Raw genomic sequence first — 288,358 nt, 5'->3', positions numbered from 1 at the left:
TCCTTTGCCTCCCGATATTCCTTAAGTGCTAAGTGACACGCTGCAATGTTAAGATGGAGTGGTAAATATGCCAGATGAAGTTTCTCTCGGTCTTCTTTAGTCAAGTTCTCATTTAGTTCTACTTCTGAATTGGATGAATCCTCATCATCATCAGTCAGGTCCAGATAGCTATAATAATAATAATAAAATTAATAATAAATAAAATAATGATTATACCAGTCAAAATTAAATTGAATTGAATACGAACCAATCCTGCAATCAGTCTTAAGCTCTGTCTACACTATCAAACTAGTTTGACAAAATAATGCGATGTGCCCAAATAATGGTAGTGATATGACATCATTACATCCATATATGGCACATCACAGTTTGATAATGTTGTCAGAGATTTATATCTTAAGGCCACACTATCCCAGATCTGATAAGCTCTATGTACTGCACTTCTACTCATTTTAACCGATTTAAATTAATTGGAGTAACCCAGTGTTTCATTAGAAAATGTTTTTATAACATACTTCAGTGCTTTCCTGTATTTTGATTCAGCCATTTTGTAGTTCTTTGCCTTAAACTGGTCGTTACCAATTGCCTTAATATTATTCACAACAACAAGAATCTTTTCAGCCTAAAAAAAATAATATAATTTCTTTAAAATACGAAAGTTGAAATACTAATTGTTTTCAAAATATTAGAATTGTATTTTACATTTTCAGAGTCAATGCCAGCATCATCAGGCCAGTCAGGGTAAACGTCCCCAGTACCATCGTCTTCAACTGATGTTATGTCTACATCCTCTGCAATCTCACCACAATCTTCAATTTTACACTCCTAAAAATATATGTAAAAATTAATCATCATCATTTGTTGCCTTGTATATACCTGTATGTAAATATTCTGTAATTTTACATGCTAAAAAACTGTGTAAAATTATTTGTAAAAAAAACGCATTCATTCATTAACATTATAATTGAATGCAAACAACCTTTGGCTACTTTTCAATTTAATCATCTCAAATAATGAGAAATTGAATGAATGGCAACATTGATCTAAAGATAAACATTAACTTATGGCACTTTTAGCAGACAATATTTACCAGTTTTGGGTGTTCTTCTTGTTTCTCAATATTTTCAAGTTTTCTAACAACACCCATTCCTCTGATGACCCTGCCAAAAACAACATGTTTGCCATCAAGATGTGAAGTCACTGCAGTGGTGATGAAGAATTGTGAGCCGTTTGTGCCTGGTCCTGCGTTAGCCATGCTAAGAAGTCCGGGCGTATCATGCTAGTAAGAAAAGGAATACCAATATGTTTTGATTATTTTTATATTTTTTCTCCTTGCATCATATGTTTTTGAATTTGTATAAATAATAATAATAACTAATATATTGAATTGAATTTTATTTTATTTTTGTCTTTTATAAAATACAATATGAGGCAAAAAATCATATAAACAATGGATGATTGAATTTACATCTGTCTTCCAATCTATATTGTATGAATAATTATATTTGTACCTTCATTATAAAGTTTTCGTCATTAAATTTCTCTCCGTAGATACTCTCACCTCCAGTGCCATTTTGATTAGTAAAATCACCTCCCTGGCACATAAAATCTTTTATAACTGCAAGAAAATCAATGTGTATCATTATCATTTGAATAAATCAATGTGTATCATTATCATTTGAATAAATCAATGTGTATCATTATCATTTGAATAAATCAATGTGTATCATTATCATTTGAATAAATCAATGTGTATCATTATCATTTGAATAAATCAATGTGTATCATTATCATTTGAATAAATCAATGTGTATCATTATCATTTGAATAAATCAATGTGTATCATTATCATTTGAATAAATCAATGTTTATCATTATCATTTGAATAAATCAATGTGTATCATTATCATTTGAATAAATCAATGTGTATCATTATCATTTGAATAAATCAATGTGTATCATTATCATTTGAATAAATCAATGTGTATCATTATCATTTCAATAAATCAATGTGTATCATTATCATTTCAATAAATCAATGTGTATCATTATCATTTCAATAAATCAATGTGTATCATTATCATTTCAATAAATCAATGTGTATCATTATCATTTCAATAAATCAATGTGTATCATTATCATTTCAATAAATCAATGTGTATCATTATCATTTCAATAAATTATTAGAAAAAAAAGCATACATCAATGTAATATTAAATAATATTACATAGCCTATGTAAATACGTGAACGTGATTGGTTGAAACTGCGTCACATGACTACCGCTGCGAGGATCGTAAATCGTATATATCCTCGAGAACGATGATATTGACTATGAGTAATTTTCGTGTAATTATCGTGTCCCCTGTCATTAATCATATAAATTCTCGAGTTCGATGATATTGACTGTGTAATTTTCGTGTGCAACACTCGCGTTTGCCGATAAATAAACAAAAGTCATCTACTGGATCTTGAACTCGGGATGGAATTGTCACTCCATCACAAGACAACGCTTCAACCGCTGCGCAACGGAACTTGCTTGAAAAAATTAATCTTTTAAACTATTTAAGCTATGCATACATAGCGCCCTCATTTGTTATTAGTCCTCCCTAAATGTGATGAAACACCATTTGTGAATGGTCAAAACTCACGGTAGTAACCTAGTAACTAGTACGCGCTGAACATCCGGCGATTCGGCTCCTCGAAGAAGACAAATTGTTTATTCGGCCTACCTGATTATAATATTATTATTATTAATAGGCTTAAAATTGATGGAAATTCTTCTGTTAATTTAAACGACCTAGGCCTAAGTGAATATTTTATTGCCAAGGAATCATTAATTAGTAATTATCTGTATATTATTATTCGCAAGGTAAGGTGTCTAGGCAGGCTTGTTTACATACAATACAAATACTATAGGAGGCCTAGCCTAGCTTCACCCAACCCAGCAGACTTGTTCTTGGCTATATAATATAACAGATATCGCCTTTTATATCGGTTAAATATAAGATTTGACATCCCCAAGGGAATGATATTAAGTTCTCGGGGAATATATATTTCCCTCAGCTGCCGCTTCGGGAAATATATATTCCCTCGAACTTAATATCATTCCCTCGGGGATGTCAAATCTTATATTTAACCTCTAAGCAGTCAATATCTGTATAATATACAATGCATGCTTTTCATATGCAGGAAAACTATCATTAACTTAGACTCACTTCTGTGGAATATACTTCCTTTGTAGTGCAGTGGTTTTCCACATTTTCCAATTCCTTTCTCGCCAGTGCAAAGTGCCCTGAAATTTTCTGCTGTTTTTGGAACTACATCAGCAAAGAGTTCAAAATATATTTTTCCAGCTGTAAATTAATAGAAAAATAAAACAAGGTTGACAAATGAAATTGATTTCTAAAATAACATTTACTAAATCAAAAACATTCATGGCTCATTTTGAGTAGTTTTAAGGGGTGGGTACGAAACTGCATTAGCGCCAACATTTATTATGAAGAGTTTATTGTATTGCCTTTAATAATTATAAATTCACGTGATTTAATAGGGGTGTCACGAAAGCTCAGACCACGAAAGCTCAGACCCCCTAAGACCTAAGATCACGAAAGCTAAGACCCAACACCTAAGATTACAAATACTAAGATATACTACAGATTAAAAACAATACTTGTTTATCCATACATAATTTTAAACACAGTAGGTTTCATTTATTACCATAAATATAATTTAATACTACCGCAAAACATAGATAAACTCACATTATTTTCGCCTGTTGAGTAAATGTATATTTTTTCTTTACAACAAACAAACTTGACGGGTTGTTTGTTGGTATATATTTACTCCATTGTGTTGGTTCAGAGGATGTTTTTCTTACGCACCTGCCTTTCTTGTATTTTGACTCCAAATTTGTTGACTAACTTTATCCTGAACACCAAACTTTAAAATTAGGACTTATAAGTACTTTCAGAAGGAGAAACACATAATAACAAATAAATAAATCCTTTAAATTGATGATTTTACATATGTGTTTCTTTGTATACTGTAATGTAACTCCTCGAGCTCCCACCATGCTCAATGTTTTTGTTTCCATGGAGCGCCAAAAGAGCAACAATAATAGTACAAGCATAAAAACAGAAAGAAAACGAAACAAAAAAACTTATCATGATTTTTAAATTAAAATTTATTTGCCAGTATTTATTTCTTCGTACTTGCATGATTATACTATTATCATTACAATTTTAATTTTACATTGTTCCATCCACTCCACACTGTAGATGGACTCCACAGAGTTTTCAGCCCTCTATATAATTTTTGCTCTTTTGACGTTCCATAGAAACAAAAACATTGAACATGGGGTAGGCCTACTGTAGTACTGTAGGCTAGTCATTTTGTGTGCGAGAAAAACGTCTGTAAAATCATCAATTTAAAAATGTATTTGTTACTTTTTATGTGATTCTTTTTCATGAAAGTGCCAATTCTAAGGTGTGGTATTCAGAATAAATGTTGGGAGTTAAAATACAAGGCAGGTGCGAAAGATAAATATTTGTAATCTTAGGTGTTGGGTCTTAGCTTTCGTGATCTTAGGTCTTAGGGGGTCTGAGCTTTCGTGGTCTGAGCTTTCGTGACACCCGATTTAATAGTGTGCAAATAAAGAATGTGCTAGGCCTAGGCCAGTCATCTAAACGGTTTGCAGTGCGGCGCACATACAGCAGGTCGATGGTGGAGGGGATTCCACGTTGTTGCTTGTTGGGCGTTGTTGTTCCGTCGGCCTAGATTACGAGGCTCTTAATTTGTCTTTCCGTGTATTAAACTTACCAGATTTGCCACCAATAGTTATATCAAAAAACACTCTAGGGTTGTTCGCCTTTTTTTCTTCCTTTGGAGCAGTGCTTGTTTGTTCATTTTCTGGAACTTTCGTCGCTTCCACAGTTTCCGCCATGGTTCTTGAGCTAGGTATATCTTCTACGGAGCGCCATTTATGCCTTTATTTACTTCCGAAATAGAAATAGTACTACGGTAACTGGTTCAGTGGTGACCAAATTTAGCACCATTGGAGCACAGTGATATAAAATAGAAAAAAGTCACTAATTTTAAAATCTTTTCGTATGTTAATACACTGTGCTCAAGTGGACACAATTTGGAGCCAGTGGAGCACAGTGATATAAATAGAAACAAGTCATTGAATGTTAATATCTTTTCGTATGCTAATACATTGCTCAAGTGGACACAATTTGGAGCCAGTGGAGCAAAGTGATATAAAATAGAAATAAGTCACTAATTTTAATATCGTTTCGTATGTTATTACATTGTGCTCATGTGGATCCAATTTGGAGCCAGGGGAGCATAGTGATATAAAATAGAAATAAGTCACTGAATTTTAATATCCTTTCGTATGAAGCATATTTGAATACCTACCGGTATAGTACCATACACGTTCGGCAATAATACAATGTCACATATCTATATTAAAAAAAAACAATTAAAAAAAAAAAAATATCCGTCGAGGTTCGAACCCCAGCCGATAGCACTCAAAACTGAGCATTACCCGTTACGCCACCAAGTACATGACTGAAAAGCTGATAATACCCACAGCATTGTCATTTTTTCAGTAATTTGCCTTTGGATTAATATATATGTACTTAAATACAAAAATATAGCCTACAATACTATACAAAACGTTGAGTTTTTTTCTTTTGGGATTAAATATTTTTTTAGAGCAGACTTAAAATTAGTTATTGTTACTGCATTTCTTAGTTTGGTGGATAGCAAATTCAGGTATGTTGGTGCTCTAGATGAAGCTGTTCTTAAAAGTTTCAATTTTAGGGAAAGGACGACAAATTTCCTCTCACTGACACTTCGGGTACGATGATTAGGAATTCTGGCAAGACGCAGGGCAAGGTATTCCGGAGTAAGACCATTTGCAGACCTGTAGGCAGGGCAGCCCAGTTGTAGATGCATGCGATCTTGGACTGTATGAAGATTTAAGGTGTTGTAAATGTTAGTTCGTGGTGTGAGAGGATGAGCTTCAAGGATAATGCGAAATGCTCTATTTTGAATGGTCTGTATTCGGTCAATATTCGATCTGATTCCTCAAACACTACATCATCAATAGTCAATGTGTGGGAGGATTATAATGTTATAGAGGAGTATGAATGTGTGTTTATTTATTAAATGACCGAGCACGCGATAAGATGGAGATGGACAAGCCCAGTTTGGAAAGGAGTTTATTTACATGAAAAGAAAATAAAAAGATAAATTCGAATCAATGTAAATGCCAAGATGTTTCTGTTTGTCAGTTTGTGATATGGGTATATACGAAACGATATTAAAAGTAGTGACTTTTATTTCTATTTTATATCACTGTGCTACCCTGGTGCTAAATTGGGTCCACTTGAGCAGTTACCGCAGTACTATTTCTATTATTGAAGTTAATAAAGGCATAAATGGCGCTCCGTAGAGAAGTAGAGAATGCTCCAGTCGTCAGATTTGATTCTTCTAGAAATCCTGTAGAGGATGATTTGTTGTGAACACGTGAGAGTTTACAGAAACATTATTCATAAAATGTTTTTTAATAATTATTTTGTTAGAAATCTAAAATATATTGTAATTACAATTAATTAATAAAATAATAAATATAATAATACACTATTTAAATATTCCACAATAATTATCATTAATTATTATTTTATTAGTAAAATTGTATGCTCATGCTTATAACATTTAGATTACGAATCTAAAAATAGAAAATGCTATGTCACGAGTGTGGGGTTTTCCTCTATCTGACGTCAGAGGTTTGCCTAAAACACAACAACCACGACACACATCATACATACACAAACACAGTACCACCGCTGCTCTATCTGAAAACTTAGAAAATAGGCGGCCTAGACCCTACTAATTACAAGTAAATATGGAATTCCCTGAATTAGGAAAACACTGCTCTGACCAGAGCTGTAAACAGCTAGGTAAGATCACCATTTAATTAATATCATTATTGAGGAGTTTTAGTACGAGTTTCAGCTAGCTAGACTAGGCTAGGCTAGGCCAAACTATAGATAGGCCTCGCCGACGGCTCTGTCATGTTAATTCCTTTACTTGTTGAGGTGAGTGAGGCGCGAACCATGGCTTTCGAACGCAGAGTATCAGCTAGGCTGATAGATAGATACCTTTACTAGCATACATGTGTACTTTCTTATTATTTTACATACAGATTTCTTGCCGATGAAGTGTGATGCATGTAATGAAGTATTTTGGTAAGTTTACTTTATTTACATTTTTTTTATTTGTAATATTTTGTTTGCATAATTATTAAATTATTAATGTGTAAGTCAATCAACTATATATGTTTATTAGTTATTCTATATGATGGTCTGATATTTACACAAAATGAAAACATGAACAATTAAAAATGACAATTGAATACACGAACTGCTATATCACACAAAACAATAAGTAAATGACACTAGGCCTAAAATAAAGTTTAAATTATTTTGAACATGAAAATTACATTTTTGTTTTAACAGCAAAGATCATATTAACTACTCAAACCATAGCTGTCCATCAGCATATAAAAAGGTAAAGTGACATGTTTTTGTCCAATCTGTTTTAAAAGTATATTAATTTAACTGTATGAGTTTTTTTACCTTTAAAGGTGTGGAAAGATGAACTGTTGAAGGTAGATGCCATAACCTTATCCCCTTGTAGATGTCAGTGTCTCTATGACCCATTCTATTTATTATGAACAAAACGACACGAGTTGTCTTTTAAATTGAAACTGGAAGTGGAAAAGGGACAACAGTCAGAACAATTTTAGATGACTGAACAAGGTCAATACAATAATAGTAAATAGAATGTCCTTAGATATTTCAAAATACAATGGGTTCCATATTTAATGAAATGTTAATTATTATGTAATTATAGTGTTATTATTATTATGTAGTATTATTATTATATAGTATTATTGTTTGATTCACAGGATGTCCAAGTTCCAGTTTGTCCTTTGTGCAATAAACCAGTTCCTGGTCAACGAGGAGAAGCTCCCGACATTGCCGTGTCTGGTCACATCGATAGAGATTGCCAATCAGATCCTGCAATTAAAAAACGTAAAGTTTATGCTAATAGGTGCAATGTAAAGGGTTGTAAGAAAAAAGAGGTAAGTATTACAATTTTAATTTTAAAAAATTGATTTGAGTTTCTACAGATTAAAATATAACTCCTTTCAATTACTTGGGTAAAATAATTTACGACCCAAACAAAATAGATCACATGATTTTAGAAGCCAAATTCATCCAAAATTAACCTCTAAATAATCAACATACCCCTAAATAATCGTAATATAACAAACTGAGCCACAATAATTTGCCCACAAAAACAAGCTTTCAAACAAAATACATGTAACTTATTAGACTTTCCCCAAGTCTGTATTGTTTTTTATTTTTATTTATTTGTTTTTATTTCGATTTTTGTCTGAAAATACGGACTTGTGAAACACGTATAGAAATCGATTTGCAGACCGCAAACATCCGATAAGAATGACGTAGGTTATCATACCGTATTTGGCTATATGGGGCGGGCGGTATGTAAATATGGATTTCGAATCAACCAATGATCATTTTGTTTCAAAATGAAAAAGATCGAGTACGTACAGTGCTGAATGTACGATCGAGACTGTTGAAATATGAAATCATGTTGCCAAGTTGTTTTGTTTATTAATTGTTTAGTCCTTAGCCTAGGCCTCCTTCGTAGGTCCTACTCAACTCGCACGTATGACCTGCCAAATAAAACGCCAATAAGGTAGGCCTACATACCACCACCGGCACACAACAGGATTCACACACAACAGACAGGGCTACACCACTACACAGAACAGGACAGGGTCTGGGTGGGAATTAAATCAAATTATCTCCGCGTAATATTAAATGATCCATTCAATGTTTGATTTGCGGAGAAGCAAGACAAGTTTTCTTGGGAAAAATCCAATCAAATGTTTACCAGACTACTACTAGGCATTTAAAATCATTTCTAGCCTTCAGAAACTTTCATTAATGTACCCAAGTACACATTGTCTAAACGTAACATAGCGCATGCGTACCTTCTTAGTTGTTGAGTCTTTGAAATTCTGACACATGAATATTAAAACGGTGTACGAGTGAGTAGCCAATCGCATGCAGCTGAAACTAGTCAACCGAATAATCTATGCACCAAGAATTCTTGGTGTCAAACCACGTGACTTTTGCGTGTTTCCCCAGACGGAGTATCCAAACTCAAGTAATACACGTATGAAACGCCATATGTGCAAAAATATTTATATTTTTACTAATATTAAGAAAAAACTCTGTCTGGAGCCCAGACTAGCAAGTTATGTATATTTTGATATTTTGTGTTTTAAAGCTTGTACCAGTTATATGCGAATCATGCCGATTGAATTATTGTTTACGACATCGCCATCAAACTGATCATGAATGTAAAGGTTTTCGAGGAAGTGGCTATTCCATGTCAAATCAAGGGTAAATATATGATGATATTTAAGAAATACTGTATATGTAGTATAAGATGAGAATGATACAAGAGTTATGATGATATGATAATGATAATCAAGGCGTGGCAATGATGTCAATGCTTTCACAACTTCAATGGTTGCATGTTAAAGAGCATATCAAGTACAAGATTGCAACCTTTTTTATAAGCGTCTTTATGGCACCGCGTTATCTTAAACTTATTAAACCATTTGTCCCACTACTTAGAGGTCTTTGTTCTGAAATGAATCCTCTTATGTTAACACCACCTAAAATCAACCTTAACTCCATGCCTAAGGTTCTAACTTCCTCGTTCCATCCCCTTTTCAATTAAAATCTCCCAAAAACTCCCCTTATAGTAGTAGTAATAGTTATTCTTTTCATGTTGCGCTGAGACTTCGGTGAAGAGCGCTTTATAAATGTTTCATATCATCATTATTATATTTTTGGCACACAGAGCAGCAGCAATGAATAGAGCACAGAAGTCTGGACCAGTCAAGTCTAGTGAGCCAAGATCAAGACCACAAAAGACAACCTTAAGTTCTATTGGTCAAAATCTTGATAGGTGCATATACCATTGGTGCATATACCATTGGTACATATACCATTGGTGCATATACCATTGGTGCATATACCATTGGTGCATATACCATTGGTGCATATACCATTGGTGCATATACCATTTTACTTTACAGTTATTGAAATATTATTGTTTGTTTTGCGAGATTTTAGAGACCTTTTGTTCATGTTTTGTATTTTTTTTTTGACAGAGAGCGACAACAGCGAGCACGACAGAGTCATCCACCTCGTACTCAAACCTCACCCCAGTCCATACAAGGGGGAATGGTAAGGATGTTTAGCTTAAGCACTGTCTACATGATCAAAATTTATGTGATACACAATGAAATATCACTAGCATATTTAGGCACATCACACCTTTTTTGTCAAACTAGTTTGATAGCCTAATTTTTCTATTATAGTATATTTAGACGTTTCTAATATATATTGTCTTAGCAAATATGTAAATATTATGGATGATGTAACTAAAGGGAGGGCAGATAAAAAATAATGTTTATTTTTTATTATACCCTACAGTCAGAAGATGAAGCGATGGCAAGAGCTATCCAGTTGTCTATGGTTTCAAATCAGGCTAGGCCTACGTCAATGCCAGCAACAGTCAGAACAGAAGAAGCTAGGCGGCAAGAAGAGGAGGATCAGGCATTGGCTAGAGCGATTGCAGAAAGTGAAGAAGAACAACGAAGACAACATAGAAATAGAACGCAGGTACATCAAATTGTAATTTCACTCTTTCCTGGTGATTAACTTTACTTAAGTTCTGGTCTCCCCAATTCAGCTTTTTTTAATGTAAATATTGAAAAAGACCCAAAAAAATTAAATGAAAGGTGAAAAATGTTGACTCAAGCAGAAGATGCAAATGTTTTTGCAAACATTATTGACTTTTATCTATGTTTTATTGTTTGAAATGCACCAGTTACCATAGGTCCTCTATTTTATTTTTTTGTCATATTTGAAATGTGTCTACAAATATTACAGTATATAATAGGTAAACACGCCTACATAACTGTTTATATTGAAATAACATTGGAAATATCTTTATCTTCCACATCAACAGAATCAACAATCGGAATCAAAATGTGTCACATCGTGAACAACCATACCCAACAATTGGAAAGAATATACTGTAAACGTAATCAAAGAGAAATCTGAATACCACATGATTGCTATTTTAAAATTTAAAATGTCAAAACCATTTTTAGATATTTATTATTGATGTAGTTAAAAATAAAATGTTACTTATACATTTTGATGGATTCAGGTATTATAAAATATTTATACTATTCTAATTTATATAATAATTTGTAAAAATTTATGCTGGAATGTAATTTTAATTTACATTGCTGCTTTAAATTTAAATTGCATTTCACTATTTTAATTGATGTACATATAATTGAATGACATACAATTTAATGTTATATTTTATTAATCCACTTAATGTTATTAATGTTAATCCACTTAATGTTATTAATGTTAATCCACTTAATGTTATTAATGTTAATCCACTTAATGTTATTAATGTTAATCCAAACATCATTTACTTATTTATTTAAACTAACTTTACCATCGTTAATTATTGCCAACTTGAGTAGGCAAAAGCTGATTTATTTTGTTCTTGTTTGTCTTATTTGTTATATGTGAAGTTATATATTATGTTATTAGCTAGAGTGACAAATAAAGTATTTACAAATGTTATCCTATTAAATTCATTTTTAGGATTTTCTAATTGACTGATATTTGTATTATTATATTGTTGAATAGTAACTTAAACTGCGAGGAAATATAAATTTCTTTATTTGTAAGGTAGAGTTGCATTGTCTCTTTACATCGATATTCAATAAAATATACATTATATAATTGTATGTGATTGTATCTTTGTTTCTACCATTTGTCCTCCGATTCATTTATATGTATAATTTGTACATCTTCAGATTGAGGTCATGTCAATATGAACATACGTATCATCTGAAATAAAATTGAAAAAAAAATCATCATATCATAGGTTATGTCACCCACTGCTGGAAAAAAAACAACAAAAAACACTGACACGTAACAAGACTAAATGTGTTATTGAAGTATGTAAAAGACAGAATATAAATAAATATCTGATGATAATGGATCATCAAATCATGGCAACTAAGAACTGGAAGATGAGGAAAAGGAAAAATGTATGTAAACTAACATTGCATTTAATATCTATTTATGGTAATTTTATTTACAATATATTCAAAGAAAGTATTGATATATACCGTACGTGCAGTTAAAATATCAAACACTGAGCCCGAGCCTGATAAATCACGAGATTGAATTGTAATGACGACGATGTTCTGTTTCGGTAAACGAACTTTATAGTTAAGTATGATACGTGGCGGAAATAAACACAAACATTTTACATAAACCCCGAAAACATCAGAAATGGTAGTTTTTGTGGTAATTTACCTGGGAATTAATTAAGGGATTTTCGATCAGATTAATCACCGGTTTCTGAAGCAGTTTGCCATTCCAAGACTTATAAAGGATCTTTATATAGCAACAATGGCTGCTGAGGAAACGAATGACGATATTTCCGAGAAAAAAAGTATTTTTGCCGACAATATGCCTGCGTCGGCGAATGCATCGACGAAGGTGAAGTTCGGAATTTTGATCGGTTTGATGGAAGTAAAGGAGGTTTCTGATCGGGATATTTTTGATACTGTTTTTAACCTGGTAAGTTATTATTTATTTTGCGATGTTTTAATATCTGTTTTTTGTATGCGCTGATAAATGTTTGCTCTAAAAAACTCAGGCCTCTGTTAATGTTATGAACAACCACCTTACTCGCATACACACACCGGCTGGATGCTGCTTGATGAGGGTTGGCGAACTACAGTAGGCCTAGACTAGAGCCTAGAGGCTACATACAGTAGGTTCAAACCTTTGTAATTGATAGAAGATCCACATAGGCCTACGAAAATAACCATCTAGCTAGAAAACAAAAGAAATCCATCCATAATGGACCTACTTACCACACTACCACCAGCAGTTTACCATATTTTATTATTTAATAATTTGGTTATCCGCAACGAAGTTGCAGGATAACCTCTTGTGATTGTACGAAATCATCATCATCATCATCAACTTTTTATTCTTCTTCTTTCTTTCTGTATGATTTTTGTGTAACGCTTTTCTCTAAAACTCGCAAACATAACATTTTGTTAACTATGTTAACATTTTGACATTTATGTAACGTCGTCAAGCGAAGCTTTTCATGATGTTTACAATTGCGCAACGTGACGTACGCGCGATTTAACGATTTTATCGTATTTAACATATGTCGAAAACCAAATAACATTTTAAAGTGAAACTTTGCAAAAGTTTAATTTATATCATGCGCTAAATTTCTGTTGAAAAAAAATTGCGTGTTTTACACAAAGTTACGCGCGCACGCACATTTAAAATTTCAAAATGCGCAAAATTAATTTATAATCAACTTTCTACGCGTTTCATGTCGTTTTAAGCATGTCAAAAATTCCCACGCGTGCGCACATTTCTACGTGTGCGGTGCGCACGTAGCATTGAAAACGTATTTTTTTCGCGTGATTTATGTTTTTCCAGCCTTTTCTAGTAATTTTACCAAATTTTAAACAATTTCGACTTAAAGATACGTCATACGAGCACGTCGAATTGGACAATTTGCGCGCGTTTTTTATGAAAAGGTTAAAAAATTCGTTTAAAATATGCCTTTTTTTAAACAGTCGTAATTTCTAAACTAGACGGTCAAATTTTTGTGGATGACATATTCTGGAAGTAGATGAGTTGTAGATATCGGATCAGGTATTAATATGGTTAACCGGACATTGTGACGTCATCGTATGGCCACGCGAATATAAAATTTAGGATTTTTGTATCTTTCGTCATAGCTCATCACATTGAATAGAGCGCATCTCCACTTATCCGTTTTCCATTTTCACCCCGATTTTGATATTGTCTAGGTCAATCAACTATCTTTCGCATGAGTTAAAAATATTTTAATTTTTTTGACGTCATCATGCCTAAATATTTAAATCACGTGTGGCATCAATTTCATATTTACAGTAAATTTTAATCTGTTATAGCTCGTAAGAATAAAATGTGATAATCACGATTAAAACTTTTTCTGGAAGCTATTGGATTGTAGATATGAAATTATGTAAAAATGTTGCCAATCGGATGTTGTGACGTCATCATATGGCCAGTTAAATAAAAAAGGTCGTATTTTCATCTTTTTCGTCATAATTCATTACATTTAAAAGAGCGCGCATCAATATTTAACGTATTCAAATTTCTTCTACACGCTAATACGTTGTTGCTGAGATAATTTCCTTTCGGAATTGCTAACTTCGCGTTTCATTTTAAAACCATCAACATGTTAAAAATTGCAATAAATAGCGGGTCCCGTAATTTCACCTATTCTACACTGTATGTGATATGGATACAGATTATACTGTGTATACTATATATGAATTTAAATAATAAAATTCAGCAATAACAACAGATCATATTCTTCAGTTCAGGTCATAATGCCAACGTGAACACTTCCTTTTGTCCTCAACCTATCCCCTTAATGTTAATGTTGCACCACTTGCGCGGCGGATAACCAAACTCGTCAAAGTGACGAGTTACATGTCTAGTTAATTATTAATATTTTAATAATTATAATGTGTTTGTAATTCTGTTCTTCTGGGCCAGGGTGTGTAAGCAAGATGTTCATGTTGCGTGGGTGTGATACCATTTGTTTTAGGGCCTAAATTCTTACGTCATGCATGGTCTAATTCTTTTTAAATTACACATAAATTTTCCTTTAAATTTAAATGTTATTTTTATGTATTTATTTTGAGTCTGAAATGTGTTTACTTGCATGCATTTTAAAGGTTGGCATCAGTTGCATTTATACAATTTTCAAGATACCACCTACTATCTAACTACTGTAACATGTTTGATTATTCCATAGAGATATTATAGTGAACTATAATATCTCTATGATTATTCACATCATCATAATTTTTTAACTAACAATTTTTTTTTTCGTAAAGTAAACTACTGTACAGTAAATTCTATATTTTGTTTTGAAAATATTTACAGTTTTTATACAAAATACTAGTCGTGTGTAAAGTTAAATCTACTGTATACTGTACTGTATATTATGCATCGGTGGATTCAAGATTATGAAATAGGAAGGCAGCCCTAAAGATTGTAAACAGAAGTATGACCTATTGTATGTCCTACATGAATCCGAAAGTTACTTACTTTTAGCATAGTCTTCTACAGTAATTCCATACATTGCAAATATTGTACAAATAATGAATGTTTATGAGTGCAATGGTACAAATAATGGCACGAGGTGAATGATGAAAGGTTATATCAACGAGGCAAAGCCGAGTTGATATAACCTTTCATCATTCACCAAGTGCCATTATTTGTACCATTACACGAATACAAAACATTCATTATTTGTTTTATATAACATCTAGACGTTTTTTTTCGTACACAAAAATGTTTCAAAAAGTACTATTTAACGATCGTTGAATAGTGCGTACTATTGCACGCCATGTGACCCACATTCGTCCAATCAAATGACAGGAATTTATATAGGTGTTATATAATACTGCCTATTAAATATTTACATGTAGTAATAATGATTTTTCAGTGGATTTACAGTTTTTTGTATTAACAAAAAAATATTAAATACAGGTAGTAGACACAATTTAAAAATGTTAAAAAAAAAAAAAAATTGGCAATCTGTTTTGTCATATTCAATTTACATTAATTTATCAAAGTCTATATCCTGTAGTTTGGGCCCTGCATGTACTGTATTCCATTCTTAACTGTACAATAAATAATAGTAAATCGCTGGGAGGTACTGTACTAAATAATGCCTGGAGATTTTATAATGCTGAGGCAGCCGGTCCAATGGACCAGCAGTGATAAAAACATTTTTTTCAGTAACTGAAGTTCATGGATTATTTGAATTCTAAATTGTGACTTTATAACATGAAAGCTGCTATTCTCCATAAAACCATTAGTAATGCAAAGGATTTAGCAACGTATTGGATTTCTACTTTCTACACTTGAGGTTTGCTTGGCTTGTCATCCTTGATGTATTGCCAGTGATTATATGATATCCAATATGGCTGTCCTGCTTACTTAACAAAACACAATTATGCAATTACATTCAGATTGGATTCTTGTCTTAAGTTTTAATTATAAACATTGTCAATATTAGCAAATGATGTCTGTATGATATTGCTTAACTACAATATTTGAAGAGTTCTTTTGTTTTTTATTCTTCTGTCTATACAGTAGCCAAACTACTGAGTGATACTTGTCTTTTATTCTTCTTTAAAAGCTGCCATGGTCTTGATCCATTTCAATGTTCTTATACATTTTACACATTGTTACCAAAAAAAAGAACATACAACATTTTTAACGAAAACCCCTTAAAAAAGACAGATTACATGGTACTACAACTGTTTCAAAGTTGGCAGGATTTTTATAGGCCGATTTATTTTCCTCAAAATTACGGTATCATGTAAGCTAGCATCACTCCCCGTCTACAAAAATAGGTTCCTTCAAACCCTTGAGCCTACTTGAAGTTATTAGGGCTTTGTTGATTGAGACATGGAGGTTTACATTTTTATACCTCTATGATTGAGATGTACAAAAAAATACTTAATTCAAAAGGACATTCTAAAATGTAATATACCCCTGAAGGGTGAATTTTAAACCGATGAGACATACAGTATTCTTAGAAATTATACTAAAACAAAAGTCGGCAATATCAACACAGCTGTATCTCACAAAAGCCATTGGGGTTTAATAACAAACCATTATAGATATTGATAGAATTATGTAATCCTCCCGGAAAATGCATCACGTCCATTAAATTTCCATCTCTAAATTGATTTTCAATCTGATCGAGGGCGCTTCAAGACCAATGAGCTGTTCATTCTCCAAGAGTTATCGTAACATCCGAACGATGTGTTGATAATTTAAACACTGTGAAGTATTTCAGATGAAAACACTTAACTTTACACACATTCATGAGCTAAAGTTCAGCTGGCCATCATAAGAATTGCAGCTGACTGACATTGTACTGTACAGTTAGCAGACGTGTTAAGAAGGTAATCGTCTGAATGTACTTTGGTATTGGACGTGTCAAGAACGTAGCCGCGTATTAAACCATATTGCAGATTGTGTGAAGAATTAATCCTATTATATTTTATTGATTTAAGAGATTACAATCATGATTACAAAGTCAATCAAAAAAACGGAGACAATCTTAAGTAAGATAACAGTTACAATTTACATTGACTGCACGAGTGGTTTTCTTTTTTTCTGCAATCAATTTATTATTGAAAAATACATTAAAGCCCTCAAATAATTTTAATTTGGTAAAGTTTTTAAACTTTTAAAAGGAAATACTGTGTGAATTGCATTCCTCTCCTGTTTGCTATACCATTGTACAGTGTTTAGTTTCAAAAAGTAGGTCATAATTTCATTTTAGTTGTAAAAAGTACAGTACTACTAGTAGTACTACCAGGGCTGCAAATTAACTTTTTTACTTGGTAGCACTATCAAATTTGTATGATGGCTAATAATAATTTTTGGTAGCACCACCAATTTTTTTAGTAGCACCTTTTCATCGACAACTAACCCCCTTCCCTCAAACCCCATCCGCGCAGATCCGTTTTTAGTTTAGTGGGGGGGGGGGGTGTATAAAAATGAAATACAGTACAACATTAGGCTGGGGGTCAGGGGGGGCCGCCAATGGCCCCGCTTTGGGGGGGGGGGATTTTTGAGTAATTATAGGTTGTTTCAATCGATTTCTGAGCACATACAAATTCAGCACTGAAGAATTCAATTAATTTGGGTTATGCACATTTAGGCACTGGTCCTGATGCGCCACTTATATTCACGGTACAGAAAGAAATTACTGCTTTGTATATACGCGTAACCTTTCGTAGCCTACGCGTAAATAGATCGTAGGTCATTGTTCGCTAAACATATCCTGTAATTTCCAAAGTATTGTTCGTTGCCATGCCTACGATTTTATGATAATATCTACGCGTCGATCGTAGGGTGGTTCGTAGGGTTGGTAATTTGTAAACACCAATGTCATCGCCTTTAGATGAGCATAAACAATGGAAACAAACATGTATTGTTGGCTAATTAAAATCCTAGACGTTAATTTTTGTAGCCGCCCTACACATCGGTTGTCCTAATTTGGCAGGACATCCGCCGACGAGACGAAATCGGGCCCGAGGCCCTCAGCTCACGCAGAGAGAGTTTCGGCGGCCTACATGATTCAATCCTACCTTGGTTTAGCCATGGAGGTATTTATACCTCCATGGTTTAGCGAATTATAAAAACAACAACACCTTGGCTAGGACACCAACAAAATATATGCAAAATAAATATATATTCCATGTTAAGATTTAACATAGGCCTAGGCCTTTGTAAATTATTATTACGACAAAAGACCCGACCAGAATTTGGAGGGGAAAAACGTGCGAACAGTTTAGAGCTGTATTACGTTTCATGTGACGCAAAATTCAGGTACACTGTTTTGTAGCCATCCCCCTCGTACCGAGTAAAAAAAGCATGCGAGAGGTTTGCGGTGGTAAAACAGAGTATCGCGTTTCATGACATGTGACCAAAAAACTAGGTCTGTATTAATTACGGTCTTCTGTCGGCAGTCTTTTTGAGCGACCGATTGAACGTTCTGATACTATTATTATTTAGAATGAATTGTTTACGATCTTTTTGTTTGCATGTTTCTGGATCGACTGGACGTTCGCTATATTATTTTTATTAGTTGGCATAGTTCATTATTGTGTTGGATCGTGTCTCTACGTTTACATTGTGGGAAATTTATATTCGCCGTTGAGAGTAAAAAAACACACACGAATGAAACATTTACGAATAAAAACTATTATATTATATATTTCTTAGTAATTTACAAATTGGTCCTCCTCCGCCAGTCAAAAATAACACATTAAATAATAATTTTCACACCTTGTTACTTACTATCGTGAGGTTGTTTATTGAGGTTACTAACGAAGCCAAACAATGTGACCTACAAAGCCAACAACGTGGTCTGTTTTATCTACGAAGCTACTTCGCGTTGTTGCGGTATTTTCTCTGATATATAATTTTCGATAATCAGAATCTGGAATAAAGTATTAAATCTACTGATAAACAATACTGCTGTTTAATCTATATAATGAATAGATATTATTATATCATTAATTACATTATTTATTAATCATGATATAACCATTTATACTGCCTAAAAAATGCTGATGACTGCGCGGCGACAATCCTTTGTATCTACCGCGCCCGCCCTGGCTAAATTCTGTGTACGGCGGTACAATTGTTTGTGATTTTCCACGAGGTTTGTGTCGTCCGCGCGTCACACTGTGCTGTGTGTTTGGTGTCCTTTTGTGTGATTGGGTAAGGCAGCATGCAATAAATGGACGAACTTCCAATCACAACGAGTGTAAAATGTTTAGGGGCTTTGTACGCTTGAATGAACCTGACTCCTTTGCGGCGGCGGCGGTGACTAGTGGAAACTCCTGAGAGAGATTAAATTACACAGTGTTTGAAATAGGGAAAACACACCCGACTTCAATTTGAAACAACTCGCACAAGTAGACGATCTTGTCGCGCTATGCGCGACCTATTCTGATTCTTTAGTCGCAAACAGAAAAATTAGGTCGCAAATGCGACCAAATACCCCTTAATTTGCAGCCCTGACTACCCCCTTGGCTCTTGATAGGCTATTAAGACTTCACACTGGGTGTGTATACTTTTAGGCCATTGTGTGCCACGCCCATTGACAACTTTGTCTTGGGTCATGCTGTACAGTACTGCAGTAAAATAATAATATATTTACAGTATTTCCTCCAAAATACATGCTGTTATAGTGTAATTGTATAACATTAACAACAATGTCTTTAATTTTGTAACTGAAGCATAATGGTCTACAACTGTTTATTATTATGTTAATTAGTTTAATTTATGTCCATTGTTTATACTACTATAAACTACTGTAATACACATTACAGTATTATGAGAACTAACTGTATTTTATTATCTTTTGTCAATCATGCTCAAAAGCTATTATCTTTGTCAGTGTACATTTTAAGTTATTAAAAACATATTTAATATTGAAATAAATGTTTATACTGTTCTTACTACAGTACTTTCCTGGTAAGTCTACATTAAGTTGAATAAATATGATTTAGTATTTAATGATTAAAATTGTAAGAGTTCATTGACCTTTGAATAACCCCAAGTTTACATTTTTGTAGTGGTTGTTGACCATCTCAATGAATATTGTGAAAATCAAATCAAATAGTTTCTGCCAATTTAATGCGATACTATACGCTTTGCCTGTGAATTGCTGAACCTTCGTTGACGGCATCGATATTACGATTGAGATCCTTAGCCTCCATTTGTTGACACAATTAATCAAGCAAACATAGCCCAAAATGCTACCGAGTTAATGGCATTTAACGAATAAGATTTGCTCATCTATTTAATTAAAATTATTGTTGAAAGTTCCTGTTTTAAATTCAAAACATTTTTTTCAATCTAAAAAATGTACTGTACACTTTTTGTTATGTCTTTAAAAACCATAAATTAATTTAACCCATTGAAAATTGTAAAAATTGTACTGTACACTTTTTGTTATGTCTTTAAAAACCATAAATTAATTGTAAAAAATGTACTGTACACTTTTTGTTATGTCTTTAAAAACCATAAATTAATTTAACCCATTGAAAATTGTAATACTGAGATAAAAATATTATTGACAAACATAAAATAGCAAGAAATTTTGTTTACAGTAGAAAATCCCAAGTATTTTTTTTTTTGTATCGGTAAATTAACAATGATTCTCTCAACCAATATCAACAATCGAGAAGAACAATTTTCATTTCAGTTTATAATGGATTTTCTTAGACATATTGGATATAAAAGAACATTTATTTTTCCCTTAAGGTTTAGAATCGTGAAACTGCATGGCTGTTTATGGGTTCAATTAAATACATACAGACTTCTAATATTTCCTTTATGTTACCGCTTTGATGTAAATTCTTTTGTCATCAGTACAATACTTTGTTACTCGTTTAAATAAATAGATCTGATGTGATGAATGTGCTCTCTCTTTTCCTTTATTGCTGTGTCCATACTGTAAACAGTTCTTGCAATTGTTTTTTTGTGTGGTTTTTTACAATGTTAAAGCTCTGTCTTGTCTACACTATAGTATCAAACTTTTATGTGACATATATTATATCGAAATGATGATGTCATATCACTACCATATTTAAGCATTTCACTACCATATTTGGGCACATCACACTTTTTGTCAAACTAGTTTTAATAGTGTAGACAGAGCTTAAAAAACCAATTTGGTCTGAGACTATTGCACTACTGGAAGGAAGGAATAGTGAAGATACTTTTAACAGGTTTTTTGAAAGGATCAAGATAAAGGAAACTCAGTCACCTGTAGAAAAAATAGGAGAGATTTTGTACGAAAGTACTGTACTACAGTCTACAGAACCCTAAAAAAAATATCAGACCAAAACCATAACAGCTGTGTAAAAGTCTCTGTGTCTCTGCCAATAAACAAAACCCTGAGTACATGTAATACAGAAGTACAGTAAGGTTTCAATTTTGGGGACTGAATGTTTTCATTACTGTATCCAGGTCTTTTGTTGTATAGGAATATGTTGTTTCACTATTTTTAGTAGCTTAAAAATAAAAAAAACAATCATTCACAGGTACTTTATTAAACAACATACATACTATCAACTTGATGCGTTTTTGTTTTTAATAGCTTTCTTCAATGACTAATAACTTTTTTCCTATCTGTGAAGTAAATTAAAATTCTAAACCAGTGGATACCCTGAAGATATATCATCATCAAAACAACAGTATCTGATGCCTATTCTGTGACACTCGTAATTAGCGTATTATGAAGATGGATATTAGATTGAAGTACAGTAGACCCGAGAGATTTTGAGAGGATAGATAAATATTTGTTGTCATTGACCATTGAGGAAATCAATAATCGTCAGTTTACATTTTGTTCACGGTTTAAATACAATTAATAAACTGTTTATTGATGTTTTACCCTATTGACATTTTTTTTATTCAATTTTTTTTTAAGGATTATAGAATTAGTGAAAACCTTAGTAAAAAGTGTGAAATATTGGCACCTAATAGTCAATGACTCAGTCTCAGACCAACTATCTATGGATTGACTAGAATTTGAAACAAAAAATTACTATAACATATTGTGATTCATGCAAAACAATTGTTACTACAGTATACTATATGTGCATTGAGAGACGACATTATATTATGCATGCATTTCAGTTTATTGCGTACACACAGGATTGAGTATGGATCTGATGGATACGGATATTTTTAGCATTAGTATCCGAGAAAGTGGTATAAAGATAATAGGACTTAAAGCAAAAAAAGTAAATAGGGAAGTATTGTACAATGCCTGCTGAAAACATAACATGGACCAATGTACAATCATTTCTAATTGTTCACATTTTTTGACTTCCTGTCGTAGTTACACAGTGCTTGGAAACATTACAATATTAGTTTGATTGTAGATTAGTTGTGAGATTTGTTGATGGCTGATTTATAGCCCTCCATACAACGATATATACAGTAAGAATACAACATTATACAGTAATATTAATCAAATGTTCAACTAATTAATTTAAATAAATTTCAATTCCAAAAAGAATCCATTTCAATGTGCATAAAATGTTTATGAAAAATCTTCTTAATAAAACAAAGCAAAGGAAAATATTTGCAAGGTTTTTATTTGTTTCTATCATAATAGTTGTCTCCTGTGATGAGTACTTTAATATGTTAGCTTTCTAGCATCGACTGAATACAGCCCACTAATTGTATTAATGCTCAAAATAACTTAACCTACATTGCTACACATTGATAAATGTTAAAATAACTTAATAAATTTAGACATTAATCCAATTCATACTACATTATAATACTAAAGCATTTCATACATTAAGTAATGTACCAGGACTATTAGAGTTAACAACTTAATTTAGACTGCATAAATTCATGAAGAAGATTTACTGAATCTATTAAATGCAATCATGGTAATTCAGTTGAAATAAAATGAAATGGTCATTGTAAATTATTCTTAAATTTAGATATCAAACTTTTATAGTTTAAAACTGTCTACTATATGACTCTCAGTGGATTTACCTACAGACTTACTATCCCAATATTGTAACCCTTGCTCTGTTGCAACTAATACTGGCCAGTTTTGTCATAGTTTAGGTTGATCTGGAAAGCAGGAGGGGATGGATGCAGAAGATATTTGTATACTTTGTATTACATTTTTTTAGGCCCTACTGTAGATTAGAGTCAAGTTAGGAGTGTCCGTATTCATATACATAGTGGATTCGATAAGAAGAAGGCCCTAGATTATGACACTGACAGCCTTTAATAAAGAATCATGAACTATATTATTAATTGTATAATATATGACTGGAAATTTATATGCAGTCAGGAAAGTAAATTGTTCTTGTTTTTAGCATGTTCATCTTCATTCAATCTAGTTAATTAATTTCGGTGTGTGTCACAATAAAAAGGATCAGCCTCAATTATCACCATAGCAACACATACTGATGCTTTGAAATTAGTTGTCAACTCGTTATTATGAACAGTATCTATATTCAATTCTGTACAATTTATGGTCTAGTTAAACTGTAGTATTATGAAATACTGTAGATCTATTATAACTGTTGTATTCTATTGCATCTTTATTAAATAAAATGCTACTACATTTACTACCACTGTTTACCAAACCATTTATTATTTTACATTTTTAAGTGTCATATATTATGATAAAAAAAAGGTATTAATTTTACTGTCTATTACGTGACTAACTTACCTGGATAAACCGACATACAGGTTTTCCCGTTCAATATCGAAAGTAAAAATATTCTTACAGTAGTATTCCCCTACAAGTTAGTGGTATCGTCCGTGACCACGCCATCAGGTGAGCAGCAACACCCATACATACCTCACCTTTTCTTTTATTTGTTCTGTTTATTGTAAAGCTACTGTATCATTGAAAGTGCTTGCACTGTGGGCAATCCACAAGGTTTATGAAGGAGTTTTATTTTATCATCTCCCTACATCAGTATTACTATACTGCAGTATACCAATATAAACGAATAATTTAAAAACTTAAAAACATACTCTTTTGTTAAATAGGCGAAGATAATACAGCAAAGATTGAAATATGAATACAAATTCAAATTCTATAAATAAATACTGTAAATAAATAAATAAAAGATAGAGCAAAAATGTGGTTTAATGCTTCACATAGAGTAGATAACCAATAAATAAAACATTGTTTATTTTTTACGTTACCTTGAGTTTACTATACTTTGAAGTAGTGATATTGATTTTTTTATTTATTTTTTTTTTGCCCTTAGCTTGTTGGTCGTGAATTTGATTTAGAATGTGCTTTCATCATAGACGACCCGGAAAATGTCAACCATCTCCTGGAACTTATGAGTCATTGTCAGGTCACACAACAGGTACGTAGGTTTACATAGGTTCAGTACGTACTAACTAAAAAGGTGCATACTGTTGATCACAGTCAAACATACAGTGTGCAATACTTTACATAAAATTAAAGGTTCAAAATTTAAAGTGCATAGGTCACTACAGATAGTTACTGTAGTCCAGTTAAGTTGCTTTTACATTAGATTTAAATACAGGTGGCCATGCTACCTGTATACAGTTATAACGTGAAATTTATGTATTAACTGTTTCAGTTCTGAAACCATGTTTATTCCTCTTCATCTCGCATGTTTCACAAATGATTTCTTATTCCTATAGGCTGAAATATGGAGTATGTTTTGCGGCATTGTTCGGCGAAGTGTGTTAAATTTACAAGCCTGTACAAGTGTTGGTTTGATTGAGAAACTGCTAGACCGCTTACCACAATCGGAGGAAATCATTGCAGGTATAATTTTTTGGTAAAACTGTAAAAGAGCTCCTTCGGATGAGACGTTAAGCCAGCCCTTGTACATGTACACTCTTAACGCAGTACACTCTCTCAATTCACCACCAGAGTATTCCATCTGAAACAAGTCTAAGGACTTTGGTTATCCTTGGTGTGCAACACTAAAACACTCTATCTATCTACATCATTGACTTATTTGATGAGAGAGGGTATAGTATCAGTACACTATACATCAATCAAAAACACAATGAGATACACAAGCAAGATACACAAGCCACATAACATTATCCTGTATTATGGATTGTGCTGGTATGATGGGATATTGTGTGTGTTGGTTTATCAGTAATGATATTGATTATCAATCTGAAAAATGCCGTTATTCTCATATTATTATGGAGCTTTCAACACATATCGTATATTATATCAAGGAGTCCCCACTACAAGCTTATAATGAACTACTGTAATGGCATTAAAATCAAACATAAGCTCAATTGAAAAAGAGTATAAATAAGACTATCAATCCAAAATTAGGCATCCTTGGGCAAGCTTGGTTGCTAACTCATAATTGACACAGATTTCAAAGCTTAGTGCACAATTATATAAAATGTAAATTATTTCCCGATTGTCAATTACCACCAGTACGCTGCCCTAAAAGCCTTCTCATAATGAAGTGCACTTTAATAATAGCAAGATGATTAACAAATTTACATTTTATTGTCTTGTTTACAGAGTTGCTTGTAGAGATCATAGGTGTGCTTGCAAACTATAGCATATCAGTGAAAGAATTGAAGATTCTGTTTAAGAGCCTCAAGGGATGCGATGGAAAATGGGTAATGTAGCATTTTATTATTAAATTTTAAAATAACAATGAGAGTTTTGTTGTTCACTATGAAATGAGCACATGGGTATTAAGAGTCTGCTGAGAGGACACCAAATTACCATAGCGACAAAAGTCTCAGAAAACAAGACAAACAAGTATTGCTTCAAAAGAAGGTTAACAACCCCAGAGTGTTTTTTGATGTAACTATTGGTTAACTTAAGAGCCTTTAATCTCGGCTAACATCAAATTACCATATGATACCAAAGGAACATAAAGCAGGCATATGTGTGAGAAAGAACCAAATTGCCATGGTGCAGACGGTTCAAAGCAAACATCCGTGTGAGAAAGAACCAAATTGCCATGGTGCAGACGGTTCAAAAGCAAACATCCGTGTGAGAAAGAACCAAATTGCCATGGTGCAGACGGTTCAAAGCAAACATCCGTGTGAGAAAGAACCAAATTGCCATGGTGCAGAAGGTTCAAAGCAAACATCCGTGTTAGAAAGAACCAAATTGCCATGATGCAGACGGTTCAAAGCAAACATCCGTGTGAGAAAGAACCAAATTGCCATGGTGCAGACGGTTCAAAGCAAACATCCGTGTGAGAAAGAACCAAATTGCCATGGTGCAGACGGTTCAAAGCAAACATCCGTGTGAGAAAGAACCAAATTGCCATGGTGCAGACGGTTCAAAAGCAAACATCCGTGTGAGAAAGAACCAAATTGCCATGGTGCAGACGGCTCAAAGCAAACATCCATGTGAGAAAGAACCAAATTGCCATGGTGCAGACGGTTCAAAGCAAACATCCGTGTGAGAAAGAACCAAATTGCCATGGTGCAGACGGTTCAAAGCAAACATCCGTGTGAGAAAGAACCAAATTACCATGGTGCAGACGGTTCAAAGCAAACATCCATGTGAAAAAGAACCAAATTGCCATGGTGCAGACGGTTCAAAGCAAACATCCGTGTGAGAAAGAACCAAATTGCCATGGTGCAGACGGTTCAAAGCAAACATCCGTGTGAGAAAGAACCAAATTGCCATGGTGCAGACGGTTCAAAGCAAACATCCGTGTGAGAAAGAACCAAATTGCCATGGTACAGATGGTTCAAAGCAAACATCCGTGTGAGAAAGAACCAAATTGCCATGGTGCAGACGGTTCAAAGCAAACATCCGTGTGAGAAAGAACCAAATTGCCATGGTGCAGACGGTTCAAAGCAAACATCCGTGTGAGAAAGAACCAAATTGCCATGGTGCAGAGGTTCAAAGCAAACATCCGTGTGATTTTAATTCAAATAATTCAAATTAATTTTCGGAACTAACAATTTCAATCTGAGAGAAACTATAAAACATTAATAATATTTTTCATTTTTCACATTACCTTATTAAACATGAATTTATTTGACATAACATTCGCAATTTTGTCTATCTATGTTCCTTTTAAATGTGAGTCATAATGTCAAAGGTGAAGGCTAATGGGGCTACTTAATCATGAACATTGGTACTACATACGATATGCTACAACTAATAATCTAAGTAATACTTAAATTTCTCTGTGCTTGTGGATACAAACTCAATGATTATGCCATTGGTTGGATTAAAACTTGGATAAATTGATGAGCAAAATGATCAAAATATGAGCATTTTAAGATAGATTCTTAGCAGTAGCACTTAAGATTGGTAGGATAAGGAATAGACCAATCACAGGCGTAAACATTTAGGATGATTTCATTTACATAATGTTGCAGGATTAATCCATAATGTGATGAGCATGTTAGCGAGATGATCCATAACAATCCCACGATGCATTTGATATTTAGATTGTGCAAGGTGTCTTGTTACAAACATGATGTCACGTATATGCCTACTCTGTATCTCTAATGAGTAATTTGTTATAATGAGCACACATATCTTGCCACTGTTTATATGTTTCTATGTACATTTTGATTGGATATGTGTCTGTTAGGAATTAAAACTTCACTCTTAAGATAATCTCAATGATGTCTTTAGGCAAACAGTCTATTCACATATTTATTCAGTGTCAAAATTACTGTAATAAAACATTGTATGAATGAACAAGCACTTTTTACTTTCTTGATCTATGATTTTACAAAGTCTAAAGCTCTGTCTACACTATCAAACTAGTTTGGCAAAAAAAGTGTGATATGCCAAATATGGTAGTGATATCATATGACATCATCATGTCCATATATAGCCACATCACATTTTTTTTGGTACATGAAATTTGATAGTATAGACAAGGCATTAATTTGGTTCCATCAGGGACAACTCCCTGGTTCCATGTTTTACTCTTAAAATATACTTTTGAAGAATTTTGTAATGTCAATTTATCAGCAGCATATTTTCCTCTAATCTGATGAATTAAAATTTGTATATTTGATAAAAGGTTTTCCATTTAATTGGCATTCAGTTGAAAATAATTTTTTATTTTCACTAATGTCTTATTATAAAAAAGCTGTGTTGATTTGTAAAAAGACTAAAATATTGCTTAATGTGCACTATTTTCTATTTTATGTTTTTTTAGCCCAAATATTCAATCAAGTTATTGCAAGTTCTGCGTCAAATGCCTTGCAGACATGGACCTGACGTTTTCTTCAATTTCCCTGGTACTGTTGGATCAGTAAGTGAATTTAATCATAAATTGAAAACGAAAGAAATTCTGTTTCTGCTTTTCATTTCAAAATTACTTTTTACTATTTTAGTACTGTAGTTTATGCAGTAAGATACAAGCTTTTCAAATATTAGCAACAGTACATTCAACGCGTTGTGAGAAAGTGATTTTATTGATCTGACTTAATGTCTTCCTTAATAATATGCTGTGATGTAGTGCCGGATTCTATACATGAAAGTAATATAATGTCATTAAATACAATAGATTAGGTTATAATATCATTTTATAAAAATTAATTTATGATAATGGTATTTCAGTTTAATATAATGAGTATCTAAATACTAATCTATCACAAACCACCTACTGAGCAAATTAATTTTATACCTGTACAGTAATAAATAATATTATCAGTTATATTATACCTGTAGCATATACCTACCTTGCATCACTATACAATTAAGTAGTATTGGTTATTATCTATTGTTATATATTCTACCAATTAATCATTAATGTTTAATTAAACATTATAATTATAAGTGCACTATGATGATTAATAACTCTGCATGCTGAAGGTAAATTGCATTTTACTCCGTTTAAAAATGTATTGTATTCTCAGTGATATAATATTTATACTGTAATGTAGTGTTATTATTCTGATAACAAACAAAAGCAAATAAGTTGCTGGAATAATTCAAAATGTCAACTTTGCTTCTAGAAATTGACCTCGCATGGTTCAATGTCTAGCCCTCATTACGTGAAATAAGGAATAGGCTGTAACGTCCAATCAATAGCAATGTACAATAACCCCTAAGCACTTTATTGCTCAAAATATCTATAAAATTTATTTTAATTTTAGAAATGCCTGTACATGTATATAAAAACGCATCAATTCTTTTAAATATTCCTAGAGAAATTTACTATTTAGTAAAACATTATGTTAACAAAAATAATTGCAATGTACTAACAATAAGATAAGACTTATCTGTAGAATGAATCTACTACTACAAGATTAGAGTATAATTCTACAGTATAATGAGGATTATTAGACAAATTTGTACTGATACGTTTATCATTAGTGGCCATTTGCAATTATATGGATTAGCATGTCATTATGATGTACTTGATGTAGAGTGCATCAATAGTCCACTACTTGGTTTGAGGAAATTGTTCATTCGTTATTCTAAACTGAATTAATGTGCACATAATGTTGTTAATAATATTATGTTGTTCAAATACTAAGGTTCAAATTGATGAATATTCCGAAAAGCTTGGGGGATTCCCTAAGATTTCTTCAGCTATCTAAGTCTGATGCTTACGATTAGATTTATGCATGTATATCTGTATTTGTGATCTTTAGCTTAAGTTGATGGCATTATTATTGTTACGTCTCTATTTATGTCATCCCAGGTAGGATGCTCATCTCCATCATTCAACATTTTTATTTCTTAATCAAATTTGTGTTTTTCGAATTCTGATAAAAAAAAAACCTTTGTGTCTAGCATACTGTCAAATAGAAATTAAAAACTGAATTTGAGCTGTTCAACTACTATATTAAACATAGTGCATTTAAGGATGATCAAAAAGTTTAATATCAAAATATTCCAGTGTTACTGCCTTCATTCAGATAGCATTTTCCTGTAATAATAAACAGCTAGTGTATTTGTATACCAACTGTAGTAATTGAAAGTCAACAATAAACTAAATTCAAATATTATAATGAGCGAAAAATTCAAAATCAATGATCATGTAAATTGATTTTGAAATTAAGATTATTGATTTTATATGAAAAGGACGAAGAAATTACATTTTTTTTAGAATACTTAGTTTGTTTATTCATTTTAATTTCTTGGTAAATAAAGAAAGTTAATTTAAGGACAAATTTTGTTTTTTTAATTATTTCAGCAATAATAATTATATTTGTTAAATTTATTTTCAGGCAATTGCTTTACCACCCATGTCAAAATGGCCGCACCAGAATGGATTTACTTTCACTACGTGGTTCCGATTGGATCCTGTGACCAACATTAACGTGGACCGTGACAAACCATACCTCTTCTGGTATGATATGCCATCTTAAATTAAAACTAAGCAATACCTCTTCTGGTATGATATGCCATCTTAAATTAGGTCTAAGCAACACCTCTTCTGGTATAATATGCCATGTAAAATTAAGTCTAAGCAATACCTCTTCTGGTATAATATACCATCTTAAATTAGGTCTAAGTCTAAGCAAAGCCTCTTCTGGTATAATATGCCATGTTAAATTAAGTCTAAGCAATACCTCTTCTGGTATAATATGCCATCTTAAATTAAGTCTAAGCAATACCTCTTCTGGTATAATATGCCATGTTAAATTAAAACTAAGCAATACCTCTTCTGGTATAATATGCCATGTTAAATTAAGTCTAAGCAATACCTCTTCTGGTATAATATGCCATCTTAAATTAAGTCTAAGCAATACCTCTTCTGGTATAATATGCCATCTTAAATTAAAACTAAGCAATACCTCTTCTGGTATGATATGCCATGTAAAATTAAGTCTAAGCAATACCTCTTCTGGTATAATATGCCATCTTAAATTAAAACTAAGCAACACCTCTTCTGGTATGATATGCCATGTTAAATTAAGTCTAAGCAATACCTCTTCTGGTATAATATGCCATCTTAAATTAAAACTAAGCAACACCTCTTCTGGTATGATATGCCATGTTAAATTAAGTCTAAGCAATACCTCTTCTGGTATAATATGCCATTTTAAATTAAGTCTAAGTAATACCTCTTCTGGTATAATATGCCATCTTAAATTAAAACTAAGCAACACCTCATCTGGTATGATATGCCATGTTAAATTAAGTCTAAGCAATACCTCTTCTGGTATAATATGCCATTTTAAATTAATTCTAAGTAATACCTCTTCTGGTATAATATGCCATGTAAAATTAAGTCTAAGCAATACCTCTTCTGGTATAATATGCCATGTAAAATTAAGTCTAAGTAATACCTCTTCTGGTATGATATGCCATGTTAAATTAAGTCTAAGTAACACCTCTTCTGGTATAATATGCCATGTTAAATTAAGTCTAAGTAATACCTCTTCTGGTATAATATACCATCTTAAATTAAATTTAAGCAATATGTGAATTTTTATACGCCATCATAAAACTCACAACTACTAATAAATAAATCTTCAACAGCTTAATTTTCCATTTACAAAGTCTCAAATGAGTAATTATTTGACTCTTAACCGATAAATGTAGTTGTAAATGTTATGAATACAACTAATAAACAGTCTATAAAAATGTATGTAAAATACTTGAAAATTGAAGAGAGTTTAGATATAGAAATTAAGGCTTAAATATATTTTTTTAAATTGGATGAAATTAAGTTTCGGTTTTACCAATTTTTTTGTTTCAGTTTCCGTACAGGTAAAGGTGTTGGCTATTCAGGTCATTTCATGGGGTCATGTTTGGTCATTACTTCGGTCAAAGTGAAAGGAAAGGGATTCCAGCATTGCATTAAGTTTGACTTTCAACCAAGAAAGGTATATGTTCAAACTCATAATATGTCCAAAGCAATAATAATAACTGATTTTCTGATACTATCCTTTGGTCCATCTATAATGTAAGAGAGAGTTTGTACATTTGTCCACTATATACAATTTGTTTTTGCTATTAAAAACATCCATAAACATGATTTCAAATTGACTGGAATTGTACTGGGAAGGCTTTAAACTACTTTAAAACCTCACCTATTGGTGGGTACTTTGGGCTTGTAAAGTAATTTTTTTTAAATATAATATATATAATAAAATATAATACCTTCACAGCCTAAAGTAAATACAATTACTTAATAATAACTTATTAATTAACAAGACTTTTTTTCATTTAAGTGGTATATGGTTTCTGTTGTACACATTTACCATCGGTGGAAGAATAATGAAATCAAATGTTTTGTCAACGGAAAATTGGTATCATCTGGTGAGATGCCATGGCATGTCAATGTCAATGAGGTGATTATCTTTTAAGTTAAACTTAAAAGTCAAATCTTATATAAGTTTTTTTAGGTAGACAATAACAATACTGTATTGAATATCTGTATCTGGCCTTTCTGACAATGGTAACCTCCAAAATCATGAAAGCTATTTGTTACTGTAAAATATTTATATAATTGTATTTCTCTATATTTCACTAGTTCGGCGAACAAAGTGAAAACGACTCAGGCCTTTTACTTAACCTAACTTCCTATAAGTTAGTACATCCTAACTTTCTAGTTAGTCAGTACATCCTTACCAATTGGATTCATTTACAAGTATGGGACAGGAATAAAAAAAATATGTAGTTAACAAAGAGATTCATAGAATATTAATTTGTTATTTTATTCTTGTTCTCCCACAGCCATTTGACAAATGCTTTCTAGGAGCAGCACCATCTGCAGACAAAGAGAGGACATTCTGTGGCCAGTTAGCTTGTGTTTATCTGTTTAGTGAAGCTCTAACTCCACAACAGATAGAAGCTATTTATCTAATGAATCCCAATTATAAAGTAAGCAGTTTCTTATTCCTTAAGTTTCATCTACAGAGCATTTAATAAAAAGAAAAATGAGCTATCGTGTTGATTGGTGTCTACAATTACAACCTTTCTCCTTGAAGAGCAAAATATACCTCGAAAAGTAGAAATGTTAATTGAACACCCCTTTCCACAAATGGTATAGTCTAGGAACTATGCCCTCAGGTGGGAGCCTCCCCACAAACCACCATCATCATTTCACAAGACCTCTTGTATGAGGGGAGGGAGCACAATTATCCAGGTAAACTACCAACACCACTATTGGTTTGTGTAATTACAACCTTTAGATTCAGAAGGCACATAGATATTTTGGTCATGTGTGTATAATATAAACATAATAAAGAACTTGATACACTATATAAAAAGATTGTCTCCCAGTGTGCTGATCATGTTCCTGGGCTGGTCTCACGCGAGAACATTCTGGTACTGAAGAGGTCAGCCAGTATAACCATTACAAGTACCATCACCACTACTACCTACCATCACCAATACCATAAAATTTGTACCGGACAACCTTTCTTGGTTACACTAAAAACACAAACATTTTCTTGCAGAATCACTTCAAGTTTCCATCAGAGAGTGATGTTAGTCTGTCAGAAACTCATAAGAAAGTGCTGTACGATGGTAAACTTAGCAATGCCATTGTGTTTATGTACAACCCGGCAGCCACTGAGAGCCAGTTATGCCTTGATTCCTCTCCTAAAGGAAACCCATCATTTTTTGTTCATTCTCCCCATGCACTGATGGTTCAGGTAAACCTCATAATTTTAAATTTTTTTTTTTAGAAATACATTAAATTCTAAATAACCCACTATTTGGAGTTTAAAAAAAGTTAAACTTAATATCGTATTTTACTTTATATAGTTTGGTTTCCATGGTGATAATTAATTGTCTTATTCGTCATCTACCAAGAGGGCAGCATTCAAAACATTTTGATGAAGATATTTGATAATTGAAAAAAAAAAAAAAATGTATAGAAACTAGTGGAAATTGATTATTACTGTATTGTTGTGTCATTGATGAACCAAAAAAGTTAATATATTTTTATTTATTTCCTGCATTGTTAGGATGTGCGTGCTATTGTAACTCACTCCATTCACAGTACTCTACACTCAATTGGTGGTATCCAGGTGTTGTTTTCACTATTTACACAATTAGACTTTGAAACTATGGACGGCACCATTGATGAAAGCGCTTGGTATGTTTCTTTAGTTTCATTATAATTTTCTACAGTTTTACATTTTTCTTTTTTTTTTATATATATTTTTTTTTATTATTAATATTAAGTTGATGTTTTAGGTTTGATAATTTGTGTATGTAATTTATTAAATAAAAATTGTAATTTTACAGTATGACATTGTTGAATCTACTAAGTGACTTATTGAAAGGTTCTCTATGCACCCAGCAACAGATGTTACAGGGCAGAGGTTTTGTTGTTTTGGGTCACTTGTTGCAAAAGGTATTCTTTTTTATATATTATCAACAGCTGATTATCAATGAGCCCATTGTTTGTAGCATATTTGATGAAAATCCAAAAATATTTAAGCAATTTTAACAGAAGAGAAAAATGTCTAAACCACCCAGCGATATGGTGAAATATATGTTAAAGCTGTCTGTTTCTGATTTTGCTAAAATTCAGAATTGTGACTTTTAAACTTTGGGCACCCCTGTAAATAACCTCTAAAGTTTTTCTTTATTCAATGTAAAACTTATTTATTTTCTTTATTACAGGCCTCGAATGCACATTTCACAAATGATGTTTTGGAATTATTTATTGACCTTGCAAAGTATTTCAACACCTTACCCACGGGCAATGCACTGCTCCGAAACATAGTGGACCACATACTGTTTAACCCAAACCTGTGGATTTTTACCCCCGCTAAGGTAAGCTTGTTGTCCAGTAAGTTTAATCATTGTCTAAGTTACCCATACCAATTCATACTTATATTTTATATTTACGTCTTGTTAATTCTTTTTTCTTTAGGTTCAGATATCACTGTACACATTCCTAGCAACTGAGTTTGTGAACCAGACAGTGATATACACCAGTATCCGTCGTGTTTCTACTGTTCTTCAGCTAATGCACACACTTAAGTACTATTACTGGGTTATCAACCCAGAGGCACGTAGTGGTATTACTCCTAAAGCAGTTGGTAAATATATATTTGTTTTCCTGGTACTTTCCTGGACTATGTAAATTTAGTAATAAATCATTTATGACAGAAACAGCATTGTATTTAGTATTCAACAATAACAATTAAATGAGATATACTATAACAATGAAGCCAACACATATTTGTGGTATTCATTCATTCATATAGATAATATGGCTACTCAGTCATACACACTTGTTTATTGATTGATTGACTTTATTTTCAAAATTCTCATTAAAACAATACAAAAATACGGAAACAAATACAACTTCGACAACAGAGAAAATCAGGATAACCCTTTACACCAAAGCAAATTTATTCACTCAACCACAGCCATTTCCATGATGATAAAATTAATTTGCTTATTTAGATGGTACACGACCAAATTTGGAAGACATGAAGACAATCCGTGGACTATTGGTACAGATTGCAAAGCAGCTGATTCTGAGGGAGAAGTCGGCCAATGATGATGAGCTGCAGAGTGTTTTGAACTTTCTCAGTACAGTACATGAAGTGAGTTTAATTTTCTTTTTTCTAGAGACACCATCACTTCAAATGGGGTGACTGCAGTATATATATTTAACACTGAGTTTGTGACTAAAGGTCTGTCTACACTATAAAACTAGTTTGACAAAAAAAGTGTGTGTGCCCAAAAATATCGTAGTAGCGATATTCCCAAATATGGTAGTGATATAATATCATCACATTTTTTTGTCACATAAATTTTGATATTGTAGACAGAGCTTTAGTCACAAAGTTAGATAAATAACAAAGTCTGAATGAATGTAGAATAGGTGGTGTGACAGCATTTAATGGTCTAGTTTACCACACTTGATCTTACCATTGTTTACTTAAATTGCAATTTTTCTAGGATGAGAATATCCGAGACATCCTGCAGCTCTTGTTGTCACTCATGGTGGAGAATAACACAAGTATGGCATCAGCATTTGACAAGAAAAATGGAATCAAGTGAGGACACACTCAGTTATTAACTTTGAATATATTATTACATTTATTGCAATACACGTTTAAAAATGAAAATACAGATATGGTGAGAGGGAAAAAATGAACAATTGTTGAAATGCTTCTATGAATGTATTTTTCTTTGTTTAACAGAGTTGTGTTCAAGTTGATGGCTTCTGAGGATGAGCAGATTAGAGCAATGTCTCTTAAAGTACTAGCACTATTCCTCAGTAGAACTCTTCTTAAGTAAGTATTTAAGCCATAGACCATCATCACAAATGGTCTTTTTCTACATACATCAATCTGCATACCTTATAGATAGAGGGCCCCTGAATACCTTATAGATAGAGGGCCCCTGAATACCTTATAGATAGAGGGCCCCTGAATACCTTATAGATAGAGGGCCCCTGAATACCTTATAGATAGAGGGCCCCTGAATACCTTATAGATAGAGGGCCCCTGCATACCTTATAGATAGAGGGCCCCTGAATACCTTATAGATAGAGGGCCCCTGAATACCTTATAGATAGAGGGCCCCTGAATACCTTATAGATAGAGGGCCCCTGCATACCTTATAGATAGAGGGCCCCTGAATACCTTATAGATAGAGGGCCCCTGAATACCTTATAGATAGAGGGCCCCTGAATACCTTATAGATAGAGGGCCCCTGCATACCTTATAGATAGAGGGCCCCTGAATATCAACTGTCAATAATTTGTCCATCTGGAAGGTTTACGCTCTATAAATAAAGTTGAAATAAAAAAATTAAATAAATGTTTTACCATTGTAGAAATTTTATTTAATACATTTCTGCAGAAAAGTAGATACTTAATTGTCATTGCTTTTGTTCTCATCAGACATAAATTGGATCTTCTTCATGGCCATAACCTGTACTCTCTCATTGGTGAAAGGTTAATGCTGAGTACTTCAGATTTAACACTTACAATGTATAATGGTCTGTTTGAGGTGAGTAACAGTATATAATAAAGTGGGTACTTAAACCCTAAGTGTGGGTAACAGGGTTAAATGTTAAAATGGCTACTGATTTAAACTTAGCAAAGATTAACTGATTGTCTCATAATTCATTTCTGGAAAATGTTTTTGTTTTAGCTTTTGACTGAGAGAGTGTCCATACAAGTACAAACATCCAGGCATACAGAACCAGATAAAACTTACAGGATAATGAACCCAGGTGAGGACTAGACATATACAGTAGGCATTCTATACAAACTTCAGTGTACTAAGGGATAATAGTTCACAATGTTAACCAATATATTTTTCGTGTCGTAATATTTATTCAACCAAGAAAAAAAGTATAGTAGTACATTTTAACATAACATATTTTTTTTTCCTTTTTAGTTAGAATCTGGTTTAGAAGTTAAACAACTTTCTCAATCAATCCTCTCACAAAATAAAATATTAGAAATAATTGAATAAAAAAACACAGTTAATACCCATTACTTTACTGAAACCAGATAACTTGTTTCCACATTTTAAAGTTTTTCACTCACTTGTTGGCTAGTATTTACATGAATATTTTATATATTTTCAGGTATGTTCCAAATCATTGCTAGATTGCTGCGTCAATCAACTCCAAGTGCATCTGTACAACATGTCAAGAGACTGTTCCTGTCTGACATGATCTTGCTATTTAACCATAGTAGAGAAAACAGAAGGTATTATATATATATTCTTTTAATTAAAGTGCTTTTATCTCAACCTTAACCTTATCTACCAGCCCATTCAGTCTTATTTACCCAGGTAAATTGATTTATGGGCACTAATTTTGATGGGTAGGAACCAGCTTAAATGGTTAAATAAGAATGAATGTGATAAACTTAATTCTAGGACACAAAACTTAAGTCCATTCATGTTATTATAAATTCTGGATGTCTGACTAAAATTATTTAATTTTCTTTTTCGGCAGAACACTCTTGCAATGCTCTGTTTGGCAAGATTGGATGATAAGTCTCTCATACATCTACCCAAAGACGGATGAAGAGAAGAAAATAAGTGAGATGGTCTACTCACTCCTACGTATGCTGCTACACCACGCCCTCAAGTATGAATGGGGCGGTTGGCGTGTCTGGGTCGATACTCTTTCAATTATTCATTCAAAGGTGGGTTTTTTCGAATTTAATTTTTAGAAATTCTCAAAAATGCACTCCTGCTACAATCGACAATACCGGAATCTCTGAAAACCAGAAAGTCTCCCAATATCAGACTTTTCTTGCGGTCCAAAAGGTCCCAAATTCATTGTTACCATTAGAAACACATTTTGAATACCAGACTTTCCGAAAAACCAGACATTTTAGGTCAGCCCAAAGGTGTCCAGTATTGGGAGAGTTGACTGTAATAATAATATGCATGTTCTAATCAATTTACTTGTGTTTCAGGTATCGTATGAGAACCATAAAATTGAGTTGATAAAGGCGTTTGAACGATACCAGAGGCAAGGAGAAAACAGCCCAGGTGGTGCTATGTCAGTTTCTGCTGTCATGGATGACACTTCTAACCTTCGTCCACCTGAACCCTACAGTCTCCTATCAGCCATGACAGGTGGAGATGGCACTGACATCAACGTCTCAGAAGAGTATGCTGGTAGTGATGCTGGAGCTGATGTTACAGGAAATGAGGTGAATTCTGGGGGAGATGCAATTCAGGATGGAGAAGATGGTAAAGCAGCTGAAGGAAAGGATGAAGCAGAAACTGAAAATACAGAACAAACTACAGTAAAAGTAATACAGTTAATTTCAATTGTACTTTGCTATATTGTACTATTTATACAAATCATAACAAAACGGAAATGGTATTTACACTAATGATTTAATGAATGGATTTATATTTAGATTATTACTACTGTTATCCTTACAAAAACTTGTATATATTTTCCTTAAGGCTTACCTATATATATTTTCCTTAAGGCTTACCTATATATATTTTCCTTAAGGCTTACCTATATATATTTTCCTTAAGGCTTACCTATATATATTTTCCTTAAGGCTTACCTATATATATTTTTACCTATATATATTTTTTTCTTAAATCTTGATAGCAAGAGACATCTGAGCAAGTAAATCACGTTGGTGAGGTCACACAACAAGGTCAAGTTAACTCAGCCCAACCAGGCCAGTACTTTAGTCCAGGGCCACATAGAGCACCTTATAGAATACCAGAGTTTAAATGGTCCATGATGCATCAAAGAATGATGTCTGACCTTTTGTTTGCTATTGAAACTGATATACAAGTTTGGAGAAGGTAAGGTCGCATATCATATATTAAGTGCTAAGCATAAAGGCATAATGGCTGTGTAACAAAGTATACCTTTGTCTGTGTCCATACAATGTTACTTCTGGCAAAAGATATGCACAAAGGTTCTTTTTTTTATTCCATTCATAATGGTTGTGTAAAACGTATCTACCTGAGATGCATAAAAGTTCTAGCTTTTTTATGCTAACTGATAGGAGAGCATTGACATAATATTGATAGTCTTGTCAACAACAACCAGTAGTTCATTTTAGGTGTCAAAATTGGGTCCAAGATGACCCCCTGGATCTCTCCTTGGCCATGCAACAATGTATCAACTATGAGAATACATTGGTAGAATATTTTATGCTGATTTCTTGTTGAGATTTATGTAGTTTAGTTCAGAGTGCTTGAATGTATGATTCATGGTTTTTGTTAACACCTTTTTAATCTCATTACAGCCACAATAGTAAGACAGTCATAGATTTAGTCAACTCTGCTGAGAATATAATCTTTGTCCAGAATGTTACTCAACTCATCTCACAGATCTCTGACAATCTGATATATGCCTGCGGTGGAATCCTACCCCTTCTTTCAACAGCCACATCCAGATCTGTAAGTTTAGTTTGTTTACATTTTCTCCTTTTAATACACTGCAAACTACAGCTATAATATGTGTAGTTCATTGATTGTAAAACAGCTATACTATTGGCATATGTTCAAGGCTCTCTTTGGTCATGTTCTGGTAGTAAATACGTTTTCTAGGATGACTTTAAAATAGAGGTCTGGTATACAAATGTGTCTTGTGTGCACTAAAGGAATCTTTTCGAAAGAGTAGATTAATTTCACCCCTTGTCGTTTATTGCTATCAACACTACCAGTCTAAAAACTTTGTTATGGAAAGTTTGATCTAAATTTGACTTTTATAGAATGAGACTGATGTGATTGAGCCAACACAAGACCTTCCTTTAGATGTTGGTATCACGTTCCTGAACAGGATCATCAACCTTGTTGATGTACTGGTGTTTGCCAGCAGCCAAAACTTTGGGGAGCTAGAAACTGAGAAAAACATGAATAAAGGTGGTATCTTAAGGCAATGCTTAAGGCTGTGTAAGTTTGTTTGTTGGTTGTTTTTCTAATGTTTAATACTGAATCTGGTCAATTTGAATTTACTAGTTGGCCGTCATTGACAGATACATTTCCTCTGGTTTCGATAGTATATTGATATGTAGTTCTTTGATAGTAAACCAGTAATGTAAACTTACGTTGCAAGACAGTTTCGTCTAGCTGTACTTCTTCAGTTGCTATGCGTTATGACGCCGATTGGTCTCCTTTCCAGCCACTGGATGTTTTTGGTGTGTAGCCTAGGGGGACCAGTCGTCGTCAGGAGCTAATCATAAATATGTGATAGTTGGTGCGCGCCAACTATCACATATTTATGATCAGCTCCTGACGAAACTGGCTTGCAAACGTAAGTGTACATTACTGGTTTTGCTATCAAAGATCTACATATCCAGTTAGTATCAGTTGACTTCACTGCTAATGTACTACGTTTATACCATGCTATACACCATGACACTAAAGCTGTATGTATAATGATTTATTTTGTATGTATCTACAGCCTGCTATTGTGCAATCAGGAATGTTTTAGAGTGTAGGTTTAGACAAAGCCCAGCATCAGCTGGTGCAAGTATACGCAGTGGACAACTAGAGGAAAGCCCAGGACAACGATTGCAAAGTGTTATAAATGCTACACATCCATCACCTAAGGTAAGTTATACTTGTTGCATACAGCTTGCACATTGATAGCTTGTTGATAGAGAGATGGCATGTGGATGGAGAAATGAGATGGAGAGGGAATGGAGGATCTTTTCAAGACTTTTTTCGTGGTTAGTTGTTGACTTTTATAATGAAATAGAGCCTTGTGTGTAGAGATATGTAGGTGTCCAATCGGTAGATTATGAATGTTTGAGTAGTGGCATATAATGAATGGATAATAATAGAGTGGACCTGTCCAAATTGAGATAAAGGGATTGCAAGAGTACATGTAGATGGAGAGTTGTTTTTTGCTTGATGCAGTCATTGTATGTACTTTGCTGTGGCTTGTTATTCATTTGCAGTTTATAACATTTCTTGAATTAATTAATTGTTGTTGTATGTGTTATTTGTGTTTTGAGGCTAATTCTCAAGTGATTGGCGGATGTTTTCTAAGGCGGACTGTGTGTTAGTGATTGTGATTGGCTGATGTTTCCTGAGGGCTGTGTGTTAGTGATTGTGATTGGCTGATGTTTCCTAAGGGCTGTGTGTTAGTAATTGTGATTGGCTGATGTTTCATAAGGACTGTGTGTTAGTGATTTTGATTGGCTGATGTTTCATAAGGACTGTGTGTTAGTGATTGTGATTGGTTGCTGAAAAAGTGTGAATGATTATGTTTGCATGTTCAGGTAGTCTTTTGTTAACTGAATGAACTAACATTTTAAAACTAACATTAAGCTTCTTGCCATGTACTTTAAATTTCTGTTTTAAATCAGGTTTCTGCTGTTTTATCTCATTGTTTGCCATCTTACAAGTTTCATATTGCCATTGATGTAAATCAATGTTTAGATCATTGTGTTCATGTAAAATATTTTTGATTAGGAAAATCTTTAATTTGCATGTTATAAATGTGATGTTCTGTCGTTTTAAATTTATTTATTTTAGTTTAAATTAATGATGTTGCATTTATGTTAAGAATTAGTGCTATTAATCATCGCAAATGTAGCATTAATTTATATTTAGGATTAGTTCTTACTATTCCATCGCTTATGTGTGTAATGTTTTTATTTCATCCTTTTCATAAAAGATGCTTTTGCTAGAGAGTGTTCTTCCTGCTAATTGTAAACATTATAATGCATCAAATTGTACAATTACTTGGTTGACCATAATCTAATAGAATAGGTATTTAAACATTGCATACTTACATAATTAGAAAGAAACTAATTAATTAAGTAAATAAATCAGAGAGCTAAATTTAATGCAACAAAAATAACATAAGACTATACTGATATTTATATTTACCTATTAACAATTATAATGAAATGTCATTTATTTTGTACAACAAGAACAAGGAAAATTTGGAAGACGTTTTGATCCACTACAAACATCTACCATCGGTAAACTAACAGTATAAACACACACTAAGATCACACTAATTACACTGCTGTTCACGCTGTCTGATTATTATACAAAAGAAACCTATTATATTTTTTATGGTGAAATATTATAAGACTCCTAACATTTTTAGTGGAACAACATTAAAGGAATATACAGTATGTACTCCTAAAAAATTGTTTTATTCCATACCAAACAAAGCATCAGTTTTGCTTATTTGAAAATTGACATATATATATGCAGGGTATATAATAATAATGAGACAATGTGAACACAACCATTTTATACAATAGAGACATAGTCACATGACCACATGCTAGGGAATGCGCATGTAAGCAACTGGGTGATTGCACATTTAGACATGCCTGCTCTACTAATGTTTGTAGGCATGAGGATTCGTTTTTTGTTTTTTTATTTATTTTTGATAAATTAATTATTTCTCAAAACAACTTTGAATGGAGAAGCATATAGCTATAGTAAAGAATGCTGTGGTTTCCACTGTTTGCTTTTATCTAAATGTTATAACTTATTTTTATATAGAGTTTTATTAACTCTTTCATCATTGAATTAATACAAGTGAATCTATTAAAATGCTTATATTTTCTGAAAATTTATTTTAAATTGATAAAAAAAAAAGAATTTAAATATTTGTGTCTTTGTCCTGCTATTGTATTTATGCTTATTGAGATGTGGAACAAATTAAGTTCTTTCAAATGGGTTTGAAGAGTTGCTTAACTATGTCAGTTTGATCAATTGAATGTAAAAAATAGATTATCCAACATTTATTAGATGTTCCTTAATACTGTACTGTGTATTCTATTAATATGAAACATTTAATTCACAAAAGTCAGGAAAAGAAAATCTGAAATGTCTTTCAATTAAAAAAAATATTTCAAGTTAAGTGAACAGCTTAATAATTGAATGTTAAGGTACTCTTTAACCCAAGCTATGAACAATCACATATGTATTTTCTAATTCTGGTGATGTTTTGGCTTTTGTTTATTTGTTTCTGGATTTTTTTTTCTTTGTTTTCGCTTCTCTCATCCGTTGTTTTCCTGTGTAGTTATTCGGCATGAAGAAAACTTCAACTGTAAAGGTATATCATATTTTTTTCACTTTTTCTTGCACTTCTGATCATAAAAACTGTTGTTAATATGTGTAATCACGTTAAGCTAATCATTTCTCTTTCCCTATAGCATCACAGAACTACACGTTTCCATCATTTGAATATCAAAGCGTCTTCAATTGACGCGAGAGCTAGCCCTGTAAGTGATATTTCTACAATGCATGTTGTACTTCCGGACATGTGTTTCCAAATATTTGGATTAGTAGCACCGCACAATTAAAGGCTGTCACATGGTACCCAAGTTCACCAATCACGTTTCGTGAATACATGACATCATTTCTAAATCTGTGCTAAAGCATTTTCTTGGAAAAATTTAATTTAACCTTCATTCATTTCAAACAATTCCTACTTCCTTTATCTAACTTGAAAACTAACATCACAGTTTATTTGGAAATGTTTTTACAACAAAATGTTGGCCTACCAATTTATAAACTATTTTTGAGATAATAATTTTTTTTAGATGAAATTATGTTAAAATAACATGACTAACATGACTACACCGCACATTAGCTACTCTCTCTTTGTTTTGTTTTCTTCAACCATATTTCTATTGATTTAAGGTTTGGTTATCCTTGATTATTTGTCTACTACTTTCCAAAACCAATTAGAATAATGTTGAGTTATATTTATTAATGAGTTACTTTTCTATTTGTTATGTTTTATTCCTTTAGTGTATACTGTACATAAATTCATTCCTGTTTCTAACTATCCTTTCATATAAAAGTCACCGTTTGTTTAACTTTCTCGAAGTTTGTTATCACTTCTCTTCAACAGAGTTTTATACCAGTTACAGTTGATATTGTTACACAATGGTTACTATAAATGATATATTGATTGAAAGGCACTATATGATTTGTGGGTTTTATTCATTTGATGCAACAATCCATGGTTTATATATTGTAGTATTATTTTATAGTCGGTAAAGAATCAGAAATTTAAATTCTATGCAAATATACAATATTCATTATTTGTAGCATGTAAATTTACCAGGACTGGTATACTCCCACCTTGCAGTAAGCCCAAATTATACAAATAAACATCCCTGCATGTGTTTCACCTACTATCTCGGTATAAGTCCATGCTAAGTTTTTAGTTCAAATAGGTGAACACATGAAGTGGTAGGTAAATCTAACTGTTGAGAAGTTTTTATACATTACCAACTAGTTTTTTCATCCAAGAACATTTTCATAAAGTTTAAACTAATTTGACAAAAAAAGTGTGATGTTCCCAAATATGGTTGTGATATGCCTTAATATCGTAGTGCTATGACATCATGTCCATATATGGGCACATCACATTTTTTTTGTCACATAAAGTTTGATAGTGTAGACAGAGATTTAGTAATGAATGTATAATGTAATGTATTGTTAAGATATTAGGTTCATGTACTAACACTGTATCACAATTTTGTTCTTTCCAGTATGTTTTCTTTCATGAATAACCTTTAGTTTAATTCATTTTCTGTTTCATTAAGTAAATTTATATTTCAGTTACTATGATTTACTCAGACCTCTCCTGCTGGAGACTCTAGAAAACCAAAATATTTGACTGCTTTTTTTATCAATTAAACCAAAAATATTTTGTTATTTGCAAGAACCTGTAGTATTGATCTCTGACTGTAAATTGAAATACTTTGACATCATCCATTCATTGTTAAATACATGGTTTTGTTGATTTGTTTACAATTTTATAATTGTTCAATTTTGCACAGAACATAGTGGATAATCTTACTGGCCCAATGTCACCTGTACGTGAAATTGAACGATTGTTACAAGATATGGATATTCATAGGTTAAGGGCAGTTGTCTACAGAGATGTTGTAAGTACAGACAGTTTGAATATAAAAATCAAATTTGTTCAATATATAAAAATGTGTACATGGAAAAATTGTTTTCCTCGACAGAAATGGTAAAACAAACAAAACATTCACAACCATCATACATGATGATAAGTCTTTATAAAGATACAATGCATTAATTAAAAGTATTTAATTTTCGTAAACTTTTTTACTTCAGGAGGAAAGCAAGCAAGCCCAATTCTTGTCTCTTTCCATCGTATACTTTATCTCAGTACTAATGGTGGCACGTTACCGTGACATCATTGAGAAGGAATCTGGAGGTAGACGCCATAGAAGCACATCTGGGTCTGTTGTTAGTCAGGATTCATTACCCAAGAATGAACCAAAGTCACCTGTAGTGAAGCAGGAATCAGTGGCAGAAGGAAAGAAGGAATCAATGGCAGAAGTAAAGAAGGAACCAGTGGCAGAAGTAAAGAAGGAACCAGTGGCAGAAGTAAAGAAGGAACCAGTGGCAGAAGTAAAGCAGGAACCAGTGGCAGAAGTGCAGAAGGAACCAGTGGCAGAAATTCATAATCCAGTAGCAGAAGTTAAGGAATCAGTGACAGAAGTTCAGAATCCAGTAGCAGAAGTTAAGGAATCAGTGACAGAAGTTCAGTATCCAGTAGCAGAAGTTAATGAATCAGTGGCAGAAGTTAAGGAATATGAAGGAGATGTAAAGGAACCAATAGCAGAAGAGAAAAAGCCAGTAACAGATGGAAAAGAAACAGAAAAAGGATCAAATGAAGCAGTACTAAAAGAAACCGAACCAGTAACTTCTGTAGTAGATTCTGTGAATAAAGAAGCTGAAACAGTTGAGGAAAATGCTGATGCAAGTGATGTGAAGATTGAAGTAGAAGACGAAAAGAAAACTACAGATGGTAATTTATAATTTTTATTTCAATTCTTTATTTCAACATACACCATCCATAATACATTTACATGGAGGATGCATATTTTAAGATCTGTGCTACACAGATCTTAAGCTAATAATGCACTCTTGAGGCAAATAATAAATATATATTTAATAATAAAAAGGAAATACAACTTAATACAAAATTTTTTTAATAGATGAGGGAAATCTATGAGAATGAGAAATATACATATATATCTATTATTTTGCCTTTTTTGTAGCAATTATAAATGAAAATGCAACAAATGAAGATGCATCAGCCGTTGATCAAAAAGAAACCAGTGCTATTGAAGAATCTAGTAAACAGACAGATGGCAATGAAGTGGAGGCAGTGTCTGAAGAAACTGATGTAGATTTGGAGAAACAAACAGAAGCTGTGAAAGAAGAAAATGATGTTTCTAAAGTAGAGAGTGAGGTTTCAGATGTCAACAAAGAATCTGGTAGTGTTGAAGCTGATAAACAGCCGACTGAAAATGGAAATGAAACAAAACCAATAGAGGATGTCAAAGAGGAAGAAACTAACAGCCAGACACCTGCAGATGAGACGGTTGGTACACCAGAAAGCCAAGTAGTAGAACTAGTTGAAAATTCTGTTGTGGACTCAAAAGAGAATGCAGTGGGTGAGGCTCCATCCAATGGAGATTCTAAACAAGAGGATGGAAGTCCTCAAACTAATGGTGTGGCAGAAGATGTCCCTGACAAGTCTGCTCCTAGTGCCTCTATCTCATCTATAGTTGTTCAATCAGATGGTAAGATATAGAGTTTATTCCATAAGTAAATCAGTTTATTCTGTGCACTAGCCATTGGGTGGAATGTATATTGAGTTGGGATTGAAATTCAATGTGACAATACTATTTGTGTCACTTCCAACCTTGATCACCTTTTAACCTAAAGATTTTGAGTATAAAGTGTCAATTTACAAAATTATTTAAATATTTACTAGATAAGTCAGCCAGTCAGACTTGGCCGTGGACAGGTAGTTCAAAGGAAGGTGATGGAAAAGATGTAGCGACAAATGACCAGATGCATCCGGAAGGTGCCGCCATCCAACCAGTACCGTTCCCTGTACCGTCACCACATGCCCTGATAAACTCCAACCAAGATTCTACCTCTGTGATCAATGGTGCTTCTAACCATGAAGGTAACAACATGTACAGTGGCATGGGAGTTGAAGAGAAGCTCACCAGATCACTGGAGACATCGGCACCTCTTTTACGAGAGATCTTTGTGGACTTTGCTCCCTTTCTTTCCAAAACCTTGCTTGGAAGCCATGGACAGGAACTGCTTATTGAAGGTATGGTTCATATAATTTTTTTTTTTTACTTTTTCAAAACTTAACTCAGATAAGATAAATAACACTTAAACAGAAACAATTTGATTTGATTTGATTTTTGTACAGTCAGTAAATATTATCTTTTAAATCATCAGGGAGGAATAGAAAGTAATATTTTAAATCTTGTTTTACTTTTGATTCTAGGCTTGATCAGTATGAAGTCTTCAAAGTCGGTCATAGAACTAGTCATGATGTTGTGCTCCCAAGAATGGCAGAACTCCATCCAGAAGCATGCTGGCCTAGCGTTTATTGAACTGATCAACGAGGGCAGAATGTACTCGCATTCAACTCGGGATCATCTATTACGAGTCGCCAACGAAGCAGAGTTTATTTTAAGTCGCCATCGTGCAGAAGATGTCCAAAAACATGCTGAGTTTGAAGTTAGTATTTTTTTTTTGTATACTATCATTTTATTTGATCAAACTACACACTCCCAGTCTATATTACTGTAATACTAATATTGAATATATCTTTTACAGTCAATGTGTGCCCAGAATAGCCTTGATCGTAAAGATGAAGAAAACATGTGTGATCACCTGATTACTGCTGCTAGGAGACGCGACTACATCTACGCAAATCAGGCATTGCAAAAGGCACTTGATATGCTGAGGACCAAACACGGAGCATGGGGAAATCCAGGAGAAGAAAGGTAATATTTACAAATGCAATCTCTAAAAATTGATCACAAATAGATTGTGCAAACTTTGTATTTTTTATATCAAAATGTCCACAATTTTATTTTTTATTAGACCGATAGAATTTTATAAATTGGATATGTGGGAAGATAACTCTCGACGTCATCGCCGTCTGATACGCAATCCCCATGGATCGCATCACGAGGAAGCAGCGTTGAGGGCAGCAATCGAACACTGTAAGTCTTGAAGCTCTGTCTACGCTATCAAAGTAATTTTACAAAAAAAGTGTGATGTGCCTAAATATTGTAGTTACATACTCAAATATGGTACTAATATAACATCATCATGTCCATATTTATGACCACATCACATTTTTTGTCAAATAAAGATTAATAGTGTATACAGAGCTTTAGTTATATTATATCAAAGGTAAAGTGGTTTTGATTGTATATCCCAGATTTGAAAGCTTCAATACAAACGTTTCTTGTTTTTTAGCTCAACCTGATGATATTGTAGAGAAGGCTAAGCAAGCACTGCATGCTCAACTTGCAGCTAAGCGACCAAACTTACAACAGAAAGATGGAGAGGAAGAGGCTCTAAACCCAGAGGATAAAGATTTGGATGTTGAGAGTGAACTTGAAGGTAAGCAAGGGCAGGTGGATCCAGCATTGTGTATAAAAGGGGAGGTGGCCTATTTCGACACTAGGCTGGGTGCCTGGTTTGTGTATTTTATATTATCAAGTGAAATACAAGGACCTGGTACTCCCCACTCTAAATCTGCCTCTTGAATGGGCAATTGACAATATATTAGTTTTATAGTTGTAGAATGCATGTAATAATTGTGATGCTTGTTATTCATTTATTTTTGATAGTCCATCCATATATAAATATACACAAACATTTTCACCAAGAAAGGAACAATGTTTATGTATTACAGTTTTCTGTTGATGTAATTTAGTTTGTGTTGAAGGTAATTGTTTTGTTAAGTTTAATGGTTTTTTTGTTTTTTTTTTAAAAGGAGCAATTGTGTACAGTACAAAATGTTCTCTTGTTGCTCCATGTGTGGTTGTCAGGGGAACACTATCTATCACGTCGTCAGAAGTATACTTTGAAGTTGACGAAGAGGAGGATCAGTTCAAGGAGATTGATTCTAAAGTAAGTTTATCAAATTATTTCTAATTTGTACTCAAATGTTCATCAATTTACAAATACAGTACAATCCTCCTTTGGGACAACCTTAATTAGGCACCCCTTGTTAGGCACCCCTTGTTAGGCACCCCTTGTTAGGCACCCCTTGTTAGGTGCAGAAGAAGGTGTCCTCTTAATAGGAATTCTACTGTTTGTGTTAAAGTAATGAAAGCTGTTAACTAATGAGAGAATCATATGAGAAGCATTTGACGTGAAAACTGGAGAAACAGAGACTAGGAAACTAGAGGGCAGCAGATTTTGATATGGGTAGCGTTTACTGATATTGAAACAGTAAACAAAATACAAGACAATCCTACAATGTTAAAACTATGAAGGACAATTTAAATTGCACAAAAAAAAATTTATAAGCTGTTTCCTAAAAAGGTCTAAATTATAATATAATGTGTTTTTATTGAATACAACATTAGTATTAAATCAAAAATGTTTACTCTTAAGGAACAAATCTGATGCACTTGTCACAAAAATTTACTGCAACAAAAATATCATTTAAATTGTATGGTTTGAGATAATTGGAACAATGTGTTGAACTTAAACAAACAGACATAAGATTTAATCGGTGTTCATAAGACCGCATAGTTCGCAGTATTTGTCTGTATCAAGGATGTTGTTCTGGGCAATATTTAAGTGACTAATACTCGACACAGAGCATTGACATTTTATATCTGTTGTTTTTCTGTACAATTTTAAGTTGTATTTTAGATTATGTTACAATAACCAGAAGGTTAATTAACACTACATACAAATTAACAAAGAAAAACATATATTAATTTAAACGACCATTTTGACTTTTTCTGAGGAAAAAAACAGTTTTAATCTAAATTGATTAGGAGAATTATAACAGGAATAACAAAAAACATAATCAATTTTGGGTTTGTGTACCTAAAACCTTGAACTGTGGTTAATTATATTGGGTGGTTACGATAACGTGAACGACTTGTTGCAATTGGCGTAGATAATAGCAGCTGTTGTTGTTGACAAAATTATGACTGAGGACTAGGAGAATTTTCTCGGTTCCACTAGGTCTCCCGCAACATTGCTAAAGAATTTTTAATTTATGATAGCTCGCAACGAGGAAAAGGAGAAATAAAAATATTGCTAGCTAAAGAATCAGTTCTTTCAGTTATGATTTAGTCTGATGTTTAAATGTCCCAAATCATGAGTGAGTTATTATTGCGGTAAAAAGTTCAATGATGACTAAATTATCCTCGTTCATTGCTCTTAGTGTGCGGATATATAAATGTAAAAATAACTATTGAGTTGATAATATAATGAAACACTGACACTCAACAATGACGTAAAAGTTACTGACCACTCTCTTTAAATAGTAACTTTATTCATTTTGGAAATAAAGTCCATAAAATACAAACAAAGCATGTATATCTAACACATATCTCTGAGAGGTGCAGAGTAATTTAATATACTTATACCCATATTACACTATCTAACAGATACAAGCATCCTCAATATTTTATAAATAATAAATATTTTTAGTTTTGGATAGAGAATTTATTATTTTGATCATAAAGGTCTTTTAATTTATCAAAATTTATGGTTATATGAATTTGATTAAACTATTTTGGTTACTCTTGTTGGTGAGTATTCTAATATGCTGCTTTACTACGTATGTTTCCTTGGACTGCTCATGCCCTGCAATTAAAACATATCCTTGGATTGTGTAATAAACTGTGAACTCTGTCACCACTCATGACTGAGTTTTGTGATTAAAATTGAATAGAACGTGTCAATGAATAAACTTAACGTTCCCACGCATAATTTAATAACAGATCTCCCTTTTCAAGTTTCAATTCAGGATCTATTTAGGACTAAATAAGAACGTTACTCTCCTGACCAAGAAGCATATATAACTGTTTACTATGTACAGTTATCAGCCCAGAATATAATAAGGTTAATAGTAACACTATTCTCCTTATGGCGAAATATGCATTAATATTAAATAAGCCAATTTCTCATTTATAGTTTCAACCTAGAATTTAATAACAACGCTACTTTTCAATCTAAATAAGTTTCTGATTTATCACCCAGCAGCTTGCGTTGATTTTTTTTTCAAAGCTCGTCGTTTCATATTCGCATTCGTCGAAGGGTTGGCGAAAGATTTACATGTTGTTTCACATAGTTCTCTCATTGGTACGCATTGTCTTGTAATTTGTGGTTGGTGAAATTTCAAGAATAATATGTTTGATCCCTAACGATTTATTACGTTAACGAAAAAACATTTTTGTAATAGTCAAATGCAGATGTCACAAATTATTGATATATGTGTTATGCATCAAAGTGTTACTATATAATAATGTTTGTGCCATGTGTTATGTTTGTAATGCGTGTTAGCAACATTTTGCATGTAGTTGAAACCGTATATTTCTAAAATATAACATTAATGTGTTTCTGATTGCGCTTTTGATTTAATTATTTATACAATGTGTCCTTTAAACTAAACAGGGTATCCTTGGATAATGTAATCATAAATTAATTATACTATTATTTACCATAAATTTATTTCATATAAACATTTTTAGAATGAATAGTTATTATTAAAATTTAGTTATTACAGTAAGCTTAGATTTGTTGTAGGACTGTAAAGGGCAGGTAAATAGTGTATTTGATATACATTATTTTACTGTTTGGTAGGACTGTAGCTTGTAGTGGTTTTAAGACCTTTTCTTTCCATTATTAAGTATGTACCTTAGTATAGATTCTAATTAAACACAATGATCCTAAAAGCACAGGTAAATAGTGTATCTGATATACATTATTTTACTGTTTGGTAGGACTGTAGCTTGTAGTGGTTTTAAGACCTTTTCTTTCCATTATTAAGTATATACCTTAGTATAGATTCTAATTAAACACAATGATCCTAAAAGCACAGGTAAATAGTGTATTTGATATACATTATTTTACTGTTTGGTAGGGCTGTAGCTTGTAGTGGTTTTAAGACCTTTTCTTTCCATTATTAAGTATATACCTTAGTATAGATTCTAATTAAACACAATGATCCTAAAAGCACAGGTAAATAGTGTATTTGATATACATTATTTTACTGTTTGGTAGGACTGTAGCTTGTAGTGGTTTTAAGACCTTTTCTTTCCATTATTAAGTATATACCTTAGTATAGATTCTAATTAAACACAATGATCCTAAAAGCACCTAGTAAATAGTGTATTTGATATACATTATTTTACTGTTTGGTAGGACTGTAGCTTGTAGTGGTTTTAGACTTTGACTTTCTTAAAGTTATTAAGTTCAATTCTGGATCTTTAGTTGTTTTACTAGGAATTTATTATCTAAAAGCCACATCACTCCTCCTCAAACTTCATAACAAGACTCAGTTTAGAAGGAATATTTACAAAAAAAACTTTGTTTGGTGGCTAAAAAAATAAAATAAAAAAAAGATCAATTTATCAAAAATAGAAAGAAATGCTGTGGAACCAAATAACTCAGCAGCCTTGTTTGTACAAGCTTGTGATTTACTCTTGATGTTCTTTTGAATCTTTACTTTGTTTCTCATTTTAGTGATATAGATGTCTTTTTTAACCCTCATTTGTATCCTATTGTTTACATATCTTGTTCAACTGCTGTACAAATGACTTCCATGATGGCATGTATACTTAAAGGGACTTGCTTGGTAATTACAATGGTCCTAAGTACAATTTGGTCATTATGATAGGACAGTAGTAAGTCTATACTTATCTATCAGTTGCTTTCCTTATAGAATCATAACTTAGATTTATAGGAAAAATACCCACAACTGAATTTATATAATACATTTTGTGTCAAAACTTTTTTTATTTTTCTAATCTGTTGTGTCTAAAACAAATTTACTACTGTATAAACCAATTTAGTTAGTTAATAAACTTAAGTTAGAAACTAAAAATGATGTCTGTTCGATGTAAAGTCTTATTTAGTTTAAGCACTGTCCCATTAATACATTGAATAGAGACATTATGTGGTGTTATTAATGTCTCAAGTTCATGACTTGAGGTATAATATTCTACATACTTATTGATCATTACATGTTTAATTACATTAATAACATACATGATTTGTAAGCTGTGAAGTATGATAGAATAGCCATTATCTTCATGCTAGCACTATACAAGATACTTTATTGGTCTCGCTTTAGGCATGCGAGACATATTTTAGTTGATACTTGTCTAACTTTAGTCTAACAAAAATACTTGTGGTTGTCAGAGACAATCTTGTTTGTTAGTGAGTTATATTTTGATGATTGTCAAATCAAACAAAGAAATCCTGTTTCTTTTTATTAATGATGAATATTGAATAGGCTGGCACTATTTTAACTTACAGGTGGACCAATTTTAATGTGGTAAATTATTATTTTTTTTTTTTAAACTAGTTTTACTTTTTATACATAATGTATTTATATATTTTTATCAAATTTTGTAAAATACTACTTTTCAGCCTTTTGGCTGCCGTTGTATTTTGATGTCTTTTTATGAATAAATATACCTAAATGAAAAAAAAAATTAAAACTCTCTTAAAAATGGTATATGTCTAATATTTTACATTTTATACTACGGTATATCTAATGTTAAATTTAAAAGAACTTTTTTTAACTATAGACAAGTAATTTAATATTAAGTGATATATATATAGTTATTATTATACTTACCAAACATTAAGTTAGTGGTAGTAATTCCTTGAATAAACCTAATTAAATTGCCAAACAGTCTAACAACATAGAGAAAACATATGAATTAATCTTCTTCTTTGAATTATATGAACCGCAAGTGGCCCATAGAAATCATTCAGCATTGACCATTTCATCTTTACTTCATTAATCTAATTACATTGCGGTAATTCTGAATTCTTACGAGACAGCAATAGAGGTAAAGCAGTGCGTAGGTTTCACCCGCTATAAAATGCTGTGGTAAATATGTAGGCAGAAAGCCCCCCCTGATAGACTGAAACTCTTGGTGCCCACCATCAGCGGGGGAATTTGCATCCTCCCTTGCCCATTTAACAACCCTGTCAAACCATTTAACTAAAATCATTGCCTAGATTATGAGAAAGTTCAAGCTTAGAAGAAAAGTGCAAGCAATATTTTTATGTTATGTTAGTGGCGTCTTACAGGCACCAATAACAAATTTATTTATTGCCACTTTTATAGAATTCATTAAAGTAAAACCTTGGATTTTAGATTTTATTGTAACTCTTGAGTCTAGGGAATATGTTTAAATTGTATTTGTAACATGATGCATGTTCAATTGTATCAATGTTTTTAATACAGTTTATTTTTAATTTAATTCTGCATTTTGAAATCTGAATTAATATAGTATAGAATAATTTATAGAACTGATATAGTTATACATTATTGATTATTAATATAGCATTATTTGAAGTAGTGTTGTCATTTTTTTTTGCAAGAAAAGTTGCTTACAAAGGCTTAATAGTATTAGGTAGGTCTGCAACCATAATAGCATTTTAGGTAGTTCTACTAAACATATTAGTATTTGGTCTAATTAAGTGAAATAAACAATAATAATTACAAGGAAATTAACATTAATTTAGATATAATATATTTTTGGTAGTTAAATTGACATTTATTCAAAACAAATAACATTAAAAGATGTTAAATAAAAATTCATTACAACATCCAAGGATACCCATACCACCACCTATGTAGTTGGTACCCATACAACCACTTATGTAATTAGTACCCATGATACCACCACCCTTTCCCCTTTTTCCCCAGCCACAGGTAAGTTTACATGTACAGGTGTTTTTCTCTGTAAAAAGAGAAAACGAAGTAAGAAGAACAGAAAGAAGGAAAGTGGGTAATAGTAAAAGAAAAAAAATCTCGCTTTATTTTTTTCGGAAAACAACTGCGGAAAACTCGCGTGCGTGATTTATAGAGTTACGAAATTCAATGTTGATTTTAATATCGTCGTTTAAACGTTTAGTATTCGAAGTCACTGAAAAATACAACATTTTTTTAAAATTGATTGAATATTTTACCAGATTAATTAATAGAATTGTTGTAAGATCAAGTTTATGCATGTGTGTTGATATTATTCGTAAAGGGATTTTATCGAAACATGGGCAAATTGTCTAGGTATGTATCACTAAAACGAAATAGCGCCATCTATTTTTAAACCTTATCAATTATTGGTAGACTTACTGGGGTTGTTTATGCATACTTTTAAATGTATATTAATTATTTGTGTATTATTACATATGTCAATGTTAAATAACAAAAAAATATAGAAAAGATTTTAGATTTATGAATTTATACTTTTCAATAGCCGATCCCAAGTTTGAATTTGAAATGCGCATACTGTATTACTATACAGTATACGGTACACTACAGTACTACGATATTAGATATCGTATGTTATGTATCTAGATACAATGTTACTATCTGTACCATACAGATTTAGTGAAACCTCGTCATGTTGCTGTTGCCAGTGACAATTCATTCATTGTCAAACTGTTGATATTGAAATACATTATTTCATGTTAGGTATTCATTATAGTACGGTAACTATCCTTATAAAAATTAAAGTATTATCCTATAAGGCTTTATAATGTATGTTCCCTATAACATTTCAATGTTAATTGGTTACTTTTTATTATTTTAACCCCAAACGTGATAGTTAATAGATTTGTACATTTTGGCGCGTGAGTTCACCGTCTGCAACTGTTTGCCAGACGCGTTCAGTTTGTTTCTTATACTATATAGTCTATATCTGACAAAAAATTACATTATTCACGTTTCAACTACGGATGATATATGGATTTAATTTCTAAATTATGAGCTAATAACGTGTGTATGTAACACGATACTTTTGTGTATTTTCACACCAGTGGCTTTCGTCGGAGATATCTTCATTACAAAGATTAAAGTATATACAAACCAGGTAATTACACGCCCTTACGTACATATAAGGTATTCATTTCGTACGAAGGATGAGTCGCTTTACGTCGTTTTACCAAAAATCAGGCCATGCTTCATTTACTCATATTAATAGAAAATGATCGATGTACAAATGTCCAAAGCAGACTATGAATACATTTATACTGTTGTAGCTGTAGGGGATGTTGGTGATTAGCCGTGCTCTCTACGTATTACCATTAACGCCCGCCAGTACGCTCACTCTAACCATTACACGAATCCAGTATTATTGGACAATGATCGATGATCTAACGATTCCTGTAGTCGATATTGTAGCTTTAATTTGCCCCTGGTGCTGCAAGGCTTGCTAAAAAATAACGCAGTTTTCGCAGTTAATTTGCTTTTTAATATCTAGCCAGCCTTGGAACACCTACTCGTTTTTTAAATACAAATCGTTTATTTAAAAATAAATTTAGATAGGTCTTATTTTTCCAAAAAGTAAGAAATGTGTATTGTTCCCTTAGTGTTGTCGTGAAAACTAGTTCATAGAGATTATACATCTTTTTATACCGTTAATGAGACCACTTTGTACAGTTGGTAGCATAAGTTAGCAGATTAAAAATCAAAAGTCGTTCCAGTATGAAATCAATAGGATGGCAAATAGTGTATTTCTGTTTTGGATGATCTGTAGCTTGGTGGCATGATTTATGCTCACTTGCGTTCCAATCTCATGGTTCGGGGTTCAATCAATTCAGGTCCAACATAAGCATCATTAATGTGACTAAGTTTATGGCGGAAAGCTTTTAAGCATGGTATAGTTTACCTTCCGTGTTATTTTCTGTAACTAAGTAAAACATGATGGTTACTTTTTGATAAACTGACCAGCAGATATTCCATTATTAATTTAATCTCAAAGCTAACTACATGATTGTTTTTTCTATTGAAGTATAAGGTATCCTCTGTTTACTTAAACAATCAGTATTTTCAAGTAGGCTTACATCACGTTTTCAAGTATCTCACACAAGTAGCGAAATTCAAGGTAAAAGTCGGGTGGCCTAGCCTTGATGTACGAGAATTGGGCTAAAGAAACTATACGGGACGAAACGTGCTAGATGCCGCCGAGGGCCAAACCACCGAACAACGCCACTAAGTCGGCTTTAATTGGTTACATGTTGCATTATACAGTTATCATGTTCATTGGTGACCAACTTTAGTGCCCCTGCCGGAAAAAAATCACTTTGTTAATTTTCTGCCGTTCTTGTAAATCGTGGAGTTTTGTTAATTTTATAGTAAATTGATATGATACTGTTAGTCAAAATAGGTCAATTAATTTGTATTAAAGGTGCGATGAAACGTCATATTTAGGTTTTCCCTCATGCATGTAAATGGGCAAGGAGAGTACTTATTTATGCCCTTGTTTTGTGGGTATAATATGCGCAATGTTAGGCGAGCACATATTCTTCAATAGGTCATTTACTTCTCAGTAAACAGTCATACTATGTTGGTACCACGTTGTCCAGTGCTATATACGTGAACAGCTGTGTGTTTTATACTGTGACTACATTCAATCATCATACACCACAGTTGATTTTGTTCATATCCAACAGTCCCTGTACCACTCACTTGCACTTTCTTATTCTCATTGATCCGTATACTTTTAAATTAAAACCAGAAGGGGAAAAACCGTTCATTGCCTGGAAACCGTACGCGCTGAATGCATTGATAGACGGTCGATGACGTGTGCACGTAAGCCAAACGTCGTTGTGGAACCTATGGTGGTGGATCTTGAACATAATGTCCCAATCGAAAGCCAAAATTGTGAATCTTTGCAAAACAAAAACAAGCACGTACTTTAGGCCTAACATTGTCGAAAAATAAGAGTAAAATAAGAATTGTGACTTCAATGTTCTGAATAAAACTTTAACATTAGAATATAAAAACAACATTACCATACAATTGAAACTTGATTTTATTGATTTCGAAAAATCAACAAAATAAATGTTTTTGGAACGATTAAACAAATTAGCGTAGAATAAATTTTGACCGTTTTCAGGGCAAGAAAAAAGTCGGTTGACAAGTTAGCTTAGCCAGATAATGCTATGGATGATGAGATAAAGTGCCTTCCCTTCGCGCTACTTAACCAAACCATTTAGCCGTAGATTCTATTCGACTCTAAAAACAACTATAATCTTGAGAGTAATTCTACAGTTACAGCCGATACCCAGGAGGCAAAGACAGGTCTAATTCGAATGACCCTCTGTAAAACATGCTTTTACATCACAACTTTTATTAGCTACTCTCACAATGTTTTTATATTTACAATAAGCAAATGGAGAGTATTTTGTTGTGAAATTCGTAACAAAAGATCTAGTTTGGCCAATAGACAGTCTGTCGCGATTTTAGATGCTCAAATTCGTGATTAGTCCTTTGTAATGACACCCTGTAATAATATTAATAGAAATAAACACTGGTATTAATTGAAGTGTAGATAATAATGTCCATATATTCAGTGTTTTTAAAATATTGATAATATAAGTGTTGTTTTAAATTCATATTCAACTGACAATAACTCACTACACCAACACAGCGACCACTGATGACAGTTGCTACTAACTGGATTATTGTTATTATATTATTATTAGGTCTAAGTTATATTTTTATATATTTTATGCAAATTTAGAAATCGAACAATATTCCAATTAGGTCAATTAATCTGATTTGATTTTTGATGTACAGGAGTGCCCGTGTTGTATTATAAAACTGTTGGAGAGATTTCAAAGGTGGAAAAAGATTCGGGAAATCTGACAGCCTGCTCAACCCAGGGCATGTTAAGAAAGATAATTTCAGAAAGAAAAAGCCTACAAAACTTTCATGGTGACTTTTGTCAAGAGGTGGACATTGTTAGACAAGTATACCCAGATAATACATCCTTCAGCGAATACAAATGGTGGATGTACACAATATTTCACAATATTTCCATCGATTTCCTTCTGTTTCTTTTTTCTTTTTATTTTCTATCATTTTTATTAGTGGACTCGTTTTGGTTTTGTATATTAAGGAGTCTAAATATAATAACAGTATTATTTGTTGGGCGTGACACTTTTAGATAAGTGGAAGAATATCACTTTAGTATTTAACCGTTCTTATAACACCACCATAGAATTCAGTTGATTTGAACTTTTGTACCAAATGCTTAATCAGATTTGGAATGATTAAACATGTTAAACTTTTTTCCGTTCTTAGTGAACATCATCGATACATAATTTAGTTTATCTTAGAAATTAATGTGTTTGTTAATTTTGTTGTCAACGAACTGTTACTATTTGTACCAAATACTTAATCAGATTTTCAGCGAATTAAATCTATTAACTCTTGGAGTGTTCTTAGTGAACATCATTAATACGTAATTCATTAGTGGGCGTCCTCCGCTGTGGGAAAACTTAAGAGTTACTTCAGCATCAATTGATGCAATTAATTTGAGACTTTCCATCGCTAATAAGCTCGAGTATAAACATCGGATTCTTCTCCCAACACTTTACGACTACATTATAATCCAATTTAGCAATAGGCTAGCGTTGTTCGTAGCAGTCGCTTTGGCATATGATACAAGTGTTGACTTTATTCATCCCCTTGTTAAATTACTTGTGAGTCAATGGCATAATGTCAACCCAAACGTGATTAATTCTGGCCACTTCACGAATTAAGATTTCGAACTTAGAATAAAGTTCACGTAACATAATTTTAGTCATATTCTGTAACTTCCAAATGGACATTAAATAGGCCTATGTTGTAATACTCATTCATTAATCCATGCCTTGCACATTTTAATAATATTGCAGAGAAAGGGATCTTACATCAAATTTCATTTATATCAAAACATTGAACATTAAGTTATGGAATAAAAATGTTACCGAGAATTCGTGAAAAGTATGAATCTAAATTCGTCCGTTTTAGCAATATGCCTTACATGTGTAGCCTATTACAAATTTGAACATTAAACATTATATGGAATCATTATGTTACCGAGAATATGTGAAGAGTAACATGAATATGATGTCGTCGGTTTTAAGCAATAGGTCTACATTATGCATAGATATATACTTCTTAAATATAGACTGATGTTAAAACGTTATTTCCATTGTTGTTGAAAATCACTTATCATTGTAAAACTTCGGTTTATATTAATGCACGGTACATTTCTTTGCTGATAATCACTTTTGATTTAGTTTAGAGTCATTTTAAATGTAATTATTCCGACACAAAGGTAAATGAGGCATTCTATTGAATACCGTCAGCTTTTGTTATCGATGGATTATGCATAAGATTCCTCAAATAGCGACATAAATGCTGATAATGATAAATGAACGCATTAAACGTTTAAATCATTTTATTAACTATTAATTGTAACTTGCAATTAATTACAATTATAGATTTTATTTCGTTATGTTGCCCGAGTTTGCTCAACTCGCCATCACGGCGCGCGTTTAACAATATTCAATAGCCGCATGATGTTGTTTCACTTAAAATCGATTTGTTTAAATGAACAAACATAAATGTTTATAAACATAATGTATTACATTTCGTCGGTTTAAAATATAAACACAAAGACCAGAAATCAGTTATTAACAAAACATTTTAAATAAACTACTCAATGCACTTGACCTTTACTAGACACCTTTTAGACTTATGTAAATATATGTAAATATATGTAAATGAGTCATTACAAATGACTAATAAATTGAGATTTGAAATACCACGTGACAAGCATAACATTTCTTGATTGTTGCGACAATTAAAAGGGTTTGTTTGTCATTAGACATTTGGCGCCTGAATAAAAGCTGGAGTCTTTTTGGGCGAAGGATCCGGCAACGGGACATCCATGACCGAGGGGCTAGAGAGAGAGAGTGCAACCTAGTGATTGAATCCGTCACCTTGCTACATAGGCCTACAATGATGATAATACCAATAAGGAAGAACGCATTAGCATTTTCCATTTGAATGCATCTCGGAGTCGAGATGTCTAAAGTCGCAACATCGATGACATGCCTACTGTTACGCTTGAATTCATATTTGACTCGGCTGATTTGCGAGTAGTCGTGGTGCTAGGAAGTTTTCATTAGTTTCCATGTATGCTGAGACACAGCCCGTTCTCGACGCGCCAGACCTGGCGTTCTCAAGGAAAACATTAATTTAGTCCCGGGACTGGGTTGTGTCATCTCTCTTTACTAAACTAGCCAAGTTTATATAAAGAATACATTCATACAGCAAAATCCCTGTATTATTTAAACATTGATTTACTGTTGTGCCTAATTGATATATACTCCGTGTATTTTCAAAGGGTTGACGGAGAATAGCCAGTAGTTGTCGTAAATTGGTGGTTAAGTATCCACTTATACGTTAAGAACATCGTTAGTGGTTCATTAATTCGATTTGTTCCAACACTTTAGCAACGGATAGATAACACGCTTTATTAACTTTTACCTCAATGTTTGTCTGCAAGTTAATTCATAGAATAACACCAATTTATTTCTGTGGTAAAATTGTCAGTGATACCAAAAAAGACAAGGCGCGTTGGAATAATGATAAAAATGATGCGCGCGCGTCAAAAGGATGATCCACGAAAGCAACGGTCATACATTGCACCATATGTTCCTAAATACCGTTCAGTATAAATAACACATGTATGAATTGGAACTAATTTCAAAACTGAAATAGTCTGCAAACGACCGCGTAAATACGTTGTTACCATGGTTTTTATGTAAACCATTTTAACGTTTAACAGCAATGTAAGACCTTCTATAACTGTTTATAATTTTCTACTATAATATCAACATATTATAAGTCTATAATAAAATATTACTTTCAAAATCGTGTGATAAAACATTTCTTCTGGCATCCATACAAATTACTTTGTCAGAAGTATTCTAGATAATTAGTGTAGGCTTATTTAATCTCGTTCACGCTTCAAACTATGTTAATACCCGAATAGTAGCGCATAAGGTCACTGGACTGTGAACCCAGCAGACATGCATGATACACACTAGGCAGGCTATCTACTTTGATTTCCGTTTATGTCACCCTGAAGTAGTAAGAACATCTATACAACATTTCCATATCTATCAATTAACGGGATCCCATGGTAGTCCGAAATACACACTGCCCTCAACGGTGTACGATGTTGACCTAACTCTCTAATCCAAAGATATCAAGGAATAAAACTAAGAACACTCGAAAAAAAGTCTACATGTTATTGTTTATTCTCCAAAAGTATGTCTAGAACCAGGGAAGAGTGGATGATTCTATCTTTCCTGCTCTAGAACACTTATACTTGGTTCCCCACAGACGCAACGCAAGCGCAAGATAAGTTATATGACCAATCAGGGAAGATTCGCTCTTCCCTGGACCAATCAAGCGATGAATATTCGAACTGTCGCTTGCCATTGGTCAACTCGCTTGCGTTGCGTCTACGTCTTTGCGTTGCGTCTCTATTGGTAACCAGTCTTTACCAATCTGTATAATGTCTTTTCCCTAGAAACTTGAATAACCTCTACCGTATATCTATATGGCTCTGTATAGCCAATACGATCGATTCGAATGTACGTTTATTCATTACATTTAACGTCCACCGTTCTAGAACCTACATCTTCAACAAACCCGTTTTTTTATTCTAGTACAGCATTTTAGGCCAGGTAACAAAACAATATGCAATTTACGGCCATACTTGTATGCATATTCACTGCTGTTCGTGGATTTCTTTATGTACGAAACATTCTGCTAACCCTGTTTGTTGTGTACTTGTACACTGTATTCATAATTTATATTTCTCATACTAATTCAAGTGAATTATTGTCAAAACATTTGGGTTGTAAATGAATATCTGGTGTAGGGCTAGAGTACATCAATATCCCCCTGAGGTATAAGGGGGAAGCTGTCATCGTTAGCTACCGACATAGGCTGGTCATCGGCCTACATGTGTCAAATCTATTTAATTTGATTCAAGAGGAAAAAACCTTCAACCTAACTTCTTCATTTACTGATTACTTGTCGAAATTGATTTGGTGTTGTGTGGTTTTGTGTTTTATATAAAAAAGAAACCAGCTAGGCCAAGTGGGGACCATATCTTTTGATATGATACAGTCGCAGAGTCTGATCCCAGCCGTCCAATTGGTCCCAAGGTACTACCTGTGCCGGTAGTGAAAACGGACAGGTTGAATAATTATTTTGATAAATTGGCGAATGCCTGCAAAGTTTGTTCAGGGAGTTAATGAGTGGTCGTAACTCACTCGGAAATGGGAGCAAGTGAGTAGTATGACGGGTACATTGCATCCGTTGGGAAAACTTGATAAACTAAACGCCAGAACTGACGTGATGAATCGTGTAATAATATTTTATGTTTTAAGTAACAAATTGAGGTGGTTGTGAAATATTACGGGATGTTCCGTATTTTTACTTTTCGTCATAAACCCTATCTAAAAATAACTTTATTAAAGTGAAATTCAGATTTAATTGTGTTCTATGTTCATGTTAGTTTATTCCTTAGAGATCATCAACAAGTTGTATCTGTGCATATATGATTTTCTATGCGATACCCTTTCGTGGGTACTTATCATCTAAGATGGTGTATAGGCCTATTATCCTCCATTCGATACCCTTTCGTGGGTACTTATCATCTAAGATGGTGTATAGGCTTATTATCCTCCATTCGATACCCTTTCGTGGGTACTTATCATCTAAGATGGTGTATAGGCCTATTATCCGCCATTCGATACCCTTTCGTGGGTACTTATCTAAGATGGTGTATAGGCCTATTATCCTCCATTCGATACCCTTTCGTGGGTACTTATCATCTAAGATGGTGTATAGGCTTATTATCCTCCATTCGATACCCTTTCGTGGGTACTTATCATCTAAGATGGTGTATAGGCTTATTATCCTCCATTCGATACCCTTTCGTGGGTACTTATCATCTAAGATGGTGTATAGGCCTATTATCCGCCATTCGATACCCTTTCGTGGGTACTTATCTAAGATGGTGTATAGGCCTATTATCCGCCATTCGATACCCTTTCGTGGGTACTTATCTAAGATGGTGTATAGGCCTATTATCCTCCATTCGATACCCTTTCGTGGGTACTTATCTAAGATGGTGTATAGGCCTATTATCCGCCATTCGATACCCTTTCGTGGGTACTTATCATCCAAGATGGTGTATAGGCCTACTATCCTCCATTCGATACCCTTTCGTGGGTACTTATCATCCAAGATGGTGTATAGGCCTATTATCCTCCATTCGATACCCTTTCGTGGGTACTTATCTAAGATGGTGTATAGGCCTACTATCCTCCATTCGATACCCTTTCGTGGGTACTTATCTAAGATGGTGTATAGGCCTATTATCCTCCATTCGATACCCTTTCGTGGGTACTTATCATCTAAGATGGTGTATAGGCCTATTATCCGCCATTCGATACCCTTTCGTGGGTACTTATCATCTAAGATGGTGTATAGGCCTACTATCCTCCATTCGATACCCTTTCGTGGGTACTTATCTAAGATGGTGTATAGGCCTATTATCCTCCATTCGATACCCTTTCGTGGGTACTTATCATCTAAGATGGTGTATAGGCCTACTATCCTCCATTCGATACCCTTTCGTGGGTACTTATCTAAGATGGTGTATAGGCCTATTATCCTCCATTCGATACCCTTTCGTGGGTACTTATCTAAGATGGTGTATAGGCCTATTATCCTCCATTCGATACCCTTTCGTGGGTACTTATCATCTAAGATGGTGTATAGGCCTACTATCCTCCATTCGATACCCTTTCGTGGGTACTTATCATCCAAGATGGTGTATAGGCCTATTATCCTCCATTCGATACCCTTTCGTGGGTACTTATCTAAGATGGTGTATAGGCCTATTATCCTCCATTCGATACCCTTTCGTGGGTACTTATCATCTAAGATGGTGTATAGGCCTACTATCCTCCATTCGATACCCTTTCGTGGGTACTTATCTAAGATGGTGTATAGGCCTATTATCCTCCATTCGATACCCTTTCGTGGGTACTTATCATCTAAGATGGTGTATAGGCCTACTATCCTCCATTCGATACCCTTTCGTGGGTACTTATCTAAGATGGTGTATAGGCCTATTATCCTCCATTCGATACCCTTTCGTGGGTACTTATCATCTAAGATGGTGTATAGGCCTACTATCCTCCATTCGATACCCTTTCGTGGGTACTTATCATCCAAGATGGTGTATAGGCCTATTATCCTCCATTCGATACCCTTTCGTGGGTACTTATCTAAGATGGTGTATAGGCCTATTATCCTCCATTCGATACCCTTTCGTGGGTACTTATCTAAGATGGGGTATAGGCCTATTATCCTCCATTCGATACCCTTTCGTGGGTACTTATCATCTAAGATGGTGTATAGGCCTATTATCCTCCATTCGATACCCTTTCGTGGGTACTTATCATCTAAGATGGTGTATAGGCCTACTATCCTCCATTCGATACCCTTTCGTGGGTACTTATCTAAGATGGTGTATAGGCCTATTATCCTCCATTCGATACCCTTTCGTGGGTACTTATCATCTAAGATGGTGTATAGGCCTACTATCCTCCATTCGATACCCTTTCGTGGGTACTTATCTAAGATGGTGTATAGGCCTACTATCCTCCATTCGATACCCTTTCGTGGGTACTTATCATCTAAGATGGTGTATAGGCCTATTATCCTCCATTCGATACCCTTTCGTGGGTACTTATCATCTAAGATGGTGTATAGGCCTATTATCCTCCATTCGATACCCTTTCGTGGGTACTTATTATCTAAGATGGTGTATAGGCCTATTATCCTCCATTCGATACCCTTTCGTGGGTACTTATCTAAGATGGTGTATAGGCCTATTATCCTCCATTCGATACCCTTTCGTGGGTACTTATCTAAGATGGTGTATAGGCCTATTATCCTCCATTCGATACCCTTTCGTGGGTACTTATCTAAGATGGTGTATAGGCCTATTATCCTCCATTCGATACCCTTTCGTGGGTACTTATCTAAGATGGTGTATAGGCCTATTATCCTCCATTCGATACCCTTTCGTGGGTACTTATCATCTAAGATGGTGTATAGGCCTATTATCCTCCATTCGTTGTACAGTTTTATTGGTTTGAGTAATGGTGGGCAATAGGTCCATTGTGGTTCTTTAAGACTAATGTTCTAACCTCTATAATATATTTATCATTTATATAACAAAATCACGATATTCATATATTTTTTTCGTAAAAGGCACTTGAACGATCGTCTTGCTTTCTTGGTGCGTTTAAATGACGGGTAGTGGTAGTGGTTGTTTGATATCTTGTCGTGATCCGTGACACTGGGCAGATACTACAAGAATGTTGATGGTTTTGGCAATTAACGTCACACAGAATCAATTGCTTGGTTCTTGTGTGACTTCGTCCTACTTTTACAAGCCGTTGGTGATCGGTGGCGACACTGCTTTGGGATTTGGCAAAAGTACACACTAGGGTTGTCGGTTCCAGCCGAATGCAATTAGGTCAAGCACTATGTATCACTGTTGTATTGTAGTCGTTTTTGTGGTTTGGTAGTTTTTTCTAATGATTTATTTGATGTTTTTCTGTTTATTATTTAAAATAGATATGAGTCATCGAAGTTAATATTGGTCCTAAATAAAACAGTACATAAATAATGCACTGCACTGCTTATAGGCCTACATATAGTTTTTAACTTCAGTACCATTTCGAGTTCGATTGCTCCCTATCCATTGAAACTACTGTATATATACACTTACAGTATTATTTAACACAATCAAGTTGAAAATTAATATAATATAATTAATAATTGCGTCTGCAGTAGTGTTACTAGATTTTTGGTCAGTTAATGCCTATTTGATTGCTTGTAATTGGCGGATATGCAATTGGGTTACGAGAGTGTAACATCAAATCGAATTACACCAATTTATTTCCCTTCCTGTTTGGACAGCAACGTGTTCACACTCCAACGAATATAAAACATTTAGTTCTGAACAATTTACATGAAGTTTTACGCCAAACCCGTCATTTTATTGATTTAGTGATTTACACAAACAAAAATATGATACAGATGGACATGCGACGAAATAAGTTCAATTTCATTCGGTAGACTCATTGACCAAACAAGCTGGATAAGTGGTCAATTGCGTAACCAGACGCCTGCTGACAAGTGCATATGGGAGGTACTGACAGATAGCGGAAGTGGACAGAGAGTAGTGACAAACGACTGCCGTGTCTAAAGTTAGGACTCGCTTGACTTGGCCTAGTTTTACTCTTGTCCACACGTCGCGTGTTGTAAAATAATCATAACAAATTTAGTAAATATAAAATTTAGACTTTTCATAAATATTTTCATTAAAGAAACTCTTTAGTAAAAACATTCATTTGAACTCGTGTAAATAAATACGGTAGGCCTACCTCTTATTCTTAAAAAGTTGGAACATGTTTCCGATTTGGTCCAATCGTACTCAGTATTAGGTAATGACAATAGAAAATGTACAAAGGATAATATCGGTTAATATTATCAAGTATATTACACCACTTTGATAATTATTTCGATTCAGTTACAAACCTAATTGTTTACTTGAGGTTTTGCAACTTTATTCTTTAACATTATGCTTCGATAATTACCAAGTGAGCTATGATTTTGACCCCAAAATTAAACAATTAACAATTAAACATCAAAGCTATACCGCTAACATGTATTGTATACGGTAGGTAAATAGTGGTAACTTAGCTCCTAGTTCGCTTATAGTAATTCTCGCCTTAGGTGTTACAACGTCGAATGAGATTGCTTTCTCTCGCTAAATATGCAACTTAGTATTGTGGTATTCAAATGTTGTATTTAAGTTTGTACTCATTATTATTAGGCTGTAGGCTACGATTTAAAGACTACAACTGGCTAGCGAAGGCACGAGTCGAATGATCTTTTCATCTGGGTTTAAAATATATATTGATGTCTCATAATAACTAATAATCAGATTTATTTAACGAATTTAGCGCTGCGAGGTGATTTAAGTTGCTATTTTGTATTTAATGCATACTGGTGAAAAGCTTAATTATCCTGGATTTGTTCTCAATAACTCATGCTTGATGGAGTAGTAGATTTCCTTTGAAAGATGCCGAAGTACGTGTAGGAAATATGCGAATGCTTATACGCAGAAATGTATCCAATTGATATGTGAGAATTTATATCCGAATTCATTTACAGATCATACGCTCCAGACAATTTGGATCAATTTGGAAAAGTATTTTGCGTTTCATCTTTCTATTGTATAATCAATATCCCACAAAAGTTTCTCGTTATGTGATTGGCTAGAATAATCTACGCGTGTCATTGTTTGCGCGGCGAGCTTTAAAGATATGCTGATTGAAAGAACCAATATCTCCAGTTGTTATATCATTAGTTTTCCTGTACAATTATTATACTTACCAGTACCATATTCTTATTTAATTCTGTAAACTGTCCTTGGTCACTGAAACGTCACTTTAGGCCTATTGAACTTATGTGATTACAATTCTCTAACAATAATGTGAAATCAAGTTTAACATAATAGTCTTATTAATATCATTGACATATGTGACTTGTACAAATTTCATTTATTCTTTTCATAAATAGTATCTGGTTAAAATTACTTCAAAACTTGAAATTAAACAGCTGCTTACTTTTCTATAGCTTTCATTGAGTATTGAAAGAAGAACAAAAATCAATGTTGATATGAAGATATTACACCTGTCAGTGAATATCATATGGAAATAGTCACAACGAAAGATCTCAGTTTATTGAACCGATTTGCCGGAACCTTATGTACCTTTTTGAACTATGAATCCCGCCTCAAACTTTTGGGTTTTTTTTTATCGGTAAATAATATTAGGCTAATTGCTTAAAAAAGCCTACATCGATAGTCTGTCATGTAATCTTTAAATAAAAGCTTGGTTTCCACTTGGACGAAACGCAGCAACCCAAAAGTGAGTTTACAAGCGACAGTTCGGATGATCTATCGCGTTGTAATTGGCTAAATTGCGTTGCGTCCAAGTGGGAACCAAGCTTTTCTTGGGTATGGCGGACCAAGCTTTCATTTAGTCGGAAATAAAGATATCATTACTAAGTTAACAGAATATTAATTCAATAAAAGTGGTTGCATAATATAATACATTGACGTTATCAGAAGTATTAACATAATACACATTTAGCAAGAACTAACCATTTCGTTTACCATTGGTTTTTTCCATCCCTGCTGTGGGGCTACGATGCCCTTGTATATTTTGTAATTATTAACGTGATTTGTAACTATGTCTAAATATATTACTCGCTGTTCCTCATGTGGTAGACAGTTTTGTTGGCAAATATGCTAAGAACTAGTGTTAAGTGAATAATGGAAGAGTCTCCAACATGTCCGCCGAGAAGGTATTCCGGATAGAATGACTTAGAGAAAGTTCAATGTACTTTCCAAAAGCACCGCGAATGGCGCTCTTTGAATTCTGCTGCCTTGAGGTGAAAGAGTTAACGAAGAACTTGGAACCTCGGCGTCCATATCGGTTTAGATCTTGGCTACCCACTGGGAAACAAAATGTACTGAGCTTACAGAACGTCAAGCCCGGTTAACAAACTAATTGGAAAGCTAGAAAATTATCAAGGGGAGTTGTAAGCAACAAATTCATCCTGACATAAAAAGAATGTCGGACTAGCCTCGACATAAACTTGATTAGAGACCCGCTGTTGTGCAGTGGCCAAGGCGCAACATGATATGTGGATATAGTGCAAAATGCCGAAAGCTTTGCTTGTTTTGATTTCAAAGATTTCGTTTGTATTTCTCGGATCTTTTAATTACTTTGCAATATTAAATGCATTTGAGAGGAGTTCTATTGATTTTTACTGAAAATGTCAATTAAATAATATATAGATTTAAAAATACAATTTCTGTAAATATTAGAATATGAACGGAAAACAAGTGAAAATGTCACACGCATCTAAGCAGAGGTACTCAGCTAAATATTCAGTAGTAAATTTGCCTACTGAAACCCACCGATTGTATTGAACACCTTTACATAGTAACAACATAGATTGTTCATAAACCCATAATTGTCATTGCCAATAACTCGTTAGGGTTAATAATAAGATAATATAGACGTTATGTAAGATTACTTTTTGGCCGATATGTGTTTACAAAACTATTTTACGGAAATCTTCAAATTCAAATTTTTCTATTTTTCTAATTCCTAATTCGTTTCATTTCAATAACTATTTTTGTGCCGATGTTTATACCCTGCTTTAATGTTAATATCGCTTTCAATTAATATTAATTCATCGTCATATTCTTATGAAAGCTGATAATTACATGGATCAGTTGTTACAATTAACTCAACGAAATTCTACGAACGAATTTAAACAACCACTTGAAAGCGTTAGTTAACCGATCACTATAAAGCAATACCTACACGTGTAGTGAGCCGAACGTGAAAATTAAGTGCTGTTGTACATTATATATCGCCGTGGAATTAGTTAGGCCTTATCCATCTGTTGTAGTATCATCTGCACAATTAAGACCTGAATTGACCTTATCTAACACACCTGTTTGTTAAATGGAAACACTTAATGGTGATCTCACAGTGTAGTCTAATCATAACGTTATATTATTACTTACAACTTCATAACTCATGATGATGAAGACATATCATCAAATTCGTCCTGATTTACATTAATGTGATAGAAGGCGTGATAAAAACATCAATTTACACTTTCTCTACAAGATTTATTTTGGTACGTTAATTTAACATAATATAAGTAAAAGATGAACACAGATTTGAAAGAATAAATGAACACAAACCGTAATCAATAATTTGATAATACTGTAGTTTTACATAAAAAAAGGTTTTAAAAGATAGATGGCGTGCTATTTCACCTATGTTCCGACATGTTTTAAACCATGTCATAGGTCGTTTCCTTATTCATGTTCTAAAGCTCTTTGATGTATCCAAATAAGGTAGTGGTATGACATCATCATGTCTATATATGGCTACCTCACATGTTTTGTCACATAAAGTATGATAGTGTACACATAGATTTTAGCATGTTATTTATCTTATTCGTCTATTGTATGCCTAAATATATAATAACCTTTAGTTATTTTGTAGAGAACCTTTTTATATTGATTTTCGTATCACGTGACAGGTGTTATTATTGATTTTACCGTGGCATTGTTGTGAACCTAATTACTGTTTTTAAACTCGAGCGGTAAATTGGGTTTTCAGGTCTTGACCGTAATTCGCCATCCCCTTATTTTTTACGTAAACGTTGAATAATGTTCAGGAAGACGCATCAATCATTTGTTAGTTATAAAATAGAATATTGCCTGTTGTTAACAAAGTGTATTGTTATTAGAAGGCGTGTTATAAGGTGTCATGACATCCGGGACTTTTTGAAAGTCTTCCGTTAACGATTTTGAAAGTAACTTTTGCCTGAAGCTTGGCATTCTCGTAATTTAAGTAACTAGAATTAACACATGTACTAACAATTGTTTTTGAACTCAACCTTTACTAAACCTGCTGTATAGAATAATGGACTTTATGCATTATGATATCCTATTGAAATTTGTTTTTAATAGTTCATATCCATATAGGCCTCCTACACTGTACTATTGCTGAAAACAAAGCCCAAGATAAAATAAAATTAGTGTTTTGTTATCTGGTGACATCATAATATCAGCATTGAATTACACTTTTGTTCTATTGATATTTTGGCATTAAATTAACAAAATAGAACAAAATGTAGGGTAACCTTAAAAAATTAAATTTGCATTTCTCTTTAAAAAAATATTTTTCTTTGAAAACCAGAGGAGAATAAATTTGTCCGAAATTGTGATGCCGGTCATTCACATTTAAATGTTTTTATTTTGTAATCTACTTAACAAGGACTCTCGTAAATTACAAACAAAAAGTTTAAATCCAGCAATTGTAATATTACGGCAGGTAATACACAAGCATAGCATTCAGAACGTCTCGTTCGGTAATATTTAGTTTTATAGGTTAGGCCACTAGGGAACGAGTATAAATGGATTATAAACTTTGCTGTTCGGTTATGTTTAAAATTTCGTAAATAACCATAATCACCCACAAATTATCAAACTGTATTTCAGTTTTTCCCAGACCTTTCCAACGCTTTATGACCCTGACTGAACTGTGTACTTTGGTAGCTATTAGCAGTAATGGCCCCTCGTAGGAGGCCTATCCCACCACCAAAGACTTTCCCGTCTCTAGTTAACTCATTCTCACTTTTTCACCTAGACCTACTATATTTATCGTAACAATTCTATACCGAAGTTAATAAAAAATGTAACTAATTAACGTAACGTATTACAATTATAAGTGAATTAATAGTAGCTAAACATATTCATATTCAAACAATATAATCGATACTTTGTTCATTCCTATGTCATTAGGCCCTATTTTAAAGAGAGAAATCGAAAACTCCGCCTAACGCTTTTTCAAAAACTTCGAATGTCTTGCACTGTAACTAATGTAATGACACTTTAGGGTGAAATAACTTTGTATAAAAATGTTACGACTGCAAACTTGCACTTTTACTGCACTATATTTGTGCTTTTAGCTAAGCCTAGATTTATGAAATTTTGCCCAAGGGATAGCACATTGAAGCCTACTCGGCGGTAGATATGTACATAAATGGTCTTATTTCTACCCCAGCCTAACTTAACCCCGACCACTGCACATAAACATAAGGCCCCGAGAGATTGTTACTGGTGATTCCGTTTATTCTATTAAGGCGAACATAAATCAGATATGTTAGTGTAATACCAACGTATTTTCTCGGTCATCTGGCAGTATAAATGGTGATAAATGTCGCTTAAAACGCATTTTAATGAAACTCATTACAATATTACATAGTTCGAAACATAAAGATTTAATGAAAATGACTCTAAAGCACTACACTATCAAACTAGTTTGACAAAAAAGGTGTTATGTGCCCAAATATGGTAGTGATATACCCAAATATGGTAGTGATATAACATCCTCGTGTACATATGGGCACATCACTTTTTGTTGTCACATAAAACATGAAGTTTCCTAGCATCGTTTTAATTTTTTTTTTTAATGGAAACAAAAAATATCGTTTACCGCGAATCAGAATGAATAGTTAAAATCAACACAAAATTATATTTTGTATGGGAAGATATAATTAACGGATGAATAATTCGAGAACTGAAGTCGATAATTTTTTTTTTTTCGAAGAAACGATTATTTTATCATTTATTCAGAAGCTAAAACTTAATATGTATGCTGCATCGATCAGATATTTACATAAGTTAATTTAGAACAAGAATATGTGTATTGAATGGATCACTTTTAGTTAGTATCATCCTCGCCAAATGGTGCCTTGGGCAATTCAGGAGAAAAAGCAAGAATATCAAACGCTTTTTACGGTTTTTAAAATGTCATCATTATAATACAGCAACTTACATCGTTTGGTCGCTGTTTTTAGATAGGAGCATAAATAAATACAAAAGCAAGTCTATAGGCCTACACTATAAAAATGTTTATCTAAATTTGATTCTTCGTATTTTAATAAATCACATTTTTAATTTATAATTATTATATTTATATTAATCAGGACACATAACAATTATATTATTATTGTTATTATTATTTAGTGCCTCTTCGCTGAGTAATCTTCTGATTTCTTCGCCTGGGCTGCCTTGCTTACTCTTTGTACCAGGTTTCTCCATTCCTTTCGTTTGTTGGCCAACTTTCTAAAATAGTCAACATCTTTCATTGTCTCCAGCCTCGTCATACTAGGGGGGGTTCACCTTTTTTATGTCATTGTTTAAAGTAACTGGAAGTGTGCATTTAGGCCTACCCTGTGTTTTGTGTTTGTGAAGTAGAACTTTATGGCCAGATTTGCTGGTGTATTCCATCTTTTCTCAATATATGTCCGAAAAGCTTCCATCGTGCTTCGACGATTTCTAAAGATAAGGGTCGTGCGTTGCATCTGTTATATAAATGTATGTTAGAAATCCTTTGTTGATACCGAACTCTTATTATATTCCTTAATTGGCGTCTATGATATGTATCTAATTTAGTTTCCTCCTCTTTGGTTAAACCCCATGTTCCACAGTTGTAGGTCAGTATGGGTTTGACAAACGAATAGTAAAGCTTCATGCGTGTTTCTTCTTTCACTTTATCTTTTCGTATCCAGACATTGTTTACTAAGCGCGACTGTTGCGAGTTGTTTCCTTCTCTTTATGTCCTCGGCATCGCCTAATAATGAACCCAGCTTCTTTGTTTCCTTCCACTGTGATTCATCGCGTTTTACAACTGTATATTCTGTTTAACAATTATATAACTTGTGTATATAAACCCTACAAAAATGACTGCATGTAAAAAATGATTAACAATTAATAGATGATCACATAATAATGGCAATACATAATTCGTATACAAAAGCATTTTTTGAATCACGCCGGATTTGAACCATACCATCGAGCAAGGTTACACCATTTTTTTAATAGACTAGTTACTCGTTTCTTTTCAACAATGTAAACGATTTATCACCTGTACTTGCTACCACTTTAGGACGGCGTCAGCAAGGGTGAATCGAATGCCTTGGGGACAGGTATACGTTCTCGTATAACTGCACCAAGATGCCGAAATCGGTCATCTATCCAATAAAAAACGCGGGAAATGTCTTGCTCTAATTATTGTCTGTTGAAACTCATATTCATGTTAGTGTTGTTGTCATAGCAGCTAAAACATCAGATGAACAGATCAACGTTTGCCAAAAACAGAAGTAAGACATCGTAATACGTTGAGATCAATACTATGGCGCCTGCGAGTCGTTACATTTGGCAAAAACTGAAATTATTCAATTAAAATATTAATAATTAGTCATGATTAAAATGCAACATGTAATGAGTTATTAATTTCATTCAAAAGTCTTCGTTACATGGGCTATAATGTCTAATTAATTTTGTTCATATTCAATAAATATAGGCCTATTTTGTTGATACGCAATTCTAGAAAGCTTTGACTTAAGCATTGATGGAAAAAATGCGCACACATGACAGTTGACAGAAAAAGCTAACACGTTGTCGATACAGAATTTGTACACTGTAGTAGAATAATAGAAATTAATGGGAAACGAAAACAAATATAACACACATCACTGCTGAAAATATTTAGGTTAATCAATAATATTTATTAAAGTATTATTCAACTAAAAGGTAAACAAGGAAAGAATTAAGAATTCGTATAAATCATTACTATTAAATATGACAAAAGAAATACAAAACATTTAAATCAAACGCTATAAAATTATTAGTAATTGTATGTGTGTGTATATTTTCATTGTAAGGGAGTCATCACATCATGTTAGCTTTCTTAGCCCTGACATAACTATGCTAGGGTTACGAGAGTTCAACTGCGATCACGTCCCAAAATGCTCGCAATTAAACATTCATAACAATATTTATATGCCAACTAGTGACGGACCCGTTGACCATGTTCCACTTTCAACGATATCCAAAATCTGTGTCGTTTTTGTTGGGGCGGCTCGCTGGAATAAACTCAATCTACTCTGAGACATCCAAATCACTTTAAAGTTTGGTCCGATCCACTTTTCGACGCAGTGCAATGACGTACGCGCAACGCAAGTGAGTTGACCAATTACAAGCGACAGTTTGGATGATCCATCACGTTGTGAACAAATTCATTGCGTTGCGTCTTATGTGGGAACCCAGCTTAAGATGACATTAATATGAATACCCTTTAATGAGGTAATCAATTGTCTATGTCGTTGATTCTACTTAATAATTAAGAAGGAATGTTCATCCTTATTTCATAGTAGTGAATTTGATACAGCAATTAGGGAGGGATTAGTAAGGATATTAGGAAAAGGTTTACGGAACAGTAATCCGTTGTTTTAAATCTTCCAAAATAACAAATGTACTCTGGTTAATCGTGTGATGTATACACCTACCTGTATTGACCGTTACTCCTTTATACAAAGGATATTGTCCAATCTTGCTAAATTGACAAATCACTTTATTGTACGTAGAGGTATTGTTGACCGTTACTATAACATTGTCTAATCTTGGTATATTGACCAATCACTTTATTGTACGTAGAGGTATTGTTGACCGTTACTATAACATTGTCTAATCTTGCTAAATTGACCAATCACTTTATTGTACGTAGAGGTATTGTTGACCGTTACTATAACATTGTCTAATCTTGGTGTATTGACCAATTACTTCATTGTACATTAAGCCTACTACTCTTGATGTAATTCTATTGTTAACTTTTTAGGTATCATAGCTCCAATTGTTCGATTGTTATTGTCAATACATTCATTTAGCAGTTCTTATTGAAATAATTGAATTAATCTTCCGTCAGATAGTTCCTTAACGTTCCTTGTCCTTTTTAACGGAATCTCTATAGGTTGCAGGTCTGGCGTTCCATACCAGTTTATTTCAGTAAGCAATACACTATTGGTAAAACATATGATTAGGGTCACTTAGTATTTTGGCAACGACAAAATGAACATTGTTATGCTTTTTAAACTAATAAAGATTTTCAATGAGAATGCTGAAAGACGAATGAACCGTCTGTTTATAACAGCTATTTAACACTAAGACGAACGTGACAGAAATGATAAATAATATCCCACAAATTTGTTTAAATAATAGAAATGTTTGTATTACTATTTTTAACTTGGGTTTTTAAGCTTGGTTCCCACTAGGACGCAACAAGGACGTAAGCGCAACTGTTGCGTCCTATAGGAGCTCAGCTGTTTCAGCTTTTGAAATTAAATGAAAAACCAGTGTATAAAAGTGCGTGAGTGAAGTAACTTGCCTAAAGTTTGTAGGCCTACAAGTATTTTGAGTGTCTGAATGCAGGATTTATAAAGTGCAGACTGTGAGAAAAGTATGTTCTCTCACTAGAAACATACGTTCCCAATATAAAGCACGTCACGTGATGCATTTCTACAAACTAACGGATGTGATTTTGTGAAGGCCTGGAGGAGTTGAGTGTAGACACCATTCCTAGATGAGTACTGTCAGTATATTGTGAATGGCCTAGAAATTATTCAACTATGAAATTCTCATGTTAGAATCACCCATTGAGGGAATCTCTTAGGAAGCTTAAATTGAAGGGGAAGCCCATAGGGCTTAGGGTTGTTGATGCATACATAAAGTCATGATTACCACCGAAATACGCTGTAAAGTGCACCCTCTAAGTGCAATGTCCGCCGACATGATTCAATCACACACTATGTAAAACTGAAAGCATTATTTTATTCAAATATTTAATAATTATACTGTATTTGATTATGGCTGAATTTGAATAGTTGTTCGTTCTGTCATCCAACTTTGTTTTTCATCCATGGCCACCATTCTTCATTGCCTATTCCTTCATTGTTGATATCCGCTTCATTGTCTTTCTTTCTTTCATTTATTTGGCATCTCAATAAATAACATTAAAAATACATCAATAATATATAAAATCACCTTAAATATTAATATACATGTACATCAAAAAAGCAAATAAAAATGGCGGGATTAATGAAGTCTGACGATGCACGGGAAAACACATAAAGTTGTTTAAAGTAAAACAACTTAATTCCAATGTGGTCCCTAAAAAGATAGTAATTATAATTTTAACAAAACAAACATTATAAGACGGGGTTCATAAATATATAAGCATATAAGCAAAACATCTGATATAATGGCACAATAATAATTTATCTATGTTTAATTTTGTAATATTGTTTCAATTCAGTTTTAAATTTAGATGTGTTGGAAATTTGTTTAATATAGTCAGGAAGGTTATTCCATTCTCTGATTGCATTAAAATAGAACGTATTACATTCTATGCCTTGGACTTTAGGTACAACAAAATTGAGTTTACTACCACGAGTGAAGTGACCATGTAAGTTATTAACTCTACGAAAGTTTTCGTTTAGGTATGAAGCACTTCTGCCCATAAATATTTTATGAACTTGGCTAATTTGCAAGAACTTTACTCGATATTTTACATTTAACAATCCATAATCGTCTAATTGATCAGCACCTATATGTCTTCTGGGTTCAACTCCTTTTATGAGTCTAACCATTTTGTTTTGAGCAATTTAAATGTCGTCCTCTCATAAGCATCTCATCGAGCAAATGATCCTTTTAGCGCGGTGATCATTCTTTTTTTAATGGAAATGTTGTCCCCTTTCTTCCCTTGTGATTACAAAGTTTCAAGTGAATATGTTATATCATGGAGAATCTCAATATTCAGACCAGAATTGAGAAGTCCAATTCCCCTCTTGTTCAATACATCGAATGGTTACTAATAATGTACAGTACTACATAAAGTGCTCTCTCGTGGGATTCTATTTACCCGTTCTGTTTATCATCTACAATTTACTAGTTTCCTATTCATCTCAAAAACTGTAAATGATTGGGGGAGGCATTGTGATTAAGTGACGACACAAACATGTATTGCTTGACGATATCGGGTGACGTCTCCTGGGGATTGTGTTGTTATATTTACCCCTTCCTAGTACGTTGCCTAGTAACCATAATACAGCTAGCTCATATAACAGTTGGTCTATATCCCCAGGGTAGTTATTTATCGCTAGAGTTTAATGTACCCCTTCCCCTTGTCATCAGCTTCGTGTTTAAATTGAATTAAATAAATTAGTAATATGACTTATATTCACTTGAATTGTTACAATAACACGATAATATGTGATTTGATAATTCCGATAAACAAACGTTTATGCATTGCGCGTATACATGTTGTTGTTTACCGTTATTCTAAACAATTCCGGCGATTGTAAATATATTTTTGTAACTATAAAACAAATGCCGTTACAAAATTGTAATAATATCACGTTTAAATTGATTTCGATTTTATTCAATTTATTCATGTTCAACGATTAATAGTACAAAAATGCATTAAGCATTCGAATATAATGTGATTTATTAACGGTATGCGTGCCGGCTATTAAAGACAGCTAATGGTTTGTAAATAGGCGAGTGAGAACACTCTCCAGATAAATTACTTTACCACCTACTTTAAGGTTATCTCAACTCATAGATTAGTTATATTGTAAAAATGTACCTTCTCTGATGTGGCCAGGTAACATCGAAATTACAACTTACAGTATTACACGCGAACGCAAACAAGGATGTGTCTCGGCTCACCTCAGGTTCAAACAATTTTGTCTGCGGGCGTGGTCTTATTCCAGCTTCATGGGTCTTCGCAGATCCAATTCGATTGTAAAAAGCTGATTAATTAAAACAATCACACAACTTAAGTATATTAATCAGGTGAAACAATCTGCTTGCTCGATCAAATCCACTATACAGTGTTACCGGTATACAGTGTTATTTGTGTAATACCGTAGTTGACATTTCACTTCTCATTCATACACAATTCATGACGTGACGTGTGTGGTGATATTAATAAAGGCCGTAATATTGCAATAGTTTCTTCTCCACACATGTATTAATTTCTTAACAGTTTGAAAACTGTTAATTAGCGAGTAAAAGGCATTTAGCTTGATAGATTTACGACTTCAACAACTGGCCGATATTTGTAGTCTCAAATCGACTAATTTCGAAAACAGCGCAGATATGTGAAAGTGTCCTTATTTGAAACCCGACGAACAGCGGTAGTATCTCAGTGCAGGTTACGTTTCAGTACACGATAATTAGTGTAGACAGGACTCAAAACTTATCTATTTTTCATTTGTTCATCTGACCTTTTGCGTATGTTGTATTTTGAAGAAACTTTTTTTCAAGATGTGTTATAAAAATCATAGTTTTATGTTATACGTGCTTGCCTGAGGTAGACATATGTGAATAGAGATATCTCCCTGATCACGAATAGACTTCTTGAAGACTTAAGAACAAGCTGTTTAAGTTGGCAATTTAAGCAGACACAACTTACGGTACATGTATCTGTTTTTGATTCGTACGTGTGGCTGACCTCAAGCTGGTGTTGACTGATATTTGTTCTGATGAATTAGCTAAGATGATATGCGATGTTAACATACAGTACATCGGAACGAAGCAGATCCGATGAATTAACTAAGATGATGTGCGATATAAACACACAGTACATCGGAACGAAGCAGATCCGATGAATTAACTAAGATGATGTGCGATATAAACACACAGTACATCGGAACGAAGCAGATCCGATGAATTAACTAAGATGATGTGCGATATAAACATACAGTACATTGGAAAGAAGCAGATCCGATGAATTAACTAAGATGATGTGCGATATAAACACACAGTACATCGGAACGAAGCAGATCCGATGAATTAACTAAGATGATGTGCGATATAAAAATTCAGTACATCAGAAAGAAGCAGATCCGATGAATTAACTAAGATGATGTGCGATATAAACACACAGTACATCGGAACGAAGCAGATCCGATGAATTAACTAAGATGATGTGCGATATAAAAATTCAGTACATCAGAAAGAAGCAGATCCGATGAATTAACTAAGATGATGTGCGATATAAACACACAGTACATCGGAACGAAGCAGATCCGATGAATTAACTAAGATGATGTGCGATGTAAACACACAGTATATCGGAACGAAACAGATCCGATGAATTAACTAAGATGATGTGCGATGTTAACATACAGTACATCGGAACGAAGCAGATCCGATGAATTAACTAAGATGATGTGCGATGAAAACACACAGTACATCGGAAAGAAGCAGATCCGATTACAAAATATTCAGTATTTCGATAGAGAGATTGTAGTGTTAGAGGCAACTTAAATATATATTGTCCACCGCAACATGAAATATTTGTTATTTATTTATTTTATTTATTTATTCGGTATAAAAAAATCACAACAATCCAAGAGGGCAAACCTGTTATTTACAAATATAAAACAAAGAAGAACACAAAAAAAAAAAAGCAAGCAAACAATCTTAATTACATATGAACGGGAGCATATGAAAAAACGAAAAAAGGAGATTATAAAAAAAATACTAAATTATTATGATTATTTTTCATATAAAAGTTTCGCAATTATTTATTTCTATTATATAGAAATTCAAATAAGCTTATACTTTTACTTGTCTACAAGTACAGGGAAAACTACATAATTATTAATAAACAATAGACAAATATTACAATTATAACAAACATTTTAAAAGTTTATACAAACAAATACTATTTATTATCAAAATTAAAATTTAAAAATACAATATACAATTTATAGTATTAAGTTATAATTATTTTTTTGATATATATACAATTTCACAATATACAATATATAATGAAACTTTCAATTTCGGATTCACTTTTTTCCACCAAAATAAAAATTATGAGTTCAATTGATTTCCTTTTTGTTAATTACGACAGATAATTAATTTTCATCAAAGTGAATGACTATTATGTGAAATTAAAATTGCCTATTGTTGTCACATTATTTTTTCACGGAGTATCTTTAAATATTATTGATGTTATAAAAATGTGAAATGCAAATACAAACAATCTCTTTGTATTTTGTTGGTTGCCATAGGATAAATTTTAAAGTTGAATTAAAGAGTTAAAATAGGTACACAGTTCGTATCTTCGAGTGAAAGTTGCATTTCGTATTTAGGCAGTAAAATCAACTTATTCAAAAGTTTGCTTGAAATAAAAGAAATGAATTTATAATCTAAATAGATTGATGGGAAAAATATTGAAAATGTTTTTCTAGAGGGCGCATTGATGTTCTTTGCCAGTTTATCAAATGAAAATATTTACAATAAATAACAATTCTAAAATAGTTAACTTGAACATTTAACTAAGAAAAACAAAGTTGGTAAGATTTTGTTCAGATCTTTCATACAAAATAAAGTAACCGTTACAATGTTGTTGAAACTTGAAACAAACAAAATGACAAAAACACAACGTAATGATATTTCTTTGTGAAGTTCTTAATCGCTTTCGGTCGTTGATTTAATATTCACTTAGTAAAGGCTTTTCTCTTCAAGTAGATTAATAAACAAACTAGCCGTAATAGAATCGTCATTGCTCGCTTCAAAATAGGCCTACGGCAAATTATGTATAGATAGAATATTGAAAGGTCTTAGGAATAAATTACAATACAATTGTGCGGTATTTTATGCAAGAAGAATAGTTTATGGACGATAGAAATACAATCATAGATTATTATTGGCACAGATACTATTAAGGGCATGTATAAAGAATTGATACCTGGAGACATTAGCTAGCGTATCGAATGTTTTTCTGTAGGGCATATTAGTCTCAGAAATCTTTAAGTAGCGACTTAAGTAGTACGTGTGTATTTGGATAAAGTAATGTAAAAATGGATAGGTCAATAAACGATTTGGATGAAAATGAAAATATCTTGTAAATATTACAATATTGATTTAAAACAATAAACGAAAAATATATACAAAATATTAATGCTGTACTTAAAATCTAGAGTGTACTTAAAATCTATTTCAAAGTCAGATGTTGTAATACTTTCCAAACTTAAATTTAGCAACAATAGACATAGGCCATTAGTCATAATGTCTAAAATACAATATGTATGTGTTCGCTATCTAAAAAGACGATGTTCTGATTGAAATAAACCAGTTATAAACTTAGACAAAATGCTGGTTAGAATCCAAGAAAATCGGGAAATGATAAATAGAAAATGTACACCGACGATAAATAGTGTCTTCATTCATATGCAAGCATAAAGTTTTACAAACCGCCGTAATTATTATCGTACAAAAATATATGCAGTAAAGCCTAATTATATAATTTTTTGTAATAGGCCTACGTCGTTTTTCCGGACATTAGGCCTACACATCAATGTTTTTAAAAATCATTTAGACCTTAACGCACGCACAAAATTTTACATTTATTACATTTTTACAATTTTTTCTAATACGTCGTAATTTTTTCGAACAATTTAACATCCATTTTTTTAAAACATTTAGACCTTAACGCACGAGCGCGTAGTCTAAACGCACGAGCGCGTAGTCTAAATCTCGGACATAAGTATAGATTTCTTGTATGACCTCAATAATTATCTGTTGCCTTTCTTGGTTCTAGTTGTTGGAATTTCTGTGTTTTCAATTTCATTATATGAGGCTTAAGTTACAATAATAATCGACACAGCTCTAAATGCTTTTAATATTGTCTCTCGGATTCGGGACATTGAAACTGAATGGCTTGAAGGCAATGATGGCGATGAATATTTTTATGGCGCTGAAAATCATCGCAGTGACTAAATAGAAAATGCAGAAATGATTATATAGCAATTGTATTCCATTGAGTCAATTATCAATCATGTAACAATACGATATTTTAATTATTGTTGAGCTTTTGAAATATCTTACCATGGAACTATAAATAATTGTATAGCTCCATGTTCTATGTTGTAAATAATTTAATTGTATTGGTAAAGGCCTTTAAAATAGACGAGTTTCATGTTTGTTTACATTATAATTTTGGTAAACATGACGTTACCTCCTGCTAATTACGTCTGCACGAACCATAAACATCACCTACGTTATTTCCAATCGTCGTTGTTGTTGTTTTCGTCACTGTGGCATTGCCTTTAGAACAACGTTTGACAAACCATTGATACTCCATGGACAAACGAACGAATTGTTTGACTTTTCGTTTTGATTTACTTAAACGTAAACCAATAGAAAAATATTTTGTTATACTACCGTTTCTACAAATATTATTTTAGGCATAGGGCAATGATTGATGGACGTTTAGATGAACAAGTGGTGCTCATCTAGATAAATACTTGTCTTACCTACTTTATAAAACACCATTTGATGTTTTGTAGGCCTATTGTAGATAAACATCGTGAAAATGATCTGTAAAAATAATACAACTTTGCCTCGGAGCGATTATAGAGTGTTCACCCGACTTGTTTCATGTCTACGGTAACGCTAAGCGGGCCGTGTAAACCGAGTAGTACACGGGACCAGAGGCAGTTTCACCCTGTAGGAATGTTTGTTTTAGCCAATATGCACAAACTTACCCCGCTGAGTGCCGCTAAAGATATGCCATGAGCATTCCAACTGATTTACATACTAGAGAGTAGATGTTTATACCTGCAGTTTTGAAAATGTAGTAATAGGGTGATAGATTGGACTTGATTTTAAGTACTTTGGTTTTATGCTGATCAAGATTGTATCCATTTTATATACATAGCCTGCTCGTGTCGATAGTCACTTTCTAATACAATGTTTAGGCCTACTGAATGAACTGAAAATAGCATGTTTCGTTACAAAATGACGGCGAGAAAAACAGTTTGTGATCATGATCCTATAATCTACCTTACCAACTGAACCTCTTGGGAATGGCCCAGTCTAAACAAGCATTATGAAAAATAAATAATAATATTATACACATCCATTCTCGGAGACATAGGCCTTTCGGTAACATCCATTAGTAGGGTACCTATATTTCCATGAATTTAATGCTAGCAGTATTTCAATAACACTTTGTTTTGTGATGTTACGTTGTCGTTGATTTTTTTTTCATAATTTATTTCATCTTTCTGCATAAACTGCAAATAATGCAATGCTTATTAAATGCCAAATTTGATTACATCGCTGATGATGTAAATCTAAGTTTGATACCGGTAACGGTCGTAATTTTCTACAGTTTAATGCGATATGAATAACATGTATATTTCTGTGTAATAGAATCTCATTACAATGCAATTGATTTAGACGTAAGTGAATATACATGAGTATTGCTTGTTATTGAAGTATGGGCCTACATTAAGTGATTTTCTTTTTACTGTGCCGAGGTTTATCCATTTTTTGACAGAACATTAGCAATCGACCATGCCAAAACAAACTTTCATAGATTTTAGTATAGCATATATTTCTTCATTAACCATTTCTGTCCAATTAACGAATTAAAACCATTAGACAATATTGCATGTGTATTTCTGATGACCTCATGTGACGTCATGATGGACCAGTTCATTCGGCCAGTTAGTCTTTCCCACCACTGACAACCCTCATTTCCATCTTCTCTATCTTGCTGGGGTAGCTCTCACAAATATGTCATTACAGGTTAATGTTAAAACCCATTCCTATCAACAGTAACATCTATCTGGTCACTCTATTTGTCCAATCGTTCTTGACTCATCTCGGAAACTAGCCACTCAACACTGTCTGATAAACACTATCTTTATGTTTTGTTGTCGACCATGTCACCAACCTATACTGTATTAGCTTAATTTTAACGTTCAGACTGTGCAATAATTCACTCCAAAAAACCCATAGGTGGTCTATAGACCGAAACTAACAAAATAAATGATAGTGATAGAAAATAAAATTACAGTACTGTATATAGGCCTAGAACAAGTTTTTGTATGATAACAATAATTTCATATTTCTAGAGAAAATGCTTCTGTCGTCCTGTGCTAGCACCGTTATCATAAAGTGAGGATTAAAATAATTTTAAGTGATACTATTGAAGTAATAAGCCTTAGGATTTAGATGTTTATATTTGTCAATTGGCAGCAATAATTAATTTTTAGGGCCTATCCGTAATTTTTTTTTTTAAATAAATTATGTGTATGTATTTTTTTCCATTTTTATAATACAGCATTCATGAGCCATCTATTCTATACGGTGTCCATTACCTCTTGCAGATTCATTGCACATTTCATTCACAAAGAATATTTACGACTAAAATCTTAGAATATACTAAAATTGATTGAAATGTCATTTAAAACTGTTAAAAGAATAATTATTGATTGAAAATTATAGAACACATGTTAAACATGTGGCAACACACTTGACGTCCACGACGTGATGTGTGTTAATCACAAAATATGGTTCTATACTTCATTTCGTTTGCATTATTTTATAATGTTTGGTATGTGATATAATAATAATATCGTAAAATTAATGTATTCCTTTATAAACAAGTATTTAATTCACAGATTATTTCAAAACTATTTTTAAAAACATATGCCCTACTGTACAAGATACAAGATAACTTTATTGTCAAAATTGTTAACAATTTCGAGATATGTTTACTGTACTGAATTACTGTATTGTGAATTTATGAGAAGTAGAATAATTGTTATGAAATCAGTTATTGTATATCAGCACTAATGAATATTACGTTTTAACCTTGGTACCATACGGTAATGTACAATGTAGAGAAGAGGAATCTGTGTTGTGGAGTTCACGAACTATAACAATGGCTTTGTCGGCATAGCATTCCAGGATTTAAAATTCTTTTTACATTTGATACTGAATAAAAACGGTTATATTTAAATCAATTACTGTTTCAAAAATGTAGCTACCAAATAAATTATTATTTATTACTATTATTACTGTATTACTAGAGCTGTATAATTGAAATTAAAAAGTTTCCCAAGATAATAATAATTTGAATTTCATTTGAAGTAATTACAATGAACATACATTAATGTTATGCTTAAAACAATTTACATTGTAAAATAAACAATGTATAAATATTTTGTTGATAAAATATCAATATATTTACTCCTATGGAAACAGTTGGAATAAATAGTAACAGATTCAATTAGGAGTTAACACAGTTAAATATTTCCGACCGGACTACCCTGGATGTCGTCTTAAAAAATAAAGTGTTATTTACCAAATATATTTGATACTTTCATCTGTACTATTGGGGACTATGTCCGCCTGTTGAGAAAATGTGTGTCGTATCATTGACCCCTGGCGTTTTATTTAATTCGTACGAGTAGACACCACAAAACTTAAATGTAAACTAGACATGAAACTCGTCACTTTGACGAGTTAGTTATCCGCACGACAAACGCCACGTGCACGTCATACGTTGGAATATTGCACACATATAAAGATTATGGCATTGTGACCTGAACTGAAGAATATCATACGTTATTAGTGCTGAATTCAGTCTATTTTGTGTCATATAGTATATACAGTGCAAACGGTATACTCTGTATACATGTTACATACAGTGTAGAATAGGTGAAATTACGAGACCCCCCATTTATTCTTATTTTTAACATGGCGACGGTATCAAAATGAAACACTAAGTTAGCAATTTCGGAAGGACATTATCTCAGCAACCACATATTAACGTGTAGAAGAAATTTGAATACGTAAAATATAGATGCGCGCCCTTTTAAATGTGATGAACTATTACGCAAAATATGAAAATACGCCTTTTTTTATTCAACTGGCCATATGATGACGTCACGACATCCGATTGGCAAAATGTTTACATGAATTCGTATCTACAATTCAATAGCTTCCAGAAAACGTTTTAATCATGATTATGCCGTTTTATTCTGACGAGCTATAACAGATTGAAATTTACTGTAAGGACGAAAATAAGTGACCCACGTTATTTACATTTTTAGACATGATGACGTCATAAATATTAAAATATTTTTAACTCATACGAAAGATAGTTGATTGACCTAGATAATATAAAAATCGGGGTAAAAATGGAAAACAGATAATTGGAGATGCGCTCTATTAAATGTCATGCGCTATGATGAAAGATACAAAAATCCTATATTTTATATTCGCGTGGGCATACGGTGACGTCACAATGTCCAGTTAGCCATATTAATGCATGATTCAAAATCTACAACTCATCAACTTTCAGAATATGCAATAAAAATAACTTTCACCGTTTAGTTTAGGAACTATAACTGTTTAAAAAAGGGCATAATTTTGACAAATTTTGACGACTTTTTGAACTTTTTCATCAAAAATGCACGTAAATTATCCAATTCGACGTGCCCGTATGACGTAAATTTAAGTCGAAATTGTTCAAAAGTTGGTAAAATTACTAGAAAAGGCTGGAAAAACATAAATCACGCGAAAAAAATGGTTTTCAACGCTACGTGCGCACCGCACGCGTAAAAAAATGCGCGTACGTGGGAATTTTTTACATGCCCAAAATGACATGAAACGCGTAGAAAGTTGATTAGAAATTGATTTTTCGCATTTTGAAATTTTAAACGCGCGTGCGCGCGTAACTTCCTGTGAAACATGCCATTTTTTTTTCACATTCTGTTAGCGCAAGATATCAATTAAACTTTTGTTAAGTTTCAATTTAAATTGCTATATGGTTTTCAATCTATGTTAAAAATGCGAAATTCGTAAAAACGCGCGTAAGTCATGTTGCGCAACTCTGACGTCATTCAAAAATAGGAGGTGCACAACTTCACCTGAATGCCCTCATGCTGACAAAGTTATAACATGTTATGTTTACACGTTTTTGAGATACGCGAGACACAAAAATAGAGGAGAAAGAAAGAAAAAAAACTAGACATGTAACTCGTCACTTTGACGAGTTTGGTTATCCGCCGCGCAAGTGGTGCAACATTAACATTAAGGGGATAGGTTGAGGACAAAAGGAAGTGTTCACGTTGGCATTATGACCTGAACTGAAGAATATGATATGTTGTTATTGCTGAATTTTATTATTTAAATTCATATATAGTATACACAGTATAATCTGTATCCATATCACATACAGTGTAGAATAGGTGAAATTACGGGACCCGCTATTTATTGCAATTTTTAACATGTTGACGGTTTTAAAATGAAACGCGAAGGTAGCAATTCCGAAAGGAAATTATCTCAGCAACAACGTATTAGCGTGTAGGAGAAATTTGAATACGTGAAATATTGATGCGCGCTCTTTTAAATGTAATGAATTATGACGCAAAAGATGAAAATACGACCTTTTTTATTTAACTGGCCATATGATGACGTCACAACATCCGATTGGCAAAATTTTAACATAATTTCGTATCTACAATCCAATAGCTTCCAGAAAAAGTTTTAATCGTAATTATCACATTTTATTCTTACGAGCTATAACAGATTAAAATTTACAGTAAAGATGAAATTAATGCCACACGTGATTTAAATTTTTAGGCATGATGACGTAAAAAAAATTAAAATATTTTTAATTCATGCGAAAGATAGTTGATTGACCTAGACAATATCAAAATCGGGGTGAAAATGGAAAACGGATAAGTGGAAATGCGCTCTATTCAATGTGATAAGCTGTGACGAAAGATACAAAAATCCTAAATTTTATATTCGCGTGGCCATACGATGACGTCACAATGTCCGGTTAGCCATATTAATACCTGATCCGATATCTACAACTCATCTACTTCCAGAATATGTCATCCACAAAAAGTTGACCGTCTAGTTTAGAAATTACGACTGTTTAAATAAAGGCATATTTTAAACGAATTTTTTAAGCTTTTCATAAAAAACGCGCGCAAATTGTCCAATTCGACGTGCTCGTATGACGTATCTTTAATTCGAAATTGTTTAAAATTTGGTAAAATTACTAGAAAAGGCTGGAAAAATATAAATCACGCGAAAAAAATACGTTTTCAATGCTACGTGCGCACCGCACACGTAAAAATGTGCGCACGCGTGGGAATTTTTGACATGCTTAAAACGACATGAAACGCGTAGAAAGTTGATTATAAATTAATTTTGCGCATTTTGAAATTTTTAATGCGCGTGCGCGCGTAACTTTGTGTAAAACACGCAATTTTTTTTCAACAGAAAGTTAGCGCATGATATAAATTAAACTTTTGCAAAGTTTTAAGTTGAAATGTTATTTGGTTGTCGAGCTATGTTAAATACGACAAAATCGTTAAATCGCGCGTACGTCACGTTGCGCAATTGTAAACATCATGAAAAGCTTCGCTGCACATCTTCATGTGCATGACGATATGTTGAAAAAGTTACAAAATGTTATGTTTGCAAGTTTTAGAGAAAAGCGTTCCACAAAAATCATACAGAAAGAAAGAAGAGAAATAAAAAGTTGATGTTGATGATGATTTCGTACAATCACAAGAGGTTATCCTGCAACTTCGTTGCGGATAACCAAAAATCTGTTTCTAGACATGATTAACACCACTTTCACCCGAGAAAAGTGTCGAACAGACGTCTTAAACTCGTAATAAAATTCCAGTGCATGACCAGTTGCTGTGTTATAGTATATATTAACAAGCAAACATTCTCACAGATTTCACTAGAGTTATAAAATAGTACAGAACTATGTTAATGCACCTTACGTTTCAATCTGCATGGAGGTCTTATTTATTTCCTTCACAATTTCTGTAACAATTAAGTTCAATAAAATATTTAAAATTCAGTACGACATTTGTAATACTATTACTGCTCGTTAAGTGAATATAAACCTTATAAAATGCACTAAAATTTCCCACTTTTGTGCTTTTAAAAATATTATGCAAATTGTACCTTAATTTCGAATAGATTGTATATAGGCCTACTATTTTATTCATTCGCTGTGTCGTTCATCCTTTTAGATAATTTACATAATAACGTTATATCCAACACTGACATTAGACAGCCTAATATGGCCTCCGTGATAAAATAACCTAATTATTCCCAGCGAAATAAAGAAGATCAAAAATGGGTTTACATTAATTTATGTAAATGGTTTTTGACAGGCAATTATCTTTTAAAAAAACATTAAACGTTTGTAATTACATTATTCTAGTCTGAAAGTTGAATATATTCTGTAATGAGTAATCGGCTACGGTATATTAATGATTTTATATCTTCTGGATGTGAACGATAAAGTCAATTTAAACCAAATGGTTTACTTTAGACTCACCCGCAGAGTAAACTTAATTATGACATATTTTGGTATGTTTTTCACAGAATACTTGGTTCTATTGCTACAGTCAATCAGTCCGTATCGTTACTGCGTACTTGAATACTTGGTTCTATTGCTACAGTCAATCAGTCCGTATCGTTACTGCGTACTTGAATACTTGGTTCTATTGCTACAGTCAATCAGTCCGTATCGTTACTGCGTACTTGAATACTTGGTTCTATTGCTACAGTCAATCAGTCCGTATCGTTACTGCGTACTTGAATACTTGGTTCTATTGCTACAGTAAATCAGTCCGTATCGTTACTGCGTACTTGAATACTTGGTTCTATTGCTACAGTAAATCAGTCCGTATCGTTACTGCGTACTGTAAGCCTACTTTAACCCTTCGCTAAGTTTTAATTATTACATGTTTAAAAAACTTTAACGATATTTTGACCGCGTTTAAAATATTTTGTATACTGTAAATAAATATGGCTAATTATTTTCAATTCACAGTCAAAACACGATATAAATGCAAAAGAAGTTGTCGATATATTAATGAACCAATTTGACATTTCAACGGCATATGAATGATAATGTTATCCATTCATATCTACTTAATACTCATTATTTATTACCCTGGCTCTTAGAACACTGGGTGTTATTAATAAGCACGTAACTTAATGGATTCTACCAGTAGTAGGCCGTTTGTTTTTATTCAAAAAACAAATTAAAAATTCGTGTTTGAAAACGCAAATGGGCTAAAAGCTTCTTTTACACGTATTCGATACGCAATTATTAAACATTTGTGTTTTAAAACGTAAATTTGGATAAAAAACTATGGTTTTGTTGTACTTATGAGTTTATATGGCCGCATAGCAGTTATTCTTTTTTCGTGATATATTAATTACAAACGCGTGTAAATTCACAAGTTGGTAATGTTTCATTTGGAGCAAGAATTTGAATACAGTCATGCACTGTATGTTGTAATGTTTTTGTAACAATAGATATGAGTTTATGATCGTAAATCTAATTCTAATTGGATGACGACCATACATAACGTGTGACCATTGTCGGAAGCTTTTAGAATTAATATTTCAAACGATTAGGCCAAAAATGTGACTGATTTTTCGATAATTTCGTAGTTATTAAAACAATATTTCGTTTTCGTTATAAATTTCGAAGTTTTTTTAAATGGAGTTGTAAATTTAATTTTTTTTTAATATACAGTATTTATTTTCATACTCTTTGGCCAAAAAAATTGAATTATTAATGCAAATATATAAAACATTAATATAGGCCTAAAATTTCAAGGAGAAAAACATTAATATATAATATTTAACAATATTATTATATACAGGCTAAAACTTGTATAATGCAACCCCACAAACGATCTCAGGTATAAACAAACAATTATTCATAGCAGAAAATATTATGTTTGTCAGCATTTTAAGGAGGAGTTTGTATACTTTCGATTGACCATCGACGTCTAGTGTAGTAATTGCTATACTGTGTAATGAACAGCTACTTCTGGCTATTAAAGTAATGTTATGACTTTATTTTTGCCCTAGATGTTTTGATCGTCATGCGTCGGTTCATACACTAATTGTTTTGTTTCCTAAAACTTCTGGGGTTATCAACTTAAATTGAGTGATATAATAATAGTATATGTCACTGACTAACAGTATATGGTATATATTATATCAATATAAGTTCCGATAATAAATGATTTAGTAATACAAAATACTTTCTCAAATTGTATAATTGAATACATGTCGATAAACGGATACCAACTACCGGTAAACAATGTTGTATAACGCAAGTAAGTACTTAGAACCTATTGTATAACGCTATAACAGTGTGTGCCACGAGGTCTAAGTATTAAGTAAGTGCTTAGAACCTATTATAGTAGGCCTATTAAAAGTAAGAACCTATCTAAAATAATGATCATAAAATGATATCAGTCTATAACATTAACAGTATATATTTTTTATTTAGTACGCGTACTTAGAACATATAATGTTATACGTAACAATAGAGATATTATAGCTCACTATAATATCTCTATTGTTATACAGTACTATATACTTTACTAATATATTTATATTATTCTTTGAGGTGATAATAATTATACGCGAGTAATATATGTTTTGTGCAAGTACATTACTCGCGTACATTCAAAGAGTACATTACTCGCGTACATTCAAAGAGTACATTACTCGCGTCATTCAAAGAGTACATTACTCGCGTACATTCAAAGAGTACATTACTCGCGTACATTCAAAGAGTACATTACTCGCGTACATTCAAAGAGTACATTACTCGCGTACATTCAAAGAGTACATTACTCGCGTACATTCAAAGAGTACATTACTCGCGTACATTCAAAGATTTCGTACCGATAGTTTGCTATTGTTTATTATTAATTTTTAATAGAAATCTTTAAAATGATTAATTTGTATTGTATGTTTATTTAGTTCATGGTGTTTGCTTAATGTTATAAAACGTGTTATTGCTGTATCAACGTGTTATTATAACTGTATCTGTCTAGGCCGAAATCGAAAATGTATATAACGATAATTATCCAAACCCGCTACCAAATAATGGCCGCTTATACTTTTGTGTAAAATAGAAAATATTTGTTACAAGTGTTACTTATATTCACGTAGTACAATATCAAAACACAACCCGATCATACCTATTACAAACGAAAGTCAACAGTAAAGTTAGGCCTAATGACCTGTTAATGATATTGTTGACATAACGGTCACACAATGCAAGCAACCGATCATGGCTATTCTCTTCTTAGTCCAATTTAAGCTCCACTCAAGTTGTTTTAAGACGATTATTTTGTCGATACGGGTGTTTAAACATAATTATAACTCTCTGCTTTACCGTAGTTTCAATTGTGAGTGTTTAGGTTAGTTCTCTTCCATCTAACACATTACATATTCTTGATATTTATTCTATATACTGTGTAGGGGCCTCCCAACAAACAATATGGTAGTGCAAATAGTTTGTTTTCGATACTATATAGTGGATTGTAGGCTTAATTGTTAATAATAATAATTAAATCTGTATTTATCCTGTAGTTCCATTTATTTTTTAAGAAATCTATTATTTATATCGTCAATAATGATTTCAACTAAAATTATGCCCGTGAACAGCATCGAAATATATTATAGGCCTAATTATCTTTGTCAATTGAATAGTCCTAAGTACGGTAGGCCTAATTCATTAAACTTATTTATGTTTTATTCTAAATTGTTGGTTTCATTTATAATTCAAAATAACGAAAAATGTTTGGGCTCAATCCTGTATGAGAATGTATAGCCATCAACATAAACAGAAATGATGTTAACATTAAAATGTATCGGCCCCATTAGAATTTGCATAATAATTAAAAAATTAGTAGTCTCTCGATGCGTGTTGTAGGCCTACAGAACGAAAACTGTACTCTCTTCGGTAAAATTCACAATATAGGTTTACGTGCAACAAATAGATTAGTGCTCTAAATATTTTATGTTCCATTTTTAAAATAGACCTATAATAACATTATGTTGGTATGCATTGTCAAGGTCCTTTAAGCACTTTCTCATTACTTATTACACGATGATGACACCGGTAATCATACAAGGTATTCATATAGAATCACAAACTCCGCACACATTTAAATACATTAATTTGACACTGAACAAAATAATATTTCAAACTACATCTTTCATGGATTATAATATTTACTTTCAAATTTTCTTTGACATCTTTACAGAAATAGCTGCGAATTTATATTTTTCATTAGTGACATCCGGGTATATTTAGCAGCACACTAATGTTAAAACCATGTGCTTTATAATATATTTATTATTAACTTACATGCAATAATGGAATGAGTAATACGGTATAACAACGAGTTGTCTGTAAACACCATAGGCTAGGCCTAGGCTAAGAAAACAAAATTCAGCCTCAGAAAAGTTTGACTCCAAAAGGAGTCTCAGCCTCTGTACACCAAGCACTAATCAGCCTACAACGTCTCAAAATTCAGCCTCATCATCATCCTACGATGATTTGTGTATAATAATAATACTGATACTGCATGCTTGAATGTTACTTATAGTTTATATTAAAATAGTTTATTAAAAGTATAGTTCTGCCCTTGGAATCGGAAAGTTGTAATTCTCCCTTAAATTAATGAACAACTAGTAAAAAATGTCACAACTTACAACTCTACCAGGATAAGTTCATTCTGTCAATAAACACTTGGTCATAAATTTGATTTGCAATATAACAGTTATACAATACTTGACAATATACTTTTTTACACAACAATCTTCCACATTATAAAACAATACAAGAGAATCTAGTGATTCTACATCCATAAAATATCCAAGTAAACACTAAAAATGAAAGTATCCCAATAAGTTACTGACCACGAACACAAGGCGATTGATCACACAGTTCAACACTGAGCTTCAGTCTCCATGTGTTAAATCGGCAAAACGTTCAAAATGATTTTTTACTGGCGACAAATTTCATACTATTGAAAGAATAATCAGCTTGGTCTCTCTATAGATTGGTTGATTTCTAATGTCTGTTTTTACCCCCATCTTGTATTTTATCTGATACACTGACCAGACTTATAAAAATCCATCTATTCGTTAGCACCATTTTGACGCATTTAATTTTCACCCCCTTTTCGTCCCATTATTATATACCCATGTCATAGTTTTTCAAGGCATCTTGGATTTGTGAGTATTTCTCTAGCGATTCTCCACGTTTGTTTTGCTACTTGGTCCAGAGCTGCATGAGACCTGCCGGCAAAAAGGTCCAAACCGTGGAGGAAGTAATGAGGACATCTACGGTTTTGTAGGCACGATATCAGCTGTAAAAGAATACCATTTATCCTGTCGAACATTGACGATTCTGTCCAGCTAATTTCTCGTGGATGCTTCTCACATTCATACAAAAGCAAAGTTTTCATGTGGTAGTTTTTAACTGGTGATCCTGGTATGTCCAAATGTTTATCTCGTAATGTTTTCAAAATACTAAGACACTTTTTCCTACAGCCTCCCTGTAGCAATTTGTTTTCGGCATCAGTGAACGATAACCCCCATGCATCCCCTTCAGCTGAGGTTTGTTTCCCAGATAATACTGGTATTTCTTTAGATAGTAGGTTAAACCCTTCGGTTTTCACTTCAGCAACTAGGCTAGGAGAAGGCCATGGGATCTGTGGTAAGGGCCAATGGGCAGCGCTTCGGGGCCAGATTCCACTGCATTTGAAAGCTGGTGTTATTTGTACAATATATCGCTCTCGGACACGAAGTTTTACTTCTGAAGTATCGGCTATCATTTTAACAATGTCTCTATATTTGCACTTATCAACTGCTTGAGCTACTAGTGTTTGGAATCTTGATCGAATTTTTCTAGCCGACAAGTACCCAGATGCTGTGATAAATTCTACCCACAGAGACATAGATCGCTTTCGTCCGTCACTTAATTTTAGGACAGCACATCCAGGTACTGACCCATCGTCCACAAAATTAAATACTCCCATTTGATTTAAAAACAAGACAACTTCAAATTCGGTGGGTGCTACTACTTCCAGGCCTTCAAATCTACCTTCTGTTTCAACCAGGGAGCTGATAAACCTGGGTTCCTGCACCTCCACTTCTTTTAAAATCTCAGTCACAATTTTACATACTTCTCGAATAGTTTTAGTGATGTTTGATTTTCGTCCGTTAACTTTATCAGTTGTAAACCTGTTTAACTGATACATCAGTCGGTCCTGACCGGCTAACATGATGGTAGACATAGGGATTTAAGTTCAGCACGATGATTTTAGTTTATGCTAAAATCCGACCAGGTTGGTCCCTAGTTGAATATAAAATAGTTCAATATTGCTCCACCTTTATGACATGTGTGAATCGATCGGTATCTAGTTGACATCTATACTAGTACAGTATTTACAAACTCTCAAAATACTGGTAGAATTGTCTCATCGCTGCTCAAGTACGGCGTGAGCCATCATGTGTAAAAATACGCCTGTCACTTATTGTGGCCAGTGAGGTAATCTGCACAACGTGATGGCGCTAGCCAATCACAGCTCGCGTTTCATTCAACTTGTCACCCAATGTCAGCAGGCGGTTCGTTGTACCTGTGGTCCGCCCACTTACCCATCCACCAAAGTGTATATGTTACACCACTAAAGTTTGAAAAGGATTTTAGTTTGTTTTTATCTATTGTGAAATATTCTAGTCTTTATTCAATTTTTGGCAATTAAATTATTCCAGAATATTGAGATACTTTAAGCACTGACTAAATGTTAAAATACTTAAGTACAAATGTTTAAATATAATATTGGATTTTATTTTCTAAATTATTCTTCAATATTTGATTGTTGTTAATATTTGTCGATTAAAGAAAAGGAGTACATTCATAATATTTAGTGTATTTCTGGTTTAAAATCGAATATCGGTATAAAATGAACGAAAACAAATTATATAGGGTTTTTATAGCGTTAATGCCCACCCCATCAACCGATGTAAATTGTTCTAACTTAATCGTTTTACCGTCGGACTGCCCATGAAATTCAGGCGGCAACAACAATTTCAACGCGGGTTTCTTTACTCATCAAGAATCGTAATCACTTATCGGTCATTTTTCTCGGCTAATGATGACATATCTCCCAGAATGAACAAGTTTACTCGATAAAACGGGTACAAATTACAATAAATCACAATCCTTCTCCAAACGTGACATCCATATGGCTCTGGTTGGTTGTCTATTCCCGTTCGATTCCAGTTGACCTCGAGAGGTCATCATTCCTTCCTCATGTATCTAGCCTATTATACTGTAATGTTTGTTTAATAAAGCAGATTGTTTGATTAGTGAAATACTCCGTGAAACAATTTGCATTTCTGATTTTGTTGCAAACTAATGGTGCTCTAGGCGCATTAAGCGACGAAATATAAAGGACCCACCATAGAACATTATTTTTTAACTATATACAGTATTTTAATTAAAACAATTAACAATATTTTGTAGGCCTATTATTAATGTCAGAATGTTGGGGGTTTTTTGTACTGCATTTAAAGTTGACTTTTCAATTTAAAGATTCGAGACTTTGAAAAAAACAAAACACAAGCAAAAAAACAAAATCATAAAGGATTAGTTGAAACAACTTTTTTAATGTTTCCTTTTTTTTTGGTCGCCTACAACTCGTTTATATGGTTTGTTTTATTTAAATGTAATTGTATTGTTAGACATTATGAAAGTAGAGTAACTAAATACAAACTGTAAACAACAACCACACATAAAAACTGTAAAAGCTGGCAGCTTGAGTCATGGGGAAACCCCCTATCAAACTCAATAATATTCAACTTGGAACACACAAGAATTCGGACTTTAATCATTCTGATTTGACCAGTAGGCCCATACAAGGCCACTTCTTGCTTATATCACTGACCACTTGCATCAATAAAACTTGACAGATGACCTCAGGCCGGAACCAATTCACACGTGGTCAATAATTTTCGCCAAATCCTTATACAAACTTTTATTTGTTAGATGTTGCCGCTCTGTTGGCGTTTTCCCATCAGTATTGATGTACTGTATATATTTTGTTAAAGATAGAGGCATTTAATTATATATTTTGTTAAAGATACAGGCATTTAATTATATATTTGCCAACAAATAATCAAACAATAGTCAACATTTTAAATTGTAATTAAAATAACATTTAGGATTTATATTGCACCGATAGATAAGACAAATGTTGGTTTATTCGTTCGTCACTTATTTTAAGTTCGGTTTATTCGTTCAATACTAATTTTAATACAAATAATTCGTTTCCTACTTTCGTTTTTTTATAAGCTTTCAAACCTACATATATATATATATATATATATATATATATATATATATATATATATATATATATATATATATATATATATATATATATATATATATATATAAATCAATGATGTTGCGTAGCACTGTGTAAATTATATATAAATCATACTGTAAATTATAGAAACAGTGCTCATATTCGGAACATGATCTCATAATCGCGTCGAGCATAGCTCATTGGCGAAAGTTCCATATGGAACTTTCGCCAATGAGCTATGCTCGACGCGATTATGAGATCATGTTCCGAATATGAGCACTGTTTCTATAATTTACAGTATGATTTATATATATATATAAACACATTAGGCAATGAACATATATATATATCGTTTCAAAAATTAATTAAATAATTTTCAGTGTATCACCGGGCGGTTTGGAATTTATTTCTATGCCTGTTGTGTTTATATATATATATATATATATATATATATATATATATATATATATATATATATATATATATATATATATATATATATATATATATATGTTGTTTTTTTTTAAATTAATATTTTATTCATATATGTTTTGTTCTTATAGGCCTACTTTGGCCCTCCTGTTCGGTTGCAGAATCAATTTATTTTAAGCACGCATTATTTCGCCGCAAAAAAACCCGATTATATCAGTATTGTTTTCTATAATAATCGACATTATTAGCTAATTGGATGATGGCTTAAATACTCGTTCGCACAGCTTTGACCCTGTTCCAACATCGAGTGCCGCTAACCTACCCCAAAGTTCTCAGTCGAGTGGGTACGCCCTTGTAACGTAATTAACTCGTATTTTTACACGGGGTAATTGTGTTTATATTACGATGATATTTGACCCTATGAGGCACTTAATTAGTTTGCTTATGTTACGTGTCCATAGGAATCGATCGCCGAAGGGTTACCGTGTTAAACGGTATATCTGCAAAGCATCCACATTTGACGTACGTAGGCCTAACACCTGTCGACCCACTTTTACCAATGCAGTTTTCCTTTGGCGGTTTGCGGCGTTTTTACAGGTGTAAGGATTAGATTGTTCAAGTACATAGGCTTGCCTTTTTCCTGGGAATTTCAAAGAACACGGTTGTATCACGGAGTGTGCGCCTCTCCCATTGGAATGGAAATCAAAACGTTCACATGAACTCTGTATGCAATTTGATATATGACAACATTTGCGTATTTTATTTCTAAATGTGTTGCTTTTAACACAGTTTGAATTGGTTTGTTTTATAATTGATACTAGTAACACATGCTTGTACTGTACCATAACGTGATACTGTTATATACAGAATAAATAATCATAAACACACTGACAAACGTTCAACATAAACTCTGGAATGGTATACAATATGCACATAAACTCAATGATTAAAATAAATTATACAATTTGCACTGTGGATGATTTCTTGAACACACGCTATTTTAAAGACGTGAGTTTAGATTTATAACAAATCTAGAATCACGCCATTTAAGATCGGCATGTCTGTCTAATACAAAGTGACGTGACGGGTTTAACATTTTGGAAAAAGTTTTGTTACGTTGGTGGCGCAATTACGATTTTAGTTATTTTTACCTGATTAACATAGGAGATTACCGGTACTGGATTAGTACTATCGTGTCCCCACATAAAACGGTAATTTGTACGCAAACCATGGCGTTTTCATTTGTTGTATGTTACGGTAGTCTATTCAAATCGTTGATCGAATCTCAATCAAGAACGTCAATAAACGTCATAATCCCCTGAATCCCCAAATCCGATTCTGAATAATTCCGTTCCGATCTTCGGTATACCCATATATCGTCTGTTTTAACGAACGATTACGATTCAATGAGACTGAAAATAGTTGTCTCGCTTTGTTTTGTTTTAATAAAAAATAATACTTTACGTGGATATTTAGTGACTGAATCTAAACGTTGCGCATTGCAACAACAAAACAGTGTTTTCAGTGATTCAAACCCATAATCTAGCTAGGAGCATAACTAGCAATCGTTCCAGAAACGTACGTACGTCTTTGTTTAAAGTTACGATTCGTCTTTAGTTTTACAACAATTCAAATGAACCTTAATGAATATAAGCAACAAAATAATCATGATTTAAAGGGTTATTTTAGCAACTTTTAAGACCTGAATCGCACGGTCTCATAAATACAAACCATACAACAACAATTGAATAGCACGCTTACGCAACTTTCACCGCTAAAAAGACACAGTTTGACGATATAGCCACACGCAAGATTTATCAGTCAAAGGCGAAACTCACGTACAATCAACAATAAACTTTAGCATGGCATTAAAGGCAATTAGCAATGGAGAGTACACGCACTTGAGCAAGTGGTTACAAGTGAAATAAATTGAACCACGGAGGAATTACACTCCCAATCACACCGAACTACATTCTCATGATTCTTGTCCGACTATCACAAACGGAGAAACGTCTTTAAAATGTGTATTGTACATAAAAAATGTTTCAAGCAAAATTTACGTTTAATTTCCCCATTTATTTGTCACACTAATAACCTTCTTTGCCGTATTATCGTATCGTACGTTTACATTTTCGCTTCTAGAACGTCCCTTTTTATTACCGCTGTCGGAATCACGACCTTATTAAAATCATCGTTTTCAAATCATTTCGACATCATGGACATCGTATCGTTGTCACATTTCTTCCCATCTTCCTCTTGTGTTATATCAGATTGCTTTTAAATGTAATAATCATTCAATTAGATAGCTTTTACGATCGTCCGGAGCCATAATTATCTTTGCTATCATCGATTTTAGGTAATTGTCGGAAGCAACCTCTAAGATTGTGTTTACGAAAATTAAACACAAACTGTAGGAAACTTCCTCAAAACATCGTCTTTTCGTATTTTGTTACCATAAACAACATCGTAAGAAAACAAAACAATTAAACTTTCCAGCCGCGTGTTGTCTTTCTGCAATTAAACCTTTCAGGTTTTTGTGTGAAGATTTAATACCTAACTGGACAATGTCTGCTTGTGAAAATAATAACAGGGATATCCAGACAATAACCTTGTTATGCTGACATCGTGATGGCCTAACATTTGTTTAGTTACGGCTGGAAGTCGTCATCAGCAGCTGTCAGTCTCCTGTATTTACTTAACTAAACAAGTGGACCAGGCCCAGGTAGAGTAATCTATTTTTAATACCTTACGTCCATCGGAAGGAAATAAAGTTTCAAAATTTACTTCTTTGTAAATTATGAAGTAAAAAATTACAACACTAAAAATAAGAAAAATGATAGATAGGCCTAATAATTGGCTATTTCAAAGTATTTCAAAGTAGGCCTATTCACTCAATTTCATTAGAAAACACCGGTGTGATTTTCTTGTGTTTCTTTAGATAGTAAATTATAAAATGATTTGTTGAAAGTTGTGTTTATAACTTTGTACTTGTCACTCAGAATCGTGAGACACATCAAGAGTTACAACTGTCTTGATAGCCATTTAGAACAGATTCCCTGTCTGTCAATCTAAACTTGTTATTAAAGCTAACTTTATGTATACTGACTGTACTGCAGTGTATATTTAAAATTTTCCAAAAGAAAATACATGAAATTTTCATAGGTAGGGCCTACATACATTTTTCTGTAGGGCTACATATTTATTATTCTATTCAACTCATGTCAACCCTGATGAAGGAATAGTGTTTTTCAAAATCTTGCAACTTTCTTTTATTTGTATCTTCATTGAGATCCATCCACTGATACCCGGGCCTCACATCACTCTCATTTTTTTTTTACCAAATTGCCTTTGCATTTATACATACTATAGTGTTTATTTTCGATATTCCTGCGACTCCTAACAAAAAGCATAAAACTATCGTAAACTTGTACTCAACAGAATAAACATAGTGTAATCAAATTCTACTCTCTGTGTCAATTAGTACATGGCTTACGTTCTGTTAATTTATCAATTGTCTTTTCTACTCATCATTGTTGTATCAAAGTCATTAAGAATGTTTCTGCGACCAATTAAAGTGAAAATTGGTGATTGATTTCAATCTTGATTAAGACGTAAAAGTGTTGTCTTTAATCATGTTAAACATCAATTTGACAAATGACAAAGAGTGAAGTTTGGAATGATAAACTTTGTTTTTCAGTCAGAATTGTTTAAATTGTTCCTTATATCCATATTTTATATTTTTAAATTTATACTAACATATCTTTTTATTAATAATATAATCATAACAATAAATATTAAAAAAATATATATATAAATAATATTTATCGCATAATAATATACAGTCTAGGATAATTAATTGATATACAAAATCTTTACACCCAACTACTATCTTCATCTCCTTATATGGAACATCATTTGAATAATAGAACAAGTCACACATCTACACATAATCAAACATCGTATACTCTATCTCTAACAACATTTCTATCGACTAAAGCTGTGGTGGCCACCACCAGGTAGGCTTACTTCATCAAGGCTTCTATGAATGGATGACTGGTTGGGAGCAGGAACACTAGTAGACGTGACCAAACCCAATACCGTTTTGATTACGATCATGCGGGAAATTACCTCAAGAAGTTACAGTAGTTTAATTATATTGCAAAAATGGAAAGATGGAATTTATAATCTCATGTGACAATACCTAATTGTTGTTGTATTTCTACAAAGTACTAAAATAATTAACAATGTTTAAATGTTTAATTGAATAATGTAGATGTTCTCCAGCATTTGTTCTTGTTTGTAATTCAATCCTATATCTGAAGTGTCTGAATCTGCTTTTGAAACTAATTTATCAAAATTGCAAACTTGTAAATGACTTAAAGCGGTTGTTGTTGTGTAGTTTTGATTTTAGTAGTGAGTAAGATGAAACCGCTGAATAGAATACGACTAGCTATTAAGGCTTTTGAGAAAACTGCTTGGGTTCAGATTACATAGGTAAAAATCTATTTTATGTCTCGTAGGATTTCTTGACATAAACAACCCGACTAATTGTAACCTGGTTGAAATGTCTCGTAAAATATTGGATCATTCCCGGCTTAAACCGCATTTGTCTTGGACATGGACAAAGTTGTTGATTCATGTTAACTATGCTGAATTACCATTATCCCACTAATTCAGGATTTAATTCTTTGTTTTGTGTCACATCTTCTTTGGACATTTGTCATGCTTTTGCTATTTTCAAACAATTATTTTCTTTTTGAATTATTATTTTGTATCCAATGATAATCCAGGATGGATTTACACTGCTTCTTTAATTGGTTGATTAAATCCAAGTTATATTTCAGTTGTTCTCATATAAAAAAAAAAGCCTGTCAATTTTATATTTATCTAACCTATAAGCACCTTACACAACAACAAGTGTGTATATGTATGTTCTAGTTGTAGAAGATTTTATCTATAGAATAAAAGGTTGAGTTTAGGGATGGCCGAATAGTACAGGCTAATGTTGACATCAATACAAAACTTTATCCTATTTGCACTCTGCTTAAAGTTAGTACAGGCTTATATTGACATCAATACAAAACTTTAGCTTATTTGCACTCTGCTTAAAGTTAGTACAGACTTATTTTGACATCAATACAAAACTTTTACCTATTTGCACTATGCTTAAAGTTAGTACAGACTTATTTTGACATCAATACCATCTTTTCTTCCCATCTCATTAGACACTTAATTATCTCACTTAATTCCTTTTCACTGTTGAACATCAATAATACATATTGATTAAAGTTATCACGTTGGATTAAGTTGTCACCTTCCTCTAGGATTAGCCTACTGGGAATAGTTTCATTAATATCCAAAACTGTGTGACATTTCTTATCATTTGTGCGATTGCAATTTCCATATCTAATGTATGTACTTTTTGTGGTGAACTTTCTATTATTTTTCATATTCAATTCAAACAAGTTTATAACCTAATCTGGGAAATTCTGTTGGTTTTTGGAGACTGGGTCACTGAGATGGAATGACCCGACTCACAAAAGAATTCAATTCAATGCACATCAACATTCTATTATTGTTACTGTGTATTTAAACTGGTTTATTTCTGCAATTTAATTACTGAAATTAAAAGCTTGGTGAAAATTAAGAAATGATAAATAAATTCTATATCAATTTAATATCAATATTATCCAAAGAACAATATTTCAAATTGTTATGTAACAAGCTGTAGGCCTACTGAACACTACCACCCACCTCATTATGACACTTTTTCTGCCTGATGGCCTCTCAGTCTACCATACATAATCAGGTATAATAATAATCCACAAACTGTTTTAAAACAAGTATTCTACTTCAATTAGTTAGCAGATGTGTGATAATTAAGAGTCTCTTACTGATGGCTTTATCTTGCCAATCCCTAAGCCACAGTTTATAGGATCAAGTTCATGTTCATTATATTCTTTCAAATATCAATTAATTGGAAGTTCATTGATGCATTTACTAAAGCACTGTCTCAAACTTTATGTGGCAAAAAATGTGATGTGCCCATATATGGACATGATGATGTCATAGCACTACCATATTTAAGCATATCACTACCATATTTGGGTAATCACACTTTTTTTTCCATTTTATAGTGTAGACAGAGCTTAGGGTTGATGAGAAATGTTTGGACCACAATTTGACAGTTTTAGAGTTATACAATTATAATTTATGATTTATTTAATTTTTACAATGATGATTATTCCCCATTTTTTTAATTTTCATTGTTTATTCATAGTATTGTTATTAGTCCTTTTAATTATTGAAAACAAAAGAGCTGAAAGCAAGTTCTAGTTGTTACTGTGAAGTAGTATTGATTTCAAATTGCTCTCCTATTTCAAGGAATCCACTTAACAGGCTATTCATCAGGGTATCATTACTGATTACTGCTTTGCTCTTTTTAGTATGTTTAAACTTGCCTTTGTCTTCAAGTATCCAGCACAATCAAATTAAGAAATCAACGTCCTCTTATTAAAAATCATTTACTATTTCAACATATTTTACATAATAAATCACATTTTAATTACATTACTGATCTTGCTATTAAGTTTATATAATGGTGAAAACCACATTATGAGGACTTTTGTTAAATCTCAAAATAATTAAAGGCATAATACATTATTGTATTTATTATTCACAATTTTGAAGACCAGCCAAATTTCTTGCTTGTGAGTGTAACTATCAAATCAGTTTAAAAACATTACAAAATGCATTTATGTGACCTTAAAATGGGTATCATTTAAACATAGTCAATTTTGTTTCTGTTTTTCTTCCTTTAATAAACATTTTGTAAACATAGGCAGATCCCAGGTAAGGTGTTAGTAAGAGCTAGGCCCCCTAAATTTTGGGCATTGCAATACAAAGAATAGGATATTAGGGTATGTTGAGCCGTTGGTCACCCCTATTTTAAAACCATGGATCTGCCACTGATAATACATAGATACTAACTTACACAATAGAATTGTTTAAGATGATTTTTAACAAAGATGGTTTGTGCTGTTAATAAGCCAAAGTGTTGCAACATGAATGATTGATTGTGTTCTCATAATAAACATATGTACTACTAATAAATTACACTTCTTCCTTTTATGATTGAAGATCTAACAAATTATCGTTATTATTCTGATTTTTTTTTTAATACCCCTATGAATAATGTGAAAGGAATAAAGGAGGATAAAATAGAATATATATTTAAAAACGACCAAAAAAACAGTTAAATGTACTTTTTTTTTTTAAATTAAATTTTATGATTGAAAATCTAACAAATTATCGTTATTATTCAAACAATCTTTACCTCATATTCTGATGGACTTTATGTATTGAGAGAAAGGATTTAAAATTTAAATTCAAGAAGTATAGATTCAGCTAGTATAGTGAGATTAGAGCCATACCTCAGTTTATTAAAAAATATCCTATTAATGATGGGAATAGGATAAAGTATAATATTAATATATTAAAATAAAGACCCAAAAAAAAGTTAAAATGTACATTTTTGTTTATTTAGTAAAGTAAAATTAAGTAACCCTAGTGTTAAATTAATTATAGTTTTACTGTGAGTAATTAAAATCACAAATGAACAAAGCACAGGAAAAACAGTGACAAAATGTATATAATTGTCTATGTGAAATATGTAATTTGCTTAAAAAATGTAAATTACAAATTGTAGGTATAATAATATATAATCATATGTAGTTTAAAATGTTTTGATTCTGAAAAAAAGACAATAAAAACTCTTGCAATAATGATGGCCATAAGTGAATTCTGTGTAGTTGTCTACACTGTTAAGGTATTTAACTCACAAATGTTGCTGATGTGAAAGATATATGATCAATGAACATAAAATGCTAACTACCAGAATACATCTAAATTGCCACACCACCGACTCGCTATTAGCTAAATTGGATTAGAAATAATGGACGTGCCTATTCACAATGCACGCTTCATGACGTACGTTATTGGCGCTCTAATGAAACTAACTTACGATGATAAATCCTTTTATGCGTGTAATGGCCAACTAATGAGTGTCCTGTGTGATGTTTTCACGGGGATATAACTGGCGTGAACTGCGGCTTTATCTCGATACCGGCCAAGTCTCTGTCCGTAAGTCACCTGCTCCAGACATGATTGATATGTTACACCGTAGCTCGTATAAATGCAATCCCACCATAAGTAACAACAGTTTTTTTCCCACGTGATAAATGCTTTTATGGTCAACTGTTATTAAATTAAGTATATTTAGAACTAGATTTTGAAGATGAGCAATGGTAATAGTATTTGGAAATATACTGTATGCATTTAATTTCCATTGATATGGCTTTAGTAGGAAATGCATTTATCTTGAGAAGGTGGATTCGGTTCTCTGATTTTATATTACAGTTCAACGTCTTTCAAATATGGATGTAAAAATATAAATATTTAAAGGTATCTAGCTATACAAGTTTTATCCAACGTCTTTGAAATATGGATGTAAAAATATCAAATTATCTTTAAGTGTAAACAATATGAAGAAAATGGTCTATTAAAAGGAAAATGATAAAAACAAAACGCATCTGTCTTGAGAAGGTTTTATTTTTTGTTTTATATTACAGTTCAATACATGGATGTAAACAAAAAAAGTTTTGTTTTAAATTTTAATTCATTTGTAAAATAATTTGATATATATACTACTCTGCAATTGATAAAGATATTTTTTCAGCACTGCTACACTTTGTGTTTATGGCTAAGTTTGACAGTTAACCCAGGGATGTGCTTAATGAAGATATACTTAACCACATTAGTAGCACTGTGTTGTTTCTCACTTCTCTCCATTTTAATTACATGTAAATTGATTTATTCTTTCATTTGTGAACTGTAGCTGCTTTTGAACAATTATTTTAATAATGTACTTATCACGGTACTGATTTTGTTTTTTAAATGTTGCATTAAAAAAAAGAGGAAAAACATTAAATTGTATTTGTTTTTTAAAATTTAATTTTAAAAATTTAATTTTTCTGTTTGGAAGATTATGACTACACCTTGTAAGTAGACGTGTTCATGTGAACAAAAACTGAGAATATCAATTCATAGCATCCTATTTTTTTTTCTGTCACAGTCCTGGGTTCAAATCCTGTTGATTTTTTCTCACCTTTTTACTCCCAAAGACTGTTTATTTTGTAGCATTTTGTGTATCGTATGATGCTTGTACTATGAACAGGATTGCCAAGACAGTGAATTAATTATTTTTGATAATTTGCCTAAATAATATTTGGTTTATATAAATATAAAAACAAACAAAGAAAAAAAACACAAATCACTTATTATTCGTCGACATGAAAAAATAAAATCTAGTTTTATAATTATTAAGAATTACATGAACACACTATACTACAATAACAATTTCATGCCTGAATTATGTGATATTTTACATTAACTTATTTCTGTTCCAATTAAATATAGAATAGCATTATTAAAAATGATAAACCTTGAACAACTGATTGATTGCTCCCATGCCAGTAATTTCAACAAATGAATAAAAACATTTGTTGAAACTACAATTCATCTAATGAAAGTTGTAGTAAACAGCTGTTTAGAAATATAATATCTCTAAAAATAGAAATCACATTTTGCATTATTATGTATTACTTAAAAGTGCACCTTATCTTCAACCATAGAGGGCAGTTTGTTTAGCATCTGCCAATCATTTTTGCAAAAAATTATTAATAATTCGATATTTTCAGGTAATCATTTGATTACATTAAATTTAGTAGATAGTCAACACTACATATATATAATGATATTAAATGTAATAACTAAATAATAATATTTGAATGAAAGTTCATACCTGCTGGTTGATTAACATTTTTTAGTTTAAACATTGTCTGTCAATTTTCACCTAGTGCTGAACGCTTGTTTAAACTTTCATAATATATACACAATAATAATAATAATTTAGTAATAAAAAAATGTCAATGACCCAGTAATTGTAAAAGAAGTTAAGTTATCATTTTTGTATCAAGTGACATTCGTACAATAAAAAGTATTTATTGATGCCTATTAATATTTTAAGCTAATTATTATAATTATATTTCTTAATCCGTTATTGTCATTGACTTAAGTTAACGACCATTTTGAAAATTAGCCTTTTTACATAAGGATTGACAGATAGAGAACAAGATATCCACTTTGCACTTTTTTCATATAAAAATAAATTAATAAAATTACATTCATTCATGTGTAACTAACATGCTTCAGGATATAACCCTAATCATTCTATAACCGTACCATGTTTTAACGTGTTTGTCGCACCCTCAAGCGATTCTTCGTCCATTACACGATTCACAACATGCACCATTCACTCATAGGGTGCATTTTAATGTCCTGTTTTAAGTAGTAAGAAATCGGTTAAGTATACTCATTAAACCAGATTTCGATCAAAATACGCATTTATGTTATCAATATCAGATGCCTGCGATCCCGAAAGAGCCGTTGCACGGGTATTATAAAACATCCGAAGCAAAAGCTCCAGAAATGTCAAAGATGCTAATCGTCGATGTAAAATTTCATTTGCTACAGGCATGTATGTTTACAAGTTTGTACATACAAATATAAATATGTCAGACTGAACAATTGGAGAGCTTCAAATTCGGTAGTAAAATCAATTGCAGTAGAACAAAAAACAGCTCAACTTACACGTTTCTCAAATCAAGAAAGCCTGATTCAACTAGAATTGTTTATTGATGTTGTGGATGTTGCTTTTATACCAATAACATACCTAATGAAGCCAATGCCCAAAGATTATAATCGCCTAAATAAGATTGTTGAGTACTTTTTTTTTCATTGTCTTCAAAGTAATTAAAATAATTTAAAGCCATTTAATTACTATAGATGAAAATAAATTGTCTTTTTTAAAATAAAACTTGATATCTTGTTTAAATACAATATTTTATTATTCATCTACCACCATTATGTACATAGAGGTTGACACAGAGTAACAACCATGCTAAGCTGTGTATATCTGATATGTGTCTCAATTATAGTAATAGATACGGGTCCATCCCAGTTGGTAACCGGCGCCACAGACTGTGGTTCTAATCAAAATGTTAACTTAAGCTAACTGGTAATAGCTTTTAAAAGTAGCTACACATTTGTCCTTGCCTTGTTTTTGTTCTCCGTAGAACACATCATAATTGTTTTCTACAAAGTTTAGAAAAGATTTTTATTTACGATAGCAAAAAAAAAACGAAAGCAGTTCACGTCATGCGTATAATCTGATTTTAATCCAAACATCTTTGTAAAATACCGTGTGTCACGGTTCTATAACCCTCTTCATAAAATGTTAGCGATGTTTAATTGCGTTTTCTTGTCAGCGTGAATCTCACTGTGATTCCAGATTTATGCCGGTCTCTCGTCCGCACATAAACCTTTTCATTCTGCCATTTACAATTAGATTGTAGAGTCACATGTTATCGTTTTTCATCAGGTCATTTGCTTGTACACAATCTCTAGTCTTCTGAATCATTATCATTTCTTTTGTTTATTTATAATTGAGTAATTTTATATTTTTATTATGTATCTTCAACAATATTTCTTTTTCTATCTTACTATGGCCTCAACATAGTTTAAAGATATACATTTCATACATTTAATATATACATGAACAAATGTTGAATATTTAATGTTTATTAACCTTTTAATTTTATATTGATTTTCTTTTCATTTTCAATAGTTTTCTTGTTGCTATGGTTTTACTACAAATAAGTGTTGTAATTATTGTTGTAAATGTGTATATTATTTCAATAATGTATTTTTATAATAATGTTTTACTTTGATTTTCTTATTGTGACATATGTATTTGAATGTGTGTTCAATTCTAGTTTGGGATTCCTTCTTTTAAATTGAATTGGTTATAGATTGTTTGAATCATGTTCTTTATTGTTTTTTATCTTTATAGATTCTAGCCTACTCAGAAGGGTTGCATGGGCGATGGCATTTCAACGATATACGAGCTATATTCTCAAGGAGGTATCTTCTACAAAACACTGCGTTGGAAATTTTCCTATCAAACAGAAGTAAGAAAAAATATTGTTGAAATGTGTTTTGTTTTGTAAATTTCTAACGCTTTAATAATCATATTCATTAACAAGTAAAGGTAGCGATGAATAAAAGAGAAGAAATCCAAGCCTAGGTCTGTTGATCTGATGGATAGCTAGGTTTTTTTAACTCAACTTTTTATTCAGCCAACACAATATTACTTTTATAATTAAAATGTTCAGATTGTCTCTTATATTTAATTACAAAAATGTCTACTTTATTAGATTCTTGGTGATCCTAACACTCATCAATCTTAAGAACGTATGATTATCAACATTATTATCAATTTCTAAAGTAGAATAAATTAAAGGAGAGTTTTTTAAAATCTGTTCTCATGGACACTAATTACTATCTTTAAACTGTTCTTTTCATTCCAACTTGGGCCTTACATAAGCAATCTTATGCAGAATATTTTTGGCAACTTATTCCCTACAATCACATCTATCATTGTCAATGTTCTAGTCGTTGTAAAGAACCCTAAAACCATTGCTTTCAAAAACCAAAAGGCGTCGCATTCATCTTGGTTATGTTACAGGATATTTGGAAACACTGCATGTAAGACATGTCACATTGGTTTCTATTTGCTATCCATCAGTTCTACACAGCTAGGCTTGTATTTCCAGTCTTATTTATTCATCACTACCTTTATGATACTAAAATGGCTTCCAAGAAGAATTAACATTGCAAAATTTAAAGTTATTCACTCTCAACGAATAAAATTATGATTTTGCTTTTTAAAAAACACAAAATAAACAGTTACATTTAACCAGAATTACATTCTCTTACAGACAATACGTTGAGATGTAAATTTTTGTTAGATCCATTTTTTTGTCAAAATGAATTAAAGTGAGATTAAAATGGCCTTTTCAACAAGATAATTTGTAACATTTTACAAATTTAAGACAATAATATCTTTTCGTACATCATACATTTCATTATTGATTTTCCACTACTTAAAATAAACATTACCGTACATGTTTTATTTTTCTTAATTATGAGTATAATCTAAATGTAATCTGTTTTTAACAAACAAAACATGTCACAATAAACTTATCATTGTTTTTAGCTTCTGTGATGTTCAACTTAGCAAACAAAGCAACAGTAAAGAAAGTGGTAGCTGCTCTTCCAAGAGTTGGTGTTGGTCTCAAATATGCTATACCCCCCTCAAGGTAACTTAACTCACTTCTTGTAGCTTTCTTAAACTACATTAATAATTACATGGAATATATTTTCAATTGGAATTGAAATTTTCGCAAATAACCAAACAACACTAACAGAAATACTGTTTGAAGCTCTGTCTATACTATCAAAAAAAGTGTGATGTGCCCAAATATGGTAGTGATGATACCATGTCCATATATAGGCACATCATATTTTTTTGTCACATAAAGTTTGATAGTGTAGACAGAGATTTCAAAAAGATTGTGAATAAGAAAAAAAGAAAAAGAACTACACCAGTCATTGACAATGGAAATTAAAGGGAAAATGTCAAAGAGAATATACATATGCAAATAATAAAACAGTAAATATAATGTTAATATTGTTTGTAATTTTGCAGACGGGTATCTTTGGCAAGTCCAAAGCAACTGTTTAAGTCGTCAACCATGACACAAGCTTGGCAGAGAAGAGATATCACAAATTTTGAGTATTTAATGTACCTCAATACCATAGCAGGTAATTCTATAATTGACATGTATTGTCATGATACAGAAATGAAATTAGTTATGCATTTCATTTTTTACATATCTTTTTATTTTTTTAATTGGCAACTCCATTAGTAAAAACACAATTTTTAAACGATTTAAAGGCTATCATTAACATCTATGTGACGCACATAAAGCTTGTCTGCTGCATAATCTGTGTCCTTTCGTAAGAAGTTTAACGACAACTATTATCAATTAGAAACTATCACTTTGGCAGTTGATAGAGAAGGGCGTAACAAAATCGTCCCTAGAGGGGTCGTAATTATGCCATGCTTTGTTCCAATGATCTTTTAAAAAGGAATTTTAAAACCGAGTCGATTTTAGACAACAAGCTGAGACATCAATCATTCAAATAGAAGAATAAGAACGTGCTATTTTTTAAATTTATCCTAAAATAACTGTCTTTTCGTAAATTATTGTTGATCACTGATGGAGCTTAACAAATTATATTATGGTTAATCACTGAAGGAGTAAACTCTGGTAGTCACATTTTATATGTTTACTTATAATTTATAGAAATAATCTTCATTATCTTAATTATCATCTTCATCAATACTATAAACCATAATCAAAACATCATAGAAAAAATCATCACAACAACATTTCATATATTCTTCATCATTATCATCATCATATTCTTCATCATTATCATCATCATATTCTTCATCATTATCATCTTCATTATTATCATCATCATATTCTTCATCATTATCATCATCATATTCTTCATCATTATCATCATCATATTCTTCATCATTATCATCATCATATTATTCTTCATCATTATCATCATCATATTTTCTTCATCATTATCATCATCATATTCTTCATCATTATCATCATCATATTCTTCATCATTATCATCATCATATTCTTCATCATTATCATCATCATATTTTCTTCATCATTATCATCATATTCTTCATCATTATCATCATCATATTCTTCATCATTATCATTATCATATTCTTCATCATTATCATCATCATATTTTCTTCATCATTATCATCATCATATTTTCTTCATCATTATCATCATCACATTCTTCATCATTATCATCATCATATTTTCTTCATCATTATCATCATCATATTCTTCATCATTATCATCATCATATTCTTCATCATTATCATCATCATATTCTTCATCATTATCATCATCATATTCTTCATCATTATCATCATCATATTTTCTTCATCATTATCATCATCATATTTTTCATCATTATCATCATCATATTCTTCATCATTATCATCATCATATTCTTCATCATATCATCATCATATTCTTCATCATTATCATCATCATATTCTTCATCATTATCATCATCATATTTTCTTCATCATTATCATCATCATATTCTTCATCATATCATCATCATATTCTTCATCATTATCATCATCATATTCTTCATCATTATCATCATCATATTCTTCATCATTATCATCATCATATTCTTCATCATTATCATCATCATATTCGTCATCATTATCATCATCATATTCTTCATCATTATCATCATCATATTCTTTCAATATTTTCTATCACAACCTTACTATGATGATGCATCAACAATGATGTATTCTTACTATTATAATATTCCACTATCATCATGTCTCCTTCTATAACATTCAGTATTAATACTTTGTACATTATCACAGAACAAGTTAAATGATTATGTTGATATTCAAAGTATATAATTTCACCAGCTGACCTATTTCGTCATTTTATATTTACAGGACGAACATACAATGATATCAACCAATATCCAATCTTCCCTTGGGTGCTAACAAACTATGAATCGACAGAATTGGATCTGACACTTCCAAGTAATTTCAGAGATCTTTCTAAGGTAAGACGTTACTTATTGAATGTTAAGAAACGTACTTCGGATTTGGTTACAGTATTGGTATACAACAAGCATAGTGCACTACTTTAACGAGAATTGTTAGCATTTTACTTTCGTACATGAGGAAAGTGAGGGGAGAGGTTAGGGTTAGGGTTAGAATTGTTAGCATTTTACTTTCGTACATGAGGAAAGTGAGAGGTTCGGTTAAGGGGTAATTTAAGGCTGCTCTTATGTGACAAGGTAGACCTGCTACACACTGAATGTTTATTAATATAGGCTGGGTGAATTCAATTTTTAAATTGATTTCCACTTGTCAGACTGCTTGTTGAACATGAAATCAACTTTATGATTGTGTTTTATCATTTGATTATTCTTGTCTTCTCGTCAAAGAGTTGGGTAGTCGAGTGCTTAGGACACTTGACTGTCATACAGAGAGACCTGAGTTAAATTCCCACAACTCCAAGTCTACTCAGCTGTAAATGAGTACCTGGTTGAAAATACTAGGAAGGCTAAGGCGGCATGGAAAGGAACTGGCCACCCTACCACATAATGCTGAGACTTAGTACAATGAGCTCCTAACAGCTCATTACCCTAGGTTTAGAATAATATTCCTTTTTTATTCGATGTTTTAATGAACACGGGACCTTTACCTTTGTTCTTGTCTTCAATGCACAATATTGTCTTTTCTAGTTATTTTAGAATTCACTTATTTATCCTGCAATCATTTTTATTATATAAACCATAAATTTTTTTTTCTATCACAGCCTATCGGTGCATTGAACCCGAGCCGGAAGGCTTTCTTTCAAGAACGGTATGAAAGTTGGGAAGATGATAAAATACCTCCGTTTCATTATGGAACGCATTACTCTACATCAGCCTTTACCTTGGCATGGCTAATCAGAATTGTAAGTTAATTCACATTAATCTCCAAACAACACAACAATTATTCAATGACCTTTGAACTGAGCCAGGGGGGGATCCAGGATTTTTTTAAACCGGGGAGCGCTAACATTATAAGAATAATAGCTGTAAAGAATAGTAGTTCATAAATTCTTTTTAGCTGTCAAAGGTGAGAGCGCACATCCATTGTGCTACTCCTGGATTGCCTGTGAGCAGTTTGCATAAGAACATTTAAAAGCTTCCATCTTGAAATACAGAAGCTAAATGAAAAAAAAAATTATTATTAAAGAAATATTCAAATATAATTATATACAATACTGTATTGGAAGGTTTTAAGCAGCTAGGTAAAAATGCACATAATGTATAATAATGTTTGAATTATTTTTCTTTTAGGAACCTTTTTCTACTTTCTTTCTTAATTTACAAGGAGGTAAATTTGATCATGCAACAAGAACATTCTCTTCAATGGCAACTGCATGGAAGAACTCACAAAGAGATACGTCCGACGTCAAGGTAAAGTTATAATAGGTCTCATAGTTTTTATCACGATTTCTTATTAATACGTTATTTAAAAGCCTTAAGTTTCAACTCATTGCCTCCTTTAAGCTTGGTTTCCAACGACGTAACGCAACATTTTGACCAATCACAAGCGATGTATCATTCGAACAGTCGCTTGTCATTGGTCAACTGGCTTGCTTTGCGTCTACGTCCTTGCATTGCTGCTTAGTGGGAATCAAGCTTTAAAATCTACCGTGCAAAAGAGACTGATTTTAAGTTGCTAAATGTCTATTGTTGTTTATATAGTCACTAGTAAACTCACAGCTCCACCAATAATATATTGCAAACGTGTAGGTAATCATCATACAGTATTACAAAACAAACCATAATATATGAGTTTTCATATTCTATATCATCATGTCATCTTCCATTTATCTTCATTCTACAGGAACTGATTCCAGAGTTCTTCTACCTACCAGACATGTTTGTAAATGAGAACAAATTTAACTTTGGCAAATTGGAAGATGGAAGCTTAGTTGATGACGTGGTTCTACCACCATGGGCTAAGTCACCAGAGGATTTTATTAGGATCAATAAACTGGTAATTATATATTTCAGCAAGTACTCAAAAAACTACAGAATGAGAACTTTAGCACATGCTTCTTTTAGTCACTCAGTCATGCTAATCAGTATTGGGGCCAGAATGGTAGACATGGGCCTCACACTTAAGTACCAATTACTAATACTACATCAAGATCATTTTTACAGTCCAATCAAAGTATCATTTTATTTCTTAAGGCTTTGGAGTCTGAGTTTGTGTCATGTCAACTACATCAGTGGATTGACCTGATCTTTGGTTACAAGCAACGTGGACCTGAGGCAGTACGTGCCACCAACGTCTTCTATTACTTGACATATGAAGACAGTGTCAATCTAGACTCCATTGAAGATCCTGTCATGCGAGAGGTTAACATTTAACGTTTTATATTCTCTGTGTGCTCTTAATTATTGTTAACTAAATTAGACAAACTGTATCTGAATTGTCTTAATACTCTAATTTGTTTTGACTTACAGGCAATCGAGAATCAAATTAAATCTTTTGGACAGACACCAGTTCAACTCCTAACAGAACCTCATCCTCCTAGAAGTTCAGCTATGCATATGGTAAGTTTTTATCTTATTGAATTAAGGTACATTCACACCATTTCACTGAACAGAATGTTTGTTAAATTATTGAAAATCATATTGATTGGTACTGTCTTTCATTCTGCAAATGAAGGAAGGGAGGTAAACAAGGGTATTATTAACTTAAGCTCTGTCTACACTATCAAACTTTATGTGACATAAAAATATGTTGTGCCCATATATGAGAATATCACTACCATTTGGGCACATCACACTTTTTTTGTCAAACTAGACAGAGCTCAAGATCTAAAGTTGAATATTTGAAAAGTAGATAGTGTATTATTATAACTTTTATTTCTTCTTGTTGTTTCAGACACCAATGATGTATTCAGATCGACTCCAACAGGACGTTTTGATGATCATTAAGTTCCTTTCAAACTCGCCAGTCATCCACGTCTCGGCTAACACGTACCCAGTTGTTCCGACCCCTGCTATTGTCACTGTCGCTAGTAATCAGACATTTGCAATCAATAAGTGGAATAACCAAGTAGCAGGTATGATCCACATGATCTTTACACTATGTCCACATGATCTTTACACTATGTCCACATGATTTTTACACTATGTCCACATGATCTTTACACAATGTCCACATGATCTTTACACTATGTCCACATGATCTTTACACTATGAACACATGATCTTTACACTATGTCCACATGATCTTTACACTATGTCCACATGATCTTTACACAATGTCCACATGATCTTTACACTATGTCCACATGATCTTTACACCACTGAATACGGCGTCATGTTGCCGGCAACCAGATTCATATATGACGCATTTATTCTACAAATGGATTTTGGTTATTTAGGCCATTCATATCATTTTTTTTTGTAAACACTTTGTTTTTGTGTTTTATTTGTTTTCTATGTGTTATAATATGACAATACTGTAATGTCTTCATTCTATTCTTTATTTTAATCTTTTCTTTACAGAGGATACAGGAGTCCCAGGGTTTTCCATGGAAGCCTCAAAGAACTTGTTAATTGACATGGATCCACTGATATGTGAGTTCTAGTATATTCATCACATCATATTCTTCAGATCATCATATATATGGAAGGGCCTACCTTTGTATCCTGACTTTAAATGTACATTACCTTTATAATTTAAAAAAAAAATGTATTAAGTTTCTGGTTTATCTATTTCAGTAAAATCAATGAATCTCAAGCCATTACCCTAACATAGCTTTTTTCCTAAATTTCTAAGTGACATTATTTAATTTTTTCATTCCTGATGATGATCAATTAATGATCGAAATGTTAATCATGGCTTGCCTCTTGTTATTTGGAGTCGGTTTTATACTATGTTGTATGTTTCAGTATCCCAGACTGGCATGCATCGTAGGCAGATCACCGATAACATTGATCCTGATATCAAGAAGAAACCTCATTGCTATGTGGTGACTGCTGACAATCGTTTTATAATGGCCTGTGGATTCTGGGACAAGAGCTTCAGGATTTACATGGCAGACACCAGTAAGTACTGGTTGAGGGTGAAATGGTAGTTGTTGTTGATGGTGTTTGTAGCAGATGTTTCACTGGTTGTGTTCATAGTTGTGATTCTGTTGAAGGAGCTACATTTTCGAGGAGTGGAGTTGTAGCATAGAGGTTATGATGCTTAGTTATCAATCCAAGGGTCCTGGTTCAAGTCCTGTCATATGTCAGGATTTTTTCAAATGACAAATTATAACTCCACTCCCAAAGACTTGTAATAAGACTTTGTTTATGTACAGCATGTTGTGTAAATGTTGAACAAGATTGCCACCTTTAAGAAGGATAGTGAATGAATTCGCTTATGGTTATCCTTGGCAATTTGCCTAAATATAAAAAACAAAAGATACTGCAAGAGCTGAGTTGAATTAGCTGCCATCTAATATACAGCAGATTCAATCAAGCTCTCAATGCACTGATATACATGTTGAACTGTTCTATTTATAGGTAAAGTGAGTCAGGTGGTTTATGGACACTGGGATGTTGTAACTTGCTTGGTCCGGTCTGAATGTCCAGTTAGTGGTGATTGTTATATTGTATCTGGCTCCAGAGATGCTACTCTGCTTGTGTGGCATTGGAGTGCTAAGTTGCAGTGGGTATTAGGTGATACTCATATGCATGGTAAGTTCAATTTATGTTGTTTTTCTTACTGTCGCTTGTGATTGGTCAACTCACTTGTGTTGTGCCTACGTTGTTGAGTTGCGTCCAAATTCTTCAGATTCAGATTTATTTGGTCCTTGCTGAATTCATGACAGGCACAATGACATACAAAATATAAGATGAAATAAATATAAACAGAGATAAAGAGTTGCAATAAAGATACACTATACAAAATAAACTATATCCCAATGGTACTTTTCAGGTGAAGTTGCAACACCAAGATCAATTCTAACTGGGCATGACACTGAGATCACATGTGCTGCAGTGTGCACTGAACTAGGGTTAGTCGCTAGTGGGGCCAAAGGTGAGTGCTAAGATTATTTCTGCAAGCTTGTTAAAGTTTGACCTGATCATTACTAAAACTAAAGATTTCTTAACCTCTGTCAAACTTTTTGGGACAAAAAACAATGTGATGTGCCCATATATGGACACGATCAATCAATCAATCAATCAATCAAATAAACATTTATTTCTTTCATATTCATATTTGAGTAAAACATTATAATTTCTGATATTTTATATATAAATTTTTTTTTTTTAGAGATGATGTCATATCACCACCATTTTTGGCCACATCACATTTTTTGTTGTCAAACTAGTTTGATAGAGTAAACAGAAATATAGATTCAAACAACAGAATTAGTTCAATGCTTGCTATTGGTCTTTTTATTTGTTTTTTTTAATTCATAACACATGCAACGTTCAAAACAAATATTAAATATTAAATACAATCAAACTTAATGTTATTACAAATGCAAGCATAAATACAGAACTACAATTTATTTTTTCTTAGGAGGAACATGTTTACTACACACAGTAACTGGTGACCTGCTTCGAACCTTGACCCCTCCGACAGAGTGCACTTCACCTAGACTGGCATCAATGGCTGCAGAGACCGGCGTGATTCTCATAGCTTATGACAAAGGCCAAATCTGTTCTTTTACAATTAATGGAAAATTTCTTGAAATGGCAGTTGTGTCTAACACAATCAATGTATGTAATATCATTATGTTTTTTTAACAGGTGAAAAAATGTTTCACTACATGAAATGTCATCATTCTAGAATGATTTTGGAAAAGTTGTCATGATAAATAATATCAACCTGTTGCATTGAATTGCTAAGTTTGTCTATTAGACTTGCCCCAACTCTGTAGTTATTGACTTTATTAGTCCACCAGTCGACATTTCAATTTTTGTTTGACTCAAGTATTATATGTATGAAACGCTTTGTGTGCCTAAATATTCATCTTTTTACAAATACGCAATATTTAATAAAATGAAATTTAATATCAAATATTTTATTAACTCTTAGGCTTTAAGAATGAAGGCTGAAGGAGATTATTTTATCACTGGAGGTGATGGTAAAGTAGTGCAAGTGTGGAGGACTCATGATCTTCAACTCATGTACAGTTTCCCTCTGTGTGATGCATCCATCTTAGCTTTAGACATAGCTTATGGTCAAAAGTAAGTCTCAGAATTGTGTTATTTTATTTATACTGTGTAACCTTTTCAGTAAAAGACTGGTCTCCCAGAGAGCCCAGTTATAATCAGTGGTTGTGTGTGTACTAGTACACCGGGGTAACCCCTACTGTCTCGAAAGATATAGTAAGTTCTTTAAAGTGCACATGAGTTGGATGTAGAATAGTTTTAAACTATGGCCAAGCTCTATTCAGGTGACACCCTGATTCCTGAAGAGGTCCCTTGATCGGTGTTCAACTGTCTTCATGTTTTTATCTGTTTTATTTGTTTCCCTTCAGAACTATAATAGCAGGAATGGCAACAGGGAGCATTGTTGCATTCCGAATTAACTTTCACAAGTGGCACCATGAATTCCGTGAGGCATATTGAAGTTGTCGCCCTCTAGGATAAAGGATGAGAAGCTTACTCTACACAAGTAGAAAGAAAGTTTAATAGCGAGATTAGTAAGGAGAATGAACATGTGTAGTTATAATAAATAAACTTTTTAGTTATTTTTCTTTCAATATTACAAAACTGTTAATTACTTATTGGATATAATTATGAGTTTATTAGGGGTCCAGAATCCAGAATTTTGTTATCGTGGGAACGGTAACATTTAATGTTAATAGTCTGTCAAAAATATATATCAAATAGTAGTTCATAATTGAACTTTTATTGTCAAAAAGGAGGAGTGTATGACCCTAGCACAACCTGTGAATCCGCCCCTGTTTATTATTAATATTAAATATTTTAGTAGACTAAATAATGCATGATTGACTGAATTGTTTGAAATAAGAATAAGCTAGAGTAACCTCTAGATTCTATGAGATTAAAGTAGCCTTTAATTTTTATTAAAGACCGCAATGTTTTGTAAACTAACTACTATAAAGTACACAGAGAGTGAAGGCAACAACAAGGTTTAAGTTGTGAATGTTGCTTGTTATAAATGATTTCTATGTCTACTTTATTTGTTGCTAAATGAACACGTTCAGCATAGTTGGGCTGGTATGTTGGTTTTCATAATACATTTTGAATGGAATAAATGCGGGATATAACAGTGTGCAACCTTACACATTTTTTGGGAGAGCCACCAAGTTTTAAGGAATTTATTGTATTTGGTTGTTGTTGGTAAAATGTATTATTTCATCTATATGAATATTTTTAATATCATTTGTGTATAATTGCAATCTAATATTTTTACTCTTATTAATTAAAATTTGTTTTTAACGGATGCAATATCTAATTTAAACAAAAATATTGATGCATACATTAAAAATGGCGATTGGAGTGAAATTTGTTCAATTTTTTTTAAAGGTTAATTTCATTCTTTTATATTATTTATAGATTCCGTATTTACCTAGAGGGCACTAGTCAGATATCTATCTTGATTATAAAATATTAATACTGTTTCGTTTTTAATATAAATGGGACCAGCATTTATAATAAGGCTTCTTGTTAACACAGCTGTAAAAATATTTCTTGCTTTTTTAATTATTCTATCTGGTTGAAAACTAGTTTTATACCAATTCTAATATATCATCGTTTTGTACATGTTATACATGTAGGTAACAGCAGTCTATATAAATTAGAGGTCTATATAAATATGTATGTGTATATATTGGTCTGTTGGATATCTTTGTAAATTAAGCGTGAACAGACCACGTGACATCATGCAATACGAATGAGATAGCTTGTGTTAGAAATGTAGCGCCCTCGTTAACATGTGACGCACCTGCAGTATGTTGTTTTCTTTTGATATATTATTCTTCATAAACTTGATTGATTGAATCACCTTGATATAGATTTACATAATTGTATCTTAACTCTTGATATTTTAGTCATTCTTCACTTGTTTTCTGTATCAAATTAATTTCCTAGTTTCAAATCTTCGGACATACTCAAAAAGAGATTTTTTTAAACAAATATTGTAACTGTTATCAGCTTCTCCAAGACATGCTTCTAGATAAGTCACGGCTCGGAAATGAAAGCTTAGTTTCCGCTAGGACGCAACGCAAGGAGGAAATAAACGCAACACAAGCTAGTTGACCAATGACAAGCGAAAGTTAGGATCCATCGATTCTGATTGGTCAAATTACGTTGTTGCGTACGTCCTTGCGTGTTGGAAGCAAGCTTGTCTTGTTTGGTGCGCGTTTGCCTAGCTATCATTATTTCTTGAACCTTGGGAGGGGCATGAGAAACACATAGGCCTAGTTTTCAGACAAAAATAATAACAACAAAATGCTTCATTTAAATTTATTAGTTATCGATAACATTTCTATTAATATTTCCATCATTGTAGAATTTTGTACACGATGTTTTTTAATGTTTTGCCTTGGTATATTTATTTTCACTGTATGATGAATGTATTTTAGTAATTCTTCTATAGGCGATCTACGGTATATCATAGTATCGAAAAGTTAGTAAAAATGGAAAATAAATTGGGAAAATTATATCTATGTGGTTGTTTTATATTCGGTGTACCCGATGTCCGCGGGTGGGAATCTTTCTCCATCGTTGATGGTTGTTGTTATCCAGCTGTCTCCATCGACGCTTCCATTATCGCCGTCGTTGCCTTCTCCATCACCGCCATCGAGGTTTCCATTATCGCCGTCGTTGCCTTCTTCATCACCGCCATCGAGGTTATTATCGCCGTCGTTGCCTTCATCATCATCGCCTACGTTGTCTTCATCATCATCGCCTACGTTGCTTACATCATCGCCTACGTTGCTTACATCATTGCCGACGTTGCTTCCAACATCGCCGACGTTGCCTTCATCATCATCGCCTACGTTGTCTTCATCATCATCGCCTACGTTGCTTACATCATCGCCTACGTTGCTTACATCATTGCCGACGTTGCTTCCAACATCGCCGACGTTGCCTTCATCATCATCGCCTACGTTGTCTTCATCATCATCGCCTACGTTGCTTACATCATTGCCGACGTTGCTTCCAACATCGCCGACGTTGCCTTCATCATCATCGCCTACGTTGTCTTCATCATCATCGCCTACGTTGCTTACATCATCGCCTACGTTGCTTACATCATTGCCGACGTTGCTTCCAACATCGCCGACGTTGCTTCCATCATCGCCGACGACGCTTACTTTACGCGTACGTCTGCCGATTGACCTTCCTAGAACCTCATTTGAAATTAAACCGATGATAAGTAGTCCTATCACAAACCGTAATTTTAACAAGACCATACTGTAAAATAAAATACAACACATAATTATTGCATACGTTTTTAATTCAATAGTTCTGCAATTACTGAAGGCATTCACACCTAATATCGAGAGTTACGATATGGCGCGCCAAGCTGTCATTTATTCGAGAAGTAGACATATCTTAGATTTAAATAGAGATATCTTTATTAACAGAGATACTGTACCTCTTTTAAGATATCTCTATTAATATAGATATCACTATTTAAATAGAGATATCTTTAAATCTAAGACATCTCTATTAGATCTTAGTTTTAAACTACTATTAAGAGCTATGATTATCTGACGTTCTCTAGTTATCTGCAGACGTTTTTTTGTTGGTTTGTTTTTGTATTTTTGGTTCAGTTGTGAATAAATACATCAGTAACGATTCAGACAACTAGCGTATATTCAAATTCATTTGAATTTTCAGAACTCCAACTTACCCAATAGACCAATAAAATGCTGGCCTTTTAATTAAACGCAAAGCTATACAGGTGGATCTACACTTGGATGTAAATTTGGCGCGAAATAGACTCGGCGGTCAAATTCATGATTATCAATGAGAGACGAGGTGGTGAGTTACACGGATCCGATCAGCCATTTCTTATATTACAACAAAATTAACAAGATGTGTTTGGATTAAGGTAAGTCATTTAAATCATGAACCGAGTTACCACAAACACCCACAACAATATCGATAGTTTTAATAGTAATAACAAGAATACAATACATTTAAATGATCCGCATGTGATTGTCTCATGAGACAAGATGGACGGTGATAGGTCCTCCTTTTGTTAGTTCCAATGCTACTGCAGTCAGAGGAAGAATGGAAAAAGCTTCCTATTTTCTAGGAGTTTTATCAGAGAATCTATATTGTTTGTACATGACACTTGTAACATGACCACAGTGCTGATTTTGCCTTTTTATCTGACTGGGCAAATGTAAGCCCAGCATTGTTTATAATATTAGTAATGAGACGTTTATATAGCGCTATTTCGTAAAGATCAAAGCGCTTTGAGTTTTAGTTGATTATTAAAATTATATAGACTCTGATCAGGAAATAGGCTAGACAACCCGTTAATGACAATAAACAAATAAATAAAACAACGAAGATGATTGAAACACCACCACTGTTCCTCTCTGCAATTCAGGGCGCAAGACCCGCCTAGACAGTATCCTCAAGTGTTTCTGCAGAGTAAGAGAATAGAAAAAATAGCGTATAAAGAACGGTATTCCAGCAGAGACGGGTCCATATAAAAAAGAACCGATCATAAATTCGGTTTTAAAACCCCAAATTCATTCTGGGCTCGATCGTCAAATACCAGTGTTTAAAACTGTTTCCGTGGAGCAACGAGCAATTTTCAGATGCAAGCGATCTTTTTTATAAAACCGTTCTTTTGAAACTTTTCAGCAGCGACGGGTCTATGAATAGTGTAGGCCTATTATGGATCACCCACTAACACTTGCTTCCATTATGTTTGAGGAAAATGAACACCCGTAAGCGAGTGGACTAATGACAAGCGACAATTATAAAAGAAATACATCGCTTGTGATTGGTCAATCACATTGCGCGTACGTCCTTGCGTTGCAATTGCGTGTCTAGTGAGGATCAAACAATGTTAATGCTGTAATACGAAATATATACCTGATTTATGATTGGTGACAGATCTGTTGAACAACCTTGTAAATTTGAATTCGTACTCACAACTACACACTTGTGTGTTCCCTTAAATACTACAACTTCAACTGATAACTATTGTTAAACAACGAATTATGATTAAATTATGCATTATTAACAAATGTTCTTATGTAATTAGAAGAAAAAAAATAGAATTAAATAATAAATAAATAATAGTATATTTTTGTATATATTTCTTTGTTATTTTATATAATGTTTGTTTTAGGTTATATGACGGCCCCTTGATTGCCAACATATGGTTGTTTTGCTCTAAATAAAGTTAAATAAAAAAATGAAATAAACAAAAAACAAGAATAATTAGTTTCAAAATGTACGTATAAAATGTAAATATAAATTGAGAAATTATTATGTCTGTTTTGAAACATTGCTATTTGTAGTTGTTTGACAAACACCGTCGTGATGTTTTGTATAACTAATAACTAAATTATAGGGATAACCATGGAGGAAAAAATAAATATATGATAGAACCAGAAGTATCAATATCAATTTCTTTACTTCCTAAACGTGAAGTATGATAGGATGGATACATTTTACAATAATCACCACACCATCTCCTTAGCCTAACGCTACCATGTTCGAAGAGAAAAAATCAAACACGCGTTTCTTCCACCCTGAACCCCACTCCCCATAGTATGTATATAATGATACAGGATACAACATCTTGCATGACTTCGTAATATGATTTGCCTTTTGATTAAAAAAAAGAACCTTAACCAGGTTTCCTACTCGCAACATTCGTGTTCCCTTTAAACAGCGAATTTCAGTATGATTATTATGCATTATAATCGAACATATGTTCTTTTAGTTGCCGTCATTATTTATTTAATATATAATATATTTGTTTTAATCTTATGCGGGTTCATCTCACTTTTATCTCTATTTTTTCTCTTAAAAAATGTACATATACATTTAATTATTATTAATGTTTGTATTTAATATATTTGAAGCATTCTCTTTATTGAAATTTTAACATATGGCTAGCAAAATAAACATAAAATTGAGTAATAAAATTCATAATTCTTTATTCACCAATGGCAAAACGGTATAAACAAATAGCTTTCGCTAGTCAATGGTTTACACCTGATTAACAAATATAATACTGTTCAGTGCAAACGATTTTGATAATATAATTATACAATAATGTAAGAAAACACAATAATGACAAAAAGAAAGAGGTGGGCCAGCATTAATCAGTATCTCGATAATAGTAGTTCAGTTATATTTTTTACGAAATTAATTTTTGAAGTATTTTTTTTTATGTCGAGTGATAAATTATTACAAAATTTTGTGCCAGTAAACGAAATTCTAAATTGACCAGCCATAGTACTGGCTTTTGGGATAGATAGGTTATTACCTCGTTTAAACCTAGTAGATGGTGTGGTGATTATAGTAAAATTAATTTCGTAGTATCCTCATACGAATCCTCCCTAACCCCTCGTCTATTTTCAATCAATGTCAGATGTAAAAGTGAATTCGCATTCCAGGCGCGATGTTGTAATCATTCACCGGTTCCTTGTCGTGACATTCAGTGACACTTTTGGGTATCAGACCTCTACAGCTCACTATGTCGGTCGGTCGGTTGGTTGGTTGGTTGGTTGGTCAATCGGTCGGACGGTCGGTAGGTCAACACTGACTCAAATTTTAGCACGCGACTGCAGCCATATATATGTTGTTGTTGTTGTTGTTGTTGTTGTTGTATCACTCGCCGGTTTTGTCACGTTCGTGACAATCTGTCCGTTTTTTCAATCCCATGTTTCTGACCTAGCAGCTCTTAACCATGTTAAACATGTACATACAGCAGTCTATATATAGAGGTATATCATGGAGAGTACTCCATGGGTCCATGTTAAACATGTAGGAGGTACAGCAGTCTATATATAGAGATATATCATGGAGAGTACTCCATGGATCCATGTTAAACATGTAGGAGGTACAGCAGTCTATATATAGAGGTATATCATGGAGAGTACTCCATGGGTCCATGTTAAACATGTAGGTACATCAGTCTATATATAGAGGTATATCATGGAGAGTACTCCATGGGTCCATGTTAAACATGTAGGTACAGCAGTCTATATATAGAGGTATATCATGGAGAGTACTCCATGGGTCCATGTTAAACATGTAGGAGGTACAGCAGTCTATATATAGAGGTATATCATGGAGAGTACTCCATGGGTCCATGTTAAACATGTAGATACAGCAGTCTATATATAGAGGTATATCATGGAGAGTACTCCATGGGTCCATGTTAAACATGTAGGAGGTACAGCAGTCTATATATAGAGGTATATCATGGAGAGTACTCCATGGGTCCATGTTAAACATGTAGGTACAGCAGTCTATATATAGAGGTATATCATGGAGAGTACTCCATGGATCCATGTTAAACATGTAGATACAGCAGTCTATATATAGAGGTATATCATGGAGAGTACTCCATGGGTCCATGTTAAACATGTAGGTACAGCAGTTGTTCTGTTTGGGAGGTTGCTGGGTTTGTTTACTTGAATCTTTACTTGCAAATAAGTACCACACACGAATTGATTATAACAACATCATTCATTTATTAAACAATAACAAACTTTACTGTGACGATACAATCGCCATTTTCAACAACAACGAAAATCCAACAACAGAGGGCGCTATGACCCTTTTTGGAATATGGCACTGTCTTAACAGCCGCCCCCGAATTTCTTAGGAAATTCGCCTTATCAATCAAGGTATCAAGTCATGTACTTATTTTTCTGTATTATTAATCAACAGATTAAATTTCCTTTAACATTAAAATGATTTAAGTTGCATAAAATTACGCGCCTTTTAAGTCAAAACTAATAATCACGGGCTCGATTCTTCGACTTGATCGTCACATTTCATCAACTTCACGAGCTTTGCCACTGGTCGTCGATAAGCCTTTTTGTTGACACGAACATCCACCACTCTCACTCGGTTGTCACTGCTTGGATAGAGTGCCGAAACAACACCGACTGGCCACTGAGATCGGCTCAACTGGGGATCTACGATCATCACCACGTCTCCAACTTCTAGGTTTTCGACTTCCTTCTGCCACTTCTGGCGCCTTTGCAGAGTAGGTAAGTATGACCTGATGAACTGACGCCAAAACTGATCCGCTAGAACTTGACTATGTCGCCAATTACGCCGTCTTTTCAGTTCTGACTCGTCGTACACCACCATAGGTAGGGCAGGATCCCGCCGCCCCATCAACAACATATTTGGCGTAACTGGGTCGATATCAGCTATCTCGGAGGATGCGTAGCCAAGAGGTTTAGAGTTCATAATACCTTCCACTTCCGTCAGAACAGTACGTAGCACAACATCAGGTACTACTCGGTCTCGTAGAACCCCTTTCAGCGCACATTTGATAGAGCGCACTTCCCGCTCCCACAATCCACCGAAATGAGGAGCACTTGGAGGGTTGAAGCAAAATCTCACTTTAAATTTTGCCAGACGACTGGTCAACTCTGGTTCCATTGCCTTCAGTGCAGTCTCAATCTCTTTCTCCGCTCCCTTGAAGTTTGTCCCACAGTCACTACGGAGCTCATATGGTACTCCTCTGCGTGAGGCAAAACGCCTATACGCCATCAGAAAATGATCCACATCAAGAGACTCTAACAGTTCTAGATGAACGGCACGGGTCGTCATACACTTGAAGACAAGGCCCCAACGCTTCTCTTGTGACCGCCTAACTTTCACTGCAATTGGACCAAAGCAATCCATCCCGGTAGAATAGAAAGGAGGCTTATTCACCCTTAATCGGGATTCCGGCAAATCAGCCATTCTGGGTATCAGTGGTTTCTGCCGCCAACGTTTGCAGTCAGAGCATTTTCTGAGTATACCTTTAACAGAGGTTCGTCCTCTCAATATCCAGAAGCGACGACGCAGATAGGCGAAAACTTGCTCGGTTCCGGCCTGGTGGCTGAAATGATTGTCAGCATCCTGGATAAGCAGCTTGGTTACTGGATGTGATGATGGGAGGACAATTGGATGTGGTTCTACACTAGTTTTGTTATCCATTTTCCTTAAACGTCCACCAACTCTAATTAGATTTGTCGTTTCATCCAGCTCTGGAGAGAGCTCCAACAGACGACTACTCTTCGGTATTTCTTTCTGGGTTTTGAGCGTCGCAATCTCTTCTTTAAATGATTCTTGTTGGGCTCGTTGTAAGAGTTGATATTCGGCATCACATACTTGTTCTGCAGTTAATACAACTGAATCTTGTCCATCAACTGCGTTGAGTTTCTCTCCCAGTGCTTGTACAAGTTCTGGCCAGGTCGGGAATTCTTCCAAATCTATATTCTGTACTGGAGTCGCCAAGGTTACACCACAAAATAGGGACTTCTTTATCTCGTTGGTATCTACAGATGAATTTAATGATGAGACTCGAGTTCGTGCCAGCACTGAGGCACTATGACTCTGCCATGTATCTTCTGCCTCTAGCAGCCATGAAGGTCCATCAGTCCATCTGGATCCTTTTCCGAGCTCTGTCACTGACAGACCTCGAGTAATGTCATCTGCAGGGTTTTCATCTGTTCGCACATAACGCCACACACTGTCGGATGTCAACGTCTGGATTTCAGCTATCCGAGTCCCCACAAACACCTTGAAACGACAGGAATCTGATTGTATCCATGTAAGAACTGTTGTTGAATCACTCCACATATTAATATGTTCCACATCCAGGGTGAGTGCATTGGTGATAGTCTGAGCTAGTTGTGCACCAAGAAGAGCCCCAAGTAATTCCAGGCGTGGTATGGAAGTTAGGCGTTTTGGTGCTACTCTGCATTTGGCCAACACGAAACTCATGTGAACACTACCGTCACTATCCATTGAGCGTAAGTAGGCAACGGCACCATAAAGCTTCTCTGAGGCATCACAAAACACATGTAATGTCCTTTTTACAATTGTGCTGCTCATGTTAGATGGTGTATAGCACCGCTGTATTCTTATTGATGGAACTTTCTCCAATTCATCACACCATTCTTCCCACCTTTGTCGAATGTCAGGATCTTTTACTTCTTCATCCCAATCAAGCTTTGTTGACCAGAGTTCTTGAACAATCGTTTTGGCTCTGGATGTGAAAGGTGCTATATCTCCGAGTGGTTCAAACTGACTGGCAAGCACTCTGAGAGCATTGCGTTTGGTAAGTTTTCGGTTATCTGGAGATTTGGCTGGGTGGTATAACTCATCACTGTGACAATCCCAATAAAGCCCTAAAGCTGGCTCTGGTTCCCCATTAATTTGACTGAGGGAAAGTGACTGCAATTGATGACCGGACTGCACGTCAGTGGGTAAGTGTTCAACTACATCTAGATGGCTGCTGGCATATTTTACCATTTGGAACCCAGCTTCATTTAGACACTCACGTGTCTTATCTACAAGTTCTTTGGCTTCTGATATAGTGTTACGACTGGCTAGTTGATTATCCACATATGTCTCATTTTCGATGGTATCCTTGACAATTGGGTAGCGATCTTTTCTATCATTTGCCACCTTTTGTAAGGCAAATGTTGCACAACAAGGGCTACAAGCAGCTCCAAATGGGAGTACCAGCCACTCCATTACAAGCCAAGTATCCATCTCGTCATCCCACCAGAGGAATCGCAACATACGTCGGTCTTCTGGGGTCAGTTTCACTTGATGGAACATTGCGGTGATATCGCCGGATACTCCAACGCGTCCTTGTCGGAAACGTAGCAGCACGTCCAATAGTGCTGGACTTAGAGTCGGTCCAGCGAGTAACTCATCGTTCAGATTCTGACCATCATATTCAAACGAACAGTTGAAGACAAGTCTGTACTTCCCACTACTGTGTACCACATGACAGGGGATGTACCATCCTAATTGCTGCTCCGGAGACAATGTGTCGACAGGCCCTATAACTCGTATGGAGCCGTTCGTCTTCAGCTTGTTAATATATGATCGACAGAAGTCTACCAACTCTGGTTTGCGGGATATTTTTCTCTGGGTAGAAAGAGCTAGGCTCTGAACACATCTTGGTGTACTAGACGGGGTTCTGTACCCAGGTTTCCACAGGAGTGGTGTCTGGAGTCTTTGTACACCTTGGACCTCGACCTGCTTGGTACCATTTTCCAATGTCTGAATAGCAAACTTGTCATTCTTTGACCGCACTGATTCCTTTGGATTTACATGGTGCAATACATCTACCGCCATAAATCTTTCCATTAATTGGTGCAGCTTATGTTCTGGTTGAGTGCTAGTTAACATCATCTGAGGATGTCCTAGTAGCTTTCCTTGTTTCTGGAGACCCTGCTTTCCCTGTACAGTCCAACCAAATAGTGTCTTGACCGCAACTGGTGAACCCGTTTTGGGTCCTCTTCTAGTTTCCAACGACAGAGTACATTCAATGTTATCGGCACCAATCAATATCGTCGGCTGCACCTTTTCGGCAGTAAATAATGGTAGTCCTCTAAGGTGTGGCCATTTTGACTGCAACCTCTCCGCAGAAACTGTATAATCCCCAAGTTGGACTTTAGTGGCGGCAAAGGCACACTTGATATTGAATGTCTGGTCTGGTTCTTCTCTGGGCGAGAGGGTGAAGTCCACACATTTTCCTTTCCAGTCAGTGTCACCTGTTACCGTTTTAACTTTGATTGACTCTTCCTCACCATTAATGCCCAGTTCATTTATCAATCTTTCTGATACCATCGTGCGTTCTGCACACTCATCAAGAACACCGTATGTGTTTACTAAACCTTTGGCACCATAGATGGTTAGGGGTACAACTTTGATTAGTACATCGTGGTAGTCAAGTTTAGCAGTTAAACCCATTCCAGTACATAGTTGAGTTGGATTAGGTACTGGTTCAACTGGAGCTGGGGCTGGTGCTGGTGCAATCACTTTGTGGAGACTACTTCTGTGGTCCTTTTTACATTCCTTGCACCTTTTTGGAAATGGGCAAACACCATCATGCTTCTTAGCACACTTTTTGCACCGGTTGGTGGTCTCCAACCATTTAATTTTGTCTGCATAGCTAATCTTGGAGAAGTTACCACATGTTTCTAGGTAATGTCCGCTTTCATCAACATCACAATACAGGCATGTAACACGCTTCTTAGCCTTTGAACTACTTTGAGTAATATAAGCCTTCGTGGCAGGCGGTTGTTCACGTTTCTTCTGCTGTTTAGCGGTTGCATATGGTTTTTGGTCTCCTGTACCATGACTCATTTTTTCTAGCAGTATTAGACCAGCTGGTCCTGTTTTCTCCTCTAACCATGTTGAAAGGTTTTGAACAGTATAGATCATTCCCTTTTCCTGTTTCCACATCTTGAATAGGAACTCATCGTGGAGCCTGTCTGGTAGTTTCTTTGTCAGGTCTGCCGCATACCGATGGTGATTCAGCTCATTCCCATGGTTTAATTTGTTGGCAGTCTGGACCACAGTTACCAGTTCATCCGAAAAATCTCTGAGACCAGCCCAGTCCCCTTGATGTATTGTAGGGCGTACCTGGAGCTGGTCCAATAACCCTTGAACGATTCTACTGGGATCACCAAAGGCCTTCTCCAACTGTTTCATGGTTTCCTTGTAAGCGTCATCTCCTAGCATGAGGTTACGGTCAGCCATTGCTAATGGTCGTCCGCCAAGGTGACTACGTAAATATGCAAACTTAGTTGCTTCGGGTAGCTGTAATTTCGCCTGACTCATCACACTATCCCATACTGATTTAAATGTCACATACTGCTTAACATCGTGTTCATCACAGAATTTTGGTATATTCAGTTTTGGTAAACCATCCCAAACTCTACTAATACCAAACACTGGGTTAATACTCTGGGTCGTTGGTTGGTATGTCGGTTGGTATGCCGGTACTCCAGGAGATGGATTGAATGATGATGCAGTAGAATTTAGTACCGGTATGTCAGTACAAAGTCCAGTATTCCGTACGTTACTTGTCGTAACGGCATGCATCTGATGTTGTGTAATATTTTGCACATCATTCATAGGCACTGGCATATGCGGTATTGTACTTTGTGCATTACTAGTGAAACTGGACATCCAGGGTCTTGTACTCATTACATCAGTAACCATGGTAAACGTAGGTTTAGTGTTCGCCACCCCGTGTGGTGAGATGGTTTGTATGGGTGTGTACTGATTCATCATACTGTTTACCGCATAAGTTTGTTGAGTACACACTTTCGGTCTGGCTGCATTCTGTATTTCTGTCCGATTAATAATACTAGCACTGCTAGTAGTAGCAACAACGCTTTCACTGACCGGTACCGTAACAGTCCTTGTAACGGGTTCTGGACTGCTTTCTGTAAGGTTGATGTCAGTCATTGTTGTGTCTGCCAGGAATTTCTTCACATGATCTTCGGACGTTTCGTTGGGAGATGTGGTTAACAATTCATGTAGGTCTTCATTTAGAACGGCGGTGAGTGTGTCCGCTTGTGCTCGTAGGGCCTGTGCCTTGCTCCTCGCCTTTAGTATATGTAACTCGGCTTCTTTAGATGCAATTTCCACTGCAGCCATGGCTTCTGTCTCGGCAGCAGCGGCATCTGCTAACACCGAGGCTCTATGGTTCGATGACCTCGACGATAGCTTTGATGATCGGCGACTGGAGCACGTGGATCGGTTAGACATACTTGTTTAGGCTAGGCTAGGCTATATCAGTAAAATGTGACAACTTACTTCTCAAGTAATCCGGCTCGAGGGACCAAATGTTCTGTTTGGGAGGTTGCTGGGTTTGTTTACTTGAATCTTTACTTGCAAATAAGTACCACACACGAATTGATTATAACAACATCATTCATTTATTAAACAATAACAAACTTTACTGTGACGATACAATCGCCATTTTCAACAACAACGAAAATCCAACAACAGAGGGCGCTATGACCCTTTTTGGAATATGGCACTGTCTTAACAGCAGTCTATATATAGAGGTATATCATGGAGAGTACTCCATGGGTCCATGTTAAACATGTAGGTACAGCAGTCTATATATAGAGGTATATCATGGAGAGTACTCCATGGGTCCATGTTAAACATGTAGGAGGTACAGCAGTCTATATATAGAGGTATATCATGGAGAGTACTCCATGGGTCCATGTTAAACATGTAGGAGGTACAGCAGTCTATATATAGAGGTATATCATGGAGAGTACTCCATGGGTCCATGTTAAACATGTAGGAGGTACAGCAGTCTATATATAGAGGTATATCATGGAGAGTACTCCATGGGTCCATGGTAAACATGTAGGAGGTACAGCAGTCTATATATAGAGGTATATCATGGAGAGTACTCCATGGGTCCATGGTAAACATGTAGGAGGTACAGCAGTCTATATATAGAGGTATATCATGGAGAGTACTCCATGGGTCCATGTTAAACATGTAGGTACAGCAGTCTATATATAGAGGTATATCATGGAGAGTACTCCATGGGTCCATGTTAAACATGTAGGAGGTACAGCAGTCTATATATAGAGGTATATCATGGAGAGTACTCCATGGGTCCATGTTAAACATGTAGGAGGTACAGCAGTCTATATATAGAGGTATATCATGGAGAGTACTCCATGGGTCCATGTTAAACATGTAGGAGGTACAGCAGTCTATATATAGAGGTATATCATGGAGAGTACTCCATGGGTCCATGTTAAACATGTAGGTACAGCAGTCTATATATAGAGGTATATCATGGAGAGTACTCCATGGGTCCATGTTAAACATGTAGGTACAGCAGTCTATATATAGAGGTATATCATGGAGAGTACTCCATGGGTCCATGTTAAACATGTAGGAGGTACAGCAGTCTATATATAGAGGTATATCATGGAGAGTACTCCATGGGTCCATGTTAAACATGTAGATACAGCAGTCTATATATAGAGGTATATCATGGAGAGTACTCCATGGATCCATGTTAAACATGTAGATACAGCAGTCTATATATAGAGGTATATCATGGAGAGTACTCCATGGGTCCATGTTAAACATGTAGATACAGCAGTCTATATATAGAGGTATATCATGGAGAGTACTCCATGGGTCCATGTTAAACATGTAGGTACAGCAGTCTATATATAGAGGTATATCATGGAGAGTACTCCATGGGTCCATGTTAAACATTTAGGAGGTACAGCAGTCTATATATAGAGGTATATCATGGAGAGTACTCCATGGGTCCATGTTAAACATGTAGATACAGCAGTCTATATATAGAGGTATATCATGGAGAGTACTCCATGGGTCCATGTTAAACATGTAGATACAGCAGTCTATATATAGAGGTATATCATGGAGAGTACTCCATGGGTCCATGTTAAACATGTAGGAGGTACAGCAGTCTATATATAGAGGTATATCATGGTGAGTACTCCATGGGTCCATGTTAAACATGTAGGAGGTACAGCGGTCTATATATAGAGGTATATCATGGAGAGTACTCCAAGGGTCCATGTTAAACATGTAGGTACAGCAGTCTATATATAGAGGTATATCATGGAGAGTACTCCATGGGTCCATGTTAAACATGTAGGAGGTACAGCAGTCTATATATAGAGGTATATCATGGAGAGTACTCCATGGGTCCATGTTAAACATGTAGGTACAGCAGTCTATATATAGAGGTATATCATGGAGAGTACTCCATGGGTCCATGTTAAACATGTAGGAGGTACAGCAGTCTATACAGGCCCGTAGCCAGGGGGGGGGGGGGGGGGGTTTATGGTTCGGGCGAACCCTCCCTTTACAGCGAACCCCCTTAACCGACTGCGAACCCCCATCCCCGATATGCCCAATACCGCACCCTCATCTCCGAAAATCGTCCAAATACGTGCCCCACAGTACAAAAAGTTGTTCGTAAATTAAAAAATTTCGTAAACTCGTTCGGAATAACTCATACAGTACCTTCTTCCCTGTATGAGCGTACATCGAGCGATATAGTCTGTAAAGAGTTGCAAATGAATTGCCGATTTTAACCTGAAAAATAAATGTTTGGTCCCTGCATGTAACATGATATTGACGCGTCTCACACAGCGAGCTGGGGGACGAACGATTCGTACAAAGGACACCGCCAGACAACTGCGTACCAATTGTTTAGATCACTGGCAGTCAGGCAGCATGCATAAAGTATATAGCCTTCCGACATACATCAGTATTTATGTGTGGCTATGAAGTATAATGTATCATAGAGGATTATAGTGAATATTAATATTTTACACATAATATCTATGGTATCATGTACTGTAGTTCACATTATGGCATCCGATTATTTTTTTCTAGACCACCAGCCGATACGTACTCAAATGTATCAATATCACCTATTTACATTGGCATATTTAATTTCCTCAACAAATTGCTGTAAATAAATATTATAGATAGAGCTATAATAAGAATTGCATTTGCCTTCACCCAGTGTGCTTTTTTTGGGGCTTCTCTTAGACGTATGTTCGCATTGAACTTGAACGCAAAACAAAATATCGAGTAAATGATCAAACAATCGGCGGTTCCGCACAGAGCACGCGCATCTAACATACGGCAACAAATGTTATCGTTTAAATAGTCCACGAGTCCAAGTACGATCGTTTTGCTCATTGGTAGCATGCTGCATGAGAGTGTCTTTTCTGGCCATCTAGGGGTGTCATTTAACAAAATTTGCTTCGCCTCAGGCCCCACCCCAGGGGGGGGGGTAGGTATGGGGGTGGGGGTGACCCAAATACTTAGTGTGCGAACCCCCCTTGACAGATCCTGGCTACGGCCCTGCTATATATAGAGGTATATCATGGAGAGTACTCCATGGGTCCATGTTAAACATGACTGTAGGAGGTACAGCAGTCTATATATAGAGGTATATCATGGAGAGTACTCCATGGGTCCATGTTAAACATGTAGGAGGTACAGCAGTCTATATATAGAGGTATATCATGGAGAGTACTCCATGGGTCCATGTTAAACATGTAGGAGGTACAGCAGTCTATATATAGAGGTATATCATGGAGAGTACTCCATGGGTCCATGTTAAACATGTAGGTACAGCAGTCTATATATAGAGGTATATCATGGAGAGTACTCCATGGGTCCATGTTAAACATGTAGGTACAGCAGTCTATATATAGAGGTATATCATGGAGAGTACTCCATGGGTCCATGTTAAACATGTAGGAGGTACAGCAGTCTATATATAGAGGTATATCATGGAGAGTACTCCATGGGTTCATGGAGGTAAAAAATGTTACCTCAATGGTGGGTCTATATTCTTCGTTTTGTACAGGTAAAACAAGTTACAGCAGTCTATATAAATTACAGGTCTATTATAATATTAATACTGTATGTGTATATATTGGTCTGTTGGATATCTTTGTAAATTAAGCGTGAACAGACCACGTGATATCATGCAATGAGATCAATGTAGCGCTCTCGTTAACTTGTGACACCTCTTAAATTGATAAAAAAAAAGTGTACGATTAAATCTTTTTAAACAAATTACTTACTATTACAACTGATCCAGACGAAACAGGCTTCGATATTATATTATAGTCATGAGTTGAATAATGACTCCCAAAATTAAAGCTTGGTTCCCACTAGGACGTAACGCACGGAAGACGGTAAGAGCAACGAAACGAAAGTGGTCGTATTCAAAAATCACACTTACCTAAATGAGATTTCCCTTAAATAGTATTTTACTCAAGTCAATAAATTATTAACTCAATTTAAGTATTTCCCTTAAATTGTATAGATAGGAGATTTTTCGCGCCGCGGCTTTAGCCAGCTATATATCCCCAGAGGACTACTCATTCAGAAGCTATATCGAACGAAAGCTAATAGTTCTAGAGACTGTTTTGGGATTTTGTAAACTAGGACGGGTCATGCTTAAATAACAAACCCCAAAGCACGTCTGGGAGAAGAGAGTCTATGAAAACATTGCTGTTTTTGCTGTGAATTCTTGTTGTATTTACTTAAAATACAATAGTTTCATTTCTGTAAAAAGAAACCTTTAACGTTTTAACCAAAATCCATTTTCTGACAGACAATTTAAGTATTTTTTCAGGTAAATATTTTTTTATCCAGTTTTTTGTTAACGTGAATAACTATTATGTGACATTAAAATGACACATTCAAAAGCAAATTTGAAAAAAAGAAGAATATCGGGGGGACAAGATATCTTGTTACGTCAACAAGTGAGCGGCGTTTTTTGTAAGAAATATTTCTTGTTTAATTTTGATTGTAGGCGTTTCCCTTAGGCCTATTAGCCTACGTGTGAATAGTGAATACGGCCACTGGAGATTGCGCCCCTGCGAACCTTGGGTATACAACCATAATAAACGGGCCATTAGAAACTCGCTAAATCACATCAACAACAAAATTCTCCATATAAAATTTATTAGTTATCACTATAACATTTCTATTAATATCATCCATCCATATGGAAAATAAATGAGGAATAGCCTTCTTCGCCTTCGTCGAGACTATCTCTATCGCCTTCGACGGGACTATCTTTATCGCCTTCGTCGGGACCTCCTCCACCGCCTTCGTCGGGACTTCCTCTATCGCCTTCGTCGGGACTTCCTCTATCGCCTTCGTCAGGACTTTCTCTATCGCCTTCTTCGCGACTTTCTCTATCGCCTTCGTCGTGACTTTTTCTATCGCCTTCGTCGTGACTTTCTCTATCGCCTTCGTCGTGACTTTCTCTATCGCCTTCGTCGGGATTTCCTCTATCGCCTTGGTCGGGACTTTCTCTATCGCCTTCGTCGAGACTTCCTATTTCGCCGCCGGGGCGTCCTTGGCGGCCGGGGCGTCTTTGGTCGACGGCGATTGATTCGTTGCTGTTGAGTCCTTCACCTTCTTGGATTGCATTGCCGACGACTGGGCTTCCATTGCCTTCGTCGGGAATTTCTATATCGCCTTCGTCGGGACTTTTTCTATCACCTTCGTTGGGACTTTCTATATCGCCTTCGTCGGGACCTCCTCCACCGCCTTCGTCGGGACTTCCCCTATCGCCTTCGTCGAGACTTCCTCTATCACCTTCGTCAGGACTTTCTCTATCGCCTTCGTCGGGACTTTCTCTATCGGCTTCGTCGTGACTTTCTCTATCGCCTTCGTTGTGACTTCCTCTATCGCCTTCGTCGGGATTTCCTCTATCGCCTTGGTCGGGACTTTCTCTATCGCTTTCGTCGAAACTTCCTCTTTCGCCGCCTTGGCGGCCGGGGCGTCTTTGGTCGACGGCGATTGATTCGTTGCTGTTGAGTCCTTCACCTTCTTGGATTGCATTGCCGACGACTGGGCTTCCATTGCCTTCGTCGGGATTTCCTCTATCGCCTTGGTCTGGACTTTCTCTATCGCCTTCGTCGAGACTTCCTCTTTCGCCGCCGGGGCGTCCTTGGCCGCCGGGGCGTCTTTGGTCGACGGCGATTGATTCGTTGCTGTTGAGTCCTTCACCTTCTTGGATTGCATTGCCGACGACTGGGCTTCCATTGCCTTCGTCGGGAATTTCTCTATCGCCTTCGTCGGGACTTTGTCTATCAACTTCGTTGGGACTTTCTATATCGCCTTCGTCGGGACTTCCTCTATCGTCTTCGTCGGGACTTCCTCTATCGCCTTCGTCAGGACTTCCTCTATCACCTTCGTCGGGACTTTCTCTATCGCCTTCGTCGGGAATTTCTCTAGCATCTTCGTCGTGACTTTCTCTATCGCCTTCGTCAGGACTTCCTCTATCGCCTTCGTCAGGACTTTCTCTATCGCCTTTGTCGGGAATTTCTCTATCGCCTTCGTCAGGACTATCTCCATCGCCTTCGTCGGGACTTCCTCCTTCGCCGCCAGGGCGTCCTTGCTCGACGAAGATTGATTCGTTGCTTTTTAGTCCTTCACCTTCTTGGATTGCATCGCCGACTGGACTTCCTCTATCGCCTTCGTCGGGACTTCCTCTACCGCCTTCGTTGGGACTTTCTCTATCGCCATCGTCTGGACTTTCTCCTTCGCCGTCGGGGCGTTCGTGGCGTCTTTGGTCGGCGATGTCGAAGATGTATTCGCCGCTGTTGGGTCCTTGACCTTCTGGGATTGCATCGCCGAATGGGCTTCGATCGCCTTCATCGGGAGTTTCTTCATCGCCTTTGTCAGGACCGATTGACCATCCACGAGCCTCATTTGAAATGATACCGATGATAAGTAGAACAAACAGTAATTTTAACAAGACCATACTGTAAGATAAAATATTTCAATTCATTTTATTCAAACTACATAATATAAATTAAATCTCAAAGATAAAAATACATTCAGTTAGAAATACATAACAATAACAATATACTATTATTCAAATGTATTCAAATTTCAACATACTCGAGGACCAATAAAATGCTCTTTTAATTAAACGCAAAGGGTGGATACTTCGATCGTGTTCTGGTCATCAATTTCTGAGACAAGATGAGTTGCCCGGATATATTGCAAGTCAGCCATTTGTTACAACAACAATATGGTAAGTCATGTTATACAATTCTCGAGCACTAGACACTCGCATCAATGTTGAGTTTAAAGATGTAATGTCTCCCAAAAATATGAAAAATGAATATTAATTAAATCAGATTTTGAATAGTTAGGTTAAACACTTGCAGAAAAAAAAATGAGAAAAATAATGTTTTCACTTATAAAATAACATAATAAATGGTTAAATTCAACAAAAAATCTATTGGTTGGCAAGAAGAATCCATAAAGTGAATATTTGACGCGGTATATTTGACGCAGTATATTTGACGCAGTATATTGACGCAGTAGGCCTATATTTGACGCAGTATATTTACCTGATTTTGTGATGATTGCTGCCAACTTATTGAACACAACCTTGTGGATTTACTTCGACTAATGATTACACATTTATGTCTTCCCTTAAATACCCCAACTTAAAAACTATTGTTAAACATGTACAAATTATGCACAATGAATCGAACATGTGTTTTATAGTTGCCGTAATTATATATACCGTATTTAACAATTTCTAAAAATATTATTATAAAAATTCGATTGCAATAATTAATTTACATAACACAGAAGAAAAACAATGAATAAGTATAATTAGTGTGCATAATTAGTTTCTAATGTACCTGTAAAAAAATGTAAATTAAAATAAGCAATTTTTATTTCTGTTTTGATGCCAAACAGTCTGTTTTATGAATATTCATCTGAACTGGATATCGAACATGTTCTTTTAATTACATATTTAAGCATTTGAAACAAACAATTAAAAAAAATTGAATTCAATCAATCTATTATAAATTAAGGACACAACATTTAGATAGCGACAGCTGAGGACCATATTGAAGATATTATCAAAGATAGTGTCACTATCTTTGATATTATAGAGATTTTATTAAATGGACAAAATTCATCTTACTTTTCTATAATACTGCCCTCTATGCTCCCACCAAACATTGGCTCTGATTGAGGGCGTTGTTTTCAGCAGGGAGCGGTCAAAGAAATACAATACGGATAAAGATGACACTGGAACAGGCACAAGAAGAACCGAAAAAGGAGGTAAAAAAGGTCATTTATCATCCCAATATTTTATTATTTGACTACTACCTTATAATTTATAACCCATTAATTATATAAGTTACTTTTTGCTGTTTTAATGTTAATATATACTTAATAAACAAGCAAATAAATTGCCATCGGCTAGGCCTAAAAAATGACAGGAACACATCGTGTGTTGGTTGTGGGTTTGCGGTGTGTGGGCGCCTGCTATCTGATGCCCGACCTTGGTTGATTGTATTGGTAGAGGAGGGCTAGGTTTCCTTACGTTGCATTAATATTTTACTCTGATCGTAAAATTAGGAAGGCCAGCTGAATAAATGTGACCAGACCCTGACCCATGTATGTGCGACTCTAGACTAGGTAGCTAGGCCTAGTAGTAGTAGTAGGCCTACAAAATACAAAACATAATTGAGGTTATGTACAGACAGTATATAGGCCTAGATAGGATTGGGAGGGAGATGATGAAAAGTTGATTTTGATTATTTTTATTTCAAGAATTAATAATAATATATAGCCTATTTACTTATCGGCTAGCTAAGCTTAGTACTGTTGTGTTGTGCTTTTCCTAATTTTTAAAAGTTATTTTTATGCAGGCTGTTTATTTATGTAAATCATTTATTAAAGAAAGCTCAATAAAACAGCGAGTTTTATTTACATGTGACATTATTTTTTTACAATAAATTTGTTAAAATCAAATTGTTTTATAGGCACCACCTCCATTAGCCCCGAAGCCAAAAGATGACCGTAACCTACATCTGTCTGGCCATGTTGGTTTCGACAGCCTTCCAGATCAGTTAGTCAACAAATCAGTTGCCCAGGGCTTTTGTTTTAACATTCTATGTATTGGTATGTATCCATCAAACAACACATCAATAAACCAAATGCCATCAATCAATCATTCTATTTTGTATAGCGCCATTACAACGATAATTGTTCATTGCACTTCTTCCAAAAAGAACAAGTTTTGGCTTGAAACTGTCTCAATGATGATCGGTAGTCGCTCTCCACAGCTATGTTTTATTATCCTTATAATGAAGAAGACCGCGTTTAGTATAAGTGTTTAAATGGAGGTATTACTGTATCTTAAAATGAAGAAGACCGCGTTTAGTATAAGTGTTTAAATGGAGGTATTACTGTATCTTCAAATACTGTAACATACAATAATAATAATTCATGGATACTTAACTGAAAGTTGTTTTTCAGTAAGGCCGTGCTTAAAAGAAAACACCAACAAAACAAATGTAAAAAGACCTTAATTAAGTAGATAATAAAACAATTACAATGAAATAAAATGAAAAAAATGATACACTTACTAACTACAAAATTGAATACTTCATGTTTTTAATCTAGTAATTTACCAAAATAATGATTTAACAATATTGAACCATATCACTTACAGGAGAAACTGGCCTTGGTAAATCCACCATGATGGACACACTCTTCAACACACAGTTTGAAAGCTCACCAGCAAGACACGACTTACCTGGAGTGGAAATCTGCACCAAGACACATGGTTAGTGGCAGAAGTAGAAACTGCCCAGTGGCGGGAAGTAGAAACTGCTCAGTGGCGGGAAGTAGAAACTGCCCAGTGGCAGAAGTAGAAACTGCCCAGTGGCAGAAGTAGAAACTTCTCAGTGGCAGAAGTAGAAACTTCTCAGTGGCAGAAGTAGAAACTGCCCAGTGGTGGGAAGTAGAAACTGCTCAGTGGCAGAAGTAGAAACTTCTCAGTGGCAGAAGTAGAAACTGCCCAGTGGTGGGAAGTAGAAACTGCTCAGTGGCAGAAGTAGAAACTGCCCAGCGGCGTGAAATAGAAACTTCTCAGTGGCAGAAGTAGAAACTGCCCAGCGGCGTGAAGTAGAAACTTCTCAGTGGCGGAAGTAGAAACTGCCCAGCGGCGTGAAGTAGAAACTTCTCAGTGGCGGAAGTAGAAACTGCCCAGCGGCGTGAAGTAGAAACTTCTCAGTGGCAGAAGTAGAAACTTTCCAGCGGCGTGAAGTAGAAACTTCTCAGTGGCAGAAGTAGAAACTGCCCAGCGGCGTGAAGTAGAAACATCTCAGTGGCAGAAGTAGAAACTTTCCAGCTGCAGAAGGAGTACAATTTAATGGCACTACAGTAGTTCTAGCAATACATTATTATCTATTTAGAAAATACTGCAGACCAAGTTTGGACCTAACGTTATTGTTTTAAATTTCTTAATATTTAACTGATTCAACCTAAATTACTTCACCCTTATCAGCTATGAAATCAAGATATATTCTAACCAATCTCAGTCACACCTCAGTGAGTAAGGTATTTTTCATTACATGAGGAGTAAAAGAGTTTTGAAAGGCTGTTTGTTGAAAGGAAACAATTTTTATTTGTTTATGAAGAGATTGATATCATTATTGTTTAGATTATTTTACTTTAAAGTAACAAATCTTAGTCATGGCAAAATTCAGAAATTGAAAGAATTTGTTTAATTTACCAGTTTTAAATTACAACTTGATTACAGTAGTTTTTATTTCAGATTAAATGGCACTGTATTCAAATCCTTTGTTTGACTTATAGTAGACATTAAACATTTTCTTTTTTGAATATTAATTGCACTTGAATTTCACCAAAAGCTTTCCCTTTTGAATGCCAATTAAATGTAGTGCAATGTCGTATTGAAAAATTGAACTGAAGCACATTTTCATTCACATAATATTTTGTGATTACAAATACATTGAAACATTTAGAAAATTGACTTTATTCCACAATTAATATATTTAATTATAAGTCATCAAATTGAATTAGTTTGAATAGTATTATTTTTATACCTTTCATATGATTCATTAATACAATTGTGGGCATTGACACAAAAGGGAATTGTTATGCTTGAGTGACCTCCACCAACCACACTCTTCAGTATTATGCCTTAGGGATATTATACATGACCTGTGATGACTCATAAAGGTCATATGCAAATTGTAATCTTAAAGTTTATAATATTGAGGCATTATGTACATAAATGATTCTATTAATACTTCTTTATAAATATATTACAGTTTTATAATGTTGATCTCAAATTTGAGATAAAATTCCATAACATCTCCAAACGGTACATTATCCTATAATAGCTGTACTGCATCATCCAAAGTCCAAGAGCTACTTAAAACTGCAAAACACAGCATGTTAGTATAATTCCCCATAAATTAGTTCCTCTTTCTTATATGGAGTATCCAGATTTTAGTTGGTGTCCAGTCATATTTGACACAATAAATTGGTAGTATAATACAGGATATGAGGTAGACGGGTTACAAACCATGGAGGAAATCCTTAATGTATAAATGTTACCATGAACAGTAACCAGGAAGTTTAGTTTAGCCATTTAAGTTTAACCATTTAAGTTTAGCCATTTCTTATGTGGTTCTCATTTCCTTTGTACAGAGCTTCAAGAGAGTAATGTGCGACTCAAATTGACCATCGTTGATACCGTAGGCTTTGGAGATCAAATCAATAAAGAAGAAAGGTACTTTTAATATTGGTTTATAGTAATATTTAGTGTAATTTTAAGTACATTCTTAAATAATACAATATAATTAAATAATTAATCTCATAATTCGTACCATTGGTTTGATAAAAACAATTGTTTATACATAATCAATTGTTATCAAATTTAAGCACAAACAAATTGTATTCATGATATTTATATTTTTGTTTAATATTTGATTTTTTATTTTTATGGAATGTTGTGTTTCTAGTTACAGTAAACATTTTTAAAAATCTTTCTAGCTACAAACCAATTGTTGACTTCATTGATCAGCAATTTGAAGACTATCTACAAGAGGAATTAAAAATCCGTCGTTCAATACATTCGTACCATGACGCACGAATTCACGCCTGCCTTTACTTCATCGCCCCAACTGGACATGGGCTGAAATCACTCGACTTGGTCACTATGAAAAAACTGGACAGCAAGGTTAACATCATACCAGTTATTGCCAAGGCAGATACTATATCAAAGAGTGAACTTCACAAATTTAAAATTAAGGTAAGACTAGATGTCCACTCATCAGGTTTAAAGTCTCTCTGATTGCTCTTACGTTACAAATTTCTGTTGAACACTTCCAATAGCACCTTGAATGATAGGAACAAGATTCATCTGGATCTCTGTATAGTATTCAAATAATTTTTCTTTTCGATAATCAAAAAATAACAATTATTTGAATACATTGGATGATACATTACAGTTTTTAAAATCCATCATATTTTTTTCTTGTAACAATATTTGACGTCATTGTAATTTGTTTTAATTTAAATATTCAAAACATGATATCTGTCTTATAGATCATGAACGAACTTGTAACAAATGGCGTCCAAATCTACCAATTTCCTACCGACGATGAAGCTGTCTCTGGACTTAACACAACAATGAATGTAAGCACATGTTTGTGTAATTTTGTGATGAAAGCTAATGATACATTTCAAAGGTGGCACTTATACCATTCCCTGTCTGTTCATTTTTAGGGTCATCTTCCATTTGCTGTGGTTGGCAGCACAGAAGAAATCAAACTAGGTAACAAGATGGTACGAGGACGACAGTACCCGTGGGGAACTGTGCTAGGTGAGATTTTGTTTTGTGCATTTCTTCATGTATCCACTTATAAACTCGCCCACAACCCCCCTAAAAGATTTGGTTTTTGTATTAAACATATTAATGATGTAGGAAATCATTTGTCCACAACTCAATACATGTATAACTCAACTCACTCATTTTTATCCCTCTTGTAACCATGTGCGTTTTCTGGAGGACCAAACATAAAGCCTTGGCTTAATGCGTCCTCCTCACACAATTGTATTTATTAATTTATGTTTCTGTTCATATTGTGTTGTATTGTGTGAAACAATAAAAACTTGAACTTGAACCATGTGCGTTTTCTAATTTTATTCTTTATATATATATTTTTCTGTGTTGTGTGTGTAATTATAAGCATTAAGAAAAACAAATCTCATGTTCACCTTGTTGTGGTCATGACAATAAAGTTTTTATCTTATCTTAAAATAATATTTTCAGTTGAGAATGAAAATCATTGTGATTTTGTGAAACTACGGGAGATGTTGATACGGACCAATATGGAAGACCTGATAGAGGAGACGCACACAAGTCATTATGAATTATACAGACGTTGTAAGCTAGAGGAGATGGGATTCCAAGATAAAGGACCAGGCAACAAACCAATCAGGTAAGACTTAAGCTCTGTCTACACTATCAATCTTTGTGACAAAAAAATGTGTTGTGCCCATATATGGACATGATGTCATATCACTACCATATTTTGGCATACTGTATAACTACCATATTTGGGCACATCACATTTTTTTTTGTCAAACTAGTTTGATATGTAGACAGTGCTTTTGAGTCATAAAATGAACATTTACAATTTTTCAACTAAAACAACAGTGAAATTCTAGGAAAATAAGGGTAATCATGAGTACTCATGAAGTCAAGATTTTGTTATGCAATGAACAGTGTTTAAAGGCCTTCATGGCGAGTAAAATATGGTCTGCCATAGGCCTTCATGGCGAGTAAAATATGGTCTGCCATAGGCCTTCATGGCGAGTAAAATATGGTCTGCCATAGGCCTTCATGGCGAGTAAAATATGGTCTGCCATACATTTTTCGCGTTTCCAAAAGTGATGGTGATGTCAAAATTACGTCAATTGTTATGGTATGATCTTTTTCTTAAGTGGAAACAAATGATGTACTATTACTTACTAGTCAATAATCATGATTTATACGAAGCAAAAAGCAAAGCAAAACGTGACTAATTAACGCACTGTGACTTGTGCATTATTTGTATACTAGTAAATAATCATGAATTGTACCATTTTGCCACCAGTTTACAGGAGACCTATGAAGCAAAACGTGTGCAGCATATGCACGAGCTACAGACAAGAGAAGATGAAATGAGGCATGTGTTTGTGCAGAAGGTGAAAGAAAAGGAAGCTCAGCTTAAACAACAAGAAAAAGAGGTACACATAAATTAGTTACAAATTACATAAAAAAAATGTGTAATGTTACCAGGGAGACATCTCCCTGATGTTACAATGATTTTGATGTTTATTTATTTCACAAGGGAAGCACTAACAGCGACAGTACAGCTGATAGGCCCTCTACAGAAAACAATACATGCTGATAAAATACATTAAATTACATTGGTGATTTTATGTTTAAAAAAATAGAATACACATTTATTTTTTTTATTTGTTATAGCTACATGATCAATATGAGAAACTGAAAAAGCAACATGCTGAAGAGAAGAAGAAATTAGAGGATAGTAAAAGAGAGTTGGAGGAGGAAATAAACCAATTTAACAAACAAAAGCAAATCCATGCCGAAGAAATGGCTGCCCAAACCACCACATTGAAGGGAAAGAAGAAATAAACATTCTGTATAAAAGCATTATTTCTAAACCAGTTTGAACCATTTACTCTAACATGTTATAACCAGTTTAAACTGGTTTTAATACAATCATGGTATTTAACCGGTTTGAGCTTGTTCTCAACAACTGGTTGTAACCAGTCAGTGTGATCCATCCACATGGTTAAATTGTTTATACTTTGGACCATTTTATTTGTATTGGTTTTTTTATATTTATAGTCTTTATATAAGTTGTCGAATCTACTATTTATGCTTTATATTGGCTAGACCAATAAATGTGTTTAATCCAATTACAACTCTCTTCTTTCCACATAATAATCATTAGTTTTTATTATTTAAAAGTATATAAACAATAATAATAAGTTAATATTTAGTTTAAATGTTAGTAATACCTCAAGGGGATTATTTATTATCGTACTATCAAAATAAAAATACTCATAATTTTAGTTTATGAAAATATTTACATTTTACTAGCAAAATGCAAATGTGATAAAATTCATCAATTTTGAAAGTGATTAAACAAAAATAATGAATGAAATAATTGTCTTTTTAGTAATTATTAAGTTTATTATTAGTTAAGATGTTGAATATGCAACTTTCTTTGCCAAAACCCGCTAAATGTTTTATATTTAAGTAGGGTGTCCATCCTTTCTTCATTATGTGTAAATTATATATTGATTCTGTGTGTCTGTAGATTGATAGATTTTTAAGTATAAATAAAACATTTGCATCATTTCATCAAATTGTGTAGCGCTTAAAAAAACAACGCGAAATCTATGTAAGTAGAAATTGTTTTGTATGTAGAAATGCTTAAATTATTTGCTTAAAACAAGTTGCACTGTTTTCAATTGAATATGAGATCTTTAAACTGCTTGCGCTCTGCTCCAATGTTTTTATAGAAATAGCAAGGAGTCCGAGGGGCTAGATCTCCTCAAGACAGTACAGTTGGATGATAAACCTATTCTGTTTCTTGACCAAGAATTTAGCAGATGTAGTGGGCTTCCAGTCATATGGTCTTGAGCTTGTCTTCTTTCTAGAATATCAGTAAACAGATCTCATTAAAATTGTAATAGCCTTTTGTGTGACTTACAAAAACGTTATAGATCTGCCTTTGTCAAAAAAATGTTGCCATTTATATAATATAAGCTAACATGTTTTAATTGCGTAAAAACAGTAATTTTGAAATACATTTATACAAAAAAACCTCAACATTCAGTTAATATGTTCTCTGTGTTGTGTCTATTATTGAAATGTATGCCTATGCAACCTATAATTTAATTACATCCTGCCAAACACATGGTATACTCAACCTGGTAACTATTTGACACTGAGATTGGAATCTGTTAATGTATACACATCTACATTATGTATTTTGTTGACATGAGAAGTAATAGGTATTTACATACACCAGAAGGACATGCATCCCAGTTCATTCAAATGTATTTTCTTCAGCCAGTTCATATCTCTATAATTGTTAATAGTAATAATAATATGTAAACAGTTGTTTCTAATAAAATATAGGCCATATAATATTTTCATGATTTCATTCTTTGTTTATTAATTGTTCTCGTGAATCTAATTACATTTTCAATCATAATACAACTTTTAATATATTAGCATGTCAAAAGAACTCCATAAATCGGAATTTTTTTTAGTATTTATCATTTCGGTACTCTCTTTTTATATAATACCACCGCATGAGAGTGATATGGTCGCCGCGAACGATACACGTGTAAACAGGGACGATACACGTGTAAACAGGGACGTTCAAATGATCCGCCAAGTCTGAAAATGGTATCACGTGGTTGTATTCACCAATCATGTTCCGTGATCACAGATGAGAGAATTCCCAAAACAAAATGCCACACGGGCAAAAAAAACCACAACAACCAACACGGAGTTACTTGATAAGAAATAAAATAGTAAGTAATATATGATTTTGTCAACAAAAACAAAAGTTATAAAGGAAGAAGTTTAGCGATTGCGTTCGGATTAGAAACTGCTGATTTAATTAACTGCTATATGTAAACAAATAGTATAATCTAGGCCTACCAACCTACAGAAGAAGACGGTAGGCCAAGGTACCAACATGACAAGAGTGAAACTAAAAAGGAATACATAGTAGGGGCCTACATGTGATAATTCCATGTAAGTAGGAAACTTACTATCGTTTTATATTATTAAGGTAAATATTTAGCTTAGCTAGCACATGATTAATTCATTCTTATTTTGGTGGGCATGAGGGTCGTGATCTTATCCAGCAATTCAATTCATACATAGGCTAACACTGTTTACTTTACAATTCTGTTCTTGAGTGAACAAATATTTCTTTATTTCCAAATTTGGTGTTTTGCTGGACAAATGTACTTTATGTAAAAGTTCTGTCTAGTTTGACAAAAAACAGTGTGATGTGCCCAAATATGGTAGTTATAAATGCTTATATGGATTGGTAGTGCTATGACATCATAATGTCCATATATGGGCACATCACATTTTTTGGGCATGTCACATTTTTTTGTCAAATAAAGTTTATCACTTGAAGACTAAATTGTTTATGCTCAAATGTTGCCATCCATGATGCTTAAAATATGACAAATTTCACTTGTGGCCTTCAACAGCACAAGGTAAATTGACTGAAAATGAAACTGGTTTTTCAGTACTTCTTAGCATTAAATTAAATTTATGAGCTTCTGATATAGATGTGAGTAATATATTACCAATTCTAAAAGTACATTTTTTGTAATAAACTACCATCACAACATAATACATTTTCATATTTTGTTTATTTCTCAAACATACATCAGAACATAAGTAGTGCATCTTTTCTATATATAAATATATACAATTTACAAAGCATGGGGAAAACCCAACCCAGAAACTACTTTCAGGCTCTCCAATAGACACTAATGCATAACACCCCAGCCCCCTAAATTTATAAATGGAAATTTAAAATGCAAAATATAGAACAATTCAGCACTTTATTTTGAGGACCTACTTTCAGCTCCCATATTTCAAAATTACATAATACACAACACTTTGCAATAAACAAGTTTAAGCTAAAATCTTAATTCATTATCGTATATTCCACTTGATAGTAAATACATAGTTGTAGTTAGCGTTCTTTGCTGTCATTATCGTATATTCCACTTGATAGTAAATACATAGTTGTTGTAGTTAGCGTTCTTTGCTGTCATTATCGTATATTCAACTTGATAGTAAATACATAGTTGTTGTAGTTAGCGTTCTTTGCTGTCATTATCGTATATTCCACTTGATAGTAAATACATAGTTGTTGTAGTTAGCGTTCTTTGCTGTCATTATCGTATATTCCACTTGATAGTAAATACATAGTTGTTGTAGTTAGCGTTCTTTGCTGTCATGACAGGGAAACATTAAGAATATCGTGCCAATGGGACACACAGATTTATTTCTCTGTTTTGTTTCTGGGTTATACTTCATGGATCACTGTATTTCTATTTCTTTATACACTATTACAATTAATTAGATGTTTCAAAATGTTTGGTTTAATTTATTGCTTAATAGTTCAATTTCCTCCTGTATTGAAGAATTCCATCAGATTTTCAACCTCATAATGATCCAGGACTTCAAGTAGTTGAGGAACCTTTGATTTGACATTTGACCCTTTGAACTTAAACTTGTCAATAAACAAATCAGTGATCATACCTAAAAGACAAAAAGGTAGATTAATCAGGGAAAGAAATACCCCTTTCACAGGCTAGTAAAATATAGATAATGTTATCAGGTACTTTTGCTGCTATAACTTACCATATAACCTTTCTAGTCGACATGGTTGCTTTTTATATTCATCTTGTAGTTTGTCAGCATCATCCAAAATTTGTCGATACTCCGGTGACATAAATGTTAAGTCTTGCTCATGAATTTGAAGTTCCTAAAACATGAAATATGTTATAATTTTTATTACATAAACATGATATCAGTTATAAATTAAAACATTGTAAGTTGTCATTGAAGGCTTTCCTTTATATTTAGGCAAATTTCCAAGGATTAAACCATAAGCGAATTCATTCACTATCCTTCTCTTAAAGGTTAGTTTGGTGTTAAGGTAGACATCCTAAACCACACTTTGTCCAGTAATAAGTCTGAACCTTTACCTTAAGCGCTTCAATAAGTTGGAACTTCTTTGCTAATAACAGTTGGTACTCCAGCTTAGGATGGATCCTCCAGAGCGTTGCAGGAATTGTGTCATCCACGACCTCGTAAGAAATATTGAGGTTGATCTTCCTCTTTGTTGCTTCTTTTGTTAGAACGTCTTTCATGATTGAAATCGTTGAGATATTGTCTGATCGGAAAATACCCTCTCCTTTTCTGTAGAGATTAAAAACTATATCATTATAGGTAAAAAGAAATTGAAATGTGTTTGTGTAGACAGATGCAACCAATTCCAAAATGCTTCATCTAATCATAAAATATGAACATTCTTTAAGGGGATATCTAGAGATACTCTTTATGTTCCGTCTACACTATCAAACTAGTTTGATAAAAAAAAGTGTGATGTGCCCAAATATGGTAGTGATATGACATCATGTCTATATATGTGCATATCACATTTTATTGATAGTGTAGAGTAGTAGTAGTACCTGTAAGAGCAATCTAGTTGTGTTTCCAGGAATGTAGACATAAAATAGAAGCGGATGCTGTCCCCTGGTGGTGTCCTTTCTGGAATTTCAGGTAGACACTGGTTCACCCACGAGTGTATTTCTGCTAGGCTGAAATTGCCTGTCAGCTTCAAGGTGTTCATTACTCTGACAGAAAAAAAGAAGAACGAATCATATAGTTATCATATTACTAGTTGGCTATTCCTAGTAAATAAATCATCATAAATTGTCATTTTAACAGCCAAATAAGTGGATCTACTTACCTCGATTCATCCAATTTGTGTATACGTTGATGCAAAGAGAGTGGTTTTATGAGGTATTGGCGCACTTGGCAGACTTTGGGCTGAATACGTGGAGTGATGTATGCCTGCAAAACGCCATACTGACCCTCGATTGACCTGACCTTCAGTTCAAGTCTTGTTGTGTTTGCTTGACATCGGTACGTTGCCAATAAAAAGTTTCCATTCTTAAATTAAGATAAAAACCTATAACTGTAAATTTTAGTTCAATTTTCCATTTCCAGTCTTTGTGCTTTCCACGATTTGTTTACATTTTTGCATGTTTAGGGCAGCATTGTTTATTGTGTAAATATCTACATATTTTACATTTTAATATTTTTTTTTATTTGGTTCATCCCATTATCTTTTGGTCTTCATGGTGGTCATTTTATTTTTAGTTACCAATCTACAATGTTTGTAAATGGTGAGTATGGGGAAAGTTTTTTATTATTTGCATTAAGATTTTAAAAAATTAAGACAAAACTCACCTCAGAATCACATGCACTGTAGCTTATAACAGCAGAGTTTTTCTCGACATCTAAAAGGTCAATAGGTACATCACTCTGTAACAGCACATTGTCAATTGCAACTTGAACCTCGATGCTTAAATTATAACTGGCATCGTCCTTGTTTAAGGTGAAGTGGTCATTAATGTTGAATTGTGGGAGGGCGGATATGCCGTCCTTCTTTGATAAGGCTGCGTGCTGATAGATTTCACGTTCATGAATTACTTTTCGTTGCAACTCTTCCATTTCATGTCTGTACAATATAGTTTCAGTGATTAAATTATAACAAATAAATGGATATCACTATTTTACTTTTATTATGTACTTTGAAAAAGTAATTACTAATAATTATAACCATATTCAAAAATTATGATTGGAAAAATTTAAAATGAAAGAAATGTTTATTTGACTTGACTTACTTGAGCGCTGTTATCTTTGTTTGTGATTCTTCACTTATTTCGACCTTTTGACCCGGACCCACTGCCTTTTGTTGAGGTTCAGTTGTTAACCCTTGTATCCAGCCTGTAGAAACAGAATGCATATATTCTGATGCCTATTTGTATGTTCAGATTAATCTATTTAAGGACTTTTTTATTGATTACATCAGTGTATTTGACTGAATATGATTCAAAATCTAGTTTAACAAACTATTGAATAATAGAGTAAAAAAAACTAGTTTACCTGCATATGTGCAACAGACGACCTCATCGTGACCTCCCGATCCAACAACTCCACCTTGAATGGAGCTAACACTTTCACTTAAAGACTATAAAGAACAGTTATAATATTAGATTTCTCACACACTATTTGAAACAAATTGTTCATGAAAAAATGCAAACTTTTATCTATAATTGAAAGTAGTACATTAAAATAACTGTGTATGAAGGAATCTAGTCATACAAGTTTGGGTATGTTCTGGACTAAGTACTGTAATATGTATGTGAGGACTAAAAAGTCACTGTGACTTGTTACTAGAGTTCCATTCACTATATAAGATAAGCAATAACATTGCTTACTTGGCTAAATTTCATGGTTGGGTCTTCTGTCATATCATATGCATACACCTCCACCTGTCCATCATCTCTACCAACTAAAATATCAGGCACACCATCAGCCGTGATGTCATAGGTATCAATGCACTGAATACCACCTCTTCTTTTATCATTTGAAATCTCCCACTTATGAATTGGATGTTCTCTGTTAAAGATAAACATTATTAGAAAAGTATGGTTTAAGAGAATATATCCAGTGATTTGATATACTTGAATCAGATTTTTTTTGTATTTTAATATATGTGTGCATATGTTTAATATATGTATGGTAATTTTAATATATTTGTGCGTATTTCTATTTTTATGCATGGTATATTTTTAATATATGTGTGGGGAATATAATATATTGAATAAACGAATGTTTACCTTCCTATTTCTACAAATCCAATTTTACCATCTGATGTTCCATACAAAACTTCATCTCCATTTTCACCTTGAAGAAAAAATATATTATTGAATGTGAAGTGTTTATAAAGAGTCAAAGGATAAGACAGAAGTAAGTGGTTAGAACTCCCCTGTTGAAAAGGTTATAAAGGAATGTCTACTACAAACCTCCATCTCTTCCAAAAAGTGCCATCGTTTGTGGTGGCCCCGCAACTTCTACCTCGTACAATAAATCCGAGCCATCAATTGCACGCAGCACACGATCCTGACAAGCAAGAATTGGAGTCACGTTGGAGACTTTTTTCAACGGCAGGCATATAACATCATTGATGTGGTCACTTGAAAGAAAGTAGTTCTCATCTTTGCAGTCTAAATAATGGTTGAAGATATAGCTACCCCCAAGTAACAGATGGCTACCACACACCCACCTAAGAATGCAAAAATATTGATACCATTAATTAATTTAAGTAAAAAATCATCTCCTTATTTTGATTGGTTACTTGTTTTTGATTGGTTCTTGGTTTATTATTTGATTGATTTTGATTGGTTCTTTGTTTGTTATTTGATTGGTCAATTGATTGAACACTCTTGGTACTTATAAATACTGTATGTTATTAATCATAATGGCTTCTTTTGTCAAGAGTTGTTTACCATTATCATGTATGCTGTATCAAACTTAGGTGGACCCTCTGGTTTCTAAAACGCTTTCAGAGATGAGATGCATAATATACAAGTAATGTTTTCTACCATCATTTTCCACTTACATTGTTTTAATACTTTCTGTTAGGTTAGTATCAAATCCCAAGAATTGTTTTCCTTTTTTGCTGAAGCCTTTAACCTCTGACCCACATGAAATAAAAATCTTCTCCTGAACAGCATCAAGAGGACCACCAAGTTCCAGCCTGCTTATCTTTGCTCCAGGTAGAGTCTTAAAATTTTGCTAAAGAAAAGAGAACATTCATGAAATAACTGTAACCATCACTCAATGATGATTGATTTCAAAGTTGTAAGTGGACATATATCTAGTACACAGCTAAATTGAGCTTATTTAAACATGGAGGTATAAATTGTTTCTCTTTTTTGTTTTTTGTATGAATTGTATATGGATGTAATAACTGAAATAAAGAAAATAAATGAAGGAATAAACTCCATGGTTTGAGGGTTTACAAAAACAATACATACCACAATTTCACCCTTTTTCATGCCAAAACAATGAAGGGTACCTTCTTGGTCCCCCACGGCAACCTTCTGCGCTGCTTTAGTCTTCTTCTCTGGCAGCAAACGCATTGTGCGTGGACAAGTCACTCCAACCTACAACGAGAAACATTTTAAAATAAATTGAATGAAGAAGTAGACTTGAATACTAAAATTGCTATTTTATATGTTTTTACCTGTCAATAGTCCACTCTAGTTAAATTGCTATTTTATGTGTTTTTACCTGTAAATAGTCAACTCTGGTTAAATTGAGCTCCATTGTTTGAGTTTGTTTACACTTGTTTTTTCAATCAAAATATTACTGCTTTACTTCTACTGTACCTTGTAAGTGAGACAAGGCATTCTCTATAATGAAAATGTTAAATCAATTGTCAAATACATACAAACTAAACATAATAACATAAAAACATTAAATAACGGATTAAAAGTGGGCCGAATCGTCTCTTTCTGGGCCGAAACATCTTTGATCCTTGTTTATTTGAGTTTTGTACCTCTGCTGAGAGTAGGCAGAGACTCTATAGTTAGGCCTAGATAGGCCTAGCTAGCTAACCTTTTTATAGGGTAGTATACAGACAACCATGGCACTAGGTCGTTTATTAACTAATCCTAGTTATTCAGAAAGTCACATATAATTTATATTTACCTTATTACTAGTTTATTAGCATAGTCAATTATAATATATAATTAAAAGCGTCATTCGTTGCGGAGCGACGCAGCAAAAAGATAGAAGTTTAGTTGTTTTTATCGATAACGCCCTCTGTTGGTGAGTTATATAACTTTTTTACCACACAAAAAAAGAACTGCTTAACTTAACCACCTTCTTATCTTACGCTACCTAAATTAGTATAAAAGGCAATAGAGTACAGCTGCGAATAATGATCTAATTAATAATTTTTTGATCGCCGTCTACTCACCATAAAACAATATAAAACTGTATATATTTTTCATTTGTTAGGTTAATTTTGGCAGGCCTACGTACCACCATAAAATAGATAAAAATGTATTCATAGATGAATTTCATTTGGCCACCCAGAGGACCACCAAGGGTAATGGCCCCGTAATGGCCATACTATTTAATAATGACAATGTATGATTTTCATACATCACAAAATGAAATAAGAAAAGTAGATAGATTAGAATAGAATAGAAAGAATAGATTATGTAATAACTATTAATGATTTGATGGATGGTAATTGATTTTTTTTAAATTAAAATAAAATCAGGCCTTTCACGTCCACGAATAAAACTATATGCTATATTCACCAGGTAATTTATATGTTTACTGTAACTCTTTTTGGAATAGAAATATTTATGACTATGTAATATCTATTTTCAGTATGTTTTTAATAATAATATTCAATGTTTTATTGTGAAATTACTAAAAATTCCATTTTGATGTACGACGCATGCGTATTAACTCTGTTCTGAACAACATTAATTCCAGCCAGTCACATTGCTCCACGAGAAATCCAGCGTGGGTCTTTATTGTGTTGCTAAATATTGCTTTCTCAAGAAATAGTGTTTCCTCTAGCCGTTTCGCTTGATAAGAGGTAGGTAACCTAAAGATTTATGTAATCAATGTGCGCAATTATTTAACTGTAAATACAGTATTAAATATGTAATTGTAACGTTTTTGCATGTCTTTGTTTATGCCGGTTAGCGCTAGCTCCGAGTGATTGGGGGTCTGCTGCGCGAGACACCACCACACCGCTTACGTTGCGGTTGTGTGTGGAACGTTCTGGATGCTCATATTAGCTAACACATTAGGCTAGGCTAAGCCACTCCCCTTTTGTTAACATGGGCTGCAAAAGTCTTGTTTTTTTTGTCATTTTAATACTTTATAATGTTCTTAACTTATATTCAGTACTTTGTTAGTTTAGATAATAGCCTACTAGGCCAGGCCTGCCTAAATATTATAACAGTAAATTGGTTTAAAAAAAGATAAATATTAAATGCGAATGGAATGGTCTTTTTTGTGTATTTTTAGTAAGTAGGCTATAGTTAGACTTAGATTAGTTAGGCCTAGACCTTACACCTTATTTACCCTTACTAGGACTAGTATACTATTGTTATAGACTACCTAAAGCTCTTGTCTAACTAGCCTAGGCCTAGTCAAATTAATGCATTTTTATGATTTAAAATTAATTTATTTATTATTTGCGCAATTAAATAAAAAATTGTTTGCAATTTTATTTGCGCAACAAAAGTCTTGCAAAATTTCAAATTTGCTTACTTAAAATTACTCCTTTCTATTCTAGGCCTAGACTGGGTATAGTAATAGTACTCAATAAATTACAGCTGTTAATAATAATTGATAGATTCTATATTGCTGCTAGGCCTATACTACAACAGTAAACTAGGGTTGGTAAATATAATTGTATTTCCCGAATAGCATATTCAACTTGATTAAAAATGATATTACAAATAGCCATATGTTAATGTATCTGTTGCGTCTGTCGCTGTATCTATATACATATAATTACACAAAGAATTGTCTTTTGTTATTTCAGTAATTAAAATGAGAAGTTTAACAATAGGTATCCTTTGTCTGTTGTCATTCCTGCTAGTGGGAGCTGAGGAGGAAAATGTAGAGACAATCATTAATGAATACTCAGCACCACAACCAATTGGTGACACTTACTTTGCTCAGGCATTTGAAAGTGTTGATGTTTTAGGATCAAGGTAAAACAATGTTGTCTATTATATTCAGATTTTTTATTTTAAGTAATACTCTATCTTTCACTTTCACTGGCCTTGCTTAATTCCTGAGTTTTAGACATTTATAATTGTTCTTTCCATTATGTCTGTTTAACCATTGTATGCAGACACAAAGCCCAGATTAAAATACAATCAATTACTGATTCTAATTTCCATTTTCTGCGTGTTACAGTTAATAGTAATCTTACGTCTTACTATTGTTTCCTGGGACATAATGTATTTGTTCAGAATAATAAGATTTAATTTGTAGAGTTAATTTGATTTCCAAGGTAATGTACTGTATTAACCAGTAGAGAATAAGCTAAAACCAACATGTGAAATTTTGCATTAATAAGATTTTAATTTTGTCTAGTTGGATACCATCCGAGGCAAAGAAAGAAGGGGTAGAAGAAGAAATTGCCAAATATGATGGGGAGTGGGAGATTGAAGAACCAAAAAAGCAGCCCTTAGTAGGAGATCTAGGACTTGTACTAAAGGTAATCTATTAAAAAAATTTTATTTAAATTTATTTCATCCTTTAATTACTTTGGGGTAGGCTTATTACATGAATAAGCTTATAGATGCATTGCTACAATATCTGTTAATAATATTGTTAATTTTCCACTATTAAAGCTACAAAAATCTTGCAATTTACTTTGAATAAATGCTGGTATACCTATTAGAACAGTTTCATTCAATTGTTTCAAGTCTGCAAATTAACCCCTATGGGTAATAGCCATATGTTAAGCAGTAAAACACAGATAACATGTACTGGATATTGTAATATGATTACTATGTTTGTTTAAAATTGATTGTAGAAAAACTACCAGTAAAAATAAAACATTATCAGTAGGTACAGTAGCAGACACTTTTATTAGGATAATTTAAAAGATTATATTTTAGATGGGATGGTTTGAGTATTCCTGCATAATTATTACCCTCAGCTGATAAATCAATGTTTTTTCAGAAAGTTTCTTCAATAACAAATAATATCAAATTTATTAAATGAGAAACCCTCCACAAACAAATACTATTCTACTGTATTCTAGATTTGAAGAAAAATCAATGTGATTTGTTACCATAAAATGACAAGTCATACTAATGTGTTTTGTAAATGATACATATAGTATCGCATTCATGTAAAACATAGTAATTGCTGGAGAATGCTCAATATTATAATTTATTCAAAATATGTCAATGCTATAGATTACCATGTTGCACAGAAAATGACCCATGGATTTATATGAACAGGAAAATATTTTATATTGAATTCTAATAATTCTTTTATATATACTCGTTGGACAGCAACACATTTTATAACGATATTTTATCATACATATACTTTACGTATCTGTTATTCAATGTACTAAGATTGTGTTCAGTGAGAAATACATGTAGTAAATGACTATGCTAGTAACTTACAGAGTGGGTGCAAATTCCAATGGGAGACTCGTCAACATTTTTCTATCACTGATTACAATGTTTTATTGATGCTCCTTAGAGTGTGCATTTTGATGATACACATCATCCAGAAGTGCCAGACTTTAATCTTTAAATGTTTAACATTTTTTAATTGTTACCATGTTAATTTATTTCAGTCTAAAGCAAAGCATCATGCAATAGCCACCAAACTAGATACACCATTTAAATTTGAAGACCAACCTTTCATTGTTCAGTGAGTATTGTTTTGCTAATTTTAGAAAATATTCAATTACAATTTCTTTATTATTTCAAATACATACAGTACTAAATGTTGATATTTCCACCAAAGTGACCCATTATACTATTAATACTGTCTGCACTATCAATCTTTCTGTGACAAATAAATGTGATGTGCCTACAGTATATATGGATGATGATTGATGTTACCACTACCATATTTGGGCATATCACTACCGTATTTTAACAAATCACACTTTTTTTTTGTTAAACTAGTTTGATACTGTAGAGCTTTAGACTTTATTTACAAATAGTCACAGTTTTGCTTTAGTGTGTCCCCGTACTAAAATCATAATCAAATTCAATACATTTTTTCCACATTCTAGATATGAGGTCAAATTCCAAAATGAACTGGATTGTGGCGGAGCTTATATCAAATTATTATCCCAAGACGATAAATTAAAACTTGTAAGTTAACTTTGAAATCTGCAATTATTATATATATTTAAATTTGAAAAATATTAGTAGTTAAATCAACTACTAATATTTTGATTATTTTATAACTTGAATGTTTAATGTTTTGGTTAGAGAGGGCGCTTTGTAGCTGTCGCCATTCTTAATTAGTTTACAGATTTTTGGCCCTGGAATTCCTCTTTTGTGACTGGTTTTTTGTTGTTTTGTGGACATCTGTTGCTTTAGTAGTAAAATTTGTGCATTATACTGTGGATTGAATGCTACATGTTATGCTTATAAATTGCAATCTGAACATTAACTTGCTAAGCCCACAACTGAAACTATAACCAGGATACTGGCTGGGCTCGCCGCGACCTATCGTCGGACGGTTGTCGGCGGAGAATTCAGGCAAGCCGAATGGGCAGCCTAGCCTAGGCCCAGACCAACCGACAGAATCGGCGGTTTCAGAAGTATTGTGATCTTATGTTAACTTTGTGCAAGTACTTTTTCTTTACATTTTTTTGATGTGGAACCACTTTTTAACATTTTAACTGTACTGTTGAGTGTTGTTGGTGTTGGATTGAGATAATTTTCCTTTTTAACATTTTATCTGTACTGCTGTTGTTGGGGTGAGATAAGTTCTCAAATTTTAACGAGAAGGGATTTAATTCTTATCTTGGAATGATACACAAGCCACTGAGCAAGCCAAAATGACTCGTTATTCCAGACATGAGCTATTTTATATTGGATCAGCCTTCATTAAACGTCGTAATAAGGTGCAATACCTACCTAAGGGAACCCTCACTAAGCTGAATAATCTTGGCATCTATCGTAAAAGTAGAGGTAGAAGAGGTGGTGTAAATATACGTAGAAAAATTCCCACTATTATCACTGTTACACGTGCTTCTGATTATATAGACAACAAGCGAGGGCGTTTTCTAAGTAGTTTATTCCCTAATTCACTTCGTAAAGTCAACTATACAATGTTACAGCCATCACTCCCATCGATTTTCCTGACTAACCCGCGTTCGTTAATCTACCGTGTGGACGAACTAGAAACCCTTCTACTTCAAAATTGTATTGATTTAGCAGTTGTCACAGAGACTTGGCAAACACCGCAAATAACAGATGATGCACTGATGATTAACAACTTCAATATTTATACCTATCATAGAACGCATAGGAAGGGTGGTGGAGTGGCTGTATATGTTAATTCTGAATTTCTGTCGCGAAGAATACATGAAATAGTTGTACCCGAAGAGCTAGAGTGTGTTTGGGTTTTTATAAGACCGAAGAGGCTTCCTAGAGCTGTATCCTCTATTATAGTTTGTGGAATATATATTCCACCTAATTCTTCTGACCAACAACTACTTTTGGATCATATTATTAAATCTCTTGACAGTCTTAAACTTAAACACCCAGACGCTGGCTTCATTATTATGGGGGACCTGAACAGAACTGACCTAGCCCCGCTATGCCGTGCACATAACCTAAAACAAATTGTGAAAGAACCAACGCGAGGGGATGCAATACTAGATATTATAGCCACCAATCTGAAGCAGTATTATTGCGATCCCCGAATTGTGTCGCCGATGGGTGCTAGCGATCATAATTGTGTTCTGTTGTCAGCAACTACAAGGACGAATAGCAACAAAATCGAAAAGCGTGTAATCAGACCAATGAAAGCGAAAAGTGTTGAAGAATTTGGCCGTTGGATAACTACCCATGACTGGAACGAGGTTATTAACGCGAGTACTACTGAACAGAAAACGCAATCATTTTATTTGTCATTGACTTCTGCTATGAACACTTTCTTCCCGGTTAAATCCATTAAGATACATCCAACTGATAAGCCATGGATTTCACAACAAGCAAAGGATCTTATAATGAAACGTAAACACGCTTTTACTAATCATGGTAAATCGCTGGAATGGAAATTCTATAGGAATAAGGTACAAAAAGTGATCAAGAAAGACAAAATGAACTTTTACAATGAACGTTTATTAAACTTAAAAGTCACTAATCCCCATAAATGGCACCAAGGCGTGCAGATGTTAGCTAATAAAACTAAACCCCAACCACTTATTAGTGTTGAGGATATTCCGCAGGATGACTATCATGGTATAAGTAATTTTGTAAACAACCATTTTGCTATAACTTCCCAAAGCAGACCTAGTATTGATTTATGTAAGCTCCCTACGTATTTACCTGCTAATAAACCCCCTAATGTAAAAGAATGGGAAATGTACAATCAATTAAGAAAAGTTAAAGTAAATAAGTCCCCGGGCCCTGATAATGTGCCTAACAGATTAATAAGAGATTTTGCATGTGAACTAAGCATCCCTATGACTAATATCTTAAATGCCTCCCTCGGTGAGGGTCATGTCCCAACTATGTGGAAGGATGCTATTGTTACTCCGGTTCCCAAAGAAAATGGTTGTACTAGGGTTGACAAATTTCGACCAATCTCACTTACATGTATCCTAGCTAAGGTAGCTGAGGGCTTCATTAAAAAATGGCTCTTAACAGATATCGAGAAAAATCTTGATAACAACCAATATGGTTGCCGTAAACACTTTTCTACAACCCATAATTTGGTTGATCTACTAAATGTGTTCTATGAAGGTAGTAACATTCCCAAATCTGTTGGTCAGTTAGTTTTAACTGACTTTAGTAAAGCATTCGATTGTGTTGACCACACAATAGCAGTTTCTAAATTAGTAACACTTGGTTGTAGACCTGAAATTGTACCGTGGTTAATTAGCTTTTTATCAAACAGAACCCAACAAGTACGCTATAAATCCACCTTATCAATGAGTGTTAATCTAACATGTGGCGTCCCTCAAGGTACGCTCCTTGGGCCTATGATCTTTCTTGCTCTAATGAATGATGCCATGCAAGACTCGCCAGGTAAAACTTGGAAATATGTAGATGATTTGTGCATAGGACAGATAGTAAAAAAGGATGTAATTTCCTCAATTCAGAATGATGTTGCTTTACTGAATGTATGGTCTAATGAAAACAAACTAAAACTTAACCCAACTAAATGTAAAACTATGTATTTTAACTTTCAAAGAAATCAATATGAACATGAACCCCTTTTCATTGGTAATGCTACAATTGAAATCGTTAATGAAACTAAGTTACTAGGTTTATGGATTCAAGCTAACCTCAAATGGGACCGTAATGTTAAAGAAATTGTATCCAAAGCCAGCAGACGTCTGCATATATTATGTAGATTAAGAAAGTTCAATCTTCCGAAATTTGATCTTGTAGATGTATTTAAGAGTTACATAAGACCAAGTGTTGAATATGCTGTCCCAGTATGGCATTCTAGTCTCACTAAGAAACAAAGTGATATGATAGAATCTGTCAAAAAAAGGGCTTGCAGAATAATATTGTGTAATGACTACATATGTTATGACCAAGCACTCAATGATCTTTCTTTAGACACTTTATCTGATAGAAGGCGTAATCTATGCTATAAGTTTGCTCTGAAATGTTCAAAAAGTATTCATTTTGGAAAATGGTTTCCAGTGAAGAATGTAAGTAACATGAAACTAAGACGTGTAAAGTATCAACAACCCAAATGCAGAGTTGAAAGATATAGAAAAAGTGCAATTCCATACCTTATCTCGCTTCTAAATGAATAATCTGTATATCACCCAGTACAGCTTTGCGATTTTTATTGATGCTTTTAGGTGTTTTTTTTTTTCTATTTTAATATTTTAAGCTAAACTTTTTGAATGTTCCTGTTTTGTATTTCTTGTGTAAATTTCCTCCTTTTTTTATATTTTTTTATCATTGGTTTTATACTTTTTTACAAATTTTAATATTGAACAAATGTAAATATCTTTGTAATTCAGCTAAGGCTGCAATAATGATATTGAAATAAATGAAATGAAAAAAAAAAAAAAAAAAATGAGTTATGAATAAAGTATCTGAAGTTGTTTTTAAATATTGTACTTTTTAACATTGTTCTGTCTTTGTTTTTCAGGGTGCTTTCACTGATAAAACTCCTTATACCATTATGTTTGGTCCTGATAAATGTGGTGCTGACTCTAAGGTAATCACAGTTACTATATTAATTCACAGTTATAAAAAAACTCTAAATAGCCAAGATATTATAAGTTAATAATATTTTATAAATTGTTTAAGGTTTGCATGACGAAATCAAATGATGATATAAAGTTTGCGGTACACCACATATATATGAAAAAGAACTGTTTCTTGACATTTCGATCAATATACTTTGATCGTCTTTAGGATTGAGAATGCAAAAAGTCGAGGAAAAGTTAATAACAAAAAACTGACATGACATTTTTTCATTTTTGTATTATTAAATTTTTTTACTTTTCTGAATTCTCAGTTTCATTTCATCTTCCGACACAAGAACCCAAAGACTGGAGAATTTGAGGTAAGAAATGAAAATAAAATTTTATTAAATTAATGGACAATTGTCTGAAAAATACTATCTGAAAATGTAGAAACCAGAAAACCTGATTGAATGTAATATTAATTATTTCTTATTAACAATTTTCACAGGAGAAACATGCAAAGAAACCTAGTGAATCATTTGCACATGTTTTCACAGATAAGAAGACTCATCTTTTTACATTAAGTATGTTTTAAATAATGTTTATCTGCATTTAAATTGTACAATTGTTATATAAAATAGCATTAAAACAAAAATTTAAAAAATTAAACCCTGTGTTTATGCATGGAATCTTGTCACCCTGTTTTGTTACTATGTCTTTTCCTTGGATAAATTCTGTTGATTCCTCAAATAAGACATTTTATACAATTTAAATGATATAATTCTATACGATTAATGATTACAATATTTTACAGCTCCTTCCAAAAATGTATTTATTAATTAATTAATATTATACTGTTCAATGTAGATGTCTGTGTGTAGAAAATGGGGAAAATATATTATTTGTATTTACTCTTTAATTGTAGTTGTACAGCCAGATAATTCCTTTGACATGCTAATTGATCAAGTAAGCATCAATGCTGGTAACCTTCTAGAAGATGTCAAGTAAGTTTGACTATTATTGTTAAAATTAGTTTTGTTATAGTCTTATTTTTTTTTATTCCGTCAGTGTCAGTAATTTATTTTTCTATTTTTCCCATAGCCCACCAGTAAATCCTCCAGAAGAAATTGCAGATCCAAAAGATTCAAAACCAGAAGATTGGGATGACAGGAAAAAGTAAGTTGATACTTATCCGGTTATACTGGAATTTACATTCATGTGCTTAAAATTACCAAAACAATCAGATAAAGTGTCCCACCTATTGACAACTAAATCAAGGAAGTTTCAAAATTGTCTTTAGTTCTATAAAAATACAAATTTATTTTCTAAACAGTGCTAAATAAAAAACTAAACAAGCATTTGTCTATTGTTTGTCACCCGTGACGGCGGAGAGAATTTGTACAGAAATTAAGTTTGCTTTTGTTTAATTCTGTCACCATCATGGGTTTTGTTATGTTTATTTGTATTGTATTGTTTTGAATTGACGAAATAAATGAAATTTGAAATGGTTACCTTAAATTATTAACCTAATATGATTTGACACATTTCTATTTTTCAGAATCCCCGATCCAGATGCAACCAAACCAGATGATTGGGATGAAGATGCACCAAAGAAGATTCCTAACTCAGACGCTGTCAAACCAGACGGATGGTTGGACGATGAACCTGACCTTATTGCTGACCCAGACAGCGAGAAACCTGAGGATTGGTAAGAATACAACTTTAAGATTTATGCAAAGGAGTGTGTCAATCCAAATAAAAGCAGTATAATAGACAAATACAAAATCCTGCTTGATAAATAAAACAAAGAAGCGTATATCATTGAAAAAACTGAAATGAATTTTTAGATCATATTATTGGTAATAGCAACTATGCATGCTCATATATTTCAGAGCATATCTATGTAGAATGACTTTTTGACTTGATATACTGTTATTGCAAACACAAAACTTTAATAATCATTTTTCTTACATATTTTTATTTTACAGGGATGATGAAATGGATGGAGAATGGGAACCAGCTAAAATTCGTAAGTTTCTTAATTATATTTAAATATTTCCTTGCTTGATTAAACCAATTTATAACATTTATATATTTATTAATCCAAAGGCAAATTACTGAAAATAATGCTGTGGCTGGATTTCAAAGGCGATACAAAATAAATAAGCAAAACACTAAATCAAAACGATAAAGTAAAACAGCCAGAAAAAGTTAGCAGGGCTTTCGGGCAACATTTATATATTTATTTATATTTCAACAGAAAATCCCCTTTGTGAGGATGTTGGATGTGGAGAATGGAAGCCAGAGATGCTGGACAACCCAGATTACAAGGGTAAATGGAAAGCACCGATGGTAGATAACCCAGCCTACAAGGGAGAGTGGTCACCACGTATGATACCTAACCCTAACTACTTCCAAGATCTTGAACCATTTAAAATGACCTCAATTGTAAGTAAACTCCCTTCCTTTGTTTATTGTTTTATGTATTTCTTTTCATGTATTATACATATTTGTATTGTTGGGGCCCTCATGAGACAAGCTTTTATTTCTAGTACAGACCCCAGTTATTATTGTTATAACTGAAGGCCCTCATGAGACAAGCTTTTGTTTCTAGTGCAGGCCCCAGTTATTATTGTTGTAACTGAATACATGAAGAGATTTATACTGATTTAACTGAATACATGTTGGATGAAACTAAACTGATAGGCTCTGATCTTTTTTGCACATTTTCTCTGTAATTATACTGTACTTGTCTTGTCTGTGTTATTTATTTATTTGATTTATAAATTATTTATAGGGTCATCTCGTGACAAATTGAACTTTTTGACTTTTTTATATTATATAAACAAACTGTAATACTTAAACTGATAATTGATAAAATACTTTTATTGCAGGGCTGAAAATTAACCTTTAAACCATAGTGGCCAGCAGGGCCAGTTGAATTTGAAGGATGGTCGCCCTTATTAAAAATGGCTGGCCCTTATTAATTTTTTGTACACATTTTTTTTGCCCGACGGGGCTGGGGAAACCTCTCCCCCCCGCCGGGCACAACAAATGTATACTGTACCTCTCCCCTAAAATCCCCCACACCCACCTTCACACACAATATTTTCCGTGGGGATCGTATTATTCTACAGTAAAAAAACTCAAGCCAATTTTTTTTTTTATGGCCTGGGTAGATTGGGTTTCAGGAGCCTGGAAAATCCTGTCCTGGTCAACTATGCCTTTATTTTAGCCTCTACTAGGTAGCTTTTCTAGCCTAGCTTGTTGGCCTAGAAATCAGACAGAAAACTTGAAAAGTATTTACCTGCAATTCATAAATTATACAATTCTAACATGCAACAGCCATTAAAATATTGATAATAAGTTACAAAGTGTCATTTTAAAATAATTAAGAAAGATATTTGATCGTGTTTACATGTGTCACACATGGGCGCACGCACAATAAATATAGGGGAGGGCTGAGAGAGCTTCTAGAAGATGGTGACGTCACACGTCAGCACGTGTTTTGAGGAGGATTTGAGTGACCAAAATTGGTTAGAACTTTCGAAGAAATAATCCATCTTCAAAATGACATAATTAAAGCAACTAAGTTTTTAAATAATAAACATTATATTTAGGCCTCCTGTATTAATTTTTCCTTTTAAAATTAATTAAATATATTTTATTAACTCGTTCCATAAAACATTTAGTTAGCATAAAAGGAAAAATTATTGGTTGGGACATGTGCTTCCTGTAAAGGAGGTGTTTCTATGACACCGTACTGGTTGCACTATGAGGCGATAAAGTAAACTCGCCCTTGAATACAGGCAGGGGAATCCCCTTTCTTGGTAGTGTACCACCTCGCACTGTGAGATGGAGCGCGATTAATTGCTCTCCTTTTCGAAGGTTGTTGAGTGCGATCGCCCTCGCGATCCTTAAAAACAAGGGACTGCCATTAGGCTTGTAGCTTTATAACTTAGCTTATATATTATTAGCCTAGGCCTAGATTGGTTATAAAAGGTAGGTGGATGCAGTTTCTGGAAGTCGCCAGACGGGTCGACCATCACCAAATTAATACTCGCCCTTACCAAATAAAGGTCGCCATTGGCGACCGGGCGACCGTTAATTTTCAGCCCTGTTATTGCAACTTTTGGATTGAATTATACAAAAATATATACTTATACTTCAATGAAAATATATCCTATCCATCAACAATATCAATCAAAATACACAAACCATCGAAGAACAGACAAAACAGAAGACAGGGGGAAAAACGACTGTGCAGGGATATTATGCCTACCACTTGTGAAAGAGACCAGACGAAATAAGTGTTGATTGAAAAATAAAGGCTATTTGCCATTGAATTTTTTAAAATATTTTTCAATGGGAGTACAAATATTATGGGCCTGTTACAAAGTAAAAAAAAATAATTACAATAATAATAATAATATATACGAATTTGTAAAGCGCCAATTCCAGCAACAGGTGATCAAAGGCGCTGTTGACTAAGATGCTACACCTTTTCAACAACATTCTTCTCCCCTAAGGGTCCCATCAACTTTCCAATATTCTTTTGGTTCTTCAGATTTAACATACAGCATCCTATCTCAATTATGACTAATATTTGTTGATGATTTTGTAGGGCTCACTAGGTTTAGAGTTATGGACAATGAACAACGATATTCTTTTTGATAACTTCATTATAACGTCATCAAGAGAGGTTGCAGATCAATGGGCTGCCGATTCATGGGCGCTAAAGAGTGGAGATGAACAATCAGTATTATCAGGAGTAAGTATAAGACACTCTGTAATCAGGAATTAAGCCCTTTCGAAGCATTTGGAACAGAAATAGGTCCATTCAATATATTTAACAAATCTAGATCCAAATAAAGTTTTTGTGTGTGATTTTTTTACGAATTACGGTTGTTTTCTTGTAACAGGATGGAGTAGTATCTGGACTACTTAGTGCGACAGACGAGAGGCCGTGGTTATGGGCTGTGTATGCACTCGTTGTAATCATTCCAATCTTCTTATGTGCTCGATTCTGCTCACCATCTGTAAGTAGATTGAGACGTTTTTCTTAACGTGTATTTTTATATTTTTTTTATTCAAAAATGTTGTAGTATAGTTCTAGACATATCATGGTTATTGGGTGCAAATTATTTATTTTAGGGTATTATGTGTTGATAAATTATCTTATCTATACATTTCTTTTCAAAAAGAAAAAAGGAGATTTAAAGAAAACTGATGATGTCACAGAGGATGATGAAGCAGAGGAAGAAACACAAGCAGAAGAAGAGGCAGCAGCTGAAGAGGAAGAAAATACAGAAGTCAAAGAAGAAGAAAGCAAGACAGTAAGACAACGAAAGAAAAAAGCAAGTAAATCAGACCTAGAAACGAAGGTAGGAACAATGTTATATTGCAGGCCTCCAAATATGGTCATGGTTTATTACAGTATGACATCACATAAATAAAAAATATCATGGTAGTACTGTTGCTACAGTAAAGTTAGTACTGTATTGTTAAACACCATGCAGTGTTTTTGACTTAGTCAGCCGTAAAGTTTTAATTTGCATAACAAATGTGTCCACTTATAAAAGGCAACGGAGATGCGGAATCTATGTTAGTAAGTTACTGTTTACCAGTTGGACAAGTGTTACAGTGTATAAAGCAGTGTTAACGTAGATAGAAGGTTATAACTGGTGCAAGCAGTGGTATTGTTAAGCCAGCTTGCCGGTAAGCCGTGGTATTGTGTTAAGCCAGCTACAATAAAAGGAATATACCTGACGTTCGTACTGTTGAATTGTTGTGTGTACTGCGTTTTAGAAACAGCGACTACTACCAAATTCATTGCGTAACGGAAATAAAAAGTACTAAGCTAATACTAAGTAGTGGATAGAACGCAGAATTGGTTTTAGGGATCCATGTTGTTGTATATTTGTTGTGAAATAAACATTAAGATATTTGTTTTTTCAGGAAGGGGATGATGTTGACAGTGGTGAAGCATCTAAAGATGGTAGTGGGGATGGGCCTAGGTAAGTAAAGTCCAATTATTATACGCTTCAATTTATTTATTGCTTGGTTGATTGTTTACATTATTTAAAAGTACATCAGGGTAGATTAAAATTACCTTTAACATTTCAAAGGTAAATTATTTCATTCCATTATGTTAAATTACGTTACTTATTTTGAGTTGTGTTGCATAAAGTGGTCCCTTTGACCCTTGACTTGCAACTGGTTGGTGATAAGGCACACATTACATTTACAATAACAACGTTACTGATATACTGTATCATATTTTTTTCTTGTAGGAAATCACCAAGAAGGAAGAAGAGTCAAAAAGATTGAATATTACTTGAAGGTAGACTAGCAATAAGGTCAAAGTTCAATAAATGATGCATATTAATGCATCTGTAATCACAATTTAAATTCATGCTTTCCAATTAATTTTTAAAACAACACTTCCTACCGTGGATGAAGAATTATAGTGGCAATTATTTTGTAGTCCACACGGTGAGATCCAAATAAAGGACCAGTCCACTGTACTGTACCATGTTCATTTATACTACTATAACAATACTACTGCAGTATCCAAGTCCAGCATTTCACTGTACCATGTGTATTTATACTACTATAACAATACTACTGCAGTATCCAAGTCTAGCATTTCACTGTACCATGTGTATTTATACTACTATAACAATACTACTGCAGTATCCAAGTCCAGCATTTCACTGTACCATGTGTATTTACTACTACAAATACTACTACTGCAGCAGGTATCCCATGTCCAATATAACCTATTTAACAGATATGTGAATTTTAGTTCAAACAGATTAATTATGTCTAGTTTGACCCCTCCCAAAACTACTGTAAATGATCAGTTGTCTGCATTTTTTTTTTTTGGCAGATGAGTAATATACCACCAAGGGAAAACAGTTTTTTGACCGTTTAGTGCTTATTTTACTAAATTAATTCTGGTGCTAATATCACTGTGCACTGGGTTATTTCACAAACTTATTCCATTTTATTTAGATCGGCTAAATGCAATACTTAAGTCGTCGTACCATTCATGTTATAATTATGTAATTATATAAGTAAACTTAATTTTAATGAGTTGTACATGTTTTTAAGTTATTCATTTGAATTAAAAGTAACACAATTTTTCAAGTATAAATTAACATGAAGTTAAATATTTTATCCAAATTACATTTTTTACTTGTTTATATTCTTAGTTGACATGATTGAAAATAAATAAAATGAAATTGATGGTACCACATAAATCTTCAATAATGGTATTACGGTACCACAGTTTTTTTGTCAAATGTTAGTGAAATGTTGAGTGTTGATATTAGGAGTAATGTAAAACATATAGGAATGCTGCGTTATACCAATCACCGTGATTTGTATCCGACAAAAATCAATTTAAATTGTTGTCTCAGTTCGTATGCAAGTTTGGCATCCTGTAACCATGGTTATAATAAAACATTTATAAGAAGTTTAACATTGCTTTCATTATTTTAAGTTTATATTTAAAGAAAAAAAAAAGTGCGTAGGTAATAAATTGATTTATTAATTTGGGAAAATTGATGTTGAAAATAAATTTATTCGGGAAAAAAAGGGAATACACCAAAAATGTTTAGGTTATATTATAGTGCATGAACTATCACATACATTGGCCTCGATACGTGGCACATATTATATATCATTATATAATAGACTACTGAATCTGTAACACTGTATTGGCTCTCTGGTACAACCAGACAATTTAACAGATTTTAACTATTGATGATCTATGCATGATTACAGTTGAGATCAAAACAAACATGTTGTATAAAACCTTGTTTTCCCTTTCAGAATGTAAATGTTGATCAATAATTAATTTTGGAAAACAATTACATAGTATTGATGTTTGATAAAGAGAGCTTATGATTTGCATTGAAAGGTCAGAATAAGGTCAACCACAATTTCCTAAAAGTAAAAACATTAACAATAAAAATTGTAGGTAGGAACAGACCTGGTATAATTTAAAGTTGGTGTATATGCAGTCGACCTAAACCACAATGATTTCCCTTTGGTCTCCCAAACAAATTTGGACACAATGGGGGAGAAGTTTGATGGTGCAGGGGATTTCCCCAAAAATACGGCCTTTGAGTGTTCAGTTGTATAACATGTCGGTAACCATAGTAACATGGGTCATTGCAGGTCACAAGCTCTCTTAATCTTGTATAATTGGTGTTAGTTGGTATCTTTGGGTAAAATATTTTTAGATTTCTTTAAGGTTGAAGTTTGTTTAGATAAGCAAATGTGGTATGCAACAATTAAATAAATTAACAAATTTATGAACTGATTTTCTCTTTTTATTCAAAAACTTGTTTGTACCATGGAACTATAATATAATTCAATGTTTGTACATTTTAACTTGCTACAGATTTTATGGAGTTATTTTCGTTGGATGAAATTTCTTTTTATCTTAAGGAGATTTATTGGAACATCTACGATATCAAGTTACAAACTTGGAATCTCCCCCTGCTGTTATTAGATATTAAAAGCATCTGCAAAAAGTGATTTTGAAAATTGATTTACTTGGGCCATCAAAACATCAAGGAAAATCTTCGCTACAAAATATTATTTAAAGAAAGTTATTTTCAGCTTCCTCATCAAGTTGGTATCACCTACAAAATAATGGAAGTTACCAAAACATTTTTGGAATTACCATGGAGATTTTGATGTGGATATTATTTCGTAAAACTGACATTTGACATTCAATTTCTCAATGAATAAGGAAACTACTTGTTTTACCAAGTTGTTTTATTAAGGCTTCTAAGTTGTTTAGGTTGAAATAACGGCTTTCACTTTTAAAACTTTAATAAAACACCGGTTACAAGACATAAATTTCAGGTAAATTTAGATACTTTTATTTACATTATTTATAAGGGAGTCTGGCTATCAAAACATATTATTGGCATGAAATTAAAATTACAAAATAAAATTTCTGTATACTTTAAAACTGAAAGGCCAAAGTATGTGTAATCTGGAAGGTAAACGCTTCCGAAATAAAAGGAATTAAAAGTAGGTCACATCTTTTTGTTATACAGAAGGTAATTTTCATACCGGTTTAAATTAATTTTATTTTTAGATTACTGTAATTAGATTAACATTTTTTTAATACATTTATTATAGAGGGCAAGATGGACATTATTTGGCTGCCTCTTTGCTTAATACTGACATGTGTTCCTATTCAATTCGCTCAAACTACAAATGAAACCACTGCTATGTGGATAACAATGACTGGCTTACAAACTGATGGAACCACTTTCCAAGAATCGTCTACCACCACTGTGACAACAAGTAGTGATACTACTCCAGAAATTGTCTCACAAACTGATAGAACCACTCTCCAAGAAACCACCAGAGGTACTAGTGACAGAACAGCCGACACCAACACCCGACAACACTCAACCACGGTCACAAACACCAAATATACAACAGTAAATAAACACACTACTGCAAATGAAACCGCTACTACTGAGACAACAATAAGTGGCTTAGCAACGAATGTAACCACTCCTACTACTACTGTGACAAATGATACCGGAGGTACTAGTGACATAACGGCAAGTACCACCACAGGTACTCATGCAACCGCCAGACAACAATCAACCATGGTCACAAACACCAATTATTCTACAGTAAATAAACACACTACTGCATCTACAATGACAATGAGTACTGGAAACCAATCAGAAGAAGAAGGCAACAAATTAACTGGTTCCGCCATTGTTGGTATTTTGATGGGAACTCTACTTCTTTTCTGTTTGACCGTAGGAGTTGTGGTTGCAATTATCAAGGCAAAAACCGCTGTAGCTCCAACATTTCAAGGGCCTTCCTGAGATGAATTACACATTCACTGATGACAAGTCATGTGTTCTCTTCTTTTAGTTGATGGGTATATTTTGATTTGTTCTTTTGAATCCAAGCAAATATAAACTGTTCACACTTATCAACATCTTGCTTTTCATAGATGTCACTTTTGGCTGGCAGTGAGATTGTCATTGCAATTACACGCTGTACAAATAAAATGTATGAAGTATAACATTTAAAACCTAGTACAATGAACAGTGCAGTAGGTTTATAACCTAGTACAATGAACAGTGCAGTAGGTTTATAAGTGAGTTGACCAGATTTTGTCTGACCAATATGTTCTTATGTCCGATAAGTGTAAATCTGAATTTCACAAATTATCATATTTTCAAACGATTATTCCCATTTGGAATCAGTTACCGTATCGAATCAGGTCTAACAATTCTCATTTACTCTTCAATATGCCTGTTTGTAAATTTTTATGGTGAAAAATTTAAAAACAATTTTAAACTCAATAATACATGGACATGGATATCATGTTGTCGATGTTCCCGTTGCAGGCATCAATAGTTCAGTTAGCATGTTTGTATGTATGTATTTTTGTTACTATTTTAAGGGGGCGGGATGTGGATAGAGGCGCTTGTCACCTGTTCATCCTTTTCTTTTCGCTGCCTTATGTCATGTGTTTGTGTGCAGTGAGAAAGTTAAATAAATAAATAAAATAAAAAGAACATCTATAAAATGGCTATGGACTTGGTTTATTTCTGTGGACTGGGTGGGACAATTAAAGTTGAGTCTAGGATAAAAGGACTTGCGCTATGTGAAAAATTGAAGTAAAATATAAGTCAACTTCTTCAGATTTTATGGCTAATAATATATCATTTGCCTACATCAAATTGTGTATTCTTTATTTTTTTACTATGCTACTTTTAGGCACCTTATTAGTACCATGTTGTATGTGTATTGAAATAGTAACCAAAGCTGTTGTTTGTTGAGTTTAGATACAGTATAATTAAATTTTTACATATTTTAATTTTTTGAATTTAAAATTGTACCATTCCATTCGGCTCCGATGCAGCTCTATGCAGTATCCAATCCAAATATTCACTTGTTCTAAAATAAAATAATACTCTTTTTATTCTATATTAAGTACACAGTAGTTTATATATTTATTGTTGTGAACAATGCGTGGATAGAGTATTCTGATTTCACCATACCAGCTCCATCTGCACTGCGATTAGGCCTATTGGTTGCTTTTTAACAATCTATACATTATTTATAATCTAGAAGAATAAAGTTTCTTACCTTTGTGGATATAAACTGTTGCTCTGTTGATGTATGAGAAATTGTTTCAAAAATCTTGCATTTAAAATATCTTCTTGTTTTTCTTTTAATCCTGAAATAAAAACGATAAAAACAAAATGGTAATTTTTACACATGAGTGACCTCTCCCTCCAACATGAGTGACCTCTTTCCCCCACATGAGTGACCTCTCCCTCCAAAATGAGTGCCTCTCCCTCCAAAATGAGTGACCTCTCCCTCCAAAATGAGTAACCTCTTCATCTAACATGAGTGACCTCTCCCTCCAACATGAGTGACCTATCCCTCTAACATGAGTGACTTCTCCCTCCCACATGAGTGACCCCTCCCTCCAACATGAGTGACTTTTTTCTTTCACATGAGTAACCTCTTCCTCTCACATGAGTGACCTCTCCCTCCAACATGAGTGACCTTTCCCTCCAACATGAGTGACCTCTCCCTCCAACATGAGTGACCTCTCCCTCCAACATGAGTGACCTCTCCTCCCACATGAGTGACCTCTCCTCCTACATGAGTGACCTCTCCCTTTTTACATGAGTGACCTCTCCCCCATTACATATACAGTATTCACCTTTACATGCTGTTTCTTCGCTGTTTGTTTTCAGCATTGATTCTTGTAAACATGCTCTGCTTGATTTTGCCTGAATGCTCTCACTTACATCCTAAAATAAATTACAAAATATCAGTGGGTTGGTTAATCTTCAGGAACACATTCAAGAATACACATCGGAGGCTCGGAGCAACAACCAAATTCACTAAACTCACCTGAACCAGCCAATCAAAACCTGTGTGACCATTATGCTCTGGTAACCCAGTGTATAGATTCAAAACATTTCCAAATATATCACTTGGTAAATTTGGATTCTGAATCAGATTCTGCAAAAATGGAAAAAAAATAATGTATACATATAAAATTGGCATTGCTTCTATAATAACATAATTGTGAAAACAAACTATTTGAATAAACTGACCTTAAGTAACAATCTCTGTGATTGGCTAAGATCTTGTAAAGTTAAGATAGTATCACCAATCGCTGCTCCCGGTATACAACAAATAATCTTGAGTTTCTTATCTATTTGCTCCATTGTTTTAGGTTTGTCTATAAGTTTATTATATACCTTAAGAAAAAAAGGTTTGAAATTCTACGAGTTCACAACTACGTAATTCATTCATTTCAGTTATCACATTATATGCCCCTGCTTATTAACTCTGCTCACAATATATATTTTTTATAAGGAAGGCGTTTGTGTATCAGATATTTGGATAAATTCTTGATGTCTGTAAAATGCAATTTATTTATTTAATAGTAAAATTATTACAGATGAGATTAGAGATCATTAATTTTGCTTCACACATGAAACACACAATGCATTCATACCCTTTTTCACAACATGCATAATTAACTTTTTATATAAGTACCTCTTCAAAATATTTTGCCCAATCAAGTGCTGTTTTTAAATCTTTGGTGTCCCAACATTGGACTTCACTTCCACGAGTGTTCTGAAGAATCTCAACAAATGACTGGGCATTCTTAACAATCTCATTCATCATATTGAATGAATAGGCCTAGCATTCCCCTGAAATAAAGAATTCATTTGGTAATGACAGTAGAACATCAAAACTATCAATATCATCTTTCCCATAAAAAAAATAGGCCTATTTTTAATAAGTCACTATTCATGTTTCTATACAGTACAATATATTAAATATTTATTTGTGATTATTCTACTCCATCTACGTAAGTATTTTTAACCAGGTCTATAAAAAAGTAGTAGGATAGGTCGAAATAACAATTGTTTTTTTTTACACTCATACTCCCTGTATTGTAGTGTACTAAACAAAAAGGGAAATTCCCCACGAAGTGGGAGGTCCGACACGTGTGTGTGTGTGTACGTGTGTGTGTTGTCAAAATCACCAGTGCGGTACGCCTGTTGAGCGCACACACACGTAAACGGTATAAAATTGATCAACAGTATTGTTGCAGACTAATTTAAAGTAAAACAAACAATACAAGGCCTAGGATCACTAGCCTCTAACACCTTCACACTGCAGCGCGCCAAGTCCTGTTCTTGAATACTTTTGGGCACTAAAAGCGTTCCATATATAAATCAATAGGTACATGTTGGTGGCGCTCTTTGAAAACAAACAAACCATTTTGTTTATGTTTTTTTGTGTAAGAGGCCTAGCCAGCCTACTAGCCTAGTCCTCCTCTCTCAAAATGAGTCGAAAGATTAAGTATGAATATTTATTTATTATTTTTCAGTTTATTACGTGTATCATGAATTTCCGCATTTGATATTATGGTAGTAAGCATATCCTACTTGCTAAGAAAGAGCCAATCCTAGTTGTAATGTTAGGCCTAGCCAGGTTTCTTTTATTTATTTTAGCCGCCACCACCGGCGGCTCATTATGGGGAAGAGGAGCCACCAGGCCAGGTAACACAGTCGGATGACTTAACTTTGTCTGTTTTTTAATTAATAGTAGGTCGGGTTGTCAATTATTAAATTATGTGAGCATGAATTCAAAGCTTAAAATAATAATTATTTTGTATCTCCATTCATTGTCATTTTTTCAGTAATTTACCTCTTTTGGATTATTAATAATAAACATTTTTTTATTTATTTTCTTTGATTATATTGATAAACAGTTACAGTGATTTAGAAAGAGAAAATGTAAAGTTAGCACAAGACATAGATGAAATTGAACAGATTCTTGCAGTTCATAAGAAAGGAAGGACAATTGAAGATAACAAGTGAGTGATCAAATTACATTTACAACAACTTGGACTAGGAGTCAGTGATTGTGCTTGTCTGTCATTTACAACAACTTGGACTAGGAGTCAGTGATTGTGCTTGTCTGTCACATGCGATTGTTAATAATGTAACTTGGACTAGGAGTCCGTGATTGTGCTTGTCTGTCACATGCGATTGTTAATAATGTAACTTCCAGTGATATTTACAACAACTTGGACTAGGAGTCAGTGATTGTGCTTGTCAGTGTCACATGCGATTGTTAATAATGTAACTACCAGTGATATTGTTGTTGTCTGTGTTCTATTGTCAGTTATACTCAATGCTAAAAAATTGAACCACCAAGGAGAGAGACCATTTTTTAGAGTCCCTGGCACCCTATCGACTGTCCCTAATCGCTAATTCGATCGATAGATAAATATATAGGTATAGTATGTTTTTACAAAATTAATAAAATAACTATTTTATAATTTTCTAGGAACTCTACAAGAACATCTATATGGAAAACTGGGGGAGAAGGACAACTGTCCGGTTTCAAAGCTAAAAAGTCAGTTACACATAAAGTTGACAAACCAAAATTAAAACAGAAAAAGACACAAGAAAATGACATCCAACAAAATCTCAATAGACAATTAAATGATGAAGGTAATATAAGGGGAGCCAAAAAACCATCGTTATATGTGCAAGCATCTAAGCACCATATTGAAAATGATCAAGAGGTGTTTATGACAAAACCTCACGGCAGTAACACATCACGTTGTCCTGAAACTAGAAGAGAATGGAAAAGAATGCAGCCTAGAAAAGTTTCATTCGATCTTGATGATGAAGATTCTGAAGGAGATTCACAGAATAAAGCGCGTTCTACCAGATCAGACCTGTTCGATCCTACAGATGTGATAAAGAAGAAAGATCCCAGTAATTCATTAGAAAACATTCAACAGAAAGGTTCTGATTTGGGAGCAGCTGAAAACAAAATAGCGGCGTTAAAGGTCAAAGTTCTGGCTAAAGCAAGCTCTAAAGTGAAACTGGAAATTGAAAAGAAGAAAACTGATGGTAAAAATAAGTTAAAAGAAAGTATTAAAATTAGTAAGATAAACTCTGCAGCAAAGTCTTCAAACATGGCTGCATCAAATGAATTGAAAGAAATACCTTCAGATACTCAAGTTACTCAAAGTAAGAATGATATTTCAGCATCTCAGAACACCAAATGGGTTGATGAAATAAAAGTCTCTGGACAACCACTACAGAGGGATCCGATTAGCACATCCAGTCCACAGGTTTTAGCCTGGTTAGAAAACATTCATCTAGATAAAGAAAGTTACTCTAAACTGTTTGATTTTATAGAAGACAAAAATATTAAAGCAAATAAACTTTCCACCATGACAAAAGCAGATTTGACTGATCTAGGGTTCAACGACACTCAAATTCTATCCCTGATTTTTCATAAAGATAATTTAGAAGAGAAACAGGACAATGACGTACTATTTACAAAAACAGATAATTGTGACAAAATAAAGGACGCCAAAGATTCAAGGAATTCTACGACCACTTCTACATCAAAAAAAGTTAGGCCACAGTCCGCTAAAAATACATTGAAGAAACAATTGTCAACCAATAAGAAAGCAAGACCATCAAGTGCAACAGAAAGAACAAGTCAACAACAAAAGTCTAAAAATGTTCAATCTTCTGAAAGATGTGGATCACTACTAAAGGATTCTGCTGTAATAGCCAGTAAAACAGGTACATTTTTCACCCACTAATTACTTTAATTACTCTGCTTAAATTACATCATTACTACAGTATAATAATATAATTATCTGTTATTACTATATTATTTTATGCCTATTCAAAATTGTATTTGTTTTATTAATTCCAGGAGTTTCTAAAGCTTCACACAAGTTGAAAAGCAAGCAGGATCAAGAAGAACAAATGAAAAGAAAAAAGGAGAAGGAAGCAGTCCAGAGGAAGACCGAAAGAGACAAAATGGCGGCTCTCCATCAAAAGAGATTAGATGAAAAGGTGAACAAAGTGTCTGAGAAGGAGGTCTATGAAGATATTGTTGGTGCACCTGAAAGTCAGAACATTTACTTTTCCTTAGTGGCACAAGGTAAGTTGGCTGAATTAAGTCTGTAAAGTAAAACCTTCATTTTACATTTTGGTTTGACAAATTATAGATTTTGCAGAGGATTACACAGTATGATTTAAGTAAATCACACCTCATTCAGATGAAATAAAATGTTTGTTTTTCCATTAAAAACTTTTGATTTCTGTATTTGCCCATAATTTTATTCATGCTATATGTTTTATAGGCATTTCTCCACCTGAAAGCTCTAAAAACCAAGAATCAAGTTCCGTAGACAAGATTACTCCCTCTATTGGCAGCTGTGAACCAAATGACAGTGCTAAACAATTAAGAGAGAACCAGCTGAAGAAAATTGAACTTCAGGTATAGATTTTGCCTGACGCTGACAATCCCAATATTTCAAAAGGCACAATCGTATTGCAGCAGACAAGCACAATGTCACAGAAAATCACAATATCCCAGAAAAGAGCACGATGTCCCATACAAGCAAAAATGTCTTTTGTACAATGTTTTCTGCTTGTTTATTTTTTTAGGTGATCAGTTTACAAGATAATCTAAAGGTTGGTGATAGCTCTGTGGAGGAAAATATACTTAGGCTTCAAAAACAACTGTCAGACTTGCAAAGAGAATTGCATACACAACCTGGTAAAGAGTCTAGCAGGTCAGAAACTGCTAAGGAGTCTAGCAGGTCAGTGCCTGCTAAGGAGTCTAGCAGGTCAGCAGTCAAAGGTTCCTCACCAGGGAAGGAAAAGAAAACAAAAAAGCCTTCAGACACACTGCATAGCAGAACGGAACTAATGAGAGAGGTTCGACGACAGAAAGAACAACACAGGAAAGAGATTAGGTAAACTTCATTATTATTATTATTATATGGGAATATACCTTCTTACAAACTTTTTATGTAAATTATAAATATAAGCACTTTTTATTAGTCATTTATTTGTATTGTGATTATTTTATTGTCTTCGTCCTTTGAAAAATTAATTTCCTGTAGAGTGTTGGAGTCGGAACTAAGTCGTTTAAAACATCGTGATCCTGTGAAGACTTGTGAATTATCTCAAGAAGATATTACATTTAGTGAAGAAGGTTAGAATCTGAATATTCAATTCATAAATTAGTTTCGTATTTTTCTTGTTCTTGAGTTATGGTTATGCACATCTATATTTTGTTTTTTTTACAGATATTATTGGAGAAGGTGCATTTTCTCAAGTTTTTCATGGAATGTTCAATGGGTCAGAGGTCGCAATAAAACGACTGAAGCATTCTCTTTCATCCAGTGATAAAAACTATTTTGCTGAAGAGGTACATTAATAATTGTGATGAAAAAAAGACTTTTTTTTCACAGTTCCTAGCAGTGTGTGTAAACTCCAGTGTTTGTTTTCTAATGTAGGTCAATCTTTTACATGGACTGCGTCACCCCCGGATTGTTTTGTTGATAGGAGTGTGTACCACAGGCAAGCTACCTCTAATGGTTTTAGAATACATGTCAGCTGGCAGTCTTTATCAGTATCTTCATAACAGAAACATGTAAGTGAGCTAATGTACTGAAACATGTCAATAAGCTAATAGACTCTAGGGGGATGTAATTTGACCAACTTACTGTAAGTAGCAGAGGCTCTAACAGATAATAAGAATTCTGCCAATAAAGGGAAAGGGGATGTAATTTGACCCCCTGAAGTGTACATAGCAGAGGCTCTAACAGAGATTAGAATTCTGCCAATAAAGGGAAACAATTTATCAGGCTCCAGGTGTTGAGGAAGAAAACCTATTAAACTTACTATATTTATTTTGTATTATTCTTTCTCTCTATGTGTCTTTGTAATATTCTAGGCCAAGATTGGATCATGTGTCGTTTTACCGTATTAGCAAGGACATAGCGCTTGGAATGACCTACTTGCACCACCATAAGCCACCCGTACTTCACCTTGATTTGAAGTCTTTAAACATTCTTCTCAACGGTTATGGACGTGCAAAGATTGCAGATTTTGGCTTTTCAAAACTCAAGTTAGTGTTACTGTTACTTGTGTTGATGTGTATATACTCATGTGTGCTGCTAATCGTGTTTGTCTATGCTTAAAATGTTTCTGTTCTGCAACTCAAAGTGTGTCAAGTAAAAGTTGTGCACCATTTTTTTTATTTAAACTATTTGTTACTGATGATGTCACATATGTTCTGTTAATATGCTAATTATATTTGTTTGTTATTTGCTAATTATGCAAACTATGTTACGCTCGGTGAATTAATAAAACAGTTGAATTAAAAGAACCGTGTTGACGAGTCACACTTGTAATAGATGAAATAATTTTTTTAATACAGCAACATTGACACAAGCTATTTAAAAAAAAAATTTTTTGTTTAAATTTATTTAGGCATGAAGCAGAAGAGGTGAGTAGTGGATTGCGTGGCACTCCAGCATGGATGGCTCCTGAACTTCTTGATCCAAATTTAGGTGCTCTATCCATCAAGGTGTGTTGAATTATTTATACGTACTGTTCTAAACTATTATATTCCTTACATAAAGCTATGATATTTAGTGTATTCAAAATAATTGACTTGTTTAAATATTTTATGAATGTTACTTAAATGTTTCTGGCAACTCTTAGAACTTACAGTGCAGATACTATAAAAAATCAGTAAAGCTGAAACTAAAAACCATTTCACTTTTTTGCCTAGGCTGATGTGTATAGCTTTGGTGTGATCTTATGGGAAATGCTTACAAGAGAAACACCATATAAGGGAGTCAGTACTTTTCAGGTAACATTTTAACATTATAGTAATAATGAACAAAGTGCATATAAGAATGTAATATTTTAAATATTACTCCTGTATAAGAAATAATTGTGTTAATACCTTATGCTAAATTGCAGATATTAGAAGGTATACGTACCAGCAAAAGGCCAGAAATACCAGACTATTGTCCAGGCGCTTTAAGGGGCCTCATTACAAGATGCTGGAAACAGAAGGCTAGTCAAAGACCCTCATTCAAGGTAGAGTACATCTACTGCCGTGCATGTCGCATTACAAATTTGAAATGAAAATGTTAGGCTATGCAGGCCTCCCAAGTCTCTGGGCTATGGGTTCATTATACTAAGATGTTATGAGTACATTCAACACAAATGAATGTCATTGCAATCTTAAACATATCTAATAAATATCATTTGTTTGTATTTTGGTTCTCAGGAAATCTTGATTTCGTTAGAGGGACTACAATTACCTCTGGAGTGGCGTTCCCTATTGTCAAAAGCTGGTATACCCCATGAAGTAATGGAAGAGCCCGAATCTGCCAGATCTATCATTACCCTAATCAACCAATCAGTTGACATCTCTGTGCATGACCTAAATGAATTTTCATTAAGGTCACATGATGAATTTATATATCAATCATTGGCTGATCAGAATGATGTCATGCATACAGAACAAGCCATTACAGATGAACCAGACATAAAACCTACTGCCCCCATCCCTCCACCGATATTGAACTTGGCTAAATTTATTGAAAAACAAACAAAAACGAGTAAAGCAAGACCCGTCCAATCACCAAGAGTAGTATCAAAAAGTGCAATAAGCTCAAAAGATGACCAACCTCCCGGTATCCCTGCCAAAGATCTTATTGATCAGAAACTGATGTTGAAGTCAACAATAAGAGGGCCACATCCTAGTCAGCTGGCAAACCTGAATAACATCACAGAGCAGAAGTTCAAATCCATAGCTGAAGTTTTAAGACAGGTAACATAAAATGATAGCTATACAGAAATCAAATCAAAATTAATACAAAAATTGATGAATGGGCAAATACATAATATCCCCAAAAACCTGACAATGTAGTTAATTAATTTGCCACAATTTATTTGAAAATAATCCTGAGGAGGATCGAAATGTCGAGAAACTTAGCAGTTCTATTTAGAACTATATATTAGTGTACCATAAACCTTATATCAACATTATTTGAACATTTCATCATGAATGTTTTATTAAACATTTCCTTGTTCAGTTAAGATGTTTTACTATTATATTTGTTGTTTGCATACAAAATGAGTAATTGACAATTATTATTTTTCTTACAGTCCGTGAACAATAGGAGATTTGCAATGAAAATCCAAAGTGTAGAGCAGTCAACTCTAGATAGCAACTGGTCACTCACAAGTAACTGAAGTAATATACTGTGAAATTTCAAGAAAAGCTAGACAATTTGATTTAAAGTATTTCTTGGTACATCACCTGATTACATTCAAACATGAATAAGATAAATTCAGGTGTATTGTAGTTTCTGCAAAATAAATTAATTTAAAGTTGATTGATTTTAGATGATAATAAGAGTCATCACAAATACAACTACTAAATAACAGGGAGGAATATCACACAATTATTTAAGTATTTTTTTAGAGTTTTATGATACAAACCAGTTTTAAAATCAAAAGTTTTGTTAAAGTACAATGACAATGGAGGTTGAAGTAGTTTTAAATTATATCAAAAATTTTTTTTTTTAATGAAGATCTTAAAAATTCATTTGAGTATTTTTAACATTATAATAAAAACGTACATCAATGCTATTTAATACCATGTTAACAAAAAAAAAGATTTTATGGGTGGGGGAGTGGATGGAACTATGTTTTATTGTGTGTGCAATAATGTATTTTTTATTAATGTTACCTTGACACATTCCATGTGAAAGTACTAAATGCTGACAACATTCTGATATAAATAATTATAGTAGTGCCATTTTTAATGTGTGCCTAGTTGATTGTGCATGTAAGTTAATATAATATTAAAATGTAGGACTAGGTATGCTTGGTTTATGTTATCATAATAATAATATAATAAATGTAATTTATTGAATACAATTGATGTCATTCTGTCAAATTCATTTTATTTTCTTGAACGTTCTAAAATAAATGTGTCCTTTTTTGGGTAGTAATTTTATGATTGTCTGGCAACTACTGTTTTTCCCACAGCGCCCCCTACACAAAAAAAAAACAATCACCGCGAAATTACAATTTTTATGTTTCTATTTTTCTAGTCATTTTATTGAATATATGATGAAATCATCGAGTAATGAAGATGATCCAATGGTTCGATCTATATGGGGAAAAGTGGTAATATTTTTTTTATAGGCCTAATGGCAAAACATATTAACTTGTCGCTATATTACTTATTAGGCCTTGTTTGAAGGCAGGCTAGCTAGTTTGCTGCATGCGAATATTGTTTTTCGCTACCCTGCCTTGATAAGCTTGTATTCATAATGTGGACGTTTGGACCCAATTATGTGGACGTGAGAGACCTCACGTTACTGTAACCTAAATCGTACTAGGCATCTACTACAAAACAGTACACCTAGGCCTAGTGTAGGACCCAGCTAAATACAGTGCTTGCTTAGCTTTTACATTTTAATCTGTGATTTATAATAATTAATAATGTTTCTTTATTTTTTAGGATAATGGATTGCAGTCGTACACTGAAGATTTTACATATCCAACAACAATAGCTGAAGAAGGTTCTAATAATCTATGCATTTAAATACTAAACTAGCTACATTTATGTAGGCCTATAAGTAGGCCTATTATGTCCATAAAAAACCTTATCTTAATGCACTAATGAATATTAGGCAGGCTAATTAATTGTACTTTTATAAAATTACTATATTATAATAAATGAATGTAAATTTCCAATTTAAATTTTCATTTTTTGTTTAATCAAGTTACTCTGCCCTCTATGAAGTCCCCATCTATGGATTATATCAGCACAGAATGGACTCCTGGTCAACTGTCCAGCCCAGAGCGACGCCATTACAACCGCGCTCTGAAAGAAATGTACAAAATAGTAAAGATCAGTAGTGAACGTCTTGAAGTGGCCAATGAATCGTTGAGGATGTTGACCCCAGATGGGAAATCTAGCTACAGAAGTTATGGTTAGTATGTTACATTTTCTAAACTCATTTTTAAGCAAAAAACAGCAAAAAAAATTTGATGTGCCCATATATGGACATGATAATGTCATATCAATACCATATCTGGGCATATCACTTCCATACAGTATTTAGGCACATCACACATATTTTGTCAAACTAGACTCTTTTAGATAATTATATTAAATAAATATTTGTTTAATTATAAGTAATGCTAGAGTAGAATATTGCAATATATTTCAAGAACTGATCTAAATTTGGACTTGTTTTTATCCTTTTCTTTAGATACTACTGCCACCAAAAATGAGAATTACTCGCAGAGTCCAAGCATTTTAAAAGAGTCTGATGTTTCCACTAGTTCTTTGTACAAGAAGTCTGCCAGGCCAAGACAGAAGGGTCGACGAAAAGATGTAGAGGAGGAACGTCATAACATGCATGATGTGTATGCTGAGTTGAATCTTATAAGAAACCGTTTAAAGGTAACATTCATTCATCAGTGGAAGATTAATTCCATTTATTAACATTTGGACATGAAAATGGATATATATACTGGGCCAAATCCAGAGTTTTGTCTGACAATAAGAAAAAAAAAGAATTAGGTCTTCTTTAACAAACCAGAGTAGAATAAGTACTTGAGGTCTGCAACTGCATGTTCTAAAGTTTAGGGAAGTCCAGACCCCATAAACTGGACACCCCTGAATTCATAAAGCTCTGTCTACATTATCAAACTAGTTTGAAAAAGTGTAATATGCCCCAATATGGTGGTGATATTCCCAAATATGGTAGTGATATGACATCATCATGTCCATATATGGGAAAATCACATTTTTTTGTCACATAAAGTTTGATAGTGTTGACAGAGCTTTAGATTAGACTTCTGTATATTCTGTTTTATTATTTTTTGCTATGTATTATTATTTTTATTTAGGAAGAAAACGAAATCCTGAAAGAAAGAGAATATGAGGTGTTAGTGCGAGAGCAAGAGGTTTATGAAAGAGAACGGCTTCTGGAGGAGCAAGAAGACATGAGCCAATCACTACATGATGAAAGTAGGAGGAATATACAACGAGAAATCTCTGGTAAATGGAGACAACTACAAGAGGTCAGTGCAGGTCATTATTGACAACATCATCTTTTTATGCTATTTGCTATTAGTTTTATTCAGTGAGAGTATATCCAGTCAATTCCCAAACTCTGATGGACCAAATTTGTGTTTTTAAAAAAAACAAATTCTGGTTTAAATTTGGAAAAATACAGTAAAATCGGAAAATTGTGATTTGGTGATAGATCCTGGTTTTCCCAACCTGTACAACACTGTTTCTATTCTCATTCTTTTGTTAAATTGTTTAATTTCTTGATTAGGATCACAAGTCACAGTTACTAGAAATGGAAAATTCTTTGAAAGAAAAAAATAAGGAAATAAAGAGAATGAAGGCATCCTTTGAAACCTTAAAGCAAGGCAATGATTCTCTCAGAAAACAGGTGAGTACATTGGGGCTCCTAGTTTGATAGTTTCTATATGATAAAATAAGACTAAGGGTCCCAAATGATCAGCAATTTCTGGATAAATCACCCTCATTAAATATGGTTCAAATAAATTAATTAATAAATGATAAAAATAATATATTACCTCAACTGTTGAATGAACTGATAATGCTTGTTTACTGTGTAACTAGTGGTAACTAGTGTATTTATAAATTAAATGTATTCTTGTGTTGTCCAAAGCTCACCAATGCTCAAGAAATGAACAGCAAATTTGAAACGCAAGCCAATAATTTGCAACGACGATTACAGAATATATTAAGAAAAAAAGATTATGATGAACGAGTAAGTGATGTGGAGAAGATAACTGTGAAGGAACAACTGGAAGCTGAGAAAAATGCAATTAAACAAGAAAAAGAGGCAGGCAAGATTTTACAAAGACAGCAAAAGGTGTGTAACTTGTTTTTAATCATCAATATTATTAATTTATTATTACCATCATGGTTATAGTTATTTTTTATTTTTATTTATTTATACTGGGTGACCTTCAGTAAAAGACTGGTCTCCCAGTGGATGTGATGTACTGGTACACCGGGGTAACCCCCTACTCGTGCACATGAGCTACTGTAAATCACCGGGGTAACCCCCTACTCGTGCACATGAGCTACTGTAAATCACCGGGGTAACCCCCTACTCGTGCACATGAGCTACTGTAAATCACCGGGGTAACCCCCTACTCGTGCACATGAGCTACTGTAGATCACCGGGGTAACCCCCTACTCGTGCACATGAGCTACTGTAGATGTTAAAACACACCGGGGTAACCCCCTACTCGTGCACATGAGCTACTGTAAATCACCGGGGTAACCCCCTACTCGTGCACATGAGCTACTGTAGATCACCGGGGTAACCCCCTACTCGTGCACATGAGCTACTGTAGATCACCGGGGTAACCCCCTACTCGTGCACATGAGCTACTGTAGATCACCGGGGTAACCCCCTACTCGTGCACATGAGCTACTGTAGATCACCGGGGTAACCCCCTACTCGTGCACATGAGCTACTGTAGATGTTAAAACACACCGGGGTAACCCCCTACTCGTGCACATGAGCTACTGTAAATCACCGGGGTAACCCCCTACTCGTGCACATGAGCTACTGTAGATCACCGGGGTAACCCCCTACTCGTGCACATGAGCTACTGTAAATCACCGGGGTAACCCCCTACTCGTGCACATGAGCTACTGTAGATCACCGGGGTAACCCCCTACTCGTGCACATGAGCTACTGTAGATGTTAAAACACACCGGGGTAACCCCCTACTCGTGCACATAAGCTACTGTAGATCACCGGGGTAACCCCCTACTCGTGCACATGAGCTACTGTAAATCACCGGGGTAACCCCCTACTCGTGCACATGAGCTACTGTAAATCACCGGGGTAACCCCCTACTCGTGCACATGAGCTACTGTAGATCACCGGGGTAACCCCCTACTCGTGCACATGAGCTACTGTAAATCACCGGGGTAACCCCCTACTCGTGCACATGAGCTACTGTAGATGTGAAAACATTAATTCAATAATTTATCATAATCTAATAATAATATAGTACTGATATGGTGCCCTTCTAAAATATTATTTTATCATTACAGCCTTTGGTGTTTGATATTTTAGGCCAGTTGTTGGACTGGTTGTGTGAAGTACATTTGCGATTCACTACACAAGTCGCTGAAAGACCACAAACAGTCGCACTTACCAGAGAAAAGTGTTCAAAAGTAATCATTTTTCTTTTACCTGTTGTTCATAAATTTAAATTAAAGTTCTATTAATTCATTCATTCATCTTTTTGTTTTGGAATACCATGATGACATAATATATCCATTCCAAAAAGAAGCTTAATCTAAAGACTCGTTGTACAGATAACAAAATTGTAAAAAAAAGAAAAGAAAAATATATAGTGCATATAATATAGTAATTAATGTTTTTGAATTTTGTTTGGTTGTAGATTTTGCCACAGTTGGTAGAAATGATTGGTCAGCTGCCTCCAGCATGTGTCAGGATACATCTACCTTGTTTACAGTTTGTCTACTGGTCCCTTATTCAAATAGAATCACAAGAATCTACACAGGTCGGTCACTTCTTTTATACATTTGTAAAGTGGTTATAATGCATCCTTTCTCTTCATGGAACAAATCACTAAATTTTACTGTGTGGGAGCTAGACTAGTGTTTCTACTACGCTTTTCTAACAATGGTGCAGACTATGTTTTTTCCGAATATGTGCACAAGCGACGTACCTGGTGTCATTTGCAATAACACAGATACATGACAATAGATAATCTACCATAGAGACAACTCTTCATTTTGACAAATTATTTCATCCTTATCCATTTCACATTTTTATTTTATTATTTTTTGTTACATAATTTAGCGAGGAGCAGGTATGACTTCAACGTATCGTAGGCTTGGTGAAGAGTTGTTTAAACCAAGTGTTGTTAGAAGTATTGATGCTAAAGCTACAAGGCTTGGTGTTGCTGACATACTAAAATCAGATGCTTTAGTTGGACGGATAGGCGTGGCAGAAAGATCTAAATCTGGCTGTTTCTTCAAAAGTCCTTCCATTCATTCAAGATTTCTGTCATGTTTGATCATACTAAGAACACTTACACAAGGTACTAAAACAAACAATATACAGTACTGTACAGCAACAGTCTTTCTTCTCTTGTCTTTTTTATTGTATTTATATGTTTCATTTGGACAACTTGTCTGAAATAAGTTGAATTGTTCAAGTTAAAACTCAAAAATCAATCAATCAAGCAATCAGATCAACAATTATTTCTTCCACATAATGATTAATTCCTTATTAATACTTACAATCAATAGTAGGAGACGTGGACAAATAAATGAGTGCAGTTTGGTGTCAGCTACTTAAGATTTAGGTTTGCTTATTTAGGATGATTAAACTAATGTTATGGTGTTAAGCTTGTACTTATGTTGTCTTAATTATCTGTATTTTCTTTTTTAGGATGAGTAAACTAATGTTATGGTGTTAAGCTTGTACTTATGTTGTCTTAATTATCTGTATTTCCTTTTTTAGGATGAGTAAACTAATGTTCTGGTGTTAAGCTTGTACTGAGGTTGTTTTAATTATCTTTATATTTTTAAGTTGACCACCTTGCACAGGTGTTTGATGTTCTCCGCAGTGACCTTAAAGAGGACAGATGCAAAGAGCTCTTCATGCAATACCAAGCTACTGATCTTTTTGTCACATTCATGAAACCGTCCAATAAGATGATATGTAACATGGCTGTTGATATCTACTTGCAAATGGCTACAGAATCTGGTATGTCACCATCCATTCCAATAAATAAATTGGATGTGTCAAAAAAAAATGTTAACTTTATAGGTTGTAACCTACGTTACCTATCTTCTTTTTGCGATAGACAAACTTTTGGAAAAAAGTAAGGCAATTTTAACCAATTTTAACAACGCTTTATAAGGAATTTGTGTTGCCTCATATCTGTAGGTGTAACTGTAAAAAGAAATTCATTTGTGCCTTATAGCCTATAAGCTATTAAATAAATACAATTTTATAAATTGTACCTTTTTTTTTTTATGAAAATATTTGACAAAATCTGTAATACTCGCTTTATTTCTATAGTGGTATTAGGCCCTTTTCTTGAAAGTTGTGGTACTGAATCCTGGTTTCGTGGTTGTCTTTCAATGTTGAAGACTCCAGGCCTGGACCACAAACTGTTGGAGAAACTTAGCATCATACTGCAAAAGATGTCAAAGATCAGGTAAGTTTCAACTTAAAATCTTAACAATTAGATCTAATATTCATTTATATTAAAGTATTTAATACTTGTAAATTTTCTGTTTCTGTTTCTTCATTTACAAAAAAAAAATCATAGGCAGTTATCATGCCTTTTAATGATTCCATATCTGTATTTATTATTTATACATTACTTCGTTAACTATTTTACATATTAAAAGATAACATTTTCCTAAGAGTAAAATAAATAGCTATTTTATAAAAATAACAGATTTGTAATGACACATCGGGGTAAGGTCGTAGATATCCTAAGGCTTCTACTGTTTCAACTTTTGAGTTCATTAAAACAATTTTATTTCAGTAAATATTTTACATAAGATAAATTTTAAAAGTGTTGATTTATGAGACTGCCTTCAGGAGATAAACATTTATTTATAATTTCTAGTTGAATAAAATGTATAGTTGAAGAATAACAATCTTGAGCTTAAAAGGAAATTCACTTCAACCAAAGTTCCTGTTTATTTTAAATCATGATTTCTTTTTTTTAATTGATTGACTTGTCTTAATTTTTGTGATATAAAACCAACCAAGCTTCCTGTTTATTTATCATGATAAATGCACTGTATCACGATTTCTTTTCTGATTTGACTGATTGACTTTTCATGCTTTTTGTCATGGACCTATAAATGGTGATATAAAACCAACCTATTACCTCTTCAAATTTGCTGAGATATCACAGCAAAAAATCTCCAGCACCTTGTAAGCTCACATTTCATTTCATTTATTTCGTCAATTAAAAACATGATAATACAATAAATATAACAAACCCATGACAGTGACAGGATTAAACAAAGGCAAACTTAATTGCTGTACAAATAGTATATTTGTATAAATATAGAGAACCTTCTGATGGTATACATTTTCTTTCTTTAATGTAATCAACTTTGAAAGCACTGTTTAATGTGTTTGATGGCCTTGACGTAATCACACAGAGAAGTACAATTGTTTGTGTCTTTTATTTTTGAAGATCGAACAAGAGATTTTTTGAGGTGCTTGGCTTTTCAACCATCATTCAAGACCTGATTCACAGCTGTAGTCAGCATGATGATGCCTTTTTGGCGCTCAATTTTCGTTCTATTCTTTTCAACTTGAATGTAAATAAAGTTCCAGCTTCACAACTGAAAAATATGCTAAGTTGAGTAGCTATGACTGATTATTGAGTACTCTGTTGAAGGTCCGCAATTCCTGATTCAATCATAATTGTTCGCTATGTTTATTATCCCTTTGTTTACCAGGAAAGAGTGAAATTCTGGTTTAACACAAACAATTATCATAATTTAGTAGACTCTGTTAAAAATGTAAATAGCATTTATAAAGTAAAAACAAATGTGTCTTTATACAGGGTAATTTAGATCAGTCTAATTATCAATTTAAACGATGGACTGCATATAAAAATTGTGCACAGATTTCATTAAAAAGGTAGCCGAATTTATGACTAGGCAAAAAAAAAATGGAAAGAACTGTCGTCAATTAGTTAGCAACTAATTATCAGATTGAAAGATCAACACATGTGTAGTTTTTAAAAGACTGTTGATGGTCCAACAGTGTGAGATTGAGGCGATTTGAATCAATAGCCATTATGACGTAACGTAAATGCGTACGTGCAACGCAAGTAATTTGACCAATCATAAGCGAAAGTTCGGATAGTTCGTTGCTTTTGATTTGTCTTTGTACGTAAAATAACGTATTAACATACATTTGTACCAAACGACATTTTTGATAGATATTTCATCCATGGAGGTATAAAAATAGATATTGTATAGTTTGTTATTCAAATAAAATATACTAGTATTTATTTCATCCATAAGCTGAGTTTTATTTCGTTAACATACTTTAATCATTAAAGTGTAATCAACGGAAAACTATAATTTAAATTTAATTCATTAATTTGTATTATTACGGTCTAATTACGCAATAACTAATTGTCTATACAAACTAACTGTATGTATTTGAATGTTCAATTTCAATAAACAGATGAACACTGATTGCTAGTTAAACATTAAACACAATTAGAAACAGAAATTGCAATCATTAAACAAGTTTGTAGTCACGTTCAAGTTCGATTACCTATCATATTTTCGAGATATCCGCGAAAGGTGTATGTGTGGGAATTTGAGATAGGGAGGATGGTGAATATCAGACGATCCTTGTAGCAGCCAGGCCTTCGAAATCTTATTTCCTTCGGTTCTTAAACGTCGATTCTTGTTAAAATTGTTTAGGCTAACAGCTGCTCTCTGACCAGTGCTCTGGCTAAACCCAATTAAGCCGTGTAATTGATTCATTTCTATTTCTAACACAGTTTTTCTTTTCATGACAGTTGTAATATCTTCTGTTAGCGTTTGTCCTAAGTGCCAACTTTGAAATATGAGATATTTTTTAGAAGTAAAATTGAAATATTAGAATCACTATCAGTATTTTTCCCATTTGAAAATGTAGACGAATTTATACTTTAAAGATTTAATAACATAACAGTAATATTTATATATCTGTCTGTTGTGTCTTGTGAAAAACAAGCAGTTACCCAAATCAAGTTTGTTTACTCAATGCCTTCTTGCATTTAAGCATTGTACATTTTATATAGGCCTAACTGCGCAAAAATTAAATCTATATATATATATATATATGTATAATAACATTCCTGACGCAAAATGCTTTAATTACTGAAACTATCGTACTGGTGTAGTGCCCTCTATCAACACCCTTCCTCAATATACACATTATGTTATAAACATAGGCCTAAACTGTCACTCAATGTCCCCCTTCCTTCTTGTCTCCGCCCTCAACGTCAAAACACCACCAATGACGTAATATAGTTTCCCTATCTTGACATCATGTTGACTCTATCATTATGTGTAAAATGTTTTTCAAATATTGTAAATTAAGATGTACATCATCATTTGTAGATTACTAAGAAGTTTTTGCTAATTTGGAGATTTCCCGCCAGATTTACTTTGACGTTTTTTGTCCGTCCGCCCGCAATCTAAAGCAAATCACGCACCGTATAGACTTGTTACCATAAGATGAACTCTCTGAATAAGTCTTATTAGGCAATAGTTTGATAATTATAATTAGTACTAACTTACCTATAGGTGGAGAGCTTAAATACATTGAGAACTTTATGTTTTTCTTATCATTACTTAACTGTGTAGGCTACGAATAAAAACATACCGTACCCTAATATATAATGATATCTATACAGTGCTGTATCTATAATTAAGACGAATTTTGTTAAGAAATAAAATGGTAGCTAACAATTTTTTTTTCAGAAGGACAATTTACGGTATCTTTAACTGTGTACATATGAAAAAATACCCATCCCTTAGTGTATAATGATATATCTATATTTTAGGTTCGTACCTAATTTTTTTTAAAGAACTTTGTTTAGAGAAATAAAAATGTAGAAAACAAAATTATTTTTAAAAAAGGAATATAAAACAGGTGGGTTAAAGATAACATTTGACGTCATATAAATTATTTATAGGCCGGTTTATACGAAGATGAATTCAGGATTTATGTAGATTGAAGATAGGAAATGCAATCACGTAAAAACATTAAAGGAAGGTGTGTTGAAAGATGGCTGTATTGCAGATATTTATAGCATTTTATTTTATTATTTCATTGTCAGTTATTGAGTCAGTAACTGTCACCTTGTTGAGTAGGCTTGATTCTTTTGGACTCCGCATTCAACAATTCCATTGAAGGCTAACAAATTACAAATATCGTTTGAATTAATTAATTTAAACTATTAATTAATTCGAATTTATGTGTGTTGGTTTGGTTGAACTTTTAAACTATTCGTTTGAAGCACGTGTATGAGATCTCGCAATGATATGAAAGTGTATATTTGGTATTGGTATAAATGTATTATATTATGAGGTAACTGATTATGGTTAGAAGAATACCGTATGAGGTAACTGATTATGGTTAGAAGAATACCGTATGAGGTAACTGATTATGGTTAGAAGAATACCGTATGAGGTAACTGATTATGGTTAGAAGAATACCGTATGAGGTAACTGATTATGGTTAGAAGAATACCGTATGAGGTAACTGATTATGGTTAGAAGAATTACCGTATGAGGTAACTGATTATGGTTAGAAGAATACCGTATGAGGTAACTGATTATGGTTAGAAGAATACCGTACTGCAACATTATGCAAACTATGCTAGTACACCATAGAACTGTTGTCCTAAAGATTTGTCTACACTATCAAACTTTATTTGACAAAAACATGTGATCTGCCCTTTATGTACATGATGGTGTCATATCACTTCCATATTTGGGCATATCACTATCATATTTGGGCACATCACACTTTTTTTTGTCAAACTAGTTTGATAGTGTAGACAGAGCTTAAAAGCAATTTATGTATGTGGATGTTTTATTATCAATTCTCAAGTCCTTTTAGTAATTCTAGAATTCACAGATTACATTTTCTTTACATTTTGTACTAAGTTAAGCACATACTTTGTATAACCTTAAGTAAACCAGTAATCGTTAAATTAAGACATCAGCAATATCTGTCAGATTGGTCTCCATGGTGATCAGGAACCGCTCGAGGGCTTTTGGACCTTCAACGTGATGCATGGTCTTCCTCGTTAATTTCCTTAAATCTCATTTTAGACCTCAAATTTAAAATAAAATTAATTTACCGAATAAAAAATCCTTCCGAGCGAATTTGTTAAATATTGTAATCAAAAGTTGTAATTGTCACTGGTCATTTCCTTATTTGTCATTGTCACTTAAGAGTTGCCTGTGTCATGTCATCTGTGAATGTCACATGTACCCCATCAGTTTGCTGACCTTTGGATCATTTTATTCGCTATTAATTGCATTGTTAAGTACTTTTTGCGTCTGCAAAGTGTTTTTAATTTTTTTTCTGAAGTATTTTGTCGATAATAATATGATTATTTTTTCCACTGACTTTTTCTGATAAAGTTTGGTTTTCAACTGACTAACCGATAGACAAATCAATTTAATTACCTAGGTGATAGATTTCATTTTTAGGCTTTCGTCTTTTTATTTATAACATATAGCCTATTTGGATTATTATTTTATAATTTGTAACAGTTTATAGCGCCATCTTTAGATACACCGCGGGATTCAAACTTTGTTGCCATGTTTCTTATTGCAGCAAATTCAGCTAATTAGCATAATTACAGGTGTTAAGCTAAGTTGAGCCTCCTTACCCATCAAACTAAAAACATCTTAAATCTTTCAATTTCATTTTTTTCTATCTGCCTATACATCTAAACCCAGAAAACGTCAAATTACATAGAAACAAGACGTGACCACCCTTACGTACTTAAATATGTTAAAACTGAAATATTTCACTTGTTAATTAATCACATGGATTAGCTATGAATAAACAGATAATTACTGTATTTTAGAATACAAATAATATTTAAAATGCATTGTTATTTGATTAACTCGTTTAGTTCCGATATATATTACACCGTCGGTTCTTTAACAATATACAAATTCCATCTCATTAAGTTTTTAGCCGAAGCACTGTTGTTGGCCGCTTAGTTTATTGTGTCGGAGCAATGCATATTTTAAAACAAACTTCTATGTTTTTTTTTCCACTAACGTATGTTTTAGAATTAGTAATCCTAATTTTTTAATAAGTACTAACACTGCCTCGTTTATTGTTCTTTGTTATCAAATACTATTCCTAACGCGATATTAATATTAGTGACCAGACGGCTAATAATAACAATTATGACACATTTCGCAGTCGTGATTACGGTTAATTATAACAATACATAACATATTTATTTCATTTCCATAAACCGATTAATATTACGAGTAATGCATTTCCTTCATTACCGGAAGCATTTTGGGTTTTTAAGTGTTTAATGTATTCATTGTTCATATACTGAGCATGCATCGACATCATCGTAACCATCGCCATCATATCTTCAAATTCGTCAGCAGTATCATCCTTCTGGAAAAATATCAACATCAGTTTGATACCTGTAGCTATTCTCTCAATCGACATCCAATAATTATACTATTTCAATACACTTCTTCGGAGAGACATAATTCACGCGAGCGTAGCACTGATGATGCGTCGACTCATGTTGTTTGGACTATGACACGGCGCACGCGTCCACTCTATGTTGTGTCATGGAGTCTTATTCTTTACTCCATGGTTGTGTGAACTATGGCGCGCGCGTCGACTCTATGTTGTTTGAACTATGGTGCACGCGTCCACTCTATGTTGTTTGAACTATGACGCACGCGTCCACTCTATGTTGTTTGAACCATGGGGCGCGCGTCTACTCTATGTTGTTTGGACTATGACACGGCGCACGCGTCGACTCTATGATGTTTGCACACGTTACACTGAATCATTGTGGAGACACGTCTCTGCTGTCAACACATGTTGTCATCTGCATGACACGTTAGGCGTCCGATGCGCCAATAAATACTGTGTTCGACACAGCACAGAACCCGCGTTAAGTATCAACCAACAGACACAGTCATATCCAAGTTACAGGCTAGCCAAAACTGACCTCCTGTAACTAAATGAAACGAAAGCTTCTAAAAATGGGAGATGATTTAATTCTCGTCTTCCCTTTTTTCTGATTGAGATAATATTAAATTGAGTGGTTACAATAAACATTCACTACTGTCAGTCAATAATTTAATGCTTAAAAACACAAATTTGTTCTTGTACTTGAAAACTTTATGATGTTTTATATCCATCAGTTTCGTTAAAAATGCGTCAGTAATTGACGAATTATTTAAAAAATGCGTCAGTAATTGACGGATTATTTTAAATAATGCGTCAGTAATTGACGGATTATTTTAAAAATGCGTCAGTAATTGACGGATTATTTTAAAAATGCGTCAGTACTTGACGGATTATTTTTTACAGATTTCCTCGTCTTCTTACACGCCCGCTCCTTCAGTTATATCATAGTCTGCTCATCCCCTACTCTTAACCTCATTTTATCTGAAAAATAAAATGATTATTCTTTATTTATTTCAGTAATATTTACTCTGACAAAAGAAACTAAATATATTTGTGAATTTAAATTTATAGTTTTTGTTGATACGTTGGTATTCGTCATATATCCCGGATGTTAATATCCTATTTAATATAAATTAAAAAATCGATGGACTTCACCACCCGTTTCATTATTGGGATTATTTTATATCATTAAACATCAATAAAATATCATTTATAAATAATGTTATTAATGTTTAAGTTCGGAAGTTAAGTACATTAGCTGGTCGCATGTATCTAGCGCGACTTTCATTTAATTTGTGGTATACTTCAAAGGCGGCCAATTCCAACATTGCATAGGCCTATATTGCACATAATAAATTTGTTCATTTGAACAAATAAAAAAACAATTATTCAAACTATACCCTGGACTGCAGTTACAAAAACACCCTGGCATTCTACATATTTTTTTAATTTATAAATTCTCAATTATTTGGTTATCCCTGTTAGCCATCCATATACGTAGACCTACTGACCCCGACCGCACTTGCTCCCACGGGAAATCTATGTCTTAACATTTCACATAAAAATAACTGATTCGAGATTAATCATAAATAAAAGTATTGCATTCGTTAGCATTCTCGTGTTTGAGCATAAAAACTCATTTAATGTAATCTTAACTTTTATTATTCATCAAATCATAAATGAAATAATAGTATGTATAAATCAAGAAAATGATGAAATGAAATCTCTGGAAACCAAGACTCCAGATTACTTTAACAAAATATTTTAAAAATTGGTATTATATTAATTAATTCAATCAAAGTAGGACCAGAATTTGTAATTATTACGTCTTATTAATTGAATCGATTATAAATATAAATAGACCCACAAAAATGAAGTTACAAAAACTTTGAAAACTCAACGAATGCCCAGAAGTTTTTAAAGATTTTTTTTTCTAACTTCCAAAGTTTAAAATATAACAATAAATCATTAAAACTAGTACATTTTGTTTGTCTCAGTGTAATTACATTTCCTTGTATTGCTTTAATAAAGATAATTTATAACGGTTATTACTATTTTTTATATTGAATGTTATTTGAAAAAGCGTACATTTTTATGATTACAAAGAAAGCAAGCGTATTATCCGAAGCTATTGCGCATGACTATATGTTATTTTTCTCAAATTCTTTAATTACATTATTTTTTTCGGACATCGCTCCGACAATAGTTCCAAGGCTAAACAGTGATTTAGCGATACAATTAAATTGCAAAATAACAAGTGCGAATTCATGCCAGAATTATTTCTCTAAGCAACTTTATAATGTGATTAATGTCTCGAATAAGTTGGATTTGACCGGACTGATATTGCATTGGCCACTAGCCGTAACCGGTATGCCGTTTGCATACGGAATGCATTACTATTTCGTTTCCGCTTCGCTACAATATACATTTTTTGACATTTCAATTTATTACAATGGGGTAAATGTGGTCGCTGCTTAGCAAAAGACACGGGTCAAAAACCTATGATTTCTTTTTAAATCTTACAACAGTGTCACCAGACTGACATCAATTTGTTAACTTCGTATTTATTTTAATCTTTAGAAATTTGTCAAATGTGATTACGACCGTAATTAATTCAATTGTAAATTATTTTAGTTTATTTCAAACAGAAAACATTCTTGAACGAAATTTATGCCTTCAACAATTTATGCCTTCAACAGGTTAATTAATGTATTATTTCGATTGACTTTTGGACGAAAAGAATAATTTAATAAATAGGCTACTTCCTAATCGAATAAGAATCTGGTTATCAATATTTTATTTCTATAAGTAATCGTATTTGGTTTAAATTTAATTTATTTTAGATTTACCGGTAGTGTATTGTTTCAAGTGGTTATTATTTCAATACCGGTAACGCACACTATTAGCATTCATCTAAATATGTACATATCGGAACTGATATATTATGTACCTTACATAATGCTCCATAATTAAGTAACAACTTAATAGGCATACATGTACACTGGTTTATCATTTAGATCACACCCGGCACACAATTGTATACGAACGTTTTGAGAAATAAGTATAAGGATATACCTAAAAATCCAATTCAATTATTTTACTAATGTGTGTTTTGTCTATTTTTCTGTAGGCCTCATGTGCATTTTAGTAAGAAGTTAATAAATAAAATAATAAATTCAAGTTTATTTATCACATTTATGATAAAAGACAAGATACAAAATGAAAGGGACTCAAAGAACTTGCAAAAAGTGATGTCCTAAAGCTAAACAAAATTAATAAACTCTCTTTATATCATCATACATTTATAACCAGGGAAAAGTAAAATTACACTCTTAACCATTTAAATTAAATTATTGATTTTATATTCAAATTTATACCGAAATTCACCCTTATTACGAAGGGGATCAAAATCTCGTAACTAGCCTATAAGTTACACAAATAATATGATGCGGTAAATTGTGGGTGTTAATATGGCAAACCATTGACAGATGATACGCTGACAAAATGTTCTTTTAAAAAATGCCAACTTTAATAATTAGGTTGAAAGTTGACAATTTTAGTACCCAAGTTTGCAGGGTCAGCCATAAAGAAATGAAAACGTCTTATAGAATTTATGGAGTCAACGCTCCGCCAAACGTAGGGCCTGGTCTCGGGGTCAATCAGAGACAGCCCGCTGTGGGCTTCAACCCGGCTCACCCCGTCCGCAAAAGTTTTAAAACCATTAAACTCCGACCTAATTTTATTTATTTGATTTGGTTCCGCGTGTAATTTCGAACTGTCTGAGTCTGAAAAATGATATTTCTATCAGATAAGTAGTAAATTTACATAGATAATTAAATTTTGAAAAAATATACCCATAAACACAACAGAGCCTGTTGCAAGAAAAGTGCAGAGAGTAAGAGGATATATAAAGGATTTTGATCCGATGTCATTGAAGCCTGGTTACGAAGGTATAAGATGCAACAGGGTCTTCAGATTGATATTGACCGCTCTGAATGGCTTACAAATACAAGGAAAGAACGAATTACCCAAGGCCTAACTTATGTCATTTTAAACGTATGATTTAAGATGATGAAAATAACTTTTTATTATTAAATAGAGTAATCTTCGGATTGTTTTTTAAACATAAAATTAGCAAATTAAATCACAACTAACTTGAAATGCGGCCAGTTTGATTAAACATAAATAACTCAGCATTGAGCAGGTGTATGTACTATACTAACATGATTAGGATTATCGACCATTATCGGGTTACGTTACCTAAACAAGTAAATGTCATTTCAAATATACTTTCCGATCGAAACGTTGAACTTTCTTTCTCCCTGATTTGTAGAAATATTTTAAGCCGATCGCTTAGGCTCAGAGTACCGAAATCTATTTTCCTTGATCTCTATCTCCTTTATACCTCTCAAATCTCATTCCTAATAGTAAACATTTATTATTCATTGTATAAATCCTTGTAAACGAAAATGTCAAATTTGTTTGATTTGAATTTAAACAGATACTCATTCATCTTTATTTGTGGTTAGATTAAGAGCTGTCAAACCAACTGATTTATGTAAATATGTATCAACTTTTAATTTTAAAATTGTAAGAAAAAAAAGCATACTCCATGATTTTGTAATTTCTGGCCTGGTTTGTATAATCATGCCTACAATATTTCTAAATGATAAGATATATTAAAAGCCTTTATAAAAAGAAAAATGTTTTTGTTTTCCAATCAGTAATTCAAAACTGAAACTTGGAGTAGTCCGGGATTACAGAAAGTGGAATTGTATTCATGACACGAAGACGCTATTTAGTAGCCTTAATATAAACTAATAGATGGGTATGATATTAATTAACGTGATATACTAAAAAACGTAAACAACCTACTGTGATGAAGAGATAAAGTTAACATGATCAGGAACAAAATAAACGTCGACAACTACCATAAGACATGAGAAAACAAAATTATACCATACCTGTACTGTAATAAAATTGTAATATTTTAATAGTTTCAATATTAAATTTAGCTGCTCTCGCTTTGTTCTGTGTTAATTAATTTCCTTTATAACTAACTACTTCGATGTTTATTCGCTTAGGGCTAATTTTCAAGAGATTTGTAGTTTAAATTCAAATTGTCTAAAGACTTTTCATTCGTGGGAAAAGTAAAGTTTTTTTGCATTCCTTTAATTTGTTACAGTAAAGTCATCATAGGCTGTTTAGATAGTTTGGCATGAGGCGGGGCTTAATCCAAAGCCTGAGAACTATACATTATTTACCCCATCGTGCCGACAAAGATAAACGTCTGCTGCTGCCTGGCCATTTATGTAGTTCAGGTATAGAAATGTGTTTGATTTCATGAACCTGTGTTTAGCTCAATACAGGAACTAAGGTGTTCGATCACGGTGACTTTTTAATCTAGCTTACTATTAGTGTTTCCGTTGCCTGGCTTATCGGCAAAGATTCGTTCAGGAAAGGGAAGCCAGAATAAAATGAACCAATGTTTTGTTTTGCAATCGTCTTAACATTATGTTTATCGTGTATCGAGTTTGTCTCTCTCTAGAGCCTACAATTTGTATGTTGAGCATTTACTGACACCTTCGGGCTGTTACCTAGCGTCAGATGATGCGGATAATGTTAATTACTGTTTATTGATTAATTCTGACAGAATAGTTTCTTTAAATCTGTGTTATGACTCTTGTTGTGTCATGATGCCGTACCTTTGCTGAAATTCTCGTGGGTTACCAGATGTTTTATTCGGATTTAGGTGTAAAGTTTAACACGTTTATGAATTTAAATATAAACGATGCAACCGGTACAATATAAACTGGTTTCTTCCTTAAGTAACGAATGTTTCGTTAAAATTGTAAAACTTTACAATTTAAACTTTACAATTAAAACAACATACGGTAACAAAAACTAAACTACTTAATTGAAACTTACCAAAACCGCTAAGAAAGAGAAGAATTTTTTTTTGTTGTAACGAACATCAAGTTGTGTTACCAGTGATAAGAAAGGCGAACTATAACAACATTATTTGAATTAACAAAATTGTTCGTACATCGAATTCCTTTAAGCGATGTTCCTTCGTCGATATTTTCTTTTGATAATGATTTTTCAATTAAGCAATTAAGTCGGCTTTATAAAAAGGCCAGCTCCTCATTTGTGTTTATATTTGATAGCATAAGATATTTACAGATAAATGGTTATCCTTTGTTTTTCTTTTCCACAAACGGGGTAAACCTTTTTTAATTGGTATATTTAAAAAGAAAAGCACCAGAAACGGCGTTTATTTGTTTTTTAATATGATAGCAATTAGCATCATGTCTTTTATTTCTTTATTTGTAATAAAAAAGAGCATTAAAACACTGTTTGTTAGCGCCCTCTCTTGATACAAACATGAAAGGTTTGTTAATGTTGTTAGTTTGTTTCGTGTAGTCATAATGTCTGTCGACACCTGCGACACTGTATGTATGATAAGATTCGGAAGCGGATAGGCCAACTCAAATCTGCCATTTGAGATATCACTACTGTGGACAATGTTTAGGGGTCCCTACACGCAAATCGTTATTTGTACAAGATGTCAAATTCAAGCGTTTTCTTTTTCTGTTAGGCATCCGGACCTGAACTGTACAACAACACGTATGACAATCCCGTTCAATTTCCTCTAAGTTTATTTTCAAATTACGGTGTTAGCGAATGTTTCCCTTTTAAACAATCGAATGTGATTTTGTTTTATGTTGAGATATCGATAATGTAATTAATTAGCCAATCAATGATTTTGTTTTACGATTACGTCATTCACAGTCAATCCAAAGAAGATACTTTGAAATTCGACAATTACTACAATTGCTTTCAGCATCGAATCCATTAGTTTTATTGTGTTTTTATTCACTTAGATGTCCATTCCATATAATGTATTAGAATTAAATTTGGCAAATATACTAAAAGACAGTTTTATTTTTCTCACGGTTTCCACCAAAAATAATTGAAACACACAGAAAGTGTTAAACTATTCTTGCTATCATTCTATTTTATATCTATTTAGCTTTATCTATACTTGTTAATTTAAAATGAACTTATCTGAATAATTTCATTTTCAATCAATTCAATTAAAAAATAATGTTCGTTGTTTTTAAAAACAATACACCACCAAATTAACCTATAATGTCAGTGCCTTTATTTTATTAATTATTGATCGTAAATATAATTTTAAACATCAATATATATATATATTTATACAGAAACAACTTTCTAACTAGATTAGTGGAACCTCATTGTTTTCTGGAAAAGGCCAATAACAGTAAAAAATAAAACGTTAACTTTTCTAATATGATATTAATTTCGGGGACGTTGGCATGGTATCGTTGGAGGAATGGTTGATGCGCGGGGTTGTTAATCATTTTCCAGAGAGTGGTAAAGTTTACGTTTTTTTAATACGCACATTTAATAGGATATTAATTTATACGTTATATTAGGATTTAGGTATCGTCTGTTTTATGTTTATTAAAATTAAACACAATCAATGACAGGAAGTGGGTGATTATCAATTAATAATAATAATATTAACTGAGAGACTAGGTTAACGAATTTATAGTGACCCTGTGTTATCTGGGGTTGTCACCATGGTAACCAGGGCATCAATTAATAATAAGGGGCTAGGTAAAGATTTTCTTAAAATAGGAGAAATGCAAGATTGCTGTATGTAATGTAAGTAACCGTTATTATTTATTTGCGGATAATTTTCGAAACGATGATTTTCGAAAACCAAAATGTATAACAATGATATTTAAGATCACTAATAATATTGTAATGTTATTTCTTACCGTAACATCAGCCGCAATATTGACATGTTGATAGTACTGCGCATGCTCAGAGCGTCACAAGCTATTTATTTGAGTTGAGTACCAAACTTACTTTGTTTTAAGCCATTTTTTATAAACCAAAGACAAATTAAAAAGAAAGTATTTTTTGTTTGGTTTACGGGAGTTACCCTTATTTGTTTTCAATATTTTATATTTACCTAATACTTTCTATTGGTCAGATGTAAATTAAAAACATCGAAACAAAACTTTACGAATTTGATTTAGTTTTCAACAATATCATCCCAGTTTGATCTGGCAAAGATAAAGTGTTGCTACAGCAGGAACGATGTAGGTGTGTGTGATAGACTGAAGATAAGGCGAAATGTGAATTGGATCAAAACTAACGAAGTACTTGCAGAACGGGGTGCGTGTAGTGATGGACAGTTTGAACAAGAGGAATATTAATTCTAAATTTAAGTTCATACCTACATTTGTGTAGGGAAAAAATTGTGGGAGCCTAGCCGTAAAGTTTACCTGGGTTTCTTCCACACATACTTTTATATGTTTTATCAATTCTTAGGCTACTATCGAATGTGTTAATATTATTTTTGTTTGTATGTATTTTTAATATATTGTAGGGAATGTATATTGTACAAACGAATTAACTCCCTATGTAATCCTGTCACAAACATTATACATTAATTCATCTACTGGTATGAGTATTGTAACATTCTATAGGACAATAGCTGATTAAAACACAATGTATCTAAAATAATAATTATATATAGCATGCATGGAATATATCAATGATTACTATTATATTAGTATTATTATAAACAAAATACTGGTACTATACTTTAATAATTTCATTTCAATTTAACATTACCGATATATTATTTGGATTAAACGGATTAGAACATCTCAACAACTGAGACAAACGATTAAATGTTTATCATTTCATAATGAAAACAAAACAAAGGTTGCAGATTACTGATTATATCCTGTATTCATATTCTTATTGTTGGGAATATTTTCACTTTCTGTAGGCCTAAGTTTTGTAATTGACCAAGTAAAATTGAAGTGCGTTGCTCCCACGAAAGAGAAAAAAAAATGAATTGACCATGATAAATTAGATGCCATTGTTTGTGTATGATGGTCATGTATTCTATTAGCATCTTATTAGTACCAGATATTATTAATTATTGATGTGTTTAAAAACAAGAGATCGGTTCTGTACCGCCCCTCTCCCTTTTTTCTTTTTACTGACTGTATATTATTTGCCGTGCACAAGTTTGCCGAGCATGTTGCTGTTAGTATTGTTTTCTTATCACCTGTATATATTTATATCTTAATATGCTAACAATCTCAGGTTTGGGAAAATAATAGAACTCGTGTTATGAAAGTATTCTATTGATAACGTGTCGAATAGGGAACGGTATAGGAAGTATGACGGTAGCAGGCCATGTAATACAAGTATTCTATTGATAACGTGTCTAATAGGGAACGGTATAGGAAGTATGACGGTAGCAGGCCATGCAATACAAAACATCTACATACATATTTTTTTTTTTTTTTTTAAATCTTAAATTATTTGTTATACATATAAATTATTATTACAATTCTCTCTTCGTCATTAAATCTGTATCGGTATTGTTATAGATATAAACAAAAAACGTCGTTTGCATACGGTGAACGCTTTGCAATAACATAACGAAGAGAAAAAACAATTTGACTGCAAACAGTTAACAAAACAATTATTTACGAGAAACTGTGTAGGCCCAAATAAACATCAAATTATAAATGGAAGGGTAGGCTAGACTGTTGTTTACATTTCATTGTTCTGTCGATGTATTCTCCTTTAATCAAATATACATTTACATTATCAAAACTAAAAACTGTTAAATGTTAATATCTATATTTCGGTCAAACTTCTTTAATTACGAATATCATATCCTGTACGGTAGCTAAATTCGTTAAAATAACATTGTTGAGGTATCAAACCACAGATCGCCTCTGGGCTTACGTCATTACCTCAGCGCCTGAACAAACAAAACAGGTTCAATTAAAGTTAAACAAGTTTCTAAAACAGGAAAAACATAACTGACTACAACATTCTGAAAAACAGAAACATTCATGTATTACATACATCTGAACTAATACATTAATGTTTTTAAGGATAGAAACATTAATGTATTAAACGCAGAAGAAAGGCCACTGCACATTGTCATAGATAATTCTGCACTGTCGACACTACCGTATCAAAGTTTATGTGACAAAAAATGTATGTGTCCACTGTCACTACCATATTTGGTTAGATCACTACCATATTTGGGCACACCTTTTTTGTCAAACTAGTTTGATATTGTAGACAGAGCTTCAGACTTTGGTTGAACACAATGTTTGTCTTACAAAGTATTTCTGCCCTGTTATAGAATCATTTATGATGTAACATCGTTTCTGATGTAACAGTAATAACGAATAGTTTAACTATGTTTTTTAAAATATGATTATTTACAAACATTATTTATAAACATTTCTAGGCCCCTAATCTTTTATTTAGTTTTATGTAAATAGTCACTTTTTATATTCAATTTATAAATTACTCTCACACTTTTTACTGTTTGCTACTTTCTAAAAGCATGCCTTTTCCCCTTCAACTTTGACCCCTGATCCTATGGAACCATGTTATAATTGTATTGATGCATTATGCAAAGGATTGAAGATATCATATTTTGAAATGTTTTAACCAAAAACAAAAGATTGATGCATTACTGATACACCATACTTTTATTTCGGAAAGTAAGCATTAAATTAACTTGTTAAAAATAGAATTTAATTTTTTTAGAAGAACTGGTTTTAAATATGTTTTATTAGTTTACTCAAACCTTTCTTTTCTTCTATACAATACCAGTATATTACTGTAATAATGTTGTGTTCGCTATGGGGTTGCTTTGTTCACTGAATGTGTTTGTTTGAACTTTCTTATTATGTTAATAGGATCGGCCATCTATTATTGAGATTAGAATGCATACACAAGTTCTTTATCTTAGATTTCTACTGTATGTCACCTAGCAAAATATTTCTTACGAGGGAGGGAGGGAGGGAGGGGGGATATTATCAAATTAGAACCACCAACCAAAATATCGGTATGTCAATTCTGTCAGAACGAAATTTAATTTAAAAGTCATCAGTTAGCTGCGTTCCATATGCTCGTTATCAGGTACCCCCTCCTGTATTTTGAAAATCATTAAGTTATTGGACATTAAGTTTAATTTTGTTGTAAATAACTTAGATCTGAGTTAAGAACATGCTTAGTGCTGCTCAAAGCGTGTATGCATTTATTCTGTAATTAACATTCTGAAGTTGTCTTTGGCATCTGGACAGACCGAGTCTTTATCCCACGGATTCATGTGGTGATTGTATTGAAGACTTCGTCACTTGTTGATTTATCGAGTTATCTTTTCACTCCAAAGTTCTGCACCTGTCTAAAAACAAATAAAGCAATATGATGGTTTGACTTGCTAAGGCCTGGCCCCATCAACCTTCGTGTGACTTTAAAATGACTTCACTCTGCATCCATCTGAGAGCTAGGCCTAGCCCGGCGTTCGATTCGGCGCCGACAAGCACCGGGAATTCGTGACATTTGCTCCTAAGCCAAATGAAAAAGCAGAAATACACCGAGATGAAATGGTTTTTGTGATTGATTTCTATCCACCATGCAGAGAGTCAATCAGACAACTTCACATACGTTATTTTCTTTCAGGCCTGTCGATTTCACCGTTTGTGCAACTAATCTAAAATATCTTTGTGCAATTTGAAGTAACGTTCTTTTGAATTACAGTAATAATTGACTAAATGAAATTTCTTTGGAACCACATACCTTCATACCTAAAATAAGTCGAGTGGCTAACATCATTTATACAAACGTGTGAAAATGAGACAACCGTTCAATAACATTTCAGATCATTTGTGTACGTGCGTTATCAATACAATCTGTTTTAACATAACTGAACGAATGTAATGGCGATGTGTGCCCAGTACTAAACTCTTTCAACCTATGCCTTCAAATTCGGTCAAAAATATCTTTGAAATGAATAACAACGATCTTATCTGGAAAATAAAAGTTCAACCGAACTTATTCAATGTAGGTCCTTAGGCTCTTATTTAGCTATAATTATGTGCATAATTTTCTGCGACACATATTGAGACATTTCCATCAATAACATTCAATTCCAACTGAGGTTTTGTCTTTTACTTTTAGTAATGTTTCGTTTTACCACGTTTTGCATTCGTAACAAACCTTCAACGCAAATCCTGAACGTGATTTAATTGTGCCATATAACAGCCAGATCATGTTTAAATAATATTATTCGTGATTTCACGTAATGAATTGTTCTAAATAAATATATTGTGAAATAACATAATGGTTCTGTTACCTTGAAAAGTCCATTTCAGCGTATCATACGTGATACATTTCCATCAAATGTTATTTTATGAAATACGTGAATTACAACGTTTAAATCTTTGGTAATACCACTAAAGTCTACTTCATGTATTTAATTTGATTACCGTTATCTTTCTATTTTTAATCGAAAGGTTTACCAGCAAGAGAATTTTACATGATTTTTTTTACTTTTTTATACTGTAACTAATAGAATAATAATTTTATTCTCACAAATGGAAAATGTAAACATTATTTTTGTTGTTATTTAATCTCATATTTTGTTATTCATATCATGAAGAAAAAAAAATTAATGTTGATTGAACGAGTTGTGCTGTATAAACTGAAAAAATAAAGTTTATATGTATAAAATTAGAAACTAGAATACATTTTTTAACATGATTAATGTATAGGCCTTGTAGGTACAATACACAATCTAGTTGAAAGGAACGGAAAGGAAAGGTGCGTGATGGGTAGGAGGAGTGGGTGTAAGTTCGTTGTATAAATTACGACTTGTAAATAACCAATGTTTTTAAAATAATGACATTTTTAAGACATTTAATTTATTCACCTAATTAACTTGTTACACCCTAATAAAAATGTCGATTCGTCATTGTCTTTACAATTTAAAAACATTGCTAAAAACTTGGGAGTGAAATAAGTTGATTAATGTTACTTAATTGAAGTCATATAACTTGTAGGACCTCTAGGCCCCCGTGTTATTGCAAACATACTGTTCGGTTTAGCTCAGTTATTGCGTGTGGAGTGAAGGAATTTTCGGAGTGATGGGGTTAACTGGATGCCTCAAAGTTGGTAGGCAAAGTTTGTGAACGGATCGAAAGACTTCGCACATATCTGTTGTCTTGTTTTTTATTACACTTTACAACTCAAAAGGCAGGAAATATTCTGTAAAACGACTTTCTTGAGAAAATCAAACTAAACATTATGATCATAGAGCAGGGCAATATCCATCCGGTATTTTAAATATTGTGGATAAAAGTTTACGCTGAGAAATTACTCGCCATGGAAGTTCAAATGTTTACTTCTCAGTCCCTTTTTGAATTAAAGTTTCTTTTAGGCTAGGCCTATAACGTTTGTAAATGTGATGGTTTGGTATTTTGAATTAAGCCCAAAACTATAGGTTTAAACTAGCAAATGTTTACTGCAAAATATATTAACACATGTTATGCAAACATACAATATTAAAAGATTGGCCCAGATGTAAAAAAAAAGAAATTGTAGAATAGACATATAATTATTATTAGGATCTAAAAATTGACTATACTAGACTTTCTTTGTGTTATAAAGAAGCAAACTGTGTTAAATTCTTATTAAATTATTTAGTAAAAGAACTTAATGTAAGTACGTGCTGATATATACACACAGGTAAGAGATAAAAACAAGAGAACACACATTTAGACGAATATAAATCAATAATATTGTTGAGTTTATTTAGTAGAGTAATATCATTTGAATGCAATAGTTCAAAACTAATTAAGTAGCAACATTAAAATAATGTGATATAACAATGAATGTGTTTTATATTAGTATATTAAATGTATCTAACTACTAAACGCCAGTTATTAAGCGTATCATACAAAGAAATAATAACATACGATAGCAACTCTTACAATTACACCATTTCATTGAACTGTTGATTTTTACACGTTTGTATTATTTAGGAGTTTTATTTAATAATACTTAAAATATATTACTACTCAAGTACTTCTTAATCATATTTTTAAATTAATACCTTTATTGGTGTAGAGATCCAGATGTGAATATACTCCATGTTTATTGGGTTTATCATACCTTTAATTAAAATTTATATTAAAATAAAATGAATCGATATTTGAAACTACATAATATAAGTTTAGTTTGTGACACGTGTATTGTGGTACGTTGTACTTTGTCTTTTAACTTTAACTTTAATCAATGCGATACCAATATATTTTCTTTAAACCTAATGCCGAAATGTTTTAATGTAATTACTCGCATGTTATAAACACTTGAAAAAACACGAAGAAAATGCATTTTTAAATAGTCGAAACATTCCTTATACGGCCACCGACCCGACAAAAGTGAAAGTTATTAGAAATATCATTGTATTATGCAAATATTACAAATTGAGTTATCGATAAATATTTCAAAAAATTACCATTAAGAAGGTAAATCGTGCATTCTTGAATTTAAAACGAGCATTTGAATCGAAATGATAACAAAACAAAAATAGATGATATTGGCCTAACCCACCACGTACCTGAACTAAGCTAGGCGTCGTACTGCGACCTTGAACAAGGTCGAGTTTACCAACTTCCAGGCCCCAGCAAACACATTTCCTCGGTATGTTCGAATGTCATCTTAGCCTATCAAATAAATGACCTACGAGGCTTGGGTTAGGTATGTTGTAAAGCCTTCATGTCCCCTAGGAAAGTGGACGTGTTGGCTTTTGGATGACTAAGATTCAATGTCACAAACTTTACATATGAACTATGCACACATCAAGTTGTTTTGACTTTTTTTAATGATATAATTTAAATGTAAACAGTCTAGATTTATTATTATTTTTTTTTTATTTGTACCAATCACCTTGGTTTTAAAGAATTGACCCACAACACTCAATACATTAATGACAATAATGACGTCATCACATTTCTTACGATTTTTTCAATAAAGATAACAGTTTAGAATAAACAAAACCGTCGAACTCAACATAAATTCATATTTATGGTAAAATGTTTCTTTTACATTTTTATCTCAAATATTAAATTGATTTTTGTTGTGTTTTTTTGTTTATTATTATTTTTTATCATACCTCGTCACTGTGGCAACTTTTTTTAAACCATATAAATAGGCATAATCCTTTTCTACTTTTATATCCATTCATCGGTTTGATATTTCATACCTTACTGTTAATATTTTAATCATTTAAATCCCTCCATTACTTTCACTCTATCGATGCATTTTAGTTAGTATCCTCATATTTATCACAGTTATAAAAGTGTGCACGCGTATTTCGTTTCTAAAATATCTAAATTACATCGATTCATTTCAGTCATATAAATGCTTTCAAAATCTTGTTATTTAATTCCAACACAGCACACAATTTAAGCCTCTATATTCAATCGAACGCGAAATACTAATCACAGGGGACGAAGGGGGCCGATACAACCTTCAAGTCCTCCGCAATCAATATCAATATGGCCTATATTCACATCAACAATATTACAGACAGAATGTTAAAAACAGTCGGGGGTAAAATAGTGTCGGTTACTAAGTAAATTGCAGGATTTTTGTTTTTCGCTCAATGCCATTTGAGACTAAAAGGTTTTCACAACAGGAGCGACAATAATAAGAGCAATTATTTAATTCCGTACAGAAATAATCACAAGTGATAAGCCATTAGATGTTAAATTCCCTATTGCTGTTTCTGCGTTCGATTATGGAATCTATTTTCGATGTAATCTTTGTTTTCAAGCTTGGATCATCGCGTTGGGAAAGGTTGCCTACTACTTTTGCAAATAGATAACATAATTCACTATTGAAGTCATCCTAGATATGTGTGCGGTATATCTTAATATAGGTACATAAGGGGATAAAAGCAGACCAATAAACAGTACCGAACGATGGCTTCGAAATGTTCAATTGTAAATCAATGATTGAAAAAAAAAAGTCATCTATAAAATGCTAACGAACAGATTGCGAAAAGCTTAACGTTTCTCTCATTTCGTCTTTCTATATGATTTCGCCAAGAAATGTAATTTTTCAATTCAATAACAAAAAAACGACAGACATCGTTCAACAACACGGCACCGTCTTCCGACAGACATCGTTCAACAACACGGCACCGTCTTCCGACAGACATCGTTCAACAACACGGCACCGTCTTCCGACAGACATCGTTCAACAACACGGCACCGTCTTCCGTTCCGTGAAACGGAAACAAGTGTGCTCGTAGCTTGAAAATGGTATAAACTTCAATATTAAAAGCAGAAAATGCGATAAAAGATTAAAAATATGATATTCAATGATTATTACCGGTCCAAATAAGCGTCGTTTTTGTGTGTCAAATGTTCAACCCATGGCAACAAGGCCGTTTCGTCACACTTGGGATTTCTTTAATGGACGAAGATAACATTGGGTACATTCTTTGTGTTTTCCATTAGGTTTACGATGTCTCGGGTGTAAAATAATAAAATGGATATAATATATAATATAACTTTAATTGTTCAATGAAAATACAATTCAAATTGTTAGTAGACCTATGTTTAATACAATTAAATGTTGACCATTCATGAAACAGGATCTCAAAAGCGTCCGTAACACAAGAAATAACAAAGTTTACGCGCGCGCGACGTTTGTGCACGTCTTAACGCGTCAGTTATCGTGTTATATTCATGGCATAACGCCTGCAATCTACGAGGTAATACTAAGTTCATTATGAAATATAGTGGGTGGGTTTTTTTTTTTGCGGACATGAAAATGACGTGTTTTTACTAATAATACAGATAGAGTTATAATTCAAAATAAATGTATTATTCTGTCTCCTATCGATTATAATTTCCAGACGTTTAGTGTTATTTACAAACAATTACTTAAATGGTTGATATGATTGTCTGCCTTCTAAAGACTGCAGTTAGTCAATTGCAATAATACATTATTCATAGCGCCAAACCAAACAAAGGTATAATATAACATTAGCAAATAATGAATTGCGTCGTTTCATTATTTTAAAATGCTGAGTTGTGATAGATTGCTTGATGTTGATTATAACACAAAAATTGGTATCAAAATATTTAAAGAACGTCGAATGTGTCTCATGTCCTTGACAATGTGATTGTTGCCAAATTGTATAAATTCATGTAAATGTAATTATAAAGTAGTTATTATTGTCTTTACGCATAAATATATTCCATTTAAGAGAAAACCACGTTACGTCGATGCCATGAGCGCGTCATTTTTATTACATCATTACTTGCATACGCATATTTGCAACGCGTGCGTCAAACTCGACGTCTCTTCTTTCTTGTGTCATCATTGACACGAATAATGAAATATTAATGATATATCTCAATATACAGTAGACCTATAATTCTACTTTATGAATACTACTTTTGTCACGTTATCGTAATATTGCAAACCTTATAACATCTGCTATTTAAATTTATATCAATACGCTGACCTATAGTTAGATATTTTAAACCAATATAAAATTAATTTCATTGACTCAGCAGAGCCAGATGTTTTTCTATTATTTCAGCCTCGTTTTTTAATTTCCCCCGATTTCTACACTATTGTTTAAAATGTGTTTATATTTTCATTTTAATCATATTTACAACAATAATTTTGTTGTAAAAACTTCTCCATACGGTGTATTATTATTATACCAACGAAAATGCATGTTAATAATTGTTAATCGTCATATACCTGGATGGATTATCATCCGGTACGTTCGTGTATATTTATTTAGATATAAATTACTTACTTTGAATGCATGTTAAAATAAACCTACGTACCTGTATATACATTTATAGTCCTAGATATGTATAAAGCTCATTATTTATTTAACTCATTGCTTTTCATTATCTTTATTTAAATAATAATAATAATTAATATTAATCCTTTCAACTTGCCCGATTTTTGCATATCTAATATTAGCTAATATCAGGGCAAATAAAACAAATGTGTGTTCCGTCAAACTAGTTTCAGGTAGACTATAACATTAACAACTTATTCGAAGATTGTACAAATTAATATGAATTTCAGATACCTGACACTTTCAATTCAAACCGCACAGCTAGCACAGATTACGTCCTTTTACGTGACCTATTCTACATGTTAATGTCAAACAGTTGTACAGATTAAAACAAATTTCAACATTGTATACTTATTGTAAATATAGTGGTATTTACGTGTAAAAACAATAAAACGGTATTAAGACTGTTGTTAAATTTAATGAGTAGCGCCCTCATCTATTCTATCCACTTTTCTAGTAATGTTTGTATTAATGGTATCGTGGGTGTATATGAACACATTGATTCTATGTAAACATCTTGTTACATAATGTGGCATTAGTTAACATGATATTGAGACATATATTCAAGTATTACAAATATTCGTTTACAATATCAACAGTGATGTGATGTAATCGATTAAGCGACCCAATTTACGACTAGTAAACGGGGTATGATTGGACGCTTTCCGAAAAATCGCGTTATAAAAACTGTAGAATGAGAAAAATAACCAACTCCATTTGCGGGATTGGAACAACAATGATTACTGTTATTTATACTAATGGCATTCAAAGTAATTTTACCTAATGGAATCACCCATTATAAAATACATTATCAAATTGCTTAATGGATTCAAAATCACATATCTAATTCTCAAGCATCCTTTTCATTTTATTTCTTTTGATATTAATAACATCAATGTATTGGATCGTGTCTATCAAAAGGGCGTTTGCTTTAGCAGCTCAAAAGTATACAGTTTCGTAATAGGTTGTGTACATAGGCAAAGTTCTTCTGCTCAACCACAATATTTAATATTGTTTTACCAGTATAATACACACTTTTCGATTCCTCCTATATTCTCTTCCTCATTACATTGTAGGCCTCTTATTGTAAGAAAGACTTAAACATTTCATTCCCTAAGTTAGTTGTTCTTTATTAACTTTATTAATTTATTTTAAATACACTGTTTTATATTTTTTCCCGTTATTAGCCTATAACTTAATTGTTTTCGTATCGTATTTGCATGCAGATGATTTAGACCTACTGTGTTTTAATGTATACACTATTGTTACAAATAGATCTGACACGATCAGCTTCTGGGCGATATGATATGGTTACATTTATATTATTTTAATAAGATTTTAAAAGTTGTATTCGTTTAGTACACGTCGCATGTGAACTGGTGTAGGCCTATAATAGTTAATGAATTGCAATTTCTTGATTATATTGTATTACTGTATAATTAACCTCTTTAAAACCTTCAATGTTTTAATAGAGATGATTAATGTGTCGGTGAGTACTAAATGAATAACATATTACTTAATATTAATTACAAATGATTTGGTTCTAAGTATTGTAATGAATACTTGTTCGTTAGTAGGCGTCGTTCGACAACCAATTCATAACGCCCGTTCACACTTGAAATACAATTATACACTGAACGTTAATTATTACAGAACTTATAATTACAATTCATTGCAATGACTTAAGTGCTTTATGAATAGATGTAGAAATACTTGTTCGTTAGCAGGCTTGGTTTCTATAATGTCCATTCACACTTGAAATACAATAATGCATTAAAATATTGAAGCATAGATTGTATAAAGTGCGTCTCGGACAAATAAGAGTAGTTTCTAACGAGGCCTGATAACAGAAACGTCGGAATTCAAAGTGTTGTCAATCGAATACTGACCACTGTAGCAATCAGCATTACATTAACGTTTATCTTGCAATATTTTAGTACCAAGGACATCTCTTTTAGTCAAGTAGTTGCATTTTAAGAGAAACCAGGATTGAGTCGAAAATAAACAAAGCTCTTTGGCGATATGATGAAAATTAAAAGGATTTCTCGTTTAATCAAGTGACACGGATGAAGAGAAGCAAACGCGAATCCTTCTATCTTTGCTATTAATCATACTATTTAATTACGAACGTAATATCTACCTGTTCAATATAATGCATGTTTGTTTCTTTGTTTCACAATATGATTGCGTGAGATTGCCACTCGATTGAATCCAGGGTCTAAGAATTGCATTTTTCGAGTGATTTGCGAGCGCTAGAACTGCATCCTATCAATATTCATCTATATATCTATATGATAATGATCCAGCTTCGCACCCGAACATCCTGGTAACAATGTTACTCGAGGGTGGAGTTAATGGATTTGGTCGTAGGACCATTTAGCATTACGTAGAACAACCCAGATTGACCAAATAACACTGGCGTGTGACGACTCGAGTGGCGCGCAATTAGAGGTTCAGTCGTAAAATTGCGTGAGGCAAAGTGTTCTTATAATTGATTGCAATAATGAAAACAATAATGAAGTATTTTTATGATGATTGTAATAACAATCTACTAGACAATTAGGGAAAGTCATTTATAATTAAACCGGTGATTTACATTCAAGTGAACGAGGTACGCTCCATTTTGAATTGATCCAGTTTGTCACGTGTTACCCTTTTGTCCCAATAGAAAAATGATGTAGTTTATTGAGTTTGTAACCAACGACAATGTGCGTTTAGTATATGACATTATAGAATGGGCTTAGGGCGAGTAAATTTAAAACTTGGATATGAAACAATACAAACACAAATATTTGTTGTAATTATCAATAACAGAGCTCAACATTATATTGTTAACTTTTATTACGCAGTGATAGAATCTTCGGATTAGCAGTGGGAAGGTATATACTAACAGATTGGTCAATTCAAACTTACAACCAGCCCTCCTTTTTTGTTTCACGCAGTTGATAACCAAAATGCACAATGCAACCATACATAATTTCGTTAAATAAACACAGTATAAACCTTCTTTTAGGACTCCTCTATTTAGGGGGACACCCATGGTGACACACCCATGGTGACACACCCATTCAGAGGACACCTATTAAGGAGACTCTTTCATGTTGGCATCATGACTGTGCGCTCGTAGCTCATTTCTTATTATATAACGATGGTGATAACCAATACACACAAATGAATAGACGTGTTAATATCGTACGCATTCTGAATTGTCTCCTGACTGCCAACAATACGAATCAATCTATTGAATGCTAATTAAAATATAATGTCAACACGAATGATGTTTCGTACATATCATTATATTTAGGTATCAAATTTCACATTGGTGTTGAATGTACGAATCTATATTGATAAAATCAATCAATCAAAGTGCTTTTTTTAAATAAGAGTTTTTTTTAAATACATTCACATAATGCGCAGAATGACTTGTTGACTCGATAGGCGCGTAGCTAGTGACGCTCTCCCATCCAATTCTGTTTCATTTGTTGTTGTATACAGTTGTTATCACTATATCGTTTGTATACAATCATATTAATAATATCAATGAATCCACATGTTCTTTCAATGGAAATATACGAATTGTAAAAGTAGAAATATTTTTTTTTTATTTTGAGTAATTTACGGTGTTAATTACTCCATGGCAATGCCCATGTGTGCTTTGTTTCCATGGAAATATAGTATTAACATGTATTTTTAAATAAAATGAACTGATCAAATGGAAATAACAAAAATAAACATGAATTTATATAGTTATTTATACTTAATAATAGTTTTAGATTAGTATAAGTATCATTTAAGAAATTCTTGGTGTGAAAATGTAAATAAATCATGGATTTTTGTTTGTTTATTTTATAAGGCCTATAGACATCGTTGACTTGACCTAAAATGAGAAGTTTACATTCAGAATTTGGAGGACCAATTAAAGGGTTTGTTAGGTTAAGCCTCAACTTAGAGTTTATATTGTGCCCGAATTAAGGTAAGTTACCTAAATATTCTTATTTAGAGAGTGATGTGACGAACTGCTAAACCACATTCCCATCCTTTTTGAGTTCTGTAAATTTTTTGTTTTGCTAATAAGATCTCAGAAAGTGGTAATGAGTACAGAAAGATTGATGAGAAAGACAAGCAAACATCAAATGTCAATTTTGTTAATAATCTGAGTGACCGGGTTCAAATACGATTGACCGGAAACAGCAATCCATTAATTTCACTCGGAATTCAAACTGTCATATTTTTCATCGTCCTCTTGACTTGTATAAACGCATGCAAGAGACTTTATTACGACATGTACTATCTACTCAATTGTTTAGTTAGCCATTAGTGGCAATCTGTGTATTATTCGAAGTCCAGGTAAAAGCAATCATCATGTCAGTCGTTACGTATACAGGTTTTTGTCCGCTTCTTGTCCACAGGACCACCCATACCGTCGGTAGTGTGCTTTACGTACATGCAGCATTTCAACTGTACGCTCATTTTAATACATTACTTTCATTTGACTTTCGGTAATGCGATATTGTAAGTTTAATTTGATCACTAACGGTCAAAGGTGAAATGACCATTCGATAGAATCGAATGACCATTCGATAGAATCGAATGACCATTCGATGGAATCGCCATCTTTGAATTCGATTACTTTGGTTTTTATATCCGTTTACTACTGTTGCAACCAATGAAGACAGAATGCATTAAAATATAAATACAGTTATATTTAATTATCTTGATCTTGGCTGTTATTTAGCAAAGTACATCTTTAGGCTAGACTTTTAACTTCGTTTAATCTTTTACTCACGTGGGCATACATTACATTAAAAAGACGCAACAGGAAATTAAAATTTATATCATCAAAATATTTTATTAAAAATATTAAAATGACGCATAGGCCTAGATTAAAATTTGGCCAATTAGGCCTACAAAACATTTAAAAAGCAAGATTTTGTTTATGTACCGTATGGAAGTTTGTCTAAATGTAGGCCTATTTAATATTCTAAGTCCATTGTAATACCTGTCAGAATATTAATATAAATTATTATGAAAGTGTCACTGTTTTGTAATTCAGCTTATTTAGGCCTGGGGCATCATCCGTGCATGTTGATATAAAGCATGCGTGTCGGCGCGCATCCCACGCGTGGCGCTTTGTTTGCCTGATATCCTGATAATTGTCATTTATGGTGATATAGAGCTAGTTTTGATTGTCGATAAGACATACACCTGATTACAATAACGCACAAATAATTATACGTTTTTGCTGTAACGTAATTTATTGTAAATGCGCACGAACCTATTAAACAAATACTTTAATTTACGTGACGTGTGCGTGCTTGACAACGACTTTTGTACACGCACGCGTGTTATATTAGTAAACGTATGCTGAATGTGAAGGATATGTGATTTCAATGCGTGGTGGAGCAGTCATTGAAACAATTGTTCTCTGAATTCACGAGGGAAATATTGTAGATTTATTAACAAAATGACTTTAATCTTTTTAGATATCATTGCTGTTGAGTATACGAACGTTACAGATGAATAATTTGTGTTATTATAACGTAAAACCTTGATTTTGTTGTTACCTATATTCTAGTACGGTCTTTTCTGTATCATCTTTTGCTGACTACTGTCGGTACAGTTCATTACGCAAGCCCCCTTCCCCCACTTTTTTTTTCATTTTTCTTTTTGATCGGTGTATTTGATTTTGTAACGATAACATATCATATTTTTTTATCCGAATTTTTATAATAAATTTCATTTGACGACGACGTGACACGATAGACATATTATTAAGTTATCATCGAAAATTTGATTTGAAAAAAAGTGATCGTATTAGCTGTTGCATTCATTTCATAAGAATACAACATATTTTATGAAAGGAAATATGGCCTTTTTGACAATGAGCACGCCATTACAGTTATTACTGCGATGAACGATTTCACTGGCAAGGATTTCCATTAAATGAAAATAACAAATGAAGTGACACGAAATGAATAGTATTTTAATGTTCGATCGATTAAATTCATTATTATCGGGTGAAGTTTCTGATTTGTTATTGTGTTTTTCATTTTATTAAGTATAAATAAACCGGTAAGTAGAGTGCGTTCAGATGGAAAAGACATCGGTAATGCTCTATACTGACGTTTTAATGTGTTTTGTTTCTGTAAATGAACGAGTTTAATTAAACCGTGTGTATATCGAGGTGAACTTTTTCAAAGATGAAAATGTATACAGATTCGTATATTAAAACAGATTAATAATAACCATATTAATAATAATGTCATTGATATAGCGTTCTGCACAATTAGTTTTTTAGAGCGGTACATTTAGTGATCACTTTGATCCTTGACGGTAGCGTACTGACCACGCGCGCGTATATAAGCTATGTTTTGTTTTGATTGGATAATAAAATTATGTCGTAATAAATTTCATAAAGCAAAGCAAATAAGGAGGGTCTAGATGAACACATTTGAGAACTAATTCACCCGGCGAACTTTATACACGAATCGACAAATGAATCCACCAGATTCTATGTAAGTTCTACCCCATTTCTCGACATTAAAACGCAATGATTATCTCTGTTTAATATATCGTATTTCATTGATATAAAGCATAATGCCCTTTTATGTAAAAAGTCTTGCTGATTAAAGTCGTCGTTAGCAAGCGGAGTGCACTTTTAGTTCGGAATTTCAGTTGCTATACTTTCAACCAATGAAAACAAGCAATCAAAACGTGACTCTTTCCCGAAGTGTACCGGAAGATCCCTAAGACTGCCGAAACATCCCGAAGTCTACCGGAACGTCCCGAAGTTTGCATCCCAAAATAGCCATCTTGTGATCTCAAAATGAACTTGTATTGATAGTGTTAAATGATATCTTTTTCATGATAAATGATATTCATTTTATCGTAATAAAACTGTCATTGTTAACGGTATTGCGAAACGAGGAAAGTCTAGTGACTTAAGTGGTGTTAATAAATAGCATGATAAATATACATAGACAGATAGAAATGATCGATAACTATAGGTCTACTTAAGCTTAGTTCCCCCACTAGGACGCAATGCAATGACGTAGCCGCAACGTAGTGAGTTGACCAATCACAAGTCATGGTCATGGTTTATTTGAACTGTCGCTTGTCATTGGTTAACACACGTTTTACTTTCTTGCGTTGCGTCCTAGTGGGAACCAAGCTTTAATACTATGAGCTGAGCAGTCTTACACCGTCGTATTTCGTACAGAAAAAAATAAGATAATATTATTAGTCTGTAGTTTACAGATAAGATTTCGTCTCCTGTGATTATTGGTAAGAGAGAGAACACGGTTCCTTCCAGGTACATTAACTGCCTAGTCATGCATCAGTTTGAGTCTAGATATGTGGACCCACTGTTAAAGGCCACATCATGTTCTAGAAACATTTCCAATCGGTTGTTAACCTGAATAAAACATTATAATGCTAAATTGATTGAGTCAAATTAGTGTACATGGTGCGCGTCTAAAAGATTGGAACGCGCGTCGTTATTTACCAAAGTTTCACGCATTTCGCGTTTATATGTCCTAAATAAATGTACACATTACAGTTGCTTAAGCACTGTCTACACTATCAAACTTTATGTGACAAAAAATGTGATATGCCCAAATATGGTAGTGATATGACATCATCGTGTCCATATATTATGACATCACATTTTTTTGTAACACTAAAGTTTTATAGTGTAGACAGAGCTTTAGATTAAATGTTAATTTTAGTTTAAATAATATACGGCATTCCTCCTGAGAGTCTGAATCTCAATGACATTCATTATTAAAGTATTACAAGCGTTTAACAATCCGTTCAGAACGCGTTCACCAACAATTTTAAAACGCTTTTTTCTTTCTCAATCACCTGTCATAAGGTCTGGCAACTAATGCAATATCTTGTTTGTTTGATTGCTATTGAATTAGCTATAAAGGCTTTGACAAAACAGATAATAAGTTCATTAGAGAATCCAACCCCGGACGTTCACCTATCACTTTTAATTTGTCTGTTTAATTTCAAACAAAAGCTGTCAATTAAAACCGTTACAACGAACAGATTATGACGCGAGGAATATTTATAGATATTTTAATTTTGAAAATCTCTCTGATTATGATTAAAATCTTGCAGGTAATGTACCAAAATAAAACGCGTTGTTGTGTGTATCGTGTAGACACAAGGATAAGTATTCATTCAATATTTTATTTCATGGTCAAACTTAATTTCAATAACAATATCAAGAAAATATTTAAGAACAAGATTACAAGCAACCACTAGAAATGATAGTTCAAATTGTAAAACTTAAATATTTAAAGCAGAAACTATGAGATGTAATAAATAAGCTGCTTGTTAATGTTAGAAAACAATTTCGATTTGTTAAGTTCTGTCTCCACATCAAACTGAATGTGATGAAACAAATGTGGACACGTTGATGTCATATCACTACCATATTTGGACATATCACTACCATATTTGGGCATATCACTACCATATTTGGGCATATCACTACCATATTTGATAGTGTAGACAGAGCTTTCGCCTGAGTGTAATTTGAAAACGTATAATAGGAGGCGTTGGTGAAGTTCTGTAATTTTTAAAGGTTTTCAAAATGCGACAATCGGTGACCTCGTGGTATTCATGAATTGCTTATTTCATGTCATTTTAATTAAAGAACACAAGCTAATATAATATATACCAGTTTTGTTTAAATAGTTTATGCCATCGATTGTTTTTTTAATATATTTTGTTACATAAACTTTATGAAAGTTAAATTCATTATTTTAATATATAACTTTAGTTATCATCTTCATTTTGAATTACTGACGAACAATTTCCCATAAAATATCCTATTAAATTCATTTTGTTCAATTCAAGCACAGCCTTACTTTTAATTTGTTATTTTTAAGACATTGCATCAAGTTCACAACCACTAAGAATTAATTCATGTTTGCGTGTGTGTAACAAAAAAAAATAACAAAATGAATATAATGATAACTCACTTTAATTCCATAAAATTCAATTAAAAATAAATTAAAACGTATCATGTTTTTTTAAATATCGATTTTTGTTTGTGCTTGATGAAAATTCTTTAATAACATACACTGTAACACACAAGAACTTAAATATTAATATTCAAACTCCGATGCAATAATTCAAAATTGCATATTAAATGCCTTCATTATATTCATGTCCACGCTGCAAGTATTTTATTTACAATTGGTAAAAGTATAATTATTTTACTGAACAATAAATATTCCGTGAATATTATAAAGATATGGAAACAGAATATATATCTAGAATTCATGTTCTCTGTCGTCATCATTTCACCATTGACAACAACACAAACTCTAAATAATAAACACGATGTAATAATGATACTTTTATTATTATAATACAGTATTCCATTTTGTCTATGTTCATGGTTACTTTTTAAAACTCATCAGTTAAGCCCTGTCTACACTATCTAACTAGTTTGACAAAAAAAAGTGTGATGCGCCCAAATATGGTAGTGATATGACGTTATCGTGTCCATGGGCACATCACTTTTTCACATAAAGTGTGATAGTGTAGACAAAGCTTTATAGAAATCTCTGGGTATTTAAGTTGAATATTGTCTCTTAAGAAGAACTAAAGCTCTATCCCAAATATCAAACTAGTTTGACAAAAAAAAGTGTGATGTGCCCATATATGGTAGTGATATGAATAAATATGGTAGTGATATGACATCATCATGTCCATATATGCGCACATCACATTGTTTTGTCACATAAAGTTTGTTGATAGTGTAGATAGAGCTTTAAATGTGTTTGTCAATTCGTTGACCAGATTGTTATGATTCATAATTGTAATAAAACCGAATCATTTGAATCATTACCAAATTAAACTTTTTGTAATGATTTTGGAAGAAATGAAGATTAATGTAAAATACTGTCACGTATTAATCTCCGACAAAATACATTTCACATTCATCATTTCCTAAAAACATTAATAATGTTTAAAATAATATTGGTTTGTCATTCTGGTTGCAGCGCGTTCACTCATCATACTATATTTTAATCATTTTTTTCTGAGATTAATTTTTGAGACATTTTCCCTTCAACATTTTTTTCATCATCAGAGCAATTATTCGAAAAAGCTAAATGTAGTTGATATCTCGTTAACTTAAGTCGAGCACACGAATATCTAATATTAGTGCTCACGATCAAATATCGTATTTATATGATACCACACTAAAATCATTTTAACAACTGAGACAAACAAGTAATTATTCTCAAAAAGGAAATTGGCATCGAGGAACAACACAAAAGACCTGCCACGATACATCATTGAGTACAAATAACGTGTTATAAGAAACCAATGCTTTTTTCTAAATTGAACAAACTTGTATTTGAAATAACATTCAAACCAGTCAAATTAATCATCTCTCAAATTTCAATCACTTTAATTTCATAATAAAATATCTTAAATTCGTGTTAGCTTGATCGAACACAGTATGAAGTAGTAGACGCGCGTACGCGGGATTGATCGCGCCCGCTTTGTTAATGCTGTGTTATCGTTCGATAGATTTTAATAACTTCTGTATTTTGGTTTCGACTGTCTCTTACGTAATTGATTGGTATTGGTTCTATTTGATATTGGAAATCAGTTTTATCTGATTTTTTCATTCATGTTCACACGGAATATTCATTGTTGAGTAAGTAAGCCTACTCTGGAAATGAATTGAGTTATAGACATAATTATTTTGATTTTAAAAGAAAGAAAGAAAACAAATATCTATCAAATTGGACACTGAAATTCGTTGACAAAAGTATAGCTTAGAAAGGTCTTTTTCTCCCAGAAAAAAAAATTAGGCCTTATATTATGTTTTTAAAAAGATTAAAGCTCTGTCTACACAAACTCTATGTGACACAAAAAATGTGATGTGCCTAGTGACATGCCCAAATATGGTAGCGATATGACATCATCATGTCCATATATGGGCATATCACATAAAGTTTGATAGTGTAGACAGAGCTTTAGCCAGTCATTAAACTACTACACATTCCTGGTGCGATATAACATCAAAATATAATGCATTAATATTATCTAAACGACATGATATTCAGTGTGCTTTTCACCCCATCTCATTTGACTCCCCTAGCGCAAATCACCAAGCACCAAGAACACTGGGGATTTGAAACTAAAAACCGACAAAGGACTTTGACTTTTAAATAAACACTTTATTGATGTGATTTAATTTCTTGGTTTTTATTAATGTAACCTTTTATGTAAATAACTGCGAAAGTGGTTATATAACAGTCCATCAATCTGGCTTGTATTTCACGGTTAGGAAATTTAAATGACATCATATAAATCAGTCGTTAGTTTCAAAATACAAAATTGGTATTTCAATAGTGCCCTCAAACTGAATCAAACTATTTAGTACTTGTGTTACATTACCCAATACAGAAGTATGACATAAAGAATGTTCTAAAGTAATGATGCTTGTCAAGATGATGCGCATGCGTGGACATACTCTATGGATGCGCATGCGTGGTGTGCTCTATGAATGTGCTTGGCGATCGTCACGGACCATTGCGTTGTAACTGAACAAAACACTTGACCCAATTACAAATATTGAGGAGACGTTGCTTTTAAAATCCAATATTATTGCTAATGTGTCGCTGGTACAAATATAAACATTTTCGTCGACCGACTAATGATGATTTGTTAAAATGTTCTTTTCTACAAAAAAAATGAAGCATTTATTGAGATGAGGCAAAGTGGGAAACCATTTATTTAATTGTATTGACCGACTTATTTGTATAATGACATTTTGTAACAATGTTTGTCGAATCAAGCATTAATACATTTATCGTCATAGCAACTGCCACGCCCCAAATGTTTATGCCATCAATATAAAGAACACCAAACTAAACTACCATGGTATATTTTTCGTGAATAAGCCTAACTTATTATTATGTAACATTGTTAATTATGTTACATGTTATGTAACATTTTTTCAATCTTGGTTTTTGACTATAACGTTTGGATCCTACTACAGACGTAACGCAAGCGAGTTGACCAATGACACGCGATAGTTTAAATAATTCATTACTTGTGATTGGTCAAATCAGTTGCGTTACGCTTACGTCCTTGTTGCGTCCAAACCATTCCAATACTATTTTCCCTATAATCCTTTCCAAAAACAAAAAGCCGTTTATTTCCAACAATATACAGTTTATAAATTATAGGTAACCTGATCCATTTGTACATGGTTAAATTAAATACATTGATTTTTTTCTGTCAAATAATATTGATATATGTTTATCTTAAACCTGAGACAACAATTTAAATTGTTGTGTCAGATACAAGTATTGCAAACCCCTCAGGGTTATACCATTATTATACGTAAAAAGACCAAACAATAATTGGTGTCGTGCAGACCATCAGTGACGTAATCGCCAAACAATGGTTCTGATTGGTTGATAAGTTTTGGTTTGCGACGTTAATTGTTCAGCATATAACCGCAATTGCTTGTTCCATTGTTACACTTAACATTATACTAAGGTATTTATTATTTAGCTGTATTACACTTTCCAATAATATTAACAGCATTTATTGACGTTAATCGTATTTTTAATATATCTATTTATTAGATTATCACACGAAATCGAGTTATGATATTTGAAAAATCTCATTTTTTATATCTCTTGTATTAGGTGTCGTGTCGGAGAGACGTTTACCCGCGGGCTAGCTGTATTGTTTAGTCGGTTTAACACAGTTCCTCATTAAAGTATTATTTTTTTAAATAATAACTTTGTTTTGAATAGAGGGTGTCGTATACTTTCTATTTAAGTACGACACCATCTATCTGATACGCTACATTTTACAACAATACTAAATTAAATATCCCCTACGGTACTGTAACGCATTTGTTCGATTCCGGTTCCATACCACGCCCAATAATGTCGTTTATTTATTGCTCTTTTTGGCATAAATCATAATTGTAATTAAATTCTAAACATTTAAAGAATTCTTATATCTATCTATATGCTATTGAACACATTTTATTTGTAATTACATTCTCTGATGTTTTGTACTTATCGACTCCGGTCGGTCGGATCAGTTGGTCCTCCTCCAAAATTAGATCAAAAATTACATTCCATTACTCCATAGCAATGTTTATTAAAGATTACTGTATAAATACTAGCGTAGTTGAGATGTAGTCAAACATATCCTAACTAATGGTTAGACAGCAGTCACAGTGTGTAATCATAACATTTTATTCGTCTTAACGTTTTACTTGTAAAAGAGAAATGCGGCCATTAAAGTATCATATTCGGTATATTTTGGATTGTTTAACTGTGTGCGCGTATCTGCGGCCGCAATATGCCAAACTCACGACACCATAATATGAGTATAACCTACTTTACTGATCTATATATGAAGTTGAAACACACCGCTTACTAGCACTTTAAGAGTATCATAAACGTATGTGTGAGATATGTTATTGCAGCAGCGAACATAGTGCTGTATATTGACGATGATGTTTAATTGACTCTGATTGCATGCAGCTTGTTAATTGCGTCTTATTTAGACCAACAAAATGGATCATCTGCAAAAGACAATAATTCACATTATGGATCATGGCTTGACTTCTTTAACATTACAATTGATATTATTATTTTGTTTTATCATCAAAGCCTATCAAGAATAAAATATAAATAACATTTATTTCGAAAATTTGATGCCTAGAAAAACAAAACAGTACAAATGTATAAAAATATGGTACTGAATCAACATCTATATTTCTAATAGTTTTAATTTTTTTTTAATATAGAAAGAATATATAGAGTATATACATAACCATATCAATTGTGAGTAAATAAATTAATAATTGATACATTTTTACAACAACAAAATGGAAAGCACAGAAATTAATTTGGTATAGTTTATAGTAATGACATTTAGGTAATAACATTTAAAACTTGATTTTAGCGAGGTTTTTTTTCGTTTTACTTATAAAACAGAAAAATAATAAATTATCAAACATAATGAAACAAGCAAATTAAACAAGTTTACTTTTGTAGACTTGAGAAATTAGATAAACACTTCTTTTGTTCTAAAACCCAGAATGAACGAACTCTCACCAAGGCCTTAACATATTCCTACATAATATAGGATTAAAATTATCGCAATTTAAGTCGTTTTGTTTGTTTGGTATCGCGTGAGGCGATACCAAACGAACGATTCCAATGGGTTCATAGAAAAAAAATGTCTTTTATTTTCGCTTTACTAACTGTTAATCACCATTCTATACTTAAATTCTAATCAAATTGTGTTAACGCCTTTTTAAATTTGAGGATATGGAAAATTGTTTATACTCGAAGGGTAAATTTACTAGTTAGATATGACGCGAATCAATTATTGTTATATACGTTGTTTCGGCAACACCCCTGCGAGTGATAATAGTATGAGTGACCTCTATGACCTCGCTATCAAAACACTTGACGATTTCTACCAACCAACGAATGAACAGTTAGATAGTAACACTCGTGCGAAGCACTGGGTTAGAGAATTACGTACGTGCTCTACTACCACCAGTCTGAAATAAGTAAATCGCTAGTATTTGTTTTTTAAATAGTTATTTTATATGAAATATTCAGATATGGCTGTTAGTTCACCGCCAACTCAAATACCACCAACGAGTGTGTTGTATAAACTTGAGAAAACGGCTTACAGTACTCCAGCCCCTGTTAGCAGTGACCCGGCGAATAATGAATGCAAACTCGTCGAATATCGTGGGGCTAAAGTTGCCAGTTTTAACATTAATGGTCTAATGATGATATGCTTACCACAAGCATTTGAACTGTTTCTAAAACATCTTGTCGGAGGACTACATACAGTGTATACCAAGTTGAAAAGACTAGAAATTACACCAGTTGTTTGTAATGTGGAACAAGTTAGAATCTTACGTGGTCTTGGGGCAATACAACCTGGTGTAAATCGATGCAAACTTTTGACCAGGGAACAGTTTGATATCTTATACCAAGATTGTACCACAGCCAGGTAAGACAATATTATTTGTTATATTTTATACTTATTATATCACATATAATAAATAAATAAATACATATATATTAAAAGTATTGTTATAATCAATAAATCAAGTACCATTTATTAACTAAATTGTTAAATTATATAAACATTTATCCTTTGAAAATATTGAAAAAAAAGTTTTGCAATCAAATATGTGAAGGCCCACCACATTCGGTCTCATTTATTAGTCCATACTTAGACCCACTATTTACAGAATTATAGCAATTATGTGCCACTGTTAATTAATTAATTCTACAATTATATATAATATATGATTTATCTTGAAAGAAAAATTTTTAATAAATTGTATTATTCTGTTGCATGACACCTACTGTATATTTCATATATATAAACATTTAAAAAAAATTAATGGTGAAAAATAAATTTAAATATTTAAAATATAAATATATAGTATATATCTAAAATTGTAAAATTATCACATTTTATTAAAGCATACAAATATATTATTTAATAAAAATGAAAATGGGTTTCAATTCTAATTACATTTTTTCAATATACAATAGTTTTTAAATATATCTTAATTGTTAACAATAAAACACATAATAATAAATACTACTTATTAATATGTTAATTAGTATATCTCTATGTGAAATGTCATATGGTAGGCAATTAGACACCAGCCATTGAATTATATTAAAATCAATAATGTATTTATTTAAACAAGGATACTATTATCAAATCTAAATGTATATACTGTTATTTTTGTTGAAAAACAATGAAATTGCAGAATAAGTTGACGAAACATTAAATGATCAAACAATATTTTTACTTTTATGTAAATGATTATTTAAAATACAATGTGATTAAATACGTATTTAAATTAACAAAATTATTTATTTTTGACAACTTATTTATAAAATTAATTGAATTTAAGAAATGTACTATTATTTGAGGCATTATTTATAGCATACATCATTAGTACACTGACTATATAATTTACACATTATAGCTTTATAAATCTTGTTCAATGCTTGTAAATTATGTCACCAGAAATTAAACAAAGAAAGAAATAATGAATTTGTCAAATATTAGCTTTTTCAAACAATCACAATAAATCTTTGTAATTATACTTCTCCAAATCAAAACAAATAAACATTGCAAACATTTTATTTTATTAATTTAGAGATGCACAATTATTCATAAGATAACATTTTTGTCCATTATCAATAAAGCAATAATCAATAATAATTGGTAATCAATAAATTTAGTCATTTTTTACCTTTTCATCCTGTATGCACATTTCTACTCATCCATTTTGTTAGTTTTTACATCTTTTTTTATTAGTTTTTAGACAAAAGTTTTCATACAAAACCAAACTTTTTTAACTTTAAAAGCAATCAAATTATTATTATTTGTAATCATATATGATAAATATTTTGTTAGTTAATATTTAACGTACAGTACTTGTTGTTATGTTCAAGTATACTGTTTGTGTTATATTGAGAATTTTAAATTTTAAACAGTCCATACGAGTATTACATCTAAGTTCTTAAACCTCTTATTTTCCAACAGAATTTTCATTATCTTCAAAGATTTAAAAGAAAATTATATGAAATATAATATTGGATAAATTCGCACATCGCGTCAGGAAATGTGATATCGCATTCATAGAAAAAAAGTGCACACTCTCATTTCTACAAATTATAATTGACAAGCTTAAATTCTAGATTTCAATTGTAAAAGGTGAATGTCCCTGCATTCAATAGTACAATCAATTATTAATTTTGTTTATTTCTCCCGAATGAATATATAAGAATGATGCTGTAGCTGATCAGTCGTGCTATCTGTGAATTCAAATAAATGATTTAATTGTTAATTGTGTTTATAAATTGTTGAGCGCTTTAGTAAAAGCTGCTCGTTGTAAGATTTATTCTTTTTTTGTCTGTTTTGTTGGTTACTGAACTTATATTTTGGAATAATTTACAAAATTGAATCACGTAAAGACCTTGTATGGAATTATTTATTTACTTTTTCTTGCACCTTTGTAAAAACTACATAAACTTCAAATTACATAAATTTATTTTATCGCTTGATTTCTCATCACCAACTATTAGTTAGTATTTTCTCATTTTACAAATAGAGATATATTTACTTTGAAGAAGACAATTACCAGTCTACATTAAATAGTAGTTTCATTAAATACTGCTTCTTATTATATTCTGTCTATTCGTAACGTAATATTTATTATAAGCAATACAGAACAAATCAATTATTATAATTTCTATAGTGTTTTATATAATTGATTAATTAATTGAAAGGTATCTTGAATACAATATTTGAAATCATTAGAATAATATTGTTGTAGACAAATAAACAGCATATTAAGTATAGACTTGAAAGATACTAAGTACAGACCTCAACATATAGTAATAAGTAAACATATAGCATTTTATTTAGTATAGGCTTGAAAAATAGTAAGTTCAAACCTAACTTTACAAGATACTATAAGTGCAGACTTACAACATAGTACATTAAGTACAGACTTACAATATATGTACATTAAGTACACACTTACAACATATGTACATTAAGTACAGACTTACAATATATGTACATTAAGTACAGACTTACAATATATGTACATTAAGTACAGACTTACAACATAGTACATTAAGTACAGACTTACAATATATGTACATTAAGTACAGACTTACAATATATGTACATTAAGTACAGACTTACAAACATATACTGTAGTAGTACATTAAGTACAGACTTACAACATAGTACATTAAGTACAGACTTACAACATATGTACATTAAGTACAGACTTACAATATATAGTAGTACATTAAGTACAGACTTACAACATATAGTGGTACATTAAGTACAGACATAGTACTTTTAAAAGTCATGTTACTATATAGGAAAATAATGTTGATGGATCGATAATAAATTGAATTTGTTGATAATTTGCAAATAGAAAAGCTTATTTATTACCTGATAGAATATGTTATTAAATTGAAGTGCTTTGGAAAATTATTTAATTCATGATATAGTTTATTTTCTCATAAGTTAATCTGCTGCACATGAAAATCTATATCCAAATGTATTTCCATCGCTGTGGTGATTATTGTTATTAATACAGAGCGGCTATCAAGAAGACTTATAATTTATAAGGCCTCGGGTAGTGTTCTTCTACAATATCAATTGGCATTATGTATTATGAAATCCAATTAATTCTACAGATGATGAAGTATACTCGTAATTTCAAACTCTCACCTCATCATAATGAATATTGGTATTTGCAGCTTAAGTGCACAGCAGATCGTGATGTTTACGCCAACTACTTCATATTTGTGTTTACATCCATTTTTGACCTTCAGAAACAATAAAACAATTACAACTCTGATTCTAAATTAAAGCTCTGTCTACACTATCAAACTAGTTTGATGTGCCCAAATATGGTAGTGATATGCCCAAATATAATAGTGATATGACATCATCATGTCCATATATGGGCACATCATATTTTTTGTCTCATAAAGTTTGATAGTGTAGGCTTTTAGACAGGCTTTAATGTAGTCGTAATTAATGTGATTGTGCTGGACAGAAATAAGCTAACATAAAAGTCCAGAATAAAGTTAACCTGCCCTGTTTTATTTTTTGAAAAAAACCCTTATAAAATTCAAAGATGGAAAGTAGATTTTTCAATTTACACATTAGGTCGATAATAGGCAATGATCATACAGGATAAAACGTTTTAATAAATTGTAGTTTGATGGCTTGCAGGGACAACTTTGTTTACCGAGACAACATATTTACAAACATAAATTTTCAGACCTTGACTTGAGAAGAATAACAGAAGAATTACAAATTATATCTAAATGATGATTGTCAATAAAAAAAAATAATAGTAGCTAAGATTATTGTGCATTAAAAATGATTAATTGGAACGAGTAAAAACACCTTGTTTACAGGAACACTTCATCATTTTCATCAATTTCTAGACATTTATAAAGAATGCTCAATTCTTCTTAAACAATAACAATAAACTTAAATTAATCGTTTACATGTTCATACAAAATAGCTGGACAAAAAGCAATGCGTTATTTATCTTTTAGCTGATGATGCGATTTATCAAATTTTGGCAATGCGATTGGTAGTTATCTAAACCTATTTTCTACTACTGTATAGTTAGGAAGTTATTATGAGTATTCTTTTGTGTAGTTATGTCCCAATTCCAAGAAAGCTACTACTGTATTTTTGTATAGTATATTTATTCCTGATACGAATTTAATAAGGATTAATGATGACTCCTTGCCCTATATATTACTGGAAAGATATTTGCTGTAAGAAGTTTTAAAATGTAATCATCATCCTATGAATTATAGGTTGGTAGTGACTTGATTCAATTAGTAACTCCTTACAACTGTGTAGGTTATATTTGTGTATAAAGTGTAACAAAATAATGTTCTTTTAAATAAAGTATGATTTATTGATTGAAAAATGCCTGGAAAGATGATAAAAAATCATTTTGTTTTGGGCATGACTATCAAGATTTGAAAATGAATTGAGAAATTACCTCACAACAAATTATTTTAAGATAAAAGAGTAAACAAATGGGAACCATAAATAAATACATTTTTAAAATGCGTTAACCACGATGATAGTGCTGTTGATAAGACATCCGGCAAAAATATAATATATAACGACAGTATGAAGATTTGGTATCCATTAACGATTAGTACATCATACTACTATAGTTATTTACAAAGAAATGTTGATAACGACAACTAAGAGATATTATTAATGGATCGTGAAATGTTTTCTTATCAATTGTCAACTGTGTCAATATACTGAAATGAGACGGAGTAAAATTAATTAAACAAAATCTATGATTTGGGACACAAAGCAAATAATGTATGGTAATTGTGAAGCATACTGATAGTTTGTATACAATTGTGTAATTAGTTTCTTTGAGATAAATAACACCGGTGGTCAAATATTAATAATGAAATTTAAACCTTTACTCTGTACAATGTCACATGTTTTAACATTTATATTGAATTCATCAAATCTTTAGTATCATCATCATCATCATCATCATCATCATCATCATCATCATCATCATCATCATCATCATAATCATCATCATCAACAACATCATACATCATCATCAATCATCGTCATCTTTTTTAAATTTATATGAATTTAATTATAAATTAATTCATAACAATTATAGGAATAAGATGTGTTTCAGACTTAAAATGAGCACATACTTGCAGTTGAACTTTTACTGCAGATAACTCATACTTCCTTCACATTTGTCCAATTTCAAGTTTGTTATTTTTACCAGTGTTTTCAAATGTTATGGCTTCCGTCTTCTGATATGATTCTGGTTTTTATATGCAATTTAAGAAGGCAATATACAAAAGGCAATCACAAAAATCACACATCTGTGGCTAACAGATAAACGGATACAATTGGAAAAACATCTGTTTACAACTATAGATAGGAAGAGAGGTAATAAAAATTATTATCCCGTTCAAACAAGCAATAAATTGCTTTATTGTACGATTATTTTAACACATATGATTTGATAAAAAGAATGATTAGCATTTCAGTTTTGTTCATTTTTTTTGTTATCACAATAACTTTGATTTGTTAATTGTATGGGATAATCGGCTTTGTGTGTTTTGTAAAAGAATTAAATTACTTTGTATCATTATGTTTTGTAGCTTTCTGTAAATCCTCTAACTGCCTTCACAGTTTTCAATCGATGTTCTATATTATAAAAGAATGTTTTGTTTTTATTTAAATAAAACTATGCTGGTTACCAATCTTTTCTCTATCTGAAATTGCGGTCAATCATAGTTAAACTATGCTGGTTACCAATCTTTTTTCTATCTGTTAAATTGCCGTCAATCATAATTAACAGTCATTTGTTCTGTGTTCAAATGAAAAAAAAAAAATTTGTTATTACACATCGATGTTAACGACACGGGTATAATACTGCACATGAGCGCTTTCTGCGCATGTACAATAACTAGTAGTAACTCTTGTGTAAATACACCTTTAAAAAAGATACACTTTTTCAATTCAGATAATCATTTTGTAATTAACTTTTGTTCCACAAACATCTAATAATTCATAGGGGAAAGCGGTGAATTTGTTTTATCAAGTTTTTTTCACCAAGGCCAGGTTGCATGAGAGCATTTTCGTTTCACCCTTTTAAGACGGAAAAAACATTAATATTGTTTTTTAATGGAATAGACAATTAAAGAACATAACATTATTCACTCCTTCAGCCTATTGTACTTTTATCTGATAAAAGTAGTAAACTGATACAGTAATAAATACATCTTTTATTGGTAAGGGGGGAAAAGCGAAATCGTAAATCATTCATTCATCTGATGTTGTACCGAACATAGTGCTGTATGAAGTATGAATCCTTGTATAGTAATTTCAGAAAGGGCGTGAAATGTTGATGCGGGTTGGGGTGCAACAGATGTGTGGGGGTGTATAATAATGATACGCTAACCTCACAGTGTATCATGTTGTAAGTTACAAGCAATAATGTTATTTAGTTTCTGTAATATAACCATGAGGCATATCATTCAATAGTTCAATATACTTTGTATTTATTAACTAAATCTGTATTTAATAAGTTTAAGTATTTTCAAGAACAATAAACGTTATAATTCACTTTAAATATTGACTTAAAGTTTAATTTTTGTAATTTATAAGTATACTTTGCATTTCATTGTTTTCTTTGGTATTAAAGCCAACTTTTAAGATTGACTTATCCTTGGTCCTAGGAGCTTTTAGTATTCAATCATGTTTGTTTTCTCTTCTTCAAATATTACCTGACTGCATAATATGACCTCTTCCATACATTTTACTGGCTAGCTATCCACTGGTAAATACTCCTGTAAGGCCACACAAGTGTAATGGAAGCCTATTTCTAGGTAAGCCCATAAAATCTCCTGTATTTGATGTTGTACAGAGTGTTTATTCTCCACTCTTTATTATCTGTAGACCCCCTTCAAAGAGTGGTTTGTCATTTGTTTATTACTTTTCTTTTACTGTTGCTAATAACTTTTATCTTAAGCATTTGTAAATCTTACATGACTGTTGTCAGATGCCAACTGGCAGGTTTAATCCAACTTGATGGTAAACTGGTGTCTTGTTTTCAAAACCTAATCTATACAATTGCATTTTGAAAATTCCATCAAGACTATTAAAAAAAGTACATTTTAAGCAATTGTAATCTTGCAAAGTTTTTAAAATGTATTTGAATTGATGAATGATTGACTTCAAGACAAAATGCAATCAACTCAAAATACATAAAAATAGAAATTTATGAATTAGAATCGGCTTTTTTTATTTTATACATCTATAAAATATTGTTATTGAGTTTTATACAATTGCAATAACTACCATTTATATATACGGTAGATAATATGTATATAATTCCTAAAAGCACAATTGAATTTATAAACTGTATTGTTTTTTTATGGATGAGTTGGAAATTTGATTAAATTGGTTCTGCTGCAACAATTGTGAAAACGATAATAAAAAAGAAAAAAAATTATTTTTGTCCTGATGGTAAGGGTGAAATGTTAATCTCTGTCTACACTATAAAAATGTATGTAATGTGCCCATATAATAGACATATCGCTACCATATTTGGGCATATTACTACCATATTTGGCCACATCACACTTTTTTTTTGTTTTTGATAGTGTAGACAGAGCTTTAGATTGCAAGCCACAAAATCTGAATCTACAAAATATTGATGGAAATTAGTTACAAAATTCCTATAAAAAGATATAATGTATCCCAGCTCTGAATTCTATCTTTAAAATGAAAGTAAATATATCATTTATAAATAGATATATAAATCATTTTAAAATTTTGAATAAATCAACCGCCATTGTCACATGCCTTTGAATAACCATAGAATGTGTTTGTTATGTGAAATACATTGTAGATTGGTCCTCCGCAAATAATATATTATGAATGATAATGAGGGTTAAGTGGGCTACTTGATAGTCTGGTCTTTGGACCCCAAAATCGTGTTTGTGGTGTTGTGGGATATACTAAAACATGTTTATATTTCAGCAAATTTAAAATGAATTTTATTTTATATATTCCCACCTTCTGTTGCTAAGCTCATATTTGTTATGTTGCAGAGGCTCCTGGAGACTAAGGCTGTGCCTTGTGAGCAGCCTCTGGGTGAAATATTAAATAAAAAAAAAAAAAAGAATTTTGTAGACAGTGTATTTAAAATGTTAAAATAAAGAATTTCATCTCAAAACCCCAAGACTTTACTTGATATATTATTAGAAAGAACTTACTTTTTCCATCTTTCACCTTCTCATCCTTTTTTCTATCTCAAAACCAATTGAAAAGAATAATTTAATGAATAAGATTGACTTGTTTAATTTTGCAAACATGAACATGTTTAAATTATCATTATACACTTCAAGAATATATGGTTTTAATCAAAGGTTGAGCTATTTTAATTACAAAACTTTCTGACATTTATTAAATCATAATTTATAATTTAATAATTTAAGAAATATAATCAAAAGAAATAATCTATTTGTTGTATAATATTTGAATAATTATTATTTTGCAATTAATTCAAATAAATTGAAAGTAATTTACTTCTGTTCTTTAATTCATTTAAATTAAAAACTGCCAAGAACCAGATTGAAATTAATTCAAAATGATTTCATAATCATTATTTGTTAGCTATAATATTGGAGAAGAATAAATTAAAAGAACCTTATTACAAAATTCATTTTCATAACTGATTTTACTATTTTACAAAACTTCATTGTGAAGGTTTAATTAACAAGAAACATATTTACATAGTATATATTATTTTTTTACTTATTTTAATCATTAGTTTTAGTATACTTACTTTCTTAAATTATTAATCTGTTTTTTTAAATAATTCTTAATAAAAATACAAATTCTATTAAAAGTAGGGTGTTACAAAGTATAAACAAAACTTTCTGAAAATGTACTTATAAATACATAGGAATAAAAGAGCAGAAGTTGCATAATAGAATATTGGTGTGGCTAAGTACAAGAAAGAAAAACATACTAAACTTGCTAAATAATTTATTTGCAAAGAAAGAATTAAGAAACAGCTTGAATAAATATAATGCTTGAATGAATATTTTACAAGATGCTAAATTAACACTATACTTAGGATTACTCTATTGAAATGGAAGAAAATTGATACTGTGTTTGTTAGTGTTCTTTTCCACCATTCATTGACCCCGGGCAAGTTTTTTCTTCCACAGTATTTGAAATTGTATAAGTGAAATGAATTATAGAAATTGAGTCGGAAACAATACAATTGTTGAATTGGAAGAATTAAGGGCTTTTAAAAGGGCTTTTAACTCGTTAACCCATTGTTTGATTATTGATATAAAAATCAGCAGAACAGTTCCAGTCAAATGGAGCGTTTTCGTTTCCTTTCGACACAATGTTTCACGTTAAAAGTAACAGGACAGCTGGCGTAAGTGCCAACTTTTCCTAGCTTTTTTCTCTTTTTTATTTTAGGAAGCGAAACTCGTTTTACTTTTGTGAATGTTTCCTGAGGTTATTACAGCATTAATAATTGGACATTGAGAATTGTTTAGGACTTTGTTTAATGAGCACTGTAAATTAATTGAAATAATGAACAGAAAAACTAATTCTTGCCCTAATGAGTTGCAACTGGCAAATTGATTTTAACGCTTTGCTATTTAAAGACGTAGCACTCTTATACGCTTGCATAAACTTTTAGGAACCCAGATTGCTAAGTTTCTCTATAAAATATCGTTGCTCTATTTGCTGACTAGTCTGTCCACTTTTGGTCAGACAGTATTTCTTTGTGTCCTAGGCTAGTAATATATACATCATAAGAATGTAGTTTTGTAAAGTTAATGTGAACTAGCAAAAAATTATATTTGGAAAAAGTGATAATAAATATTAAATAGAACTGATTATATAAAATATCTATGATGATGATTTACTTTAATTAAAGAATTTCAGGTTTCCCGAGACTACAATTTCCTTTACAGATGATCTAGATAAAAATCAGACTCCATACAACATTAACTACAAAAAAAAGTAAACCAATTTATCATGATCAATTCGCTTAAAAAGGCTAATGTAAACTTAATTAGAATTTGAATTTCATACTAAATGCCAACTACTAAATATTAATTGCAAACACAAAAGCCTCTAAGTACAGATTGTTCGGCGTTCCTTTGTATCACCATAAATTCCATCATCTGTGAACTATATTAATATAAATTATTGTAATTAATTATATTGTTCTCATTTCTTGTAAATTTATTAACTAGATAAGATTTGTGCAAAATGCACTTTGCTCAATTCTCTATAAATATCAGTTATCAATATTTATGGTATTAGAAAATGACGAACATCAATTTAGCCAACTAACTGCTATTATTTATGAAGCTGTAAATGTTTACTACTTTACCTAATAACATTATTAGTATTAATTGATTGATAATCTTTTGTAAATTCTTGAATTTTCACTCACCCAAAACTTTTGCAGTAGATTAATTTTACAAAATTTACTATCGGCTTAATTTTGAAATATTTTTTAATATCAAATATATTTATGAAAAACTATTATAACTTTTCAATATCTACTGTAGGCTTCTACAGTAGCATATGCAGAGAGTTGTAAAATAACTTATTTTACAACTCCCTGGTATATGGATGTTGAATATGTAATACTTGCTTCTTCTCTATTGGTCCTCCTTAATAATTAAATATTTTAAGTGGTTGATTGTGAATTAAATATCTTCTACTAATTAGTAATAAAAATATTTAGGATTGTACTTTGAGAAATAATTAATAAAATCTCTTTTATCTTCAAAATTGAAAGTAAATACTTTATAAGGTAAAACATGGATTAAAGATTCTATAGCTGTCCACCTTTATGTTAAGTTTCAGTTTATTGGCCTACATATTTTAACCTTTTGGAAGAATAGAATTACTTTGAGTTCACTCTTTCAAGTTAAGTAAATTGGTAATTATAACTTTGAACAAACTAATGTTTTCTTTCCAGCTTAGTAGTTGTTAGGAGTAACTAAGAATCAAACTAACTTCTTTCTTTTGTTACTAATCCATTATTTAAAAAGTATATTTGGTAGTGGTGGGCTAGGCTAGTGTTTTGTTTAATGTGTAAATTTTGATTTTTGGAACACAAAGAAACATGTTTGCTGTAGAGTGTGGTTTAAATTTGTCAGTTTCCTACAAGTAGGAATCTATACGGTTGTTGTTTTCAATTTTGTCAATTATTCTGTTTGCGCAAACTCGATCGTATTATACATATCTTGACCTGTTACACACATAGCCAAGAGTAAATAACGCAAAATTTACTTTGTAGCATTTATATTTGCTATCTTTGGTTATTGTGATTGGCATAGGTCATTATGATTTGTTTGATAGTATTGACTGAAATGAATTGAATTTGATATTGTATTTGAACAGGGTGACTGTATTTGAGTTCACTCGGCAATCAAATGACTTATCACCGTTATATGGTATATAATATCGCTGAATAATCTTATTTTCAATAAATAAGTAAACAATATTTCTGCGTTTGAAATTTGGCGTAGTGGTATAATTCAATGTTTACACAGGCCTACCGTACCCAATACGTTTCGCAATATTCTAACAGCATTTAACAACCGTGTATGCGTCTTGTTTATTTTTTTGGCGAAATTAATATTTAGCTGTTTATGATTTTATGCTGACATACAAAGTAATAAATGTATTTATTCTAATTACTGTTTTCATAGTATATATGCACAGTATTTATGGTATATATAAATGAAACACATAAAAATGTTATTGCAATTAATAATAATGACCTATTATTCATGTCATTAAACATTATCCAATCATTTGGGTTTATGTTGTGTAAAGGTTATGCTATTTTTTTATTGAAAAAGTTGCATGGGTAGTATTAGTAACAGGTGTAAAAACTAAGTACTTAAAAGTTTATTGATAATCTTTGATATTATTGCTATGAAAATATTCTTTTCGGATTAAAATCTTTATAGGATATAGTTCAGATAATTCTTAATTCAAACAATGCCGTTAAAATCTTTCATTTTAAAGACTCTTTTCGAGTTATGAATTTTATAAGTGCAGTTGTCATGTGGCCTTGACAGGATTTTAGGATTTCTGGCCACAATAAATAAAGACAATTTGTTACAAGTATTTTATGTTCTCTTAAATTTACTGGGCCTTCCTTGTAGGCCTGATTAAAATTCTAAATTTCTTGAATTTTTGTTGATGTGTATTAAAATAGGAATCATCAATATAAATTTTTATTTAAATGAAGGCAATAGGAAACTGGCTTTAACTTAATACCAAGACTGATGAATACTAGTTTTTTTTGTATATTTAAATACGTCATAATTCAGTAGTAGTAGCAAAAAGGCACTCAAAACTAAATTGGAATGAAAATTTAAACTTAACAAATTTGTTTAGAATCATTTCTATTCCACTTCTTTTATTCTCCCAATCTTTACGAACTCCTTCTTTCATTTCTCCTCTTATTTTAGTTTTTAATTTGTTTAATCTTTTTTTTCTTCTTCTTTCAGTTATCTCCTTCTTTCATTTCTCCTCTTATTTTAGTTTTTAATTTGTTTAATCTTTTTTTTCTTCTTCTTTCAGTTATCTCCTTCTTTCATTTCTTCCCTTGTTTCAGTTTTTAATTCTTTCAATCTTTTTAGAAATCTCTCCTCTTTTCAGTTATTTTTTGTTTCATTTTTTTCCTTCTTTCAATAATTTACCTTTCACCATCTTCCCTTTACTCTTGGCAACAAATATAACCATAGTTGATGCATCTTCTTTGTACATCGAGTTCCAAGATTTAATCTTCAAGTAATGAAACATTGCAGAATGCAATGAACATAATTAATTTTATTGAATGTGCCACAGACAAGATATGAAAACTACTTTTTTGTGGAGTTGTATAAGTAAATGAAAAAAACCAAATTAATTTAGCTAGTCTGTGACAGTATCTATTAAGTATTATTACTTTTTATCATTAGTTTTAATAATAATATGATCTACATTACTATAATATAATTAAAATCAATGACTAATCATATTATAATTAAAGATACTGTTATATTTCCATATAATATTCAAGAATCTATAGAGCTGATTAAAAATAACTGTAATACTGAATGCAAATTAAATGCTGCTGTTTCGGATTATCTAAAGTTACAAAACAATTGGTGTTGTTCTTTCAAAGGAATTTCACATGAAGCGTCCAAAGCGTTTTATATTGATAATGATAATTTGTTTTTAAAATTATTAAATACATAATCATAAAGAGTACCACAAGAAACTAGCAGTCCACAGTTAGCAAATCATAAATAAGAAATATAGCAAAAATATATATATTGTATTTAATTTATTGTATTTAATTTATTTATATCGAGTCACAAATAAAGAGAAATAACATTTATATTGCTACGTTGAGTTAATAATAAATGAATTGCCAGCTATAATAATTTGTACGGCATAAAGTGGCTTGACTGCAAGGACAAGCATCTGTCCATCTTTCACTAATCCTAGCTAATGCAGTTGTACTTGTGACCACTCAGTTGAGTGGTCAGACGTCCACAATTTACTCATTAGCCAAATGTATAAATTCTATATAGAATTCGACAAATAATTACTTGTCTTACTCTTGCGATCAATACATCCAAGATAATTCGCTGTATTACAAAACTCTCTGCAATTGGTCAATTCACCATAGTAATTTTATAAACGTCCATTTATGATAATTGAAACAAATATATATATTATTTCTTTCAACTAATATATGTGTTAGCTAACGTTGTGGTTAATCTTCTCACCCTTTGTTTCTATTTAAAAGACATTATTTAATGATTTATTTTATTTTCACAATATTTTATTTGTTGAAAAGGACTGAATGAACAATGTGTCATTGCCATAGTTTATGTTTTAAATTATATGTTATAACATATTGAATGAGAATTATTCTAAACAAATCATTTATTTATATAGCTAATAATACTACCAGCTTGTTAAATAATATCATATCATGGAGTAACAATTAGCATAGGATCATTGACCGTTCTATATTAGAGATCATCATATATGGTAGCGATATGCTTAAATATAGTAGTGATATGACATCATCATGTCCATATATGGGCACATTTTTTGTCACATAAAGTTTGATAGTGTAGAAAAAAAATAAAACTTAGTATAATAGGTGTTGGTGGTACTTATGACGTTATAATATAATGTCCAGTTTTATGTAACACCCAATCAAATATGATTTAACTATTATTTTTGACCATGAAGAAAGTTCAATATTTTATGTCCTTATTGTTGATATGAGGAGTCCATCAGCGCCATATGGTCAGTTGAATTTGTATTTTTTAGATGAAAGATAAAGTAATGAATTGCGATATGTTTGTTAAAGATAAAAACTAAAGATAATCAATCGTAAATAGGTTTCTAGGTAAAGGGATTATATCTCTTGGATTTCTATAATTCCAGCGTTGCTTTTGAGTAGTCAATTCCATTTATCATATCTTTGTATCAATCATGAGAATTAATGAACGGTCCAGGTTGATTCGGAGCTGTGTGCGTCCAAGCGAAAGCACTTATTGGTGATAAGTAATGTTGTTTGTTACCAGAAATCTAGCAAGCATTTTGAATCGGGCTAGCAATCACCACATTATGCTTTAATTTGGTTTATACCATTTGTACAATAGGTAATGATAAAGCATGTCTTTAATAATTGATTATGTTATTATTAATAGACGAGGTTGATTTAAAGTACAAGCCACCTTCTTATGCAAGAATGCTTTATTGTATGTCATGCTGCCAAGTCGATTATTCTATTAGTACACTAGCTTATAATATACATATAGTGACGAATCTCATCTAGATATCTAATCTAGATTCTCATAAATTGGATGTTTTATTAATACATTTATGATCAAACTTATTTCAAATGTATATTAATTAATAACAACTTTCAATTTCAAATTAATATACAGTACTGTACAACAGGCAATTCCATTTAATGTACATCCAAGGAAGCTTTTCTACAATTTTAAGTTAAAACTTTTATTATTACTATTAATCTACCGTAATTTAATATTATTATAAAGTTACTCGTCACATAAATATATAGTTTATTAAAATGATGATTGAAAGAAGTGTAAGGGAATATTCATCAAAATAGGCAGAAAAAAGATAAATATTGATATTAACGATATGTTTTTCTTTTCAACCCTAATTTCAATCAAACAAAATATTAGTTCATCTGTCCACCATGAATGTCCAAATCTAATAGATTTTGAAATGAAAGTGTTTGGTCAAGAGTCTTAGAGATAAATGCTCTGTAGTTTCTTTAATTGTTATTCCAAACAAAGAGACTTATGTAAGAAGACTGTGTAGGCTTACAACCAGATGGGTTTGCTGTGTTTACAAAGTTAACAGAAATCTTAATGTTAACATTTTCATAAAGATTTATAATAAAAACACACATATTCAAATATATGAATACACTGTTAAATCTTAGCAATATTGACCATACAGATTGACCATACAGATTGACCATACAGATTGTTATAGGAAAACAGTTTATGATTCTTATATTTAGTACTAATTTTGAGTCTCTCATACCACTTTTATTCAATAAAAAGCATGACATACGAATACAATAAAATAATAAAATAAAACCTAGGACAAATGCTTACCTTAAGTAAGGACTAGCCAAAGCAAAAGGGGCATAGCAAGCAAGGCAAACCTAGGACAAATGCTTACCTTAAGTAAGGACTAGCCAAAGCAAAAGGGGCATAGCAAGCAAGGCACACCTTAAGTAAGGGCTAGCCAAAGCAAAAGGGGCATAGCAAGCAAGGCAAACCTAGGACAAATGCTTACCTTAAGTAAGGACTAGCCAAAGCAAAAGGGGCATAGCAAGCAAGGCAAACCTAGGACAAATGCTTACCTTAAGTAAGGACTAGCCAAAGCAAAAGGGGCATAGCAAGCAAGGCACATGGATAAATATAAAATTTAAAAATAAATTTAGAAAAATCTAAATATTTTAGAATTAATGTTCTTTGCCTAATGTGTTAATATATAAAAATATTTAAATATTAAATGTTGGCAGAATCTGTACTATGTAGTGAGGTATGATGTGTAGATTGATCGATTTACCATATTTGACATAAATATTAATATCAGTGCATCTTTCTTGCAATATGATATAACCCAGTATTCTTCTACATTATTAATTATTTTTTTTCAGTTAGATTATGATTCTATCTGTGTACTTTCACAGACAATTATAAGACATCCAATTAATACAAAATTGAATGTATATAATTGAGGAAAAAAAACTATTATTATCACGAGTCTGTAACAATAGCCGTGAAAATGATGAAAGCATAAAAAGCATTTAAGTTTTATTAAAACATTGAAGAATGGATAAAATAGATAGAAGATTAAATTTTATTTGATAGTCAATGATAAAATACTAAACAGTCTCATATGTTGTTTTTATTAAGTTTATTATGAATAATAATAACAATTGGAAAATGATTGTTATTGAAGATGAAAGACTTTACTTAATATAGCTGTTGTTGTTATTATGGAAATTATCTTATTAGTTCAAAGAAACAATAAAATAAAAGTGAATTGCTCATCTGATTGCAAGACGATTTCTGGACAATAGGAATAAATCGAAATAATTGTCAATAAAATGAAAATAATAACATACTGTGATATAATAAAATAACAAATATACTAATAAAATATATTTTTATTACACCATCATATAAATTCATTACCAATCATTTTATTTACTGAAAATCAAACATCCCCTTCCTAAATCATGCTTCTATGCTTGGCCTTAAAAGAAAAAAAACTGTTGTTGCCACAAACGGTTATCAAACAATAGTAAATTACTGTATGATCAATGCTACAACTTCTTAAGACATTTGTCTCTCTACTGTAGGTTTGGTATCTGGTCTGGTATTACCAACTTCTTAAGACACTTGTCTCTCTACTGTAGGTTTAGTATCTGGTCTGGTATTACCAACTTCTTAAGACACTTGTCTCTCTACTGTAGGTTTGGTATCTGGTCTGGTATTACCAACTTCTTAAGACACTTGTCTCTCTACTGTAGGTTTAGTATCTGGTCTGGTATTACCAACTTCTTAAGACACTTGTCTCTCTACTGTAGGTTTGGTATCTGGTCTGGTATTACCTATCCACCTGAATTGTCCTGTAGTCCAACTTAACTCCCGATACCTACCAGCTTAATTCCATGTCCTCTCGCTGATGAACCTACTAGGCAGGGCATTTACCGTGTGGCTATATACAAAAGGAAATAAACATTTAAATATTGTACCCTTTCTTTTTGATATATATTTAGACTGGCAGAAGAAGGGCATGGTATCACCACCCTTGTCCTCAAGTCTCTTCCAAACATGCATTAATAATCTATTACAAAGCAATCTTTCCAATTGAATTTTACATTTAATGTTGATGGATTTATTGAGAAATGCACATTTTAATCACCTTTGATTGATGACATGTGTGAAGTTAATGATTGTGTGGGTTTTTTGTCTGCTATTCTATGGAAGATGAGAGTAATAATATCAAAATGAATCACAGTATGACAAAATCAAAACTAGAAAGAATACATAAACATTACAAATTTAGCACACACTTCGGTTACTTATACTTAAGTTTGTATTAATTAGATGATGATTAATTAAGATTAACAAGATCTACAGTATCATTTATTAAAGCACCACAATTACTACAGTATATACACATGGAGTAAAGCATATTATAAGGCAACAGTTAAAACAAAACAACTGGACTTAACTTAGTTTTTTCATTACTAAGTATTATTATTAATATAGACAATTAATATTCATCAAACTTGACCACCCATACTAAATGTGTCATATTTTATCAATTATCCTTCTTTGGTTAAAATGTTTAACTACCCTCAAGGCTTAAATAATAATTAATGGTAGTGCTGACAATAAGGACATTGACACTTAATAAAACAATAAAATAAACACTGTTTCAGTTCACATGAAGGATTCCTACTAATTAATAAGTATAGGACTTATTGTTTAGGGGTTGCATGGCGAATAAACACCTTTTTTTGACCACATGATGTACCACAAACTTAACTAACTAGTACAGTTATGATTTTGTACTTGATTACAATAAGTTTAAACTTAATGTACCAACAATCATCATCATCACAATCATCATCTTTTACTGTGTAAAAACCTTGTTTGAGTGTCATTCATGGGTTGGTCACTTGAGCTTGAGCAACATTTTTTCTTATTTTGTGTTCCACCCGTTTTACTAATTTTGTTATGTTTTAAAGATTTTTCCTTTTTTTCAAATAACTTTCTAATTGATGTCAACATCAGAGATAACATTTTTTAATCCTCTAATGCGGGCTAAAAATAATAACTATAATATTTCATTATTACGGCAAATATTTATATGACGTATGATTCAAAAATGAAAGAAAAAAAGGCTAAAACATTAATCCATTGATACGCATCGTGCTAAAACAGATCAACTATGGAGACCCACATTAGTAGATTCATGTTCAAAAGTTCAAACATGTTAACCATTACTTCCTGCAGTAGTTTGTTAACTGGAATATGTCTAATATATTTTTGTACAAATGTCAAAAAGTTGGTACCTCATCCATGAAGAAATTTGACAGTATCTTGCGATTATGAAGCTACAATTAAATGAATTAATTGAGACTAAGATTTGACCTGTGTTTGTGCAAAGTATGGGATGATAAGTCACGTTACAGCAACCCAGACTAAATTGTCTTTCAGATATCGCATTTTAAAATTCTACTGACAAAATTTTGTAGACTTTCTTTATTATTTTAGTCTACTACTTAAGTTTCTTTTATCATGGTTTAGTTTTACTTTATTTGAATATTTAACTTTATTATTATTTTATTACATTTGTTATCTTTTATTATGTTTTTATTATTATATGAATTAATTTATTTCTGATATTAGATGATGATCCATTGATGTTTATCTTTGTATCAATAAATATATTATACAATATTAATTGTGCTTATCTAATCAATATCTTTTATATAATTAAATATATTTATCTCTATTTATTGAATCTTTTATTTTGTTTATTGTTATCATTTCTTTGTTTCTTTGTGATTTTTAATTTCCACAAGTAGAAACAAATTAGAGTGCTTAAAAGTCTGCGATTGATTCATTGTATTTTCCGTTTTGTTTCACGTAATACCAAACACAATACGCAATTATTGTCCACGTGCGACGCTAACATCCTGGGAGGTTACCAAAGTACAAACCATTATACTTAGCCATTCCAATTGGTCAAAATGTTTGGTCACACGTTTTAACAATTCAACATCCAGTGTAATATGACCAACGATTTAAAACATTGATTGTATTCCATCAAACAAATGAATGAAAATAATATTATTAGTTAAAAAAAGAAAATCGACAATCACGCCCTGAGGGAATGTTTTGGTGGATGTGTTTAATAGGTTAAAACACCATTTATTTCTATTTGATAGAACTTGGTGCTTTTAAACACAAAAGAAGTGGCAATTGCCTCAAAGAGAACAATAGGTTATAGTTAGACTACACTTTTAATAACCAATTTATACATAAAAGGTGTTTGTGTTTTTTTTTAATTACAAAACTAACTAGTTTCGTACTTTAATTATGTAGGTGTGATTTGTTTTGTTTTTTACTTTTTTCCCCAAAATTGAAAGACGAGCCTAAGTATCAAATTTTATTAATAACAAATTAATGAGCAGTTGTAATTTAATCAAGAACAATATTAACATTAATTATATAAACATGTTTTCAACAAATTTTGGGAAAAAATATAGAACAATATTAAAGCTCTGTCTACACTATCAAACTTTATGTGCAAACAAATGTGATATGCCCATATATGGACATGGTGATGTCAAAGCACTACCATATTTGGTCATATCACCACTATATTTGGGCAAATCACACTTTTTTTGTCAAACTAGTTTGATAGTGTAGACAGGGCTTAAGAATGTTATACCAAATCAAATTTGATGACCATATGATTTTGAATTAATAAAGTTTCATTTTTGTTATTCCCTTCTCCTAATTAAAACTATACTAAAGTACTTCCTCAATTGATCCACTCTCTGTACCCCCAATATGTTAGGTTCCTCCCTCCTGCTAAAGCATATCCAGTGCTTTAACTATTTCAGCAATATCTTATTTAAAAACTTGATAGTGTTCATTAAAATCCATACTGTTTAGTGTTAAGGTAGTTTTTTTTTTTGTTATTCTGCAAGATTAGTTTAAACAAAAATAATGAAGTATTTAATGTTGAAAGGGAAGAAGGAGCCTAGAGCAACAATTATAAGGCACATGGATGAATTATTTCTGTAGGTGTAAGTTTTACAAATCACACTCACTCAAATTTCACCACATTCTACAAATTTAAAACTTTAATCATTTGTGTCTATTTAAATGTAGCTAATTTTTCTTTTTTTTTTATTATTATTATATTAATTAGTTCTACTTATATTGAGCACTCTGTTTTAACAGTCTGATATTTGTAAAACAATACATATTATAAATAACATAGTATAAAACTGACTCCAAATAACGAGAGGCAGGCCATGATTTATATTATATGTATTGTTTTGTTATATATCTCCCTGCATCATCCTCAAATCCACCAATTTGTATCTTGACAAAGGTGAGGTCTTTGGTAATGATAACAGAAGTTGTTAGCTGTCAATAACGTTTTTTGACTTCTCATAATGTCCAGGGATTCAGTACACATCATTATTATTAGTGGGAGGTCTGGGACTCACCAACTTAAGAATTACCTCCTGGGAAAAAAAGTTTGACAGACGTGTAAATTAATGATGCGAAATACCTGGTTTTGTTTGGTTAAATCTTCCCAAACCAACTTTAATTAATCTGAAGACTATTGAATAACAAAGTAATGAGTGGGCAGAAGACGTGTTTCGATCTCTGGTTCCAGTTTTTTAAGCAGTTACGATAATAATACCCATGACATGTTTACTTGAATTAAGTTACGGATGCATTTCAGCTTTGCAATCCTAAATTAAACATTTCAAGAAAGTTTGTTTTTAGAAGGATACCAATTGCGGGTATTCAATGCTCGGCAGCCATTACCCTCTGTTTATTTTTGTCCATTGAAGGATGTTGAAACTTAGTTTGCGTTGAACTTGCCAGAACAAAACTTAAAAGTTTTCTTAGGATACGATTCCATAGTGAGGCATTGATGGATGAATTCTTTCTGGAATGTTTATTAAAGATTAGCTTACATCTGAGATGTTTCTTTTGTTCCACTGACGTACTGCTTAAACAGTTCCACTCGGGTCATAAGCAAATCTTCTCCAAATAAATGGACATTTTGTGACTGTAATTTATCATCTATCAGAGTTCATATATGCCTGAAGCTTGCCAAGTAAACTGGATTTACTCAGTAAATATGCATGTTTGTCCAGCACCAATGAAGAAAGTGACCAAGAAGTTAATCAAATATGACAATGTATTGATTGTAGATTGGACCTTTCTTATAAATAATACGATAAAGTTTAACTAAAGCTATTAGTAATCAGTAAGGTCAAATATCTGTAGGCAATCATGAGAAAGTTTTTTAATACGATATATTTACGAAACCGCATCTCTTTGTAAAAATTTACGAGTTAAAGTTTCAAACATCAAAAAATAATTTATCTTTTTCCTCTATTTAAATCACTCGCACAACATTAATAAAGGTTTACAATGTTTATTATGAAATCGGAAATGTTCATCAACCTACCAGTGCAAATAATCATTTTGCTCTAAATGCATCTTTATCAGAGATACAGATAATAAAAATAAAAATTGGATTCTGGTCTTAAGTACACTCTGAAAGAAATTAGAAACAAATATTAAACTATACTGGTAGCTATAATTCTATGTAAATTATAATTTGATATCTAAGTACTGACAAATAAATTAATACGTATGTTTTATTGTGCTATTTAATATTTCATTATACCTGTATTCTTTGTCAAGCTGAATTTGAAATGTAAATATTTACTGGTTTTATTTTGTCATTGTTTAAGAGTTGGTTTGGAAACTGTTATAACATAAACATGTTTTTAAAGAGAAAAAAATAAATTACAAATTAAAATACATTTATTATATTATAAAATTTCAATACAAAATTAATGAAAAAAACAAAGATCAATGTTTCAGTACCATCATAGAACCATTTTTAAGATCAAGTAAAACGAAATAATCTTACATACCGGTACTCTAGTCTAAACACCAATGTATTGACAAAATAATTATTTTAAAAATTACCTTTTTGCTCAATGGATTTTGTATAAAACCATATAAAATGTATAGTAAAGTTTATGTTAGTAGAAAAGAAAGAAACTTTAAAGTAATGAAAAAAATATGTTTTTTTTTTCCATATTATTATGAATGATCACTGTAAATAATTATTGACAATTGAAAGTGATTTCTCAGCGAAAGAAACATTCATAAGTATTATCAGGTGACTTTATTGTAAAAAGTCATTTGTCTGTCAGCACATTACAATGTTATTAGTTAACTCTCTCCCATATGATCTTTTTATCCTTCATTATACTTTTCCTTTGGACGCCAATTGATGCATTACTTTCGTTATGTGGTACTCTTAAAAAATTAAACTTGATGTCAACAGCTTTTAATATAGAACATGTTCAGATCCGGTTGCTATCAGTAATTCTTGGACTTGGTCAACAAACTCTTGATAAAAGCATTGTTTTCTATGGGTTTAACCTCTTGTTACAAGAGTGTTCCTCCATTTTAAAGGAGAGTAATCAATAAATATTATATTTCTTATTATTGTTACAATTGATAATCACGTTTTGCCTATCATGAGAGTTGGATTGATGAATGCATTGATGGTGAATGGTATAGATTGAGGACTTTTGGCACACTTGGCTTGCCATATATATTATGATACATAACATCGTGTCTGTTTACACTACGTTATATCACTTCATTGTTACTACTGTACTTGGTTTATTTCATAGTCATCATCATCATCAGTTACGCCTTTCGTCCTGCGTCATCATGATGCTATTTCTTGACATTTTCCTCTGTTATGTGCAGGATGGTTTTGTGTTTTGTCTAATTTTCAATTTCCTTTCATGATCCTGGTTCTTTTTTTAGTGAAGTATACCATGTTTTCTATTTTATGTTATTTTACCTATTTCTACTGATTACCAAGCACTGTATCCAGACTTTGTAATAACCTTTTTCTTGTATGTATACTGTTGTATATGAATTGAATGATTCTCAGAAATACCAATATAACTAATAACTACAATTTGGAACTGAGTCAATTTTATTTGTAAACCATATGACCGGTCCATCTGGAAGTGTTCATGTGGTTTGTTTCCGTAGGGAATAAGTTTCGGCCTGACCTACTGTCGTTTGGGTCAGATAAAGCCATCAAACATTAATTCCAACAAATCACAAACATTACCCCTATTTTTTCATCTGTCTGCCCCGGCTTAAGGTCGAAGATAAACTAATTTATAAATTTATATCCCCCTTGAGAGATTTCAAATTCCAAATAAAAAAAAAGTTGTGATTAATACAAATGATGACTCAAATAAGAACATTCTGGAACTGCTCCAGGGAGGGGAAGTATTTTATGACAGACACATAGACCTTTCAACAAATGTAGTTGTTCGCAGGGAAGTGAAAGCGTACGAATACGCTTGTAAATACGCCGTTGGGAATCGTCGATTGCTTCCAGCATAGTATACATAGAATCAGAACTTTTCAGCAGTGAAGTTTCCTGGTATATTCCTGATAATGATGTATAAAAAGCTCAATATACAAGCGTGTCTTAATGCAGTAACATTGATGCTGTGGGTTTAGTTGAAGCATAGTCTGACAACTGCAGATTTAGCCACAACTGTCAAGTGTTGTAGTGCAAGTTTGTAATCAAATCAAATTAAGAATTTGAAAGTTAAATCAAAGACACTCTTAAGATTAAATTGATTTATCCAATTTATGTGTCCTTAAAGGTACATTTGAAGTGATTTCATGCTTACATGTTTTTCTTAGGAAATTATCGTAAAGTCAAAGATTAAACATTTTTGCAATACTGTATGTAAGAGGGACAGATTATGGAAGTATAATAATTCCTTCATGGACAAATTATGTATTGTCAAAAAAGAAATTAACTTTAATATCCAAGATTTTTTGTTTTCGCATTAAATATCATCTTCTGCAGTTAATGTAAAAGAGAGTAGAAACAAAAACATAAATATGGCATAAATTTTGTGAATTTAGACTGTTTATAGTTAATTTTATTTAAAATTTAATTGATCAGAATTGTGATAGGAAATCATTATAATTCAAATTATTATTTTGAATACCAGTTTCCATTGTTACATTATTATTAGATTATTAATTGAAATGTACAAACTTTTGTAGACTAATGTTGATTTACAACTTTATGTTGATGCATTGCGGTTCTACACATATTAAACTGTTCCGCTACTTTAACGACATTTCAATTGTATTCACAAATGTAATTGAATTGTCAAAAGGTCTCATTTATTGCTAAAGTTGACCAAAGCAGGCAACAAGATGCTTGATTGTTTTCATCTGTTTTCTATGAGACTTCATCAGATGAAAAAAATATCCAATTAAGTTGGTGGAATTTGACCAATTGTGAAAGCCTGAAAGGTCATAGATGAGAAACAAGTTAATTTGTTGAGTTTTCTTATTTTAATACCTGGCCCTTGTCACCAAAGCTTTCACTAATAATAGCTTTACTTAAGTTTGAGGCTAACAAAAACAGATACCACTTAAAGAAAATAAAATGTAATGAAACTACCCTTGAGGTCCAATGCTTATTAACTTGATTTGGAACTTCGTAGCCTGATTTTATTTGACCGTTTGTTAGCAGTCGGTAAAGAATGACCAATTGTCCGGGTAGAAATTCTGGAAATCGTCCACCTCTCTGATGCAAGTCACCTGCTAGTGGTCAGTTTTGAAATCTGACCGAGTGTGGGTGACGGGTTTCATAGAATAATTTAATATATTAATAAAGAAGTTAAATAAAGATTGTTTTCTTTGACTATAAAGTATCATTTAGATGTTGATGCGCAATTTAATTTCATAAGAAAGGTTAATTGAAATCAATTTAAATTATTATAATTCATCGCATGGACGGTGAGAATATTGCCAATTGTTGAAACAGGTCTAAAAATAACACAGTTGGTCACTGTACTAATACAACATTTAATTGTTTGATTCAATTTCTTTCAACTTGTTTAACTGGTCTAAGGGTCTGCTCAGACCATTTTTCAACCTCAACTCATGAGTTTAACCAGTCTAAGGGTCTGTTCAAACCTTTTTGACTTTGTATCATAAAGTGAGATCATATTATAGTTATTACAATTAGCTGGTATCGTACTTCTCATTAGATTGGTTATTGCATCATGGTAATAATCAAAACGTTGATTAATGTAAGCACAACAAATCAAATTTTAAAGTTGATATATGTATTTATAAGCTTACTATCCTTTTTTGATGTCAATGATTTTGTTAAAATTGATACATTTATTTGTTTCTATTGTATTCAGAACTGAAAAGAACAGCACAATTATTACAATTATTGAAATTAAACCTGATTGTTATAAGATCATAAAGTTATAGAGGTTGTCTTAGAATCTGTTGTTTGTCCTTTATAATAGAAGTGTTTTCTCTGAATAGAGGTTAGCCATCAAAACACAAACCCCTTGTTCAATTTTATAAAAAAGTGTCCTCTTCATAAGAGGTGTACCCTGTGCAGTGATGTCTCAAAGCAATGGTTCTACTGTATCTTAACATTTCTTTTCTAAATCTTTTTTTTTCTTGATTTAAATTATCATCACTAAATTACTCGTACAGTAATCGTTGTTAATGTAAAGTAAACATGAATGAAGAAATACTAACATTTTAAATCAAGTTTACTCCATAAATCTGTCTGTTGCTAATAAAATCATAATTACTATTCCCTTTCAAATGTAATCACACGTTTAACGTCAGGTTTATATCAATTGTCCAATATTTATTAGCGTTCAGGTGTAGAGTGTCGGTATCAAGACTTTAATCATCCTGCCCTGTTTTGTTTTCATTCGAGAGAAATATTTATTTTTGTCTGCTGGCTGTTTTTGTATGTCGCTTCCAAGCAGAGCTAAATCTAAGGTCTTGTTAGCGCCAGAGGCTTTACTAAAGTAATTTCATTTTATGATTTCCTAAACGTAATAAACTTTTTGTTTTTGGATTAGTGAAGTACAGGTTTTTGTCGTAGGTGGCAAACAACCCAGATGTCGAAATTCTACCTTAGGCTAGTCAAATGCTATAACCACTGAAGCGGAAAGTAAATTGTTTCATTTGAGTTTTGTCAAATTACTAGTTTATATGTCAATCAAAAGCGAATGACCCAAGAAAATAGCATCGATTTCAGAATCCGCATCAAATCATTCGTAATAAACATACGTATTAATTACATGCAAAGAGTGCCACACAAAAGATTCACAGTTTATAGATGTTGATTTTGTTGCGGTCCGCGAAGCAAGGTTTATTTCTTGTAATGCCATAGTTTTATTTATCTTACCCAAGTAACTTGAATCGCTTTTCTATTTTTCTTGTTCACACTGCAACCACGATATACTTATTTCAAATATTTGTGTAGGTCCATTTTTGTATTAATAATTGTCATTTATTTACCTTACTTGGCTAATATTCATTGGACAAAATCAAACCAAACCCTAACTCAATATTAAATATTTACAGAATTCTTTTTTTCATACTGTTAATTGTTGTTTGTATTAGTAAGGTTCTTTATGTTTAAAAGGGCTGTAGGAAACCATGTTTATTTTACTGGTCAATATTGACTGCTTGACCTGTTTCATAACCTATGTTCATGAGTAATCATTTATTATTTATAATGATTTTTCATAAGTTTATCTTAGATACAGAAAATTAACACTAAAAAGTAGCAATAATGAAACCCTAAAAAGTAGCTACCATAATTTGTAATTTTCTAGGGATGGAAGTCTATTCTATATTCGATTGCATTAACAATGGAATTGACCATAAAAAGTGTTATGTATAATATTAGCCTAAATTAAGGGTGCAAAAGAACTTTGATAGATAAAGTATTAATACTAACAAAAGGTTTTTGTTACTTTGTATTTTTCAGTAGCCGACCAGGAAGACCACCAAAAAGGAGTGTGCCATTTATGTTAAGCCCACCGTTACACGCCCTCGCTCATCACGGAGCAGACGTCAAGAAATCAAAATACGAAAGTGATTTTCACAATGGTAAGAAAGGCATTGGCATTAATTGTGATGCGTTTGTTTCTCTTTTATTATGTTTCTATTCTCAAAATCTTGAATGTTCCCAAAGCGGAAAAAGAATTCCACCAATCAGTCAACTGGTAAACGGAAATCAGATTACGAAATGAAAACTTGTTACATTAAGACCGAGTAGAAAGAATTGGAATTTTTCTTTCTGTTGTAACTCAACATAATATATGTCATGATTAATAATGGTAGTAAGTTTCAATTGTAGAGTTTAAATTCAATTCTGATTCTTGCTAGAACCAGTAATGTTTTCATGATAGCAAAATTTAGAGACACAACTAAAAAGTACAGGTTATAATTTGGGCATTAATGCACCCTCTGCTGTCTAAGAATAATATTCTTTGTATTCTACCAATAATATGTGATAAGCTCTGTCTATACCATCAAACTAGTTTGACAAAAAAGTAAGATTTGCCCAAATATGGTAGTGATATGACATCATCATGTCCATTTTTGGGCACATCACATTTTTGTCACATAAATGTTGATAGTGTAGACAGGGCTTTAGTTCAAAGAAGATCAAGCTGACTTTAGGTGTGATCTTTTAAAGTATTATGTTAATATAATCAGTTTAGCATTCTTTGTATGAAAGAAAGAAAAAATAAAACCTGTTAAATAGATCATTTTTAAAATCTAGCAAGGTTCTTCCTTTATGAAATGATGTATTGAAAGAATTCTTACATATTCAAGGATATTGATAACAATTTTAAGCTTTTGTACTATTAATGTACAATTGAAATTAGATAAAAACCTGGTACCTACATTTACTTTATCTGATTTTGTTTCTATTAATAAAAGGTAATTTTAGTTCAAGCCAATTCTCTGTTTTTGAGAAATATTATTACCCTTTTTTTATACATTGTTTTTTTTTTTACATTAATATAATTCAGGTATATATATTGTCCAAAAAAAGAAAGCCACAAATAACCAGAAGGCTGAAACAATAATATTTTTACAATACAAAGTTTAAAATTCATAAGAAAATATTATACATGAATTGGTTTTACAGTTTTAAGAATAAAAGTGTATGCTTGTTATTCTTTTCTATGGCTTTCGCAATAATAACACCGCTAGGTTTCAAAGATCTGTTAGGAAATTTAACGAAACTAAAAATTGTATTTAATATGTTTTATTCACATTGGGATTTGTTCATTCGAATAAGTGTTAATCTCAACTATGAATTTGTAATGAAGTAACGTGTATATTTCTAATCAAAGAAATGGCAAAATTAGATGTATGTTTTAGAGACAATTATTTTCAATTGGTTTAATACTACGGATGTTATTAATACGATTAAATGGATTGTGATATCTGTGCAAATTTAATTGTCCAGAGTGAAGGTTTCTAGGCCAAAAGCTAAAATGGGAATAGAATTGAATTAACAGAATAAGACATTTGGGATATTAAAATAAATATTGGCTACAACTAATATTTCTCTTTCTTTCTATGAATTTGTTTCAGCTAAAATGAAATTTGAATAAAGTGAAGAATAAATGTTTCCCTTTGAAATGTCAATGTAATAAAACATATTATTTGCACATTTTTGGAGTTGGGAATTTTTCCTTGAAACAGTTTATAATGATCTATATGCACAGGAGTATAAATTGTTACAGTAAAAGTACTATATTCAGATCAGCCAGCATATAATTATAAATTATTTAACAATTGCTTATTTAAAAAATATATTTTTATTATATCTTTCTTTAGGAGCTCTGAGTCCAAAACTGCATGGATTTTCTAATGGGTACGGAGCAATGGTATCGTCACCATACCTGCTCACTACCCATCCTGCTTTCATCCCAGCCTCATTCTCAATGGCGTCACGAGCAAATTTGATGGCACGTGCTGACGAACCTATGTCGTTGATCAAACCACCATTGAGTGCATCAGGAAGTGAGACGTCTGCCAGCCGTGAACACTCTGGTACTGAGAGCGCTGGAGTCTCTCCACGAGATGAATTAGGATCAGACGTAGCAAAGGATCTGAGCTCACCGCATAGTGATGACTCTGTGCTGTGTAAAGACAGACGTAGTGACTTAATCCATCGCGAAGCAATGGCAGCGATGGAGGAGAGCCTTGGTAAGTAATGTGCTTGCTTTATGATCCCAGAGTTCTTGGTTCAAAGCCATTCATAGTTCAAGCAAACCAACTGCAAGATGTTGAAAATGTACTGATATGAAAATAATAATGTTCAATTTAAGAAAACGCAAAATGTATTTAAGGTATATAGGGTATATATATATTTGTCCTCAAGCTTCACTGGAAACGGATTAGATCGAAGCGCTAAACAATCAACAGAAATGTTATTCGAAGAGAAAAAGATTATTTATGAAAATGCAAATATAGATTATTATTATTATACAGATATTATAATTCCTAATAAATATTAAAAACTTGTTTCCTCAAACATATACACATTTTGCTTTTTAATTTCTATTCAATCTTTTCAAAGCATTTGTCCATCTTTTGATTAAATATATTATTCACATCCTTATTCAATTATTATTTATATTCTCATCAAAAGTCAAAATTGTTTGTATCGGTTGAATCACCTTTTATATCATGTCACTTAACGTAAATTCCTAAATAACATCTTACTCATTCATGATAATTGATGGAAGACATTTTAAAGATAATTTGATTTTCAATTATTTAAAGTGAAATTTCAATTAGTAAATGCCTTACACCAGTTATTTATAGGATTTTGGTTACCTTGATATTAAAAAAAAACATTTTGGCATACATGGCGTGCCATAACTATACTTGAGCTGGAAACTACTTTTTGTTAAATTTGCCGCAGTAACAGAGAGATTGGATGGTCGCTCTACAAGTGGGTTTTCCATCTCTCAATATTTAGGCTTAGACCATAAAATTTGTTAATAGAAGCTACCATGCAATAGTACCTTCATGTTAATATAACCTACCATGCAATAGAACCTTCAATGGGAGAAAATAATGCACGGCACATGATACACAACCAATCAACTGGCAAGAATACACTTCTGTGTGTTATAATGTTAGAATAATATAAGTTTGACATCCTCATGAAGGTTTTTCGATTAATTCTTTTCGAAATTGCTTTCATACTAATGTTAATATAGATATTAAAGTGATATGCAAAACAACAACGGTAAACAAACCCATAATTGACAGGTCTATTTCAGCAATTCCTGCTCAATTCCAACGAGATTGATATTTGAAAAAAATGAATTAATCACAGAGAAGTGTTTATTCAGTTTAAAATCTTGAAAGGTGGCGAAACATCAGTATATTGTGAACAACAATCCTAATACTTGTCTGTCAACATTTCAATTAGTTATACTTTTGATATCAATCACCTAGACGCACGGTGGACATACAGCAGGCCAGCAAACAGACAGTAATGAAGATGTCAACTTGTTTCCAGTTTTTCTAATACCTTGGTTTTAATCAATAAACGAAGGGCAGTTCTCGTCGATGTCTCAATTCATTACGTTTAAATTTTAATTTGATACTTTTTGACGCTGTCAACAATTTCATTTTTTACTTGACAATTCTACAGGTCATTTCCTTGATATCTTCTTTTATCTATTTTCCTTTTAATCATGTTGAATCATCAAGACCTTCTGTTTTTTTCTTAAGCATCTCACTCATTACCAATTTTCACCTCGGTGTATATATTTGAGCTATTTTTCATTGGTCAAACTTTTTATTTGCGACCTCGACGATGTCTTTCCTGGAGATGGGTTTCTTTTTTCTAGTCATTCCACACATCCCTGTTAATTTCTCGTTAATGATCCTTGAAAAATTGCAGATGAAATAAAATGACTTAGGTCAACTATAGGAAATGTTATTAAGAGATAAATGTTTAAAATGTAAAAAGGTGAAACTAAAAAAAAACATTTTATATAAATAGACTTTATTATCTAGAAGTACATCTGTGTATGTTAACAGATGTAATTGGACTCAAGAAACTCTAATTTTGCATTTTCACATTTTATTAAAATTTCCTTATTAGGAAATGAAAAGGTGAATGCACGATATTATGGTAGGCCAAAACAGATGATTAAATCAAATTTTATTATTTTAAAACAAAGGGCATTTGTTATACAGTGGAAAGTAATTTAAATTGTTTTGTAAATACATTTAATTAATTTTAGATAATAAACTGTTTACCTTTATTAATACAAAATAATTTTGTCAGTGGCTATATTAATCATTGACGATCTGAAGAATAATAATCATATTAAAACCTCTTTCATACCTACATACAATAAAATTGTAAATTGGATTGCATATTGCTTCGGTAGTCTCAATTGTACATAAATCAGTCCATCATTTCTAAAGTGCTATTATAAAATGCCCCAAAGGTCAATCTTCTATATTTGACCATCTGACCACTGGTCAAGTGATAGTCAAACGTTGTTACCAATACAAATTGCCAGTTTAGAAACTGTAATTATATCTGTTCAGAATGAAACAAATATGTCGATGTTGATTTGATTTCTGGCGTTTCAATTCATTACTTTCTGATAAACTCACAAAGTAGTGACGGAGTTGAATGATGGGTTTAATGACTATTGTTTAGTTTCGTCATTCACACAGTGATACTTTGCTTTTGTTGAGTATTATCATTGTCACGCTATACCTATCAATAATATTTAATTAATTTTCTTCATTTAATAATTATTCTAAAATGTTATTTATCATTGATATAATGTTGAAAATCATTGCTCAATCATAAATTAAGAAACGGTCAGAAGAGTGTAAACATCTGAAACCATTCCAATGGAACTGATTCAAATCTAACAAATTGTAACACAGGCTTATTTTATAGAGTGTGAACATATGCTTGTTTTATAACAGTGTGAACACAGGTTAATTATTTCCCATGTCAGAACTTGTACCTAATATAGTTGTCCTATAAATATCATCTGAATAAACATGATTTGTGTTTTAAATAGCATATAATTATTTTTGCAATGATGATCTTCTGAACTTTAAATAGTGTTTTAGCCTAGAGCCCTAGTTGCAGGAACACTTTTAGACGTCATAAGTTTGCAGGTGTAAATTTAATAATTACAATTCTATTATAGAGATTTCAAACCTTTTTCTGACATGCCCATTAAAACTTACAATATAAAGCAACAGTGGACGAATTGTAGATTGTAGGCCCAACTAGACAAGCTCAAGTTGTTTGCAACTTTTGTAGAAATTAGAACCCTTATAAAAATCCTAGTTATGGGCTTTTGGGAGTAGACCATTCGCTGAATACAAAGCAATTGAAAACCATTATTTTGTGAAGGTAAATTCAGATAAGAAAAACCTTATTTATTGTCCAAAGATTGTATCTTCATCTTATCTACTTCTCCATATTGTTATCATGTATTTGTTATCAATAGAATAAATTATTTGATGATACATTTGCCATATATCTCCAGAAATTCTTAATGGAAATTTGATATTAAAAGTGGCAATTACTTGATCTCTAGATAGATAGAGTTTTGATCATATCAATATGTAACCTTGTTACCATATTGACCCATTGAACGTTATTTATAAACCAACTTGGAATTATTGGTGGTAAAATGTGCTATTGTTGACAGAATTAGGACCAATTTGAATTTAAAATAGGTTTTATGATATGTGACATTCTGAATATTGCCGCTGTAGTAAAAAAAACGCACATTTCAACATTTTAGAATATTCATAATCTGCTTCAGTGATGTGTATGTAATTTTTGTTCCTATGACAATTGATTGATTGATTGATTCAAGTGTCAAGTGTCTTTTTCCCGATTGAGGAAACCCAGTGACAATTTCAGAACCTTTATTTACCACCATTTGATTGTAAAGAAATATACAGTATCACATACATGAGATATACCAGTTGATATTTACAACTGTATAATAATAGGACAACTATTTGGCACCTTTACACTTTTAGTGCTAATATACCAATTAAAATATGTACAATCTTGAAATATTCGATGAAAAGGGCGGTACTGCTAACCTTTCACACACACCCTGAGGGCGCTATTTAATATTTTAACCTGACGTTTTCAGCCGAAAGGCAATCAGTTAAGAGTTATTCATATTTCACCTTGGGACTATACTGTTAGCTTAGAAATTGCAATATCACAATATTCCATCTGATTGCGTTTTCCTTTCTTGTTCATCTTTAACAAAGTTATCTAAATATTTTGATGTGAAAGAGTGAAGGCTCTTAGTTCATTCTACCAGCTATTAAATGCGACTTAAAACGATTAATTGATTTTTACGGACAATCATGACACGTACCCTGCGAAAATAGAGGGAAATAAATCATTAAATGAATCATGCAATTAACATTTAGGTTAACATGAAAACATAAATAAATACATATTTTATGTTTATTAAATTAACTTTTAATTGGTATTATTGCCATATCATAGACAAATATTGAACAATTTTATGAGTTCATTTCAGAGTTTAAAAAATTGTAGTTTTTCACAATTATTTGCGATCATTTGAATATATCATGGCATCATCAGTCAGAATTATGCTTTAAATGTTGTTAGTAGACATAAATGGATTTTAGATTTGATTTGTAACAAAAAAATATCACTTAAATTAAATTCACAGTAAATGTAAACAATAGTAATCCTGCGATCATTTGAATATATCGCACTATCATCAGTCAGAATTATACTTTAAATCTTGTTAATAAACACCAATAGATTTTAGGAAACAAAAAATGTCACTTAAGTAACATTCACAATAAATGTAAACACTAGTAACATTGTTTTATTTATTTCATTGACTTTTATGTGTTTTATATTCAAGTTTATTTCAATCACTCCAACTTGTGAAGTGAATTACTTCAAGATGAACGATACATATATAATCAATCACCTGTAATGTTGTGACCCAGGATGTTGACTGCAACATGGGTCATACATTAATGTGATGTTTAATGTCAGCTAGTGATGATGGATTAAACCATCATGTCGAAAACATTAATGTTGCTGGTGTTGAACAACAACAATTAGAGAGAAAAAAATCATAATTTTGTTAATTTAATTATTTTACTTTAACATGGAATTGAATTTTAGAAAGATTTTTACAAATATCTTATACACTGTAATAACCAGATTTATGTTGGTTTAGCTGGATTTTTGTTTAGTGTTTATATTGTTTTTTTTATAATTAAGTTAGGTAAATTTATATTTTCTAATCTTTTTCTTCAATGTTTCATCAAATTGATTGACCAAAATAAAGAAAAAAAACACTTGAATACAAAGAATATTTCCTTACAGCTATATTATTTTTTTATAATTAAATTATTTTATTTTTATAGCACATCTTCACAATAAGCAACAGCAAGAGAATGGCCTGCTGCCATCAATGGTACCTTCACTGCAACCACCACCAATAGCACATCACAACTCCTACCATTCCAAGATGCCTACAAGTAAGTACTTCAGAAGGCTAGTGGTATGTTTTAGAGAAATGCAACAACAAGATGAAATACAGGAATTTTTCAAAAACTGTCTGAATTAAATTAAAGCCAAATACTTACTATACTATTACTATTAATCAAGGAGGAGCTTGGCTTTTCATTCTTTTGTATTTAATTGGTTATTTTAGTATTTCCTGTCACCCTTGTGTTACTTAGATTGTATAATTTACTCGTTTTGTTCTTCAGTTCCAAACTGCAATCCGATTCATTGTCATTCAAGTTTTGATTCTTTGATATAGCTCTTTTGATTGAAGATGTTTTTTATTCAAATGAAAGCACAACAAATACAATGTTTTTTTAAATGGTATGGGTGCATTAAAATTGTTTATAATACAGATTTCCGTAAATGTAGCCAAATTTATTTACATTTGAAATATTAGGTCATTTAACTTTATTATTAGACCATTGTAAAGATAATTATATAAACAAACAGTGCATACTTTATAGTAATTCTATATAATCTGAGGAAATATAAAATAATAATTGAATTGACTACTGAAAAAGATAACCACTAATAGTAATAAAGTATGTTACTTCCTAACAAGCTTCCGTGCATTCCGACAGGATGCAGGTGATCATACTCAACAAGTTTTTATTGTACATCACAATCTTTTTTTATACCTGATTTTTGTTTCTAAAATATTTTAAAAATCTATTCTTTTTTCCTATTAGTTATAATTATTTATAAATAGATCATCATCATCTTTTTTATAATTAACCTTGTTTAACAGACAGTATCGACGTTTATGTTCTGTCTGTTGGTCATGTGACCCATTGTCATAATGCGGTTGTTGATGAACTTGTCTAATACCTGTATGAGTACAGGAACAGCCTTGAACAAAAAACTTAACCAACGCGAGAATATCTCTTAATATTCGTAACCACAGATGTAAAAATCACCTGTGGAACAATAGTTATCTTATGTGAACATCTTTATTTTGTTGTTGAGGCGGCGTTATGTGGCGTTTTATTAAGGCCCTATACATTGCCCTTTGCTGCTTCAGCTGTTTTAATGTGAATCCATACTTTTTATCTTCCTATTTGCATTACAAACATTTTTCCATTCATTTTATTTATTTGGTTGACAAAAAAATGTCTGGGCCTTCTAAAGGTACAATGAAAGTCTAAATAGCTTGTATGTCCCAGCTTAAAATTTACGACGATATATAAAGTACAAAAAAAAGTTAAAATGCTTTAAAAATTATGCTGTAAGTATCTTCTTTTTGTTTAAAAAAAAACTAAATTCTGATTATTTCTTTCTTAAAAACTGTCCAATTTCTAAGACACTAGGTTATAGAGGGCAGTAGACTACTTATTTTCTAGTATGAGACTTTTTAATAAAACAATTATTTTTATTATTAGTTATCCGCTTTTTAGTAGTTTGTTTATTGGAATGTTTTTCAATTTTAAGTTCCCATTTGAATTATTTCAATAAAATAATTCAGCATTTGGTGATTGACAATACACGTCAGTAGGTACTAATGTGTGCCTCTAATAAACAAAATATTATTTCTAGATTAGATTTCACTTAACAAAATAATGTAGTTATTCCTAACTATTTATCTAACCTAGAAAGCAATATCTTATTTTGATTTCTATTTATTAAATGAACAAAACATAAGTTTGTATTTTGTTATTGCTTGTCATTTCTAAAGTGCTCACAGAGTTTTGATATTGGGTTATATTTCCAGCAAACAACAATGAAAACTAAATATTGAAAACTTGACTAAATAAAACAGTTTGCTTTTGATATTTTTTTAAAGTACTCAAATTAGTTTCAGTTTGTATTACTGCTTTTTTTAAATTAATTTATTAAATTGTATTTATTAGAATTAAAATTTAGGAATAGATGTTTTATGATCATGTGATCCATCATCAAACTAAATTACAATATGTTGAATATTTCAGGCTTACTGTAAATATTTGGTTTATGATAAACAATATTTTGTTAATATTATCGACGCTTACCAATTAATACAGTCACTGTATTTATAAGAATATAAACAAGTAGCTGATTGGGTAATTAAGAGTATAAGAAAGCTGAAATTGGATTACTGTAATCGATAATCATAAATGAATCTTGTATGAATTGATCTATGCTAGATAAAATGGATCCATTAGTTACAACTTTAATAATGAAAAAAAAAAATGTTTTCGTAACCAGATTGTTCATCATTCCTTTATTCCTTATATAATTCATTTCTTGCATTCATTCAATATTTCCATTAATTCATTCATTTATCTCTTTATCCATCTTTCATTCATTCATTCATTCATTTATTCATTTATTCATTCTTTTCATTCATCCATTTGAAAATAAAGGTGATACCACATTCATTAATTTCTTCATCACTTCTTTATATTTTCATCAAAGCATTCATATTCATTCATCCATTCATTTTTTTTCATTCGATAATTCTTTCATGCGTTCTTTCATTTATTTATTTACTCATTTATTTATCCATTTATTCATTCACACAGTTCATAAATCATTTAATTTCAATATAAAAGTACACGTTTAAATCCTTATTGAGACCATTGTTCTGCTGTGAACTCAACTAATAAATGTACTTATAATTTGAAACCATTGATCTTATCAAATTGTTATGATTAATTGGGCATGTATGGGTGATTTAGATGATTCATTTACTAATATAATAGATAGCATTACTATTCATATTTTGTCATGTGTATATAATCAGCAAACGATGAATCATTATTATCGATATATAATACTCTTTATTATACCTTTCCTGAGGGAATGCCCACGGATAAATCTTCTTTTCGGTGGAACCCAGATTGTGTTATTTTCTGATAAATTAAATTGCCGTGCAAAAGTAGATCAATTAGTGTTGTTTAACGTAAACCATTTTGTAATTATTTCCTTTCCGTCGGGAATGATAATGTTTTTATAATCGAGAATGTACTATTGTGGTGCTATCTTGTTTTAACAGTCACGCGTTGGCAGGTTGATATAACATTAAATCAATTGTTTTCCTGTTTGTTGCATCTTGCACGAAAAACATTTCCTGAGTTTTACATTTGATTAAACACACAGAAGACAATAATAGATACAGATGCTGGCAATTGTGCCATTTTCCATATCTCTTAGGATTTCCAATTGTTGTTATAATTGAAAATGAGCTACAGGAAATAGTTATGACTGTAAATGAGAACTCTTTAGTATTTAAATTCTCGATTTTGAGATAAAGACGATACCACATGTTCATTTACCCATTGACCTGCTTAACTTTTATACTTTCCTTGTAATCCCTTAGCTTTTGGTGGTTTTTATTTCCCGGGTTTTCCAGGTGTTTAAAAGACCCTGGGGATCTCAGGAAGCATCAATCCTAGGAACCATTCATGCCCGCTGCTATACCTATGATTTGTCAGCAATTTTTAATAGCATTTCATTCACAAAACAAATCGGGGAAGACTCCTTTTACATTATCTAATTTATTGGGAAATCAAAACCGATTTTGAACTAAATCTTGTAACGAAATAATAGAAATATTAACTTTGTTATTCTGTTTTAAATTTTAGATTTAATAAAAAAAATTTAACTTATTTTAAGTTTTACTTTTTTTCTCTCCCAGTAAATAAAGGTAAATGGTTTAATTTATTTTATTTAATTGTTTTTTAATATTTTCATTTTGAAAATGTGATTACCGGAAAAACCGATATATTGATCTGGATTATGAGTAAGAAACATAGTTTCGTACTTCAATTGTACCATTTATGAAGCTAATTCAAAATGCTGCTATGCTACATTAGTGCAAATGTTTTCTACCTTCTCAATTTCATCCAATTCTAGAGATTATGTTGATGAAGAAAAAAGACCAGAAGCTCCCCACCCAGGGAAGGGTTTTTTTTTCTATCATACTACAGGAAATGATTAGTTATAAGAGAAAAAAACGCTAGCTCCCTATGGGCCTAGAAGGAAGTGATTTGATTGACACAATTTCTGTTTCAAGTGAGACTAGAAAGGTTTCCCATATTGTTTCAAACATTGTGAAAGTGTTTGAAAAAAATGTATTTGTTACCATGTGATTAAAGCTCTGTCTACACTATCAAACTTTATGTAAAAAAAAAAATTGATGTGCCCATATATGGATATGATGATGTCATATCACTACCATATTTGAGCATATCACTACCATAAAAAATGTATTTGTTACCATGTGATTAAAGCTCTGTCTACACTATCAAACTTTATGTAAAAAAAAAATTGATGTGCCCATATATGGATATGATGATATCATATCACTACCATATTTGAGCATATCACTACCATATTTGAGCATATTACTACCATATTTAGGCACATCAAACTAGTTTGATAGTGTAGACAGTAGTCAAAGCTGACTATAATATAAAGAATTATGCTATTACATTTGTTGAATTAAATCGTGTATGTCATATATGTTAATGAAATTTCTATGTTATGTTATGAGAGAGTGACAAATATAGTATATACACAAATACAATTTTTTTAAACCACATTACATATTCCTATTTGAGCAAACTTTGAATTTCATTTATAGGAGTATCGCATTCAGAAACAATGGAGCGACACGAACGTCAATCAGCACAGAGTATCATAGAAATGTCAGAGTCATTTTCATCACATGGGCCCTCACAGATCGAAACACTACTTACAAACATCCAAGGACTTTTGAAGGTGGCTGCGGAAAATGCTAAACAACAAGAAAAACAGATTAATCTTGAACGAAGTGAGTATAAACAAGTTAAATAATAGCTTCAGATATGCTCTACTAATTCATTCATACATCAGTGAAAAAATACTTTCATTTATTTGTCATTTGCCTATAAAATATACATAGAAACTCTGAGATATACAAAAACAATTACAAAATGTCATCACTCTTCTACGAATATACTCATCATGGTATCAATATCATGCATGTAACTGAAGTTTTAAGCCAAACCAAATTTGAAATTTTGTAAATTGTGAAGTCGTTTTATCCTAGAATAATCAGTCTTAAACTCCCATAACTTTACGACTATTAACATTATTTAAAATCCAGCCTATTACTAAATAATTACAAAGTATACCCAATAGATTTGGAAGCGATGTGACAGACTATGTGGCCTGCTGACCTCAAACAACTAAAATGTGTTTGATCCCAATTAACCTTATCGCACTTCTACAACATTTTCACATACAAAAATCACAAACATGAAGGGGCTTACATATGTAGTGTGGGGAAATATTAATCATCAAAATGACTTTATGACCTAAACATCGTCGCGATTGGAATCTTTAGATCTTCCGATTCCACAAATAGATGTTTGAAATAGAAAAGCTGGTTTTTAAACAAATTTTAAAGGTTTATGTGATGAACTTTTTAAACCTTGTCTACACTATCAAACTTTATGTGATCACACTTTTTTTGTCACACTAGTTTGATTGTGTAGACAGAGCTTAACAACAATTGTAGATGATTGGTTTGTACTCTATTTGCGTGCATATTTGGGTGTAGACTGGATTTGGGAAAGTGGTTTAAAAAGGATGAAATATATAGCATTTTTATTGTTTCTTTCTGTTTTTAAACTAATTTCAACTTGGCAATGTGATCAAACTTAACACTAATAATAAAGGTATTAATGATCTAAATGATTTCTATTATGTTAATATGAATGCTTGCAATATCAGCACCAAACAAAAACATGAAAACTGTGAAAATCTAATAATATACTCTAAATATTTGCTGTTTTACATTGCTTGTTTTCTTTTACTGGGAATCCATATCCATATTGTATATTACTAATTTTGGATTTACTCATCATTCAACAGTTACACATGAAAGTAATTATTATTAGACAATGAGTTACAACTTCCAACAAAGAACTAACTATTAAAAGCTGTTCAATTTGAAAGCAAAAGATGGTAAAATATATTTTTGGCCTGTTATGTTTCTGCATATCTTTAAAATACCATAAGTAATAATTTTATTAAACACCATAGCAATAATGGAGTGCACTGTTTCTACCGAAAGTTATTAGGTTTATTTTGTATATACTGTAGCTCTACCTCTATCTAAGAATCAGTAGTAACATTTCAGTAAATAAATCATAGACATAACATAAATAATATGAATGGCATAAATAAAAAATTGTCAAGTCACTCAAATGTTACAGAGAAAATAGTATCCCCTCAGTGACATTACAGTATATGATCAAGGTATCACATTTATGTGCTGTAACCATGGCAATGTCTAGATATGCTTGGCCTATATTCATGGCCTATTTATTACAGTATGACATTGAATATGAGGTTAGTGGGTCACGGATGAACCATTTAATTCCAACCCAAAATAGTTGAAGAAGTCTAGAATCACTAGAGTTCGATAAAAGAACATTTAGTAACACCGCAATTAAGATAATTTAGGATTACACTACTAGTCCAATCTTAGGATTACACTACTAGTCCAATCTTAGGATTACACTACTAGTCCAATCTTAGGATTACACTACTAGTCCAATCTTAGGATTACACTACTAGTCCAATCTTAGGATTACACTACGTACTAGTCCAATCTTAGGATTACACTACGTACTAGTCCAATCTTAGGATTACACTACGTACTAGTCCAATCTTAGGATTACACTACGTACTAGTCCAATCTTAGGATTACACTACGTACTAGTCCAATCTTAGGATTACACTACGTACTAGTCCAATCTTAGGATTACACTACTAGTCCAATTTTAGGATTACACTACTAGTCCAATCTTTGGTAATTAGCAAATATATTAATTAACTGTTTTAGTCAAGTGTGAGAATGCTTGAACTGTAAAAAAATATTACGCTCTGTCTAAACTATCAAAAAAAAAAAATGTGATATGCCCAAATATAGTAGTGATATACCCAAATATGGTAGTGGTATGATATCATCATGTCCATCACATTTTTTGTCACATAAAGTTTGATAGTGTAGACAGAGCTTTAGTGGTTTGAAAGAACCACACACATTGAAGCTAATAAGTCTGCCAACTTATTCAAAATAATATTCCCACTTTACATGGAAACAATTGAAACAAAACTCATCAAAGTGAAAGAAAACGTTAAGTTAAAAACGTGATTTTTTGTGTTTCATTATGCATATGTTAGATGAAATCATGTATTGTTCTTGATGAGTGGTTTCTCTGTCTTTCCTGTGAGTGTTACAATTCATTGATCTCCTTATTCTTTTAGTTTTGTCCTGTCAGTTTATCAATCGTACGATTCTTTCTTCAACTCCCTTGATGCTTTCTCCACCATCTCCGCTAAATTAGATCCAAATTTGAACAAAGTTTTTAGTATTGCAAATGAAATTACGCTTTCCTGCAGAAACTGACCCAGCAACACTCCCTCAGGATTATGGTTCCGTTATTTTAATTTTTATCACCCAGTTTATAAAGCGGGGAAACGGGTGGTTTGTTGTGTCAGGGATAAACTAGAGAGCATGATATAAAGCTATAGTTAACCACAATGTGGATTACAATTTATTAATATTAACATTTTATTAAAGTTGATTCAAATTTGTCAACTCATGCAGGTAGGTTTTGCTAAAAAGTGAAACTATAAACTCAAAAACAATACAAAAAATAAATACACGTCATGTTTTGTTATGTTTATTATCTTTTACAAATTAAAACAATCACTAATAATTTTTTTGGCATTTTCACACAATAATTAACTGAACTGCCATAAACGCGGCCAACAGACTTCGTAATCTAACCCGATAAAATTATAGCTTTAATCAAGATATTATATTCCAAATTATTATTGAATGATTTTTCTTGATATGTGCAATTTTTTTTTCATTTTTGGCATTTCTTAAATTATTCGCAGATGTTTCTGTTGTAACTGACCCAAAAAAAGGTGCAAAGCAAAGATTCTGTTTGTATTGACTTAGCTGCTAACTGCCATATTTAATTGCACAGATATGTAACAGGCACTTGTAAACAATTAGCAGTGGAGGAAGATACAGAGATTATAGAGGGAGGCTAAATACTCCGAGTCATTACACAGGGGATTCATAGAATCACCACATTTACCGAAATAGAGAAGATTAACAAGAATAAATTAACGAATCAATACTTTGAAATTGTACCCATAGTAGAATATGTAGAGAAGGAGTCATTTATAAGTCAATGACCCACGTTAGCTACGGCCTGTGTTGATTAGATGTTTGATTGTTATGTGGGATACCCAATGGTGACAATTAATGCTGGGGGTTGGTGACAGGTTAAAAGCCCCTTCTTCCTATTAAGTCAGTTTAATGCAAGCCCTGGGGGCTCACTCTGAAACCTGTTGAAAATTAATCGATTGGTTTTTGTATTTGGACATTAGCTTGAGTTATCAAGGTCGTTAAAACTAAAGAAACAAGAGGGCGCCGATTTATGCTGGCTGCTGTTTATGCTTGCTGTTTCTGATGTTAAATTTTGGACCCCCGATTTATAATTATTCAATATTTAGGTATATTCTATCTGTGTGATAAATACATAAATCATTAATAGATCGTATTTTTGTAAATTTGTATTTTGAGAATTTTTCACATTCAGAGAAATCTATAATTCTAAGAAAGAAGCTAATAGTAATACCAAAAATGGCGGAGATTCAACTTTCTTTGTTTTGTCACAAGAAAGTGAAATCATTTTAAATAGACAGAAACAGAAAGATAAAATTTAGGTATAGCTAAAACCTAATCTAAACTTGAGGTATAAGCATAGGAAATCGTAATAGTTATATTTGTGGGTTACAGATCTACTGATAACAGTGTTTCTATTGCAACAAAATGTTTAATGGGAATCACAGCTTCTCACCTTGAAAAAACCCAAGGGAAAGGAAATGTTCTAAAAAAGACATGCGTTCATTTGGTGCATTGAGAATTGTACAATTCTTAAACATTATCAGATACTTACTTAACCCAATTGTAACTGTCAATCATGATATGAAAAAACACTAACGATTTCTTGTAGAAGTTTTTCCGAAAATTAAGGGGGATAGTTTCCAGATTTTTCCGCTAGTATTGTCAAAGTTTATTACTCTGTCAGTTGGTTTCTTTATGCTCTGATTATTTTGATGATAGTCTTGATATCAATGATTGATATCAAGAAGAATTGTAACATTGCCATTTTAACATCTCTCCCTCTGGCTTTGACAGCACACAAACAGTTAAACAATGTTTTTATATAAGCAAATTTGCAATAAAATTTATTTTGACTATCTGATGATTTTCTAGATATCCAAAGCAATATCATGGAATTATTTGAGAAATTAATTAGATTAGATGTTCCAAATTGCTTATCACACTAACATTTCAAAGAACTCGAGAATGTACTATCTGAGGAGGAGTAACTTGTAATACATTAATCATGGGATACGTTCGATAGGTTGCCCCATTGGTTGTAAAACAAGAGGACTTTAAGTAGTATTTTTAACCAACTACAAACATTCGTTTGATGTTCCCACACAGACAAAACAATCGTCGTTGTTTTTAATACTAAAAAACACAGACTAAGTTGAACATCGTAAAAACATGCTTATCCAATTTAAATTCTATATTAGGCTACAAGTACTTTTATATGGACAAATGCGATGCTAATTTGTATTGATGTTAATCTAGTTATTTGGTTGATTTAACAACTTTGTCCTAGAATCTGAAGTCTCAATTGCTAATGTCATTACAATTGTATATCTTACAGTATGATGTAAACAAACTGTTCCTTATTTATATAGATGATTAAAGTCAGTTTGTCTTGTGTTAATATGTTGTTAATTATCTTCGTACATTACTCGTAAACGAATAGAATTCATAAATAAAAACTGTAGATGTAGAAGTTTATACAGGATTTATGTCAAGTAAAGGTAAAGGTGTAAAGATTATCCAAAAAAAACTTTTTTTAAAGTAATTAAACTATAGATATATTAATTACCTGAATGTGTTACACTGATTGAATATCACTAATAAGACCAAATTATTAGAAAATTACCAATTATCAAAAAGAGGGCGACATACTCTGTAGAATATAACACAATTGGAATTGTTATTCCTGATTGGACAGTAGCATTATGTGAAACCAGCCTTTTGATTGGTCTAGAAATTAACTTCCTTATTTCTGATTGGTTATTTCACAGCTGTGTAGGATATAACTGTTGTCCGTGATTGATTCATAATGTTAAATTTATCCTGACAGGTAAATTTGGAAGATTTCCTCAATTGGTGATAATTGTTTCGGTTGCCAACCGTAAAGCAATTTTTGTCAGTTCCCATGCTATTCTGTTATTAGATTTATGAATTGGCTTTGTTGAAATGTTAACACTATATGTAGCTTTTTAAAGTAATAGTTTCTTTTTTATTTATTATTAGATTTTGATTGTAGTTAATGGAAAAACAAGTTTAGCTAATGTCTGTTAAAATTGTGTATTTTCCCAAATTCAACTGTACTATGAAATCCAAATTTAGCATTTAAAGTTGAACTAAATATCTGATAAGAAACAGATTAACTTCGTATTGGTTTATTCTCGTTGTGAATAAACATGAGACATGAAATGAGTGAGTCTGATAGGTTACTATGATCAGAGAATACGCTAACAGGTTATTAAGAGTACATGCATCTTGTAAAACAAGGAAATGATTAATAATATCTGGACAGGTTTAGTTAACCGCTATATGCATTAAAGCGCTATTCTACTACAAACAGCTGTGTAGATTTGAAAAAAGGCATTAACTGTCAGTTAATACAACTGAATGATAAATACAATCCAGATAACATTTATTAGCTGATGATAATGATGTTGAATTATTTCAGACGAGATTTTCATAGTTTCATGCAACATTTCACAACTCTAGGGAACACCTATGACGTGGTGACATTTCCCACAAGTCTGTCACCACATCCTTTCCCAGGTCAACTAAACAGTAGTAATTTGATTTCTTTTTGTCTTTCCAAAAAAAAAAAATCATAAAAACATAACAGAATACAGTATCGTCATTGGGCATGATTTGTCGGAGGAAAACGTAACAATATTTATTAATCAAATTAGTTATCTCCGAGCGAAGATAAGCATGTTTCATTATTGGCCAATCAAAATTAAGGGTTTGTGACAAGTACGAGACTGTTTCTGATTATTGTGGTTGTAACGCTCCGGCCAATACAGTCAAATCATTTTTTGATGACAGTAACCTCAGTAATCGTATGACGTCACATAGTTTAATGTGTGTCACAGCAAAATGCTAAATCATTTGCTAAAATATTTGATCACGTACAATTATGCAATGTTTTGTTCTAAAATATTCCATAATTATTTCCAAATTGAAACATCGTTGCTAACGAATATCATACAGTAACCTTTTATATAAACTGTTTTATTTCCAAATTTTCATAGTCTGTTCATCATTTATAAAAGACTTTTTTATTATAATAAATTTCTGATTCATAAATTATTTCATTAGTTACTCTAAATTAAATATACTGGAACCCTAATTTCATGGTGACATTTCCTGATTTTAGATTCAAAGAGAATTATTGTGAAATAAATCTGATGTATATCTTGCATGATGCACATCCTATGTTTCTTGTGTAAACATCTAAATCAATTAAATAGTTTTTAATGATTTGTAAAATGAGATGGAACAGATCCAAGAGTAGAAATTGATGATGCAAAATTCTGGATTTGTAAAAAAATATGGTTAACATTAATGTCGTAACTGGAGACGATGATTAGACATTTATTTCTGAAATGATAAGATGTGATATGACAGATGTAGAACAGCAATTTTAAAAAAAAGAAGTTAAAATGAGAAAAATACTGTTAGATTATAACATTACATATTTCTTCAAAACAACAGTACATTTAAACAATATTAATTTTTAAATAATTAATGAAGTGTAAAGTTAATATATTTTGAATTCAATAATTCTCTTTACTTAGTCAGTCATTTTAGATTGATTTAATTGGTTTGAGTTTAAACACAATTACCAGCTTAAAATTAATTTAGTCCAGCTCTTCCAAACAAAATGATTTCAAAAAAATGTTAATTGATAAAATAGGTTTGAGTTTAAACACAATTACCAGTTTGAAATTAATTTATTCTTAATCCAGCTCTTTTTAAAAAATAATTTTAAACATAGAATCATCTAATTTTCTGATTTATACATTTCGTACTAGACCAATTGTTTTGTAAAAAATACTATGGTGTTTCAATTACCCTGCCTTGTCATAACTTATTATTGTTATAGGATTCTTGATAACAAACAGATGAAATATTGTCATGTTCAAAATTAATCAGCGCAATTGAACATCCTCAATATTACAATTGCTTGTCTCTTTATCCCACAGAGAATTTGAGAGAATTATTACTCAAAAAGTTACCAAGTTTATCGAACTTGGATTAAAATGTTGAGGCTTACAAGTTGCTTAAGTCTGGGTAATGAATTAGGATGTTGGTTATTTCATTAGGCGCAGGAGCCCCGGATAGCGTTACGAAGTCGTTAACTCTGTCAGCCCATGGTCAACCCAACTAATGTGTTTTTCCCAAGGACAACTTATCAATAACTAAACTTTGTCACCACCCATAAGTGTGCTGTTCATTTCCTATTGACCAATGAACACCAATGTAACTGGACCTGAGTTTCTTGCTATTCGACCTTGGGTGCAAATTATACAATTAATTGATGTTAAGGCCACTGACTACTCTTTTCTGTATAGAAACACAGAATTGACTGAATAATAAGAAAACCCTTCAACAATTTCTACTACTACTTGATATGGTGTTATACAAGAACTATATTAAAAGAATTGAATGTATGGAGAATGAAAAGTTAAACGTTATAACTTATATGTAAAACATCACTTAGATGATATCTATCAGATATATCATTTTCTAGAAATTGTTTCATTAGTTAGAATAGATCACGGAAAACCAATACCAATACTGATCTGGACTCGGAAATTCAAAATGTAGCAGGCAACGTTTCACCAATGAAAACTTTCAAGACAAACAAAGTATCATAATTATCATGATATCCATTTTTATTTAATAACGATAAATGGATATAAATATTTCGTCTTTTTTGTTATTTTGTGATGGAAAATATATTGAGTGAACATTGGCACTGAGCTTAAATGTTCCCCGTCCCCTTAATGTCCGCTTTATAGGAGTGTCCCCTCAGTAAGGATTTGCTGTTTTTCCCCTTAATAATAAATTATGATGTCCATCTTATCCTCTCAATTTTAATGTGCTACACCCGATAATAGAATACACATCTAGCTCGTGTGTACTTTAAAGAACCTAGTACATCTTTCGAGACGAGTGGGGGGTTACCCCGGTGTATTAGTACATCACAGCCACTGATCACCAACTTAGCCCCCTGGGAGACCAGTCTTTGACTGAAGAGGTTACCTAGTATAAATATATATTTCAATTCAATTCAATAGAATAACTGTACAGTAGGCTCCCATTTGATGCAATGCGTTACCCAATGTGCTCAATTTGATTGTGCTACCCAAATCCATGCTATCCATTTGAAATAATTCGCTATCCATTTGAAAGAATGTGCTACCCGATAATCCGTATAGAATAATGTACAGTACAATTATATCCATTTGATTGTGCTACCTAATGTGCTATCCATTTGAAATAATGTGCTATCCATTTGAAAGAATGTGCTATCCATTTGAAAGAATGTGCTACCCGATAATCCGCATAGAATAATGTACAGTACAGTACTATGATCCATTTAATTGTGCTACCCAATGTGCTATCCATTTGAAAGAATGTGCTATCCATTTGAAAGAATGTGCTACCCGATAATCCGTATAGAATAATGTACAGTACTATATCCATTTTATTGTGCTACCTAATGTGCTATCCATTTGAAAGAATGTGCTACCCGATAATCCTTATAGAATAATGTACAGTACTATATCCATTTGACTGTGCTACCTAATGTGCTATCCATTTGAAAGAATGTGCTACCCGATAATCCGTAGGCTATAGAATAATGTACAGTACAATTATATCCATTTGATTGTGCTACCTAATGTGCTATCCATTTGAAATAATGTGCTACCCGATAATCCTTATAGAATAATGTACAGTACTATATCCATTTGATTGTGCTACCCAATGTGCTATCCATTTGAAATAATGTGCTATCCATTTGAAATAATGTGCTATTTGAAAGAATGTGCTACCCGATAATCCGTATAGAATAATGTACAGTACAATTACATCCATTTGATTGTGCTACCTAATGTGCTATCCATTTGAAATAATGTGCTATCCATTTGAAATAATGTGCTATCCATTTGAAAGAATGTGCTATCCATTTGAAATAATTTTCTATCCATTTGAAAGAATGTGCTACCCGATAATCCGTATAGAATAATGTACAGTACTATATCCATTTGACTGTGCTACCTAATGTGCTATCCATTTGAAAGACTGTGCTACCCGATAATCCGTATAGAATAATGTACAGTACTATATCCATTTGATTGTGCTACATAATGTGCTATCCATTTGAAATAATGTGCTACCCGATAATCCTTATAGAATAATGTACAGTACCGGTACTATATCTATTTGATTGTGCTACCCAATGTGCTATCCATTTGAAATAATGTGCTATCCATTTGAAATAATGTGCTATCCATTTGAAAAATATGTGCTATCCATTTGAAAGAATGTGCTATCCATTTGAAATAGGCCTAATGTGCTATCCATTTGAAAGAATGTGCTACCCGATAATCATAGAATAATGTACAGTACTATATCCATTTGATTGTGCTACCTAATGTGCTATCCATTTGAAATAATGTGCTATCCATTTGAAAGAATGTGCTACAGTATCCATTTGAAAAAATGTGCTATCCATTTGAAAGAACGTGCTACCCGATAATCCGTATAGAATGCACAGTACAGTTATATCATTCATTTGATTGAGCTATCTATTGTGCTATCCGTTTGAACTAATGTGCTGTCTGTTTGAAATAATTCAGGTTTTTTTAAAAAATATGGTTTGCTATCCATTTTAAACGTGCTAAACAAGTTACATATTTGTTGAAATAAATTTGCGGTACACCACGTAGGCCTATATTAGTTCTGAAAAGAACTGTTGAGTTGCTTGACGTTTCGATTTAGGCCTACTCCAAAGTCAAAGTCTCCAAAGCTATTCCATCATGTCGTATTCGGGGAATCGCCCACAAGTGTTTTCTCAGAGAAGGGTATGTTCTGTATGGGGTTCTGTATGCTATTTGTTAATGATGTACAAAAAATGAAATGAAAAATCATATTAATTATCGGTATGTACGGAGAGGAAGCTCGAACAAGACGAAGCGCGAAACAAATAAAAGCGCAGCGCGAAACATCTGAAATGATATACAATTTCTCAAAACATGAAAACACAGAATATATTATATTAATATAACTTTTTAATATTTCCAAAGGCTCGGACAAGGAAGAAGGGCCTTAAAAAACTGAATTGCTATATGTTAGACCACATTTCCATAACTTTTCAAAACTCATCGAACCCTCTGCTAGTAGGCCTAATTAATATAGCAGCGTATCGCCAAATCATTAGAGAAAAAAAAACATGGCATGAAGATGTAATTAATCAAACAACGGCCAAAGAATACCAACAATTTTAATTTAGGTTTCGATTCGTAATTACTAATGTGGTGGACTAAGCCTAGTTTGAAACTATAGTGACCATTTATTTTAGAAAGAAAGATAGACAAATTTGTTTCCATCTCCATGTTATTGTTAATACCAAGGCACTTTTCAATTAAAAATTCTGGCCTAGTATTCTTGCAAGGTCGTCACAGCTCCAGTTACAAAGGTCGTCACAGCTCCAGTTACAAACGGTGATACAAAGTGTCAATCATTTGACCAGTGAACAGCCCACTGGTAGGATAGTCCTTGAAACCGTCCGTAAAACACATTAATCACTCACATCAGTCATGCCGCTAATGGTTGAAAACCCCACTTTCTGGGGTTTTCAAACGTAACGCTATCCGGGGCTCCTGCGCCTAATGGTTAATTATTACAACTAACTAACAGGTAATGCATTGAACACCCAGCCCCCAAACCTGTTAATAAAACTTAATAATTGATTAATTTACTAAAGTTATCATGTGAGTTATTTAAATATTTTATTATTTTTTAGCTGAGATGAAATTAGAAATAATAAGACAGAAAGAATTAAACGAAGCAATCGAGAAGCAGCTCCAGAATGAAATGAGGAGGATAGGTAAGAAAATATAGTATTGATTAATTAATTTAAAAAAAATTAAAATAGAGTACGTACTTAATTACGTTAAGATTTAAAAGCGTTTCTTGTCACCTTAGAAGATTATTGGTTACTTTACATGGAACTTTTTTCTAAATTCATTTTTTAAATATTAACGTCACGTTTCAATTAAAAATCACTTGCAAACAAAACTTGCATGATGTAAAAATATTAAATGTTTCATTAGTGATTTTAAATATTTGTCAGTTTAGTCTTTTGGGAGGGAATATTTAACATGAACTTGCCGCATCTGCAAATAGTTATGATTGAATTTATGTAGTGTATGTATCACAAACAATAAATTAATTAGTGAGGTCAGTTTAAAAATTGGAAATGTGTCTAGAGTCCTAATCTCCAGAAGAAGTTTTAAGGAAACAAAAAGTGAAATGGTGGAAATTCAATCACGTACGCATGTACCGTTTATCAAATGCTAAAGCTTGTTGTTATTCCCATTCCTTCTCACTTTTTTCCCACGTTTATCAAATCTGTTTTCAGATTAGTTTGGGTCTTACGATTTATTTTGGTGTATACAAGAATAGACCCCATTGGAAATAAATTTACTTGTCAATTTTATGGTTCGTTCTTACATCCATTCACTTGGTTTTATATATTTTTAAATTCAAATTTCTTGTAGTTTTTCTTAATGTCAAATATCTTTTTGTAGCCATTATTCAGAAAAGGTTAAAGAAAGAAAAAAGAGCTAAGAGGAGACTACAAGAAGAATTGGAAATCGAACAAAAACGCCACATTTCTGGGGACGAATCCATCAAACACATCAACACAAATGAGTCTATGAGGCCTCTGAATGGTGAACAAGGTATGTGCAATAAATTACTGCAATAGATTACTGCAGTAATCCATATTGATGTTGTTTTTAATACATAACGGGCTTTTCTATAATTTCTTGGTGTGCCTGACATTTTTCAGATAAATTTTCAACTATAAATAAAAAATATATAATATTCAATATGTTTGTTTTTTCTAACAGATGAAGACATCCCACATGAGCACGAGATGGAAAGATCCATTCGTGGTGAAATGGAACACGAAATGGAACGATCCATCCGAAGTGAGATGGACCGTAAAATGCAAGGTGAGAGGTACAGTTTGTCGCCCTCCCATCGTGTATATGAGCACCGACGCACAGAAGAGTACCATTTAGATGCCTGAGCGTTGTCATGGACGCGGTAAGAGACACAACACGCAGTTTTAAGTGTCTTGTTTAGCTGTCCTCCAGTTTCTGTCTCATGTCACCTTTCCATTTACTAACATAATCTGACCTTTTATACCAGACGATAGGAATGACAATAAATATGCATTTTTCTACAAAAAAAGAAAATAAATCAAAAGAGTTTTCGTACTAGAACTATAGGATAACCATTAATGTAACCAATCAAATTATGTAATGATTAAGTAAGAGCAATAATATTGCTCTTATTGATCATGACATTATTGGAAATCATTTTTTAAATAATTGTTATCAAAGACAACATATGATAAATGGTTATCCTATAGTTCAAACAACTTTTTTAAATTTCTTTTGTTTTGTGTAAGAAATATGTACATTTATTTATTTGTCATCGATTGTTATCGTCCTAGTATAAATGGACTTCTGTTGAGATTATTAAATCAATAAACAGAGCTGTATTATTATTATTGTATAAACTAATTCTTCTTTTCCATTTAACCTTTTTCTATCATTTTAACATTTGTTCATTCCAGTTTTTTTCTATTTCTGTTTGTTTCATGTTTTTATTTGTATTCTAACAACTCAGAATCCTTTTTTTTTTCTGTTCTTGTATAACTACTAAACAAAAAATATTTAATATAAATTAACAATTTATTAAATCATGGTTTTTTTTTCGAGAGAGTGGAAGATTATAATATTTCTTTTTAATTATTTTAGATGTTCACCGATATTACAAGTGCTCCCTCTACCACTCACAATAGACGATGGTGCTACAGTTAGACTTCGCCCACCAGAATGTCATGCAAGTAGTAAGAAGAAAATATCAGAATGCCACACTTCAACTTTAGAAATGTACAAATGTGCTGCTTTGTTATCCATTGTGTAAATGCAAAAAATAATCGGTATAAGACCGAATGATGAACAGTAAGAACAACAAATTTATAGAAGAAATTATACTGTATGCAAATTAGCAGATGAAGCAGTTCTGAAAACGAACATTTCAACATTTCATTTTTTTATCATTTTTTTTTGGCAAACTGTGTGATATTTAAAAAATATATGCATAACAAGATTATGACATATTTTATCTCAAATTAAAATAGCTTTTATTGATATTTTTAACTGATTAAATGCATACTTGGATACAATTAATGACTTGTTGTATTTATAGACATTTTAGATGTTTTGTATAAATAAAGACATTTTTTATGTACCATACTTTGCACAATTAAAGTGGGTTTTTTTATAAAAATTTCATGATAATTAGGGATTTAGAATTTTATAATATGGATTAAAAAGAGGTAGAGATGAGCTGGGCTCTGTTACCCAAAGTTGTAGAATTACTAGGAATGACTACTGCTCTCTATGGCAAAAAGCATGATTGTAGATCTGTATAAAGATAGAATGAGGGAAAAAGAAAAGAGATGAAAAAAAAAACATGTGGAAAAGTACATGTGGATTGAATTTTGAAAATAAGAAATTACTAATAAGTTTTAAAAGTTGCCAAAGAAATAACACTACAAAACTGATTAACTGATTGGACCCTCTTTTTTTACCGTTTTACCGGTATTACTTTTTTGTTTAGAAAGTACTAATAATAATGTGTTGCAGTAATTGTGATGGCTTGTTGTATGAGAACTGAGACAATTGTGTATAGTTGCTAAACATGATATAATGTTAAAGACTAGATTTACAAAATACACTTACTTCATAATGTTTAATAATTAAATAAACCACCATGTTTCAATTTTTAAATTACACATTTATATTGTTTTTGTTTGTTTCTGCTTATTGCTCACGATGTAACAAACGTTACAATTGTTTGTATATAATATTATTGTTATATAGATTAGGATAGAAGTTTGACAGATCAAGAGAATCAACAGTTCTAAAATCAGACACCTACCAGAAACTCTCTCAAAACAAAATCATAAGGTTACAAACTTTTGTATATATTAAGTTAAAAACTGGACATTGTTTGGAGCAAACCCAATAGAGTTCACTTTACAAAGACAAACTAAGACAATATTCTTATTTGTTTGTAATTTGTAATTTTTTGGATAGCAGAAATAAGTTTACTTAATTGCAAGGTGGTTCTGAGATAGTTGATAGTACTGTTCACGATGTTCTCAGGGCTCCGTTTTGTACATATCAATTTTTGTACAAATTCACTAGAAGCCAATGATCGTACAGATTGCACATGAGTTTAGTTTAAGGTCAAAGGTCATGTTGACCAGGTGCATAAACATGCAAATTATGTTATGTGTGGCTTTACGTTCTGTAGCATTCCTTCATAAGCAAAAACAAGTTTGGCATTGATTGGGCGTACCTTGTATAAAGTTTCCTAATTTATAAATGCCTTCCCATTCCTCCTATTAACTGCCCAAACCAACCTTTCAAAATTAAAAAAAAAAATTAAAATAAGGAGTCAGTTTGTGCCTGAATTGAGTATAAAAATGTGGTTGAATTATTATTGGATTTTGATTGGTTCGTACACCACCTTGAAAAGCTGTGCTACATTTTAAAACAGCATACTAAACAAAACTTGAAATTGAGTGATTTTGCTAAAATAGCAAACTAATTAATAATGATATAATGTTCCACTTTGGTTACTGCATTTCCCAGCATAAAATGAAAATCAAACGTTGAGATATTGTTTTTAACTTTTTAGTTTATTTTGAATGATATATTAGCTTCAAAAAGCTAATTTATCAAATTTGAAATAATCTTTGGTGTAACAGTACCGAGTTCATTATGAGTACAGTATTTAAGTTGTGATATAAAAGTGGATTTTTAAAATCTTTGCCATATTATTTTTATAGTAATCATCTTCATAATCACGGTATTATGACATTATTATCATCTTCAAATCAAATCAAATCTTTATTATTATCATCTTCAATATCATTTTGGTTAATTCAAGGAGAAATAAGTTATTTCTCGAATTAGCCTATTGGTATTTTAAACCAACTTCAATCCGAAATATGTTATTATTATTATTGTGTACAAAGTAAACTAGCTAATTTAGACTTCATAAAGTGTGCTTGGTTTAGTGTACATAATACAGTACAAATTGTTGATAACTTTTAGTTCATTTAAGAAATTTAAAGTCAAGCCAAAAATGTTTAAAGATACACTATTTCATTAATTTGTGATTATTATTTTTCTTTTAGATTTAGATATTTATTTTTATGTTTTATTTGTTTTGGTTTCCAAGTTGTATTTTAGAACAAATTTAAACGTCAATTTTAAAATGGCTTTTACCAATAAGAAGTTAATACTTAAGTGTATAATTGAAAATTGTTTAATTTATTATTGTTGATTTAAGACATGTTTAAGAGCACAATAAATTTCTTTGTTTTGTATGAGAAAAGATGTATTATTGTTGTTATTATTGTGTTGTAATATATGAGGCCTACTTAAAAAGACCGATAGCCAGATTAAGTCAGACCCTCTTGTTCAACAATGTAGTTTTGCACTGGGCTTGGTAGTATCATTACCTCAAATATACCACCAACGTGTTGTACAATGCAAACTCTCTTGTGTCGACGAATTTATACAGCATTACTAATTTCATTGCTTTCACGGAGATATTAAGTATAGAATCCATGAATGACACG

At 32.6% G+C, this 288,358-nt stretch overlaps 15 protein-coding genes and 1 long non-coding RNA gene across 24 annotated transcripts in view; 8 read left to right on the top strand and 8 right to left on the bottom strand.

The window, feature by feature from the left end:
- Positions 1-4,964, bottom strand: part of LOC140050505 (peptidyl-prolyl cis-trans isomerase D-like) — a 6,123-nt gene extending 1,159 nt beyond the window's left edge. Inside the window, exons 1-7 of the mRNA XM_072095731.1 lie at positions 4,820-4,964; positions 3,217-3,354; positions 1,512-1,618; positions 1,091-1,279; positions 703-825; positions 516-622; positions 1-168 (exon numbers count right to left, since the gene is read on the bottom strand). The exon at positions 1-168 is cut by the window's left edge and continues 13 nt beyond it. Of these exons, the coding sequence (XP_071951832.1) occupies positions 1-168; positions 516-622; positions 703-825; positions 1,091-1,279; positions 1,512-1,618; positions 3,217-3,354; positions 4,820-4,943 (956 nt within the window). The 5' untranslated portion in view covers positions 4,944-4,964. The remainder of the gene's footprint in view (positions 169-515; positions 623-702; positions 826-1,090; positions 1,280-1,511; positions 1,619-3,216; positions 3,355-4,819) is intronic.
- Positions 4,965-6,809: 1,845 nt separating this feature from the next.
- Positions 6,810-11,879, top strand: LOC140049494 (AN1-type zinc finger protein 2A-like). The gene is made up of 9 exons (XM_072094391.1): positions 6,810-6,969; positions 7,215-7,257; positions 7,528-7,579; positions 7,980-8,156; positions 9,395-9,510; positions 9,977-10,084; positions 10,290-10,365; positions 10,615-10,803; positions 11,153-11,879. The coding sequence occupies exons 1-9, from the start codon at positions 6,915-6,917 to the stop codon at positions 11,186-11,188; spliced, it is 852 nt and encodes a 283-aa protein (XP_071950492.1). The 5' UTR covers positions 6,810-6,914; the 3' UTR covers positions 11,189-11,879.
- Positions 11,880-12,485: 606 nt separating this feature from the next.
- On the top strand, positions 12,486-123,945 carry LOC140050499 (neurobeachin-like). Of its 4 annotated transcripts, XM_072095719.1 has the most exons (54): positions 12,486-12,801; positions 24,615-24,719; positions 25,024-25,150; positions 25,880-25,980; positions 28,512-28,607; positions 30,535-30,656; positions 32,013-32,139; positions 32,488-32,607; positions 32,993-33,139; positions 33,718-33,915; positions 34,231-34,361; positions 34,514-34,622; positions 34,895-35,047; positions 35,148-35,316; positions 35,687-35,829; positions 36,188-36,285; positions 36,433-36,525; positions 37,137-37,245; positions 37,390-37,471; positions 37,832-37,955; positions 38,207-38,399; positions 38,676-39,017; positions 39,335-39,537; positions 39,987-40,140; positions 40,455-40,635; positions 41,147-41,295; positions 43,739-43,771; positions 43,872-43,940; positions 45,513-45,620; positions 45,817-46,516; positions 46,770-47,297; positions 47,492-47,842; positions 48,026-48,261; positions 48,361-48,530; positions 48,631-48,752; positions 49,012-49,158; positions 49,535-49,671; positions 111,603-111,720; positions 112,809-112,911; positions 113,301-113,416; positions 115,185-115,297; positions 116,059-116,199; positions 116,588-116,707; positions 117,141-117,293; positions 117,491-117,658; positions 117,767-117,856; positions 118,191-118,371; positions 118,820-118,891; positions 119,207-119,362; positions 119,825-119,998; positions 120,240-120,341; positions 120,831-121,030; positions 121,350-121,501; positions 121,795-123,945. In XM_072095719.1, the coding sequence occupies exons 1-54, from the start codon at positions 12,631-12,633 to the stop codon at positions 121,883-121,885; spliced, it is 8,598 nt and encodes a 2,865-aa protein (XP_071951820.1). In that variant the 5' UTR covers positions 12,486-12,630; the 3' UTR covers positions 121,886-123,945. The 4 variants fall into 4 exon arrangements, with proteins under 4 accessions (XP_071951820.1, XP_071951821.1, XP_071951822.1 ...); XM_072095720.1 differs by lacking the exon at positions 43,739-43,771; XM_072095721.1 differs by lacking the exon at positions 43,872-43,940.
- LOC140050498 (protein mab-21-like 2) lies at positions 95,838-97,354 on the bottom strand. Its single transcript, XM_072095718.1, has one exon. It carries the CDS (start codon positions 97,121-97,123, stop codon positions 96,032-96,034), a length of 1,092 nt encoding a protein of 363 aa, XP_071951819.1. The 5' UTR covers positions 97,124-97,354; the 3' UTR covers positions 95,838-96,031.
- LOC140050503 (uncharacterized) lies at positions 123,922-135,298 on the bottom strand. Of its 2 annotated transcripts, none has more exons than XM_072095730.1 (2): positions 135,068-135,298; positions 123,922-124,702 (listed from the first exon to the last, which is right to left on the bottom strand). In XM_072095730.1, exon 2 carries the CDS (start codon positions 124,699-124,701, stop codon positions 123,949-123,951), a length of 753 nt encoding a protein of 250 aa, XP_071951831.1. In that variant the 5' UTR covers position 124,702; positions 135,068-135,298; the 3' UTR covers positions 123,922-123,948. The 2 variants fall into 2 exon arrangements, with proteins under 2 accessions (XP_071951831.1, XP_071951830.1); XM_072095729.1 differs by lacking the exon at positions 135,068-135,298 and adding an exon at positions 126,347-126,428.
- Positions 129,239-135,019, bottom strand: LOC140049927 (uncharacterized). The gene has a single exon (XM_072094880.1). It carries the CDS (start codon positions 135,017-135,019, stop codon positions 129,239-129,241), a length of 5,781 nt encoding a protein of 1,926 aa, XP_071950981.1.
- A 4,433-nt stretch (positions 135,299-139,731) lies between the features above and the next one.
- Positions 139,732-142,227, bottom strand: LOC140050501 (uncharacterized). The gene is made up of 2 exons (XM_072095723.1): positions 142,174-142,227; positions 139,732-141,576 (listed from the first exon to the last, which is right to left on the bottom strand). Exon 2 carries the CDS (start codon positions 141,573-141,575, stop codon positions 139,794-139,796), a length of 1,782 nt encoding a protein of 593 aa, XP_071951824.1. The 5' UTR covers position 141,576; positions 142,174-142,227; the 3' UTR covers positions 139,732-139,793.
- Positions 141,748-150,837, top strand: LOC140050502 (septin-11-like). 4 transcript variants are annotated; one of them, XM_072095727.1, is made up of 11 exons: positions 141,748-141,851; positions 142,830-142,903; positions 143,611-143,749; positions 144,303-144,416; positions 146,312-146,393; positions 146,657-146,915; positions 147,212-147,301; positions 147,392-147,488; positions 147,939-148,107; positions 148,765-148,897; positions 149,139-150,837. In XM_072095727.1, the coding sequence occupies exons 1-11, from the start codon at positions 141,800-141,802 to the stop codon at positions 149,307-149,309; spliced, it is 1,380 nt and encodes a 459-aa protein (XP_071951828.1). In that variant the 5' UTR covers positions 141,748-141,799; the 3' UTR covers positions 149,310-150,837. The 4 variants fall into 4 exon arrangements, with proteins under 4 accessions (XP_071951828.1, XP_071951825.1, XP_071951827.1 ...); XM_072095724.1 differs by having other exon boundaries at positions 142,830-142,912; XM_072095726.1 differs by having other exon boundaries at positions 141,758-141,851; positions 142,833-142,912.
- Positions 150,838-152,091: 1,254 nt separating this feature from the next.
- LOC140049483 (BBSome complex member BBS7-like) lies at positions 152,092-158,108 on the bottom strand. Its single transcript, XM_072094380.1, has 15 exons — positions 158,022-158,108; positions 157,602-157,723; positions 157,346-157,474; positions 156,928-157,103; positions 156,332-156,591; positions 156,146-156,212; positions 155,744-155,924; positions 155,409-155,493; positions 155,147-155,249; positions 154,710-154,980; positions 154,207-154,409; positions 153,926-154,090; positions 153,440-153,653; positions 153,093-153,216; positions 152,092-152,990 (listed from the first exon to the last, which is right to left on the bottom strand). The coding sequence occupies exons 2-15, from the start codon at positions 157,635-157,637 to the stop codon at positions 152,851-152,853; spliced, it is 2,154 nt and encodes a 717-aa protein (XP_071950481.1). The 5' UTR covers positions 157,638-157,723; positions 158,022-158,108; the 3' UTR covers positions 152,092-152,850.
- A 732-nt stretch (positions 158,109-158,840) lies between these two features.
- On the top strand, positions 158,841-174,552 carry LOC140050489 (calmegin-like). The gene is made up of 18 exons (XM_072095706.1): positions 158,841-158,928; positions 159,889-160,060; positions 160,449-160,572; positions 161,674-161,750; positions 162,121-162,202; positions 166,185-166,253; positions 166,557-166,604; positions 166,733-166,808; positions 167,150-167,228; positions 167,326-167,400; positions 167,783-167,932; positions 168,213-168,253; positions 168,485-168,672; positions 170,849-170,995; positions 171,147-171,263; positions 171,429-171,608; positions 172,183-172,241; positions 172,518-174,552. Exons 2-18 carry the CDS (start codon positions 159,897-159,899, stop codon positions 172,552-172,554), a joined length of 1,713 nt encoding a protein of 570 aa, XP_071951807.1. The 5' UTR covers positions 158,841-158,928; positions 159,889-159,896; the 3' UTR covers positions 172,555-174,552.
- Positions 174,553-174,948: 396 nt separating this feature from the next.
- LOC140049482 (uncharacterized) lies at positions 174,949-176,099 on the top strand. The gene is made up of 2 exons (XM_072094378.1): positions 174,949-175,107; positions 175,390-176,099. Exon 2 carries the CDS (start codon positions 175,398-175,400, stop codon positions 176,097-176,099), a length of 702 nt encoding a protein of 233 aa, XP_071950479.1. The 5' UTR covers positions 174,949-175,107; positions 175,390-175,397.
- A 28-nt stretch (positions 176,100-176,127) lies between these two features.
- Positions 176,128-179,287, bottom strand: LOC140049481 (uncharacterized). Its single transcript, XM_072094377.1, has 7 exons — positions 178,810-179,287; positions 178,362-178,508; positions 178,156-178,266; positions 177,962-178,052; positions 177,376-177,466; positions 177,126-177,183; positions 176,128-176,274 (listed from the first exon to the last, which is right to left on the bottom strand). The coding sequence occupies exons 1-7, from the start codon at positions 178,939-178,941 to the stop codon at positions 176,128-176,130; spliced, it is 777 nt and encodes a 258-aa protein (XP_071950478.1). The 5' UTR covers positions 178,942-179,287.
- Positions 179,288-179,565: 278 nt separating this feature from the next.
- Positions 179,566-187,978, top strand: LOC140050487 (uncharacterized). Its single transcript, XM_072095704.1, has 17 exons — positions 179,566-179,625; positions 180,038-180,142; positions 180,619-181,880; positions 182,017-182,247; positions 182,450-182,586; positions 182,757-183,067; positions 183,218-183,309; positions 183,404-183,525; positions 183,614-183,750; positions 184,054-184,227; positions 184,593-184,689; positions 184,897-184,977; positions 185,091-185,210; positions 185,404-185,949; positions 186,288-187,316; positions 187,654-187,714; positions 187,919-187,978. Exons 1-15 carry the CDS (start codon positions 179,609-179,611, stop codon positions 186,372-186,374), a joined length of 3,519 nt encoding a protein of 1,172 aa, XP_071951805.1. The 5' UTR covers positions 179,566-179,608; the 3' UTR covers positions 186,375-187,316; positions 187,654-187,714; positions 187,919-187,978.
- Positions 187,979-192,710: 4,732 nt separating this feature from the next.
- On the top strand, positions 192,711-195,177 carry LOC140050488 (coiled-coil domain-containing protein 138-like). The gene is made up of 3 exons (XM_072095705.1): positions 192,711-192,949; positions 193,268-193,406; positions 194,409-195,177. Exons 1-3 carry the CDS (start codon positions 192,844-192,846, stop codon positions 194,578-194,580), a joined length of 417 nt encoding a protein of 138 aa, XP_071951806.1. The 5' UTR covers positions 192,711-192,843; the 3' UTR covers positions 194,581-195,177.
- Positions 195,178-199,906: 4,729 nt separating this feature from the next.
- LOC140048497 (uncharacterized) lies at positions 199,907-214,095 on the bottom strand. The gene is made up of 3 exons (XR_011845078.1): positions 213,915-214,095; positions 213,408-213,466; positions 199,907-200,404 (listed from the first exon to the last, which is right to left on the bottom strand). It is a non-coding gene; the product is annotated as an uncharacterized lncRNA (long non-coding RNA).
- Positions 214,096-231,712: 17,617 nt separating this feature from the next.
- On the top strand, positions 231,713-288,075 carry LOC140050484 (dachshund homolog 1-like). 2 transcript variants are annotated; one of them, XM_072095700.1, is made up of 9 exons: positions 231,713-232,235; positions 259,602-259,723; positions 261,473-261,844; positions 267,083-267,196; positions 271,789-271,977; positions 283,427-283,510; positions 284,214-284,366; positions 284,538-284,642; positions 285,456-288,075. In XM_072095700.1, exons 1-9 carry the CDS (start codon positions 231,820-231,822, stop codon positions 285,497-285,499), a joined length of 1,599 nt encoding a protein of 532 aa, XP_071951801.1. In that variant the 5' UTR covers positions 231,713-231,819; the 3' UTR covers positions 285,500-288,075. The 2 variants fall into 2 exon arrangements, with proteins under 2 accessions (XP_071951801.1, XP_071951800.1); XM_072095699.1 differs by having other exon boundaries at positions 231,714-232,235; positions 284,538-284,736.
- Positions 288,076-288,358: the final 283 nt, after the last annotated feature.

This window comes from Antedon mediterranea, chromosome 5 (assembly GCF_964355755.1).
Source record: "Antedon mediterranea chromosome 5, ecAntMedi1.1, whole genome shotgun sequence".
Lineage (NCBI taxonomy): Eukaryota > Metazoa > Echinodermata > Crinoidea > Comatulida > Antedonidae > Antedon > Antedon mediterranea.
This window is presented reverse-complemented; position numbering and strand designations above follow the sequence as displayed.

Coding starts and splice junctions, on each gene's coding strand:
- LOC140050498 (XM_072095718.1), bottom strand. CDS start 97,123: ATGTCTACCATCATGTTAGCCGGTCAGGACCGACTGATGTATCAGTTA.
- LOC140049482 (XM_072094378.1), top strand. CDS start 175,398: ATGGACATTATTTGGCTGCCTCTTTGCTTAATACTGACATGTGTTCCT.
- LOC140050489 (XM_072095706.1), top strand. CDS start 159,897: ATGAGAAGTTTAACAATAGGTATCCTTTGTCTGTTGTCATTCCTGCTA. Junction 166,605..166,732: donor CAAAGACTGGAGAATTTGAG/GTAAGAAATGAA, acceptor CAATTTTCACAG/GAGAAACATGCAAAGAAACC. Junction 171,264..171,428: donor CTCGATTCTGCTCACCATCT/GTAAGTAGATTG, acceptor CTTTTCAAAAAG/AAAAAAGGAGATTTAAAGAA.
- LOC140050488 (XM_072095705.1), top strand. CDS start 192,844: ATGCAATACCAAGCTACTGATCTTTTTGTCACATTCATGAAACCGTCC. Junction 192,950..193,267: donor GCAAATGGCTACAGAATCTG/GTATGTCACCAT, acceptor TTATTTCTATAG/TGGTATTAGGCCCTTTTCTT. Junction 193,407..194,408: donor CAAAAGATGTCAAAGATCAG/GTAAGTTTCAAC, acceptor TTATTTTTGAAG/ATCGAACAAGAGATTTTTTG.
- LOC140050487 (XM_072095704.1), top strand. Junction 182,587..182,756: donor TGAAGAAAATTGAACTTCAG/GTATAGATTTTG, acceptor TTATTTTTTTAG/GTGATCAGTTTACAAGATAA. Junction 183,526..183,613: donor AAAACTATTTTGCTGAAGAG/GTACATTAATAA, acceptor TTTCTAATGTAG/GTCAATCTTTTACATGGACT.
- LOC140049483 (XM_072094380.1), bottom strand. CDS start 157,637: ATGGAGCTCAATTTAACCAGAGTTGACTATTTACAG. Junction 157,104..157,345: donor TGAAAAAGGGTGAAATTGTG/GTATGTATTGTT, acceptor TCTTTTCTTTAG/CAAAATTTTAAGACTCTACC. Junction 156,592..156,927: donor ACAGAAAGTATTAAAACAAT/GTAAGTGGAAAA, acceptor TTGCATTCTTAG/GTGGGTGTGTGGTAGCCATC.
- LOC140050502 (XM_072095724.1), top strand. CDS start 141,800: ATGAGTTGCCCGGATATATTGCAAGTCAGCCATTTGTTACAACAACAA. Junction 141,852..142,829: donor TTTGTTACAACAACAATATG/GTAAGTCATGTT, acceptor CGTTGTTTTCAG/CAGGGAGCGGTCAAAGAAAT. Junction 142,913..143,610: donor CGAAAAAGGAGGTAAAAAAG/GTCATTTATCAT, acceptor ATTGTTTTATAG/GCACCACCTCCATTAGCCCC.
- LOC140049481 (XM_072094377.1), bottom strand. CDS start 178,941: ATGATGAATGAGATTGTTAAGAATGCCCAGTCATTTGTTGAGATTCTT. Junction 178,509..178,809: donor GGGCAAAATATTTTGAAGAG/GTACTTATATAA, acceptor TTTTTTCTTAAG/GTATATAATAAACTTATAGA. Junction 177,184..177,375: donor AACAGTTTATATCCACAAAG/GTAAGAAACTTT, acceptor ATTTTATTTTAG/AACAAGTGAATATTTGGATT.
- LOC140050484 (XM_072095699.1), top strand. CDS start 231,820: ATGAAATATTCAGATATGGCTGTTAGTTCACCGCCAACTCAAATACCA. Junction 271,978..283,426: donor ACAGATTAATCTTGAACGAA/GTGAGTATAAAC, acceptor ATTATTTTTTAG/CTGAGATGAAATTAGAAATA. Junction 284,367..284,537: donor GCCTCTGAATGGTGAACAAG/GTATGTGCAATA, acceptor TTTTTCTAACAG/ATGAAGACATCCCACATGAG.
- LOC140049494 (XM_072094391.1), top strand. CDS start 6,915: ATGGAATTCCCTGAATTAGGAAAACACTGCTCTGACCAGAGCTGTAAA. Junction 6,970..7,214: donor CCAGAGCTGTAAACAGCTAG/GTAAGATCACCA, acceptor TTTTACATACAG/ATTTCTTGCCGATGAAGTGT. Junction 8,157..9,394: donor AGGGTTGTAAGAAAAAAGAG/GTAAGTATTACA, acceptor TGTGTTTTAAAG/CTTGTACCAGTTATATGCGA.
- LOC140050501 (XM_072095723.1), bottom strand. CDS start 141,575: ATGGTCTTGTTAAAATTACTGTTTGTTCTACTTATCATCGGTATCATT.
- LOC140050499 (XM_072095719.1), top strand. CDS start 12,631: ATGGCTGCTGAGGAAACGAATGACGATATTTCCGAGAAAAAAAGTATT. Junction 33,916..34,230: donor CCCATGCACTGATGGTTCAG/GTAAACCTCATA, acceptor CTGCATTGTTAG/GATGTGCGTGCTATTGTAAC. Junction 119,363..119,824: donor GATTTACATGGCAGACACCA/GTAAGTACTGGT, acceptor TTCTATTTATAG/GTAAAGTGAGTCAGGTGGTT.
- LOC140049927 (XM_072094880.1), bottom strand. CDS start 135,019: ATGTCTAACCGATCCACGTGCTCCAGTCGCCGATCATCAAAGCTATCG.
- LOC140050503 (XM_072095730.1), bottom strand. CDS start 124,701: ATGGTCTTGTTAAAATTACGGTTTGTGATAGGACTACTTATCATCGGT.